Raw genomic sequence first — 288,358 nt, forward strand, 5'->3', positions numbered from 1 at the left:
CATCTAGGAATTCCCTGGAGCTGCAAACACCTGCCTTTGCGGCTCGAGGACCTTCTCTAGCACCATGCCAAACCCCTTCTCCTATGGCAGTGCTGCAGCATCCTGCGAGCCATGGACTGGAACTGGCACCTTCAGCATAGTTGCTCCTGGGAAACATCCTTCAGCCATTCCCTTACTGCAATGAGCTGGACTCCTACTCCTTTGCAAGGCTCTTCCTGGACAGGTGCATCCTCAGCAATGAGACGGTTCTGCTGAGAGCCATGGCTCTGAGGGAGCAGCGAGTCCTGTCCAAAGGCCTTCCTCTGACTCCACTCCTGCAGCTCCCACGGAGGCACTGGGAGCCCTGGACACTCTTGCCACAAGTAGCCCAAGCGTCGAGATCTTCCTCATCCTGCTCCTCCACTGCTGACATCAGGGAATTCCCTGGAGCTCCTAAAATCTGCCTTTCCTGCTCGAGGATCGTGTCTGGCAGCTCTCTGAGCCTCTTCGCCTTTGGCAGCGCCACAGCATCCTGAGAGTCATATACTGGAATCTGGCAGCTACAGGACACTTGCTGCTCCTAGGATGCTTTTCTCTGGGAAAATCTTCTTGGACACGACATTGCTCCAGTTTTTACTTCTAGGCCTTTCGTGGCCATCTGCATCCGCAGCCACAAGCAGCTTCTGATGATCGACATGGCTCTGGGAAAACAGGGACTCCTGTCTGTGGACAAAGAAAACAAAGACAACTTGTAAGAAGAAAACCTGGAGCTTCTAGATAGAAGACAAAGGACTATTCAATCAAGGCAGGGCCAAAGCAGGAAACTTTCTAAAATGGAACAAGCAGCAGAAGCACAGTAGTTTTGCAGAAGAAATTCCCTTCCCAGCACTTGGCTTAAGGAAAAAACCTCATGTTTCTATGAGAGACTTGAGTTCATGTCTACTACTGGGTACCAGACATCTGAACATTTAGACTATTGGCTTTCCAGGCTCACGCTATTCAAACCTGAAAGTGAAACTACTCTAACAGTAAGGATGATTGCAAGAAATGTTTCTGTTTACACCACGACTGCCGACCATCCATCATTCTTACCTTGCACCTGTCCAAAGGCCTTCCTCCATCTGCGCTCCAGCAACTCTCACTCAGGCAAGGGCAGGGATGGAGGCTCTTGCCACAAGTAGCCCAAGCGTGGACATCTTCCTCATCCTGCTACTCCACTGCTGACGTCAGGGTATTCCCTGGAGCTGCAAACACCTGCCTTTGCTGCTCGAGGATCTTCTCTAGCACCATGCAAAACCCCTTCTCCTATGGCAGTGCTGCAGCATCCTGCGAGCCACGGACTGGAACTGGCACCTCCAGCAAAGTTGCTCCTGGGAAACATCCCTCAGCCATTCCCTTACTGCAATGAGCTGGACTCCTACTCCTCTGCAATGCTCTTCCTGGACAGGTGCATCCTCAGCAATGAGACAGTTCTGCTGAGAGCCACAGCTCTGAGGAAGCAGCCAGTCCTGCCCAATGGTTGTCCTCTGTCACCAGTCCTGCAGCTCCCACGGAGGCACTGGGAGCCTTGGACACTCTTGCCACAAGTAGCCCAAGCGTGGACATCTTCCTCATCCTGCTCCTCCACTGCTGACGTCAGGGAATTCCCTGGTGCTCCCAACATCTGCCTTTCCTGCTGGAGGATCGTGTCTGGCAGATCTCTGAGCCTCTTTGCCTTTGGCAGCGCCAGAGCATCCTAGGAGTCATATACTGGCAACTGGCACCTCCAGGACACTTGCTGCTCCTAGGATGCTTTCCTCTAGGAAAAACTTCTTGCACACGTCCTTGCTCCAGTTTTTACTCCTAGGCCATCTGCATTCTCAGCCACAAGAAGCTTCTGATGATCGACATGGCTCTGGGAGAGCAGGGACTCCTGTCTGTGGACAAAGAAAACAAAGACAACTTGTAAGATTAAAACCTGGAGCTTCTAGTTAGAAGAGAAAGGACAATTCAATCAAGGCAGGGCCAAGGGAGGAAACTTTCTAAAATGGAACAAGCAGCAGAAGCACAGTAGTTTAGCAGAAGAAATTCCCCTCCCCGCACTTGGCTTAAGGAAAAAGCCTGATGTTTCTATGAGAGACTTGAGTTCATGTCTACTATTGGATAGCAGACATCTGAACATTTAGACTACTGGCTTTCCAGGCTCACGCAATTCAAACCGGAATGTCAAACTATTTCAAAAGCTAGAGATGCTTCGAAGAAATGTTTCTGTATTCACCACAACTGGGGACCATGCATCATTCTTACCTTGCACCTGTCCAAAGGCCTTCCTCCGTCTCCAGTCCTGCCGCTCTCACGGAGGCACTGGGAGCCTTGGACACTCTTGCCACAAGTAGCCCAAGCGTGGACATCTTCCTCATCCTGCTCCTCCACTGCTGACGTCAGGGAATTCCCTGGAGCTCCAAACATCTGCCTTTCCAGCTGGAGGATCATGTCTGGCAGCTCTCTGAGCCTCTTCACCTTTGGCAGCGCCACAGCATCCTAGGAGTCATATACTGGCAACTGGCACCTCCAGGACACTTGCTGCTCCTAGGATGCTTTTCTCTGGGAAAATCTTCTTGTACACGACATTGCTGCCGATTTTACTTCTAGGCCTTTCGTGGCCATCTGCATCCTCAGCCACAAGCAGGTTCTGATGATCAACAGGGCTCTGGGAGAGCAGGGACTCCTGTCTGTGGACAAAGAAAACAAAGACAACTTGTAAGAAGAAAACCTGGAGCTTCTAGTTAGAAGACAAAGGACTATTCAATCAAGGCAGGGCCAAAGCAGGAAACTTTCTAAAATGGAACAAGCAGCAGAAGCAGAGCAGTTTTGCAGAAGAAATTCCCCTCCCAGCACTTGGCTTAAGGAAAAAGCCTGATGTTTCTATGAGAGACTTGAGTTCATGTCTACTATTGGGTACCAGACATCTGAACATTTAGACTATTGGCTTTCCAGGCTCACACTATTCAAACCGGAAAGTGAAACTACTCTAAAAGCTAGAGGCGATTGCAAGAAATGTTTCTGCTCACACCACGACTGCCGACCATGCATCATTCTTACCTTGCACCTGTCCAAAGGCCTTCCTCCGTCTGCGCTCTGGCAACTCTCACCCAAGCTCGGGCAGGGATGGAGGCTCTTGCCACAAGTAGCCCAAGCCTGGAGATATTCCTCATCCTGATCTTCCACTGCTGACATCTAGGAATTCCCTGGAGCTGCAAACACTTGCCTTTGCTGCTCGAGGATCTTCTCTAGCACCATGCCAAATGCCTTCTCCTATGGCAGTGCTGCAGCATCCTGCGAGCCATGGACTGGAACTGGCACCTTCAGCATAGTTGCTCCTGGGAAACATCCTTCAGCCATTCCCTTACTGCAATGAGCTGGACTCCTACACCTTTGCAAGGCTCTTCCTGGATAGGTGCATCCTCAGCAATGAGACGGTTCTGCTGAGAGCCACGGCTCTGAGGGAGCAGCCAGTCCTGCCCAAAGGCCTTCCTCCGTCACCAGTCCTGCAGCTCCCACGGAGGCACTGGGAGCCCTGGACACTCTTGCCACAAGTAGCCCAAGCGTCGAGATCTTCCTCATCCTGCTCCTCCACTGCTGACATCAGGGAATTCCCTGGAGCTCCCAACATCTGCCTTTCCTGCTCGAGGATCGTGTCTGGCAGCTCTCTGAGCCTCTTACACTTTGGAAGCGCAACAGCATCCTAGGAGTCATATACTGGCAACTGGCACCTCCAGGACACTTGCTGCTCCTAGGATGCTTTTCTCTGGGAAAATCTTCTTGCACACAACCTTGCTGCAGATTTTACTTCTAGGCCTTTTGTGGCCATCTGCATCCGCAGCCACAAGCAGCTTCTGATGATCGACATGGCTCTGGGAGAGCAGGGACTCCTGTCTGTGGACAAAGAAAACAAAGACAACTTGTAAGAAGAAAACCTGGAGCTTCTAGTTAGAAGAGAAAGGACTATTCAATCAAGGCAGAGCCAAGGGAGGAAACTTTCTAAAATGGAACAAGCAGCAGAAGCACAGCAGTATTGCAGAAGAAATTCCCCTCCCAGCACTTGGCTTAAGGAAAACGCCTGATGTTTCTGTGAGAGACATGAGTTCATGTCTACTATTGGGTACCAGACATCTGAACATTTAGACTATTGGCTTTCCAGGCTCACGCTATTCAAACCGGAAAGTGAAACTACTCTAACAGTAAGGATGATTGCAAGAAATGTTTCTGTTTACACCACGACTGCCGACCATGCATCATTCTTACCTTGCACCTGTCCAAAGGCCTTCCTCCGTCTGCGCTCCGGCAACTCTCACCCAGGCAAGGGCAGGGATAGAGGCTCTTGCCACAAGTAGCCCAAGCATGGACATCTTCCTCATCCTGCTACTCTACTGCTGACGTCAGGGTATTCCCTGGAGCTGCAAACACCTGCCTTTGCTGCTCGAGGACCTTCTCTAGCATCATGCCAAACCCCTTCTCCTATGGCAGTGCTGCAGCATCCTGCGAGCCATGGACTGGAACTGGCACCTTCAGCATAGTTGCTCCTGGGAAACATCCTTCAGCCATTCCCTTACTGCAATGAGCTGGACTCCTACACCTTTGCAAGGCTCTTCCTGGATAGGTGCATCCTCAGCAATGAGACGGTTCTGCTGAGAGCCACGGCTCTGAGGGAGCAGCCAGTCCTGCCCAAAGGCCTTCCTCCGTCACCAGTCCTGCAGCTCCCACGGAGGCACTGGGAGCCCTGGACACTCTTGCCACAAGTAGCCCAAGCGTCGAGATCTTCCTCATCCTGCTCCTCCACTGCTGACATCAGGGAATTCCCTGGAGCTCCCAACATCTGCCTTTCCTGCTCGAGGATCGTGTCTGGCAGCTCTCTGAGCCTCTTACACTTTGGAAGCGCAACAGCATCCTAGGAGTCATATACTGGCAACTGGCACCTCCAGGACACTTGCTGCTCCTAGGATGCTTTTCTCTGGGAAAATCTTCTTGCACACAACCTTGCTGCAGATTTTACTTCTAGGCCTTTTGTGGCCATCTGCATCCGCAGCCACAAGCAGCTTCTGATGATCGACATGGCTCTGGGAGAGCAGGGACTCCTGTCTGTGGACAAAGAAAACAAAGACAACTTGTAAGAAGAAAACCTGGAGCTTCTAGTTAGAAGACAAAGGACTATTCAATCAAGGCAGGGCCAAAGCAGGAAACTTTCTAAAATGGAACAAGCAGCAGAAGCAGAGCAGTTTTGCAGAAGAAATTCCCCTCCCAGTACTTGGCTTAAGGAAAAAGCCTGATGTTTCTATGAGAGACTTGAGTTCATGTCTACTATTGGGTACCAGACATCTGAACATTTAGACTATTGGCTTTCCAGGCTCACACTATTCAAACCGGAAAGTGAAACTACTCTAAAAGCTAGAGGCGATTGCAAGAAATGTTTCTGCTCACACCACGACTGCCGACCATGCATCATTCTTACCTTGCACCTGTCCAAAGGCCTTCCTCCGTCTGCGCTCTGGCAACTCTCACCCAAGCTCGGGCAGGGATGGAGGCTCTTGCCACAAGTAGCCCAAGCCTGGAGATATTCCTCATCCTGATCTTCCACTGCTGACATCTAGGAATTCCCTGGAGCTGCAAACACTTGCCTTTGCTGCTCGAGGATCTTCTCTAGCACCATGCCAAATGCCTTCTCCTATGGCAGTGCTGCAGCATCCTGCGAGCCATGGACTGGAACTGGCACCTTCAGCATAGTTGCTCCTGGGAAACATCCTTCAGCCATTCCCTTACTGCAATGAGCTGGACTCCTACACCTTTGCAAGGCTCTTCCTGGATAGGTGCATCCTCAGCAATGAGACGGTTCTGCTGAGAGCCACGGCTCTGAGGGAGCAGCCAGTCCTGCCCAAAGGCCTTCCTCCGTCACCAGTCCTGCAGCTCCCACGGAGGCACTGGGAGCCCTGGACACTCTTGCCACAAGTAGCCCAAGCGTCGAGATCTTCCTCATCCTGCTCCTCCACTGCTGACATCAGGGAATTCCCTGGAGCTCCCAACATCTGCCTTTCCTGCTCGAGGATCGTGTCTGGCAGCTCTCTGAGCCTCTTACACTTTGGAAGCGCAACAGCATCCTAGGAGTCATATACTGGCAACTGGCACCTCCAGGACACTTGCTGCTCCTAGGATGCTTTTCTCTGGGAAAATCTTCTTGCACACAACCTTGCTGCAGATTTTACTTCTAGGCCTTTTGTGGCCATCTGCATCCGCAGCCACAAGCAGCTTCTGATGATCGACATGGCTCTGGGAGAGCAGGGACTCCTGTCTGTGGACAAAGAAAACAAAGACAACTTGTAAGAAGAAAACCTGGAGCTTCTAGTTAGAAGAGAAAGGACTATTCAATCAAGGCAGAGCCAAGGGAGGAAACTTTCTAAAATGGAACAAGCAGCAGAAGCACAGCAGTATTGCAGAAGAAATTCCCCTCCCAGCACTTGGCTTAAGGAAAACGCCTGATGTTTCTGTGAGAGACATGAGTTCATGTCTACTATTGGGTACCAGACATCTGAACATTTAGACTATTGGCTTTCCAGGCTCACGCTATTCAAACCGGAAAGTGAAACTACTTTAACAGTAAGGATGATTGCAAGAAATGTTTCTGTTTACACCACGACTGCCGACCATGCATCATTCTTACCTTGCACCTGTCCAAAGGCCTTCCTCCGTCTGCGCTCCGGCAACTCTCACCCAGGCAAGGGCAGGGATAGAGGCTCTTGCCACAAGTAGCCCAAGCATGGACATCTTCCTCATCCTGCTACTCTACTGCTGACGTCAGGGTATTCCCTGGAGCTGCAAACACCTGCCTTTGCTGCTCGAGGACCTTCTCTAGCATCATGCCAAACCCCTTCTCCTATGGCAGTGCTGCAGCATCCTGCGAGCCATGGACTGGAACTGGCACCTTCAGCATAGTTGCTCCTGGGAAACATCATTCAGCCATTCCCTTACTGCAATGAGCTGGACTCCTACTCCTCTGCAAGGCTCTTCCTGGACAGGTGCATCCTCAGCAATGAGACGGTTCTGCTGAGAGCCATGGCTCTGAGGGAGGAGCCAGTCCTGTCCAAAGGCCTTCCTCTGACTCCACTCCTGCAGCTCTCACGGAGGCACTGGGAGCCTTGGACACTCTTGCCACAAGTAGCCCAAGCGTGGACATCTTCCTCATCCTGCTCCTCCACTGCTGACGTCAGGGAATTCCCTGGAGCTCCTAAAATCTGCCTTTCCTGCTGGAGGATCGTGTCTGGCAGCTCTCTGATCCTCTTCGCCTTTGGCAGCGCCACAGCATCCTGAGAGTCATATACTGGAAACTGGCAGCTACATGACACTTGCCGCTCCTAGGATGCTTTTCTCTGGGAAAATCTTCTTGCACACGACATTGCTCCAGTTTTTACTTCTAGGCCTTTCGTGGCCATCTGCATTCTCAGCCACAAGCAGGTTCTGATGATCGACATGGCTCTGGGAGAGCAGGGACTCCTGTCTGTGGACAAAGAAAACAAAGACAACTTGTAAGAAGAAAACCTGGAGCTTCTAGTTAGAAGACAAAGGACTATTCAAACAAGGCAGGGCCAAAGCAGGAAACTTTCTAAAATGGAACAAGCAGCAGAAGCACAGCAGTATTGCAGAAGAAATTCCCCTCCCAGCACTTGGCTTAAGGAAAACGCCTGATGTTTCTGTGAGAGACATGAGTTCATGTCTACTATTGGGTACCAGACATCTGAACATTTAGACTATTGGCTTTCCAGGCTCACGCTATTCAAACCGGAAAGTGAAACTATTCTAACAGAAGGGATGATTGCAAGAAATGTTTCTGTTTACACCACGACTGCCGACCATCCATCATTCTTACCTTGCACCTGTCCAAAGGCCTTCCTCCATCTGCGCTCCGGCAACTCTCACCCAGGCAAGGGCAGGGATGGAGGCTCTTGCCACAAGTAGCCCAAGCGTGGACATCTTCCTCATCCTGCTACTCCACTGCTGACGTCAGGGTATTCCCTGGAGCTGCAAACACCTGCCTTTGCTGCTCGAGGACCTTCTCTAGCACCATGCAAAACCCCTTCTCCTATGGCAGTGCTGCAGCATCCTGCGAGCCACGGACTGGAACTGGCACCTCCAGCAAAGTTGCTCCTGGGAAACATCCCTCAGCCATTCCCTTACTGCAATGAGCTGGACTCCTACTCCTCTGCAATGCTCTTCCTGGACAGGTGCATCCTCAGCAATGAGACGGTTCTGCTGAGAGCCACGGCTCTGAGGGAGCAGCCAGTCCTGCCCAATGGTTGTCCTCCGTCACCAGTCCTGCAGCTCCCACGGAGGCACTGGGAGCCTTGGACACTCTTGCCACAAGTAGCCCAAGCGTGGACATCTTCCTCATCCTGCTCCTCCACTGCTGACGTCAGGGAATTCCCTGGTGCTCCCAACATCTGCCTTTCCTGCTCGAGGATCGTGTCTGGCAGCTCTCTGAGCCTCTTTGCCTTTGGCAGCGCCACAGCATCCTAGGAGTCATATACTGGCAACTGGCACCTCCAGGACACTTGCTGCTCCTAGGATGCTTTCCTCTGGGAAAATCTTCTTGGACACGTCCTTGCTCCAGTTTTTACTCCTAGTCCTTTCGTGGCCATCTGCATTCTCAGCCACAAGCAGCTTCTGATGATCGACATGGCTCTGGGAGAGCAGGGACTCCTGTCTGTGGACAAAGAAAACAAAGACAACTTGTAAGAAGAAAACCTGGAGCTTCTAGATAGAAGACAAAGGGCTATTCAATCAAGGCAGGGCCAAGGGAGGAAACTTTCTAAAATGGAACAAGCAGCAGAAGCACAGTAGTTTTGCAGAAGAAATTCCCTTCCCAGCACTTGGCTTAAGGAAAAAACCTCATGTTTCTATGAGAGACTTGAGTTCATGTCTACTACTGGGTACCAGACATCTGAACATTTAGACTATTGGCTTTCCAGGCTCACGCTATTCAAACCGGAAAGTGAAACTACTCTAACAGTAGGGATGATTGCAAGAAATGTTTCTGTTTACACCACGACTGCCGACCATGCATCATTCTTACCTTGCACCTGTCCAAAGGCCTTCCTCCGTCTGCGCTCCGGCAACTCTCACCCAGGCAAGGGCAAGGATGGAGGCTCTTGCCACAAGTAGCCCAAGCGTGGACATCTTCCTCATCCTGCTCCGCCACTGCTGACATCAGGGAATTCCCTGGAGCTCCCAACATCTGCCTTTCCTGCTCGAGGATCGTGTCTGGCAGCTCTCTGAGCCTCTTCATCTTTGGCTGCGCCACAGCATCCTAGGAGTCATATACTGGCAACTGGCACCTCCAGGACACTTGCTGCTCCTAGGATGCTTTTCTCTGGGAAAATCTTCTTGCATACGACCTTGCTCCAGATTTTACTTCTAGGTCTTTCGTGGCCATGTGCATCCGCGGCCACGAGCAGCTTCTGATGATCAACAGGGCTCTGGGAGAGCAGGGACTCCTGTCTGTGGACAAAGAAAACAAAGACAACTTGTAAGAAGAAAACCTAGAGCTTCTAGATAGAAGAGAAAGGACTATTCAATCAAGGCAGGGCCAAAGCAGGAAACTTTCTAAAATGGAACAAGCAGAAGAAGCAGAGCAGTTTTGCAGAAGAAATTCCCCTCCCAGCACTTGGCTTAATGAAAAAGCCTGATGTTGCTATGAGAGACTTGAGTTCATGTCTACTATTGGGGAGCAGACGTCTGAACATTTAGAGTATTGGCGCTCCAGGCTCACGCTATTCAAACCGGAAAGTGAAACTATTCTAACATAAGGGATGATTGCAAGAAATGTTTCTGTTTACACCACAACTGCCGACCATCCATCATTCTTACCTTGCACCTGTCCAAAGGCCTTCCTCCATCTGCGCTCCAGCAACTCTCACCCAGGGTCGGGCAGGGATGGAGGCTCGTGCCACAAGTAGCCCAAGCGCGGACATCTTCCTCATCCTGATCTTCCACTGCTGACATCTAGGAATTCCCTGGAGCTGCAAACACTTGCCTTTGCTGCTCAAGGATCTTCTCTAGCACCATGCCAAATGCCTTCTCCTATGGCAGCGCTGCAGCATCCTGCGACTCACGGACTGGAACTGGCACCTCCAGCAAAGTTGCTCCTGGGAAACATCCCTCAGCCATTCCCTTACTGCAATGAGCTGGACTCCTACTCCTCTGCAATGCTCTTCCTGGACAGGTGCATCCTCAGCAACGAGACGGTTCTGCTGAGAGCCGCGGCTCTGAGGGAGCAGCCAGTCCTGCCAAAAGGCCTTCCTCCGTCTCCAGTCCCGCAGCTCCCACGGAGGCACTGGGAGCCTTGGACACTCTTGCCACAAGTAGCCCAAGCGTGGACATCTTCCTCATCCTGCTCCTCCACTGCTGACGTCAGGGAATTCCCTGGAGCTGCAAACATCTGCCTTTGCTGCTGGAGGATCATGTCTGGCAGCTCTCTGAGCCTCTTCATCTTTGGCTGCGCCACAGCATCCTAGGAGTCATATACTGGCAACTGGCACCTCCAGGACACTTGCTGCTCCTAGGATGCTTTTCTCTGGGAAAATCTTCTTGCATACGACCTTGCTCCAGATTTTACTTCTAGGTCTTTCGTGGCCATCTGCATCCGCAGCCACAAGCAGCTTCTGATGATCGACATGGCTCTGGGAGAGCAGGGACTCCTGTCTGTGGACAAAGAAAACAAAGACAACTTGTAAGAAGAAAACCTGGAGCTTCTAGATAGAAGAGAAAGGACTATTCAATCAAGGCAGGGCCAAAGCAGGAAACTTTCTAAAATGGAACAAGCAGCAGAAGCACAGTAGTTTTGCAGAAGAAATTCCCCTCCCAGCACTTGGCTTAAGGAAAAAGTCTGATGTTTCTATGAGAGACTTGAGTTCATGTCTACTATTGGATAGCAGACATCTGAACATTTAGACTACTGGCTTTCCAGGCTCACGCAATTCAAACCGGAATGTCAAACTATTTCAAAAGCTAGAGATGCTTGGAAGAAATGTTTCTGTACTCACCACAACTGGGGACCATGCATCATTCTTACCTTGCACCTGTCCAAAGGCCTTCCTCCGTCTCCAGTCCTGCCGCTCTCACGGAGGCACTGGGAGCCTCGGACACTCTTGCCACAAGTAGCCCAAGCGTGGACATCTTCCTCATCCTGCTCCTCCACTGCTGACGTCAAGGAATTCCCTGGAGCTCCCAACATCTGCCTTTCCAGCTGGAGGATCATGTCTGGCAGCTCTCTGAGCCTCTTCACCTTTGGCAGCGCCACAGCATCCTAGGAGTCATATACTGGCAACTGGCACCTCCAGGACACTTGCTGCTCCTAGGATGCTTTTCTCTGGGAAAATCTTCTTGCATACAACCTTGCTCCAGTTTTTACTTCTAGGCCTTTCGTGGCCATCTGCATTCTCAGCCACAAGCAGGTTCTGATGATCAACAGGGCTCTGGGAGAGCAGGGACTCCTGTCTGTGGACAAAGAAAACAAAGACAACTTGTAAGAAGAAAACCTGGAGCTTCTAGATAGAAGACAAAGGACTATTCAATCAAGGCAGGGCCAAGGGAGGAAACTTTCTAAAATGGAACAAGCAGCAGAAGCACAGTACTTTTGCAGAAGAAATTCCCTTCCCAGCACTTGGCTTAAGGAAAAAACCTCATGTTTCTATGAGAGACTTGAGTTCATGTCTACTACTGGGTACCAGACATCTGAACATTTAGACTATTGGCTTTCCAGGCTCACGCTATTCAAACCTGAAAGTGAAACTACTCTAACAGTAAGGATGATTGCAAGAAATGTTTCTGTTTACACCACGACTGCCGACCATGCATCATTCTTACCTTGCACCTGTCCAAAGGCCTTCCTCCATCTGCGCTCCAGCAACTCTCACTCAGGCAAGGGCAGGGATGGAGGCTCTTGCCACAAGTAGCCCAAGCGTGGACATCTTCCTCATCCTGCTACTCCACTGCTGACGTCAGGGTATTCCCTGGAGCTGCAAACACCTGCCTTTGCTGCTCGAGGATCTTCTCTAGCACCATGCAAAACCCCTTCTCCTATGGCAGTGCTGCAGCATCCTGCGAGCCACGGACTGGAACTGGCACCTCCAGCAAAGTTGCTCCTGGGAAACATCCCTCAGCCATTCCCTTACTGCAATGAGCTGGACTCCTACTCCTCTGCAATGCTCTTCCTGGACAGGTGCATCCTCAGCAATGAGACAGTTCTGCTGAGAGCCACAGCTCTGAGGAAGCAGCCAGTCCTGCCCAATGGTTGTCCTCTGTCACCAGTCCTGCAGCTCCCACGGAGGCACTGGGAGCCTTGGACACTCTTGCCACAAGTAGCCCAAGCGTGGACATCTTCCTCATCCTGCTCCTCCACTGCTGACGTCAGGGAATTCCCTGGTGCTCCCAACATCTGCCTTTCCTGCTCGAGGATCGTGTCTGGCAGATCTCTGAGCCTCTTTGCCTTTGGCAGCGCCAGAGCATCCTAGGAGTCATATACTGGCAACTGGCACCTCCAGGACACTTGCTGCTCCTAGGATGCTTTCCTCTAGGAAAAACTTCTTGCACACGTCCTTGCTCCAGTTTTTACTCCTAGGCCATCTGCATTCTCAGCCACAAGAAGCTTCTGATGATCGACATGGCTCTGGGAGAGCAGGGACTCCTGTCTGTGGACAAAGAAAACAAAGACAACTTGTAAGATTAAAACCTGGAGCTTCTAGTTAGAAGAGAAAGGACAATTCAATCAAGGCAGGGCCAAAGCAGGAAACTTTCTAAAATGGAACAAGCAGCAGAAGCACAGTAGTTTTGCAGAAGAAATTCCCCTCCCCGCACTTGGCTTAAGGAAAAAGCCTGATGTTTCTATGAGAGACTTGAGTTCATGTCTACTATTGGATAGCAGACATCTGAACATTTAGACTACTGGCTTTCCAGGCTCACGCAATTCAAACCGGAATGTCAAACTATTTCAAAAGCTAGAGATGCTTCGAAGAAATGTTTCTGTATTCACCACAACTGGGGACCATGCATCATTCTTACCTTGCACCTGTCCAAAGGCCTTCCTCCGTCTCCAGTCCTGCCGCTCTCACGGAGGCACTGGGAGCCTTGGACACTCTTGCCACAAGTAGCCCAAGCGTGGACATCTTCCTCATCCTGCTCCTCCACTGCTGACGTCAGGGAATTCCCTGGAGCTCCAAACATCTGCCTTTCCAGCTGGAGGATCATGTCTGGCAGCTCTCTGAGCCTCTTCACCTTTGGCAGCGCCACAGCATCCTAGGAGTCATATACTGGCAACTGGCACCTCCAGGACACTTGCTGCTCCTAGGATGCTTTTCTCTGGGAAAATCTTCTTGCACACGACATTGCTGCCGATTTTACTTCTAGGCCTTTCGTGGCCATCTGCATCCTCAGCCACAAGCAGGTTCTGATGATCAACAGGGCTCTGGGAGAGCAGGGACTCCTGTCTGTGGACAAAGAAAACAAAGACAACTTGTAAGAAGAAAACCTGGAGCTTCTAGTTAGAAGACAAAGGACTATTCAATCAAGGCAGGGCCAAAGCAGGAAACTTTCTAAAATGGAACAAGCAGCAGAAGCAGAGCAGTTTTGCAGAAGAAATTCCCCTCCCAGCACTTGGCTTAAGGAAAAAGCCTGATGTTTCTATGAGAGACTTGAGTTCATGTCTACTATTGGGTACCAGACATCTGAACATTTAGACTATTGGCTTTCCAGGCTCACACTATTCAAACCGGAAAGTGAAACTACTCTAAAAGCTAGAGGCGATTGCAAGAAATGTTTCTGCTCACACCACGACTGCCGACCATGCATCATTCTTACCTTGCACCTGTCCAAAGGCCTTCCTCCGTCTGCGCTCTGGCAACTCTCACCCAAGCTCGGGCAGGGATGGAGGCTCTTGCCACAAGTAGCCCAAGCCTGGAGATATTCCTCATCCTGATCTTCCACTGCTGACATCTAGGAATTCCCTGGAGCTGCAAACACTTGCCTTTGCTGCTCGAGGATCTTCTCTAGCACCATGCCAAACCCCTTCTCCTATGGCAGTGCTGCAGCATCCTGCGAGCCATGGACTGGAACTGGCACCTTCAGCATAGTTGCTCCTGGGAAACATCCTTCAGCCATTCCCTTACTGCAATGAGCTGGACTCCTACACCTTTGCAAGGCTCTTCCTGGATAGGTGCATCCTCAGCAATGAGACGGTTCTGCTGAGAGCCACGGCTCTGAGGGAGGAGCCAGTCCTGTCCAAAGGCCTTCCTCTGACTCCACTCCTGCAGCTCTCACGGAGGCACTGGGAGCCTCGGACACTCTTGCCACAAGTAGCCCAAGCGTGGACATCTTCCTCATCCTGCTCCTCCACTGCTGACGTCAGGGAATTCCCTGGAGCTCCTAAAATCTGCCTTTCCTGCTCGAGGATCGTGTCTGGCAGCTCTCTGAGCCTCTTCGCCTTTGGCAGCGCCACAGCATCCTGAGAGTCATATACTGGAAACTGGCAGCTACATGACACTTGCCGCTCCTAGGATGCTTTTCTCTGGGAAAATCTTCTTGCACACGACATTGCTCCAGTTTTTACTTCTAGGCCTTTCGTGGCCATCTGCATTCTCAGCCACAAGCAGGTTCTGATGATCGACATGGCTCTGGGAGAGCAGGGACTCCTGTCTGTGGACAAAGAAAACAAAGACAACTTGTAAGAAGAAAACCTGGAGCTTCTAGTTAGAAGACAAAGGACTATTCAAACAAGGCAGGGCCAAAGCAGGAAACTTTCTAAAATGGAACAAGCAGCAGAAGCACAGCAGTATTGCAGAAGAAATTCCCCTCCCAGCACTTGGCTTAAGGAAAACGCCTGATGTTTCTGTGAGAGACATGAGTTCATGTCTACTATTGGGTACCAGACATCTGAACATTTAGACTATTGGCTTTCCAGGCTCACGCTATTCAAACCGGAAAGTGAAACTATTCTAACAGAAGGGATGATTGCAAGAAATGTTTCTGTTTACACCACGACTGCCGACCATCCATCATTCTTACCTTGCACCTGTCCAAAGGCCTTCCTCCATCTGCGCTCCGGCAACTCTCACCCAGGCAAGGGCAGGGATGGAGGCTCTTGCCACAAGTAGCCCAAGCGTGGACATCTTCCTCATCCTGCTACTCCACTGCTGACGTCAGGGTATTCCCTGGAGCTGCAAACACCTGCCTTTGCTGCTCGAGGACCTTCTCTAGCACCATGCAAAACCCCTTCTCCTATGGCAGTGCTGCAGCATCCTGCGAGCCACGGACTGGAACTGGCACCTCCAGCAAAGTTGCTCCTGGGAAACATCCCTCAGCCATTCCCTTACTGCAATGAGCTGGACTCCTACTCCTCTGCAATGCTCTTCCTGGACAGGTGCATCCTCAGCAATGAGACGGTTCTGCTGAGAGCCACGGCTCTGAGGGAGCAGCCAGTCCTGCCCAATGGTTGTCCTCCGTCACCAGTCCTGCAGCTCCCACGGAGGCACTGGGAGCCTTGGACACTCTTGCCACAAGTAGCCCAAGCGTGGACATCTTCCTCATCCTGCTCCTCCACTGCTGACGTCAGGGAATTCCCTGGTGCTCCCAACATCTGCCTTTCCTGCTCGAGGATCGTGTCTGGCAGCTCTCTGAGCCTCTTTGCCTTTGGCAGCGCTACAGCATCCTAGGAGTCATATACTGGCAACTGGCACCTCCAGGACACTTGCTGCTCCTAGGATGCTTTCCTCTGGGAAAATCTTCTTGGACACGTCCTTGCTCCAGTTTTTACTCCTAGTCCTTTCGTGGCCATCTGCATTCTCAGCCACAAGCAGCTTCTGATGATCGACATGGCTCTGGGAGAGCAGGGACTCCTGTCTGTGGACAAAGAAAACAAAGACAACTTGTAAGAAGAAAACCTGGAGCTTCTAGTTAGAAAAAAAAGGACTATTCAATCAAGGCAGGGCCAAGGGAGGAAACTTTCTAAAATGGAACAAGCAGCAGAAGCACAGTAGTTTTGCAGAAGAAATTCCCCTCCCAGCACTTGGCTTAAGGAAAAAGCCTGATGTTTCTATGAGAGACTTGAGTTCATGTCTACTATTGGGTACCAGACATCTGAACATTTAGACTATTGGCTTTCCATGCTCACGCTATTCAAACCGGAAAGTGAAACTACTCTAACAGTAGGGATGATTGCAAGAAATGTTTCTGTTTACACCACGACTGCCGACCATGCATCATTCTTACCTTGCACCTGTCCAAAGGCCTTCCTCCGTCTGCGCTCCGGCAACTCTCACCCAGGCAAGGGCAAGGATGGAGGCTCTTGCCACAAGTAGCCCAAGCGTGGACATCTTCCTCATCCTGCTCCGCCACTGCTGACATCAGGGAATTCCCTGGAGCTCCCAACATCTGCCTTTCCTGCTCGAGGATCGTGTCTGGCAGCTCTCTGAGCCTCTTCATCTTTGGCTGCGCCACAGCATCCTAGGAGTCATATACTGGCAACTGGCACCTCCAGGACACTTGCTGCTCCTAGGATGCTTTTCTCTGGGAAAATCTTCTTGCATACGACCTTGCTCCAGATTTTACTTCTAGGTCTTTCGTGGCCATGTGCATCCGCGGCCACGAGCAGCTTCTGATGATCAACAGGGCTCTGGGAGAGCAGGGACTCCTGTCTGTGGACAAAGAAAACAAAGACAACTTGTAAGAAGAAAACCTGGAGCTTCTAGATAGAAGAGAAAGGACTATTCAATCAAGGCAGGGCCAAAGCAGGAAACTTTCTAAAATGGAACAAGCAGAAGAAGCAGAGCAGTTTTGCAGAAGAAATTCCCCTCCCAGCACTTGGCTTAATGAAAAAGCCTGATGTTGCTATGAGAGACTTGAGTTCATGTCTACTATTGGGGAGCAGACGTCTGAACATTTAGAGTATTGGCGCTCCAGGCTCACGCTATTCAAACCGGAAAGTGAAACTATTCTAACAGAAGGGATGATTGCAAGAAATGTTTCTGTTTACACCACAACTGCCGACCATCCATCATTCTTACCTTGCACCTGTCCAAAGGCCTTCCTCCATCTGCGCTCTGGCAACTCTCACCCAGGGTCGGGCAGGGATGGAGGCTCGTGCCACAAGTAGCCCAAGCGCGGACATCTTCCTCATCCTGATCTTCCACTGCTGACATCTAGGAATTCCCTGGAGCTGCAAACACTTGCCTTTGCTGCTCAAGGATCTTCTCTAGCACCATGCCAAATGCCTTCTCCTATGGCAGCGCTGCAGCATCCTGCGACTCACGGACTGGAACTGGCACCTCCAGCAAAGTTGCTCCTGGGAAACATCCCTCAGCCATTCCCTTACTGCAATGAGCTGGACTCCTACTCCTCTGCAATGCTCTTCCTGGACAGGTGCATCCTCAGCAACGAGACGGTTCTGCTGAGAGCCGCGGCTCTGAGGGAGCAGCCAGTCCTGCCAAAAGGCCTTCCTCCGTCTCCAGTCCCGCAGCTCCCACGGAGGCACTGGGAGCCTTGGACACTCTTGCCACAAGTAGCCCAAGCGTGGACATCTTCCTCATCCTGCTCCTCCACTGCTGACGTCAGGGAATTCCCTGGAGCTGCAAACACCTGCCTTTGCTGCTGGAGGATCATGTCTGGCAGCTCTCTGAGCCTCTTCATCTTTGGCTGCGCCACAGCATCCTAGGAGTCATATACTGGCAACTGGCACCTCCAGGACACTTGCTGCTCCTAGGATGCTTTTCTCTGGGAAAATCTTCTTGCATACGACCTTGCTCCAGATTTTACTTCTAGGTCTTTCGTGGCCATGTGCATCCGCAGCCACAAGCAGCTTCTGATGATCGACATGGCTCTGGGAGAGCAGGGACTCCTGTCTGTGGACAAAGAAAACAAAGACAACTTGTAAGAAGAAAACCTGGAGCTTCTAGATAGAAGAGAAAGGACTATTCAATCAAGGCAGGGCCAAAGCAGGAAACTTTCTAAAATGGAACAAGCAGCAGAAGCACAGTAGTTTTGCAGAAGAAATTCCCCTCCCAGCACTTGGCTTAAGGAAAAAGCCTGATGTTTCTATGAGAGACTTGAGTTCATGTCTACTATTGGATAGCAGACATCTGAACATTTAGACTACTGGCTTTCCAGGCTCACGCAATTCAAACCGGAATGTCAAACTATTTCAAAAGCTAGAGATGCTTCGAAGAAATGTTTCTGTATTCACCACAACTGGGGACCATGCATCATTCTTACCTTGCACCTGTCCAAAGGCCTTCCTCCGTCTCCAGTCCTGCCGCTCTCACGGAGGCACTGGGAGCCTTGGACACTCTTGCCACAAGTAGCCCAAGCGTGGACATCTTCCTCATCCTGCTCCTCCACTGCTGACGTCAGGGAATTCCCTGGAGCTCCAAACATCTGCCTTTCCAGCTGGAGGATCATGTCTGGCAGCTCTCTGAGCCTCTTCACCTTTGGCAGCGCCACAGCATCCTAGGAGTCATATACTGGCAACTGGCACCTCCAGGACACTTGCTGCTCCTAGGATGCTTTTCTCTGGGAAAATCTTCTTGTACACGACATTGCTGCCGATTTTACTTCTAGGTCTTTCGTGGCCATCTGCATCCTCAGCCACAAGCAGGTTCTGATGATCAACAGAGCTCTGGGAGAGCAGGGACTCCTGTCTGTGGACAAAGAAAACAAAGACAACTTGTAAGAAGAAAACCTGGAGCTTCTAGTTAGAAGACAAAGGACTATTCAATCAAGGCAGGGCCAAAGCAGGAAACTTTCTAAAATGGAACAAGCAGCAGAAGCAGAGCAGTTTTGCAGAAGAAATTCCCCTCCCAGCACTTGGCTTAAGGAAAAAGCCTGATGTTTCTATGAGAGACTTGAGTTCATGTCTACTATTGGGTACCAGACATCTGAACATTTAGACTATTGGCTTTCCAGGCTCACACTATTCAAACCGGAAAGTGAAACTACTCTAAAAGCTAGAGGCGATTGCAAGAAATGTTTCTGCTCACACCACGACTGCCGACCATGCATCATTCTTACCTTGCACCTGTCCAAAGGCCTTCCTCCGTCTGCGCTCCGGCAACTCTCACCCAGGCAAGGGCAGGGATAGAGGCTCTTGCCACAAGTAGCCCAAGCATGGACATCTTCCTCATCCTGCTACTCTACTGCTGACGTCAGGGTATTCCCTGGAGCTGCAAACACCTGCCTTTGCTGCTCGAGGACCTTCTCTAGCATCATGCCAAACCCCTTCCCCTATGGCAGTGCTGCAGCATCCTGCGAGCCATGGACTGGAACTGGCACCTTCAGCATAGTTGCTCCTGGGAAACATCCTTCAGCCATTCCCTTACTGCAATGAGCTGGACTCCTACACCTTTGCAAGGCTCTTCCTGGATAGGTGCATCCTCAGCAATGAGACGGTTCTGCTGAGAGCCACGGCTCTGAGGGAGCAGCCAGTCCTGCCCAAAGGCCTTCCTCCGTCACCAGTCCTGCAGCTCCCACGGAGGCACTGGGAGCCCTGGACACTCTTGCCACAAGTAGCCCAAGCGTCGAGATCTTCCTCATCCTGCTCCTCCACTGCTGACATCAGGGAATTCCCTGGAGCTCCCAACATCTGCCTTTCCTGCTCGAGGATCGTGTCTGGCAGCTCTCTGAGCCTCTTACACTTTGGAAGCGCAACAGCATCCTAGGAGTCATATACTGGCAACTGGCACCTCCAGGACACTTGCTGCTCCTAGGATGCTTTTCTCTGGGAAAATCTTCTTGCACACAACCTTGCTGCAGATTTTACTTCTAGGCCTTTTGTGGCCATCTGCATCCGCAGCCACAAGCAGCTTCTGATGATCGACATGGCTCTGGGAGAGCAGGGACTCCTGTCTGTGGACAAAGAAAACAAAGACAACTTGTAAGAAGAAAACCTGGAGCTTCTAGTTAGAAGACAAAGGACTATTCAATCAAGGCAGGGCCAAAGCAGGAAACTTTCTAAAATGGAACAAGCAGCAGAAGCAGAGCAGTTTTGCAGAAGAAATTCCCCTCCCAGCACTTGGCTTAAGGAAAAAGCCTGATGTTTCTATGAGAGACTTGAGTTCATGTCTACTATTGGGTACCAGACATCTGAACATTTAGACTATTGGCTTTCCAGGCTCACACTATTCAAACCGGAAAGTGAAACTACTCTAAAAGCTAGAGGCGATTGCAAGAAATGTTTCTGCTCACACCACGACTGCCGACCATGCATCATTCTTACCTTGCACCTGTCCAAAGGCCTTCCTCCGTCTGCGCTCTGGCAACTCTCACCCAAGCTCGGGCAGGGATGGAGGCTCTTGCCACAAGTAGCCCAAGCCTGGAGATATTCCTCATCCTGATCTTCCACTGCTGACATCTAGGAATTCCCTGGAGCTGCAAACACTTGCCTTTGCTGCTCGAGGATCTTCTCTAGCACCATGCCAAACCCCTTCTCCTATGGCAGTGCTGCAGCATCCTGCGAGCCATGGACTGGAACTGGCACCTTCAGCATAGTTGCTCCTGGGAAACATCCTTCAGCCATTCCCTTACTGCAATGAGCTGGACTCCTACACCTTTGCAAGGCTCTTCCTGGATAGGTGCATCCTCAGCAATGAGACGGTTCTGCTGAGAGCCACGGCTCTGAGGGAGCAGCCAGTCCTGCCCAAAGGCCTTCCTCCGTCACCAGTCCTGCAGCTCCCACGGAGGCACTGGGAGCCCTGGACACTCTTGCCACAAGTAGCCCAAGCGTCGAGATCTTCCTCATCCTGCTCCTCCACTGCTGACATCAGGGAATTCCCTGGAGCTCCCAACATCTGCCTTTCCTGCTCGAGGATCGTGTCTGGCAGCTCTCTGAGCCTCTTACACTTTGGAAGCGCAACAGCATCCTAGGAGTCATATACTGGCAACTGGCACCTCCAGGACACTTGCTGCTCCTAGGATGCTTTTCTCTGGGAAAATCTTCTTGCACACAACCTTGCTGCAGATTTTACTTCTAGGCCTTTTGTGGCCATCTGCATCCGCAGCCACAAGCAGCTTCTGATGATCGACATGGCTCTGGGAGAGCAGGGACTCCTGTCTGTGGACAAAGAAAACAAAGACAACTTGTAAGAAGAAAACCTGGAGCTTCTAGTTAGAAGACAAAGGACTATTCAAACAAGGCAGGGCCAAAGCAGGAAACTTTCTAAAATGGAACAAGCAGCAGAAGCACAGCAGTATTGCAGAAGAAATTCCCCTCCCAGCACTTGGCTTAAGGAAAACGCCTGATGTTTCTGTGAGAGACATGAGTTCATGTCTACTATTGGGTACCAGACATCTGAACATTTAGACTATTGGCTTTCCAGGCTCACGCTATTCAAACCGGAAAGTGAAACTACTCTAACAGTAAGGATGATTGCAAGAAATGTTTCTGTTTACACCACGACTGCCGACCATGCATCATTCTTACCTTGCACCTGTCCAAAGGCCTTCCTCCGTCTGCGCTCCGGCAACTCTCACCCAGGCAAGGGCAGGGATAGAGGCTCTTGCCACAAGTAGCCCAAGCATGGACATCTTCCTCATCCTGCTACTCTACTGCTGACGTCAGGGTATTCCCTGGAGCTGCAAACACCTGCCTTTGCTGCTCGAGGACCTTCTCTAGCATCATGCCAAACCCCTTCTCCTATGGCAGTGCTGCAGCATCCTGCGAGCCATGGACTGGAACTGGCACCTTCAGCATAGTTGCTCCTGGGAAACATCATTCAGCCATTCCCTTACTGCAATGAGCTGGACTCCTACTCCTCTGCAAGGCTCTTCCTGGACAGGTGCATCCTCAGCAATGAGACGGTTCTGCTGAGAGCCATGGCTCTGAGGGAGGAGCCAGTCCTGTCCAAAGGCCTTCCTCTGACTCCACTCCTGCAGCTCTCACGGAGGCACTGGGAGCCTTGGACACTCTTGCCACAAGTAGCCCAAGCGTGGACATCTTCCTCATCCTGCTCCTCCACTGCTGACGTCAGGGAATTCCCTGGAGCTCCTAAAATCTGCCTTTCCTGCTGGAGGATCGTGTCTGGCAGCTCTCTGATCCTCTTCGCCTTTGGCAGCGCCACAGCATCCTGAGAGTCATATACTGGAAACTGGCAGCTACATGACACTTGCCGCTCCTAGGATGCTTTTCTCTGGGAAAATCTTCTTGCACACGACATTGCTCCAGTTTTTACTTCTAGGCCTTTCGTGGCCATCTGCATTCTCAGCCACAAGCAGGTTCTGATGATCGACATGGCTCTGGGAGAGCAGGGACTCCTGTCTGTGGACAAAGAAAACAAAGACAACTTGTAAGAAGAAAACCTGGAGCTTCTAGTTAGAAGACAAAGGACTATTCAAACAAGGCAGGGCCAAAGCAGGAAACTTTCTAAAATGGAACAAGCAGCAGAAGCACAGCAGTATTGCAGAAGAAATTCCCCTCCCAGCACTTGGCTTAAGGAAAACGCCTGATGTTTCTGTGAGAGACATGAGTTCATGTCTACTATTGGGTACCAGACATCTGAACATTTAGACTATTGGCTTTCCAGGCTCACGCTATTCAAACCGGAAAGTGAAACTATTCTAACAGAAGGGATGATTGCAAGAAATGTTTCTGTTTACACCACGACTGCCGACCATCCATCATTCTTACCTTGCACCTGTCCAAAGGCCTTCCTCCATCTGCGCTCCGGCAACTCTCACCCAGGCAAGGGCAGGGATGGAGGCTCTTGCCACAAGTAGCCCAAGCGTGGACATCTTCCTCATCCTGCTACTCCACTGCTGACGTCAGGGTATTCCCTGGAGCTGCAAACACCTGCCTTTGCTGCTCGAGGACCTTCTCTAGCACCATGCAAAACCCCTTCTCCTATGGCAGTGCTGCAGCATCCTGCGAGCCACGGACTGGAACTGGCACCTCCAGCAAAGTTGCTCCTGGGAAACATCCCTCAGCCATTCCCTTACTGCAATGAGCTGGACTCCTACTCCTCTGCAATGCTCTTCCTGGACAGGTGCATCCTCAGCAATGAGACGGTTCTGCTGAGAGCCACGGCTCTGAGGGAGCAGCCAGTCCTGCCCAATGGTTGTCCTCCGTCACCAGTCCTGCAGCTCCCACGGAGGCACTGGGAGCCTTGGACACTCTTGCCACAAGTAGCCCAAGCGTGGACATCTTCCTCATCCTGCTCCTCCACTGCTGACGTCAGGGAATTCCCTGGTGCTCCCAACATCTGCCTTTCCTGCTCGAGGATCGTGTCTGGCAGCTCTCTGAGCCTCTTTGCCTTTGGCAGCGCCACAGCATCCTAGGAGTCATATACTGGCAACTGGCACCTCCAGGACACTTGCTGCTCCTAGGATGCTTTCCTCTGGGAAAATCTTCTTGGACACGTCCTTGCTCCAGTTTTTACTCCTAGTCCTTTCGTGGCCATCTGCATTCTCAGCCACAAGCAGCTTCTGATGATCGACATGGCTCTGGGAGAGCAGGGACTCCTGTCTGTGGACAAAGAAAACAAAGACAACTTGTAAGAAGAAAACCTGGAGCTTCTAGTTAGAAAAAAAAGGACTATTCAATCAAGGCAGGGCCAAGGGAGGAAACTTTCTAAAATGGAACAAGCAGCAGAAGCACAGTAGTTTTGCAGAAGAAATTCCCCTCCCAGCACTTGGCTTAAGGAAAAAGCCTGATGTTTCTATGAGAGACTTGAGTTCATGTCTACTATTGGGTACCAGACATCTGAACATTTAGACTATTGGCTTTCCATGCTCACGCTATTCAAACCGGAAAGTGAAACTACTCTAACAGTAGGGATGATTGCAAGAAATGTTTCTGTTTACACCACGACTGCCGACCATGCATCATTCTTACCTTGCACCTGTCCAAAGGCCTTCCTCCGTCTGCGCTCCGGCAACTCTCACCCAGGCAAGGGCAAGGATGGAGGCTCTTGCCACAATTAGCCCAAGCGTGGACATCTTCCTCATCCTGCTCCGCCACTGCTGACATCAGGGAATTCCCTGGAGCTCCCAACATCTGCCTTTCCTGCTCGAGGATCGTGTCTGGCAGCTCTCTGAGCCTCTTCATCTTTGGCTGCGCCACAGCATCCTAGGAGTCATATACTGGCAACTGGCACCTCCAGGACACTTGCTGCTCCTAGGATGCTTTTCTCTGGGAAAATCTTCTTGCATACGACCTTGCTCCAGATTTTACTTCTAGGTCTTTCGTGGCCATGTGCATCCGCGGCCACGAGCAGCTTCTGATGATCAACAGGGCTCTGGGAGAGCAGGGACTCCTGTCTGTGGACAAAGAAAACAAAGACAACTTGTAAGAAGAAAACCTAGAGCTTCTAGATAGAAGACAAAGGACTATTCAATCAAGGCAGGGCCAAAGCAGGAAACTTTCTAAAATGGAACAAGCAGAAGAAGCAGAGCAGTTTTGCAGAAGAAATTCCCCTCCCAGCACTTGGCTTAATGAAAAAGCCTGATGTTGCTATGAGAGACTTGAGTTCATGTCTACTATTGGGGAGCAGACGTCTGAACATTTAGAGTATTGGCGCTCCAGGCTCACGCTATTCAAACCGGAAAGTGAAACTATTCTAACAGAAGGGATGATTGCAAGAAATGTTTCTGTTTACACCACAACTGCCGACCATCCATCATTCTTACCTTGCACCTGTCCAAAGGCCTTCCTCCATCTGCGCTCCAGCAACTCTCACCCAGGGTCGGGCAGGGATGGAGGCTCGTGCCACAAGTAGCCCAAGCGCGGACATCTTCCTCATCCTGATCTTCCACTGCTGACATCTAGGAATTCCCTGGAGCTGCAAACACTTGCCTTTGCTGCTCAAGGATCTTCTCTAGCACCATGCCAAATGCCTTCTCCTATGGCAGCGCTGCAGCATCCTGCGACTCACGGACTGGAACTGGCACCTCCAGCAAAGTTGCTCCTGGGAAACATCCCTCAGCCATTCCCTTACTGCAATGAGCTGGACTCCTACTCCTCTGCAATGCTCTTCCTGGACAGGTGCATCCTCAGCAACGAGACGGTTCTGCTGAGAGCCGCGGCTCTGAGGGAGCAGCCAGTCCTGCCAAAAGGCCTTCCTCCGTCTCCAGTCCCGCAGCTCCCACGGAGGCACTGGGAGCCTTGGACACTCTTGCCACAAGTAGCCCAAGCGTGGACATCTTCCTCATCCTGCTCCTCCACTGCTGACGTCAGGGAATTCCCTGGAGCTGCAAACATCTGCCTTTGCTGCTGGAGGATCATGTCTGGCAGCTCTCTGAGCCTCTTCATCTTTGGCTGCGCCACAGCATCCTAGGAGTCATATACTGGCAACTGGCACCTCCAGGACACTTGCTGCTCCTAGGATGCTTTTCTCTGGGAAAATCTTCTTGCATACGACCTTGCTCCAGATTTTACTTCTAGGTCTTTCGTGGCCATGTGCATCCGCAGCCACAAGCAGCTTCTGATGATCGACATGGCTCTGGGAGAGCAGGGACTCCTGTCTGTGGACAAAGAAAACAAAGACAACTTGTAAGAAGAAAACCTGGAGCTTCTAGATAGAAGAGAAAGGACTATTCAATCAAGGCAGGGCCAAAGCAGGAAACTTTCTAAAATGGAACAAGCAGCAGAAGCACAGTAGTTTTGCAGAAGAAATTCCCCTCCCAGCACTTGGCTTAAGGAAAAAGTCTGATGTTTCTATGAGAGACTTGAGTTCATGTCTACTATTGGATAGCAGACATCTGAACATTTAGACTACTGGCTTTCCAGGCTCACGCAATTCAAACCGGAATGTCAAACTATTTCAAAAGCTAGAGATGCTTGGAAGAAATGTTTCTGTACTCACCACAACTGGGGACCATGCATCATTCTTACCTTGCACCTGTCCAAAGGCCTTCCTCCGTCTCCAGTCCTGCCGCTCTCACGGAGGCACTGGGAGCCTCGGACACTCTTGCCACAAGTAGCCCAAGCGTGGACATCTTCCTCATCCTGCTCCTCCACTGCTGACGTCAAGGAATTCCCTGGAGCTCCCAACATCTGCCTTTCCAGCTGGAGGATCATGTCTGGCAGCTCTCTGAGCCTCTTCACCTTTGGCAGCGCCACAGCATCCTAGGAGTCATATACTGGCAACTGGCACCTCCAGGACACTTGCTGCTCCTAGGATGCTTTTCTCTGGGAAAATCTTCTTGCATACAACCTTGCTCCAGTTTTTACTTCTAGGCCTTTCGTGGCCATCTGCATTCTCAGCCACAAGCAGGTTCTGATGATCAACAGGGCTCTGGGAGAGCAGGGACTCCTGTCTGTGGACAAAGAAAACAAAGACAACTTGTAAGAAGAAAACCTGGAGCTTCTAGATAGAAGACAAAGGACTATTCAATCAAGGCAGGGCCAAGGGAGGAAACTTTCTAAAATGGAACAAGCAGCAGAAGCACAGTACTTTTGCAGAAGAAATTCCCTTCCCAGCACTTGGCTTAAGGAAAAAACCTCATGTTTCTATGAGAGACTTGAGTTCATGTCTACTACTGGGTACCAGACATCTGAACATTTAGACTATTGGCTTTCCAGGCTCACGCTATTCAAACCTGAAAGTGAAACTACTCTAACAGTAAGGATGATTGCAAGAAATGTTTCTGTTTACACCACGACTGCCGACCATGCATCATTCTTACCTTGCACCTGTCCAAAGGCCTTCCTCCATCTGCGCTCCAGCAACTCTCACTCAGGCAAGGGCAGGGATGGAGGCTCTTGCCACAAGTAGCCCAAGCGTGGACATCTTCCTCATCCTGCTACTCCACTGCTGACGTCAGGGTATTCCCTGGAGCTGCAAACACCTGCCTTTGCTGCTCGAGGATCTTCTCTAGCACCATGCAAAACCCCTTCTCCTATGGCAGTGCTGCAGCATCCTGCGAGCCACGGACTGGAACTGGCACCTCCAGCAAAGTTGCTCCTGGGAAACATCCCTCAGCCATTCCCTTACTGCAATGAGCTGGACTCCTACTCCTCTGCAATGCTCTTCCTGGACAGGTGCATCCTCAGCAATGAGACAGTTCTGCTGAGAGCCACAGCTCTGAGGAAGCAGCCAGTCCTGCCCAATGGTTGTCCTCTGTCACCAGTCCTGCAGCTCCCACGGAGGCACTGGGAGCCTTGGACACTCTTGCCACAAGTAGCCCAAGCGTGGACATCTTCCTCATCCTGCTCCTCCACTGCTGACGTCAGGGAATTCCCTGGTGCTCCCAACATCTGCCTTTCCTGCTCGAGGATCGTGTCTGGCAGATCTCTGAGCCTCTTTGCCTTTGGCAGCGCCAGAGCATCCTAGGAGTCATATACTGGCAACTGGCACCTCCAGGACACTTGCTGCTCCTAGGATGCTTTCCTCTAGGAAAAACTTCTTGCACACGTCCTTGCTCCAGTTTTTACTCCTAGGCCATCTGCATTCTCAGCCACAAGAAGCTTCTGATGATCGACATGGCTCTGGGAGAGCAGGGACTCCTGTCTGTGGACAAAGAAAACAAAGACAACTTGTAAGATTAAAACCTGGAGCTTCTAGTTAGAAGAGAAAGGACAATTCAATCAAGGCAGGGCCAAAGCAGGAAACTTTCTAAAATGGAACAAGCAGCAGAAGCACAGTAGTTTTGCAGAAGAAATTCCCCTCCCCGCACTTGGCTTAAGGAAAAAGCCTGATGTTTCTATGAGAGACTTGAGTTCATGTCTACTATTGGATAGCAGACATCTGAACATTTAGACTACTGGCTTTCCAGGCTCACGCAATTCAAACCGGAATGTCAAACTATTTCAAAAGCTAGAGATGCTTCGAAGAAATGTTTCTGTATTCACCACAACTGGGGACCATGCATCATTCTTACCTTGCACCTGTCCAAAGGCCTTCCTCCGTCTCCAGTCCTGCCGCTCTCACGGAGGCACTGGGAGCCTTGGACACTCTTGCCACAAGTAGCCCAAGCGTGGACATCTTCCTCATCCTGCTCCTCCACTGCTGACGTCAGGGAATTCCCTGGAGCTCCAAACATCTGCCTTTCCAGCTGGAGGATCATGTCTGGCAGCTCTCTGAGCCTCTTCACCTTTGGCAGCGCCACAGCATCCTAGGAGTCATATACTGGCAACTGGCACCTCCAGGACACTTGCTGCTCCTAGGATGCTTTTCTCTGGGAAAATCTTCTTGCACACGACATTGCTGCCGATTTTACTTCTAGGCCTTTCGTGGCCATCTGCATCCTCAGCCACAAGCAGGTTCTGATGATCAACAGGGCTCTGGGAGAGCAGGGACTCCTGTCTGTGGACAAAGAAAACAAAGACAACTTGTAAGAAGAAAACCTGGAGCTTCTAGTTAGAAGACAAAGGACTATTCAATCAAGGCAGGGCCAAAGCAGGAAACTTTCTAAAATGGAACAAGCAGCAGAAGCAGAGCAGTTTTGCAGAAGAAATTCCCCTCCCAGCACTTGGCTTAAGGAAAAAGCCTGATGTTTCTATGAGAGACTTGAGTTCATGTCTACTATTGGGTACCAGACATCTGAACATTTAGACTATTGGCTTTCCAGGCTCACACTATTCAAACCGGAAAGTGAAACTACTCTAAAAGCTAGAGGCGATTGCAAGAAATGTTTCTGCTCACACCACGACTGCCGACCATGCATCATTCTTACCTTGCACCTGTCCAAAGGCCTTCCTCCGTCTGCGCTCTGGCAACTCTCACCCAAGCTCGGGCAGGGATGGAGGCTCTTGCCACAAGTAGCCCAAGCCTGGAGATATTCCTCATCCTGATCTTCCACTGCTGACATCTAGGAATTCCCTGGAGCTGCAAACACTTGCCTTTGCTGCTCGAGGATCTTCTCTAGCACCATGCCAAATGCCTTCTCCTATGGCAGTGCTGCAGCATCCTGCGAGCCATGGACTGGAACTGGCACCTTCAGCATAGTTGCTCCTGGGAAACATCCTTCAGCCATTCCCTTACTGCAATGAGCTGGACTCCTACACCTTTGCAAGGCTCTTCCTGGATAGGTGCATCCTCAGCAATGAGACGGTTCTGCTGAGAGCCACGGCTCTGAGGGAGCAGCCAGTCCTGCCCAAAGGCCTTCCTCCGTCACCAGTCCTGCAGCTCCCACGGAGGCACTGGGAGCCCTGGACACTCTTGCCACAAGTAGCCCAAGCATGGACATCTTCCTCATCCTGCTCCTCCACTGCTGACATCAGGGAATTCCCTGGAGCTCCCAACATCTGCCTTTCCTGCTCGAGGATCGTGTCTGGCAGCTCTCTGAGCCTCTTACACTTTGGAAGCGCAACAGCATCCTAGGAGTCATATACTGGCAACTGGCACCTCCAGGACACTTGCTGCTCCTAGGATGCTTTTCTCTGGGAAAATCTTCTTGCACACAACCTTGCTGCAGATTTTACTTCTAGGCCTTTTGTGGCCATCTGCATCCGCAGCCACAAGCAGCTTCTGATGATCGACATGGCTCTGGGAGAGCAGGGACTCCTGTCTGTGGACAAAGAAAACAAAGACAACTTGTAAGAAGAAAACCTGGAGCTTCTAGTTAGAAGACAAAGGACTATTCAATCAAGGCAGAGCCAAGGGAGGAAACTTTCTAAAATGGAACAAGCAGCAGAAGCACAGCAGTATTGCAGAAGAAATTCCCCTCCCAGCACTTGGCTTAAGGAAAACGCCTGATGTTTCTGTGAGAGACATGAGTTCATGTCTACTATTGGGTACCAGACATCTGAACATTTAGACTATTGGCTTTCCAGGCTCACGCTATTCAAACCGGAAAGTGAAACTACTCTAACAGTAAGGATGATTGCAAGAAATGTTTCTGTTTACACCACGACTGCCGACCATGCATCATTCTTACCTTGCACCTGTCCAAAGGCCTTCCTCCGTCTGCGCTCCGGCAACTCTCACCCAGGCAAGGGCAGGGATAGAGGCTCTTGCCACAAGTAGCCCAAGCATGGACATCTTCCTCATCCTGCTACTCTACTGCTGACGTCAGGGTATTCCCTGGAGCTGCAAACACCTGCCTTTGCTGCTCGAGGACCTTCTCTAGCATCATGCCAAACCCCTTCTCCTATGGCAGTGCTGCAGCATCCTGCGAGCCATGGACTGGAACTGGCACCTTCAGCATAGTTGCTCCTGGGAAACATCATTCAGCCATTCCCTTACTGCAATGAGCTGGACTCCTACTCCTTTGCAAGGCTCTTCCTGGACAGGTGCATCCTCAGCAATGAGACGGTTCTGCTGAGAGCCATGGCTCTGAGGGAGGAGCCAGTCCTGTCCAAAGGCCTTCCTCTGACTCCACTCCTGCAGCTCTCACGGAGGCACTGGGAGCCTTGGACACTCTTGCCACAAGTAGCCCAAGCGTGGACATCTTCCTCATCCTGCTCCTCCACTGCTGACGTCAGGGAATTCCCTGGAGCTCCTAAAATCTGCCTTTCCTGCTCGAGGATCGTGTCTGGCAGCTCTCTGAGCCTCTTCGCCTTTGGCAGCGCCACAGCATCCTGAGAGTCATATACTGGAAACTGGCAGCTACATGACACTTGCCGCTCCTAGGATGCTTTTCTCTGGGAAAATCTTCTTGCACACGACATTGCTCCAGTTTTTACTTCTAGGCCTTTCGTGGCCATCTGCATTCTCAGCCACAAGCAGGTTCTGATGATCGACATGGCTCTGGGAGAGCAGGGACTCCTGTCTGTGGACAAAGAAAACAAAGACAACTTGTAAGAAGAAAACCTGGAGCTTCTAGTTAGAAGACAAAGGACTATTCAAACAAGGCAGGGCCAAAGCAGGAAACTTTCTAAAATGGAACAAGCAGCAGAAGCACAGCAGTATTGCAGAAGAAATTCCCCTCCCAGCACTTGGCTTAAGGAAAACGCCTGATGTTTCTGTGAGAGACATGAGTTCATGTCTACTATTGGGTACCAGACATCTGAACATTTAGACTATTGGCTTTCCAGGCTCACGCTATTCAAACCGGAAAGTGAAACTATTCTAACAGAAGGGATGATTGCAAGAAATGTTTCTGTTTACACCACGACTGCCGACCATCCATCATTCTTACCTTGCACCTGTCCAAAGGCCTTCCTCCATCTGCGCTCCGGCAACTCTCACCCAGGCAAGGGCAGGGATGGAGGCTCTTGCCACAAGTAGCCCAAGCGTGGACATCTTCCTCATCCTGCTACTCCACTGCTGACGTCAGGGTATTCCCTGGAGCTGCAAACACCTGCCTTTGCTGCTCGAGGACCTTCTCTAGCACCATGCAAAACCCCTTCTCCTATGGCAGTGCTGCAGCATCCTGCGAGCCACGGACTGGAACTGGCACCTCCAGCAAAGTTGCTCCTGGGAAACATCCCTCAGCCATTCCCTTACTGCAATGAGCTGGACTCCTACTCCTCTGCAATGCTCTTCCTGGACAGGTGCATCCTCAGCAATGAGACGGTTCTGCTGAGAGCCACGGCTCTGAGGGAGCAGCCAGTCCTGCCCAATGGTTGTCCTCCGTCACCAGTCCTGCAGCTCCCACGGAGGCACTGGGAGCCTTGGACACTCTTGCCACAAGTAGCCCAAGCGTGGACATCTTCCTCATCCTGCTCCTCCACTGCTGACGTCAGGGAATTCCCTGGTGCTCCCAACATCTGCCTTTCCTGCTCGAGGATCGTGTCTGGCAGCTCTCTGAGCCTCTTTGCCTTTGGCAGCGCCACAGCATCCTAGGAGTCATATACTGGCAACTGGCACCTCCAGGACACTTGCTGCTCCTAGGATGCTTTCCTCTGGGAAAATCTTCTTGGACACGTCCTTGCTCCAGTTTTTACTCCTAGTCCTTTCGTGGCCATCTGCATTCTCAGCCACAAGCAGCTTCTGATGATCGACATGGCTCTGGGAGAGCAGGGACTCCTGTCTGTGGACAAAGAAAACAAAGACAACTTGTAAGAAGAAAACCTGGAGCTTCTAGTTAGAAAAAAAAGGACTATTCAATCAAGGCAGGGCCAAGGGAGGAAACTTTCTAAAATGGAACAAGCAGCAGAAGCACAGTAGTTTTGCAGAAGAAATTCCCCTCCCAGCACTTGGCTTAAGGAAAAAGCCTGATGTTTCTATGAGAGACTTGAGTTCATGTCTACTATTGGGTACCAGACATCTGAACATTTAGACTATTGGCTTTCCATGCTCACGCTATTCAAACCGGAAAGTGAAACTACTCTAACAGTAGGGATGATTGCAAGAAATGTTTCTGTTTACACCACGACTGCCGACCATGCATCATTCTTACCTTGCACCTGTCCAAAGGCCTTCCTCCGTCTGCGCTCCGGCAACTCTCACCCAGGCAAGGGCAAGGATGGAGGCTCTTGCCACAAGTAGCCCAAGCGTGGACATCTTCCTCATCCTGCTCCTCCACTGCTGACATCAGGGAATTCCCTGGAGCTCCCAACATCTGCCTTTCCTGCTCGAGGATCGTGTCTGGCAGCTCTCTGAGCCTCTTCATCTTTGGCTGCGCCACAGCATCCTAGGAGTCATATACTGGCAACTGGCACCTCCAGGACACTTGCTGCTCCTAGGATGCTTTTCTCTGGGAAAATCTTCTTGCATACGACCTTGCTCCAGATTTTACTTCTAGGTCTTTCGTGGCCATGTGCATCCGCGGCCACGAGCAGCTTCTGATGATCAACAGGGCTCTGGGAGAGCAGGGACTCCTGTCTGTGGACAAAGAAAACAAAGACAACTTGTAAGAAGAAAACCTGGAGCTTCTAGATAGAAGAGAAAGGACTATTCAATCAAGGCAGGGCCAAAGCAGGAAACTTTCTAAAATGGAACAAGCAGAAGAAGCAGAGCAGTTTTGCAGAAGAAATTCCCCTCCCAGCACTTGGCTTAATGAAAAAGCCTGATGTTGCTATGAGAGACTTGAGTTCATGTCTACTATTGGGGAGCAGACGTCTGAACATTTAGAGTATTGGCGCTCCAGGCTCACGCTATTCAAACCGGAAAGTGAAACTATTCTAACAGAAGGGATGATTGCAAGAAATGTTTCTGTTTACACCACAACTGCCGACCATCCATCATTCTTACCTTGCACCTGTCCAAAGGCCTTCCTCCATCTGCGCTCTGGCAACTCTCACCCAGGGTCGGGCAGGGATGGAGGCTCGTGCCACAAGTAGCCCAAGCGCGGACATCTTCCTCATCCTGATCTTCCACTGCTGACATCTAGGAATTCCCTGGAGCTGCAAACACTTGCCTTTGCTGCTCAAGGATCTTCTCTAGCACCATGCCAAATGCCTTCTCCTATGGCAGCGCTGCAGCATCCTGCGACTCACGGACTGGAACTGGCACCTCCAGCAAAGTTGCTCCTGGGAAACATCCCTCAGCCATTCCCTTACTGCAATGAGCTGGACTCCTACTCCTCTGCAATGCTCTTCCTGGACAGGTGCATCCTCAGCAACGAGACGGTTCTGCTGAGAGCCGCGGCTCTGAGGGAGCAGCCAGTCCTGCCAAAAGGCCTTCCTCCGTCTCCAGTCCCGCAGCTCCCACGGAGGCACTGGGAGCCTTGGACACTCTTGCCACAAGTAGCCCAAGCGTGGACATCTTCCTCATCCTGCTCCTCCACTGCTGACGTCAGGGAATTCCCTGGAGCTGCAAACACCTGCCTTTGCTGCTGGAGGATCATGTCTGGCAGCTCTCTGAGCCTCTTCATCTTTGGCTGCGCCACAGCATCCTAGGAGTCATATACTGGCAACTGGCACCTCCAGGACACTTGCTGCTCCTAGGATGCTTTTCTCTGGGAAAATCTTCTTGCATACGACCTTGCTCCAGATTTTACTTCTAGGTCTTTCGTGGCCATGTGCATCCGCAGCCACAAGCAGCTTCTGATGATCGACATGGCTCTGGGAGAGCAGGGACTCCTGTCTGTGGACAAAGAAAACAAAGACAACTTGTAAGAAGAAAACCTGGAGCTTCTAGATAGAAGAGAAAGGACTATTCAATCAAGGCAGGGCCAAAGCAGGAAACTTTCTAAAATGGAACAAGCAGCAGAAGCACAGTAGTTTTGCAGAAGAAATTCCCCTCCCAGCACTTGGCTTAAGGAAAAAGTCTGATGTTTCTATGAGAGACTTGAGTTCATGTCTACTATTGGATAGCAGACATCTGAACATTTAGACTACTGGCTTTCCAGGCTCACGCAATTCAAACCGGAATGTCAAACTATTTCAAAAGCTAGAGATGCTTCGAAGAAATGTTTCTGTATTCACCACAACTGGGGACCATGCATCATTCTTACCTTGCACCTGTCCAAAGGCCTTCCTCCGTCTCCAGTCCTGCCGCTCTCACGGAGGCACTGGGAGCCTTGGACACTCTTGCCACAAGTAGCCCAAGCGTGGACATCTTCCTCATCCTGCTCCTCCACTGCTGACGTCAGGGAATTCCCTGGAGCTCCAAACATCTGCCTTTCCAGCTGGAGGATCATGTCTGGCAGCTCTCTGAGCCTCTTCACCTTTGGCAGCGCCACAGCATCCTAGGAGTCATATACTGGCAACTGGCACCTCCAGGACACTTGCTGCTCCTAGGATGCTTTTCTCTGGGAAAATCTTCTTGTACACGACATTGCTGCCGATTTTACTTCTAGGCCTTTCGTGGCCATCTGCATCCTCAGCCACAAGCAGGTTCTGATGATCAACAGAGCTCTGGGAGAGCAGGGACTCCTGTCTGTGGACAAAGAAAACAAAGACAACTTGTAAGAAGAAAACCTGGAGCTTCTAGTTAGAAGACAAAGGACTATTCAATCAAGGCAGGGCCAAAGCAGGAAACTTTCTAAAATGGAACAAGCAGCAGAAGCAGAGCAGTTTTGCAGAAGAAATTCCCCTCCCAGCACTTGGCTTAAGGAAAAAGCCTGATGTTTCTATGAGAGACTTGAGTTCATGTCTACTATTGGGTACCAGACATCTGAACATTTAGACTATTGGCTTTCCAGGCTCACACTATTCAAACCGGAAAGTGAAACTACTCTAAAAGCTAGAGGCGATTGCAAGAAATGTTTCTGCTCACACCACGACTGCCGACCATGCATCATTCTTACCTTGCACCTGTCCAAAGGCCTTCCTCCGTCTGCGCTCCGGCAACTCTCACCCAGGCAAGGGCAGGGATAGAGGCTCTTGCCACAAGTAGCCCAAGCATGGACATCTTCCTCATCCTGCTACTCTACTGCTGACGTCAGGGTATTCCCTGGAGCTGCAAACACCTGCCTTTGCTGCTCGAGGACCTTCTCTAGCATCATGCCAAACCCCTTCCCCTATGGCAGTGCTGCAGCATCCTGCGAGCCATGGACTGGAACTGGCACCTTCAGCATAGTTGCTCCTGGGAAACATCCTTCAGCCATTCCCTTACTGCAATGAGCTGGACTCCTACACCTTTGCAAGGCTCTTCCTGGATAGGTGCATCCTCAGCAATGAGACGGTTCTGCTGAGAGCCACGGCTCTGAGGGAGCAGCCAGTCCTGCCCAAAGGCCTTCCTCCGTCACCAGTCCTGCAGCTCCCACGGAGGCACTGGGAGCCCTGGACACTCTTGCCACAAGTAGCCCAAGCGTCGAGATCTTCCTCATCCTGCTCCTCCACTGCTGACATCAGGGAATTCCCTGGAGCTCCCAACATCTGCCTTTCCTGCTCGAGGATCGTGTCTGGCAGCTCTCTGAGCCTCTTACACTTTGGAAGCGCAACAGCATCCTAGGAGTCATATACTGGCAACTGGCACCTCCAGGACACTTGCTGCTCCTAGGATGCTTTTCTCTGGGAAAATCTTCTTGCACACAACCTTGCTGCAGATTTTACTTCTAGGCCTTTTGTGGCCATCTGCATCCGCAGCCACAAGCAGCTTCTGATGATCGACATGGCTCTGGGAGAGCAGGGACTCCTGTCTGTGGACAAAGAAAACAAAGACAACTTGTAAGAAGAAAACCTGGAGCTTCTAGTTAGAAGACAAAGGACTATTCAATCAAGGCAGGGCCAAAGCAGGAAACTTTCTAAAATGGAACAAGCAGCAGAAGCAGAGCAGTTTTGCAGAAGAAATTCCCCTCCCAGCACTTGGCTTAAGGAAAAAGCCTGATGTTTCTATGAGAGACTTGAGTTCATGTCTACTATTGGGTACCAGACATCTGAACATTTAGACTATTGGCTTTCCAGGCTCACACTATTCAAACCGGAAAGTGAAACTACTCTAAAAGCTAGAGGCGATTGCAAGAAATGTTTCTGCTCACACCACGACTGCCGACCATGCATCATTCTTACCTTGCACCTGTCCAAAGGCCTTCCTCCGTCTGCGCTCTGGCAACTCTCACCCAAGCTCGGGCAGGGATGGAGGCTCTTGCCACAAGTAGCCCAAGCCTGGAGATATTCCTCATCCTGATCTTCCACTGCTGACATCTAGGAATTCCCTGGAGCTGCAAACACTTGCCTTTGCTGCTCGAGGATCTTCTCTAGCACCATGCCAAACCCCTTCTCCTATGGCAGTGCTGCAGCATCCTGCGAGCCATGGACTGGAACTGGCACCTTCAGCATAGTTGCTCCTGGGAAACATCCTTCAGCCATTCCCTTACTGCAATGAGCTGGACTCCTACACCTTTGCAAGGCTCTTCCTGGATAGGTGCATCCTCAGCAATGAGACGGTTCTGCTGAGAGCCACGGCTCTGAGGGAGCAGCCAGTCCTGCCCAAAGGCCTTCCTCCGTCACCAGTCCTGCAGCTCCCACGGAGGCACTGGGAGCCCTGGACACTCTTGCCACAAGTAGCCCAAGCGTCGAGATCTTCCTCATCCTGCTCCTCCACTGCTGACATCAGGGAATTCCCTGGAGCTCCCAACATCTGCCTTTCCTGCTCGAGGATCGTGTCTGGCAGCTCTCTGAGCCTCTTACACTTTGGAAGCGCAACAGCATCCTAGGAGTCATATACTGGCAACTGGCACCTCCAGGACACTTGCTGCTCCTAGGATGCTTTTCTCTGGGAAAATCTTCTTGCACACAACCTTGCTGCAGATTTTACTTCTAGGCCTTTTGTGGCCATCTGCATCCGCAGCCACAAGCAGCTTCTGATGATCGACATGGCTCTGGGAGAGCAGGGACTCCTGTCTGTGGACAAAGAAAACAAAGACAACTTGTAAGAAGAAAACCTGGAGCTTCTAGTTAGAAGACAAAGGACTATTCAAACAAGGCAGGGCCAAAGCAGGAAACTTTCTAAAATGGAACAAGCAGCAGAAGCACAGCAGTATTGCAGAAGAAATTCCCCTCCCAGCACTTGGCTTAAGGAAAACGCCTGATGTTTCTGTGAGAGACATGAGTTCATGTCTACTATTGGGTACCAGACATCTGAACATTTAGACTATTGGCTTTCCAGGCTCACGCTATTCAAACCGGAAAGTGAAACTACTCTAACAGTAAGGATGATTGCAAGAAATGTTTCTGTTTACACCACGACTGCCGACCATGCATCATTCTTACCTTGCACCTGTCCAAAGGCCTTCCTCCGTCTGCGCTCCGGCAACTCTCACCCAGGCAAGGGCAGGGATAGAGGCTCTTGCCACAAGTAGCCCAAGCATGGACATCTTCCTCATCCTGCTACTCTACTGCTGACGTCAGGGTATTCCCTGGAGCTGCAAACACCTGCCTTTGCTGCTCGAGGACCTTCTCTAGCATCATGCCAAACCCCTTCTCCTATGGCAGTGCTGCAGCATCCTGCGAGCCATGGACTGGAACTGGCACCTTCAGCATAGTTGCTCCTGGGAAACATCATTCAGCCATTCCCTTACTGCAATGAGCTGGACTCCTACTCCTCTGCAAGGCTCTTCCTGGACAGGTGCATCCTCAGCAATGAGACGGTTCTGCTGAGAGCCATGGCTCTGAGGGAGGAGCCAGTCCTGTCCAAAGGCCTTCCTCTGACTCCACTCCTGCAGCTCTCACGGAGGCACTGGGAGCCTTGGACACTCTTGCCACAAGTAGCCCAAGCGTGGACATCTTCCTCATCCTGCTCCTCCACTGCTGACGTCAGGGAATTCCCTGGAGCTCCTAAAATCTGCCTTTCCTGCTGGAGGATCGTGTCTGGCAGCTCTCTGATCCTCTTCGCCTTTGGCAGCGCCACAGCATCCTGAGAGTCATATACTGGAAACTGGCAGCTACATGACACTTGCCGCTCCTAGGATGCTTTTCTCTGGGAAAATCTTCTTGCACACGACATTGCTCCAGTTTTTACTTCTAGGCCTTTCGTGGCCATCTGCATTCTCAGCCACAAGCAGGTTCTGATGATCGACATGGCTCTGGGAGAGCAGGGACTCCTGTCTGTGGACAAAGAAAACAAAGACAACTTGTAAGAAGAAAACCTGGAGCTTCTAGTTAGAAGACAAAGGACTATTCAAACAAGGCAGGGCCAAAGCAGGAAACTTTCTAAAATGGAACAAGCAGCAGAAGCACAGCAGTATTGCAGAAGAAATTCCCCTCCCAGCACTTGGCTTAAGGAAAACGCCTGATGTTTCTGTGAGAGACATGAGTTCATGTCTACTATTGGGTACCAGACATCTGAACATTTAGACTATTGGCTTTCCAGGCTCACGCTATTCAAACCGGAAAGTGAAACTATTCTAACAGAAGGGATGATTGCAAGAAATGTTTCTGTTTACACCACGACTGCCGACCATCCATCATTCTTACCTTGCACCTGTCCAAAGGCCTTCCTCCATCTGCGCTCCGGCAACTCTCACCCAGGCAAGGGCAGGGATGGAGGCTCTTGCCACAAGTAGCCCAAGCATGGACATCTTCCTCATCCTGCTACTCCACTGCTGACGTCAGGGTATTCCCTGGAGCTGCAAACACCTGCCTTTGCTGCTCGAGGACCTTCTCTAGCACCATGCAAAACCCCTTCTCCTATGGCAGTGCTGCAGCATCCTGCGAGCCACGGACTGGAACTGGCACCTCCAGCAAAGTTGCTCCTGGGAAACATCCCTCAGCCATTCCCTTACTGCAATGAGCTGGACTCCTACTCCTCTGCAATGCTCTTCCTGGACAGGTGCATCCTCAGCAATGAGACGGTTCTGCTGAGAGCCACGGCTCTGAGGGAGCAGCCAGTCCTGCCCAATGGTTGTCCTCCGTCACCAGTCCTGCAGCTCCCACGGAGGCACTGGGAGCCTTGGACACTCTTGCCACAAGTAGCCCAAGCGTGGACATCTTCCTCATCCTGCTCCTCCACTGCTGACGTCAGGGAATTCCCTGGTGCTCCCAACATCTGCCTTTCCTGCTCGAGGATCGTGTCTGGCAGCTCTCTGAGCCTCTTTGCCTTTGGCAGCGCCACAGCATCCTAGGAGTCATATACTGGCAACTGGCACCTCCAGGACACTTGCTGCTCCTAGGATGCTTTCCTCTGGGAAAATCTTCTTGGACACGTCCTTGCTCCAGTTTTTACTCCTAGTCCTTTCGTGGCCATCTGCATTCTCAGCCACAAGCAGCTTCTGATGATCGACATGGCTCTGGGAGAGCAGGGACTCCTGTCTGTGGACAAAGAAAACAAAGACAACTTGTAAGAAGAAAACCTGGAGCTTCTAGTTAGAAAAAAAAGGACTATTCAATCAAGGCAGGGCCAAGGGAGGAAACTTTCTAAAATGGAACAAGCAGCAGAAGCACAGTAGTTTTGCAGAAGAAATTCCCCTCCCAGCACTTGGCTTAAGGAAAAAGCCTGATGTTTCTATGAGAGACTTGAGTTCATGTCTACTATTGGGTACCAGACATCTGAACATTTAGACTATTGGCTTTCCATGCTCACGCTATTCAAACCGGAAAGTGAAACTACTCTAACAGTAGGGATGATTGCAAGAAATGTTTCTGTTTACACCACGACTGCCGACCATGCATCATTCTTACCTTGCACCTGTCCAAAGGCCTTCCTCCGTCTGCGCTCCGGCAACTCTCACCCAGGCAAGGGCAAGGATGGAGGCTCTTGCCACAATTAGCCCAAGCGTGGACATCTTCCTCATCCTGCTCCGCCACTGCTGACATCAGGGAATTCCCTGGAGCTCCCAACATCTGCCTTTCCTGCTCGAGGATCGTGTCTGGCAGCTCTCTGAGCCTCTTCATCTTTGGCTGCGCCACAGCATCCTAGGAGTCATATACTGGCAACTGGCACCTCCAGGACACTTGCTGCTCCTAGGATGCTTTTCTCTGGGAAAATCTTCTTGCATACGACCTTGCTCCAGATTTTACTTCTAGGCCTTTCGTGGCCATGTGCATCCGCGGCCACGAGCAGCTTCTGATGATCAACAGGGCTCTGGGAGAGCAGGGACTCCTGTCTGTGGACAAAGAAAACAAAGACAACTTGTAAGAAGAAAACCTAGAGCTTCTAGATAGAAGAGAAAGGACTATTCAATCAAGGCAGGGCCAAAGCAGGAAACTTTCTAAAATGGAACAAGCAGAAGAAGCAGAGCAGTTTTGCAGAAGAAATTCCCCTCCCAGCACTTGGCTTAATGAAAAAGCCTGATGTTGCTATGAGAGACTTGAGTTCATGTCTACTATTGGGGAGCAGACGTCTGAACATTTAGACTATTGGCGCTCCAGGCTCACGCTATTCAAACCGGAAAGTGAAACTATTCTAACAGAAGGGATGATTGCAAGAAATGTTTCTGTTTACACCACAACTGCCGACCATCCATCATTCTTACCTTGCACCTGTCCAAAGGCCTTCCTCCATCTGCGCTCCAGCAACTCTCACCCAGGGTCGGGCAGGGATGGAGGCTCGTGCCACAAGTAGCCCAAGCGCGGACATCTTCCTCATCCTGATCTTCCACTGCTGACATCTAGGAATTCCCTGGAGCTGCAAACACTTGCCTTTGCTGCTCAAGGATCTTCTCTAGCACCATGCCAAATGCCTTCTCCTATGGCAGCGCTGCAGCATCCTGCGACTCACGGACTGGAACTGGCACCTCCAGCAAAGTTGCTCCTGGGAAACATCCCTCAGCCATTCCCTTACTGCAATGAGCTGGACTCCTACTCCTCTGCAATGCTCTTCCTGGACAGGTGCATCCTCAGCAACGAGACGGTTCTGCTGAGAGCCGCGGCTCTGAGGGAGCAGCCAGTCCTGCCAAAAGGCCTTCCTCCGTCTCCAGTCCCGCAGCTCCCACGGAGGCACTGGGAGCCTTGGACACTCTTGCCACAAGTAGCCCAAGCGTGGACATCTTCCTCATCCTGCTCCTCCACTGCTGACGTCAGGGAATTCCCTGGAGCTGCAAACATCTGCCTTTGCTGCTGGAGGATCATGTCTGGCAGCTCTCTGAGCCTCTTCATCTTTGGCTGCGCCACAGCATCCTAGGAGTCATATACTGGCAACTGGCACCTCCAGGACACTTGCTGCTCCTAGGATGCTTTTCTCTGGGAAAATCTTCTTGCATACGACCTTGCTCCAGATTTTACTTCTAGGTCTTTCGTGGCCATGTGCATCCGCAGCCACAAGCAGCTTCTGATGATCGACATGGCTCTGGGAGAGCAGGGACTCCTGTCTGTGGACAAAGAAAACAAAGACAACTTGTAAGAAGAAAACCTGGAGCTTCTAGATAGAAGAGAAAGGACTATTCAATCAAGGCAGGGCCAAAGCAGGAAACTTTCTAAAATGGAACAAGCAGCAGAAGCACAGTAGTTTTGCAGAAGAAATTCCCCTCCCAGCACTTGGCTTAAGGAAAAAGTCTGATGTTTCTATGAGAGACTTGAGTTCATGTCTACTATTGGATAGCAGACATCTGAACATTTAGACTACTGGCTTTCCAGGCTCACGCAATTCAAACCGGAATGTCAAACTATTTCAAAAGCTAGAGATGCTTGGAAGAAATGTTTCTGTACTCACCACAACTGGGGACCATGCATCATTCTTACCTTGCACCTGTCCAAAGGCCTTCCTCCGTCTCCAGTCCTGCCGCTCTCACGGAGGCACTGGGAGCCTCGGACACTCTTGCCACAAGTAGCCCAAGCGTGGACATCTTCCTCATCCTGCTCCTCCACTGCTGACGTCAAGGAATTCCCTGGAGCTCCCAACATCTGCCTTTCCAGCTGGAGGATCATGTCTGGCAGCTCTCTGAGCCTCTTCACCTTTGGCAGCGCCACAGCATCCTAGGAGTCATATACTGGCAACTGGCACCTCCAGGACACTTGCTGCTCCTAGGATGCTTTTCTCTGGGAAAATCTTCTTGCATACAACCTTGCTCCAGTTTTTACTTCTAGACCTTTCGTGGCCATCTGCATTCTCAGCCACAAGCAGGTTCTGATGATCAACAGGGCTCTGGGAGAGCAGGGACTCCTGTCTGTGGACAAAGAAAACAAAGACAACTTGTAAGAAGAAAACCTGGAGCTTCTAGATAGAAGACAAAGGACTATTCAATCAAGGCAGGGCCAAGGGAGGAAACTTTCTAAAATGGAACAAGCAGCAGAAGCACAGTACTTTTGCAGAAGAAATTCCCTTCCCAGCACTTGGCTTAAGGAAAAAACCTCATGTTTCTATGAGAGACTTGAGTTCATGTCTACTACTGGGTACCAGACATCTGAACATTTAGACTATTGGCTTTCCAGGCTCACGCTATTCAAACCTGAAAGTGAAACTACTCTAACAGTAAGGATGATTGCAAGAAATGTTTCTGTTTACACCACGACTGCCGACCATGCATCATTCTTACCTTGCACCTGTCCAAAGGCCTTCCTCCATCTGCGCTCCAGCAACTCTCACTCAGGCAAGGGCAGGGATGGAGGCTCTTGCCACAAGTAGCCCAAGCGTGGACATCTTCCTCATCCTGCTACTCCACTGCTGACGTCAGGGTATTCCCTGGAGCTGCAAACACCTGCCTTTGCTGCTCGAGGATCTTCTCTAGCACCATGCAAAACCCCTTCTCCTATGGCAGTGCTGCAGCATCCTGCGAGCCACGGACTGGAACTGGCACCTCCAGCAAAGTTGCTCCTGGGAAACATCCCTCAGCCATTCCCTTACTGCAATGAGCTGGACTCCTACTCCTCTGCAATGCTCTTCCTGGACAGGTGCATCCTCAGCAATGAGACAGTTCTGCTGAGAGCCACAGCTCTGAGGAAGCAGCCAGTCCTGCCCAATGGTTGTCCTCTGTCACCAGTCCTGCAGCTCCCACGGAGGCACTGGGAGCCTTGGACACTCTTGCCACAAGTAGCCCAAGCGTGGACATCTTCCTCATCCTGCTCCTCCACTGCTGACGTCAGGGAATTCCCTGGTGCTCCCAACATCTGCCTTTCCTGCTCGAGGATCGTGTCTGGCAGATCTCTGAGCCTCTTTGCCTTTGGCAGCGCCAGAGCATCCTAGGAGTCATATACTGGCAACTGGCACCTCCAGGACACTTGCTGCTCCTAGGATGCTTTCCTCTAGGAAAAACTTCTTGCACACGTCCTTGCTCCAGTTTTTACTCCTAGGCCATCTGCATTCTCAGCCACAAGAAGCTTCTGATGATCGACATGGCTCTGGGAGAGCAGGGACTCCTGTCTGTGGACAAAGAAAACAAAGACAACTTGTAAGATTAAAACCTGGAGCTTCTAGTTAGAAGAGAAAGGACAATTCAATCAAGGCAGGGCCAAAGCAGGAAACTTTCTAAAATGGAACAAGCAGCAGAAGCACAGTAGTTTTGCAGAAGAAATTCCCCTCCCCGCACTTGGCTTAAGGAAAAAGCCTGATGTTTCTATGAGAGACTTGAGTTCATGTCTACTATTGGATAGCAGACATCTGAACATTTAGACTACTGGCTTTCCAGGCTCACGCAATTCAAACCGGAATGTCAAACTATTTCAAAAGCTAGAGATGCTTCGAAGAAATGTTTCTGTATTCACCACAACTGGGGACCATGCATCATTCTTACCTTGCACCTGTCCAAAGGCCTTCCTCCGTCTCCAGTCCTGCCGCTCTCACGGAGGCACTGGGAGCCTTGGACACTCTTGCCACAAGTAGCCCAAGCGTGGACATCTTCCTCATCCTGCTCCTCCACTGCTGACGTCAGGGAATTCCCTGGAGCTCCAAACATCTGCCTTTCCAGCTGGAGGATCATGTCTGGCAGCTCTCTGAGCCTCTTCACCTTTGGCAGCGCCACAGCATCCTAGGAGTCATATACTGGCAACTGGCACCTCCAGGACACTTGCTGCTCCTAGGATGCTTTTCTCTGGGAAAATCTTCTTGCACACGACATTGCTGCCGATTTTACTTCTAGGCCTTTCGTGGCCATCTGCATCCTCAGCCACAAGCAGGTTCTGATGATCAACAGGGCTCTGGGAGAGCAGGGACTCCTGTCTGTGGACAAAGAAAACAAAGACAACTTGTAAGAAGAAAACCTGGAGCTTCTAGTTAGAAGACAAAGGACTATTCAATCAAGGCAGGGCCAAAGCAGGAAACTTTCTAAAATGGAACAAGCAGCAGAAGCAGAGCAGTTTTGCAGAAGAAATTCCCCTCCCAGCACTTGGCTTAAGGAAAAAGCCTGATGTTTCTATGAGAGACTTGAGTTCATGTCTACTATTGGGTACCAGACATCTGAACATTTAGACTATTGGCTTTCCAGGCTCACACTATTCAAACCGGAAAGTGAAACTACTCTAAAAGCTAGAGGCGATTGCAAGAAATGTTTCTGCTCACACCACGACTGCCGACCATGCATCATTCTTACCTTGCACCTGTCCAAAGGCCTTCCTCCGTCTGCGCTCTGGCAACTCTCACCCAAGCTCGGGCAGGGATGGAGGCTCTTGCCACAAGTAGCCCAAGCCTGGAGATATTCCTCATCCTGATCTTCCACTGCTGACATCTAGGAATTCCCTGGAGCTGCAAACACTTGCCTTTGCTGCTCGAGGATCTTCTCTAGCACCATGCCAAACCCCTTCTCCTATGGCAGTGCTGCAGCATCCTGCGAGCCATGGACTGGAACTGGCACCTTCAGCATAGTTGCTCCTGGGAAACATCCTTCAGCCATTCCCTTACTGCAATGAGCTGGACTCCTACACCTTTGCAAGGCTCTTCCTGGATAGGTGCATCCTCAGCAATGAGACGGTTCTGCTGAGAGCCACGGCTCTGAGGGAGCAGCCAGTCCTGCCCAAAGGCCTTCCTCCGTCACCAGTCCTGCAGCTCCCACGGAGGCACTGGGAGCCCTGGACACTCTTGCCACAAGTAGCCCAAGCGTCGAGATCTTCCTCATCCTGCTCCTCCACTGCTGACATCAGGGAATTCCCTGGAGCTCCCAACATCTGCCTTTCCTGCTCGAGGATCGTGTCTGGCAGCTCTCTGAGCCTCTTACACTTTGGAAGCGCAACAGCATCCTAGGAGTCATATACTGGCAACTGGCACCTCCAGGACACTTGCTGCTCCTAGGATGCTTTTCTCTGGGAAAATCTTCTTGCACACAACCTTGCTGCAGATTTTACTTCTAGGCCTTTTGTGGCCATCTGCATCCGCAGCCACAAGCAGCTTCTGATGATCGACATGGCTCTGGGAGAGCAGGGACTCCTGTCTGTGGACAAAGAAAACAAAGACAACTTGTAAGAAGAAAACCTGGAGCTTCTAGTTAGAAGAGAAAGGGCTATTCAATCAAGGCAGAGCCAAGGGAGGAAACTTTCTAAAATGGAACAAGCAGCAGAAGCACAGCAGTATTGCAGAAGAAATTCCCCTCCCAGCACTTGGCTTAAGGAAAACGCCTGATGTTTCTGTGAGAGACATGAGTTCATGTCTACTATTGGGTACCAGACATCTGAACATTTAGACTATTGGCTTTCCAGGCTCACGCTATTCAAACCGGAAAGTGAAACTACTCTAACAGTAAGGATGATTGCAAGAAATGTTTCTGTTTACACCACGACTGCCGACCATGCATCATTCTTACCTTGCACCTGTCCAAAGGCCTTCCTCCGTCTGCGCTCCGGCAACTCTCACCCAGGCAAGGGCAGGGATAGAGGCTCTTGCCACAAGTAGCCCAAGCATGGACATCTTCCTCATCCTGCTACTCTACTGCTGACGTCAGGGTATTCCCTGGAGCTGCAAACACCTGCCTTTGCTGCTCGAGGACCTTCTCTAGCATCATGCCAAACCCCTTCTCCTATGGCAGTGCTGCAGCATCCTGCGAGCCATGGACTGGAACTGGCACCTTCAGCATAGTTGCTCCTGGGAAACATCATTCAGCCATTCCCTTACTGCAATGAGCTGGACTCCTACTCCTTTGCAAGGCTCTTCCTGGACAGGTGCATCCTCAGCAATGAGACGGTTCTGCTGAGAGCCATGGCTCTGAGGGAGGAGCCAGTCCTGTCCAAAGGCCTTCCTCTGACTCCACTCCTGCAGCTCTCACGGAGGCACTGGGAGCCTTGGACACTCTTGCCACAAGTAGCCCAAGCGTGGACATCTTCCTCATCCTGCTCCTCCACTGCTGACGTCAGGGAATTCCCTGGAGCTCCTAAAATCTGCCTTTCCTGCTCGAGGATCGTGTCTGGCAGCTCTCTGAGCCTCTTCGCCTTTGGCAGCGCCACAGCATCCTGAGAGTCATATACTGGAAACTGGCAGCTACATGACACTTGCCGCTCCTAGGATGCTTTTCTCTGGGAAAATCTTCTTGCACACGACATTGCTCCAGTTTTTACTTCTAGGCCTTTCGTGGCCATCTGCATTCTCAGCCACAAGCAGGTTCTGATGATCGACATGGCTCTGGGAGAGCAGGGACTCCTGTCTGTGGACAAAGAAAACAAAGACAACTTGTAAGAAGAAAACCTGGAGCTTCTAGTTAGAAGACAAAGGACTATTCAAACAAGGCAGGGCCAAAGCAGGAAACTTTCTAAAATGGAACAAGCAGCAGAAGCACAGCAGTATTGCAGAAGAAATTCCCCTCCCAGCACTTGGCTTAAGGAAAACGCCTGATGTTTCTGTGAGAGACATGAGTTCATGTCTACTATTGGGTACCAGACATCTGAACATTTAGACTATTGGCTTTCCAGGCTCACGCTATTCAAACCGGAAAGTGAAACTATTCTAACAGAAGGGATGATTGCAAGAAATGTTTCTGTTTACACCACGACTGCCGACCATCCATCATTCTTACCTTGCACCTGTCCAAAGGCCTTCCTCCATCTGCGCTCCGGCAACTCTCACCCAGGCAAGGGCAGGGATGGAGGCTCTTGCCACAAGTAGCCCAAGCGTGGACATCTTCCTCATCCTGCTACTCCACTGCTGACGTCAGGGTATTCCCTGGAGCTGCAAACACCTGCCTTTGCTGCTCGAGGACCTTCTCTAGCACCATGCAAAACCCCTTCTCCTATGGCAGTGCTGCAGCATCCTGCGAGCCACGGACTGGAACTGGCACCTCCAGCAAAGTTGCTCCTGGGAAACATCCCTCAGCCATTCCCTTACTGCAATGAGCTGGACTCCTACTCCTCTGCAATGCTCTTCCTGGACAGGTGCATCCTCAGCAATGAGACGGTTCTGCTGAGAGCCACGGCTCTGAGGGAGCAGCCAGTCCTGCCCAATGGTTGTCCTCCGTCACCAGTCCTGCAGCTCCCACGGAGGCACTGGGAGCCTTGGACACTCTTGCCACAAGTAGCCCAAGCGTGGACATCTTCCTCATCCTGCTCCTCCACTGCTGACGTCAGGGAATTCCCTGGTGCTCCCAACATCTGCCTTTCCTGCTCGAGGATCGTGTCTGGCAGCTCTCTGAGCCTCTTTGCCTTTGGCAGCGCCACAGCATCCTAGGAGTCATATACTGGCAACTGGCACCTCCAGGACACTTGCTGCTCCTAGGATGCTTTCCTCTGGGAAAATCTTCTTGGACACGTCCTTGCTCCAGTTTTTACTCCTAGTCCTTTCGTGGCCATCTGCATTCTCAGCCACAAGCAGCTTCTGATGATCGACATGGCTCTGGGAGAGCAGGGACTCCTGTCTGTGGACAAAGAAAACAAAGACAACTTGTAAGAAGAAAACCTGGAGCTTCTAGTTAGAAAAAAAAGGACTATTCAATCAAGGCAGGGCCAAGGGAGGAAACTTTCTAAAATGGAACAAGCAGCAGAAGCACAGTAGTTTTGCAGAAGAAATTCCCCTCCCAGCACTTGGCTTAAGGAAAAAGCCTGATGTTTCTATGAGAGACTTGAGTTCATGTCTACTATTGGGTACCAGACATCTGAACATTTAGACTATTGGCTTTCCATGCTCACGCTATTCAAACCGGAAAGTGAAACTACTCTAACAGTAGGGATGATTGCAAGAAATGTTTCTGTTTACACCACGACTGCCGACCATGCATCATTCTTACCTTGCACCTGTCCAAAGGCCTTCCTCCGTCTGCGCTCCGGCAACTCTCACCCAGGCAAGGGCAAGGATGGAGGCTCTTGCCACAAGTAGCCCAAGCGTGGACATCTTCCTCATCCTGCTCCGCCACTGCTGACATCAGGGAATTCCCTGGAGCTCCCAACATCTGCCTTTCCTGCTCGAGGATCGTGTCTGGCAGCTCTCTGAGCCTCTTCATCTTTGGCTGCGCCACAGCATCCTAGGAGTCATATACTGGCAACTGGCACCTCCAGGACACTTGCTGCTCCTAGGATGCTTTTCTCTGGGAAAATCTTCTTGCATACGACCTTGCTCCAGATTTTACTTCTAGGTCTTTCGTGGCCATGTGCATCCGCGGCCACGAGCAGCTTCTGATGATCAACAGGGCTCTGGGAGAGCAGGGACTCCTGTCTGTGGACAAAGAAAACAAAGACAACTTGTAAGAAGAAAACCTGGAGCTTCTAGATAGAAGAGAAAGGACTATTCAATCAAGGCAGGGCCAAAGCAGGAAACTTTCTAAAATGGAACAAGCAGAAGAAGCAGAGCAGTTTTGCAGAAGAAATTCCCCTCCCAGCACTTGGCTTAATGAAAAAGCCTGATGTTGCTATGAGAGACTTGAGTTCATGTCTACTATTGGGGAGCAGACGTCTGAACATTTAGAGTATTGGCGCTCCAGGCTCACGCTATTCAAACCGGAAAGTGAAACTATTCTAACAGAAGGGATGATTGCAAGAAATGTTTCTGTTTACACCACAACTGCCGACCATCCATCATTCTTACCTTGCACCTGTCCAAAGGCCTTCCTCCATCTGCGCTCTGGCAACTCTCACCCAGGGTCGGGCAGGGATGGAGGCTCGTGCCACAAGTAGCCCAAGCGCGGACATCTTCCTCATCCTGATCTTCCACTGCTGACATCTAGGAATTCCCTGGAGCTGCAAACACTTGCCTTTGCTGCTCAAGGATCTTCTCTAGCACCATGCCAAATGCCTTCTCCTATGGCAGCGCTGCAGCATCCTGCGACTCACGGACTGGAACTGGCACCTCCAGCAAAGTTGCTCCTGGGAAACATCCCTCAGCCATTCCCTTACTGCAATGAGCTGGACTCCTACTCCTCTGCAATGCTCTTCCTGGACAGGTGCATCCTCAGCAACGAGACGGTTCTGCTGAGAGCCGCGGCTCTGAGGGAGCAGCCAGTCCTGCCAAAAGGCCTTCCTCCGTCTCCAGTCCCGCAGCTCCCACGGAGGCACTGGGAGCCTTGGACACTCTTGCCACAAGTAGCCCAAGCGTGGACATCTTCCTCATCCTGCTCCTCCACTGCTGACGTCAGGGAATTCCCTGGAGCTGCAAACACCTGCCTTTGCTGCTGGAGGATCATGTCTGGCAGCTCTCTGAGCCTCTTCATCTTTGGCTGCGCCACAGCATCCTAGGAGTCATATACTGGCAACTGGCACCTCCAGGACACTTGCTGCTCCTAGGATGCTTTTCTCTGGGAAAATCTTCTTGCATACGACCTTGCTCCAGATTTTACTTCTAGGTCTTTCGTGGCCATGTGCATCCGCAGCCACAAGCAGCTTCTGATGATCGACATGGCTCTGGGAGAGCAGGGACTCCTGTCTGTGGACAAAGAAAACAAAGACAACTTGTAAGAAGAAAACCTGGAGCTTCTAGATAGAAGAGAAAGGACTATTCAATCAAGGCAGGGCCAAAGCAGGAAACTTTCTAAAATGGAACAAGCAGCAGAAGCACAGTAGTTTTGCAGAAGAAATTCCCCTCCCAGCACTTGGCTTAAGGAAAAAGTCTGATGTTTCTATGAGAGACTTGAGTTCATGTCTACTATTGGATAGCAGACATCTGAACATTTAGACTACTGGCTTTCCAGGCTCACGCAATTCAAACCGGAATGTCAAACTATTTCAAAAGCTAGAGATGCTTCGAAGAAATGTTTCTGTATTCACCACAACTGGGGACCATGCATCATTCTTACCTTGCACCTGTCCAAAGGCCTTCCTCCGTCTCCAGTCCTGCCGCTCTCACGGAGGCACTGGGAGCCTTGGACACTCTTGCCACAAGTAGCCCAAGCGTGGACATCTTCCTCATCCTGCTCCTCCACTGCTGACGTCAGGGAATTCCCTGGAGCTCCAAACATCTGCCTTTCCAGCTGGAGGATCATGTCTGGCAGCTCTCTGAGCCTCTTCACCTTTGGCAGCGCCACAGCATCCTAGGAGTCATATACTGGCAACTGGCACCTCCAGGACACTTGCTGCTCCTAGGATGCTTTTCTCTGGGAAAATCTTCTTGTACACGACATTGCTGCCGATTTTACTTCTAGGCCTTTCGTGGCCATCTGCATTCTCAGCCACAAGCAGGTTCTGATGATCAACAGAGCTCTGGGAGAGCAGGGACTCCTGTCTGTGGACAAAGAAAACAAAGACAACTTGTAAGAAGAAAACCTGGAGCTTCTAGTTAGAAGACAAAGGACTATTCAATCAAGGCAGGGCCAAAGCAGGAAACTTTCTAAAATGGAACAAGCAGCAGAAGCAGAGCAGTTTTGCAGAAGAAATTCCCCTCCCAGCACTTGGCTTAAGGAAAAAGCCTGATGTTTCTATGAGAGACTTGAGTTCATGTCTACTATTGGGTACCAGACATCTGAACATTTAGACTATTGGCTTTCCAGGCTCACACTATTCAAACCGGAAAGTGAAACTACTCTAAAAGCTAGAGGCGATTGCAAGAAATGTTTCTGCTCACACCACGACTGCCGACCATGCATCATTCTTACCTTGCACCTGTCCAAAGGCCTTCCTCCGTCTGCGCTCCGGCAACTCTCACCCAGGCAAGGGCAGGGATAGAGGCTCTTGCCACAAGTAGCCCAAGCATGGACATCTTCCTCATCCTGCTACTCTACTGCTGACGTCAGGGTATTCCCTGGAGCTGCAAACACCTGCCTTTGCTGCTCGAGGACCTTCTCTAGCATCATGCCAAACCCCTTCTCCTATGGCAGTGCTGCAGCATCCTGCGAGCCATGGACTGGAACTGGCACCTTCAGCATAGTTGCTCCTGGGAAACATCCTTCAGCCATTCCCTTACTGCAATGAGCTGGACTCCTACACCTTTGCAAGGCTCTTCCTGGATAGGTGCATCCTCAGCAATGAGACGGTTCTGCTGAGAGCCACGGCTCTGAGGGAGCAGCCAGTCCTGCCCAAAGGCCTTCCTCCGTCACCAGTCCTGCAGCTCCCACGGAGGCACTGGGAGCCCTGGACACTCTTGCCACAAGTAGCCCAAGCGTCGAGATCTTCCTCATCCTGCTCCTCCACTGCTGACATCAGGGAATTCCCTGGAGCTCCCAACATCTGCCTTTCCTGCTCGAGGATCGTGTCTGGCAGCTCTCTGAGCCTCTTACACTTTGGAAGCGCAACAGCATCCTAGGAGTCATATACTGGCAACTGGCACCTCCAGGACACTTGCTGCTCCTAGGATGCTTTTCTCTGGGAAAATCTTCTTGCACACAACCTTGCTGCAGATTTTACTTCTAGGCCTTTTGTGGCCATCTGCATCCGCAGCCACAAGCAGCTTCTGATGATCGACATGGCTCTGGGAGAGCAGGGACTCCTGTCTGTGGACAAAGAAAACAAAGACAACTTGTAAGAAGAAAACCTGGAGCTTCTAGTTAGAAAAAAAAGGACTATTCAATCAAGGCAGGGCCAAAGCAGGAAACTTTCTAAAATGGAACAAGCAGCAGAAGCAGAGCAGTTTTGCAGAAGAAATTCCCCTCCCAGCACTTGGCTTAAGGAAAAAGCCTGATGTTTCTATGAGAGACTTGAGTTCATGTCTACTATTGGGTACCAGACATCTGAACATTTAGACTATTGGCTTTCCAGGCTCACACTATTCAAACCGGAAAGTGAAACTACTCTAAAAGCTAGAGGCGATTGCAAGAAATGTTTCTGCTCACACCACGACTGCCGACCATGCATCATTCTTACCTTGCACCTGTCCAAAGGCCTTCCTCCGTCTGCGCTCTGGCAACTCTCACCCAAGCTCGGGCAGGGATGGAGGCTCTTGCCACAAGTAGCCCAAGCCTGGAGATATTCCTCATCCTGATCTTCCACTGCTGACATCTAGGAATTCCCTGGAGCTGCAAACACTTGCCTTTGCTGCTCGAGGATCTTCTCTAGCACCATGCCAAACCCCTTCTCCTATGGCAGTGCTGCAGCATCCTGCGAGCCATGGACTGGAACTGGCACCTTCAGCATAGTTGCTCCTGGGAAACATCCTTCAGCCATTCCCTTACTGCAATGAGCTGGACTCCTACACCTTTGCAAGGCTCTTCCTGGATAGGTGCATCCTCAGCAATGAGACGGTTCTGCTGAGAGCCACGGCTCTGAGGGAGCAGCCAGTCCTGCCCAAAGGCCTTCCTCCGTCACCAGTCCTGCAGCTCCCACGGAGGCACTGGGAGCCCTGGACACTCTTGCCACAAGTAGCCCAAGCGTCGAGATCTTCCTCATCCTGCTCCTCCACTGCTGACATCAGGGAATTCCCTGGAGCTCCCAACATCTGCCTTTCCTGCTCGAGGATCGTGTCTGGCAGCTCTCTGAGCCTCTTACACTTTGGAAGCGCAACAGCATCCTAGGAGTCATATACTGGCAACTGGCACCTCCAGGACACTTGCTGCTCCTAGGATGCTTTTCTCTGGGAAAATCTTCTTGCACACAACCTTGCTGCAGATTTTACTTCTAGGCCTTTTGTGGCCATCTGCATCCGCAGCCACAAGCAGCTTCTGATGATCGACATGGCTCTGGGAGAGCAGGGACTCCTGTCTGTGGACAAAGAAAACAAAGACAACTTGTAAGAAGAAAACCTGGAGCTTCTAGTTAGAAGACAAAGGACTATTCAAACAAGGCAGGGCCAAAGCAGGAAACTTTCTAAAATGGAACAAGCAGCAGAAGCACAGCAGTATTGCAGAAGAAATTCCCCTCCCAGCACTTGGCTTAAGGAAAACGCCTGATGTTTCTGTGAGAGACATGAGTTCATGTCTACTATTGGGTACCAGACATCTGAACATTTAGACTATTGGCTTTCCAGGCTCACGCTATTCAAACCGGAAAGTGAAACTACTCTAACAGTAAGGATGATTGCAAGAAATGTTTCTGTTTACACCACGACTGCCGACCATGCATCATTCTTACCTTGCACCTGTCCAAAGGCCTTCCTCCGTCTGCGCTCCGGCAACTCTCACCCAGGCAAGGGCAGGGATAGAGGCTCTTGCCACAAGTAGCCCAAGCATGGACATCTTCCTCATCCTGCTACTCTACTGCTGACGTCAGGGTATTCCCTGGAGCTGCAAACACCTGCCTTTGCTGCTCGAGGACCTTCTCTAGCATCATGCCAAACCCCTTCTCCTATGGCAGTGCTGCAGCATCCTGCGAGCCATGGACTGGAACTGGCACCTTCAGCATAGTTGCTCCTGGGAAACATCATTCAGCCATTCCCTTACTGCAATGAGCTGGACTCCTACTCCTCTGCAAGGCTCTTCCTGGACAGGTGCATCCTCAGCAATGAGACGGTTCTGCTGAGAGCCATGGCTCTGAGGGAGGAGCCAGTCCTGTCCAAAGGCCTTCCTCTGACTCCACTCCTGCAGCTCTCACGGAGGCACTGGGAGCCTTGGACACTCTTGCCACAAGTAGCCCAAGCGTGGACATCTTCCTCATCCTGCTCCTCCACTGCTGACGTCAGGGAATTCCCTGGAGCTCCTAAAATCTGCCTTTCCTGCTGGAGGATCGTGTCTGGCAGCTCTCTGATCCTCTTCGCCTTTGGCAGCGCCACAGCATCCTGAGAGTCATATACTGGAAACTGGCAGCTACATGACACTTGCCGCTCCTAGGATGCTTTTCTCTGGGAAAATCTTCTTGCACACGACATTGCTCCAGTTTTTACTTCTAGGCCTTTCGTGGCCATCTGCATTCTCAGCCACAAGCAGGTTCTGATGATCGACATGGCTCTGGGAGAGCAGGGACTCCTGTCTGTGGACAAAGAAAACAAAGACAACTTGTAAGAAGAAAACCTGGAGCTTCTAGTTAGAAGACAAAGGACTATTCAAACAAGGCAGGGCCAAAGCAGGAAACTTTCTAAAATGGAACAAGCAGCAGAAGCACAGCAGTATTGCAGAAGAAATTCCCCTCCCAGCACTTGGCTTAAGGAAAACGCCTGATGTTTCTGTGAGAGACATGAGTTCATGTCTACTATTGGGTACCAGACATCTGAACATTTAGACTATTGGCTTTCCAGGCTCACGCTATTCAAACCGGAAAGTGAAACTATTCTAACAGAAGGGATGATTGCAAGAAATGTTTCTGTTTACACCACGACTGCCGACCATCCATCATTCTTACCTTGCACCTGTCCAAAGGCCTTCCTCCATCTGCGCTCCGGCAACTCTCACCCAGGCAAGGGCAGGGATGGAGGCTCTTGCCACAAGTAGCCCAAGCGTGGACATCTTCCTCATCCTGCTACTCCACTGCTGACGTCAGGGTATTCCCTGGAGCTGCAAACACCTGCCTTTGCTGCTCGAGGACCTTCTCTAGCACCATGCAAAACCCCTTCTCCTATGGCAGTGCTGCAGCATCCTGCGAGCCACGGACTGGAACTGGCACCTCCAGCAAAGTTGCTCCTGGGAAACATCCCTCAGCCATTCCCTTACTGCAATGAGCTGGACTCCTACTCCTCTGCAATGCTCTTCCTGGACAGGTGCATCCTCAGCAATGAGACGGTTCTGCTGAGAGCCACGGCTCTGAGGGAGCAGCCAGTCCTGCCCAATGGTTGTCCTCCGTCACCAGTCCTGCAGCTCCCACGGAGGCACTGGGAGCCTTGGACACTCTTGCCACAAGTAGCCCAAGCGTGGACATCTTCCTCATCCTGCTCCTCCACTGCTGACGTCAGGGAATTCCCTGGTGCTCCCAACATCTGCCTTTCCTGCTCGAGGATCGTGTCTGGCAGCTCTCTGAGCCTCTTTGCCTTTGGCAGCGCCACAGCATCCTAGGAGTCATATACTGGCAACTGGCACCTCCAGGACACTTGCTGCTCCTAGGATGCTTTCCTCTGGGAAAATCTTCTTGGACACGTCCTTGCTCCAGTTTTTACTCCTAGTCCTTTCGTGGCCATCTGCATTCTCAGCCACAAGCAGCTTCTGATGATCGACATGGCTCTGGGAGAGCAGGGACTCCTGTCTGTGGACAAAGAAAACAAAGACAACTTGTAAGAAGAAAACCTGGAGCTTCTAGTTAGAAAAAAAAGGACTATTCAATCAAGGCAGGGCCAAGGGAGGAAACTTTCTAAAATGGAACAAGCAGCAGAAGCACAGTAGTTTTGCAGAAGAAATTCCCCTCCCAGCACTTGGCTTAAGGAAAAAGCCTGATGTTTCTATGAGAGACTTGAGTTCATGTCTACTATTGGGTACCAGACATCTGAACATTTAGACTATTGGCTTTCCATGCTCACGCTATTCAAACCGGAAAGTGAAACTACTCTAACAGTAGGGATGATTGCAAGAAATGTTTCTGTTTACACCACGACTGCCGACCATGCATCATTCTTACCTTGCACCTGTCCAAAGGCCTTCCTCCGTCTGCGCTCCGGCAACTCTCACCCAGGCAAGGGCAAGGATGGAGGCTCTTGCCACAAGTAGCCCAAGCGTGGACATCTTCCTCATCCTGCTCCGCCACTGCTGACATCAGGGAATTCCCTGGAGCTCCCAACATCTGCCTTTCCTGCTCGAGGATCGTGTCTGGCAGCTCTCTGAGCCTCTTCATCTTTGGCTGCGCCACAGCATCCTAGGAGTCATATACTGGCAACTGGCACCTCCAGGACACTTGCTGCTCCTAGGATGCTTTTCTCTGGGAAAATCTTCTTGCATACGACCTTGCTCCAGATTTTACTTCTAGGTCTTTCGTGGCCATGTGCATCCGCGGCCACGAGCAGCTTCTGATGATCAACAGGGCTCTGGGAGAGCAGGGACTCCTGTCTGTGGACAAAGAAAACAAAGACAACTTGTAAGAAGAAAACCTAGAGCTTCTAGATAGAAGAGAAAGGACTATTCAATCAAGGCAGGGCCAAAGCAGGAAACTTTCTAAAATGGAACAAGCAGAAGAAGCAGAGCAGTTTTGCAGAAGAAATTCCCCTCCCAGCACTTGGCTTAATGAAAAAGCCTGATGTTGCTATGAGAGACTTGAGTTCATGTCTACTATTGGGGAGCAGACGTCTGAACATTTAGAGTATTGGCGCTCCAGGCTCACGCTATTCAAACCGGAAAGTGAAACTATTCTAACAGAAGGGATGATTGCAAGAAATGTTTCTGTTTACACCACAACTGCCGACCATCCATCATTCTTACCTTGCACCTGTCCAAAGGCCTTCCTCCATCTGCGCTCCAGCAACTCTCACCCAGGGTCGGGCAGGGATGGAGGCTCGTGCCACAAGTAGCCCAAGCGCGGACATCTTCCTCATCCTGATCTTCCACTGCTGACATCTAGGAATTCCCTGGAGCTGCAAACACTTGCCTTTGCTGCTCAAGGATCTTCTCTAGCACCATGCCAAATGCCTTCTCCTATGGCAGCGCTGCAGCATCCTGCGACTCACGGACTGGAACTGGCACCTCCAGCAAAGTTGCTCCTGGGAAACATCCCTCAGCCATTCCCTTACTGCAATGAGCTGGACTCCTACTCCTCTGCAATGCTCTTCCTGGACAGGTGCATCCTCAGCAACGAGACGGTTCTGCTGAGAGCCGCGGCTCTGAGGGAGCAGCCAGCCCTGCCAAAAGGCCTTCCTCCGTCTCCAGTCCCGCAGCTCCCACGGAGGCACTGGGAGCCTTGGACACTCTTGCCACAAGTAGCCCAAGCGTGGACATCTTCCTCATCCTGCTCCTCCACTGCTGACGTCAGGGAATTCCCTGGAGCTGCAAACATCTGCCTTTGCTGCTGGAGGATCATGTCTGGCAGCTCTCTGAGCCTCTTCATCTTTGGCTGCGCCACAGCATCCTAGGAGTCATATACTGGCAACTGGCACCTCCAGGACACTTGCTGCTCCTAGGATGCTTTTCTCTGGGAAAATCTTCTTGCATACGACCTTGCTCCAGATTTTACTTCTAGGTCTTTCGTGGCCATGTGCATCCGCAGCCACAAGCAGCTTCTGATGATCGACATGGCTCTGGGAGAGCAGGGACTCCTGTCTGTGGACAAAGAAAACAAAGACAACTTGTAAGAAGAAAACCTGGAGCTTCTAGATAGAAGAGAAAGGACTATTCAATCAAGGCAGGGCCAAAGCAGGAAACTTTCTAAAATGGAACAAGCAGCAGAAGCACAGTAGTTTTGCAGAAGAAATTCCCCTCCCAGCATTTGGCTTAAGGAAAAAGTCTGATGTTTCTATGAGAGACTTGAGTTCATGTCTACTATTGGATAGCAGACATCTGAACATTTAGACTACTGGCTTTCCAGGCTCACGCAATTCAAACCGGAATGTCAAACTATTTCAAAAGCTAGAGATGCTTGGAAGAAATGTTTCTGTACTCACCACAACTGGGGACCATGCATCATTCTTACCTTGCACCTGTCCAAAGGCCTTCCTCCGTCTCCAGTCCTGCCGCTCTCACGGAGGCACTGGGAGCCTCGGACACTCTTGCCACAAGTAGCCCAAGCGTGGACATCTTCCTCATCCTGCTCCTCCACTGCTGACGTCAAGGAATTCCCTGGAGCTCCCAACATCTGCCTTTCCAGCTGGAGGATCATGTCTGGCAGCTCTCTGAGCCTCTTCACCTTTGGCAGCGCCACAGCATCCTAGGAGTCATATACTGGCAACTGGCACCTCCAGGACACTTGCTGCTCCTAGGATGCTTTTCTCTGGGAAAATCTTCTTGCATACAACCTTGCTCCAGTTTTTACTTCTAGGCCTTTCGTGGCCATCTGCATTCTCAGCCACAAGCAGGTTCTGATGATCAACAGGGCTCTGGGAGAGCAGGGACTCCTGTCTGTGGACAAAGAAAACAAAGACAACTTGTAAGAAGAAAACCTGGAGCTTCTAGATAGAAGACAAAGGACTATTCAATCAAGGCAGGGCCAAGGGAGGAAACTTTCTAAAATGGAACAAGCAGCAGAAGCACAGTACTTTTGCAGAAGAAATTCCCTTCCCAGCACTTGGCTTAAGGAAAAAACCTCATGTTTCTATGAGAGACTTGAGTTCATGTCTACTACTGGGTACCAGACATCTGAACATTTAGACTATTGGCTTTCCAGGCTCACGCTATTCAAACCTGAAAGTGAAACTACTCTAACAGTAAGGATGATTGCAAGAAATGTTTCTGTTTACACCACGACTGCCGACCATGCATCATTCTTACCTTGCACCTGTCCAAAGGCCTTCCTCCATCTGCGCTCCAGCAACTCTCACTCAGGCAAGGGCAGGGATGGAGGCTCTTGCCACAAGTAGCCCAAGCGTGGACATCTTCCTCATCCTGCTACTCCACTGCTGACGTCAGGGTATTCCCTGGAGCTGCAAACACCTGCCTTTGCTGCTCGAGGATCTTCTCTAGCACCATGCAAAACCCCTTCTCCTATGGCAGTGCTGCAGCATCCTGCGAGCCACGGACTGGAACTGGCACCTCCAGCAAAGTTGCTCCTGGGAAACATCCCTCAGCCATTCCCTTACTGCAATGAGCTGGACTCCTACTCCTCTGCAATGCTCTTCCTGGACAGGTGCATCCTCAGCAATGAGACAGTTCTGCTGAGAGCCACAGCTCTGAGGAAGCAGCCAGTCCTGCCCAATGGTTGTCCTCTGTCACCAGTCCTGCAGCTCCCACGGAGGCACTGGGAGCCTTGGACACTCTTGCCACAAGTAGCCCAAGCGTGGACATCTTCCTCATCCTGCTCCTCCACTGCTGACGTCAGGGAATTCCCTGGTGCTCCCAACATCTGCCTTTCCTGCTCGAGGATCGTGTCTGGCAGATCTCTGAGCCTCTTTGCCTTTGGCAGCGCCAGAGCATCCTAGGAGTCATATACTGGCAACTGGCACCTCCAGGACACTTGCTGCTCCTAGGATGCTTTCCTCTAGGAAAAACTTCTTGCACACGTCCTTGCTCCAGTTTTTACTCCTAGGCCATCTGCATTCTCAGCCACAAGAAGCTTCTGATGATCGACATGGCTCTGGGAGAGCAGGGACTCCTGTCTGTGGACAAAGAAAACAAAGACAACTTGTAAGATTAAAACCTGGAGCTTCTAGTTAGAAGAGAAAGGACAATTCAATCAAGGCAGGGCCAAAGCAGGAAACTTTCTAAAATGGAACAAGCAGCAGAAGCACAGTAGTTTTGCAGAAGAAATTCCCCTCCCCGCACTTGGCTTAAGGAAAAAGCCTGATGTTTCTATGAGAGACTTGAGTTCATGTCTACTATTGGATAGCAGACATCTGAACATTTAGACTACTGGCTTTCCAGGCTCACGCAATTCAAACCGGAATGTCAAACTATTTCAAAAGCTAGAGATGCTTCGAAGAAATGTTTCTGTATTCACCACAACTGGGGACCATGCATCATTCTTACCTTGCACCTGTCCAAAGGCCTTCCTCCGTCTCCAGTCCTGCCGCTCTCACGGAGGCACTGGGAGCCTTGGACACTCTTGCCACAAGTAGCCCAAGCGTGGACATCTTCCTCATCCTGCTCCTCCACTGCTGACGTCAGGGAATTCCCTGGAGCTCCAAACATCTGCCTTTCCAGCTGGAGGATCATGTCTGGCAGCTCTCTGAGCCTCTTCACCTTTGGCAGCGCCACAGCATCCTAGGAGTCATATACTGGCAACTGGCACCTCCAGGACACTTGCTGCTCCTAGGATGCTTTTCTCTGGGAAAATCTTCTTGCACACGACATTGCTGCCGATTTTACTTCTAGGCCTTTCGTGGCCATCTGCATCCTCAGCCACAAGCAGGTTCTGATGATCAACAGGGCTCTGGGAGAGCAGGGACTCCTGTCTGTGGACAAAGAAAACAAAGACAACTTGTAAGAAGAAAACCTGGAGCTTCTAGTTAGAAGACAAAGGACTATTCAATCAAGGCAGGGCCAAAGCAGGAAACTTTCTAAAATGGAACAAGCAGCAGAAGCAGAGCAGTTTTGCAGAAGAAATTCCCCTCCCAGCACTTGGCTTAAGGAAAAAGCCTGATGTTTCTATGAGAGACTTGAGTTCATGTCTACTATTGGGTACCAGACATCTGAACATTTAGACTATTGGCTTTCCAGGCTCACACTATTCAAACCGGAAAGTGAAACTACTCTAAAAGCTAGAGGCGATTGCAAGAAATGTTTCTGCTCACACCACGACTGCCGACCATGCATCATTCTTACCTTGTACCTGTCCAAAGGCCTTCCTCCGTCTGCGCTCTGGCAACTCTCACCCAAGCTCGGGCAGGGATGGAGGCTCTTGCCACAAGTAGCCCAAGCCTGGAGATATTCCTCATCCTGATCTTCCACTGCTGACATCTAGGAATTCCCTGGAGCTGCAAACACTTGCCTTTGCTGCTCGAGGATCTTCTCTAGCACCATGCCAAACCCCTTCTCCTATGGCAGTGCTGCAGCATCCTGCGAGCCATGGACTGGAACTGGCACCTTCAGCATAGTTGCTCCTGGGAAACATCCTTCAGCCATTCCCTTACTGCAATGAGCTGGACTCCTACACCTTTGCAAGGCTCTTCCTGGATAGGTGCATCCTCAGCAATGAGACGGTTCTGCTGAGAGCCACGGCTCTGAGGGAGCAGCCAGTCCTGCCCAAAGGCCTTCCTCCGTCACCAGTCCTGCAGCTCCCACGGAGGCACTGGGAGCCCTGGACACTCTTGCCACAAGTAGCCCAAGCGTCGAGATCTTCCTCATCCTGCTCCTCCACTGCTGACATCAGGGAATTCCCTGGAGCTCCCAACATCTGCCTTTCCTGCTCGAGGATCGTGTCTGGCAGCTCTCTGAGCCTCTTACACTTTGGAAGCGCAACAGCATCCTAGGAGTCATATACTGGCAACTGGCACCTCCAGGACACTTGCTGCTCCTAGGATGCTTTTCTCTGGGAAAATCTTCTTGCACACAACCTTGCTGCAGATTTTACTTCTAGGCCTTTTGTGGCCATCTGCATCCGCAGCCACAAGCAGCTTCTGATGATCGACATGGCTCTGGGAGAGCAGGGACTCCTGTCTGTGGACAAAGAAAACAAAGACAACTTGTAAGAAGAAAACCTGGAGCTTCTAGTTAGAAGAGAAAGGACTATTCAATCAAGGCAGAGCCAAGGGAGGAAACTTTCTAAAATGGAACAAGCAGCAGAAGCACAGCAGTATTGCAGAAGAAATTCCCCTCCCAGCACTTGGCTTAAGGAAAACGCCTGATGTTTCTGTGAGAGACATGAGTTCATGTCTACTATTGGGTACCAGACATCTGAACATTTAGACTATTGGCTTTCCAGGCTCACGCTATTCAAACCGGAAAGTGAAACTACTCTAACAGTAAGGATGATTGCAAGAAATGTTTCTGTTTACACCACGACTGCCGACCATGCATCATTCTTACCTTGCACCTGTCCAAAGGCCTTCCTCCGTCTGCGCTCCGGCAACTCTCACCCAGGCAAGGGCAGGGATAGAGGCTCTTGCCACAAGTAGCCCAAGCATGGACATCTTCCTCATCCTGCTACTCTACTGCTGACGTCAGGGTATTCCCTGGAGCTGCAAACACCTGCCTTTGCTGCTCGAGGACCTTCTCTAGCATCATGCCAAACCCCTTCTCCTATGGCAGTGCTGCAGCATCCTGCGAGCCATGGACTGGAACTGGCACCTTCAGCATAGTTGCTCCTGGGAAACATCATTCAGCCATTCCCTTACTGCAATGAGCTGGACTCCTACTCCTTTGCAAGGCTCTTCCTGGACAGGTGCATCCTCAGCAATGAGACGGTTCTGCTGAGAGCCATGGCTCTGAGGGAGGAGCCAGTCCTGTCCAAAGGCCTTCCTCTGACTCCACTCCTGCAGCTCTCACGGAGGCACTGGGAGCCTCGGACACTCTTGCCACAAGTAGCCCAAGCGGGGACATCTTCCTCATCCTGCTCCTCCACTGCTGACGTCAGGGAATTCCCTGGAGCTCCTAAAATCTGCCTTTCCTGCTCGAGGATCGTGTCTGGCAGCTCTCTGAGCCTCTTCGCCTTTGGCAGCGCCACAGCATCCTGAGAGTCATATACTGGAAACTGGCAGCTACATGACACTTGCCGCTCCTAGGATGCTTTTCTCTGGGAAAATCTTCTTGCACACGACATTGCTCCAGTTTTTACTTCTAGGCCTTTCGTGGCCATCTGCATTCTCAGCCACAAGCAGGTTCTGATGATCGACATGGCTCTGGGAGAGCAGGGACTCCTGTCTGTGGACAAAGAAAACAAAGACAACTTGTAAGAAGAAAACCTGGAGCTTCTAGTTAGAAGACAAAGGACTATTCAAACAAGGCAGGGCCAAAGCAGGAAACTTTCTAAAATGGAACAAGCAGCAGAAGCACAGCAGTATTGCAGAAGAAATTCCCCTCCCAGCACTTGGCTTAAGGAAAACGCCTGATGTTTCTGTGAGAGACATGAGTTCATGTCTACTATTGGGTACCAGACATCTGAACATTTAGACTATTGGCTTTCCAGGCTCACGCTATTCAAACCGGAAAGTGAAACTATTCTAACAGAAGGGATGATTGCAAGAAATGTTTCTGTTTACACCACGACTGCCGACCATCCATCATTCTTACCTTGCACCTGTCCAAAGGCCTTCCTCCATCTGCGCTCCGGCAACTCTCACCCAGGCAAGGGCAGGGATGGAGGCTCTTGCCACAAGTAGCCCAAGCGTGGACATCTTCCTCATCCTGCTACTCCACTGCTGACGTCAGGGTATTCCCTGGAGCTGCAAACACCTGCCTTTGCTGCTCGAGGACCTTCTCTAGCACCATGCAAAACCCCTTCTCCTATGGCAGTGCTGCAGCATCCTGCGAGCCACGGACTGGAACTGGCACCTCCAGCAAAGTTGCTCCTGGGAAACATCCCTCAGCCATTCCCTTACTGCAATGAGCTGGACTCCTACTCCTCTGCAATGCTCTTCCTGGACAGGTGCATCCTCAGCAATGAGACGGTTCTGCTGAGAGCCACGGCTCTGAGGGAGCAGCCAGTCCTGCCCAATGGTTGTCCTCCGTCACCAGTCCTGCAGCTCCCACGGAGGCACTGGGAGCCTTGGACACTCTTGCCACAAGTAGCCCAAGCGTGGACATCTTCCTCATCCTGCTCCTCCACTGCTGACGTCAGGGAATTCCCTGGTGCTCCCAACATCTGCCTTTCCTGCTCGAGGATCGTGTCTGGCAGCTCTCTGAGCCTCTTTGCCTTTGGCAGCGCCACAGCATCCTAGGAGTCATATACTGGCAACTGGCACCTCCAGGACACTTGCTGCTCCTAGGATGCTTTCCTCTGGGAAAATCTTCTTGGACACGTCCTTGCTCCAGTTTTTACTCCTAGTCCTTTCGTGGCCATCTGCATTCTCAGCCACAAGCAGCTTCTGATGATCGACATGGCTCTGGGAGAGCAGGGACTCCTGTCTGTGGACAAAGAAAACAAAGACAACTTGTAAGAAGAAAACCTGGAGCTTCTAGTTAGAAAAAAAAGGACTATTCAATCAAGGCAGGGCCAAGGGAGGAAACTTTCTAAAATGGAACAAGCAGCAGAAGCACAGTAGTTTTGCAGAAGAAATTCCCCTCCCAGCACTTGGCTTAAGGAAAAAGCCTGATGTTTCTATGAGAGACTTGAGTTCATGTCTACTATTGGGTACCAGACATCTGAACATTTAGACTATTGGCTTTCCATGCTCACGCTATTCAAACCGGAAAGTGAAACTACTCTAACAGTAGGGATGATTGCAAGAAATGTTTCTGTTTACACCACGACTGCCGACCATGCATCATTCTTACCTTGCACCTGTCCAAAGGCCTTCCTCCGTCTGCGCTCCGGCAACTCTCACCCAGGCAAGGGCAAGGATGGAGGCTCTTGCCACAAGTAGCCCAAGCGTCGAGATCTTCCTCATCCTGCTCCGCCACTGCTGACATCAGGGAATTCCCTGGAGCTCCCAACATCTGCCTTTCCTGCTCGAGGATCGTGTCTGGCAGCTCTCTGAGCCTCTTCATCTTTGGCTGCGCCACAGCATCCTAGGAGTCATATACTGGCAACTGGCACCTCCAGTACACTTGCTGCTCCTAGGATGCTTTTCTCTGGGAAAATCTTCTTGCATACGACCTTGCTCCAGATTTTACTTCTAGGTCTTTCGTGGCCATGTGCATCCGCGGCCACGAGCAGCTTCTGATGATCAACAGGGCTCTGGGAGAGCAGGGACTCCTGTCTGTGGACAAAGAAAACAAAGACAACTTGTAAGAAGAAAACCTGGAGCTTCTAGATAGAAGAGAAAGGACTATTCAATCAAGGCAGGGCCAAAGCAGGAAACTTTCTAAAATGGAACAAGCAGAAGAAGCAGAGCAGTTTTGCAGAAGAAATTCCCCTCCCAGCACTTGGCTTAATGAAAAAGCCTGATGTTGCTATGAGAGACTTGAGTTCATGTCTACTATTGGGGAGCAGACGTCTGAACATTTAGAGTATTGGCGCTCCAGGCTCACGCTATTCAAACCGGAAAGTGAAACTATTCTAACAGAAGGGATGATTGCAAGAAATGTTTCTGTTTACACCACAACTGCCGACCATCCATCATTCTTACCTTGCACCTGTCCAAAGGCCTTCCTCCATCTGCGCTCTGGCAACTCTCACCCAGGGTCGGGCAGGGATGGAGGCTCGTGCCACAAGTAGCCCAAGCGCGGACATCTTCCTCATCCTGATCTTCCACTGCTGACATCTAGGAATTCCCTGGAGCTGCAAACACTTGCCTTTGCTGCTCAAGGATCTTCTCTAGCACCATGCCAAATGCCTTCTCCTATGGCAGCGCTGCAGCATCCTGCGACTCACGGACTGGAACTGGCACCTCCAGCAAAGTTGCTCCTGGGAAACATCCCTCAGCCATTCCCTTACTGCAATGAGCTGGACTCCTACTCCTCTGCAATGCTCTTCCTGGACAGGTGCATCCTCAGCAACGAGACGGTTCTGCTGAGAGCCGCGGCTCTGAGGGAGCAGCCAGTCCTGCCAAAAGGCCTTCCTCCGTCTCCAGTCCCGCAGCTCCCACGGAGGCACTGGGAGCCTTGGACACTCTTGCCACAAGTAGCCCAAGCGTGGACATCTTCCTCATCCTGCTCCTCCACTGCTGACGTCAGGGAATTCCCTGGAGCTGCAAACACCTGCCTTTGCTGCTGGAGGATCATGTCTGGCAGCTCTCTGAGCCTCTTCATCTTTGGCTGCGCCACAGCATCCTAGGAGTCATATACTGGCAACTGGCACCTCCAGGACACTTGCTGCTCCTAGGATGCTTTTCTCTGGGAAAATCTTCTTGCATACGACCTTGCTCCAGATTTTACTTCTAGGTCTTTCGTGGCCATGTGCATCCGCAGCCACAAGCAGCTTCTTATGATCGACATGGCTCTGGGAGAGCAGGGACTCCTGTCTGTGGACAAAGAAAACAAAGACAACTTGTAAGAAGAAAACCTGGAGCTTCTAGTTAGAAGAGAAAGGACTATTCAATCAAGGCAGAGCCAAGGGAGGAAACTTTCTAAAATGGAACAAGCAGCAGAAGCACAGCAGTATTGCAGAAGAAATTCCCCTCCCAGCACTTGGCTTAAGGAAAACGCCTGATGTTTCTGTGAGAGACATGAGTTCATGTCTACTATTGGGTACCAGACATCTGAACATTTAGACTATTGGCTTTCCAGGCTCACGCTATTCAAACCGGAAAGTGAAACTACTCTAACAGTAAGGATGATTGCAAGAAATGTTTCTGTTTACACCACGACTGCCGACCATGCATCATTCTTACCTTGCACCTGTCCAAAGGCCTTCCTCCGTCTGCGCTCCGGCAACTCTCACCCAGGCAAGGGCAGGGATAGAGGCTCTTGCCACAAGTAGCCCAAGCATGGACATCTTCCTCATCCTGCTACTCTACTGCTGACGTCAGGGTATTCCCTGGAGCTGCAAACACCTGCCTTTGCTGCTCGAGGATCTTCTCTAGCACCATGCAAAACCCCTTCTCCTATGGCAGTGCTGCAGCATCCTGCGAGCCACGGACTGGAACTGGCACCTCCAGCAAAGTTGCTCCTGGGAAACATCCCTCAGCCATTCCCTTACTGCAATGAGCTGGACTCCTACTCCTCTGCAATGCTCTTCCTGGACAGGTGCATCCTCAGCAATGAGACAGTTCTGCTGAGAGCCACAGCTCTGAGGAAGCAGCCAGTCCTGCCCAATGGTTGTCCTCTGTCACCAGTCCTGCAGCTCCCACGGAGGCACTGGGAGCCTTGGACACTCTTGCCACAAGTAGCCCAAGCGTGGACATCTTCCTCATCCTGCTCCTCCACTGCTGACGTCAGGGAATTCCCTGGTGCTCCCAACATCTGCCTTTCCTGCTGGAGGATCGTGTCTGGCAGATCTCTGAGCCTCTTTGCCTTTGGCAGCGCCAGAGCATCCTAGGAGTCATATACTGGCAACTGGCACCTCCAGGACACTTGCTGCTCCTAGGATGCTTTCCTCTAGGAAAAACTTCTTGCACACGTCCTTGCTCCAGTTTTTACTCCTAGGCCATCTGCATTCTCAGCCACAAGAAGCTTCTGATGATCGACATGGCTCTGGGAGAGCAGGGACTCCTGTCTGTGGACAAAGAAAACAAAGACAACTTGTAAGATTAAAACCTGGAGCTTCTAGTTAGAAGAGAAAGGACAATTCAATCAAGGCAGGGCCAAAGCAGGAAACTTTCTAAAATGGAACAAGCAGCAGAAGCACAGTAGTTTTGCAGAAGAAATTCCCCTCCCCGCACTTGGCTTAAGGAAAAAGCCTGATGTTTCTATGAGAGACTTGAGTTCATGTCTACTATTGGATAGCAGACATCTGAACATTTAGACTACTGGCTTTCCAGGCTCACGCAATTCAAACCGGAATGTCAAACTATTTCAAAAGCTAGAGATGCTTCGAAGAAATGTTTCTGTATTCACCACAACTGGGGACCATGCATCATTCTTACCTTGCACCTGTCCAAAGGCCTTCCTCCGTCTCCAGTCCTGCCGCTCTCACGGAGGCACTGGGAGCCTTGGACACTCTTGCCACAAGTAGCCCAAGCGTGGACATCTTCCTCATCCTGCTCCTCCACTGCTGACGTCAGGGAATTCCCTGGAGCTCCAAACATCTGCCTTTCCAGCTGGAGGATCATGTCTGGCAGCTCTCTGAGCCTCTTCACCTTTGGCAGCGCCACAGCATCCTAGGAGTCATATACTGGCAACTGGCACCTCCAGGACACTTGCTGCTCCTAGGATGCTTTTCTCTGGGAAAATCTTCTTGCACACGACATTGCTGCCGATTTTACTTCTAGGCCTTTCGTGGCCATCTGCATCCTCAGCCACAAGCAGCTTCTGATGATCAACAGGGCTCTGGGAGAGCAGGGACTCCTGTCTGTGGACAAAGAAAACAAAGACAACTTGTAAGAAGAAAACCTGGAGCTTCTAGTTAGAAGACAAAGGACTATTCAATCAAGGCAGGGCCAAAGCAGGAAACTTTCTAAAATGAAACAAGCAGCAGAAGCAGAGCAGTTTTGCAGAAGAAATTCCCCTCCCAGCACTTGGCTTAAGGAAAAAGCCTGATGTTTCTATGAGAGACTTGAGTTCATGTCTACTATTGGGTACCAGACATCTGAACATTTAGACTATTGGCTTTCCAGGCTCACACTATTCAAACCGGAAAGTGAAACTACTCTAAAAGCTAGAGGCGATTGCAAGAAATGTTTCTGCTCACACCACGACTGCCGACCATGCATCATTCTTACCTTGCACCTGTCCAAAGGCCTTCCTCCGTCTGCGCTCTGGCAACTCTCACCCAAGCTCGGGCAGGGATGGAGGCTCTTGCCACAAGTAGCCCAAGCCTGGAGATATTCCTCATCCTGATCTTCCACTGCTGACATCTAGGAATTCCCTGGAGCTGCAAACACTTGCCTTTGCTGCTCGAGGATCTTCTCTAGCACCATGCCAAATGCCTTCTCCTATGGCAGTGCTGCAGCATCCTGCGAGCCATGGACTGGAACTGGCACCTTCAGCATAGTTGCTCCTGGGAAACATCCTTCAGCCATTCCCTTACTGCAATGAGCTGGACTCCTACACCTTTGCAAGGCTCTTCCTGGATAGGTGCATCCTCAGCAATGAGACGGTTCTGCTGAGAGCCACGGCTCTGAGGGAGCAGCCAGTCCTGCCCAAAGGCCTTCCTCCGTCACCAGTCCTGCAGCTCCCACGGAGGCACTGGGAGCCCTGGACACTCTTGCCACAAGTAGCCCAAGCGTCGAGATCTTCCTCATCCTGCTCCTCCACTGCTGACATCAGGGAATTCCCTGGAGCTCCCAACATCTGCCTTTCCTGCTCGAGGATCGTGTCTGGCAGCTCTCTGAGCCTCTTACACTTTGGAAGCGCAACAGCATCCTAGGAGTCATATACTGGCAACTGGCACCTCCAGGACACTTGCTGCTCCTAGGATGCTTTTCTCTGGGAAAATCTTCTTGCACACAACCTTGCTGCAGATTTTACTTCTAGGCCTTTTGTGGCCATCTGCATCCGCAGCCACAAGCAGCTTCTGATGATCGACATGGCTCTGGGAGAGCAGGGACTCCTGTCTGTGGACAAAGAAAACAAAGACAACTTGTAAGAAGAAAACCTGGAGCTTCTAGTTAGAAGAGAAAGGACTATTCAATCAAGGCAGAGCCAAGGGAGGAAACTTTCTAAAATGGAACAAGCAGCAGAAGCACAGCAGTATTGCAGAAGAAATTCCCCTCCCAGCACTTGGCTTAAGGAAAACGCCTGATGTTTCTGTGAGAGACATGAGTTCATGTCTACTATTGGGTACCAGACATCTGAACATTTAGACTATTGGCTTTCCAGGCTCACGCTATTCAAACCGGAAAGTGAAACTACTCTAACAGTAAGGATGATTGCAAGAAATGTTTCTGTTTACACCACGACTGCCGACCATGCATCATTCTTACCTTGCACCTGTCCAAAGGCCTTCCTCCGTCTGCGCTCCGGCAACTCTCACCCAGGCAAGGGCAGGGATAGAGGCTCTTGCCACAAGTAGCCCAAGCATGGACATCTTCCTCATCCTGCTACTCTACTGCTGACGTCAGGGTATTCCCTGGAGCTGCAAACACCTGCCTTTGCTGCTCGAGGACCTTCTCTAGCATCATGCCAAACCCCTTCTCCTATGGCAGTGCTGCAGCATCCTGCGAGCCATGGACTGGAACTGGCACCTTCAGCATAGTTGCTCCTGGGAAACATCATTCAGCCATTCCCTTACTGCAATGAGCTGGACTCCTACTCCTCTGCAAGGCTCTTCCTGGACAGGTGCATCCTCAGCAATGAGACGGTTCTGCTGAGAGCCATGGCTCTGAGGGAGGAGCCAGTCCTGTCCAAAGGCCTTCCTCTGACTCCACTCCTGCAGCTCTCACGGAGGCACTGGGAGCCTTGGACACTCTTGCCACAAGTAGCCCAAGCGTGGACATCTTCCTCATCCTGCTCCTCCACTGCTGACGTCAGGGAATTCCCTGGAGCTCCTAAAATCTGCCTTTCCTGCTGGAGGATCGTGTCTGGCAGCTCTCTGATCCTCTTCGCCTTTGGCAGCGCCACAGCATCCTGAGAGTCATATACTGGAAACTGGCAGCTACATGACACTTGCCGCTCCTAGGATGCTTTTCTCTGGGAAAATCTTCTTGGACACGACATTGCTCCAGTTTTTACTTCTAGGCCTTTCGTGGCCATCTGCATTCTCAGCCACAAGCAGCTTCTGATGATCGACATGGCTCTGGGAGAGCAGGGACTCCTGTCTGTGGACAAAGAAAACAAAGACAACTTGTAAGAAGAAAACCTGGAGCTTCTAGTTAGAAGACAAAGGACTATTCAAACAAGGCCGGGCCAAAGCAGGAAACTTTCAAAAATGGAACAAGCAGCAGAAGCACAGCAGTATTGCAGAAGAAATTCCCCTCCCAGCACTTGGCTTAAGGAAAACGCCTGATGTTTCTGTGAGAGACATGAGTTCATGTCTACTATTGGGTACCAGACATCTGAACATTTAGACTATTGGCTTTCCAATCTCACGCTATTCAAACCGGAAAGTGAAACTATTCTAACAGAAGGGATGATTGCAAGAAATGTTTCTGTTTACACCACGACTGCCGACCATCCATCATTCTTACCTTGCACCTGTCCAAAGGCCTTCCTCCATCTGCGCTCCGGCAACTCTCACCCAGGCAAGGGCAGGGATGGAGGCTCTTGCCACAAGTAGCCCAAGCGTGGACATCTTCCTCATCCTGCTACTCCACTGCTGACGTCAGGGTATTCCCTGGAGCTGCAAACACCTGCCTTTGCTGCTCGAGGACCTTCTCTAGCACCATGCAAAACCCCTTCTCCTATGGCAGTGCTGCAGCATCCTGCGAGCCACGGACTGGAACTGGCACCTCCAGCAAAGTTGCTCCTGGGAAACATCCCTCAGCCATTCCCTTACTGCAATGAGCTGGACTCCTACTCCTCTGCAAGGCTCTTCCTGGACAGGTGCATCCTCAGCAATGAGACGGTTCTGCTGAGAGCCATGGCTCTGAGGGAGCAGCCAGTCCTGTCAAAAGGCCTTCCTCTGACTCCACTCCTGCAGCTCTCACGGAGGCACTGGGAGCCTTGGACACTCTTGCCACAAGTAGCCCAAGCGTGGACATCTTCCTCATCCTGCTCCTCCATTGCTGACGTCAGGGAATTCCCTGGTGCTCCCAACATCTGCCTTTCCTGCTCGAGGATCGTGTCTGGCAGCTCTCTGAGCCTCTTTGCCTTTGGCAGCGCCACAGCATCCTAGGAGTCATATACTGGCAACTGGCACCTCCAGGACACTTGCTGCTCCTAGGATGCTTTCCTCTGGGAAAATCTTCTTGGACACGTCCTTGCTCCAGTTTTTACTCCTAGTCCTTTCGTGGCCATCTGCATTCTCAGCCACAAGCAGCTTCTGATGATCGACATGGCTCTGGGAGAGCAGGGACTCCTGTCTGTGGACAAAGAAAACAAAGACAACTTGTAAGAAGAAAACCTGGAGCTTCTAGTTAGAAAAAAAAGGACTATTCAATCAAGGCAGGGCCAAGGGAGGAAACTTTCTAAAATGGAACAAGCAGCAGAAGCACAGTAGTTTTGCAGAAGAAATTCCCCTCCCAGCACTTGGCTTAAGGAAAAAGCCTGATGTTTCTATGAGAGACTTGAGTTCATGTCTACTATTGGGTACCAGACATCTGAACATTTAGACTATTGGCTTTCCATGCTCACGCTATTCAAACCGGAAAGTGAAACTACTCTAACAGTAGGGATGATTGCAAGAAATGTTTCTGTTTACACCACGACTGCCGACCATGCATCATTCTTACCTTGCACCTGTCCAAAGGCCTTCCTCCGTCTGCGCTCCGGCAACTCTCACCCAGGCAAGGGCAAGGATGGAGGCTCTTGCCACAAGTAGCCCAAGCGTCGAGATCTTCCTCATCCTGCTCCGCCACTGCTGACATCAGGGAATTCCCTGGAGCTCCCAACATCTGCCTTTCCTGCTCGAGGATCGTGTCTGGCAGCTCTCTGAGCCTCTTCATCTTTGGCTGCGCCACAGCATCCTAGGAGTCATATACTGGCAACTGGCACCTCCAGTACACTTGCTGCTCCTAGGATGCTTTTCTCTGGGAAAATCTTCTTGCATACGACCTTGCTCCAGATTTTACTTCTAGGTCTTTCGTGGCCATGTGCATCCGCGGCCACGAGCAGCTTGTGATGATCAACAGGGCTCTGGGAGAGCAGGGACTCCTGTCTGTGGACAAAGAAAACAAAGACAACTTGTAAGAAGAAAACCTGGAGCTTCTAGATAGAAGAGAAAGGACTATTCAATCAAGGCAGGGCCAAAGCAGGAAACTTTCTAAAATGGAACAAGCAGAAGAAGCAGAGCAGTTTTGCAGAAGAAATTCCCCTCCCAGCACTTGGCTTAATGAAAAAGCCTGATGTTGCTATGAGAGACTTGAGTTCATGTCTACTATTGGGGAGCAGACGTCTGAACATTTAGAGTATTGGCGCTCCAGGCTCACGCTATTCAAACCGGAAAGTGAAACTATTCTAACAGAAGGGATGATTGCAAGAAATGTTTCTGTTTACACCACAACTGCCGACCATCCATCATTCTTACCTTGCACCTGTCCAAAGGCCTTCCTCCATCTGCGCTCTGGCAACTCTCACCCAGGGTCGGGCAGGGATGGAGGCTCGTGCCACAAGTAGCCCAAGCGCGGACATCTTCCTCATCCTGATCTTCCACTGCTGACATCTAGGAATTCCCTGGAGCTGCAAACACTTGCCTTTGCTGCTCAAGGATCTTCTCTAGCACCATGCCAAATGCCTTCTCCTATGGCAGCGCTGCAGCATCCTGCGACTCACGGACTGGAACTGGCACCTCCAGCAAAGTTGCTCCTGGGAAACATCCCTCAGCCATTCCCTTACTGCAATGAGCTGGACTCCTACTCCTCTGCAATGCTCTTCCTGGACAGGTGCATCCTCAGCAACGAGACGGTTCTGCTGAGAGCCGCGGCTCTGAGGGAGCAGCCAGTCCTGCCAAAAGGCCTTCCTCCGTCTCCAGTCCCGCAGCTCCCACGGAGGCACTGGGAGCCTTGGACACTCTTGCCACAAGTAGCCCAAGCGTGGACATCTTCCTCATCCTGCTCCTCCACTGCTGACGTCAGGGAATTCCCTGGAGCTGCAAACACCTGCCTTTGCTGCTGGAGGATCATGTCTGGCAGCTCTCTGAGCCTCTTCATCTTTGGCTGCGCCACAGCATCCTAGGAGTCATATACTGGCAACTGGCACCTCCAGGACACTTGCTGCTCCTAGGATGCTTTTCTCTGGGAAAATCTTCTTGCATACGACCTTGCTCCAGATTTTACTTCTAGGTCTTTCGTGGCCATGTGCATCCGCAGCCACAAGCAGCTTCTTATGATCGACATGGCTCTGGGAGAGCAGGGACTCCTGTCTGTGGACAAAGAAAACAAAGACAACTTGTAAGAAGAAAACCTGGAGCTTCTAGTTAGAAGAGAAAGGACTATTCAATCAAGGCAGAGCCAAGGGAGGAAACTTTCTAAAATGGAACAAGCAGCAGAAGCACAGCAGTATTGCAGAAGAAATTCCCCTCCCAGCACTTGGCTTAAGGAAAACGCCTGATGTTTCTGTGAGAGACATGAGTTCATGTCTACTATTGGGTACCAGACATCTGAACATTTAGACTATTGGCTTTCCAGGCTCACGCTATTCAAACCGGAAAGTGAAACTACTCTAACAGTAAGGATGATTGCAAGAAATGTTTCTGTTTACACCACGACTGCCGACCATGCATCATTCTTACCTTGCACCTGTCCAAAGGCCTTCCTCCGTCTGCGCTCCGGCAACTCTCACCCAGGCAAGGGCAGGGATAGAGGCTCTTGCCACAAGTAGCCCAAGCATGGACATCTTCCTCATCCTGCTACTCTACTGCTGACGTCAGGGTATTCCCTGGAGCTGCAAACACCTGCCTTTGCTGCTCGAGGATCTTCTCTAGCACCATGCAAAACCCCTTCTCCTATGGCAGTGCTGCAGCATCCTGCGAGCCACGGACTGGAACTGGCACCTCCAGCAAAGTTGCTCCTGGGAAACATCCCTCAGCCATTCCCTTACTGCAATGAGCTGGACTCCTACTCCTCTGCAATGCTCTTCCTGGACAGGTGCATCCTCAGCAATGAGACAGTTCTGCTGAGAGCCACAGCTCTGAGGAAGCAGCCAGTCCTGCCCAATGGTTGTCCTCTGTCACCAGTCCTGCAGCTCCCACGGAGGCACTGGGAGCCTTGGACACTCTTGCCACAAGTAGCCCAAGCGTGGACATCTTCCTCATCCTGCTCCTCCACTGCTGACGTCAGGGAATTCCCTGGTGCTCCCAACATCTGCCTTTCCTGCTGGAGGATCGTGTCTGGCAGATCTCTGAGCCTCTTTGCCTTTGGCAGCGCCAGAGCATCCTAGGAGTCATATACTGGCAACTGGCACCTCCAGGACACTTGCTGCTCCTAGGATGCTTTCCTCTAGGAAAAACTTCTTGCACACGTCCTTGCTCCAGTTTTTACTCCTAGGCCATCTGCATTCTCAGCCACAAGAAGCTTCTGATGATCGACATGGCTCTGGGAGAGCAGGGACTCCTGTCTGTGGACAAAGAAAACAAAGACAACTTGTAAGATTAAAACCTGGAGCTTCTAGTTAGAAGAGAAAGGACAATTCAATCAAGGCAGGGCCAAAGCAGGAAACTTTCTAAAATGGAACAAGCAGCAGAAGCACAGTAGTTTTGCAGAAGAAATTCCCCTCCCCGCACTTGGCTTAAGGAAAAAGCCTGATGTTTCTATGAGAGACTTGAGTTCATGTCTACTATTGGATAGCAGACATCTGAACATTTAGACTACTGGCTTTCCAGGCTCACGCAATTCAAACCGGAATGTCAAACTATTTCAAAAGCTAGAGATGCTTCGAAGAAATGTTTCTGTATTCACCACAACTGGGGACCATGCATCATTCTTACCTTGCACCTGTCCAAAGGCCTTCCTCCGTCTCCAGTCCTGCCGCTCTCACGGAGGCACTGGGAGCCTTGGACACTCTTGCCACAAGTAGCCCAAGCGTGGACATCTTCCTCATCCTGCTCCTCCACTGCTGACGTCAGGGAATTCCCTGGAGCTCCAAACATCTGCCTTTCCAGCTGGAGGATCATGTCTGGCAGCTCTCTGAGCCTCTTCACCTTTGGCAGCGCCACAGCATCCTAGGAGTCATATACTGGCAACTGGCACCTCCAGGACACTTGCTGCTCCTAGGATGCTTTTCTCTGGGAAAATCTTCTTGCACACGACATTGCTGCCGATTTTACTTCTAGGCCTTTCGTGGCCATCTGCATCCTCAGCCACAAGCAGGTTCTGATGATCAACAGGGCTCTGGGAGAGCAGGGACTCCTGTCTGTGGACAAAGAAAACAAAGACAACTTGTAAGAAGAAAACCTGGAGCTTCTAGTTAGAAGACAAAGGACTATTCAATCAAGGCAGGGCCAAAGCAGGAAACTTTCTAAAATGAAACAAGCAGCAGAAGCAGAGCAGTTTTGCAGAAGAAATTCCCCTCCCAGCACTTGGCTTAAGGAAAAAGCCTGATGTTTCTATGAGAGACTTGAGTTCATGTCTACTATTGGGTACCAGACATCTGAACATTTAGACTATTGGCTTTCCAGGCTCACACTATTCAAACCGGAAAGTGAAACTACTCTAAAAGCTAGAGGCGATTGCAAGAAATGTTTCTGCTCACACCACGACTGCCGACCATGCATCATTCTTACCTTGCACCTGTCCAAAGGCCTTCCTCCGTCTGCGCTCTGGCAACTCTCACCCAAGCTCGGGCAGGGATGGAGGCTCTTGCCACAAGTAGCCCAAGCCTGGAGATATTCCTCATCCTGATCTTCCACTGCTGACATCTAGGAATTCCCTGGAGCTGCAAACACTTGCCTTTGCTGCTCGAGGATCTTCTCTAGCACCATGCCAAATGCCTTCTCCTATGGCAGTGCTGCAGCATCCTGCGAGCCATGGACTGGAACTGGCACCTTCAGCATAGTTGCTCCTGGGAAACATCCTTCAGCCATTCCCTTACTGCAATGAGCTGGACTCCTACACCTTTGCAAGGCTCTTCCTGGATAGGTGCATCCTCAGCAATGAGACGGTTCTGCTGAGAGCCACGGCTCTGAGGGAGCAGCCAGTCCTGCCCAAAGGCCTTCCTCCGTCACCAGTCCTGCAGCTCCCACGGAGGCACTGGGAGCCCTGGACACTCTTGCCACAAGTAGCCCAAGCGTCGAGATCTTCCTCATCCTGCTCCTCCACTGCTGACATCAGGGAATTCCCTGGAGCTCCCAACATCTGCCTTTCCTGCTCGAGGATCGTGTCTGGCAGCTCTCTGAGCCTCTTACACTTTGGAAGCGCAACAGCATCCTAGGAGTCATATACTGGCAACTGGCACCTCCAGGACACTTGCTGCTCCTAGGATGCTTTTCTCTGGGAAAATCTTCTTGCACACAACCTTGCTGCAGATTTTACTTCTAGGCCTTTTGTGGCCATCTGCATCCGCAGCCACAAGCAGCTTCTGATGATCGACATGGCTCTGGGAGAGCAGGGACTCCTGTCTGTGGACAAAGAAAACAAAGACAACTTGTAAGAAGAAAACCTGGAGCTTCTAGTTAGAAGAGAAAGGACTATTCAATCAAGGCAGAGCCAAGGGAGGAAACTTTCTAAAATGGAACAAGCAGCAGAAGCACAGCAGTATTGCAGAAGAAATTCCCCTCCCAGCACTTGGCTTAAGGAAAACGCCTGATGTTTCTGTGAGAGACATGAGTTCATGTCTACTATTGGGTACCAGACATCTGAACATTTAGACTATTGGCTTTCCAGGCTCACGCTATTCAAACCGGAAAGTGAAACTACTCTAACAGTAAGGATGATTGCAAGAAATGTTTCTGTTTACACCACGACTGCCGACCATGCATCATTCTTACCTTGCACCTGTCCAAAGGCCTTCCTCCGTCTGCGCTCCGGCAACTCTCACTCAGGCAAGGGCAGGGATAGAGGCTCTTGCCACAAGTAGCCCAAGCATGGACATCTTCCTCATCCTGCTACTCTACTGCTGACGTCAGGGTATTCCCTGGAGCTGCAAACACCTGCCTTTGCTGCTCGAGGACCTTCTCTAGCATCATGCCAAACCCCTTCTCCTATGGCAGTGCTGCAGCATCCTGCGAGCCATGGACTGGAACTGGCACCTTCAGCATAGTTGCTCCTGGGAAACATCATTCAGCCATTCCCTTACTGCAATGAGCTGGACTCCTACTCCTTTGCAAGGCTCTTCCTGGACAGGTGCATCCTCAGCAATGAGACGGTTCTGCTGAGAGCCATGGCTCTGAGGGAGGAGCCAGTCCTGTCCAAAGGCCTTCCTCTGACTCCACTCCTGCAGCTCTCACGGAGGCACTGGGAGCCTTGGACACTCTTGCCACAAGTAGCCCAAGCGTGGACATCTTCCTCATCCTGCTCCTCCACTGCTGACGTCAGGGAATTCCCTGGAGCTCCTAAAATCTGCCTTTCCTGCTGGAGGATCGTGTCTGGCAGCTCTCTGATCCTCTTCGCCTTTGGCAGCGCCACAGCATCCTGAGAGTCATATACTGGAAACTGGCAGCTACATGACACTTGCCGCTCCTAGGATGCTTTTCTCTGGGAAAATCTTCTTGGACACGACATTGCTCCAGTTTTTACTTCTAGGCCTTTCGTGGCCATCTGCATTCTCAGCCACAAGCAGGTTCTGATGATCGACATGGCTCTGGGAGAGCAGGGACTCCTGTCTGTGGACAAAGAAAACAAAGACAACTTGTAAGAAGAAAACCTGGAGCTTCTAGTTAGAAGACAAAGGACTATTCAAACAAGGCCGGGCCAAAGCAGGAAACTTTCTAAAATGGAACAAGCAGCAGAAGCACAGCAGTATTGCAGAAGAAATTCCCCTCCCAGCACTTGGCTTAAGGAAAACGCCTGATGTTTCTGTGAGAGACATGAGTTCATGTCTACTATTGGGTACCAGACATCTGAACATTTAGACTATTGGCTTTCCAGGCTCACGCTATTCAAACCGGAAAGTGAAACTATTCTAACAGAAGGGATGATTGCAAGAAATGTTTCTGTTTACACCACGACTGCCGACCATCCATCATTCTTACCTTGCACCTGTCCAAAGGCCTTCCTCCATCTGCGCTCTGGCAACTCTCACCCAGGCAAGGGCAGGGATGGAGGCTCTTGCCACAAGTAGCCCAAGCGTGGACATCTTCCTCATCCTGCTACTCCACTGCTGACGTCAGGGTATTCCCTGGAGCTGCAAACACCTGCCTTTGCTGCTCGAGGACCTTCTCTAGCACCATGCAAAACCCCTTCTCCTATGGCAGTGCTGCAGCATCCTGCGAGCCACGGACTGGAACTGGCACCTCCAGCAAAGTTGCTCCTGGGAAACATCCCTCAGCCATTCCCTTACTGCAATGAGCTGGACTCCTACTCCTCTGCAAGGCTCTTCCTGGACAGGTGCATCCTCAGCAATGAGACGGTTCTGCTGAGAGCCATGGCTCTGAGGGAGCAGCCAGTCCTGTCAAAAGGCCTTCCTCTGACTCCACTCCTGCAGCTCTCACGGAGGCACTGGGAGCCTTGGACACTCTTGCCACAAGTAGCCCAAGCGTGGACATCTTCCTCATCCTGCTCCTCCATTGCTGACGTCAGGGAATTCCCTGGTGCTCCCAACATCTGCCTTTCCTGCTCGAGGATCGTGTCTGGCAGCTCTCTGAGCCTCTTTGCCTTTGGCAGCGCCACAGCATCCTAGGAGTCATATACTGGCAACTGGCACCTCCAGGACACTTGCTGCTCCTAGGATGCTTTCCTCTGGGAAAATCTTCTTGGACACGTCCTTGCTCCAGTTTTTACTCCTAGTCCTTTCGTGGCCATCTGCATTCTCAGCCACAAGCAGCTTCTGATGATCGACATGGCTCTGGGAGAGCAGGGACTCCTGTCTGTGGACAAAGAAAACAAAGACAACTTGTAAGAAGAAAACCTGGAGCTTCTAGTTAGAAAAAAAAGGACTATTCAATCAAGGCAGGGCCAAGGGAGGAAACTTTCTAAAATGGAACAAGCAGCAGAAGCACAGTAGTTTTGCAGAAGAAATTCCCCTCCCAGCACTTGGCTTAAGGAAAAAGCCTGATGTTTCTATGAGAGACTTGAGTTCATGTCTACTATTGGGTACCAGACATCTGAACATTTAGACTATTGGCTTTCCATGCTCACGCTATTCAAACCGGAAAGTGAAACTACTCTAACAGTAGGGATGATTGCAAGAAATGTTTCTGTTTACACCACGACTGCCGACCATGCATCATTCTTACCTTGCACCTGTCCAAAGGCCTTCCTCCGTCTGAGCTCCGGCAACTCTCACCCAGGCAAGGGCAAGGATGGAGGCTCTTGCCACAAGTAGCCCAAGCGTGGACATCTTCCTCATCCTGCTCCGCCACTGCTGACATCAGGGAATTCCCTGGAGCTCCCAACATCTGCCTTTCCTGCTCGAGGATCGTGTCTGGCAGCTCTCTGAGCCTCTTCATCTTTGGCTGCGCCACAGCATCCTAGGAGTCATATACTGGCAACTGGCACCTCCAGGACACTTGCTGCTCCTAGGATGCTTTTCTCTGGGAAAATCTTCTTGCATACGACCTTGCTCCAGATTTTACTTCTAGGTCTTTCGTGGCCATGTGCATCCGCGGCCACGAGCAGCTTCTGATGATCAACAGGGCTCTGGGAGAGCAGGGACTCCTGTCTGTGGACAAAGAAAACAAAGACAACTTGTAAGAAGAAAACCTGGAGCTTCTAGATAGAAGAGAAAGGACTATTCAATCAAGGCAGGGCCAAAGCAGGAAACTTTCTAAAATGGAACAAGCAGAAGAAGCAGAGCAGTTTTGCAGAAGAAATTCCCCTCCCAGCACTTGGCTTAATGAAAAAGCCTGATGTTGCTATGAGAGACTTGAGTTCATGTCTACTATTGGGGAGCAGACGTCTGAACATTTAGAGTATTGGCGCTCCAGGCTCACGCTATTCAAACCGGAAAGTGAAACTATTCTAACAGAAGGGATGATTGCAAGAAATGTTTCTGTTTACACCACAACTGCCGACCATCCATCATTCTTACCTTGCACCTGTCCAAAGGCCTTCCTCCATCTGCGCTCTGGCAACTCTCACCCAGGGTCGGGCAGGGATGGAGGCTCGTGCCACAAGTAGCCCAAGCGCGGACATCTTCCTCATCCTGATCTTCCACTGCTGACATCTAGGAATTCCCTGGAGCTGCAAACACTTGCCTTTGCTGCTCAAGGATCTTCTCTAGCACCATGCCAAATGCCTTCTCCTATGGCAGCGCTGCAGCCTCCTGCGACTCACGGACTGGAACTGGCACCTCCAGCAAAGTTGCTCCTGGGAAACATCCCTCAGCCATTCCCTTACTGCAATGAGCTGGACTCCTACTCCTCTGCAATGCTCTTCCTGGACAGGTGCATCCTCAGCAACGAGACGGTTCTGCTGAGAGCCGCGGCTCTGAGGGAGCAGCCAGTCCTGCCAAAAGGCCTTCCTCCGTCTCCAGTCCCGCAGCTCCCACGGAGGCACTGGGAGCCTTGGACACTCTTGCCACAAGTAGCCCAAGCGTGGACATCTTCCTCATCCTGCTCCTCCACTGCTGACGTCAGGGAATTCCCTGGAGCTGCAAACACCTGCCTTTGCTGCTGGAGGATCATGTCTGGCAGCTCTCTGAGCCTCTTCATCTTTGGCTGCGCCACAGCATCCTAGGAGTCATATACTGGCAACTGGCACCTCCAGGACACTTGCTGCTCCTAGGATGCTTTTCTCTGGGAAAATCTTCTTGCATACGACCTTGCTCCAGATTTTACTTCTAGGTCTTTCGTGGCCATGTGCATCCGCAGCCACAAGCAGCTTCTGATGATCGACATGGCTCTGGGAGAGCAGGGACTCCTGTCTGTGGACAAAGAAAACAAAGACAACTTGTAAGAAGAAAACCTGGAGCTTCTAGTTAGAAGAGAAAGGACTATTCAATCAAGGCAGAGCCAAGGGAGGAAACTTTCTAAAATGGAACAAGCAGCAGAAGCACAGCAGTATTGCAGAAGAAATTCCCCTCCCAGCACTTGGCTTAAGGAAAACGCCTGATGTTTCTGTGAGAGACATGAGTTCATGTCTACTATTGGGTACCAGACATCTGAACATTTAGACTATTGGCTTTCCAGGCTCACGCTATTCAAACCGGAAAGTGAAACTACTCTAACAGTAAGGATGATTGCAAGAAATGTTTCTGTTTACACCACGACTGCCGACCATGCATCATTCTTACCTTGCACCTGTCCAAAGGCCTTCCTCCGTCTGCGCTCCGGCAACTCTCACCCAGGCAAGGGCAGGGATAGAGGCTCTTGCCACAAGTAGCCCAAGCATGGACATCTTCCTCATCCTGCTACTCTACTGCTGACGTCAGGGTATTCCCTGGAGCTGCAAACACCTGCCTTTGCTGCTCGAGGACCTTCTCTAGCATCATGCCAAACCCCTTCTCCTATGGCAGTGCTGCAGCATCCTGCGAGCCATGGACTGGAACTGGCACCTTCAGCATAGTTGCTCCTGGGAAACATCATTCAGCCATTCCCTTACTGCAATGAGCTGGACTCCTACTCCTTTGCAAGGCTCTTCCTGGACAGGTGCATCCTCAGCAATGAGACGGTTCTGCTGAGAGCCATGGCTCTGAGGGAGGAGCCAGTCCTGTCCAAAGGCCTTCCTCTGACTCCACTCCTGCAGCTCTCACGGAGGCACTGGGAGCCTCGGACACTCTTGCCACAAGTAGCCCAAGCGTGGACATCTTCCTCATCCTGCTCCTCCACTGCTGACGTCAGGGAATTCCCTGGAGCTCCTAAAATCTGCCTTTCCTGCTCGAGGATCGTGTCTGGCAGCTCTCTGAGCCTCTTCGCCTTTGGCAGCGCCACAGCATCCTGAGAGTCATATACTGGAAACTGGCAGCTACATGACACTTGCCGCTCCTAGGATGCTTTTCTCTGGGAAAATCTTCTTGGACACGACATTGCTCCAGTTTTTACTTCTAGGCCTTTCGTGGCCATCTGCATTCTCAGCCACAAGCAGGTTCTGATGATCGACATGGCTCTGGGAGAGCAGGGACTCCTGTCTGTGGACAAAGAAAACAAAGACAACTTGTAAGAAGAAAACCTGGAGCTTCTAGTTAGAAGACAAAGGACTATTCAAACAAGGCAGGGCCAAAGCAGGAAACTTTCTAAAATGGAACAAGCAGCAGAAGCACAGCAGTATTGCAGAAGAAATTCCCCTCCCAGCACTTGGCTTAAGGAAAACGCCTGATGTTTCTGTGAGAGACATGAGTTCATGTCTACTATTGGGTACCAGACATCTGAACATTTAGACTATTGGCTTTCCAGGCTCACGCTATTCAAACCGGAAAGTGAAACTATTCTAACAGAAGGGATGATTGCAAGAAATGTTTCTGTTTACACCACGACTGCCGACCATCCATCATTCTTACCTTGCACCTGTCCAAAGGCCTTCCTCCATCTGCGCTCCGGCAACTCTCACCCAGGCAAGGGCAGGGATGGAGGCTCTTGCCACAAGTAGCCCAAGCGTGGACATCTTCCTCATCCTGCTACTCCACTGCTGACGTCAGGGTATTCCCTGGAGCTGCAAACACCTGCCTTTGCTGCTCGAGGACCTTCTCTAGCACCATGCAAAACCCCTTCTCCTATGGCAGTGCTGCAGCATCCTGCGAGCCACGGACTGGAACTGGCACCTCCAGCAAAGTTGCTCCTGGGAAACATCCCTCAGCCATTCCCTTACTGCAATGAGCTGGACTCCTACTCCTCTGCAATGCTCTTCCTGGACAGGTGCATCCTCAGCAATGAGACGGTTCTGCTGAGAGCCACGGCTCTGAGGGAGCAGCCAGTCCTGCCCAATGGTTGTCCTCCGTCACCAGTCCTGCAGCTCCCACGGAGGCACTGGGAGCCTTGGACACTCTTGCCACAAGTAGCCCAAGCGTGGACATCTTCCTCATCCTGCTCCGCCACTGCTGACATCAGGGAATTCCCTGGAGCTCCCAACATCTGCCTTTCCTGCTCGAGGATCGTGTCTGGCAGCTCTCTGAGCCTCTTCATCTTTGGCTGCGCCACAGCATCCTAGGAGTCATATACTGGCAACTGGCACCTCCAGGACACTTGCTGCTCCTAGGATGCTTTTCTCTGGGAAAATCTTCTTGCATACGACCTTGCTCCAGATTTTACTTCTAGGTCTTTCGTGGCCATGTGCATCCGCGGCCACGAGCAGCTTCTGATGATCAACAGGGCTCTGGGAGAGCAGGGACTCCTGTCTGTGGACAAAGAAAACAAAGACAACTTGTAAGAAGAAAACCTGGAGCTTCTAGATAGAAGAGAAAGGACTATTCAATCAAGGCAGGGCCAAAGCAGGAAACTTTCTAAAATGGAACAAGCAGAAGAAGCAGAGCAGTTTTGCAGAAGAAATTCCCCTCCCAGCACTTGGCTTAATGAAAAAGCCTGATGTTGCTATGAGAGACTTGAGTTCATGTCTACTATTGGGGAGCAGACGTCTGAACATTTAGAGTATTGGCGCTCCAGGCTCACGCTATTCAAACCGGAAAGTGAAACTATTCTAACAGAAGGGATGATTGCAAGAAATGTTTCTGTTTACACCACAACTGCCGACCATCCATCATTCTTACCTTGCACCTGTCCAAAGGCCTTCCTCCATCTGCGCTCTGGCAACTCTCACCCAGGGTCGGGCAGGGATGGAGGCTCGTGCCACAAGTAGCCCAAGCGCGGACATCTTCCTCATCCTGATCTTCCACTGCTGACATCTAGGAATTCCCTGGAGCTGCAAACACTTGCCTTTGCTGCTCAAGGATCTTCTCTAGCACCATGCCAAATGCCTTCTCCTATGGCAGCGCTGCAGCATCCTGCGACTCACGGACTGGAACTGGCACCTCCAGCAAAGTTGCTCCTGGGAAACATCCCTCAGCCATTCCCTTACTGCAATGAGCTGGACTCCTACTCCTCTGCAATGCTCTTCCTGGACAGGTGCATCCTCAGCAACGAGACGGTTCTGCTGAGAGCCGCGGCTCTGAGGGAGCAGCCAGTCCTGCCAAAAGGCCTTCCTCCGTCTCCAGTCCCGCAGCTCCCACGGAGGCACTGGGAGCCTTGGACACTCTTGCCACAAGTAGCCCAAGCGTGGACATCTTCCTCATCCTGCTCCTCCACTGCTGACGTCAGGGAATTCCCTGGAGCTGCAAACACCTGCCTTTGCTGCTGGAGGATCATGTCTGGCAGCTCTCTGAGCCTCTTCATCTTTGGCTGCGCCACAGCATCCTAGGAGTCATATACTGGCAACTGGCACCTCCAGGACACTTGCTGCTCCTAGGATGCTTTTCTCTGGGAAAATCTTCTTGCATACAACCTTGCTCCAGTTTTTACTTCTAGGCCTTTCGTGGCCATCTGCATTCTCAGCCACAAGCAGGTTCTGATGATCAACAGGGCTCTGGGAGAGCAGGGACTCCTGTCTGTGGACAAAGAAAACAAAGACAACTTGTAAGAAGAAAACCTGGAGCTTCTAGATAGAAGACAAAGGACTATTCAATCAAGGCAGGGCCAAGGGAGGAAACTTTCTAAAATGGAACAAGCAGCAGAAGCACAGTACTTTTGCAGAAGAAATTCCCTTCCCAGCACTTGGCTTAAGGAAAAAACCTCATGTTTCTATGAGAGACTTGAGTTCATGCCTACTACTGGGTACCAGACATCTGAACATTTAGACTATTGGCTTTCCAGGCTCACGCTATTCAAACCTGAAAGTGAAACTACTCTAACAGTAAGGATGATTGCAAGAAATGTTTCTGTTTACACCACGACTGCCGACCATCCATCATTCTTACCTTGCACCTGTCCAAAGGCCTTCCTCCATCTGCGCTCCAGCAACTCTCACTCAGGCAAGGGCAGGGATGGAGGCTCTTGCCACAAGTAGCCCAAGCGTGGACATCTTCCTCATCCTGCTACTCCACTGCTGACGTCAGGGTATTCCCTGGAGCTGCAAACACCTGCCTTTGCTGCTCGAGGATCTTCTCTAGCACCATGCAAAACCCCTTCTCCTATGGCAGTGCTGCAGCATCCTGCGAGCCACGGACTGGAACTGGCACCTCCAGCAAAGTTGCTCCTGGGAAACATCCCTCAGCCATTCCCTTACTGCAATGAGCTGGACTCCTACTCCTCTGCAATGCTCTTCCTGGACAGGTGCATCCTCAGCAATGAGACAGTTCTGCTGAGAGCCACAGCTCTGAGGAAGCAGCCAGTCCTGCCCAATGGTTGTCCTCTGTCACCAGTCCTGCAGCTCCCACGGAGGCACTGGGAGCCTTGGACACTCTTGCCACAAGTAGCCCAAGCGTGGACATCTTCCTCATCCTGCTCCTCCACTGCTGACGTCAGGGAATTCCCTGGTGCTCCCAACATCTGCCTTTCCTGCTGGAGGATCGTGTCTGGCAGATCTCTGAGCCTCTTTGCCTTTGGCAGCGCCAGAGCATCCTAGGAGTCATATACTGGCAACTGGCACCTCCAGGACACTTGCTGCTCCTAGGATGCTTTCCTCTAGGAAAAACTTCTTGCACACGTCCTTGCTCCAGTTTTTACTCCTAGGCCATCTGCATTCTCAGCCACAAGAAGCTTCTGATGATCGACATGGCTCTGGGAGAGCAGGGACTCCTGTCTGTGGACAAAGAAAACAAAGACAACTTGTAAGATTAAAACCTGGAGCTTCTAGTTAGAAGAGAAAGGACAATTCAATCAAGGCAGGGCCAAAGCAGGAAACTTTCTAAAATGGAACAAGCAGCAGAAGCACAGTACTTTTGCAGAAGAAATTCCCCTCCCCGCACTTGGCTTAAGGAAAAAGCCTGATGTTTCTATGAGAGACTTGAGTTCATGTCTACTATTGGATAGCAGACATCTGAACATTTAGACTACTGGCTTTCCAGGCTCACGCAATTCAAACCGGAATGTCAAACTATTTCAAAAGCTAGAGATGCTTCGAAGAAATGTTTCTGTATTCACCACAACTGGGGACCATGCATCATTCTTACCTTGCACCTGTCCAAAGGCCTTCCTCCGTCTCCAGTCCTGCCGCTCTCACGGAGGCACTGGGAGCCTCGGACACTCTTGCCACAAGTAGCCCAAGCGTGGACATCTTCCTCATCCTGCTCCTCCACTGCTGACGTCAGGGAATTCCCTGGAGCTCCAAACATCTGCCTTTCCAGCTGGAGGATCATGTCTGGCAGCTCTCTGAGCCTCTTCACCTTTGGCAGCGCCACAGCATCCTAGGAGTCATATACTGGCAACTGGCACCTCCAGGACACTTGCTGCTCCTAGGATGCTTTTCTCTGGGAAAATCTTCTTGCACACGACATTGCTGCCGATTTTACTTCTAGGCCTTTCGTGGCCATCTGCATCCTCAGCCACAAGCAGCTTCTGATGATCAACAGGGCTCTGGGAGAGCAGGGACTCCTGTCTGTGGACAAAGAAAACAAAGACAACTTGTAAGAAGAAAACCTGGAGCTTCTAGTTAGAAGACAAAGGACTATTCAATCAAGGCAGGGCCAAAGCAGGAAACTTTCTAAAATGGAACAAGCAGCAGAAGCAGAGCAGTTTTGCAGAAGAAATTCCCCTCCCAGCACTTGGCTTAAGGAAAAAGCCTGATGTTTCTATGAGAGACTTGAGTTCATGTCTACTATTGGGTACCAGACATCTGAACATTTAGACTATTGGCTTTCCAGGCTCACACTATTCAAACCGGAAAGTGAAACTACTCTAAAAGCTAGAGGCGATTGCAAGAAATGTTTCTGCTCACACCACGACTGCCGACCATGCATCATTCTTACCTTGCACCTGTCCAAAGGCCTTCCTCCGTCTGCGCTCTGGCAACTCTCACCCAAGCTCGGGCAGGGATGGAGGCTCTTGCCACAAGTAGCCCAAGCCTGGAGATATTCCTCATCCTGATCTTCCACTGCTGACATCTAGGAATTCCCTGGAGCTGCAAACACTTGCCTTTGCTGCTCGAGGATCTTCTCTAGCACCATGCCAAACCCCTTCTCCTATGGCAGTGCTGCAGCATCCTGCGAGCCATGGACTGGAACTGGCACCTTCAGCATAGTTGCTCCTGGGAAACATCCTTCAGCCATTCCCTTACTGCAATGAGCTGGACTCCTACACCTTTGCAAGGCTCTTCCTGGATAGGTGCATCCTCAGCAATGAGACGGTTCTGCTGAGAGCCACGGCTCTGAGGGAGCAGCCAGTCCTGCCCAAAGGCCTTCCTCCGTCACCAGTCCTGCAGCTCCCACGGAGGCACTGGGAGCCCTGGACACTCTTGCCACAAGTAGCCCAAGCGTCGAGATCTTCCTCATCCTGCTCCTCCACTGCTGACATCAGGGAATTCCCTGGAGCTCCCAACATCTGCCTTTCCTGCTCGAGGATCGTGTCTGGCAGCTCTCTGAGCCTCTTACACTTTGGAAGCGCAACAGCATCCTAGGAGTCATATACTGGCAACTGGCACCTCCAGGACACTTGCTGCTCCTAGGATGCTTTTCTCTGGGAAAATCTTCTTGCACACAACCTTGCTGCAGATTTTACTTCTAGGCCTTTTGTGGCCATCTGCATCCGCAGCCACAAGCAGCTTCTGATGATCGACATGGCTCTGGGAGAGCAGGGACTCCTGTCTGTGGACAAAGAAAACAAAGACAACTTGTAAGAAGAAAACCTGGAGCTTCTAGTTAGAAGAGAAAGGACTATTCAATCAAGGCAGAGCCAAGGGAGGAAACTTTCTAAAATGGAACAAGCAGCAGAAGCACAGCAGTATTGCAGAAGAAATTCCCCTCCCAGCACTTGGCTTAAGGAAAACGCCTGATGTTTCTGTGAGAGACATGAGTTCATGTCTACTATTGGGTACCAGACATCTGAACATTTAGACTATTGGCTTTCCAGGCTCACGCTATTCAAACCGGAAAGTGAAACTACTCTAACAGTAAGGATGATTGCAAGAAATGTTTCTGTTTACACCACGACTGCCGACCATGCATCATTCTTACCTTGCACCTGTCCAAAGGCCTTCCTCCGTCTGAGCTCCGGCAACTCTCACCCAGGCAAGGGCAGGGATAGAGGCTCTTGCCACAAGTAGCCCAAGCATGGACATCTTCCTCATCCTGCTACTCTACTGCTGACGTCAGGGTATTCCCTGGAGCTGCAAACACCTGCCTTTGCTGCTCGAGGACCTTCTCTAGCACCATGCAAAACCCCTTCTCCTATGGCAGTGCTGCAGCATCCTGCAAGCCATGGACTGGAACTGGCACCTTCAGCATAGTTGCTCCTGGGAAACATCATTCAGCCATTCCCTTACTGCAATGAGCTGGACTCCTACTCCTTTGCAAGGCTCTTCCTGGACAGGTGCATCCTCAGCAATGAGACGGTTCTGCTGAGAGCCATGGCTCTGAGGGAGGAGCCAGTCCTGTCCAAAGGCCTTCCTCTGACTCCACTCCTGCAGCTCTCACGGAGGCACTGGGAGCCTTGGACACTCTTGCCACAAGTAGCCCAAGCGTGGACATCTTCCTCATCCTGCTCCTCCACTGCTGACGTCAGGGAATTCCCTGGAGCTCCTAAAATCTGCCTTTCCTGCTGGAGGATCGTGTCTGGCAGCTCTCTGATCCTCTTCGCCTTTGGCAGCGCCACAGCATCCTGAGAGTCATATACTGGAAACTGGCAGCTACATGACACTTGCCGCTCCTAGGATGCTTTTCTCTGGGAAAATCTTCTTGGACACGACATTGCTCCAGTTTTTACTTCTAGGCCTTTCGTGGCCATCTGCATTCTCAGCCACAAGCAGGTTCTGATGATCGACATGGCTCTGGGAGAGCAGGGACTCCTGTCTGTGGACAAAGAAAACAAAGACAACTTGTAAGAAGAAAACCTGGAGCTTCTAGTTAGAAGACAAAGGACTATTCAAACAAGGCCGGGCCAAAGCAGGAAACTTTCTAAAATGGAACAAGCAGCAGAAGCACAGCAGTATTGCAGAAGAAATTCCCCTCCCAGCACTTGGCTTAAGGAAAACGCCTGATGTTTCTGTGAGAGACATGAGTTCATGTCTACTATTGGGTACCAGACATCTGAACATTTAGACTATTGGCTTTCCAGGCTCACGCTATTCAAACCGGAAAGTGAAACTATTCTAACAGAAGGGATGATTGCAAGAAATGTTTCTGTTTACACCACGACTGCCGACCATGCATCATTCTTACCTTGCACCTGTCCAAAGGCCTTCCTCCATCTGCGCTCCGGCAACTCTCACCCAGGCAAGGGCAGGGATGGAGGCTCTTGCCACAAGTAGCCCAAGCGTGGACATCTTCCTCATCCTGCTACTCCACTGCTGACGTCAGGGTATTCCCTGGAGCTGCAAACACCTGCCTTTGCTGCTCGAGGACCTTCTCTAGCACCATGCAAAACCCCTTCTCCTATGGCAGTGCTGCAGCATCCTGCGAGCCACGGACTGGAACTGGCACCTCCAGCAAAGTTGCTCCTGGGAAACATCCCTCAGCCATTCCCTTACTGCAATGAGCTGGACTCCTACTCCTCTGCAAGGCTCTTCCTGGACAGGTGCATCCTCAGCAATGAGACGGTTCTGCTGAGAGCCATGGCTCTGAGGGAGCAGCCAGTCCTGTCAAAAGGCCTTCCTCTGACTCCACTCCTGCAGCTCTCACGGAGGCACTGGGAGCCTTGGACACTCTTGCCACAAGTAGCCCAAGCGTGGACATCTTCCTCATCCTGCTCCTCCATTGCTGACGTCAGGGAATTCCCTGGTGCTCCCAACATCTGCCTTTCCTGCTCGAGGATCGTGTCTGGCAGCTCTCTGAGCCTCTTTGCCTTTGGCAGCGCCACAGCATCCTAGGAGTCATATACTGGCAACTGGCACCTCCAGGACACTTGCTGCTCCTAGGATGCTTTCCTCTGGGAAAATCTTCTTGGACACGTCCTTGCTCCAGTTTTTACTCCTAGTCCTTTCGTGGCCATCTGCATTCTCAGCCACAAGCAGCTTCTGATGATCGACATGGCTCTGGGAGAGCAGGGACTCCTGTCTGTGGACAAAGAAAACAAAGACAACTTGTAAGAAGAAAACCTGGAGCTTCTAGTTAGAAAAAAAAGGACTATTCAATCAAGGCAGGGCCAAGGGAGGAAACTTTCTAAAATGGAACAAGCAGCAGAAGCACAGTAGTTTTGCAGAAGAAATTCCCCTCCCAGCACTTGGCTTAAGGAAAAAGCCTGATGTTTCTATGAGAGACTTGAGTTCATGTCTACTATTGGGTACCAGACATCTGAACATTTAGACTATTGGCTTTCCATGCTCACGCTATTCAAACCGGAAAGTGAAACTACTCTAACAGTAGGGATGATTGCAAGAAATGTTTCTGTTTACACCACGACTGCCGACCATGCATCATTCTTACCTTGCACCTGTCCAAAGGCCTTCCTCCGTCTGAGCTCCGGCAACTCTCACCCAGGCAAGGGCAAGGATGGAGGCTCTTGCCACAAGTAGCCCAAGCGTGGACATCTTCCTCATCCTGCTCCGCCACTGCTGACATCAGGGAATTCCCTGGAGCTCCCAACATCTGCCTTTCCTGCTCGAGGATCGTGTCTGGCAGCTCTCTGAGCCTCTTCATCTTTGGCTGCGCCACAGCATCCTAGGAGTCATATACTGGCAACTGGCACCTCCAGGACACTTGCTGCTCCTAGGATGCTTTTCTCTGGGAAAATCTTCTTGCATACGACCTTGCTCCAGATTTTACTTCTAGGTCTTTCGTGGCCATGTGCATCCGCGGCCACGAGCAGCTTCTGATGATCAACAGGGCTCTGGGAGAGCAGGGACTCCTGTCTGTGGACAAAGAAAACAAAGACAACTTGTAAGAAGAAAACCTGGAGCTTCTAGATAGAAGAGAAAGGACTATTCAATCAAGGCAGGGCCAAAGCAGGAAACTTTCTAAAATGGAACAAGCAGAAGAAGCAGAGCAGTTTTGCAGAAGAAATTCCCCTCCCAGCACTTGGCTTAATGAAAAAGCCTGATGTTGCTATGAGAGACTTGAGTTCATGTCTACTATTGGGGAGCAGACGTCTGAACATTTAGAGTATTGGCGCTCCAGGCTCACGCTATTCAAACCGGAAAGTGAAACTATTCTAACAGAAGGGATGATTGCAAGAAATGTTTCTGTTTACACCACAACTGCCGACCATCAATCATTCTTACCTTGCACCTGTCCAAAGGCCTTCCTCCATCTGCGCTCTGGCAACTCTCACCCAGGGTCGGGCAGGGATGGAGGCTCGTGCCACAAGTAGCCCAAGCGCGGACATCTTCCTCATCCTGATCTTCCACTGCTGACATCTAGGAATTCCCTGGAGCTGCAAACACTTGCCTTTGCTGCTCAAGGATCTTCTCTAGCACCATGCCAAATGCCTTCTCCTATGGCAGCGCTGCAGCATCCTGCGACTCACGGACTGGAACTGGCACCTCCAGCAAAGTTGCTCCTGGGAAACATCCCTCAGCCATTCCCTTACTGCAATGAGCTGGACTCCTACTCCTCTGCAATGCTCTTCCTGGACAGGTGCATCCTCAGCAACGAGACGGTTCTGCTGAGAGCCGCGGCTCTGAGGGAGCAGCCAGTCCTGCCAAAAGGCCTTCCTCCGTCTCCAGTCCCGCAGCTCCCACGGAGGCACTGGGAGCCTTGGACACTCTTGCCACAAGTAGCCCAAGCGTGGACATCTTCCTCATCCTGCTCCTCCACTGCTGACGTCAGGGAATTCCCTGGAGCTGCAAACACCTGCCTTTGCTGCTGGAGGATCATGTCTGGCAGCTCTCTGAGCCTCTTCATCTTTGGCTGCGCCACAGCATCCTAGGAGTCATATACTGGCAACTGGCACCTCCAGGACACTTGCTGCTCCTAGGATGCTTTTCTCTGGGAAAATCTTCTTGCATACGACCTTGCTCCAGATTTTACTTCTAGGTCTTTCGTGGCCATGTGCATCCGCAGCCACAAGCAGCTTCTGATGATCAACAGGGCTCTGGGAGAGCAGGGACTCCTGTCTGTGGACAAAGAAAACAAAGACAACTTGTAAGAAGAAAACCTGGAGCTTCTAGTTAGAAGAGAAAGGACTATTCAATCAAGGCAGAGCCAAGGGAGGAAACTTTCTAAAATGGAACAAGCAGCAGAAGCACAGCAGTATTGCAGAAGAAATTCCCCTCCCAGCACTTGGCTTAAGGAAAACGCCTGATGTTTCTGTGAGAGACATGAGTTCATGTCTACTATTGGGTACCAGACATCTGAACATTTAGACTATTGGCTTTCCAGGCTCACGCTATTCAAACCGGAAAGTGAAACTACTCTAACAGTAAGGATGATTGCAAGAAATGTTTCTGTTTACACCACGACTGCCGACCATGCATCATTCTTACCTTGCACCTGTCCAAAGGCCTTCCTCCGTCTGCGCTCCGGCAACTCTCACCCAGGCAAGGGCAGGGATAGAGGCTCTTGCCACAAGTAGCCCAAGCATGGACATCTTCCTCATCCTGCTACTCTACTGCTGACGTCAGGGTATTCCCTGGAGCTGCAAACACCTGCCTTTGCTGCTCGAGGACCTTCTCTAGCATCATGCCAAACCCCTTCTCCTATGGCAGTGCTGCAGCATCCTGCGAGCCAGGGACTGGAACTGGCACCTTCAGCATAGTTGCTCCTGGGAAACATCATTCAGCCATTCCCTTACTGCAATGAGCTGGACTCCTACTCCTTTGCAAGGCTCTTCCTGGACAGGTGCATCCTCAGCAATGAGACGGTTCTGCTGAGAGCCATGGCTCTGAGGGAGGAGCCAGTCCTGTCCAAAGGCCTTCCTCTGACTCCACTCCTGCAGCTCTCACGGAGGCACTGGGAGCCTCGGACACTCTTGCCACAAGTAGCCCAAGCGTGGACATCTTCCTCATCCTGCTCCTCCACTGCTGACGTCAGGGAATTCCCTGGAGCTCCCAACATCTGCCTTTCCTGCTCGAGGATCGTGTCTGGCAGCTCTCTGAGCCTCTTCGCCTTTGGCAGCGCCACAGCATCCTGAGAGTCATATACTGGAAACTGGCAGCTACATGACACTTGCCGCTCCTAGGATGCTTTTCTCTGGGAAAATCTTCTTGGACACGTCCTTGCTCCAGTTTTTACTTCTAGGCCTTTCGTGGCCATCTGCATTCTCAGCCACAAGCAGGTTCTGATGATCGACATGGCTCTGGGAGAGCAGGGACTCCTGTCTGTGGACAAAGAAAACAAAGACAACTTGTAAGAAGAAAACCTGGAGCTTCTAGTTAGAAGACAAAGGACTATTCAAACAAGGCAGGGCCAAAGCAGGAAACTTTCTAAAATGGAACAAGCAGCAGAAGCACAGCAGTATTGCAGAAGAAATTCCCCTCCCAGCACTTGGCTTAAGGAAAACGCCTGATGTTTCTGTGAGAGACATGAGTTCATGTCTACTATTGGGTACCAGACATCTGAACATTTAGACTATTGGCTTTCCAGGCTCACGCTATTCAAACCGGAAAGTGAAACTATTCTAACAGAAGGGATGATTGCAAGAAATGTTTCTGTTTACACCACGACTGCCGACCATCCATCATTCTTACTTTGCACCTGTCCAAAGGCCTTCCTCCATCTGCGCTCCGGCAACTCTCACCCAGGCAAGGGCAGGGATGGAGGCTCTTGCCACAAGTAGCCCAAGCGTGGACATCTTCCTCATCCTGCTACTCCACTGCTGACGTCAGGGTATTCCCTGGAGCTGCAAACACCTGCCTTTGCTGCTCGAGGACCTTCTCTAGCACCATGCAAAACCCCTTCTCCTATGGCAGTGCTGCAGCATCCTGCGAGCCACGGACTGGAACTGGCACCTCCAGCAAAGTTGCTCCTGGGAAACATCCCTCAGCCATTCCCTTACTGCAATGAGCTGGACTCCTACTCCTCTGCAATGCTCTTCCTGGACAGGTGCATCCTCAGCAATGAGACGGTTCTGCTGAGAGCCACGGCTCTGAGGGAGCAGCCAGTCCTGCCCAATGGTTGTCCTCCGTCACCAGTCCTGCAGCTCCCACGGAGGCACTGGGAGCCTTGGACACTCTTGCCACAAGTAGCCCAAGCGTGGACATCTTCCTCATCCTGCTCCTCCACTGCTGACGTCAGGGAATTCCCTGGTGCTCCCAACATCTGCCTTTCCTGCTCGAGGATCGTGTCTGGCAGCTCTCTGAGCCTCTTTGCCTTTGGCAGCGCCACAGCATCCTAGGAGTCATATACTGGCAACTGGCACCTCCAGGACACTTGCTGCTCCTAGGATGCTTTCCTCTGGGAAAATCTTCTTGGACACGTCCTTGCTCCAGTTTTTACTCCTAGTCCTTTCGTGGCCATCTGCATTCTCAGCCACAAGCAGCTTCTGATGATCGACATGGCTCTGGGAGAGCAGGGACTCCTGTCTGTGGACAAAGAAAACAAAGACAACTTGTAAGAAGAAAACCTGGAGCTTCTAGTTAGAAAAAAAAGGACTATTCAATCAAGGCAGGGCCAAGGGAGGAAACTTTCTAAAATGGAACAAGCAGCAGAAGCACAGTAGTTTTGCAGAAGAAATTCCCCTCCCAGCACTTGGCTTAAGGAAAAAGCCTGATGTTGCTATGAGAGACTTGAGTTCATGTCTACTATTGGGTACCAGACATCTGAACATTTAGACTATTGGCTTTCCATGCTCACGCTATTCCAACCGGAAAGTGAAACTACTCTAACAGTAGGGATGATTGCAAGAAATGTTTCTGTTTACACCACGACTGCCGACCATGCATCATTCTTACCTTGCACCTGTCCAAAGGCCTTCCTCCATCTGCGCTCCGGCAACTCTCACCCAGGCAAGGGCAAGGATGGAGGCTCTTGCCACAAGTAGCCCAAGCGTGGACATCTTCCTCATCCTGCTCCGCCACTGCTGACATCAGGGAATTCCCTGGAGCTCCCAACATCTGCCTTTCCTGCTCGAGGATCGTGTCTGGCAGCTCTCTGAGCCTCTTCATCTTTGGCTGCGCCACAGCATCCTAGGAGTCATATACTGGCAACTGGCACCTCCAGGACACTTGCTGCTCCTAGGATGCTTTTCTCTGGGAAAATCTTCTTGCATACGACCTTGCTCCAGATTTTACTTCTAGGTCTTTCGTGGCCATGTGCATCCGCGGCCACGAGCAGCTTCTGATGATCAACAGGGCTCTGGGAGAGCAGGGACTCCTGTCTGTGGACAAAGAAAACAAAGACAACTTGTAAGAAGAAAACCTGGAGCTTCTAGATAGAAGAGAAAGGACTATTCAATCAAGGCAGGGCCAAAGCAGGAAACTTTCTAAAATGGAACAAGCAGAAGAAGCAGAGCAGTTTTGCAGAAGAAATTCCCCTCCCAGCACTTGGCTTAATGAAAAAGCCTGATGTTGCTATGAGAGACTTGAGTTCATGTCTACTATTGGGGAGCAGACGTCTGAACATTTAGAGTATTGGCGCTCCAGGCTCACGCTATTCAAACCGGAAAGTGAAACTATTCTAACAGAAGGGATGATTGCAAGAAATGTTTCTGTTTACACCACAACTGCCGACCATCCATCATTCTTACCTTGCACCTGTCCAAAGGCCTTCCTCCATCTGCGCTCTGGCAACTCTCACCCAGGGTCGGGCAGGGATGGAGGCTCGTGCCACAAGTAGCCCAAGCGCGGACATCTTCCTCATCCTGATCTTCCACTGCTGACATCTAGGAATTCCCTGGAGCTGCAAACACTTGCCTTTGCTGCTCAAGGATCTTCTCTAGCACCATGCCAAATGCCTTCTCCTATGGCAGCGCTGCAGCATCCTGCGACTCACGGACTGGAACTGGCACCTCCAGCAAAGTTGCTCCTGGGAAACATCCCTCAGCCATTCCCTTACTGCAATGAGCTGGACTCCTACTCCTCTGCAATGCTCTTCCTGGACAGGTGCATCCTCAGCAACGAGACGGTTCTGCTGAGAGCCGCGGCTCTGAGGGAGCAGCCAGTCCTGCCAAAAGGCCTTCCTCCGTCTCCAGTCCCGCAGCTCCCACGGAGGCACTGGGAGCCTTGGACACTCTTGCCACAAGTAGCCCAAGCGTGGACATCTTCCTCATCCTGCTCCTCCACTGCTGACGTCAGGGAATTCCCTGGAGCTGCAAACACCTGCCTTTGCTGCTGGAGGATCATGTCTGGCAGCTCTCTGAGCCTCTTCATCTTTGGCTGCGCCACAGCATCCTAGGAGTCATATACTGGCAACTGGCACCTCCAGGACACTTGCTGCTCCTAGGATGCTTTTCTCTGGGAAAATCTTCTTGCATACGACCTTGCTCCAGATTTTACTTCTAGGTCTTTCGTGGCCATGTGCATCCGCAGCCACAAGAAGCTTCTGATGATCGACATGGCTCTGGGAAAACAGGGACTCCTGTCTGTGGACAAAGAAAACAAAGACAACTTGTAAGAAGAAAACCTGGAGCTTCTAGATAGAAGAGAAAGGACTATTCAATCAAGGCAGGGCCAAAGCAGGAAACTTTCTAAAATGGAACAAGCAGCAGAAGCACAGTAGTTTTGCAGAAGAAATTCCCCTCCCAGCACTTGGCTTAAGGAAAAAGTCTGATGTTTCTATGAGAGACTTGAGTTCATGTCTACTATTGGATAGCAGACATCTGAACATTTAGACTACTGGCTTTCCAGGCTCACGCAATTCAAACCGGAATGTCAAACTATTTCAAAAGCTAGAGATGCTTGGAAGAAATGTTTCTGTACTCACCACAACTGGGGACCATGCATCATTCTTACCTTGCACCTGTCCAAAGGCCTTCCTCCGTCTCCAGTCCTGCCGCTCTCACGGAGGCACTGGGAGCCTCGGACACTCTTGCCACAAGTAGCCCAAGCGTCGAGATCTTCCTCATCCTGCTCCTCCACTGCTGACGTCAAGGAATTCCCTGGAGCTCCCAACATCTGCCTTTCCAGCTGGAGGATCATGTCTGGCAGCTCTCTGAGCCTCTTCAACTTTGGCAGCGCCACAGCATCCTAGGAGTCATATACTGGCAACTGGCACCTCCAGGACACTTGCTGCTCCTAGGATGCTTTTCTCTGGGAAAATCTTCTTGCATACAACATTGCTCCAGTTTTTACTTCTAGGCCTTTCGTGGCCATCTGCATTCTCAGCCACAAGCAGGTTCTGATGATCAACAGGGCTCTGGGAGAGCAGGGACTCCTGTCTGTGGACAAAGAAAACAAAGACAACTTGTAAGAAGAAAACCTGGAGCTTCTAGATAGAAGACAAAGGACTATTCAAACAAGGCAGGGCCAAGGGAGGAAACTTTCTAAAATGGAACAAGCAGCAGAAGCACAGTAGTTTTGCAGAAGAAATTCCCTTCCCAGCACTTGGCTTAAGGAAAAAACATCATGTTTCTATGAGAGACTTGAGTTCATGTCTACTACTGGGTACCAGACATCTGAACATTTAGACTATTGGCTTTCCAGGCTCACGCTATTCAAACCTGAAAGTGAAACTACTCTAACAGTAAGGATGATTGCAAGAAATGTTTCTGTTTACACCACGACTGCCGACCATGCATCATTCTTACCTTGCACATGTCCAAAGGCCTTCCTCCATCTGCGCTCCAGCAACTCTCACTCAGGCAAGGGCAGGGATGGAGGCTCTTGCCACAAGTAGCCCAAGCGTGGACATCTTCCTCATCCTGCTACTCCACTGCTGACGTCAGGGTATTCCCTGGAGCTGCAAACACCTGCCTTTGCTGCTCGAGGATCTTCTCTAGCACCATGCAAAACCCCTTCTCCTATGGCAGTGCTGCAGCATCCTGCGAGCCACGGACTGGAACTGGCACCTCCAGCAAAGTTGCTCCTGGGAAACATCCCTCAGCCATTCCCTTACTGCAATGAGCTGGACTCCTACTCCTCTGCAATGCTCTTCCTGGAGAGGTGCATCCTCAGCAATGAGACAGTTCTGCTGAGAGCCACAGCTCTGAGGAAGCAGCCAGTCCTGCCCAATGGTTGTCCTCTGTCACCAGTCCTGCAGCTCCCACGGAGGCACTGGGAGCCTTGGACACTCTTGCCACAAGTAGCCCAAGCGTGGACATCTTCCTCATCCTGCTCCTCCACTGCTGACGTCAGGGAATTCCCTGGTGCTCCCAACATCTGCCTTTCCTGCTGGAGGATCGTGTCTGGCAGATCTCTGAGCCTCTTTGCCTTTGGCAGCGCCACAGCATCCTAGGAGTCATATACTGGCAACTGGCACCTCCAGGACACTTGCTGCTCCTAGGATGCTTTCCTCTAGGAAAAACTTCTTGCACACGTCCTTGCTCCAGTTTTTACTCCTAGGCCTTTCGTGGCCATCTGCATTCTCAGCCACAAGAAGCTTCTGATGATCGACATGGCTCTGGGAGAGCAGGGACTCCTGTCTGTGGACAAAGAAAACAAAGACAACTTGTAAGATTAAAACCTGGAGCTTCTAGTTAGAAGAGAAAGGACAATTCAATCAAGGCAGGGCCAAAGCAGGAAACTTTCTAAAATGGAACAAGCAGCAGAAGCACAGTAGTTTTGCAGAAGAAATTCCCCTCCCCGCACTTGGCTTAAGGAAAAAGCCTGATGTTTCTATGAGAGACTTGAGTTCATGTCTACTATTGGATACCAGACATCTGAACATTTAGACTACTGGCCTTCCAGGATCACGCAATTCAAACCGGAATGTCAAACTATTTCAAAAGCTAGAGATGCTTCGAAGAAATGTTTCTGTATTCACCACAACTGGGGACCATGCATCATTCTTACCTTGCACCTGTCCAAAGGCCTTCCTCCGTCTCCAGTCCTGCCGCTCTCACGGAGGCACTGGGAGCCTTGGACACTCTTGCCACAAGTAGCCCAAGCGTGGACATCTTCCTCATCCTGCTCCTCCACTGCTGACGTCAGGGAATTCCCTGGAGCTCCTAAAATCTGCCTTTCCTGCTGGAGGATCGTGTCTGGCAGCTCTCTGAGCCTCTTCACCTTTGGCAGCGCCACAGCATCCTAGGAGTCATATACTGGCAACTGGCACCTCCAGGACACTTGCTGCTCCTAGGATGCTTTTCTCTGGGAAAATCTTCTTGCACACGACATTGCTGCCGATTTTACTTCTAGGCCTTTCGTGGCCATCTGCATCCTCAGCCACAAGCAGGTTCTGATGATCAACAGGGCTCTGGGAGAGCAGGGACTCCTGTCTGTGGACAAAGAAAACAAAGACAACTTGTAAGAAGAAAACCTGGAGCTTCTAGTTAGAAGACAAAGGACTATTCAATCAAGGCAGGGCCAAAGCAGGAAACTTTCTAAAATGGAACAAGCAGCAGAAGCAGAGCAGTTTTGCAGAAGAAATTCCCCTCCCAGCACTTGGCTTAAGGAAAAAGCCTGATGTTTCTATGAGAGACTTGAGTTCATGTCTACTATTGGGTACCAGACATCTGAACATTTAGACTATTGGCTTTCCAGGCTCACACTATTCAAACCGGAAAGTGAAACTACTCTAAAAGCTAGAGGCGATTGCAAGAAATGTTTCTGCTCACACCACGACTGCCGACCATGCATCATTCTTACCTTGCACCTGTCCAAAGGCCTTCCTCCGTCTGCGCTCTGGCAACTCTCACCCAAGCTCGGGCAGGGATGGAGGCTCTTGCCACAAGTAGCCCAAGCCTGGAGATATTCCTCATCCTGATCTTCCACTGCTGACATCTAGGAATTCCCTGGAGCTGCAAACACTTGCCTTTGCTGCTCGAGGATCTTCTCTAGCACCATGCCAAACCCCTTCTCCTATGGCAGTGCTGCAGCATCCTGCGAGCCATGGACTGGAACTGGCACCTTCAGCATAGTTGCTCCTGGGAAACATCCTTCAGCCATTCCCTTACTGCAATGAGCTGGACTCCTACACCTTTGCAAGGCTCTTCCTGGATAGGTGCATCCTCAGCAATGAGACGGTTCTGCTGAGAGCCACGGCTCTGAGGGAGCAGCCAGTCCTGCCCAATGGTTGTCCTCTGTCACCAGTCCTGCAGCTCCCACGGAGGCACTGGGAGCCTTGGACACTCTTGCCACAAGTAGCCCAAGCGTCGAGATCTTCCTCATCCTGCTCCTCCACTGCTGACATCAGGGAATTCCCTGGAGCTCCCAACATCTGCCTTTCCTGCTCGAGGATCGTGTCTGGCAGCTCTCTGAGCCTCTTACACTTTGGAAGCGCAACAGCATCCTAGGAGTCATATACTGGCAACTGGCACCTCCAGGACACTTGCTGCTCCTAGGATGCTTTTCTCTGGGAAAATCTTCTTGCACACAACCTTGCTGCAGATTTTACTTCTAGGCCTTTTGTGGCCATCTGCATCCGCAGCCACAAGCAGCTTCTGATGATCGACATGGCTCTGGGAGAGCAGGGACTCCTGTCTGTGGACAAAGAAAACAAAGACAACTTGTAAGAAGAAAACCTGGAGCTTCTAGTTAGAAGAGAAAGGACTATTCAATCAAGGCAGAGCCAAGGGAGGAAACTTTCTAAAATGGAACAAGCAGCAGAAGCACAGCAGTATTGCAGAAGAAATTCCCCTCCCAGCACTTGGCTTAAGGAAAACGCCTGATGTTTCTGTGAGAGACATGAGTTCATGTCTACTATTGGGTACCAGACATCTGAACATTTAGACTATTGGCTTTCCAGGCTCACGCTATTCAAACCGGAAAGTGAAACTACTCTAACAGTAAGGATGATTGCAAGAAATGTTTCTGTTTACACCACGACTGCCGACCATGCATCATTCTTACCTTGCACCTGTCCAAAGGCCTTCCTCCGTCTGCGCTCCGGCAACTCTCACCCAGGCAAGGGCAGGGATAGAGGCTCTTGCCACAAGTAGCCCAAGCATGGACATCTTCCTCATCCTGCTACTCTACTGCTGACGTCAGGGTATTCCCTGGAGCTGCAAACACCTGCCTTTGCTGCTCGAGGACCTTCTCTAGCATCATGCCAAACCCCTTCTCCTATGGCAGTGCTGCAGCATCCTGCGAGCCATGGACTGGAACTGGCACCTTCAGCATAGTTGCTCCTGGGAAACATCATTCAGCCATTCCCTTACTGCAATGAGCTGGACTCCTACTCCTTTGCAAGGCTCTTCCTGGACAGGTGCATCCTCAGCAATGAGACGGTTCTGCTGAGAGCCATGGCTCTGAGGGAGGAGCCAGTCCTGTCCAAAGGCCTTCCTCTGACTCCACTCCTGCAGCTCTCACGGAGGCACTGGGAGCCTTGGACACTCTTGCCACAAGTAGCCCAAGCGTGGACATCTTCCTCATCCTGCTCCTCCACTGCTGACGTCAGGGAATTCCCTGGAGCTCCTAAAATCTGCCTTTCCTGCTGGAGGATCGTGTCTGGCAGCTCTCTGATCCTCTTCGCCTTTGGCAGCGCCACAGCATCCTGAGAGTCATATACTGGAAACTGGCAGCTACATGACACTTGCCGCTCCTAGGATGCTTTTCTCTGGGAAAATCTTCTTGGACACGACATTGCTCCAGTTTTTACTTCTAGGCCTTTCGTGGCCATCTGCATCCGCAGCCACAAGCAGCTTCTGATGATCGACATGGCTCTGGGAAAACAGGGACTCCTGTCTGTGGACAAAGAAAACAAAGACAACTTGTAAGAAGAAAACCTGGAGCTTCTAGATAGAAGACAAAGGACTATTCAATCAAGGCAGGGCCAAGGGAGGAAACTTTCTAAAATGGAACAAGCAGCAGAAGCACAGTAGTTTTGCAGAAGAAATTCCCTTCCCAGCACTTGGCTTAAGGAAAAAACCTCATGTTTCTATGAGAGACTTGAGTTCATGTCTACTACTGGGTACCAGACATCTGAACATTTAGACTATTGGCTTTCCAGGCTCACGCTATTCAAACCTGAAAGTGAAACTACTCTAACAGTAAGGATGATTGCAAGAAATGTTTCTGTTTACACCACGACTGCCGACCATGCATCATTCTTACCTTGCACCTGTCCAAAGGCCTTCCTCCATCTGCGCTCCAGCAACTCTCACTCAGGCAAGGGCAGGGATGGAGGCTCTTGCCACAAGTAGCCCAAGCGTGGACATCTTCCTCATCCTGCTACTCCACTGCTGACGTCAGGGTATTCCCTGGAGCTGCAAACACCTGCCTTTGCTGCTCGAGGATCTTCTCTAGCACCATGCAAAACCCCTTCTCCTATGGCAGTGCTGCAGCATCCTGCGAGCCACGGACTGGAACTGGCACCTCCAGCAAAGTTGCTCCTGGGAAACATCCCTCAGCCATTCCCTTACTGCAATGAGCTGGACTCCTACTCCTCTGCAATGCTCTTCCTGGACAGGTGCATCCTCAGCAATGAGACAGTTCTGCTGAGAGCCACAGCTCTGAGGAAGCAGCCAGTCCTGCCCAATGGTTGTCCTCTGTCACCAGTCCTGCAGCTCCCACGGAGGCACTGGGAGCCTTGGACACTCTTGCCACAAGTAGCCCAAGCGTGGACATCTTCCTCATCCTGCTCCTCCACTGCTGACTTCAGGGAATTCCCTGGTGCTCCCAACATCTGCCTTTCCTGCTGGAGGATCGTGTCTGGCAGATCTCTGAGCCTCTTTGCCTTTGGCAGCGCCAGAGCATCCTAGGAGTCATATACTGGCAACTGGCACCTCCAGGACACTTGCTGCTCCTAGGATGCTTTCCTCTAGGAAAAACTTCTTGCACACGTCCTTGCTCCAGTTTTTACTCCTAGGCCATCTGCATTCTCAGCCACAAGAAGCTTCTGATGATCGACATGGCTCTGGGAGAGCAGGGACTCCTGTCTGTGGACAAAGAAAACAAAGACAACTTGTAAGATTAAAACCTGGAGCTTCTAGTTAGAAGAGAAAGGACAATTCAATCAAGGCAGGGCCAAAGCAGGAAACTTTCTAAAATGGAACAAGCAGCAGAAGCACAGTAGTTTTGCAGAAGAAATTCCCCTCCCCGCACTTGGCTTAAGGAAAAAGCCTGATGTTTCTATGAGAGACTTGAGTTCATGTCTACTATTGGATAGCAGACATCTGAACATTTAGACTACTGGCTTTCCAGGCTCACGCAATTCAAACCGGAATGTCAAACTATTTCAAAAGCTAGAGATGCTTCGAAGAAATGTTTCTGTATTCACCACAACTGGGGACCATGCATCATTCTTACCTTGCACCTGTCCAAAGGCCTTCCTCCGTCTCCAGTCCTGCCGCTCTCACGGAGGCACTGGGAGCCTTGGACACTCTTGCCACAAGTAGCCCAAGCGTGGACATCTTCCTCATCCTGCTCCTCCACTGCTGACGTCAGGGAATTCCCTGGAGCTCCCAACATCTGCCTTTCCAGCTGGAGGATCATGTCTGGCAGCTCTCTGAGCCTCTTCACCTTTGGCAGCGCCACAGCATCCTAGGAGTCATATACTGGCAACTGGCACCTCCAGGACACTTGCTGCTCCTAGGATGCTTTTCTCTGGGAAAATCTTCTTGCACACGACATTGCTGCCGATTTTACTTCTAGGCCTTTCGTGGCCATCTGCATCCTCAGCCACAAGCAGGTTCTGATGATCAACAGGGCTCTGGGAGAGCAGGGACTCCTGTCTGTGGACAAAGAAAACAAAGACAACTTGTAAGAAGAAAACCTGGAGCTTCTAGTTAGAAGACAAAGGACTATTCAATCAAGGCAGGGCCAAAGCAGGAAACTTTCTAAAATGGAACAAGCAGCAGAAGCAGAGCAGTTTTGCAGAAGAAATTCCCCTCCCAGCACTTGGCTTAAGGAAAAAGCCTGATGTTTCTATGAGAGACTTGAGTTCATGTCTACTATTGGGTACCAGACATCTGAACATTTAGACTATTGGCTTTCCAGGCTCACACTATTCAAACCGGAAAGTGAAACTACTCTAAAAGCTAGAGGCGATTGCAAGAAATGTTTCTGCTCACACCACGACTGCCGACCATGCATCATTCTTACCTTGCACCTGTCCAAAGGCCTTCCTCCGTCTGCGCTCTGGCAACTCTCACCCAAGCTCGGGCAGGGATGGAGGCTCTTGCCACAAGTAGCCCAAGCCTGGAGATATTCCTCATCCTGATCTTCCACTGCTGACATCTAGGAATTCCCTGGAGCTGCAAACACTTGCCTTTGCTGCTCGAGGATCTTCTCTAGCACCATGCCAAATGCCTTCTCCTATGGCAGTGCTGCAGCATCCTGCGAGCCATGGACTGGAACTGGCACCTTCAGCATAGTTGCTCCTGGGAAACATCCTTCAGCCATTCCCTTACTGCAATGAGCTGGACTCCTACACCTTTGCAAGGCTCTTCCTGGATAGGTGCATCCTCAGCAATGAGACGGTTCTGCTGAGAGCCACGGCTCTGAGGGAGCAGCCAGTCCTGCCCAAAGGCCTTCCTCCGTCACCAGTCCTGCAGCTCCCACGGAGGCACTGGGAGCCCTGGACACTCTTGCCACAAGTAGCCCAAGCGTCGAGATCTTCCTCATCCTGCTCCTCCACTGCTGACATCAGGGAATTCCCTGGAGCTCCTAAAATCTGCCTTTCCTGCTGGAGGATCGTGTCTGGCAGCTCTCTGATCCTCTTCGCCTTTGGCAGCGCCACAGCATCCTGAGAGTCATATACTGGAAACTGGCAGCTACATGACACTTGCCGCTCCTAGGATGCTTTTCTCTGGGAAAATCTTCTTGGACACGACATTGCTCCAGTTTTTACTTCTAGGCCTTTCGTGGCCATCTGCATTCTCAGCCACAAGCAGCTTCTGATGATCGACATGGCTCTGGGAGAGCAGGGACTCCTGTCTGTGGACAAAGAAAACAAAGACAACTTGTAAGAAGAAAACCTGGAGCTTCTAGTTAGAAGAGAAAGGACTATTCAAACAAGGCAGGGCCAAATCAGGAAACTTTCTAAAATGGAACAAGCAGCAGAAGCACAGCAGTATTGCAGAAGAAATTCCCCTCCCAGCACTTGGCTTAAGGAAAACGCCTGATGTTTCTGTGAGAGACATGAGTTCATGTCTACTATTGGGTACCAGACATCTGAACATTTAGACTATTGGCTTTCCAGGCTCACGCTATTCAAACCGGAAAGTGAAACTATTCTAACAGAAGGGATGATTGCAAGAAATGTTTCTGTTTACACCACGACTGCCGACCATCCATCATTCTTACCTTGCACCTGTCCAAAGGCCTTCCTCCATCTGCGCTCCGGCAACTCTCACCCAGGCAAGGGCAGGGATGGAGGCTCTTGCCACAAGTAGCCCAAGCGTGGACATCTTCCTCATCCTGCTACTCCACTGCTGACGTCAGGGTATTCCCTGGAGCTGCAAACACCTGCCTTTGCTGCTCGAGGACCTTCTCTAGCACCATGCAAAACCCCTTCTCCTATGGCAGTGCTGCAGCATCCTGCGAGCCACGGACTGGAACTGGCACCTCCAGCAAAGTTGCTCCTGGGAAACATCCCTCAGCCATTCCCTTACTGCAATGAGCTGGACTCCTACTCCTCTGCAATGCTCTTCCTGGACAGGTGCATCCTCAGCAATGAGACGGTTCTGCTGAGAGCCACGGCTCTGAGGGAGCAGCCAGTCCTGCCCAATGGTTGTCCTCCGTCACCAGTCCTGCAGCTCCCACGGAGGCACTGGGAGCCTTGGACACTCTTGCCACAAGTAGCCCAAGCGTGGACATCTTCCTCATCCTGCTCCTCCACTGCTGACGTCAGGGAATTCCCTGGTGCTCCCAACATCTGCCTTTCCTGCTCGAGGATCGTGTCTGGCAGCTCTCTGAGCCTCTTTGCCTTTGGCAGCGCCACAGCATCCTAGGAGTCATATACTGGCAACTGGCACCTCCAGGACACTTGCTGCTCCTAGGATGCTTTCCTCTGGGAAAATCTTCTTGGACACGTCCTTGCTCCAGTTTTTACTACTAGTCCTTTCGTGGCCATCTGCATTCTCAGCCACAAGCAGCTTCTGATGATCGACATGGCTCTGGGAGAGCAGGGACTCCTGTCTGTGGACAAAGAAAACAAAGACAACTTGTAAGAAGAAAACCTGGAGCTTCTAGTTAGAAAAAAAAGGACTATTCAATCAAGGCAGGGCCAAGGGAGGAAACTTTCTAAAATGGAACAAGCAGCAGAAGCACGGTAGTTTTGCAGAAGAAATTCCCCTCCCAGCACTTGGCTTAAGGAAAAAGCCTGATGTTTCTATGAGAGACTTGAGTTCATGTCTACTATTGGGTACCAGACATCTGCACATTTAGACTATTGGCTTTCCATGCTCACGCTATTCAAACCGGAAAGTGAAACTACTCTAACAGTAGGGATGATTGCAAGAAATGTTTCTGTTTACACCACGACTGCCGACCATGCATCATTCTTACCTTGCACCTGTCCAAAGGCCTTCCTCCGTCTGCGCTCCGGCAACTCTCACCCAGGCAAGGGCAAGGATGGAGGCTCTTGCCACAAGTAGCCCAAGCGTGGACATCTTCCTCATCCTGCTCCGCCACTGCTGACATCAGGGAATTCCCTGGAGCTCCCAACATCTGCCTTTCCTGCTCGAGGATCGTGTCTGGCAGCTCTCTGAGCCTCTTCATCTTTGGCTGCGCCACAGCATCCTAGGAGTCCTATACTGGCAACTGGCACCTCCAGGACACTTGCTGCTCCTAGGATGCTTTTCTCTGGGAAAATCTTCTTGCATACGACCTTGCTCCAGATTTTACTTCTAGGTCTTTCGTGGCCATGTGCATCCGCGGCCACGAGCAGCTTCTGATGATCAACAGGGCTCTGGGAGAGCAGGGACTCCTGTCTGTGGACAAAGAAAACAAAGACAACTTGTAAGAAGAAAACCTGGAGCTTCTAGATAGAAGAGAAAGGACTATTCAATCAAGGCAGGGCCAAAGCAGGAAACTTTCTAAAATGGAACAAGCAGAAGAAGCAGAGCAGTTTTGCAGAAGAAATTCCCCTCCCAGCACTTGGCTTAATGAAAAAGCCTGATGTTGCTATGAGAGACTTGAGTTCATGTCTACTATTGGGGAGCAGACGTCTGAACATTTAGAGTATTGGCGCTCCAGGCTCACGCTATTCAAACCGGAAAGTGAAACTATTCTAACAGAAGGGATGATTGCAAGAAATGTTTCTGCTCGCACCACGACTGCCGACCATCCATCATTCTTACCTTGCACCTGTCCAAAGGCCTTCCTCCGTCTGCGCTCTGGCAACTCTCACCCAAGCTCGGGCAGGGATGGAGGCTCTTGCCACAAGTAGCCCAAGCCTGGAGATATTCCTCATCCTGATCTTCCACTGCTGACATCTAGGAATTCCCTGGAGCTGCAAACACCTGCCTTTGCTGCTCGAGGATCTTCTCTAGCACCATGCCAAATGCCTTCTCCTATGGCAGTGCTGCAGCATCCTGCGAGCCATGGACTGGAACTGGCACCTTCAGCATAGTTGCTCCTGGGAAACATCCTTCAGCCATTCCCTTACTGCAATGAGCTGGACTCCTACTCCTTTGCAAGGCTCTTCCTGGATAGGTGCATCCTCAGCAATGAGACGGTTCTGCTGAGAGCCACGGCTCTGAGGGAGCAGCCAGTCCTGCCCAAAGGCCTTCCTCCGTCTCCACTCCTGCAGCTCCCACGGAGGCACTGGGAGCCTTGGACACGCTTGCCACAAGTAGCCCAAGCGTCGAGATCTTCCTCATCCTGCTCCTCCACTGCTGACATCAGGGAATTCCCTGGAGCTCCCAACATCTGCCTTTCCTGCTCGAGGATCGTGTCTGGCAGCTCTCTGAGCCTCTTACACTTTGGAAGCGCAACAGCATCCTAGGAGTCATATACTGGCAACTGGCACCTCCAGGACACTTGCTGCTCCTAGGATGCTTTTCTCTGGGAAAATCTTCTTGCACACAACCTTGCTGCAGATTTTACTTCTAGGCCTTTTGTGGCCATCTGCATCCGCAGCCACAAGCAGCTTCTGATGATCGACATGGCTCTGGAAGAGCAGGGACTCCTGTCTGTGGACAAAGAAAACAAAGACAACTTGTAAGAAGAAAACCTGGAGCTTCTAGTTAGAAGAGAAAGGACTATTCAATCAAGGCAGAGCCAAGGGAGGAAACTTTCTAAAATGGAACAAGCAGCAGAAGCACAGCAGTATTGCAGAAGAAATTCCCCTGCCAGCACTTGGCTTAAGGAAAACGCCTGATGTTTCTGTGAGAGACATGAGTTCATGTCTACTATTGGGTACCAGACATCTGAACATTTAGACTATTGGCTTTCCAGGCTCACGCTATTCAAACCGGAAAGTGAAACTACTCTAACAGTAAGGATGATTGCAAGAAATGTTTCTGTTTACACCACGACTGCCGACCATCCATCATTCTTACCTTGCACCTGTCCAAAGGCCTTCCTCCGTCTGCGCTCCGGCAACTCTCACCCAGGCAAGGGCAGGGATAGAGGCTCTTGCCACAAGTAGCCCAAGCATGGACATCTTCCTCATCCTGCTACTCTACTGCTGACGTCAGGGTATTCCCTGGAGCTGCAAACACCTGCCTTTGCTGCTCGAGGACCTTCTCTAGCACCATGCCAAACCCCTTCTCCTATGGCAGTGCTGCAGCATCCTGCGAGCCATGGACTGGAACTGGCACCTTCAGCATAGTTGCTCCTGGGAAACATCATTCAGCCATTCCCTTACTGCAATGAGCTGGACTCCTACTCCTCTGCAAGGCTCTTCCTAGACAGGTGCATCCTCAGCAATGAGACGGTTCTGCTGAGAGCCATGGCTCTGAGGGAGGAGCCAGTCCTGTCCAAAGGCCTTCCTCTGACTCCACTCCTGCAGCTCTCACGGAGGCACTGGGAGCCTTGGACACTCTTGCCACAAGTAGCCCAAGCGTGGACATCTTCCTCATCCTGCTCCTCCACTGCTGACATCAGGGAATTCCCTGGAGCTCCTAAAATCTGCCTTTCCTGCTCGAGGATCGTGTCTGGCAGCTCTCTGAGCCTCTTTGCCTTTGGCAGCGCCACAGCATCCTAGGAGTCATATACTGGCAACTGGCACCTCCAGGACACTTGCTGCTCCTAGGATGCTTTTCTCTGGGAAAATCTTCTTGGACACGACACTGCTCCAGTTTTTACTTCTAGGCCTTTCGTGGCCATCTGCATTCTCAGCCACAAGCAGGTTCTGATGATCAACATGGCACTGGGAGAGCAGGGACCCCTGTCTGTGGACAAAGAAAACAAAGACAACTTGTAAGAAGAAAACCTGGAGCTTCTAGTTAGAAGAGAACGGACTTTTCAATCAAGGCAGGGCCAAGGGAGGAAACTTTCTAAAATGGAACAAGCAGCAGAAGCACAGTACTTTTGCAGAAGAAATTCCCTTCCCAGCACTTGGCTTAAGGAAAAAACCTCATGTTTCTATGAGAGACTTGAGTTCATGTCTACTACTGGGTACCAGACATCTGAACATTTAGACTATTGGCTTTCCAGGCTCACGCTATTCAAACCGGAAAGTGAAACTACTCTAACAGTAAGGATGATTGCAAGAAATGTTTCTGCTCGCACCACGACTGCCGACCATGCATCATTCTTACCTTGCACCTGTCCAAAGGCCTTCCTGCGTCTGCGCTCCGGCAACTCTCACCCAGGCAAGGGCAAGGATGGAGGCTCTTGCCACAAGTAGCCCAAGCGTAGACATCTTCCTCATCCTGCTACTCCACTGCTGACGTCAGGGTATTCCCTGGAGCTGCAAACACCTGCCTTTGCTGCTCGAGGACCTTCTCTAGCACCATGCCAAACCCCTTCTCCTATGGCAGTGCTGCAGCATCCTGCGAGCCATGGACTGGAACTGGCACCTTCAGCATAGTTGCTCCTGGGAAACATCCTTCAGCCATTCCCTTACTGCAATGAGCTGGACTCCTACTCCTTTGCAAGGCTCTTCCTGGACAGGTGCATCCTCAGCAATGAGACGGTTCTGCTGAGAGCCATGGCTCTGAGGGAGCAGCGAGTCCTGTCCAAAGGCCTTCCTCTGACTCCACTCCTGCAGCTCCCACGGAGGCACTGGGAGCCTTGGACACTCTTGCCACAAGTAGCCCAAGCGTCGAGATCTTCCTCATCCTGCTCCTCCACTGCTGACATCAGGGAATTCCCTGGAGCTCCTAAAATCTGCCTTTCCTGCTCGAGGATCGTGTCTGGCAGCTCTCTGAGCCTCTTCGCCTTTGGCAGCGCCACAGCATCCTGAGAGTCATATACTGGAAACTGGCAGCTACAGGACACTTGCTGCTCCTAGGATGCTTTTCTCTGGGAAAATCTTCTTGGACACGACATTGCTCCAGTTTTTACTTCTAGGCCTTTCGTGGCCATCTGCATGCGCAGCCACAAGCAGCTTCTGATGATCGACATGGCTCTGGGAAAACAGGGACTCCTGTCTGTGGACAAAGAAAACAAAGACAACTTGTAAGAAGAAAACCTGGAGCTTCTAGATAGAAGACAAAGGACTATTCAATCAAGGCAGGGCCAAGGGAGGAAACTTTCTAAAATGGAACAAGCAGCAGAAGCACAGTAGTTTTGCAGAAGAAATTCCCTTCCCAGCACTTGGCTTAAGGAAAAAACCTCATGTTTCTATGAGAGACTTGAGTTCATGTCTACTACTGGGTACCAGACATCTGAACATTTAGACTATTGGCTTTCCAGGCTCACGCTATTCAAACCTGAAAGTGAAACTACTCTAACAGTAAGGATGATTGCAAGAAATGTTTCTGTTTACACCACGACTGCCGACCATCCATCATTCTTACCTTGCACCTGTCCAAAGGCCTTCCTCCATCTGCGCTCCAGCAACTCTCACTCAGGCAAGGGCAGGGATGGAGGCTCTTGCCACAAGTAGCCCAAGCGTGGACATCTTCCTCATCCTGCTACTCCACTGCTGACGTCAGGGTATTCCCTGGAGCTGCAAACACCTGCCTTTGCTGCTCGAGGATCTTCTCTAGCACCATGCAAAACCCCTTCTCCTATGGCAGCGCTGCAGCATCCTGCGAGCCACGGACTGGAACTGGCACCTCCAGCAAAGTTGCTCCTGGGAAACATCCCTCAGCCATTCCCTTACTGCAATGAGCTGGACTCCTACTCCTCTGCAATGCTCTTCCTGGACAGGTGCATCCTCAGCAATGAGACAGTTCTGCTGAGAGCCACAGCTCTGAGGAAGCAGCCAGTCCTGCCCAATGGTTGTCCTCTGTCACCAGTCCTGCAGCTCCCACGGAGGCACTGGGAGCCTTGGACACTCTTGCCACAAGTAGCCCAAGCGTGGACATCTTCCTCATCCTGCTCCTCCACTGCTGACGTCAGGGAATTCCCTGGTGCTCCCAACATCTGCCTTTCCTGCTGGAGGATCGTGTCTGGCAGATCTATGAGATTCTTTGCCTTTGGCAGCGCCAGAGCATCCTAGGAGTCATATACTGGCAACTGGCACCTCCAGGACACTTGCTGCTCCTAGGATGCTTTCCTCTAGGAAAAACTTCTTGCACACGTCCTTGCTCCAGTTTTTACTCCTAGGCCTTTCGTGGCCATCTGCATTCTCAGCCACAAGCAGCTTCTGATGATCGACATGGCTCTGGGAGAGCAGGGACTCCTGTCTGTGGACAAAGAAAACAAAGACAACTTGTAAGAAGAAAACCTGGAGCTTCTAGATAGAAGAGAAAGGACTATTCAATCAAGGCAGGGCCAAAGCAGGAAACTTTCTAAAATGGAACAAGCAGCAGAAACACAGTAGTTTTGCAGAAGAAATTCCCCTCCCAGCACTTGGCTTAAGGAAAAAGCCTGATGTTTCTATGAGAGACTTGAGTTCATGTCTACTATTGGGTACCAGACATCTGAACATTTAGACTATTGGCTTTCCAGGCTCACGCTATTCAAACCGGAAAGTGAAACTACTCTAACAGTAGGGATGATTGCAAGAAATGTTTCTGTTTACACCACGACTGCCGACCATGCATCATTCTTACCTTGCACCTGTCCAAAGGCCTTCCTCCGTCTCCAGTCCTGCCGCTCTCACGGAGGCACTGGGAGCCTTGGACACTCTTGCCACAAGTAGCCCAAGCGTGGACATCTTCCTCATCCTGCTCCTCCACTGCTGACGTCAGGGAATTCCCTGGAGCTCCAAACATCTGCCTTTCCAGCTGGAGGATCATGTCTGGCAGCTCTCTGAGCCTCTTCACCTTTGGCAGCGCCACAGCATCCTAGGAGTCATATACTGGCAACTGGCACCTCCAGGACACTTGCTGCTCCTAGGATGCTTTTCTCTGGGAAAATCTTCTTGCACACGACATTGCTGCCGATTTTACTTCTAGGCCTTTCGTGGCCATCTGCATCCTCAGCCACAAGCAGGTTCTGATGATCAACAGGGCTCTGGGAGAGCAGGGACTCCTGTCTGTGGACAAAGAAAACAAAGACAACTTGTAAGAAGAAAACCTGGAGCTTCTAGTTAGAAGACAAAGGACTATTCAATCAAGGCAGGGCCAAAGGAGGAAACTTTCTAAAATGGAACAAGCAGCAGAAGCAGAGCAGTTTTGCAGAAGAAATTCCCCTCCCAGCACTTGGCTTAAGGAAAAAGCCTGATGTTTCTATGAGAGACTTGAGTTCATGTCTACTATTGGGTACCAGACATCTGAACATTTAGACTATTGGCTTTCCAGGCTCACACTATTCAAACTGGAAAGTGAAACTACTCTAAAAGCTAGAGGCGATTGCAAGAAATGTTTCTGCTCACACCACGACTGCCGACCATGCATCATTCTTACCTTGCACCTGTCCAAAGGCCTTCCTCCGTCTGCGCTCTGGCAACTCTCACCCAAGCTCGGGCAGGGATGGAGGCTCTTGCCACAAGTAGCCCAAGCCTGGAGATATTCCTCATCCTGATCTTCCACTGCTGACATCTAGGAATTCCCTGGAGCTGCAAACACTTGCCTTTGCTGCTCGAGGATCTTCTCTAGCACCATGCCAAACCCCTTCTCCTATGGCAGTGCTGCAGCATCCTGCGAGCCATGGACTGGAACTGGCACCTTCAGCATAGTTGCTCCTGGGAAACATCCTTCAGCCATTCCCTTACTGCAATGAGCTGGACTCCTACTCCTTTGCAAGGCTCTTCCTGGATAGGTGCATCCTCAGCAATGAGACGGTTCTGCTGAGAGCCACGGCTCTGAGGGAGCAGCCAGTCCTGCCCAAAGGCCTTCCTCCGTCACCAGTCCTGCAGCTCCCACGGAGGCACTGGGAGCCTTGGACACTCTTGCCACAAGTAGCCCAAGCGTCGAGATCTTCCTCATCCTGCTCCTCCACTGCTGACATCAGGGAATTCCCTGGAGCTCCCAACATCTGCCTTTGCTGCTGGAGGATCATGTCTGGCAGCTCTCTGAGCCTCTTACACTTTGGAAGCGCCACAGCATCCTAGGAGTCATATACTGGCAACTGGCACCTCCAGGACACTTGCTGCTCCTAGGATGCTTTTCTCTGGGAAAATCTTCTTGCACACAACCTTGCTGCAGATTTTACTTCTAGGCCTTTTGTGGCCATCTGCATCCGCAGCCACAAGCAGCTTCTGATGATCGACATGGCTCTGGGAGAGCAGGGACTCCTGTCTGTGGACAAAGAAAACAAAGACAACTTGTAAGAAGAAAACCTGGAGCTTCTAGTTAGAAGAGAAAGGACTATTCAATCAAGGCAGAGCCAAGGGAGGAAACTTTCTAAAATGGAACAAGCAGCAGAAGCACAGCAGTATTGCAGAAGAAATTCCCCTCCCAGCACTTGGCTTAAGGAAAACGCCTGATGTTTCTATGAGAGACTTGAGTTCATGTCTACTATTGGGTACCAGACATCTGAACATTTGGACTATTGGCTTTCCAGGCTCACGCTATTCAAACCGGAAAGTGAAACTACTCTAACAGTAGGGATGATTGCAAGAAATGTTTCTGTTTACACCACGACTGCCGACCATGCATCATTCTTACCTTGCACCTGTCCAAAGGCCTTCCTCCGTCTGCGCTCCGGCAACTCTCACCCAGGCAAGGGCAAGGATGGAGGCCCTTGCCACAAGTAGCCCAAGCGTGGACATCTTCCTCATCCTGCTACTCCACTGCTGACGTCAGGGTATTCCCTGGAGCTGCAAACACCTGCCTTTGCTGCTCGAGGACCTTCTCTAGCACCATGCCAAACCCCTTCTCCTATGGCAGTGCTGCAGCATCCTGCGAGCCATGGACTGGAACTGGCACCTTCAGCATAGTTGCTCCTGGGAAACATCCTTCAGCCATTCCCTTACTGCAATGAGCTGGACTCCTACTCCTCTGCAAGGCTCTTCCTGGACAGGTGCATCCTCAGCAATGAGACGGTTCTGCTGAGAGCCATGGCTCTGAGGGAGCAGCCAGTCCTGTCAAAAGGCCTTCCTCTGACTCCACTCCTGCAGCTCCCACGGAGGCACTGGGAGCCTTGGACACTCTTGCCACAAGTAGCCCAAGCGTGGACATCTTCCTCATCCTGCTCCTCAACTGCTGACGTCAGGGAATTCCCTGGAGCTCCTAAAATCTGCCTTTCCTGCTCGAGGATCGTGTCTGGCAGCTCTCTGAGCCTCTTCGCCTTTGGCAGCGCCACAGCATCCTGAGAGTCATATACTGGAAACTGGCACCTCCAGGACACTTGCTGCTCCTAGGATGCTTTTCTCTGGGAAAATCTTTTTGGACACGACATTGCTCCAGTTTTTACTTCTAGGCCTTTCGTGGCCATCTGCATCCGCAGCCACAAGCAGCTTCTGATGATCGACATGGCTCTGGGAAAACAGGGACTCCTGTCTGTGGACAAAGAAAACAAAGACAACTTGTAAGAAGAAAACCTGGAGCTTCTAGATAGAAGAGAAAGGACTATTCAATCAAGGCAGGGCCAAGGGAGGAAACTTTCTAAAATGGAACAAGCAGCAGAAGCACAGTAGTTTTGCAGAAGAAATTCCCTTCCCAGCACTTGGCTTAAGGAAAAAACCTCATGTTTCTATGAGAGACATGAGTTCATGTCTACTACTGGGTACCAGACATCTGAACATTTAGACTATTGGCTTTCCAGGCTCACGCTATTCAAACCGGAAAGTGAAACTACTCTAACAGTAAGGATGATTGCAAGAAATGTTTCTGTTTACACCACGACTGCCGACCATGCATCATTCTTACCTTGCACCTGTCCAAAGGCCTTCCTCCATCTGCGCTCCGGCAACTCTCACCCAGGCAAGGGCAGGGATGGAGGCTCTTGCCACAAGTAGCCCAAGCGTGGACATCTTCCTCATCCTGCTACTCCACTGCTGACGTCAGGGTATTCCCTGGAGCTGCAAACACCTGCCTTTGCTGCTCGAGGATCTTCTCTAGCACCATGCAAAACCCCTTCTCCTATGGCAGCGCTGCAGCATCCTGCGAGCCACGGACTGGAACTGGCACCTCCAGCAAAGTTGCTCCTGGGAAACATCCCTCAGCCATTCCCTTACTGCAATGAGCTGGACTCCTACTCCTCTGCAATGCTCTTCCTGGACAGGTGCATCCTCAGCAATGAGACGGTTCTGCTGAGAGCCACAGCTCTGAGGGAGCAGCCAGTCCTGCCCAATGGTTGCCCTCTGTCACCAGTCCTGCAGCTCCCACGGAGGCACTGGGAGCCTTGGACACTCTTGCCACAAGTAGCCCAAGCGTCGAGATCTTCCTCATCCTGCTCCTCCACTGCTGACGGCAGGGAATTCCCTGGAGCTGCAAACACCTGCCTTTGCTGCTCGAGGATCGTGTCTGGCAGCTCTCTGAGCCTCTTCACCTTTGGCTGCGCCACAGCATCCTTGGAGTCATATACTGGCAACTGGCACCTCCAGTACACTTGCTGCTCCTAGGATGCTTTTCTCTGGGAAAATCTTGCACACGACCTTGCTCCAGATTTTACTTCTAGGCCTTTTGTGGCCATCTGCATCCGCAGCCACAAGCAGCTTCTGATGATCGACATGGCTCTGGGAGAGCAGGGACTCCTGTCTGTGGACAAAGAAAACAAAGACAACTTGTAAGATTAAAACCTGGAGCTTCTAGTTAGAAGAGAAAGGACTATTCAATCAAGGCAGGGCCAAGGGAGGAAACTTTCTAAAATGGAACAAGCAGCAGAAGCACAGTACTTTTGCAGAAGAAATTCCCCTCCCAGCACTTGGCTTAAGGAAAAAGCATGATGTTTCTATGAGAGACTTGAGTTCATGTCTACTATTGGATAGCAGACATCTGAACATTTAGACTACTGGCTTTCCAGGCTCACGCAATTCAAACCGGAATGTCAAACTATTTCAAAAGCTAGAGATGCTTCGAAGAAATGTTTCTGTACTCACCACAACTGGGGACCATGCATCATTCTTACCTTGCACCTGTCCAAAGGCCTTCCTCCGTCTCCAGTCCTGCCGCTCTCACGGAGGCACTGGGAGCCTTGGACACTCTTGCCACAAGTAGCCCAAGCATGGACATCTTCCTCATCCTGCTCCTCCACTGCTGACGTCAGGGAATTCCCTGGAGCTCCAAACATCTGCCTTTCCAGCTGGAGGATCATGTCTGGCAGCTCTCTGAGCCTCTTCACCTTTGGCAGCGCCACAGCATCCTAGGAGTCATATACTGGCAACTGGCACCTCCAGGACACTTGCTGCTCCTAGGATGCTTTTCTCTGGGAAAATCTTCTTGCACACAACCTTGCTGCAGATTTTACTTCTAGGCCTTTCGTGGCCATCTGCATCCTCAGCCACAAGCAGGTTCTGATGATCAACAGGGCTCTGGGAGAGCAGGGACTCCTGTCTGTGGACAAAGAAAACAAAGACAACTTGTAAGAAGAAAACCTGGAGCTTCTAGTTAGAAGAAAAAGGACTATTCAATCAAGGCAGGGCCAAAGGAGGAAACTTTCTAAAATGGAACAAGCAGCAGAAGCACAGTAGTTTTGCAGAAGAAATTCCCCTCCCAGCACTTGGCTTAAGGAAAAAGCCTGATGTTTCTATGAGAGACATGAGTTCATGTCTACTATTGGGTACCAGACATCTGAACATTTAGACTATTGGCTTTCCAGGCTCACGCTATTCAAACCGGAAAGTGAAACTACTCTAACAGTAAGGATGATTGCAAGAAATGTTTCTGTTTACACCACGACTGCCGACCATGCATCATTCTTACCTTGCACCTGTCCAAAGGCCTTCCTCCGTCTGCGCTCTGGCAACTCTCACCCAAGCTCGGGCAGGGATGGAGGCTCTTGCCACAAGTAGCCCAAGCCTGGAGATATTCCTCATCCTGATCTTCCACTGCTGACATCTAGGAATTCCCTGGAGCTGCAAACACTTGCATTTGCTGCTCGAGGATCTTCTCTAGCATCATGCCAAACGCCTTCTCCTATGGCAGTGCTGCAGCATCCTGCAAGTCACGGACTGGAACTGGCACCTCCAGCAAAGTTGCTCCTGGGAAACATCCCTCAGCCATTCCCTTACTGCAATGAGCTGGACTCCTACTCCTCTGCAATGCTCTTCCTGGACAGGTGCATCCTCAGCAATGAGACGGTTCTGCTGAGAGCCGCGGCTCTGAGGGAGCAGCCAGTCCTGCCCAAAGGCCTTCCTCCGCCTCCAGTCCCGCAGCTCCCACGGAGGCACTGGGAGCCTTGGACACTCTTGCCACAAGTAGCCCAAGCGTCGAGATCTTCCTCATCCTGCTCCTCCACTGCTGACGGCAGGGAATTCCCTGGAGCTGCAAACACCTGCCTTTGCTGCTCGAGGATCGTGTCTGGCAGCTCTCTGAGCCTCTTCACCTTTGGCTGCGCCACAGCAGCCTTGGAGTCATATACTGGCAACTGGCACCTCCAGTACACTTGCTGCTCCTAGGATGCTTTTCTCTGGGAAAATCTTGCACACGACCTTGCTCCAGATTTTACTTCTAGGCCTTTTGTGGCCATCTGCATCCGCAGCCACAAGCAGCTTCTGATGATCGACATGGCTCTGGGAGAGCAGGGACTCCTGTCTGTGGACAAAGAAAACAAAGACAACTTGTAAGATTAAAACCTGGAGCTTCTAGTTAGAAGAGAAAGGACTATTCAATCAAGGCAGGGCCAAGGGAGGAAACTTTCTAAAATGGAACAAGCAGCAGAAGCACAGTACTTTTGCAGAAGAAATTCCCCTCCCAGCACTTGGCTTAAGGAAAAAGCATGATGTTTCTATGAGAGACTTGAGTTCATGTCTACTATTGGATAGCAGACATCTGAACATTTAGACTACTGGCTTTCCAGGCTCACGCAATTCAAACCGGAATGTCAAACTATTTCAAAAGCTAGAGATGCTTCGAAGAAATGTTTCTGTACTCACCACAACTGGGGACCATGCATCATTCTTACCTTGCACCTGTCCAAAGGCCTTCCTCCGTCTCCAGTCCTGCCGCTCTCACGGAGGCACTGGGAGCCTTGGACACTCTTGCCACAAGTAGCCCAAGCATGGACATCTTCCTCATCCTGCTCCTCCACTGCTGACGTCAGGGAATTCCCTGGAGCTCCAAACATCTGCCTTTCCAGCTGGAGGATCATGTCTGGCAGCTCTCTGAGCCTCTTCACCTTTGGCAGCGCCACAGCATCCTAGGAGTCATATACTGGCAACTGGCACCTCCAGGACACTTGCTGCTCCTAGGATGCTTTTCTCTGGGAAAATCTTCTTGCACACGACCTTGCTGCCGATTTTACTTCTAGGCCTTTCGTGGCCATCTGCATCCTCAGCCACAAGCAGCTTCTGATGATCAACAGGGCTCTGGGAGAGCAGGGACTCCTGTCTGTGGACAAAGAAAACAAAGACAACTTGTAAGAAGAAAACCTGGAGCTTCTAGTTAGAAGAAAAAGGACTATTCAATCAAGGCAGGGCCAAAGGAGGAAACTTTATAAAATGGAACAAGCAGCAGAAGCACAGTAGTTTTGCAGAAGAAATTCCCCTCCCAGCACTTGGCTTAAGGAAAAAGCCTGATGTTTCTATGAGAGACATGAGTTCATGTCTACTATTGGGTACCAGACATCTGAACATTTAGACTATTGGCTTTCCAGGCTCACGCTATTCAAACCGGAAAGTGAAACTACTCTAACAGTAAGGATGATTGCAAGAAATGTTTCTGTTTACACCACGACTGCCGACCATGCATCATTCTTACCTTGCACCTGTCCAAAGGCCTTCCTCCGTCTGCGCTCTGGCAACTCTCACCCAAGCTCGGGCAGGGATGGAGGCTCTTGCCACAAGTAGCCCAAGCCTGGAGATATTCCTCATCCTGATCTTCCACTGCTGACATCTAGGAATTCCCTGGAGCTGCAAACACTTGCATTTGCTGCTCGAGGATCTTCTCTAGCATCATGCCAAACGCCTTCTCCTATGGCAGTGCTGCAGCATCCTGCAAGTCACGGACTGGAACTGGCACCTCCAGCAAAGTTGCTCCTGGGAAACATCCCTCAGCCATTCCCTTACTGCAATGAGCTGGACTCCTACTCCTCTGCAATGCTCTTCCTGGACAGGTGCATCCTCAGCAATGAGACGGTTCTGCTGAGAGCCGCGGCTCTGAGGGAGCAGCCAGTCCTGCCCAAAGGCCTTCCTCCGCCTCCAGTCCCGCAGCTCCCACGGAGGCACTGGGAGCCTTGGACACTCTTGCCACAAGTAGCCCAAGCGTCGAGATCTTCCTCATCCTGCTCCTCCACTGCTGACGGCAGGGAATTCCCTGGAGCTGCAAACACCTGCCTTTGCTGCTCGAGGATCGTGTCTGGCAGCTCTCTGAGCCTCTTCACCTTTGGCTGCGCCACAGCATCCTTGGAGTCATATACTGGCAACTGGCACCTCCAGTACACTTGCTGCTCCTAGGATGCTTTTCTCTGGGAAAATCTTGCACACGACCTTGCTCCAGATTTTACTTCTAGGCCTTTTGTGGCCATCTGCATCCGCAGCCACAAGCAGCTTCTGATGATCGACATGGCTCTGGGAGAGCAGGGACTCCTGTCTGTGGACAAAGAAAACAAAGACAACTTGTAAGATTAAAACCTGGAGCTTCTAGTTAGAAGAGAAAGGACTATTCAATCAAGGCAGGGCCAAGGGAGGAAACTTTCTAAAATGGAACAAGCAGCAGAAGCACAGTACTTTTGCAGAAGAAATTCCCCTCCCAGCACTTGGCTTAAGGAAAAAGCATGATGTTTCTATGAGAGACTTGAGTTCATGTCTACTATTGGATAGCAGACATCTGAACATTTAGACTACTGGCTTTCCAGGCTCACGCAATTCAAACCGGAATGTCAAACTATTTCAAAAGCTAGAGATGCTTCGAAGAAATGTTTCTGTACTCACCACAACTGGGGACCATGCATCATTCTTACCTTGCACCTGTCCAAAGGCCTTCCTCCGTCTCCAGTCCTGCCGCTCTCACGGAGGCACTGGGAGCCTTGGACACTCTTGCCACAAGTAGCCCAAGCATGGACATCTTCCTCATCCTGCTCCTCCACTGCTGACGTCAGGGAATTCCCTGGAGCTCCAAACATCTGCCTTTCCAGCTGGAGGATCATGTCTGGCAGCTCTCTGAGCCTCTTCACCTTTGGCAGCGCCACAGCATCCTAGGAGTCATATACTGGCAACTGGCACCTCCAGGACACTTGCTGCTCCTAGGATGCTTTTCTCTGGGAAAATCTTCTTGCACACAACCTTGCTGCAGATTTTACTTCTAGGCCTTTCGTGGCCATCTGCATCCTCAGCCACAAGCAGGTTCTGATGATCAACAGGGCTCTGGGAGAGCAGGGACTCCTGTCTGTGGACAAAGAAAACAAAGACAACTTGTAAGAAGAAAACCTGGAGCTTCTAGTTAGAAGAAAAAGGACTATTCAATCAAGGCAGGGCCAAAGGAGGAAACTTTCTAAAATGGAACAAGCAGCAGAAGCACAGTAGTTTTGCAGAAGAAATTCCCCTCCCAGCACTTGGCTTAAGGAAAAAGCCTGATGTTTCTATGAGAGACATGAGTTCATGTCTACTATTGGGTACCAGACATCTGAACATTTAGACTATTGGCTTTCCAGGCTCACGCTATTCAAACCGGAAAGTGAAACTACTCTAACAGTAAGGATGATTGCAAGAAATGTTTCTGTTTACACCACGACTGCCGACCATGCATCATTCTTACCTTGCACCTGTCCAAAGGCCTTCCTCCGTCTGCGCTCTGGCAACTCTCACCCAAGCTCGGGCAGGGATGGAGGCTCTTGCCACAAGTAGCCCAAGCCTGGAGATATTCCTCATCCTGATCTTCCACTGCTGACATCTAGGAATTCCCTGGAGCTGCAAACACTTGCATTTGCTGCTCGAGGATCTTCTCTAGCATCATGCCAAACGCCTTCTCCTATGGCAGTGCTGCAGCATCCTGCAAGTCACGGACTGGAACTGGCACCTCCAGCAAAGTTGCTCCTGGGAAACATCCCTCAGCCATTCCCTTACTGCAATGAGCTGGACTCCTACTCCTCTGCAATGCTCTTCCTGGACAGGTGCATCCTCAGCAATGAGACGGTTCTGCTGAGAGCCGCGGCTCTGAGGGAGCAGCCAGTCCTGCCCAAAGGCCTTCCTCCGCCTCCAGTCCCGCAGCTCCCACGGAGGCACTGGGAGCCTTGGACACTCTTGCCACAAGTAGCCCAAGCGTCGAGATCTTCCTCATCCTGCTCCTCCACTGCTGACGGCAGGGAATTCCCTGGAGCTGCAAACACCTGCCTTTGCTGCTCGAGGATCGTGTCTGGCAGCTCTCTGAGCCTCTTCACCTTTGGCTGCGCCACAGCATCCTTGGAGTCATATACTGGCAACTGGCACCTCCAGTACACTTGCTGCTCCTAGGATGCTTTTCTCTGGGAAAATCTTGCACACGACCTTGCTCCAGATTTTACTTCTAGGCCTTTTGTGGCCATCTGCATCCGCAGCCACAAGCAGCTTCTGATGATCGACATGGCTCTGGGAGAGCAGGGACTCCTGTCTGTGGACAAAGAAAACAAAGACAACTTGTAAGATTAAAACCTGGAGCTTCTAGTTAGAAGAGAAAGGACTATTCAATCAAGGCAGGGCCAAGGGAGGAAACTTTCTAAAATGGAACAAGCAGCAGAAGCACAGTACTTTTGCAGAAGAAATTCCCCTCCCAGCACTTGGCTTAAGGAAAAAGCATGATGTTTCTATGAGAGACTTGAGTTCATGTCTACTATTGGATAGCAGACATCTGAACATTTAGACTACTGGCTTTCCAGGCTCACGCAATTCAAACCGGAATGTCAAACTATTTCAAAAGCTAGAGATGCTTCGAAGAAATGTTTCTGTACTCACCACAACTGGGGACCATGCATCATTCTTACCTTGCACCTGTCCAAAGGCCTTCCTCCGTCTCCAGTCCTGCCGCTCTCACGGAGGCACTGGGAGCCTTGGACACTCTTGCCACAAGTAGCCCAAGCATGGACATCTTCCTCATCCTGCTCCTCCACTGCTGACGTCAGGGAATTCCCTGGAGCTCCAAACATCTGCCTTTCCAGCTGGAGGATCATGTCTGGCAGCTCTCTGAGCCTCTTCACCTTTGGCAGCGCCACAGCATCCTAGGAGTCATATACTGGCAACTGGCACCTCCAGGACACTTGCTGCTCCTAGGATGCTTTTCTCTGGGAAAATCTTCTTGCACACGACCTTGCTGCCGATTTTACTTCTAGGCCTTTCGTGGCCATCTGCATCCTCAGCCACAAGCAGCTTCTGATGATCAACAGGGCTCTGGGAGAGCAGGGACTCCTGTCTGTGGACAAAGAAAACAAAGACAACTTGTAAGAAGAAAACCTGGAGCTTCTAGTTAGAAGAAAAAGGACTATTCAATCAAGGCAGGGCCAAAGGAGGAAACTTTCTAAAATGGAACAAGCAGCAGAAGCACAGTAGTTTTGCAGAAGAAATTCCCCTCCCAGCACTTGGCTTAAGGAAAAAGCCTGATGTTTCTATGAGAGACATGAGTTCATGTCTACTATTGGGTACCAGACATCTGAACATTTAGACTATTGGCTTTCCAGGCTCACGCTATTCAAACCGGAAAGTGAAACTACTCTAACAGTAGGGATGATTGCAAGAAATGTTTCTGTTTACACCACGACTGCCGACCATGCATCATTCTTACCTTGCACCTGTCCAAAGGCCTTCCTCCGTCTGCGCTCTGGCAACTCTCACCCAAGCTCGGGCAGGGATGGAGGCTCTTGCCACAAGTAGCCCAAGCCTGGAGATATTCCTCATCCTGATCTTCCACTGCTGACATCTAGGAATTCCCTGGAGCTGCAAACACTTGCATTTGCTGCTCGAGGATCTTCTCTAGCATCATGCCAAACGCCTTCTCCTATGGCAGTGCTGCAGCATCCTGCAAGTCACGGACTGGAACTGGCACCTCCAGCAAAGTTGCTCCTGGGAAACATCCCTCAGCCATTCCCTTACTGCAATGAGCTGGACTCCTACTCCTCTGCAATGCTCTTCCTGGACAGGTGCATCCTCAGCAATGAGACGGTTCTGCTGAGAGCCGCGGCTCTGAGGGAGCAGCCAGTCCTGCCCAAAGGCCTTCCTCCGCCTCCAGTCCCGCAGCTCCCACGGAGGCACTGGGAGCCTTGGACACTCTTGCCACAAGTAGCCCAAGCATGGACATCTTCCTCATCCTGCTCCTCCACTGCTGACGGCAGGGAATTCCCTGGAGCTGCAAACACCTGCCTTTGCTGCTCGAGGATCGTGTCTGGCAGCTCTCTGAGCCTCTTCACCTTTGGCTGCGCCACAGCATCCTTGGAGTCATATACTGGCAACTGGCACCTCCAGTACACTTGCTGCTCCTAGGATGCTTTTCTCTGGGAAAATCTTGCACACGACCTTGCTCCAGATTTTACTTCTAGGCCTTTTGTGGCCATCTGCATCCGCAGCCACAAGCAGCTTCTGATGATCAACAGGGCTCTGGGAGAGCAGGGACTCCTGTCTGTGGACAAAGAAAACAAAGACAACTTGTAAGATTAAAACCTGGAGCTTCTAGTTAGAAGAGAAAGGACTATTCAATCAAGGCAGGGCCAAGGGAGGAAACTTTCTAAAATGGAACAAGCAGCAGAAGCACAGTAGATTTGCAGAAGAAATTCCCCTCCCAGCATTTGGCTTAAGGAAAAAGCCTGATGTTTCTATGAGAGACTTGAGTTCATGTCTACTATTGGATAGCAGACATCTGAACATTTAGACTACTGGCTTTCCAGGCTCACGCAATTCAAACCGGAATGTCAAACTATTTCAAAAGCTAGAGATGCTTCGAAGAAATGTTTCTGTTTACACCACAACTGGGGACCATGCATCATTCTTACCTTGCACCTGTCCAAAGGCCTTCCTCCGTCTCCAGTCCTGCCGCTCTCACGGAGGCACTGGGAGCCTTGGACACTCTTGCCACAAGTAGCCCAAGCGTGGACATCTTCCTCATCCTGCTCCTCCACTGCTGACGTCAGGGAATTCCCTGGTGCTCCCAACATCTGCCTTTCCTGCTGGAGGATCGTGTCTGGCAGATCTCTGAGCCTCTTTGCCTTTGGCAGCGCCACAGCATCCTAGGAGTCATATACTGGCAACTGGCACCTCCAGGACACTTGCTGCTCCTAGGATGCTTTTCTCTGGGAAAATCTTCTTGCACACAACCTTGCTGCCGATTTTACTTCTAGGCCTTTCGTGGCCATCTGCATCCTCAGCCACAAGCAGGTTCTGATGATCAACAGGGCTCTGGGAGAGCAGGGACTCCTGTCTGTGGACAAAGAAAACAAAGACAACTTGTAAGAAGAAAACCTGGAGCTTCTAGTTAGAAGAAAAAGGACTATTCAATCAAGGCAGGGCCAAAGGAGGAAACTTTCTAAAATGGAACAAGCAGCAGAAGCACAGTAGTTTTGCAGAAGAAATTCCCCTCCCAGCACTTGGCTTAAGGAAAAAGCCTGATGTTTCTATGAGAGACATGAGTTCATGTCTACTATTGGGTACCAGACATCTGAACATTTAGACTATTGGCTTTCCAGGCTCACGCTATTCAAACCGGAAAGTGAAACTACTCTAACAGTAGGGATGATTGCAAGAAATGTTTCTGTTTACACCACGACTGCTGACCATGCATCATTCTTACCTTGCACCTGTCCAAAGGCCTTCCTCCGTCTGCGCTCTGGCAACTCTCACCCAAGCTCGGGCAGGGATGGAGGCTCTTGCCACAAGTAGCCCAAGCCTGGAGATATTCCTCATCCTGATCTTCCACTGCTGACATCTAGGAATTCCCTGGAGCTGCAAACACTTGCATTTGCTGCTCGAGGATCTTCTCTAGCATCATGCCAAACGCCTTCTCCTATGGCAGTGCTGCAGCATCCTGCAAGTCACGGACTGGAACTGGCACCTCCAGCAAAGTTGCTCCTGGGAAACATCCCTCAGCCATTCCCTTACTGCAATGAGCTGGACTCCTACTCCTCTGCAATGCTCTTCCTGGACAGGTGCATCCTCAGCAATGAGACGGTTCTGCTGAGAGCCGCGGCTCTGAGGGAGCAGCCAGTCCTGCCCAAAGGCCTTCCTCCGCCTCCAGTCCCGCAGCTCCCACGGAGGCACTGGGAGCCTTGGACACTCTTGCCACAAGTAGCCCAAGCGTCGAGATCTTCCTCATCCTGCTCCTCCACTGCTGACGGCAGGGAATTCCCTGGAGCTGCAAACACCTGCCTTTGCTGCTCGAGGATCGTGTCTGGCAGCTCTCTGAGCCTCTTCACCTTTGGCTGCGCCACAGCATCCTTGGAGTCATATACTGGCAACTGGCACCTCCAGGACACTTGCTGCTCCTAGGATGCTTTTCTCTGGGAAAATCTTCTTGCACACAACCTTGCTGCAGATTTTACTTCTAGGCCTTTTGTGGCCATCTGCATCCGCAGCCACAAGCAGCTTCTGATGATCGACATGGCTCTGGGAGAGCAGGGACTCCTGTCTGTGGACAAAGAAAACAAAGACAACTTGTAAGATTAAAACCTGGAGCTTCTAGTTAGAAGAGAAAGGACTATTCAATCAAGGCAGGGCCAAGGGAGGAAACTTTCTAAAATGGAACAAGCAGCAGAAGCACAGTACTTTTGCAGAAGAAATTCCCCTCCCAGCACTTGGCTTAAGGAAAAAGCATGATGTTTCTATGAGAGACTTGAGTTCATGTCTACTATTGGATAGCAGACATCTGAACATTTAGACTACTGGCTTTCCAGGCTCACGCAATTCAAACCGGAATGTCAAACTATTTCAAAAGCTAGAGATGCTTCGAAGAAATGTTTCTGTACTCACCACAACTGGGGACCATGCATCATTCTTACCTTGCACCTGTCCAAAGGCCTTCCTCCGTCTCCAGTCCTGCCGCTCTCACGGAGGCACTGGGAGCCTTGGACACTCTTGCCACAAGTAGCCCAAGCATGGACATCTTCCTCATCCTGCTCCTCCACTGCTGACGTCAGGGAATTCCCTGGAGCTCCAAACATCTGCCTTTCCAGCTGGAGGATCATGTCTGGCAGCTCTCTGAGCCTCTTCACCTTTGGCAGCGCCACAGCATCCTAGGAGTCATATACTGGCAACTGGCACCTCCAGGACACTTGCTGCTCCTAGGATGCTTTTCTCTGGGAAAATCTTCTTGCACACGACCTTGCTGCCGATTTTACTTCTAGGCCTTTCGTGGCCATCTGCATCCTCAGCCACAAGCAGCTTCTGATGATCAACAGGGCTCTGGGAGAGCAGGGACTCCTGTCTGTGGACAAAGAAAACAAAGACAACTTGTAAGAAGAAAACCTGGAGCTTCTAGTTAGAAGAAAAAGGACTATTCAATCAAGGCAGGGCCAAAGGAGGAAACTTTATAAAATGGAACAAGCAGCAGAAGCACAGTAGTTTTGCAGAAGAAATTCCCCTCCCAGCACTTGGCTTAAGGAAAAAGCCTGATGTTTCTATGAGAGACATGAGTTCATGTCTACTATTGGGTACCAGACATCTGAACATTTAGACTATTGGCTTTCCAGGCTCACGCTATTCAAACCGGAAAGTGAAACTACTCTAACAGTAAGGATGATTGCAAGAAATGTTTCTGTTTACACCACGACTGCCGACCATGCATCATTCTTACCTTGCACCTGTCCAAAGGCCTTCCTCCGTCTGCGCTCTGGCAACTCTCACCCAAGCTCGGGCAGGGATGGAGGCTCTTGCCACAAGTAGCCCAAGCCTGGAGATATTCCTCATCCTGATCTTCCACTGCTGACATCTAGGAATTCCCTGGAGCTGCAAACACTTGCATTTGCTGCTCGAGGATCTTCTCTAGCATCATGCCAAACGCCTTCTCCTATGGCAGTGCTGCAGCATCCTGCAAGTCACGGACTGGAACTGGCACCTCCAGCAAAGTTGCTCCTGGGAAACATCCCTCAGCCATTCCCTTACTGCAATGAGCTGGACTCCTACTCCTCTGCAATGCTCTTCCTGGACAGGTGCATCCTCAGCAATGAGACGGTTCTGCTGAGAGCCGCGGCTCTGAGGGAGCAGCCAGTCCTGCCCAAAGGCCTTCCTCCGCCTCCAGTCCCGCAGCTCCCACGGAGGCACTGGGAGCCTTGGACACTCTTGCCACAAGTAGCCCAAGCATGGACATCTTCCTCATCCTGCTCCTCCACTGCTGACGGCAGGGAATTCCCTGGAGCTGCAAACACCTGCCTTTGCTGCTCGAGGATCGTGTCTGGCAGCTCTCTGAGCCTCTTCACCTTTGGCTGCGCCACAGCATCCTTGGAGTCATATACTGGCAACTGGCACCTCCAGTACACTTGCTGCTCCTAGGATGCTTTTCTCTGGGAAAATCTTGCACACGACCTTGCTCCAGATTTTACTTCTAGGCCTTTTGTGGCCATCTGCATCCGCAGCCACAAGCAGCTTCTGATGATCAACAGGGCTCTGGGAGAGCAGGGACTCCTGTCTGTGGACAAAGAAAACAAAGACAACTTGTAAGATTAAAACCTGGAGCTTCTAGTTAGAAGAGAAAGGACTATTCAATCAAGGCAGGGCCAAGGGAGGAAACTTTCTAAAATGGAACAAGCAGCAGAAGCACAGTAGATTTGCAGAAGAAATTCCCCTCCCAGCATTTGGCTTAAGGAAAAAGCCTGATGTTTCTATGAGAGACTTGAGTTCATGTCTACTATTGGATAGCAGACATCTGAACATTTAGACTACTGGCTTTCCAGGCTCACGCAATTCAAACCGGAATGTCAAACTATTTCAAAAGCTAGAGATGCTTCGAAGAAATGTTTCTGTACTCACCACAACTGGGGACCATGCATCATTCTTACCTTGCACCTGTCCAAAGGCCTTCCTCCGTCTCCAGTCCTGCCGCTCTCACGGAGGCACTGGGAGCCTTGGACACTCTTGCCACAAGTAGCCCAAGCGTGGACATCTTCCTCATCCTGCTCCTCCACTGCTGACGTCAGGGAATTCCCTGGTGCTCCCAACATCTGCCTTTCCTGCTGGAGGATCGTGTCTGGCAGATCTCTGAGCCTCTTTGCCTTTGGCAGCGCCACAGCATCCTAGGAGTCATATACTGGCAACTGGCACCTCCAGGACACTTGCTGCTCCTAGGATGCTTTTCTCTGGGAAAATCTTCTTGCACACAACCTTGCTGCAGATTTTACTTCTAGGCCTTTCGTGGCCATCTGCATCCTCAGCCACAAGCAGGTTCTGATGATCAACAGGGCTCTGGGAGAGCAGGGACTCCTGTCTGTGGACAAAGAAAACAAAGACAACTTGTAAGAAGAAAACCTGGAGCTTCTAGTTAGAAGAAAAAGGACTATTCAATCAAGGCAGGGCCAAAGGAGGAAACTTTCTAAAATGGAACAAGCAGCAGAAGCACAGTAGTTTTGCAGAAGAAATTCCCCTCCCAGCACTTGGCTTAAGGAAAAAGCCTGATGTTTCTATGAGAGACATGAGTTCATGTCTACTATTGGGTACCAGACATCTGAACATTTAGACTATTGGCTTTCCAGGCTCACGCTATTCAAACCGGAAAGTGAAACTACTCTAACAGTAGGGATGATTGCAAGAAATGTTTCTGTTTACACCACGACTGCCGACCATGCATCATTCTTACCTTGCACCTGTCCAAAGGCCTTCCTCCGTCTGCGCTCTGGCAACTCTCACCCAAGCTCGGGCAGGGATGGAGGCTCTTGCCACAAGTAGCCCAAGCCTGGAGATATTCCTCATCCTGATCTTCCACTGCTGACATCTAGGAATTCCCTGGAGCTGCAAACACTTGCATTTGCTGCTCGAGGATCTTCTCTAGCATCATGCCAAACGCCTTCTCCTATGGCAGTGCTGCAGCATCCTGCAAGTCACGGACTGGAACTGGCACCTCCAGCAAAGTTGCTCCTGGGAAACATCCCTCAGCCATTCCCTTACTGCAATGAGCTGGACTCCTACTCCTCTGCAATGCTCTTCCTGGACAGGTGCATCCTCAGCAATGAGACGGTTCTGCTGAGAGCCGCGGCTCTGAGGGAGCAGCCAGTCCTGCCCAAAGGCCTTCCTCCGCCTCCAGTCCCGCAGCTCCCACGGAGGCACTGGGAGCCTTGGACACTCTTGCCACAAGTAGCCCAAGCGTCGAGATCTTCCTCATCCTGCTCCTCCACTGCTGACGGCAGGGAATTCCCTGGAGCTGCAAACACCTGCCTTTGCTGCTCGAGGATCGTGTCTGGCAGCTCTCTGAGCCTCTTCACCTTTGGCTGCGCCACAGCATCCTTGGAGTCATATACTGGCAACTGGCACCTCCAGTACACTTGCTGCTCCTAGGATGCTTTTCTCTGGGAAAATCTTCTTGCACACGACCTTGCTCCAGATTTTACTTCTAGGCCTTTTGTGGCCATCTGCATCCGCAGCCACAAGCAGCTTCTGATGATCAACAGGGCTCTGGGAGAGCAGGGACTCCTGTCTGTGGACAAAGAAAACAAAGACAACTTGTAAGATTAAAACCTGGAGCTTCTAGTTAGAAGAGAAAGGACTATTCAATCAAGGCAGGGCCAAGGGAGGAAACTTTCTAAAATGGAACAAGCAGCAGAAGCACAGTACTTTTGCAGAAGAAATTCCCCTCCCAGCACTTGGCTTAAGGAAAAAGCCTGATGTTTCTATGAGAGACTTGAGTTCATGTCTACTATTGGGTACCAGACATCTGAACATTTAGACTACTGGCTTTCCAGGCTCACGCAATTCAAACCGGAATGTCAAACTATTTCAAAAGCTAGAGATGCTTGGAAGAAATGTTTCTGTACTCACCACAACTGGGGACCATGCATCATTCTTACCTTGCACCTGTCCAAAGGCCTTCCTCCGTCTCCAGTCCTGCCGCTCTCACGGAGGCACTGGGAGCCTTGGACACTCTTGCCACAAGTAGCCCAAGCATGGACATCTTCCTCATCCTGCTCCGCCACTGCTGACATCAGGGAATTCCCTGGAGCTCCAAACATCTGCCTTTCCAGCTAGAGGATCATGTCTGGCAGCTCTCTGAGCCTCTTCACCTTTGGCAGCGCCACAGCATCCTAGGAGTCATATACTGGCAACTGGCACCTCCAGGACACTTGCTGCTCCTAGGATGCTTTTCTCTGGGAAAATCTTCTTGCATACGACCTTGCTGCCGATTTTACTTCTAGGCCTTTCGTGGCCATCTGCATCCTCAGCCACAAGCAGGTTCTGATGATCAACAGGGCTCTGGGAGAGCAGGGACTCCTGTCTGTGGACAAAGAAAACAAAGACAACTTGTAAGAAGAAAACCTGGAGCTTCTAGTTAGAAGACAAAGGACTATTCAATCAAGGCAGGGCCAAAGCAGGAAACTTTCTAAAATGGAACAAGCAGCAGAAGCAGAGCAGTTTTGCAGAAGAAATTCCCCTCCCAGCACTTGGCTTAAGGAAAAAGCCTGATGTTTCTATGAGAGACTTGAGTTCATGTCTACTATTGGGTACCAGACATCTGAACATTTAGACTATTGGCTTTCCAGGCTCACGCTATTCAAACCGGAAAGTGAAACTACTCTAACAGTAGGGATGATTGCAAGAAATGTTTCTGTTTACACCACGACTGCCGACCATGCATCATTCTTACCTTGCACCTGTCCAAAGGCCTTCCTCCGTCTGCGCTCTGGCAACTCTCACCCAAGCTCGGGCAGGGATGGAGGCTCTTGCCACAAGTAGCCCAAGCCTGGAGATATTCCTCATCCTGATCTTCCACTGCTGACATCTAGGAATTCCCTGGAGCTGCAAACACCTGCCTTTGCGGCTCGAGGACCTTCTCTAGCACCATGCCAAACCCCTTCTCCTATGGCAGTGCTGCAGCATCCTGCGAGCCATGGACTGGAACTGGCACCTTCAGCATAGTTGCTCCTGGGAAACATCCTTCAGCCATTCCCTTACTGCAATGAGCTGGACTCCTACTCCTTTGAAGGCTCTTCCTGGATAGGTGCATCCTCAGCAATGAGACGGTTCTGCTGAGAGCCACGGCTCTGAGGGAGCAGCCAGTCCTGCCCAAAGGCCTTCCTCCGTCTCCACTCCTGCAGCTCCCACGGAGGCACTGGGAGCCTTGGACACGCTTGCCACAAGTAGCCCAAGCGTGGACATCTTCCTCATATTGCTCCGCCACTGCTGACATCAGGGAATTCCCTGGAGCTCCCAACATCTGCCTTTCCTGCTCGAGGATCGTGTCTGGCAGCTCTCTGAGCCTCTTACATTTTGGAAGCGCAACAGCATCCTAGGAGTCCTATACTGGCAACTGGCAGCTCCAGGACACTTGCTGCTCCTAGGATGCTTTTCTCTGGGAAAATCTTCTTGCACACAACCTTGCTGCAGATTTTACTTCTAGGCCTTTCGTGGCCATCTGCATCCACGGCCACAAGCAGCTTCTGATGATCGACATGGCTCTGGGAGAGCAGGGACTCCTGTCTGTGGACAAAGAAAACAAAGACAACTTGTAAGATTAAAACCTGGAGCTTCTAGTTAGAAGAGAAAGGACTATTCAATCAAGGCAGGGCCAAGGGAGGAAACTTTCTAAAATGGAACAAGCAGCAGAAGCACAGTACTTTTGCAGAAGAAATTCCCCTCCCAGCACTTGGCTTAAGGAAAAAGCATGATGTTTCTATGAGAGACTTGAGTTCATGTCTACTATTGGATAGCAGACATCTGAACATTTAGACTACTGGCTTTCCAGGCTCACGCAATTCAAACCGGAATGTCAAACTATTTCAAAAGCTAGAGATGCTTCGAAGAAATGTTTCTGTACTCACCACAACTGGGGACCATGCATCATTCTTACCTTGCACCTGTCCAAAGGCCTTCCTCCGTCTCCAGTCCTGCCGCTCTCACGGAGGCACTGGGAGCCTTGGACACTCTTGCCACAAGTAGCCCAAGCGTGGACATCTTCCTCATCCTGCTCCTCCACTGCTGACGTCAGGGAATTCCCTGGTGCTCCCAACATCTGCCTTTCCTGCTGGAGGATCGTGTCTGGCAGATCTCTGAGCCTCTTTGCCTTTGGCAGCGCCACAGCATCCTAGGAGTCATATACTGGCAACTGGCACCTCCAGGACACTTGCTGCTCCTAGGATGCTTTTCTCTGGGAAAATCTTCTTGCACACAACCTTGCTGCAGATTTTACTTCTAGGCCTTTCGTGGCCATCTGCATCCTCAGCCACAAGCAGCTTCTGATGATCAACAGGGCTCTGGGAGAGCAGGGACTCCTGTCTGTGGACAAAGAAAACAAAGACAACTTGTAAGAAGAAAACCTGGAGCTTCTAGTTAGAAGAAAAAGGACTATTCAATCAAGGCAGGGCCAAAGGAGGAAACTTTCTAAAATGGAACAAGCAGCAGAAGCACAGTAGTTTTGCAGAAGAAATTCCCCTCCCAGCACTTGGCTTAAGGAAAAAGCCTGATGTTTCTATGAGAGACATGAGTTCATGTCTACTATTGGGTACCAGACATCTGAACATTTAGACTATTGGCTTTCCAGGCTCACGCTATTCAAACCGGAAAGTGAAACTACTCTAACAGTAGGGATGATTGCAAGAAATGTTTCTGTTTACACCACGACTGCCGACCATGCATCATTCTTACCTTGCACCTGTCCAAAGGCCTTCCTCCGTCTGCGCTCTGGCAACTCTCACCCAAGCTCGGGCAGGGATGGAGGCTCTTGCCACAAGTAGCCCAAGCCTGGAGATATTCCTCATCCTGATCTTCCACTGCTGACATCTAGGAATTCCCTGGAGCTGCAAACACTTGCATTTGCTGCTCGAGGATCTTCTCTAGCATCATGCCAAACGCCTTCTCCTATGGCAGTGCTGCAGCATCCTGCAAGTCACGGACTGGAACTGGCACCTCCAGCAAAGTTGCTCCTGGGAAACATCCCTCAGCCATTCCCTTACTGCAATGAGCTGGACTCCTACTCCTCTGCAATGCTCTTCCTGGACAGGTGCATCCTCAGCAATGAGACGGTTCTGCTGAGAGCCGCGGCTCTGAGGGAGCAGCCAGTCCTGCCCAAAGGCCTTCCTCCGCCTCCAGTCCCGCAGCTCCCACGGAGGCACTGGGAGCCTTGGACACTCTTGCCACAAGTAGCCCAAGCGTCGAGATCTTCCTCATCCTGCTCCTCCACTGCTGACGGCAGGGAATTCCCTGGAGCTGCAAACACCTGCCTTTGCTGCTCGAGGATCGTGTCTGGCAGCTCTCTGAGCCTCTTCACCTTTGGCTGCGCCACAGCATCCTTGGAGTCATATACTGGCAACTGGCACCTCCAGTACACTTGCTGCTCCTAGGATGCTTTTCTCTGGGAAAATCTTCTTGCACACAACCTTGCTGCAGATTTTACTTCTAGGCCTTTTGTGGCCATCTGCATCCGCAGCCACAAGCAGCTTCTGATGATCGACATGGCTCTGGGAGAGCAGGGACTCCTGTCTGTGGACAAAGAAAACAAAGACAACTTGTAAGATTAAAACCTGGAGCTTCTAGTTAGAAGAGAAAGGACTATTCAATCAAGGCAGGGCCAAGGGAGGAAACTTTCTAAAATGGAACAAGCAGCAGAAGCACAGTACTTTTGCAGAAGAAATTCCCCTCCCAGCACTTGGCTTAAGGAAAAAGCATGATGTTTCTATGAGAGACTTGAGTTCATGTCTACTATTGGATAGCAGACATCTGAACATTTAGACTACTGGCTTTCCAGGCTCACGCAATTCAAACCGGAATGTCAAACTATTTCAAAAGCTAGAGATGCTTCGAAGAAATGTTTCTGTACTCACCACAACTGGGGACCATGCATCATTCTTACCTTGCACCTGTCCAAAGGCCTTCCTCCGTCTCCAGTCCTGCCGCTCTCACGGAGGCACTGGGAGCCTTGGACACTCTTGCCACAAGTAGCCCAAGCGTGGACATCTTCCTCATCCTGCTCCTCCACTGCTGACGTCAGGGAATTCCCTGGTGCTCCCAACATCTGCCTTTCCTGCTGGAGGATCGTGTCTGGCAGATCTCTGAGCCTCTTTGCCTTTGGCAGCGCCACAGCATCCTAGGAGTCATATACTGGCAACTGGCACCTCCAGGACACTTGCTGCTCCTAGGATGCTTTTCTCTGGGAAAATCTTCTTGCACACAACCTTGCTGCAGATTTTACTTCTAGGCCTTTCGTGGCCATCTGCATCCTCAGCCACAAGCAGCTTCTGATGATCAACAGGGCTCTGGGAGAGCAGGGACTCCTGTCTGTGGACAAAGAAAACAAAGACAACTTGTAAGAAGAAAACCTGGAGCTTCTAGTTAGAAGAAAAAGGACTATTCAATCAAGGCAGGGCCAAAGGAGGAAACTTTCTAAAATGGAACAAGCAGCAGAAGCACAGTAGTTTTGCAGAAGAAATTCCCCTCCCAGCACTTGGCTTAAGGAAAAAGCCTGATGTTTCTATGAGAGACATGAGTTCATGTCTACTATTGGGTACCAGACATCTGAACATTTAGACTATTGGCTTTCCAGGCTCACGCTATTCAAACCGGAAAGTGAAACTACTCTAACAGTAGGGATGATTGCAAGAAATGTTTCTGTTTACACCACGACTGCCGACCATGCATCATTCTTACCTTGCACCTGTCCAAAGGCCTTCCTCCGTCTGCGCTCTGGCAACTCTCACCCAAGCTCGGGCAGGGATGGAGGCTCTTGCCACAAGTAGCCCAAGCCTGGAGATATTCCTCATCCTGATCTTCCACTGCTGACATCTAGGAATTCCCTGGAGCTGCAAACACTTGCATTTGCTGCTCGAGGATCTTCTCTAGCATCATGCCAAACGCCTTCTCCTATGGCAGTGCTGCAGCATCCTGCAAGTCACGGACTGGAACTGGCACCTCCAGCAAAGTTGCTCCTGGGAAACATCCCTCAGCCATTCCCTTACTGCAATGAGCTGGACTCCTACTCCTCTGCAATGCTCTTCCTGGACAGGTGCATCCTCAGCAATGAGACGGTTCTGCTGAGAGCCGCGGCTCTGAGGGAGCAGCCAGTCCTGCCCAAAGGCCTTCCTCCGCCTCCAGTCCCGCAGCTCCCACGGAGGCACTGGGAGCCTTGGACACTCTTGCCACAAGTAGCCCAAGCGTCGAGATCTTCCTCATCCTGCTCCTCCACTGCTGACGGCAGGGAATTCCCTGGAGCTGCAAACACCTGCCTTTGCTGCTCGAGGATCGTGTCTGGCAGCTCTCTGAGCCTCTTCACCTTTGGCTGCGCCACAGCATCCTTGGAGTCATATACTGGCAACTGGCACCTCCAGTACACTTGCTGCTCCTAGGATGCTTTTCTCTGGGAAAATCTTCTTGCACACAACCTTGCTGCAGATTTTACTTCTAGGCCTTTTGTGGCCATCTGCATCCGCAGCCACAAGCAGCTTCTGATGATCGACATGGCTCTGGGAGAGCAGGGACTCCTGTCTGTGGACAAAGAAAACAAAGACAACTTGTAAGATTAAAACCTGGAGCTTCTAGTTAGAAGAGAAAGGACTATTCAATCAAGGCAGGGCCAAGGGAGGAAACTTTCTAAAATGGAACAAGCAGCAGAAGCACAGTACTTTTGCAGAAGAAATTCCCCTCCCAGCACTTGGCTTAAGGAAAAAGCATGATGTTTCTATGAGAGACTTGAGTTCATGTCTACTATTGGATAGCAGACATCTGAACATTTAGACTACTGGCTTTCCAGGCTCACGCAATTCAAACCGGAATGTCAAACTATTTCAAAAGCTAGAGATGCTTCGAAGAAATGTTTCTGTACTCACCACAACTGGGGACCATGCATCATTCTTACCTTGCACCTGTCCAAAGGCCTTCCTCCGTCTGCGCTCCGGCAACTCTCACCCAGGCAAGGGCAAGGATGGAGGCTCTTGCCACAAGTAGCCCAAGCGTGGACATCTTCCTCATCCTGCTCCGCCACTGCTGACATCAGGGAATTCCCTGGAGCTCCCAACATCTGCCTTTCCTGCTCGAGGATCGTGTCTGGCAGCTCTCTGAGCCTCTTCATCTTTGGCTGCGCCACAGCATCCTAGGAGTCCTATACTGGCAACTGGCACCTCCAGGACACTTGCTGCTCCTAGGATGCTTTTCTCTGGGAAAATCTTCTTGCATACGACCTTGCTCCAGATTTTACTTCTAGGTCTTTCGTGGCCATGTGCATCCGCGGCCACGAGCAGCTTCTGATGATCAACAGGGCTCTGGGAGAGCAGGGACTCCTGTCTGTGGACAAAGAAAACAAAGACAACTTGTAAGAAGAAAACCTGGAGCTTCTAGATAGAAGAGAAAGGACTATTCAATCAAGGCAGGGCCAAAGCAGGAAACTTTCTAAAATGGAACAAGCAGAAGAAGCAGAGCAGTTTTGCAGAAGAAATTCCCCTCCCAGCACTTGGCTTAATGAAAAAGCCTGATGTTGCTATGAGAGACTTGAGTTCATGTCTACTATTGGGGAGCAGACGTCTGAACATTTAGAGTATTGGCGCTCCAGGCTCACGCTATTCAAACCGGAAAGTGAAACTATTCTAACAGAAGGGATGATTGCAAGAAATGTTTCTGCTCGCACCACGACTGCCGACCATCCATCATTCTTACCTTGCACCTGTCCAAAGGCCTTCCTCCGTCTGCGCTCTGGCAACTCTCACCCAAGCTCGGGCAGGGATGGAGGCTCTTGCCACAAGTAGCCCAAGCCTGGAGATATTCCTCATCCTGATCTTCCACTGCTGACATCTAGGAATTCCCTGGAGCTGCAAACACCTGCCTTTGCTGCTCGAGGATCTTCTCTAGCACCATGCCAAATGCCTTCTCCTATGGCAGTGCTGCAGCATCCTGCGAGCCATGGACTGGAACTGGCACCTTCAGCATAGTTGCTCCTGGGAAACATCCTTCAGCCATTCCCTTACTGCAATGAGCTGGACTCCTACTCCTTTGCAAGGCTCTTCCTGGATAGGTGCATCCTCAGCAATGAGACGGTTCTGCTGAGAGCCACGGCTCTGAGGGAGCAGCCAGTCCTGCCCAAAGGCCTTCCTCCGTCTCCACTCCTGCAGCTCCCACGGAGGCACTGGGAGCCTTGGACACGCTTGCCACAAGTAGCCCAAGCGTCGAGATCTTCCTCATCCTGCTCCTCCACTGCTGACATCAGGGAATTCCCTGGAGCTCCCAACATCTGCCTTTCCTGCTCGAGGATCGTGTCTGGCAGCTCTCTGAGCCTCTTACACTTTGGAAGCGCAACAGCATCCTAGGAGTCATATACTGGCAACTGGCACCTCCAGGACACTTGCTGCTCCTAGGATGCTTTTCTCTGGGAAAATCTTCTTGCACACAACCTTGCTGCAGATTTTACTTCTAGGCCTTTTGTGGCCATCTGCATCCGCAGCCACAAGCAGCTTCTGATGATCGACATGGCTCTGGAAGAGCAGGGACTCCTGTCTGTGGACAAAGAAAACAAAGACAACTTGTAAGAAGAAAACCTGGAGCTTCTAGTTAGAAGAGAAAGGACTATTCAATCAAGGCAGAGCCAAGGGAGGAAACTTTCTAAAATGGAACAAGCAGCAGAAGCACAGCAGTATTGCAGAAGAAATTCCCCTGCCAGCACTTGGCTTAAGGAAAACGCCTGATGTTTCTGTGAGAGACATGAGTTCATGTCTACTATTGGGTACCAGACATCTGAACATTTAGACTATTGGCTTTCCAGGCTCACGCTATTCAAACCGGAAAGTGAAACTACTCTAACAGTAAGGATGATTGCAAGAAATGTTTCTGTTTACACCACGACTGCCGACCATCCATCATTCTTACCTTGCACCTGTCCAAAGGCCTTCCTCCGTCTGCGCTCCGGCAACTCTCACCCAGGCAAGGGCAGGGATAGAGGCTCTTGCCACAAGTAGCCCAAGCATGGACATCTTCCTCATCCTGCTACTCTACTGCTGACGTCAGGGTATTCCCTGGAGCTGCAAACACCTGCCTTTGCTGCTCGAGGACCTTCTCTAGCACCATGCCAAACCCCTTCTCCTATGGCAGTGCTGCAGCATCCTGCGAGCCATGGACTGGAACTGGCACCTTCAGCATAGTTGCTCCTGGGAAACATCATTCAGCCATTCCCTTACTGCAATGAGCTGGACTCCTACTCCTCTGCAAGGCTCTTCCTAGACAGGTGCATCCTCAGCAATGAGACGGTTCTGCTGAGAGCCATGGCTCTGAGGGAGGAGCCAGTCCTGTCCAAAGGCCTTCCTCTGACTCCACTCCTGCAGCTCTCACGGAGGCACTGGGAGCCTTGGACACTCTTGCCACAAGTAGCCCAAGCGTGGACATCTTCCTCATCCTGCTCCTCCACTGCTGACATCAGGGAATTCCCTGGAGCTCCTAAAATCTGCCTTTCCTGCTCGAGGATCGTGTCTGGCAGCTCTCTGAGCCTCTTTGCCTTTGGCAGCGCCACAGCATCCTAGGAGTCATATACTGGCAACTGGCACCTCCAGGACACTTGCTGCTCCTAGGATGCTTTTCTCTGGGAAAATCTTCTTGGACACGACACTGCTCCAGTTTTTACTTCTAGGCCTTTCGTGGCCATCTGCATTCTCAGCCACAAGCAGGTTCTGATGATCAACATGGCACTGGGAGAGCAGGGACCCCTGTCTGTGGACAAAGAAAACAAAGACAACTTGTAAGAAGAAAACCTGGAGCTTCTAGTTAGAAGAGAACGGACTTTTCAATCAAGGCAGGGCCAAGGGAGGAAACTTTCTAAAATGGAACAAGCAGCAGAAGCACAGTACTTTTGCAGAAGAAATTCCCTTCCCAGCACTTGGCTTAAGGAAAAAACCTCATGTTTCTATGAGAGACTTGAGTTCATGTCTACTACTGGGTACCAGACATCTGAACATTTAGACTATTGGCTTTCCAGGCTCACGCTATTCAAACCGGAAAGTGAAACTACTCTAACAGTAAGGATGATTGCAAGAAATGTTTCTGCTCGCACCACGACTGCCGACCATGCATCATTCTTACCTTGCACCTGTCCAAAGGCCTTCCTGCGTCTGCGCTCCGGCAACTCTCACCCAGGCAAGGGCAAGGATGGAGGCTCTTGCCACAAGTAGCCCAAGCGTAGACATCTTCCTCATCCTGCTACTCCACTGCTGACGTCAGGGTATTCCCTGGAGCTGCAAACACCTGCCTTTGCTGCTCGAGGACCTTCTCTAGCACCATGCCAAACCCCTTCTCCTATGGCAGTGCTGCAGCATCCTGCGAGCCATGGACTGGAACTGGCACCTTCAGCATAGTTGCTCCTGGGAAACATCCTTCAGCCATTCCCTTACTGCAATGAGCTGGACTCCTACTCCTTTGCAAGGCTCTTCCTGGACAGGTGCATCCTCAGCAATGAGACGGTTCTGCTGAGAGCCATGGCTCTGAGGGAGCAGCGAGTCCTGTCCAAAGGCCTTCCTCTGACTCCACTCCTGCAGCTCCCACGGAGGCACTGGGAGCCTTGGACACTCTTGCCACAAGTAGCCCAAGCGTCGAGATCTTCCTCATCCTGCTCCTCCACTGCTGACATCAGGGAATTCCCTGGAGCTCCTAAAATCTGCCTTTCCTGCTCGAGGATCGTGTCTGGCAGCTCTCTGAGCCTCTTCGCCTTTGGCAGCGCCACAGCATCCTGAGAGTCATATACTGGAAACTGGCAGCTACAGGACACTTGCTGCTCCTAGGATGCTTTTCTCTGGGAAAATCTTCTTGGACACGACATTGCTCCAGTTTTTACTTCTAGGCCTTTCGTGGCCATCTGCATGCGCAGCCACAAGCAGCTTCTGATGATCGACATGGCTCTGGGAAAACAGGGACTCCTGTCTGTGGACAAAGAAAACAAAGACAACTTGTAAGAAGAAAACCTGGAGCTTCTAGATAGAAGACAAAGGACTATTCAATCAAGGCAGGGCCAAGGGAGGAAACTTTCTAAAATGGAACAAGCAGCAGAAGCACAGTAGTTTTGCAGAAGAAATTCCCTTCCCAGCACTTGGCTTAAGGAAAAAACCTCATGTTTCTATGAGAGACTTGAGTTCATGTCTACTACTGGGTACCAGACATCTGAACATTTAGACTATTGGCTTTCCAGGCTCACGCTATTCAAACCTGAAAGTGAAACTACTCTAACAGTAAGGATGATTGCAAGAAATGTTTCTGTTTACACCACGACTGCCGACCATCCATCATTCTTACCTTGCACCTGTCCAAAGGCCTTCCTCCATCTGCGCTCCAGCAACTCTCACTCAGGCAAGGGCAGGGATGGAGGCTCTTGCCACAAGTAGCCCAAGCGTGGACATCTTCCTCATCCTGCTACTCCACTGCTGACGTCAGGGTATTCCCTGGAGCTGCAAACACCTGCCTTTGCTGCTCGAGGATCTTCTCTAGCACCATGCAAAACCCCTTCTCCTATGGCAGCGCTGCAGCATCCTGCGAGCCACGGACTGGAACTGGCACCTCCAGCAAAGTTGCTCCTGGGAAACATCCCTCAGCCATTCCCTTACTGCAATGAGCTGGACTCCTACTCCTCTGCAATGCTCTTCCTGGACAGGTGCATCCTCAGCAATGAGACAGTTCTGCTGAGAGCCACAGCTCTGAGGAAGCAGCCAGTCCTGCCCAATGGTTGTCCTCTGTCACCAGTCCTGCAGCTCCCACGGAGGCACTGGGAGCCTTGGACACTCTTGCCACAAGTAGCCCAAGCGTGGACATCTTCCTCATCCTGCTCCTCCACTGCTGACGTCAGGGAATTCCCTGGTGCTCCCAACATCTGCCTTTCCTGCTGGAGGATCGTGTCTGGCAGATCTATGAGATTCTTTGCCTTTGGCAGCGCCAGAGCATCCTAGGAGTCATATACTGGCAACTGGCACCTCCAGGACACTTGCTGCTCCTAGGATGCTTTCCTCTAGGAAAAACTTCTTGCACACGTCCTTGCTCCAGTTTTTACTCCTAGGCCTTTCGTGGCCATCTGCATTCTCAGCCACAAGCAGCTTCTGATGATCGACATGGCTCTGGGAGAGCAGGGACTCCTGTCTGTGGACAAAGAAAACAAAGACAACTTGTAAGAAGAAAACCTGGAGCTTCTAGATAGAAGAGAAAGGACTATTCAATCAAGGCAGGGCCAAAGCAGGAAACTTTCTAAAATGGAACAAGCAGCAGAAACACAGTAGTTTTGCAGAAGAAATTCCCCTCCCAGCACTTGGCTTAAGGAAAAAGCCTGATGTTTCTATGAGAGACTTGAGTTCATGTCTACTATTGGGTACCAGACATCTGAACATTTAGACTATTGGCTTTCCAGGCTCACGCTATTCAAACCGGAAAGTGAAACTACTCTAACAGTAGGGATGATTGCAAGAAATGTTTCTGTTTACACCACGACTGCCGACCATGCATCATTCTTACCTTGCACCTGTCCAAAGGCCTTCCTCCGTCTCCAGTCCTGCCGCTCTCACGGAGGCACTGGGAGCCTTGGACACTCTTGCCACAAGTAGCCCAAGCGTGGACATCTTCCTCATCCTGCTCCTCCACTGCTGACGTCAGGGAATTCCCTGGAGCTCCAAACATCTGCCTTTCCAGCTGGAGGATCATGTCTGGCAGCTCTCTGAGCCTCTTCACCTTTGGCAGCGCCACAGCATCCTAGGAGTCATATACTGGCAACTGGCACCTCCAGGACACTTGCTGCTCCTAGGATGCTTTTCTCTGGGAAAATCTTCTTGCACACGACATTGCTGCCGATTTTACTTCTAGGCCTTTCGTGGCCATCTGCATCCTCAGCCACAAGCAGGTTCTGATGATCAACAGGGCTCTGGGAGAGCAGGGACTCCTGTCTGTGGACAAAGAAAACAAAGACAACTTGTAAGAAGAAAACCTGGAGCTTCTAGTTAGAAGACAAAGGACTATTCAATCAAGGCAGGGCCAAAGGAGGAAACTTTCTAAAATGGAACAAGCAGCAGAAGCAGAGCAGTTTTGCAGAAGAAATTCCCCTCCCAGCACTTGGCTTAAGGAAAAAGCCTGATGTTTCTATGAGAGACTTGAGTTCATGTCTACTATTGGGTACCAGACATCTGAACATTTAGACTATTGGCTTTCCAGGCTCACACTATTCAAACTGGAAAGTGAAACTACTCTAAAAGCTAGAGGCGATTGCAAGAAATGTTTCTGCTCACACCACGACTGCCGACCATGCATCATTCTTACCTTGCACCTGTCCAAAGGCCTTCCTCCGTCTGCGCTCTGGCAACTCTCACCCAAGCTCGGGCAGGGATGGAGGCTCTTGCCACAAGTAGCCCAAGCCTGGAGATATTCCTCATCCTGATCTTCCACTGCTGACATCTAGGAATTCCCTGGAGCTGCAAACACTTGCCTTTGCTGCTCGAGGATCTTCTCTAGCACCATGCCAAACCCCTTCTCCTATGGCAGTGCTGCAGCATCCTGCGAGCCATGGACTGGAACTGGCACCTTCAGCATAGTTGCTCCTGGGAAACATCCTTCAGCCATTCCCTTACTGCAATGAGCTGGACTCCTACTCCTTTGCAAGGCTCTTCCTGGATAGGTGCATCCTCAGCAATGAGACGGTTCTGCTGAGAGCCACGGCTCTGAGGGAGCAGCCAGTCCTGCCCAAAGGCCTTCCTCCGTCACCAGTCCTGCAGCTCCCACGGAGGCACTGGGAGCCTTGGACACTCTTGCCACAAGTAGCCCAAGCGTCGAGATCTTCCTCATCCTGCTCCTCCACTGCTGACATCAGGGAATTCCCTGGAGCTCCCAACATCTGCCTTTGCTGCTGGAGGATCATGTCTGGCAGCTCTCTGAGCCTCTTACACTTTGGAAGCGCCACAGCATCCTAGGAGTCATATACTGGCAACTGGCACCTCCAGGACACTTGCTGCTCCTAGGATGCTTTTCTCTGGGAAAATCTTCTTGCACACAACCTTGCTGCAGATTTTACTTCTAGGCCTTTTGTGGCCATCTGCATCCGCAGCCACAAGCAGCTTCTGATGATCGACATGGCTCTGGGAGAGCAGGGACTCCTGTCTGTGGACAAAGAAAACAAAGACAACTTGTAAGAAGAAAACCTGGAGCTTCTAGTTAGAAGAGAAAGGACTATTCAATCAAGGCAGAGCCAAGGGAGGAAACTTTCTAAAATGGAACAAGCAGCAGAAGCACAGCAGTATTGCAGAAGAAATTCCCCTCCCAGCACTTGGCTTAAGGAAAACGCCTGATGTTTCTATGAGAGACTTGAGTTCATGTCTACTATTGGGTACCAGACATCTGAACATTTGGACTATTGGCTTTCCAGGCTCACGCTATTCAAACCGGAAAGTGAAACTACTCTAACAGTAGGGATGATTGCAAGAAATGTTTCTGTTTACACCACGACTGCCGACCATGCATCATTCTTACCTTGCACCTGTCCAAAGGCCTTCCTCCGTCTGCGCTCCGGCAACTCTCACCCAGGCAAGGGCAAGGATGGAGGCCCTTGCCACAAGTAGCCCAAGCGTGGACATCTTCCTCATCCTGCTACTCCACTGCTGACGTCAGGGTATTCCCTGGAGCTGCAAACACCTGCCTTTGCTGCTCGAGGACCTTCTCTAGCACCATGCCAAACCCCTTCTCCTATGGCAGTGCTGCAGCATCCTGCGAGCCATGGACTGGAACTGGCACCTTCAGCATAGTTGCTCCTGGGAAACATCCTTCAGCCATTCCCTTACTGCAATGAGCTGGACTCCTACTCCTCTGCAAGGCTCTTCCTGGACAGGTGCATCCTCAGCAATGAGACGGTTCTGCTGAGAGCCATGGCTCTGAGGGAGCAGCCAGTCCTGTCAAAAGGCCTTCCTCTGACTCCACTCCTGCAGCTCCCACGGAGGCACTGGGAGCCTTGGACACTCTTGCCACAAGTAGCCCAAGCGTGGACATCTTCCTCATCCTGCTCCTCAACTGCTGACGTCAGGGAATTCCCTGGAGCTCCTAAAATCTGCCTTTCCTGCTCGAGGATCGTGTCTGGCAGCTCTCTGAGCCTCTTCGCCTTTGGCAGCGCCACAGCATCCTGAGAGTCATATACTGGAAACTGGCACCTCCAGGACACTTGCTGCTCCTAGGATGCTTTTCTCTGGGAAAATCTTTTTGGACACGACATTGCTCCAGTTTTTACTTCTAGGCCTTTCGTGGCCATCTGCATCCGCAGCCACAAGCAGCTTCTGATGATCGACATGGCTCTGGGAAAACAGGGACTCCTGTCTGTGGACAAAGAAAACAAAGACAACTTGTAAGAAGAAAACCTGGAGCTTCTAGATAGAAGAGAAAGGACTATTCAATCAAGGCAGGGCCAAGGGAGGAAACTTTCTAAAATGGAACAAGCAGCAGAAGCACAGTAGTTTTGCAGAAGAAATTCCCTTCCCAGCACTTGGCTTAAGGAAAAAACCTCATGTTTCTATGAGAGACATGAGTTCATGTCTACTACTGGGTACCAGACATCTGAACATTTAGACTATTGGCTTTCCAGGCTCACGCTATTCAAACCGGAAAGTGAAACTACTCTAACAGTAAGGATGATTGCAAGAAATGTTTCTGTTTACACCACGACTGCCGACCATGCATCATTCTTACCTTGCACCTGTCCAAAGGCCTTCCTCCATCTGCGCTCCGGCAACTCTCACCCAGGCAAGGGCAGGGATGGAGGCTCTTGCCACAAGTAGCCCAAGCGTGGACATCTTCCTCATCCTGCTACTCCACTGCTGACGTCAGGGTATTCCCTGGAGCTGCAAACACCTGCCTTTGCTGCTCGAGGATCTTCTCTAGCACCATGCAAAACCCCTTCTCCTATGGCAGCGCTGCAGCATCCTGCGAGCCACGGACTGGAACTGGCACCTCCAGCAAAGTTGCTCCTGGGAAACATCCCTCAGCCATTCCCTTACTGCAATGAGCTGGACTCCTACTCCTCTGCAATGCTCTTCCTGGACAGGTGCATCCTCAGCAATGAGACGGTTCTGCTGAGAGCCACAGCTCTGAGGGAGCAGCCAGTCCTGCCCAATGGTTGCCCTCTGTCACCAGTCCTGCAGCTCCCACGGAGGCACTGGGAGCCTTGGACACTCTTGCCACAAGTAGCCCAAGCGTCGAGATCTTCCTCATCCTGCTCCTCCACTGCTGACGGCAGGGAATTCCCTGGAGCTGCAAACACCTGCCTTTGCTGCTCGAGGATCGTGTCTGGCAGCTCTCTGAGCCTCTTCACCTTTGGCTGCGCCACAGCATCCTTGGAGTCATATACTGGCAACTGGCACCTCCAGTACACTTGCTGCTCCTAGGATGCTTTTCTCTGGGAAAATCTTGCACACGACCTTGCTCCAGATTTTACTTCTAGGCCTTTTGTGGCCATCTGCATCCGCAGCCACAAGCAGCTTCTGATGATCGACATGGCTCTGGGAGAGCAGGGACTCCTGTCTGTGGACAAAGAAAACAAAGACAACTTGTAAGATTAAAACCTGGAGCTTCTAGTTAGAAGAGAAAGGACTATTCAATCAAGGCAGGGCCAAGGGAGGAAACTTTCTAAAATGGAACAAGCAGCAGAAGCACAGTACTTTTGCAGAAGAAATTCCCCTCCCAGCACTTGGCTTAAGGAAAAAGCATGATGTTTCTATGAGAGACTTGAGTTCATGTCTACTATTGGATAGCAGACATCTGAACATTTAGACTACTGGCTTTCCAGGCTCACGCAATTCAAACCGGAATGTCAAACTATTTCAAAAGCTAGAGATGCTTCGAAGAAATGTTTCTGTACTCACCACAACTGGGGACCATGCATCATTCTTACCTTGCACCTGTCCAAAGGCCTTCCTCCGTCTCCAGTCCTGCCGCTCTCACGGAGGCACTGGGAGCCTTGGACACTCTTGCCACAAGTAGCCCAAGCATGGACATCTTCCTCATCCTGCTCCTCCACTGCTGACGTCAGGGAATTCCCTGGAGCTCCAAACATCTGCCTTTCCAGCTGGAGGATCATGTCTGGCAGCTCTCTGAGCCTCTTCACCTTTGGCAGCGCCACAGCATCCTAGGAGTCATATACTGGCAACTGGCACCTCCAGGACACTTGCTGCTCCTAGGATGCTTTTCTCTGGGAAAATCTTCTTGCACACAACCTTGCTGCAGATTTTACTTCTAGGCCTTTCGTGGCCATCTGCATCCTCAGCCACAAGCAGGTTCTGATGATCAACAGGGCTCTGGGAGAGCAGGGACTCCTGTCTGTGGACAAAGAAAACAAAGACAACTTGTAAGAAGAAAACCTGGAGCTTCTAGTTAGAAGAAAAAGGACTATTCAATCAAGGCAGGGCCAAAGGAGGAAACTTTCTAAAATGGAACAAGCAGCAGAAGCACAGTAGTTTTGCAGAAGAAATTCCCCTCCCAGCACTTGGCTTAAGGAAAAAGCCTGATGTTTCTATGAGAGACATGAGTTCATGTCTACTATTGGGTACCAGACATCTGAACATTTAGACTATTGGCTTTCCAGGCTCACGCTATTCAAACCGGAAAGTGAAACTACTCTAACAGTAAGGATGATTGCAAGAAATGTTTCTGTTTACACCACGACTGCCGACCATGCATCATTCTTACCTTGCACCTGTCCAAAGGCCTTCCTCCGTCTGCGCTCTGGCAACTCTCACCCAAGCTCGGGCAGGGATGGAGGCTCTTGCCACAAGTAGCCCAAGCCTGGAGATATTCCTCATCCTGATCTTCCACTGCTGACATCTAGGAATTCCCTGGAGCTGCAAACACTTGCATTTGCTGCTCGAGGATCTTCTCTAGCATCATGCCAAACGCCTTCTCCTATGGCAGTGCTGCAGCATCCTGCAAGTCACGGACTGGAACTGGCACCTCCAGCAAAGTTGCTCCTGGGAAACATCCCTCAGCCATTCCCTTACTGCAATGAGCTGGACTCCTACTCCTCTGCAATGCTCTTCCTGGACAGGTGCATCCTCAGCAATGAGACGGTTCTGCTGAGAGCCGCGGCTCTGAGGGAGCAGCCAGTCCTGCCCAAAGGCCTTCCTCCGCCTCCAGTCCCGCAGCTCCCACGGAGGCACTGGGAGCCTTGGACACTCTTGCCACAAGTAGCCCAAGCGTCGAGATCTTCCTCATCCTGCTCCTCCACTGCTGACGGCAGGGAATTCCCTGGAGCTGCAAACACCTGCCTTTGCTGCTCGAGGATCGTGTCTGGCAGCTCTCTGAGCCTCTTCACCTTTGGCTGCGCCACAGCAGCCTTGGAGTCATATACTGGCAACTGGCACCTCCAGTACACTTGCTGCTCCTAGGATGCTTTTCTCTGGGAAAATCTTGCACACGACCTTGCTCCAGATTTTACTTCTAGGCCTTTTGTGGCCATCTGCATCCGCAGCCACAAGCAGCTTCTGATGATCGACATGGCTCTGGGAGAGCAGGGACTCCTGTCTGTGGACAAAGAAAACAAAGACAACTTGTAAGATTAAAACCTGGAGCTTCTAGTTAGAAGAGAAAGGACTATTCAATCAAGGCAGGGCCAAGGGAGGAAACTTTCTAAAATGGAACAAGCAGCAGAAGCACAGTACTTTTGCAGAAGAAATTCCCCTCCCAGCACTTGGCTTAAGGAAAAAGCATGATGTTTCTATGAGAGACTTGAGTTCATGTCTACTATTGGATAGCAGACATCTGAACATTTAGACTACTGGCTTTCCAGGCTCACGCAATTCAAACCGGAATGTCAAACTATTTCAAAAGCTAGAGATGCTTCGAAGAAATGTTTCTGTACTCACCACAACTGGGGACCATGCATCATTCTTACCTTGCACCTGTCCAAAGGCCTTCCTCCGTCTCCAGTCCTGCCGCTCTCACGGAGGCACTGGGAGCCTTGGACACTCTTGCCACAAGTAGCCCAAGCATGGACATCTTCCTCATCCTGCTCCTCCACTGCTGACGTCAGGGAATTCCCTGGAGCTCCAAACATCTGCCTTTCCAGCTGGAGGATCATGTCTGGCAGCTCTCTGAGCCTCTTCACCTTTGGCAGCGCCACAGCATCCTAGGAGTCATATACTGGCAACTGGCACCTCCAGGACACTTGCTGCTCCTAGGATGCTTTTCTCTGGGAAAATCTTCTTGCACACGACCTTGCTGCCGATTTTACTTCTAGGCCTTTCGTGGCCATCTGCATCCTCAGCCACAAGCAGCTTCTGATGATCAACAGGGCTCTGGGAGAGCAGGGACTCCTGTCTGTGGACAAAGAAAACAAAGACAACTTGTAAGAAGAAAACCTGGAGCTTCTAGTTAGAAGAAAAAGGACTATTCAATCAAGGCAGGGCCAAAGGAGGAAACTTTATAAAATGGAACAAGCAGCAGAAGCACAGTAGTTTTGCAGAAGAAATTCCCCTCCCAGCACTTGGCTTAAGGAAAAAGCCTGATGTTTCTATGAGAGACATGAGTTCATGTCTACTATTGGGTACCAGACATCTGAACATTTAGACTATTGGCTTTCCAGGCTCACGCTATTCAAACCGGAAAGTGAAACTACTCTAACAGTAAGGATGATTGCAAGAAATGTTTCTGTTTACACCACGACTGCCGACCATGCATCATTCTTACCTTGCACCTGTCCAAAGGCCTTCCTCCGTCTGCGCTCTGGCAACTCTCACCCAAGCTCGGGCAGGGATGGAGGCTCTTGCCACAAGTAGCCCAAGCCTGGAGATATTCCTCATCCTGATCTTCCACTGCTGACATCTAGGAATTCCCTGGAGCTGCAAACACTTGCATTTGCTGCTCGAGGATCTTCTCTAGCATCATGCCAAACGCCTTCTCCTATGGCAGTGCTGCAGCATCCTGCAAGTCACGGACTGGAACTGGCACCTCCAGCAAAGTTGCTCCTGGGAAACATCCCTCAGCCATTCCCTTACTGCAATGAGCTGGACTCCTACTCCTCTGCAATGCTCTTCCTGGACAGGTGCATCCTCAGCAATGAGACGGTTCTGCTGAGAGCCGCGGCTCTGAGGGAGCAGCCAGTCCTGCCCAAAGGCCTTCCTCCGCCTCCAGTCCCGCAGCTCCCACGGAGGCACTGGGAGCCTTGGACACTCTTGCCACAAGTAGCCCAAGCGTCGAGATCTTCCTCATCCTGCTCCTCCACTGCTGACGGCAGGGAATTCCCTGGAGCTGCAAACACCTGCCTTTGCTGCTCGAGGATCGTGTCTGGCAGCTCTCTGAGCCTCTTCACCTTTGGCTGCGCCACAGCATCCTTGGAGTCATATACTGGCAACTGGCACCTCCAGTACACTTGCTGCTCCTAGGATGCTTTTCTCTGGGAAAATCTTGCACACGACCTTGCTCCAGATTTTACTTCTAGGCCTTTTGTGGCCATCTGCATCCGCAGCCACAAGCAGCTTCTGATGATCGACATGGCTCTGGGAGAGCAGGGACTCCTGTCTGTGGACAAAGAAAACAAAGACAACTTGTAAGATTAAAACCTGGAGCTTCTAGTTAGAAGAGAAAGGACTATTCAATCAAGGCAGGGCCAAGGGAGGAAACTTTCTAAAATGGAACAAGCAGCAGAAGCACAGTACTTTTGCAGAAGAAATTCCCCTCCCAGCACTTGGCTTAAGGAAAAAGCATGATGTTTCTATGAGAGACTTGAGTTCATGTCTACTATTGGATAGCAGACATCTGAACATTTAGACTACTGGCTTTCCAGGCTCACGCAATTCAAACCGGAATGTCAAACTATTTCAAAAGCTAGAGATGCTTCGAAGAAATGTTTCTGTACTCACCACAACTGGGGACCATGCATCATTCTTACCTTGCACCTGTCCAAAGGCCTTCCTCCGTCTCCAGTCCTGCCGCTCTCACGGAGGCACTGGGAGCCTTGGACACTCTTGCCACAAGTAGCCCAAGCATGGACATCTTCCTCATCCTGCTCCTCCACTGCTGACGTCAGGGAATTCCCTGGAGCTCCAAACATCTGCCTTTCCAGCTGGAGGATCATGTCTGGCAGCTCTCTGAGCCTCTTCACCTTTGGCAGCGCCACAGCATCCTAGGAGTCATATACTGGCAACTGGCACCTCCAGGACACTTGCTGCTCCTAGGATGCTTTTCTCTGGGAAAATCTTCTTGCACACAACCTTGCTGCAGATTTTACTTCTAGGCCTTTCGTGGCCATCTGCATCCTCAGCCACAAGCAGGTTCTGATGATCAACAGGGCTCTGGGAGAGCAGGGACTCCTGTCTGTGGACAAAGAAAACAAAGACAACTTGTAAGAAGAAAACCTGGAGCTTCTAGTTAGAAGAAAAAGGACTATTCAATCAAGGCAGGGCCAAAGGAGGAAACTTTCTAAAATGGAACAAGCAGCAGAAGCACAGTAGTTTTGCAGAAGAAATTCCCCTCCCAGCACTTGGCTTAAGGAAAAAGCCTGATGTTTCTATGAGAGACATGAGTTCATGTCTACTATTGGGTACCAGACATCTGAACATTTAGACTATTGGCTTTCCAGGCTCACGCTATTCAAACCGGAAAGTGAAACTACTCTAACAGTAAGGATGATTGCAAGAAATGTTTCTGTTTACACCACGACTGCCGACCATGCATCATTCTTACCTTGCACCTGTCCAAAGGCCTTCCTCCGTCTGCGCTCTGGCAACTCTCACCCAAGCTCGGGCAGGGATGGAGGCTCTTGCCACAAGTAGCCCAAGCCTGGAGATATTCCTCATCCTGATCTTCCACTGCTGACATCTAGGAATTCCCTGGAGCTGCAAACACTTGCATTTGCTGCTCGAGGATCTTCTCTAGCATCATGCCAAACGCCTTCTCCTATGGCAGTGCTGCAGCATCCTGCAAGTCACGGACTGGAACTGGCACCTCCAGCAAAGTTGCTCCTGGGAAACATCCCTCAGCCATTCCCTTACTGCAATGAGCTGGACTCCTACTCCTCTGCAATGCTCTTCCTGGACAGGTGCATCCTCAGCAATGAGACGGTTCTGCTGAGAGCCGCGGCTCTGAGGGAGCAGCCAGTCCTGCCCAAAGGCCTTCCTCCGCCTCCAGTCCCGCAGCTCCCACGGAGGCACTGGGAGCCTTGGACACTCTTGCCACAAGTAGCCCAAGCGTCGAGATCTTCCTCATCCTGCTCCTCCACTGCTGACGGCAGGGAATTCCCTGGAGCTGCAAACACCTGCCTTTGCTGCTCGAGGATCGTGTCTGGCAGCTCTCTGAGCCTCTTCACCTTTGGCTGCGCCACAGCATCCTTGGAGTCATATACTGGCAACTGGCACCTCCAGTACACTTGCTGCTCCTAGGATGCTTTTCTCTGGGAAAATCTTGCACACGACCTTGCTCCAGATTTTACTTCTAGGCCTTTTGTGGCCATCTGCATCCGCAGCCACAAGCAGCTTCTGATGATCGACATGGCTCTGGGAGAGCAGGGACTCCTGTCTGTGGACAAAGAAAACAAAGACAACTTGTAAGATTAAAACCTGGAGCTTCTAGTTAGAAGAGAAAGGACTATTCAATCAAGGCAGGGCCAAGGGAGGAAACTTTCTAAAATGGAACAAGCAGCAGAAGCACAGTACTTTTGCAGAAGAAATTCCCCTCCCAGCACTTGGCTTAAGGAAAAAGCATGATGTTTCTATGAGAGACTTGAGTTCATGTCTACTATTGGATAGCAGACATCTGAACATTTAGACTACTGGCTTTCCAGGCTCACGCAATTCAAACCGGAATGTCAAACTATTTCAAAAGCTAGAGATGCTTCGAAGAAATGTTTCTGTACTCACCACAACTGGGGACCATGCATCATTCTTACCTTGCACCTGTCCAAAGGCCTTCCTCCGTCTCCAGTCCTGCCGCTCTCACGGAGGCACTGGGAGCCTTGGACACTCTTGCCACAAGTAGCCCAAGCATGGACATCTTCCTCATCCTGCTCCTCCACTGCTGACGTCAGGGAATTCCCTGGAGCTCCAAACATCTGCCTTTCCAGCTGGAGGATCATGTCTGGCAGCTCTCTGAGCCTCTTCACCTTTGGCAGCGCCACAGCATCCTAGGAGTCATATACTGGCAACTGGCACCTCCAGGACACTTGCTGCTCCTAGGATGCTTTTCTCTGGGAAAATCTTCTTGCACACGACCTTGCTGCCGATTTTACTTCTAGGCCTTTCGTGGCCATCTGCATCCTCAGCCACAAGCAGCTTCTGATGATCAACAGGGCTCTGGGAGAGCAGGGACTCCTGTCTGTGGACAAAGAAAACAAAGACAACTTGTAAGAAGAAAACCTGGAGCTTCTAGTTAGAAGAAAAAGGACTATTCAATCAAGGCAGGGCCAAAGGAGGAAACTTTCTAAAATGGAACAAGCAGCAGAAGCACAGTAGTTTTGCAGAAGAAATTCCCCTCCCAGCACTTGGCTTAAGGAAAAAGCCTGATGTTTCTATGAGAGACATGAGTTCATGTCTACTATTGGGTACCAGACATCTGAACATTTAGACTATTGGCTTTCCAGGCTCACGCTATTCAAACCGGAAAGTGAAACTACTCTAACAGTAGGGATGATTGCAAGAAATGTTTCTGTTTACACCACGACTGCCGACCATGCATCATTCTTACCTTGCACCTGTCCAAAGGCCTTCCTCCGTCTGCGCTCTGGCAACTCTCACCCAAGCTCGGGCAGGGATGGAGGCTCTTGCCACAAGTAGCCCAAGCCTGGAGATATTCCTCATCCTGATCTTCCACTGCTGACATCTAGGAATTCCCTGGAGCTGCAAACACTTGCATTTGCTGCTCGAGGATCTTCTCTAGCATCATGCCAAACGCCTTCTCCTATGGCAGTGCTGCAGCATCCTGCAAGTCACGGACTGGAACTGGCACCTCCAGCAAAGTTGCTCCTGGGAAACATCCCTCAGCCATTCCCTTACTGCAATGAGCTGGACTCCTACTCCTCTGCAATGCTCTTCCTGGACAGGTGCATCCTCAGCAATGAGACGGTTCTGCTGAGAGCCGCGGCTCTGAGGGAGCAGCCAGTCCTGCCCAAAGGCCTTCCTCCGCCTCCAGTCCCGCAGCTCCCACGGAGGCACTGGGAGCCTTGGACACTCTTGCCACAAGTAGCCCAAGCATGGACATCTTCCTCATCCTGCTCCTCCACTGCTGACGGCAGGGAATTCCCTGGAGCTGCAAACACCTGCCTTTGCTGCTCGAGGATCGTGTCTGGCAGCTCTCTGAGCCTCTTCACCTTTGGCTGCGCCACAGCATCCTTGGAGTCATATACTGGCAACTGGCACCTCCAGTACACTTGCTGCTCCTAGGATGCTTTTCTCTGGGAAAATCTTGCACACGACCTTGCTCCAGATTTTACTTCTAGGCCTTTTGTGGCCATCTGCATCCGCAGCCACAAGCAGCTTCTGATGATCAACAGGGCTCTGGGAGAGCAGGGACTCCTGTCTGTGGACAAAGAAAACAAAGACAACTTGTAAGATTAAAACCTGGAGCTTCTAGTTAGAAGAGAAAGGACTATTCAATCAAGGCAGGGCCAAGGGAGGAAACTTTCTAAAATGGAACAAGCAGCAGAAGCACAGTAGATTTGCAGAAGAAATTCCCCTCCCAGCATTTGGCTTAAGGAAAAAGCCTGATGTTTCTATGAGAGACTTGAGTTCATGTCTACTATTGGATAGCAGACATCTGAACATTTAGACTACTGGCTTTCCAGGCTCACGCAATTCAAACCGGAATGTCAAACTATTTCAAAAGCTAGAGATGCTTCGAAGAAATGTTTCTGTTTACACCACAACTGGGGACCATGCATCATTCTTACCTTGCACCTGTCCAAAGGCCTTCCTCCGTCTCCAGTCCTGCCGCTCTCACGGAGGCACTGGGAGCCTTGGACACTCTTGCCACAAGTAGCCCAAGCGTGGACATCTTCCTCATCCTGCTCCTCCACTGCTGACGTCAGGGAATTCCCTGGTGCTCCCAACATCTGCCTTTCCTGCTGGAGGATCGTGTCTGGCAGATCTCTGAGCCTCTTTGCCTTTGGCAGCGCCACAGCATCCTAGGAGTCATATACTGGCAACTGGCACCTCCAGGACACTTGCTGCTCCTAGGATGCTTTTCTCTGGGAAAATCTTCTTGCACACAACCTTGCTGCCGATTTTACTTCTAGGCCTTTCGTGGCCATCTGCATCCTCAGCCACAAGCAGGTTCTGATGATCAACAGGGCTCTGGGAGAGCAGGGACTCCTGTCTGTGGACAAAGAAAACAAAGACAACTTGTAAGAAGAAAACCTGGAGCTTCTAGTTAGAAGAAAAAGGACTATTCAATCAAGGCAGGGCCAAAGGAGGAAACTTTCTAAAATGGAACAAGCAGCAGAAGCACAGTAGTTTTGCAGAAGAAATTCCCCTCCCAGCACTTGGCTTAAGGAAAAAGCCTGATGTTTCTATGAGAGACATGAGTTCATGTCTACTATTGGGTACCAGACATCTGAACATTTAGACTATTGGCTTTCCAGGCTCACGCTATTCAAACCGGAAAGTGAAACTACTCTAACAGTAGGGATGATTGCAAGAAATGTTTCTGTTTACACCACGACTGCTGACCATGCATCATTCTTACCTTGCACCTGTCCAAAGGCCTTCCTCCGTCTGCGCTCTGGCAACTCTCACCCAAGCTCGGGCAGGGATGGAGGCTCTTGCCACAAGTAGCCCAAGCCTGGAGATATTCCTCATCCTGATCTTCCACTGCTGACATCTAGGAATTCCCTGGAGCTGCAAACACTTGCATTTGCTGCTCGAGGATCTTCTCTAGCATCATGCCAAACGCCTTCTCCTATGGCAGTGCTGCAGCATCCTGCAAGTCACGGACTGGAACTGGCACCTCCAGCAAAGTTGCTCCTGGGAAACATCCCTCAGCCATTCCCTTACTGCAATGAGCTGGACTCCTACTCCTCTGCAATGCTCTTCCTGGACAGGTGCATCCTCAGCAATGAGACGGTTCTGCTGAGAGCCGCGGCTCTGAGGGAGCAGCCAGTCCTGCCCAAAGGCCTTCCTCCGCCTCCAGTCCCGCAGCTCCCACGGAGGCACTGGGAGCCTTGGACACTCTTGCCACAAGTAGCCCAAGCGTCGAGATCTTCCTCATCCTGCTCCTCCACTGCTGACGGCAGGGAATTCCCTGGAGCTGCAAACACCTGCCTTTGCTGCTCGAGGATCGTGTCTGGCAGCTCTCTGAGCCTCTTCACCTTTGGCTGCGCCACAGCATCCTTGGAGTCATATACTGGCAACTGGCACCTCCAGGACACTTGCTGCTCCTAGGATGCTTTTCTCTGGGAAAATCTTCTTGCACACAACCTTGCTGCAGATTTTACTTCTAGGCCTTTTGTGGCCATCTGCATCCGCAGCCACAAGCAGCTTCTGATGATCGACATGGCTCTGGGAGAGCAGGGACTCCTGTCTGTGGACAAAGAAAACAAAGACAACTTGTAAGATTAAAACCTGGAGCTTCTAGTTAGAAGAGAAAGGACTATTCAATCAAGGCAGGGCCAAGGGAGGAAACTTTCTAAAATGGAACAAGCAGCAGAAGCACAGTACTTTTGCAGAAGAAATTCCCCTCCCAGCACTTGGCTTAAGGAAAAAGCATGATGTTTCTATGAGAGACTTGAGTTCATGTCTACTATTGGATAGCAGACATCTGAACATTTAGACTACTGGCTTTCCAGGCTCACGCAATTCAAACCGGAATGTCAAACTATTTCAAAAGCTAGAGATGCTTCGAAGAAATGTTTCTGTACTCACCACAACTGGGGACCATGCATCATTCTTACCTTGCACCTGTCCAAAGGCCTTCCTCCGTCTCCAGTCCTGCCGCTCTCACGGAGGCACTGGGAGCCTTGGACACTCTTGCCACAAGTAGCCCAAGCATGGACATCTTCCTCATCCTGCTCCTCCACTGCTGACGTCAGGGAATTCCCTGGAGCTCCAAACATCTGCCTTTCCAGCTGGAGGATCATGTCTGGCAGCTCTCTGAGCCTCTTCACCTTTGGCAGCGCCACAGCATCCTAGGAGTCATATACTGGCAACTGGCACCTCCAGGACACTTGCTGCTCCTAGGATGCTTTTCTCTGGGAAAATCTTCTTGCACACGACCTTGCTGCCGATTTTACTTCTAGGCCTTTCGTGGCCATCTGCATCCTCAGCCACAAGCAGCTTCTGATGATCAACAGGGCTCTGGGAGAGCAGGGACTCCTGTCTGTGGACAAAGAAAACAAAGACAACTTGTAAGAAGAAAACCTGGAGCTTCTAGTTAGAAGAAAAAGGACTATTCAATCAAGGCAGGGCCAAAGGAGGAAACTTTATAAAATGGAACAAGCAGCAGAAGCACAGTAGTTTTGCAGAAGAAATTCCCCTCCCAGCACTTGGCTTAAGGAAAAAGCCTGATGTTTCTATGAGAGACATGAGTTCATGTCTACTATTGGGTACCAGACATCTGAACATTTAGACTATTGGCTTTCCAGGCTCACGCTATTCAAACCGGAAAGTGAAACTACTCTAACAGTAAGGATGATTGCAAGAAATGTTTCTGTTTACACCACGACTGCCGACCATGCATCATTCTTACCTTGCACCTGTCCAAAGGCCTTCCTCCGTCTGCGCTCTGGCAACTCTCACCCAAGCTCGGGCAGGGATGGAGGCTCTTGCCACAAGTAGCCCAAGCCTGGAGATATTCCTCATCCTGATCTTCCACTGCTGACATCTAGGAATTCCCTGGAGCTGCAAACACTTGCATTTGCTGCTCGAGGATCTTCTCTAGCATCATGCCAAACGCCTTCTCCTATGGCAGTGCTGCAGCATCCTGCAAGTCACGGACTGGAACTGGCACCTCCAGCAAAGTTGCTCCTGGGAAACATCCCTCAGCCATTCCCTTACTGCAATGAGCTGGACTCCTACTCCTCTGCAATGCTCTTCCTGGACAGGTGCATCCTCAGCAATGAGACGGTTCTGCTGAGAGCCGCGGCTCTGAGGGAGCAGCCAGTCCTGCCCAAAGGCCTTCCTCCGCCTCCAGTCCCGCAGCTCCCACGGAGGCACTGGGAGCCTTGGACACTCTTGCCACAAGTAGCCCAAGCATGGACATCTTCCTCATCCTGCTCCTCCACTGCTGACGGCAGGGAATTCCCTGGAGCTGCAAACACCTGCCTTTGCTGCTCGAGGATCGTGTCTGGCAGCTCTCTGAGCCTCTTCACCTTTGGCTGCGCCACAGCATCCTTGGAGTCATATACTGGCAACTGGCACCTCCAGTACACTTGCTGCTCCTAGGATGCTTTTCTCTGGGAAAATCTTGCACACGACCTTGCTCCAGATTTTACTTCTAGGCCTTTTGTGGCCATCTGCATCCGCAGCCACAAGCAGCTTCTGATGATCAACAGGGCTCTGGGAGAGCAGGGACTCCTGTCTGTGGACAAAGAAAACAAAGACAACTTGTAAGATTAAAACCTGGAGCTTCTAGTTAGAAGAGAAAGGACTATTCAATCAAGGCAGGGCCAAGGGAGGAAACTTTCTAAAATGGAACAAGCAGCAGAAGCACAGTAGATTTGCAGAAGAAATTCCCCTCCCAGCATTTGGCTTAAGGAAAAAGCCTGATGTTTCTATGAGAGACTTGAGTTCATGTCTACTATTGGATAGCAGACATCTGAACATTTAGACTACTGGCTTTCCAGGCTCACGCAATTCAAACCGGAATGTCAAACTATTTCAAAAGCTAGAGATGCTTCGAAGAAATGTTTCTGTACTCACCACAACTGGGGACCATGCATCATTCTTACCTTGCACCTGTCCAAAGGCCTTCCTCCGTCTCCAGTCCTGCCGCTCTCACGGAGGCACTGGGAGCCTTGGACACTCTTGCCACAAGTAGCCCAAGCGTGGACATCTTCCTCATCCTGCTCCTCCACTGCTGACGTCAGGGAATTCCCTGGTGCTCCCAACATCTGCCTTTCCTGCTGGAGGATCGTGTCTGGCAGATCTCTGAGCCTCTTTGCCTTTGGCAGCGCCACAGCATCCTAGGAGTCATATACTGGCAACTGGCACCTCCAGGACACTTGCTGCTCCTAGGATGCTTTTCTCTGGGAAAATCTTCTTGCACACAACCTTGCTGCAGATTTTACTTCTAGGCCTTTCGTGGCCATCTGCATCCTCAGCCACAAGCAGGTTCTGATGATCAACAGGGCTCTGGGAGAGCAGGGACTCCTGTCTGTGGACAAAGAAAACAAAGACAACTTGTAAGAAGAAAACCTGGAGCTTCTAGTTAGAAGAAAAAGGACTATTCAATCAAGGCAGGGCCAAAGGAGGAAACTTTCTAAAATGGAACAAGCAGCAGAAGCACAGTAGTTTTGCAGAAGAAATTCCCCTCCCAGCACTTGGCTTAAGGAAAAAGCCTGATGTTTCTATGAGAGACATGAGTTCATGTCTACTATTGGGTACCAGACATCTGAACATTTAGACTATTGGCTTTCCAGGCTCACGCTATTCAAACCGGAAAGTGAAACTACTCTAACAGTAGGGATGATTGCAAGAAATGTTTCTGTTTACACCACGACTGCCGACCATGCATCATTCTTACCTTGCACCTGTCCAAAGGCCTTCCTCCGTCTGCGCTCTGGCAACTCTCACCCAAGCTCGGGCAGGGATGGAGGCTCTTGCCACAAGTAGCCCAAGCCTGGAGATATTCCTCATCCTGATCTTCCACTGCTGACATCTAGGAATTCCCTGGAGCTGCAAACACTTGCATTTGCTGCTCGAGGATCTTCTCTAGCATCATGCCAAACGCCTTCTCCTATGGCAGTGCTGCAGCATCCTGCAAGTCACGGACTGGAACTGGCACCTCCAGCAAAGTTGCTCCTGGGAAACATCCCTCAGCCATTCCCTTACTGCAATGAGCTGGACTCCTACTCCTCTGCAATGCTCTTCCTGGACAGGTGCATCCTCAGCAATGAGACGGTTCTGCTGAGAGCCGCGGCTCTGAGGGAGCAGCCAGTCCTGCCCAAAGGCCTTCCTCCGCCTCCAGTCCCGCAGCTCCCACGGAGGCACTGGGAGCCTTGGACACTCTTGCCACAAGTAGCCCAAGCGTCGAGATCTTCCTCATCCTGCTCCTCCACTGCTGACGGCAGGGAATTCCCTGGAGCTGCAAACACCTGCCTTTGCTGCTCGAGGATCGTGTCTGGCAGCTCTCTGAGCCTCTTCACCTTTGGCTGCGCCACAGCATCCTTGGAGTCATATACTGGCAACTGGCACCTCCAGTACACTTGCTGCTCCTAGGATGCTTTTCTCTGGGAAAATCTTCTTGCACACGACCTTGCTCCAGATTTTACTTCTAGGCCTTTTGTGGCCATCTGCATCCGCAGCCACAAGCAGCTTCTGATGATCAACAGGGCTCTGGGAGAGCAGGGACTCCTGTCTGTGGACAAAGAAAACAAAGACAACTTGTAAGATTAAAACCTGGAGCTTCTAGTTAGAAGAGAAAGGACTATTCAATCAAGGCAGGGCCAAGGGAGGAAACTTTCTAAAATGGAACAAGCAGCAGAAGCACAGTACTTTTGCAGAAGAAATTCCCCTCCCAGCACTTGGCTTAAGGAAAAAGCCTGATGTTTCTATGAGAGACTTGAGTTCATGTCTACTATTGGGTACCAGACATCTGAACATTTAGACTACTGGCTTTCCAGGCTCACGCAATTCAAACCGGAATGTCAAACTATTTCAAAAGCTAGAGATGCTTCGAAGAAATGTTTCTGTACTCACCACAACTGGGGACCATGCATCATTCTTACCTTGCACCTGTCCAAAGGCCTTCCTCCGTCTCCAGTCCTGCCGCTCTCACGGAGGCACTGGGAGCCTTGGACACTCTTGCCACAAGTAGCCCAAGCATGGACATCTTCCTCATCCTGCTCCGCCACTGCTGACATCAGGGAATTCCCTGGAGCTCCAAACATCTGCCTTTCCAGCTAGAGGATCATGTCTGGCAGCTCTCTGAGCCTCTTCACCTTTGGCAGCGCCACAGCATCCTAGGAGTCATATACTGGCAACTGGCACCTCCAGGACACTTGCTGCTCCTAGGATGCTTTTCTCTGGGAAAATCTTCTTGCATACGACCTTGCTGCCGATTTTACTTCTAGGCCTTTCGTGGCCATCTGCATCCTCAGCCACAAGCAGGTTCTGATGATCAACAGGGCTCTGGGAGAGCAGGGACTCCTGTCTGTGGACAAAGAAAACAAAGACAACTTGTAAGAAGAAAACCTGGAGCTTCTAGTTAGAAGACAAAGGACTATTCAATCAAGGCAGGGCCAAGGGAGGAAACTTTCTAAAATGGAACAAGCAGCAGAAGCAGAGCAGTTTTGCAGAAGAAATTCCCCTCCCAGCACTTGGCTTAAGGAAAAAGCCTGATGTTTCTATGAGAGACTTGAGTTCATGTCTACTATTGGGTACCAGACATCTGAACATTTAGACTATTGGCTTTCCAGGCTCACGCTATTCAAACCGGAAAGTGAAACTACTCTAACAGTAGGGATGATTGCAAGAAATGTTTCTGTTTACACCACGACTGCCGACCATGCATCATTCTTACCTTGCACCTGTCCAAAGGCCTTCCTCCGTCTGCGCTCTGGCAACTCTCACCCAAGCTCGGGCAGGGATGGAGGCTCTTGCCACAAGTAGCCCAAGCCTGGAGATATTCCTCATCCTGATCTTCCACTGCTGACATCTAGGAATTCCCTGGAGCTGCAAACACCTGCCTTTGCGGCTCGAGGACCTTCTCTAGCACCATGCCAAACCCCTTCTCCTATGGCAGTGCTGCAGCATCCTGCGAGCCATGGACTGGAACTGGCACCTTCAGCATAGTTGCTCCTGGGAAACATCCTTCAGCCATTCCCTTACTGCAATGAGCTGGACTCCTACTCCTTTGAAGGCTCTTCCTGGATAGGTGCATCCTCAGCAATGAGACGGTTCTGCTGAGAGCCACGGCTCTGAGGGAGCAGCCAGTCCTGCCCAAAGGCCTTCCTCCGTCTCCACTCCTGCAGCTCCCACGGAGGCACTGGGAGCCTTGGACACGCTTGCCACAAGTAGCCCAAGCGTGGACATCTTCCTCATATTGCTCCGCCACTGCTGACATCAGGGAATTCCCTGGAGCTCCCAACATCTGCCTTTCCTGCTCGAGGATCGTGTCTGGCAGCTCTCTGAGCCTCTTACATTTTGGAAGCGCAACAGCATCCTAGGAGTCCTATACTGGCAACTGGCAGCTCCAGGACACTTGCTGCTCCTAGGATGCTTTTCTCTGGGAAAATCTTCTTGCACACAACCTTGCTGCAGATTTTACTTCTAGGCCTTTCGTGGCCATCTGCATCCACGGCCACAAGCAGCTTCTGATGATCGACATGGCTCTGGGAGAGCAGGGACTCCTGTCTGTGGACAAAGAAAACAAAGACAACTTGTAAGATTAAAACCTGGAGCTTCTAGTTAGAAGAGAAAGGACTATTCAATCAAGGCAGGGCCAAGGGAGGAAACTTTCTAAAATGGAACAAGCAGCAGAAGCACAGTACTTTTGCAGAAGAAATTCCCCTCCCAGCACTTGGCTTAAGGAAAAAGCATGATGTTTCTATGAGAGACTTGAGTTCATGTCTACTATTGGATAGCAGACATCTGAACATTTAGACTACTGGCTTTCCAGGCTCACGCAATTCAAACCGGAATGTCAAACTATTTCAAAAGCTAGAGATGCTTCGAAGAAATGTTTCTGTACTCACCACAACTGGGGACCATGCATCATTCTTACCTTGCACCTGTCCAAAGGCCTTCCTCCGTCTCCAGTCCTGCCGCTCTCACGGAGGCACTGGGAGCCTTGGACACTCTTGCCACAAGTAGCCCAAGCGTGGACATCTTCCTCATCCTGCTCCTCCACTGCTGACGTCAGGGAATTCCCTGGTGCTCCCAACATCTGCCTTTCCTGCTGGAGGATCGTGTCTGGCAGATCTCTGAGCCTCTTTGCCTTTGGCAGCGCCACAGCATCCTAGGAGTCATATACTGGCAACTGGCACCTCCAGGACACTTGCTGCTCCTAGGATGCTTTTCTCTGGGAAAATCTTCTTGCACACAACCTTGCTGCAGATTTTACTTCTAGGCCTTTCGTGGCCATCTGCATCCTCAGCCACAAGCAGCTTCTGATGATCAACAGGGCTCTGGGAGAGCAGGGACTCCTGTCTGTGGACAAAGAAAACAAAGACAACTTGTAAGAAGAAAACCTGGAGCTTCTAGTTAGAAGAAAAAGGACTATTCAATCAAGGCAGGGCCAAAGGAGGAAACTTTCTAAAATGGAACAAGCAGCAGAAGCACAGTAGTTTTGCAGAAGAAATTCCCCTCCCAGCACTTGGCTTAAGGAAAAAGCCTGATGTTTCTATGAGAGACATGAGTTCATGTCTACTATTGGGTACCAGACATCTGAACATTTAGACTATTGGCTTTCCAGGCTCACGCTATTCAAACCGGAAAGTGAAACTACTCTAACAGTAGGGATGATTGCAAGAAATGTTTCTGTTTACACCACGACTGCCGACCATGCATCATTCTTACCTTGCACCTGTCCAAAGGCCTTCCTCCGTCTGCGCTCTGGCAACTCTCACCCAAGCTCGGGCAGGGATGGAGGCTCTTGCCACAAGTAGCCCAAGCCTGGAGATATTCCTCATCCTGATCTTCCACTGCTGACATCTAGGAATTCCCTGGAGCTGCAAACACTTGCATTTGCTGCTCGAGGATCTTCTCTAGCATCATGCCAAACGCCTTCTCCTATGGCAGTGCTGCAGCATCCTGCAAGTCACGGACTGGAACTGGCACCTCCAGCAAAGTTGCTCCTGGGAAACATCCCTCAGCCATTCCCTTACTGCAATGAGCTGGACTCCTACTCCTCTGCAATGCTCTTCCTGGACAGGTGCATCCTCAGCAATGAGACGGTTCTGCTGAGAGCCGCGGCTCTGAGGGAGCAGCCAGTCCTGCCCAAAGGCCTTCCTCCGCCTCCAGTCCCGCAGCTCCCACGGAGGCACTGGGAGCCTTGGACACTCTTGCCACAAGTAGCCCAAGCGTCGAGATCTTCCTCATCCTGCTCCTCCACTGCTGACGGCAGGGAATTCCCTGGAGCTGCAAACACCTGCCTTTGCTGCTCGAGGATCGTGTCTGGCAGCTCTCTGAGCCTCTTCACCTTTGGCTGCGCCACAGCATCCTTGGAGTCATATACTGGCAACTGGCACCTCCAGTACACTTGCTGCTCCTAGGATGCTTTTCTCTGGGAAAATCTTCTTGCACACAACCTTGCTGCAGATTTTACTTCTAGGCCTTTTGTGGCCATCTGCATCCGCAGCCACAAGCAGCTTCTGATGATCGACATGGCTCTGGGAGAGCAGGGACTCCTGTCTGTGGACAAAGAAAACAAAGACAACTTGTAAGATTAAAACCTGGAGCTTCTAGTTAGAAGAGAAAGGACTATTCAATCAAGGCAGGGCCAAGGGAGGAAACTTTCTAAAATGGAACAAGCAGCAGAAGCACAGTACTTTTGCAGAAGAAATTCCCCTCCCAGCACTTGGCTTAAGGAAAAAGCATGATGTTTCTATGAGAGACTTGAGTTCATGTCTACTATTGGATAGCAGACATCTGAACATTTAGACTACTGGCTTTCCAGGCTCACGCAATTCAAACCGGAATGTCAAACTATTTCAAAAGCTAGAGATGCTTCGAAGAAATGTTTCTGTACTCACCACAACTGGGGACCATGCATCATTCTTACCTTGCACCTGTCCAAAGGCCTTCCTCCGTCTCCAGTCCTGCCGCTCTCACGGAGGCACTGGGAGCCTTGGACACTCTTGCCACAAGTAGCCCAAGCGTGGACATCTTCCTCATCCTGCTCCTCCACTGCTGACGTCAGGGAATTCCCTGGTGCTCCCAACATCTGCCTTTCCTGCTGGAGGATCGTGTCTGGCAGATCTCTGAGCCTCTTTGCCTTTGGCAGCGCCACAGCATCCTAGGAGTCATATACTGGCAACTGGCACCTCCAGGACACTTGCTGCTCCTAGGATGCTTTTCTCTGGGAAAATCTTCTTGCACACAACCTTGCTGCAGATTTTACTTCTAGGCCTTTCGTGGCCATCTGCATCCTCAGCCACAAGCAGCTTCTGATGATCAACAGGGCTCTGGGAGAGCAGGGACTCCTGTCTGTGGACAAAGAAAACAAAGACAACTTGTAAGAAGAAAACCTGGAGCTTCTAGTTAGAAGAAAAAGGACTATTCAATCAAGGCAGGGCCAAAGGAGGAAACTTTCTAAAATGGAACAAGCAGCAGAAGCACAGTAGTTTTGCAGAAGAAATTCCCCTCCCAGCACTTGGCTTAAGGAAAAAGCCTGATGTTTCTATGAGAGACATGAGTTCATGTCTACTATTGGGTACCAGACATCTGAACATTTAGACTATTGGCTTTCCAGGCTCACGCTATTCAAACCGGAAAGTGAAACTACTCTAACAGTAGGGATGATTGCAAGAAATGTTTCTGTTTACACCACGACTGCCGACCATGCATCATTCTTACCTTGCACCTGTCCAAAGGCCTTCCTCCGTCTGCGCTCTGGCAACTCTCACCCAAGCTCGGGCAGGGATGGAGGCTCTTGCCACAAGTAGCCCAAGCCTGGAGATATTCCTCATCCTGATCTTCCACTGCTGACATCTAGGAATTCCCTGGAGCTGCAAACACTTGCATTTGCTGCTCGAGGATCTTCTCTAGCATCATGCCAAACGCCTTCTCCTATGGCAGTGCTGCAGCATCCTGCAAGTCACGGACTGGAACTGGCACCTCCAGCAAAGTTGCTCCTGGGAAACATCCCTCAGCCATTCCCTTACTGCAATGAGCTGGACTCCTACTCCTCTGCAATGCTCTTCCTGGACAGGTGCATCCTCAGCAATGAGACGGTTCTGCTGAGAGCCGCGGCTCTGAGGGAGCAGCCAGTCCTGCCCAAAGGCCTTCCTCCGCCTCCAGTCCCGCAGCTCCCACGGAGGCACTGGGAGCCTTGGACACTCTTGCCACAAGTAGCCCAAGCGTCGAGATCTTCCTCATCCTGCTCCTCCACTGCTGACGGCAGGGAATTCCCTGGAGCTGCAAACACCTGCCTTTGCTGCTCGAGGATCGTGTCTGGCAGCTCTCTGAGCCTCTTCACCTTTGGCTGCGCCACAGCATCCTTGGAGTCATATACTGGCAACTGGCACCTCCAGTACACTTGCTGCTCCTAGGATGCTTTTCTCTGGGAAAATCTTCTTGCACACAACCTTGCTGCAGATTTTACTTCTAGGCCTTTTGTGGCCATCTGCATCCGCAGCCACAAGCAGCTTCTGATGATCGACATGGCTCTGGGAGAGCAGGGACTCCTGTCTGTGGACAAAGAAAACAAAGACAACTTGTAAGATTAAAACCTGGAGCTTCTAGTTAGAAGAGAAAGGACTATTCAATCAAGGCAGGGCCAAGGGAGGAAACTTTCTAAAATGGAACAAGCAGCAGAAGCACAGTACTTTTGCAGAAGAAATTCCCCTCCCAGCACTTGGCTTAAGGAAAAAGCATGATGTTTCTATGAGAGACTTGAGTTCATGTCTACTATTGGATAGCAGACATCTGAACATTTAGACTACTGGCTTTCCAGGCTCACGCAATTCAAACCGGAATGTCAAACTATTTCAAAAGCTAGAGATGCTTCGAAGAAATGTTTCTGTACTCACCACAACTGGGGACCATGCATCATTCTTACCTTGCACCTGTCCAAAGGCCTTCCTCCGTCTCCAGTCCTGCCGCTCTCACGGAGGCACTGGGAGCCTTGGACACTCTTGCCACAAGTAGCCCAAGCATGGACATCTTCCTCATCCTGCTCCTCCACTGCTGACGTCAGGGAATTCCCTGGAGCTCCAAACATCTGCCTTTCCAGCTGGAGGATCATGTCTGGCAGCTCTCTGAGCCTCTTCACCTTTGGCAGCGCCACAGCATCCTAGGAGTCATATACTGGCAACTGGCACCTCCAGGACACTTGCTGCTCCTAGGATGCTTTTCTCTGGGAAAATCTTCTTGCACACGACCTTGCTGCCGATTTTACTTCTAGGCCTTTCGTGGCCATCTGCATCCTCAGCCACAAGCAGCTTCTGATGATCAACAGGGCTCTGGGAGAGCAGGGACTCCTGTCTGTGGACAAAGAAAACAAAGACAACTTGTAAGAAGAAAACCTGGAGCTTCTAGATAGAAGAAAAAGGACTATTCAATCAAGGCAGGGCCAAAGGAGGAAACTTTCTAAAATGGAACAAGCAGCAGAAGCACAGTAGTTTTGCAGAAGAAATTCCCCTCCCAGCACTTGGCTTAAGGAAAAAGCCTGATGTTTCTATGAGAGACATGAGTTCATGTCTACTATTGGGTACCAGACATCTGAACATTTAGACTATTGGCTTTCCAGGCTCACGCTATTCAAACCGGAAAGTGAAACTACTCTAACAGTAGGGATGATTGCAAGAAATGTTTCTGTTTACACCACGACTGCCGACCATGCATCATTCTTACCTTGCACCTGTCCAAAGGCCTTCCTCCGTCTGCGCTCTGGCAACTCTCACCCAAGCTCGGGCAGGGATGGAGGCTCTTGCCACAAGTAGCCCAAGCCTGGAGATATTCCTCATCCTGATCTTCCACTGCTGACATCTAGGAATTCCCTGGAGCTGCAAACACTTGCATTTGCTGCTCGAGGATCTTCTCTAGCATCATGCCAAACGCCTTCTCCTATGGCAGTGCTGCAGCATCCTGCAAGTCACGGACTGGAACTGGCACCTCCAGCAAAGTTGCTCCTGGGAAACATCCCTCAGCCATTCCCTTACTGCAATGAGCTGGACTCCTACTCCTCTGCAATGCTCTTCCTGGACAGGTGCATCCTCAGCAATGAGACGGTTCTGCTGAGAGCCGCGGCTCTGAGGGAGCAGCCAGTCCTGCCCAAAGGCCTTCCTCCGCCTCCAGTCCCGCAGCTCCCACGGAGGCACTGGGAGCCTTGGACACTCTTGCCACAAGTAGCCCAAGCATGGACATCTTCCTCATCCTGCTCCTCCACTGCTGACGGCAGGGAATTCCCTGGAGCTGCAAACACCTGCCTTTGCTGCTCGAGGATCGTGTCTGGCAGCTCTCTGAGCCTCTTCACCTTTGGCTGCGCCACAGCATCCTTGGAGTCATATACTGGCAACTGGCACCTCCAGTACACTTGCTGCTCCTAGGATGCTTTTCTCTGGGAAAATCTTGCACACGACCTTGCTCCAGATTTTACTTCTAGGCCTTTTGTGGCCATCTGCATCCGCAGCCACAAGCAGCTTCTGATGATCAACAGGGCTCTGGGAGAGCAGGGACTCCTGTCTGTGGACAAAGAAAACAAAGACAACTTGTAAGATTAAAACCTGGAGCTTCTAGTTAGAAGAGAAAGGACTATTCAATCAAGGCAGGGCCAAGGGAGGAAACTTTCTAAAATGAAACAAGCAGCAGAAGCACAGTAGATTTGCAGAAGAAATTCCCCTCCCAGCACTTGGCTTAAGGAAAAAGCCTGATGTTTCTATGAGAGACTTGAGTTCATGTCTACTATTGGGTACCAGACATCTGAACATTTAGACTACTGGCTTTCCAGGCTCACGCAATTCAAACCGGAATGTCAAACTATTTCAAAAGCTAGAGATGCTTCGAAGAAATGTTTCTGTACTCACCACAACTGGGGACCATGCATCATTCTTACCTTGCACCTGTCCAAAGGCCTTCCTCCGTCTCCAGTCCTGCCGCTCTCACGGAGGCACTGGGAGCCTTGGACACTCTTGCCACAAGTAGCCCAAGCATGGACATCTTCCTCATCCTGCTCCGCCACTGCTGACATCAGGGAATTCCCTGGAGCTCCAAACATCTGCCTTTCCAGCTAGAGGATCATGTCTGGCAGCTCTCTGAGCCTCTTCACCTTTGGCAGCGCCACAGCATCCTAGGAGTCATATACTGGCAACTGGCACCTCCAGGACACTTGCTGCTCCTAGGATGCTTTTCTCTGGGAAAATCTTCTTGCATACGACCTTGCTGCCGATTTTACTTCTAGGCCTTTCGTGGCCATCTGCATCCTCAGCCACAAGCAGGTTCTGATGATCAACAGGGCTCTGGGAGAGCAGGGACTCCTGTCTGTGGACAAAGAAAACAAAGACAACTTGTAAGAAGAAAACCTGGAGCTTCTAGTTAGAAGACAAAGGACTATTCAATCAAGGCAGGGCCAAAGCAGGAAACTTTCTAAAATGGAACAAGCAGCAGAAGCAGAGCAGTTTTGCAGAAGAAATTCCCCTCCCAGCACTTGGCTTAAGGAAAAAGCCTGATGTTTCTATGAGAGACTTGAGTTCATGTCTACTATTGGGTACCAGACATCTGAACATTTAGACTATTGGCTTTCCAGGCTCACGCTATTCAAACCGGAAAGTGAAACTACTCTAACAGTAGGGATGATTGCAAGAAATGTTTCTGTTTACACCACGACTGCCGACCATGCATCATTCTTACCTTGCACCTGTCCAAAGGCCTTCCTCCGTCTGCGCTCTGGCAACTCTCACCCAAGCTCGGGCAGGGATGGAGGCTCTTGCCACAAGTAGCCCAAGCCTGGAGATATTCCTCATCCTGATCTTCCACTGCTGACATCTAGGAATTCCCTGGAGCTGCAAACACCTGCCTTTGCGGCTCGAGGACCTTCTCTAGCACCATGCCAAACCCCTTCTCCTATGGCAGTGCTGCAGCATCCTGCGAGCCATGGACTGGAACTGGCACCTTCAGCATAGTTGCTCCTGGGAAACATCCTTCAGCCATTCCCTTACTGCAATGAGCTGGACTCCTACTCCTTTGCAAGGCTCTTCCTGGACAGGTGCATCCTCAGCAATGAGACGGTTCTGCTGAGAGCCATGGCTCTGAGGGAGCAGCCAGTCCTGTCAAAAGGCCTTCCTCTGACTCCACTCCTGCAGCTCCCACGGAGGCATTGGGAGCCTTGGACACTCTTGCCACAAGTAGCCCAAGCGTCGAGATCTTCCTCATCCTGCTCCTCCACTGCTGACATCAGGGAATTCCCTGGTGCTCCCAACATCTGCCTTTCCTGCTCGAGGATCGTGTCTGGCAGCTCTCTGAGCCTCTTCGCCTTTGGCAGCGCCACAGCATCCTGAGAGTCATATACTGGAAACTGGCAGCTACAGGACACTTGCTGCTCCTAGGATGCTTTTCTCTGGGAAAATCTTCTTGGACACGACATTGCTCCAGTTTTTACTTCTAGGCCTTTCGTGGCCATCTGCATCCGCAGCCACAAGCAGCTTCTGATGATCGACATGGCTCTGGGAGAGCAGGGACTCCTGTCTGTGGACAAAGAAAACAAAGACAACTTGTAAGAAGAAAACCTGGAGCTTCTAGATAGAAGAGAAAGGACTATTCAATCAAGGCAGGGCCAAGGGAGGAAACTTTCTAAAATGGAACAAGCAGCAGAAGCACAGCAGTATTGCAGAAGAAATTCCCTTCCCAGCACTTGGCTTAAGGAAAAAACCTCATGTTTCTATGAGAGACTTGAGTTCATGTCTACTACTGGGAACCAGACATCTGAACATTTAGACTATTGGCTTTCCAGGCTCACGCTATTCAAACCGGAAAGTGAAACTACTCTAACAGTAAGGATGATTGCAAGAAATGTTTCTGTTTACACCACGACTGCCGACCATGCATCATTCTTACCTTGCACCTGTCCAAAGGCCTTCCTCCATCTGCGCTCCGGCAACTCTCACCCAGGCAAGGGCAGGGATGGAGGCTCTTGCCACAAGTAGCCCAAGCGTGGACATCTTCCTCATCCTGCTACTCCACTGCTGACGTCAGGGTATTCCCTGGAGCTGCAAACACCTGCCTTTGCTGCTCGAGGATCTTCTCTAGCACCATGCAAAACCCCTTCTCCTAAGGCAGAGCTGCAGCATCCTGCGAGCCACGGACTGGAACTGGCACCTCCAGCAAAGTTGCTCCTGGGAAACATCCCTCAGCCATTCCCTTACTGCAATGAGCTGGACTCCTACTCCTCTGCAATGCTCTTCCTGGACAGGTGCATCCTCAGCAATGAGACAGTTCTGCTGAGAGCCACAGCTCTGAGGAAGCAGCCAGTCCTGCCCAATGGTTGCCCTCTGTCACCAGTCCTGCAGCTCCCACGGAGGCACTGGGAGCCTTGGACACTCTTGCCACAAGTAGCCCAAGCGTGGACATCTTCCTCATCCTGCTCCTCCACTGCTGACGTCAGGGAATTCCCTGGTGCTCCCAACATCTGCCTTTCCTGCTGGAGGATCGTGTCTGGCAGATCTCTGAGCCTCTTTGCCTTTGGCAGCGCCACAGCATCCTAGGAGTCATATACTGGCAACTGGCACCTCCAGGACACTTGCTGCTCCTAGGATGCTTTCCTCTAGGAAAAACTTCTTGCACACGTCCTTGCTCCAGTTTTTACTCCTAGGCCTTTCGTGGCCATCTGCATTCTCAGCCACAAGAAGCTTCTGATGATCGACATGGCTCTGGGAGAGCAGGGACCCCTGTCTGTGGACAAAGAAAACAAAGACAACTTGTAAGATTAAAACCTGGAGCTTCTAGTTAGAAGAGAAAGGACAATTCAATCAAGGCAGGGCCAAGGGAGGAAACTTTCTAAAATGGAACAAGCAGCAGAAGCACAGTAGTTTTGCAGAAGAAATTCCCCTCCCCGCACTTGGCTTAAGGAAAAAGCATGATGTTTCTATGAGAGACTTGAGTTCATGTCTACTATTGGATAGCAGACATCTGAACATTTAGACTACTGGCTTTCCAGGCTCACGCAATTCAAACCGGAATGTCAAACTATTTCAAAAGCTAGAGATGCTTCGAAGAAATGTTTCTGTATTCACCACAACTGGGGACCATGCATCATTCTTACCTTGCACCTGTCCAAAGGCCTTCCTCCGTCTCCAGTCCTGCCGCTCTCACGGAGGCACTGGGAGCCTTGGACACTCTTGCCACAAGTAGCCCAAGCGTGGACATCTTCCTCATCCTGCTCCTCCACTGCTGACGTCAGGGAATTCCCTGGAGCTCCAAACATCTGCCTTTCCAGCTGGAGGATCATGTCTGGCAGCTCTCTGAGCCTCTTCACCTCTGGTAGCGCCACAGCATCCTAGGAGTCATATACTGGCAACTGGCACCTCCAGGACACTTGCTGCTCCTAGGATGCTTTTCTCTGGGAAAATCTTCTTGCACACGACATTGCTGCCGATTTTACTTCTAGGCCTTTCGTGGCCATCTGCATCCTCAGCCACAAGCAGCTTCTGATGATCAACAGGGCTCTGGGAGAGCAGGGACTCCTGTCTGTGGACAAAGAAAACAAAGACAACTTGTAAGAAGAAAACCTGGAGCTTCTAGTTAGAAGAGAAAGGACTATTCAATCAAGGCAGGGCCAAAGCAGGAAACTTTCTAAAATGGAACAAGCAGCAGAAGCAGAGCAGTTTTGCAGAAGAAATTCCCCTCCCAGCACTTGGCTTAAGGAAAAAGCCTGATGTTTCTATGAGAGACTTGAGTTCATGTCTACTATTGGGTTCCAGACATCTGAACATTTAGACTATTGGCTTTCCAGGCTCACACTATTCAAACCGGAAAGTGAAACTACTCTAAAAGCTAGAGGCGATTGCAAGAAATGTTTCTGCTCACACCACGACTGCCGACCATGCATCATTCTTACCTTGCACCTGTCCAAAGGCCTTCCTCCGTCTGCGCTCTGGCAACTCTCACCCAAGCTCGGGCAGGGATGGAGGCTCTTGCCACAAGTAGCCCAAGCCTGGAGATATTCCTCATCCTGATCTTCCACTGCTGACATCTAGGAATTCCCTGGAGCTGCAAACACTTGCCTTTGCTGCTCGAGGATCTTCTCTAGCACCATGCCAAATGCCTTCTCCTATGGCAGTGCTGCAGCATCCTGCGAGCCATGGACTGGAACTGGCACCTTCAGCATAGTTGCTCCTGGGAAACATCCTTCAGCCATTCCCTTACTGCAATGAGCTGGACTCCTACACCTTTGCAAGGCTCTTCCTGGATAGGTGCATCCTCAGCAATGAGACGGTTCTGCTGAGAGCCACGGCTCTGAGGGAGCAGCCAGTCCTGCCCAAAGGCCTTCCTCCGTCACCAGTCCTGCAGCTCCCACGGAAGCACTGGGAGCCTTGGACACTCTTGCCACAAGTAGCCCAAGCGTCGAGATCTTCCTCATCCTGCTCCTCCACTGCTGACATCAGGGAATTCCCTGGAGCTCCCAACATCTGCCTTTCCTGCTCGAGGATCGTGTCTGGCAGCTCTCTGAGCCTCTTACACTTTGGAAGCGCAACAGCATCCTAGGAGTCATATACTGGCAACTGGCACCTCCAGGACACTTGCTGCTCCTAGGATGCTTTTCTCTGGGAAAATCTTCTTGCACACAACCTTGCTGCAGATTTTACTTCTAGGCCTTTTGTGGCCATCTGCATCCGCAGCCACAAGCAGCTTCTGATGATCGACATGGCTCTGGGAGAGCAGGGACTCCTGTCTGTGGACAAAGAAAACAAAGACAACTTGTAAGAAGAAAACCTGGAGCTTCTAGTTAGAAGAGAAAGGACTATTCAATCAAGGCAGAGCCAAGGGAGGAAACTTTCTAAAATGGAACAAGCAGCAGAAGCACAGCAGTATTGCAGAAGAAATTCCCCTCCCAGCACTTGGCTTAAGGAAAACGCCTGATGTTTCTATGAGAGACTTGAGTTCATGTCTACTATTGGGTACCAGACATCTGAATATTTGGACTATTGGCTTTCCAGGCTCACGCTATTCAAACCGGAAAGTGAAACTACTCTAACAGTAGGGATGATTGCAAGAAATGTTTCTGCTCGCACCACGACTGCCGACCATGCATCATTCTTACCTTGCACCTGTCCAAAGGCCTTCCTCCGTCTGCGCTCCGGCAACTCTCACCGAGGCAAGGGCAAGGATGGAGGCCCTTGCCACAAGTAGCCCAAGCATGGACATCTTCCTCATCCTGCTACTCCACTGCTGACGTCAGGGTATTCCCTGGAGCTGCAAACACCTGCCTTTGCTGCTCGAGGACCTTCTCTAGCACCATGCCAAACCCCTTCTCCTATGGCAGTGCTGCAGCATCCTGCGAGCCATGGACTGGAACTGGCACCTTCAGCATAGTTGCTCCTGGGAAACATCATTCAGCCATTCCCTTACTGCAATGAGCTGGACTCCTACTCCTCTGCAAGGCTCTTCCTGGACAGGTGCATCCTCAGCAATGAGACGGTTCTGCTGAGAGCCATGGCTCTGAGGGAGCAGCCAGTCCTGTCAAAAGGCCTTCCTCTGACTCCACTCCTGCAGCTCCCACGGAGGCACTGGGAGCCTTGGACACTCTTGCCACAAGTAGCCCAAGCGTGGACATCTTCCTCATCCTGCTCCTCCACTGCTGACGTCAGGGAATTCCCTGGAGCTCCTAAAATCTGCCTTTCCTGCTCGAGGATCGTGTCTGGCAGCTCTCTGAGCCTCTTCGCCTTTGGCAGCGCCACAGCATCCTGAGAGTCATATACTGGAAACTGGCAGCTACAGGACACTTGCTGCTCCTAGGATGCTTTTCTCTGGGAAAATCTTTTTGGACACGACATTGCTCCAGTTTTTACTTCTAGGCCTTTCGTGGCCATCTGCATCCGCAGCCACAAGCAGCTTCTGATGATCGACATGGCTCTGGGAAAACAGGGACTCCTGTCTGTGGACAAAGAAAACAAAGACAACTTGTAAGAAGAAAACCTGGAGCTTCTAGATAGAAGACAAAGGACTATTCAATCAAGGCAGGGCCAAGGGAGGAAACTTTCTAAAATGGAACAAGCAGCAGAAGCACAGTACTTTTGCAGAAGAAATTCCCTTCCCAGCACTTGGCTTAAGGAAAAAACCTCATGTTTCTATGAGAGACTTGAGTTCATGTCTACTACTGGGTACCAGACATCTGAACATTTAGACTATTGGCTTTCCAGGCTCACGCTATTCAAACCGGAAAGTGAAACTACTCTAACAGTAAGGATGATTGCAAGAAATGTTTCTGTTTACACCACGACTGCCGACCATGCATCATTCTTACCTTCCACCTGTCCAAAAGCCTTCCTCCATCTGCGCTCCGGCAACTCTCACCCAGGCAAGGGCAGGGATGGAGGCTCTTGCCACAAGTAGCCCAAGCGTAGACATCTTCCTCATCCTGCTACTCCACTGCTGACGTCAGGGTATTCCCTGGAGCTGCAAACACCTGCCTTTGCTGCTCGAGGATCTTCTCTAGCATCATGCAAAACCCCTTCTCCTATGGCAGCGCTGCAGCATCCTGCGAGCCACGGACTGGAACTGGCACCTCCAGCAAAGTTGCTCCTGGGAAACATCCCTCAGCCATTCCCTTACTGCAATGAGCTGGACTCCTACTCCTCTGCAATGCTCTTCCTGGACAGGTGCATCCTCAGCAATGAGACGGTTCTGCTGAGAGCCACAGCTCTGAGGGAGCAGCCAGTCCTGCCCAATGGTTGTCCTCTGTCACCAGTCCTGCAGCTCCCACGGAGGCACTGGGAGCCTTGGACACTCTTGCCACAAGTAGCCCAAGCGTGGACATCTTCCTCATCCTGCTCCTCCACTGCTGACGGCAGGGAATTCCCTGGTGCTCCAAACATCTGCCTTTCCTGCTGGAGGATCGTGTCTGGCAGATCTCTGAGCCTCTTTGCCTTTGGCAGCGCCACAGCATCCTAGGAGTCATATACTGGCAACTGGCACCTCCAGGACACTTGCTGCTCCTAGGATGCTTTTCTCTGGGAAAATCTTCTTGCACACGACCTTGCTGCCGATTTTACTCCTAGGCCTTTCGTGGCCATCTGCATTCTCAGCCACAAGAAGCTTCTGATGATCGACATGGCTCTGGGAGAGCAGGGACCCCTGTCTGTGGACAAAGAAAACAAAGACAACTTGTAAGATTAAAACCTGGAGCTTCTAGTTAGAAGAGAAAGGACTATTCAATCAAGGCAGGGCCAAGGGAGGAAACTTTCTAAAATGGAACAAGCAGCAGAAGCACAGTAGTTTTGCAGAAGAAATTCCCCTCCCCGCACTTGGCTTAAGGAAAAAGCATGATGTTTCTATGAGAGACTTGAGTTCATGTCTACTATTGGATAGCAGACATCTGAACATTTAGACTACTGGCTTTCCAGGCTCACGCAATTCAAACCGGAATGTCAAACTATTTCAAAAGCTAGAGATGCTTCGAAGAAATGTTTCTGTATTCACCACAACTGGGGACCATGCATCATTCTTACCTTGCACCTGTCCAAAGGCCTTCCTCCGTCTCCAGTCCTGCCGCTCTCACGGAGGCACTGGGAGCCTTGGACACTCTTGCCACAAGTAGCCCAAGCGTGGACATCTTCCTCATCCTGCTCCTCCACTGCTGACGTCAGGGAATTCCCTGGAGCTCCAAACATCTGCCTTTCCAGCTGGAGGATCATGTCTGGCAGCTCTCTGAGCCTCTTCACCTCTGGTAGCGCCACAGCATCCTAGGAGTCATATACTGGCAACTGGCACCTCCAGGACACTTGCTGCTCCTAGGATGCTTTTCTCTGGGAAAATCTTCTTGCACACGACATTGCTGCCGATTTTACTTCTAGGCCTTTCGTGGCCATCTGCATCCTCAGCCACAAGCAGCTTCTGATGATCAACAGGGCTCTGGGAGAGCAGGGACTCCTGTCTGTGGACAAAGAAAACAAAGACAACTTGTAAGAAGAAAACCTGGAGCTTCTAGTTAGAAGAGAAAGGACTATTCAATCAAGGCAGGGCCAAAGCAGGAAACTTTCTAAAATGGAACAAGCAGCAGAAGCAGAGCAGTTTTGCAGAAGAAATTCCCCTCCCAGCACTTGGCTTAAGGAAAAAGCCTGATGTTTCTATGAGAGACTTGAGTTCATGTCTACTATTGGGTTCCAGACATCTGAACATTTAGACTATTGGCTTTCCAGGCTCACACTATTCAAACCGGAAAGTGAAACTACTCTAAAAGCTAGAGGCGATTGCAAGAAATGTTTCTGCTCACACCACGACTGCCGACCATGCATCATTCTTACCTTGCACCTGTCCAAAGGCCTTCCTCCGTCTGCGCTCTGGCAACTCTCACCCAAGCTCGGGCAGGGATGGAGGCTCTTGCCACAAGTAGCCCAAGCCTGGAGATATTCCTCATCCTGATCTTCCACTGCTGACATCTAGGAATTCCCTGGAGCTGCAAACACTTGCCTTTGCTGCTCGAGGATCTTCTCTAGCACCATGCCAAATGCCTTCTCCTATGGCAGTGCTGCAGCATCCTGCGAGCCATGGACTGGAACTGGCACCTTCAGCATAGTTGCTCCTGGGAAACATCCTTCAGCCATTCCCTTACTGCAATGAGCTGGACTCCTACACCTTTGCAAGGCTCTTCCTGGATAGGTGCATCCTCAGCAATGAGACGGTTCTGCTGAGAGCCACGGCTCTGAGGGAGCAGCCAGTCCTGCCCAAAGGCCTTCCTCCGTCACCAGTCCTGCAGCTCCCACGGAGGCACTGGGAGCCTTGGACACTCTTGCCACAAGTAGCCCAAGCGTCGAGATCTTCCTCATCCTGCTCCTCCACTGCTGACATCAGGGAATTCCCTGGAGCTCCCAACATCTGCCTTTCCTGCTCGAGGATCGTGTCTGGCAGCTCTCTGAGCCTCTTACACTTTGGAAGCGCAACAGCATCCTAGGAGTCATATACTGGCAACTGGCACCTCCAGGACACTTGCTGCTCCTAGGATGCTTTTCTCTGGGAAAATCTTCTTGCACACAACCTTGCTGCAGATTTTACTTCTAGGCCTTTTGTGGCCATCTGCATCCGCAGCCACAAGCAGCTTCTGATGATCGACATGGCTCTGGGAGAGCAGGGACTCCTGTCTGTGGACAAAGAAAACAAAGACAACTTGTAAGAAGAAAACCTGGAGCTTCTAGTTAGAAGAGAAAGGACTATTCAATCAAGGCAGAGCCAAGGGAGGAAACTTTCTAAAATGGAACAAGCAGCAGAAGCACAGCAGTATTGCAGAAGAAATTCCCCTCCCAGCACTTGGCTTAAGGAAAACGCCTGATGTTTCTATGAGAGACTTGAGTTCATGTCTACTATTGGGTACCAGACATCTGAACATTTAGACTATTGGCTTTCCAGGCTCACGCTATTCAAACCGGAAAGTGAAACTACTCTAACAGTAGGGATGATTGCAAGAAATGTTTCTGCTCGCACCACGACTGCCGACCATGCATCATTCTTACCTTGCACCTGTCCAAAGGCCTTCCTCCGTCTGCGCTCCGGCAACTCTCACCCAGGCAAGGGCAAGGATGGAGGCCCTTGCCACAAGTAGCCCAAGCGTGGACATCTTCCTCATCCTGCTACTCCACTGCTGACGTCAGGGTATTCCCTGGAGCTGCAAACACCTGCCTTTGCTGCTCGAGGACCTTCTCTAGCACCATGCCAAACCCCTTCTCCTATGGCAGTGCTGCAGCATCCTGCGAGCCATGGACTGGAACTGGCACCTTCAGCATAGTTGCTCCTGGGAAACATCATTCAGCCATTCCCTTACTGCAATGAGCTGGACTCCTACTCCTCTGCAAGGCTCTTCCTGGACAGGTGCATCCTCAGCAATGAGACGGTTCTGCTGAGAGCCATGGCTCTGAGGGAGCAGCCAGTCCTGTCAAAAGGCCTTCCTCTGACTCCACTCCTGCAGCTCCCACGGAGGCACTGGGAGCCTTGGACACTCTTGCCACAAGTAGCCCAAGCGTGGACATCTTCCTCATCCTGCTCCTCCACTGCTGACGTCAGGGAATTCCCTGGAGCTCCTAAAATCTGCCTTTCCTGCTCGAGGATCGTGTCTGGCAGCTCTCTGAGCCTCTTCGCCTTTGGCAGCGCCACAGCATCCTGAGAGTCATATACTGGAAACTGGCAGCTACAGGACACTTGCTGCTCCTAGGATGCTTTTCTCTGGGAAAATCTTCTTGGACACGACATTGCTCCAGTTTTTACTTCTAGGCCTTTCGTGGCCATCTGCATCCGCAGCCACAAGCAGCTTCTGATGATCGACATGGCTCTGGGAAAACAGGGACTCCTGTTTGTGGACAAAGAAAACAAAGACAACTTGTAAGAAGAAAACCTGGAGCTTCTAGATAGAAGACAAAGGACTATTCAATCAAGGCAGGGCCAAGGGAGGAAACTTTCTAAAATGGAACAAGCAGCAGAAGCACAGTAGTTTTGCAGAAGAAATTCCCTTCCCAGCACTTGGCTTAAGGAAAAAACCTCATGTTTCTATGAGAGACTTGAGTTCATGTCTACTACTGGGTACCAGACATCTGAACATTTAGACTATTGGCTTTCCAGGCTCACGCTATTCAAACCGGAAAGTGAAACTACTCTAACAGTAAGGATGATTGCAAGAAATGTTTCTGTTTACACCACGACTGCCGACCATGCATCATTCTTACCTTCCACCTGTCCAAAAGCCTTCCTCCATCTGCGCTCCGGCAACTCTCACCCAGGCAAGGGCAGGGATGGAGGCTCTTGCCACAAGTAGCCCAAGCGTAGACATCTTCCTCATCCTGCTACTCCACTGCTGACGTCAGGGTATTCCCTGGAGCTGCAAACACCTGCCTTTGCTGCTCGAGGATCTTCTCTAGCATCATGCAAAACCCCTTCTCCTATGGCAGCGCTGCAGCATCCTGCGAGCCACGGACTGGAACTGGCACCTCCAGCAAAGTTGCTCCTGGGAAACATCCCTCAGCCATTCCCTTACTGCAATGAGCTGGACTCCTACTCCTCTGCAATGCTCTTCCTGGACAGGTGCATCCTCAGCAATGAGACGGTTCTGCTGAGAGCCACAGCTCTGAGGGAGCAGCCAGTCCTGCCCAATGGTTGCCCTCTGTCACCAGTCCTGCAGCTCCCACGGAGGCACTGGGAGCCTTGGACACTCTTGCCACAAGTAGCCCAAGCGTGGACATCTTCCTCATCCTGCTCCTCCACTGCTGACGGCAGGGAATTCCCTGGTGCTCCAAACATCTGCCTTTCCTGCTGGAGGATCGTGTCTGGCAGATCTCTGAGCCTCTTTGCCTTTGGCAGCGCCACAGCATCCTAGGAGTCATATACTGGCAACTGGCACCTCCAGGACACTTGCTGCTCCTAGGATGCTTTTCTCTGGGAAAATCTTCTTGCACACGACCTTGCTGCCGATTTTACTTCTAGGCCTTTCGTGGCCATCTGCATCCTCAGCCACAAGCAGCTTCTGATGATCAACAGGGCTCTGGGAGAGCAGGGACTCCTGTCTGTGGACAAAGAAAACAAAGACAACTTGTAAGAAGAAAACCTGGAGCTTCTAGTTAGAAGAAAAAGGACTATTCAATCAAGGCAGGGCCAAAGCAGGAAACTTTCTAAAATGGAACAAGCAGCAGAAGCACAGTAGTTTTGCAGAAGAAATTCCCCTCCCAGCACTTGGCTTAAGGAAAAAGTCTGATGTTTCTATGAGAGACTTGAGTTCATGTCTACTATTGGATAGCAGACATCTGAACATTTAGACTACTGGCTTTCCAGGCTCACGCAATTCAAACCGGAATGTCAAACTATTTCAAAAGCTAGAGATGCTTGGAAGAAATGTTTCTGTACTCACCACAACTGGGGACCATGCATCATTCTTACCTTGCACCTGTCCAAAGGCCTTCCTCCGTCTCCAGTCCTGCCGCTCTCACGGAGGCACTGGGAGCCTCGGACACTCTTGCCACAAGTAGCCCAAGCGTGGACATCTTCCTCATCCTGCTCCTCCACTGCTGACGTCAGGGAATTCCCTGGAGCTCCCAACATCTGCCTTTCCAGCTGGAGGATCATGTCTGGCAGCTCTCTGAGCCTCTTCAAATTTGGCAGCGCCACAGCATCCTAGGAGTGATATACTGGCAACTGGCACCTCCAGGACACTTGCTGCTCCTAGGATGCTTTTCTCTGGGAAAATCTTCTTGCATACAACCTTGCTCCAGTTTTTACTTCTAGGCCTTTCGTGGCCATCTGCATTCTCAGCCACAAGCAGGTTCTGATGATCAACAGGGCTCTGGGAGAGCAGGGACTCCTGTCTGTGGACAAAGAAAACAAAGACAACTTGTAAGATTAAAACCTGGAGCTTCTAGTTAGAAGAGAAAGGACTATTCAATCAAGGCAGGGCCAAGGGAGGAAACTTTCTAAAATGGAACAAGCAGCAGAAGCACAGTAGATTTGCAGAAGAAATTCCCCTCCCAGCACTTGGCTTAAGGAAAAAACCTCATGTTTCTATGAGAGACTTGAGTTCATGTCTACTATAGGGTAGCAGACATCTGAACATTTAGACTATTGGCTTTCCAGGCTCACACTATTCAAACCGGAAAGTGAAACTACTCTAAAAGCTAGAGGCAATTGCAAGAAATGTTTCTGCTCGTACCACGACTGCCGACCATGCATCATTCTTACCTTGCACCTGTCCAAAGGCCTTCCTCCGTCTGCGCTCTGGCAACTCTCACCCAAGCTCGGGCAGGGATGGAGGCTCTTGCCACAAGTAGCCCAAGCCTGGAGATATTCCTCATCCTGATCTTCCACTGCTGACATCTAGGAATTCCCTGGAGCTGCAAACACCTGCCTTTGCTGCTCGAGGATCTTCTCTAGCACCATGCCAAATGCCTTCTCCTATGGCAGTGCTGCAGCATCCTGCGAGCCATGGACTGGAACTGGCACCTTCAGCATAGTTGCTCCTGGGAAACATCCTTCAGCCATTCCCTTACTGCAATGAGCTGGACTCCTACTCCTTTGCAAGGCTCTTCCTGGATAGGTGCATCCTCAGCAATGAGACGGTTCTGCTGAGAGCCGCGGCTCTGAGGGAGCAGCCAGTCCTGTCAAAAGGCCTTCCTCCGTCTCCACTCCTGCAGCTCCCACGGAGGCACTGGGAGCCTTGGACACGCTTGCCACAAGTAGCCCAAGCGTGGACATCTTCCTCATCCTGCTCCGCCACTGCTGACATCAGGGAATTCCCTGGAGCTCCCAACATGTGCCTTTCCTGCTCGAGGATCGTGTCTGGCAGCTCTCTGAGCCTCTTACATTTTGGAAGCGCAACAGCATCCTAGGAGTCCTATACTGGCAACTGGCAGCTCCAGGACACTTGCTGCTCCTAGGATGCTTTTCTCTGGGAAAATCTTCTTGCACACAACCTTGCTGCAGATTTTACTTCTAGGCCTTTCGTGGCCATCTGCATCCACGGCCACAAGCAGCTTCTGATGATCGACATGGCTCTGGGAGAGCAGGGACTCCTGTCTGTGGACAAAGAAAACAAAGACAACTTGTAAGAAGAAAACCTGGAGCTTCTAGTTAGAAGAGAAAGGACTATTCAATCAAGGCAGAGCCAAGGGAGGAAACTTTCTAAAATGGAACAAGCAGCAGAAGCACAGCAGTATTGCAGAAGAAATTCCCCTCCCAGCACTTGGCTTAAGGAAAACGCCTGATGTTTCTGTGAGAGACATGAGTTCATGTCTACTATTGGGTACCAGACATCTGAACATTTAGACTATTGGCTTTCCAGGCTCACGCTATTCAAACCGGAAAGTGAAACTACTCTAACAGTAAGGATGATTGCAAGAAATGTTTCTGTTTACACCACGACTGCCGACCATGCATCATTCTTACCTTGCACCTGTCCAAAGGCCTTCCTCCGTCTGCGCTCTGGCAACTCTCACCCAGGCAAGGGCAGGGATAGAGGCTCTTGCCACAAGTAGCCCAAGCATGGACATCTTCCTCATCCTGCTACTCCACTGCTGACGTCAGGGTATTCCCTGGAGCTGCAAACACCTGCCTTTGCGGCTCGAGGACCTTCTCTAGCACCATGCCAAACCCCTTCTCCTATGGCAGTGCTGCAGCATCCTGCGAGCCATGGACTGGAACTGGCACCTTCAGCATAGTTGCTCCTGGGAAACATCATTCAGCCATTCCCTTACTGCAATGCGCTGGACTCCTACTCCTTTGCAAGGCTCTTCCTGGACAGGTGCATCCTCAGCAATGAGACGGTTCTGCTGAGAGCCATGGCTCTGAGGGAGGAGCCAGTCCTGCCCAAAGGCCTTCCTCTGACTCCACTCCTGCAGCTCTCACGGAGGCACTGGGAGCCTTGGACACTCTTGCCACAAGTAGCCCAAGCGTGGACATCTTCCTCATCCTGCTCCTCCACTGCTGACGTCAGGGAATTCCCTGGAGCTCCTAAAATCTGCCTTTCCTGCTGGAGGATCGTGTCTGGCAGCTCTCTGATCCTCTTCGCCTTTGGCAGCGCCACAGCATCCTGAGAGTCATATACTGGAAACTGGCAGCTACATGACACTTGCCGCTCCTAGGATGCTTTTCTCTGGGAAAATCTTCTTGGACACGACATTGCTCCAGTTTTTACTTCTAGGCTTTTCGTGGCCATCTGCATTCTCAGCCACAAGCAGGTTCTGATGATCGACATGGCTCTGGGAGAGCAGGGACTCCTGTCTGTGGACAAAGAAAACAAAGACAACTTGTAAGAAGAAAACCTGGAGCTTCTAGTTAGAAGAGAAAGGACTATTCAAACAAGGCAGGGCCAAGGGAGGAAACTATCTAAAATGGAACAAGCAGCAGAAGCACAGTAGTTTTGCAGAAGAAATTCCCTTCCCAGCACTTGGCTTAAGGAAAAAACCTCATGTTTCTATGAGAGACTTGAGTTCATGTCTACTACTGGGTACCAGACATCTGAACATTTAGACTATTGGCTTTCCAGGCTCACGCTATTCAAACCGGAAAGTGAAACTATTCTAACAGAAGGGATGATTGCAAGAAATGTTTCTGTTTACACCACGACTGCCGACCATCCATCATTCTTACCTTGCACCTGTCCAAAGGCCTTCCTCCATCTGCGCTCCGGCAACTCTCACCCAGGCAAGGGCAGGGATGGAGGCTCTTGCCACAAGTAGCCCAAGCGTGGACATCTTCCTCATCCTGCTACTCCACTGCTGACGTCAGGGTATTCCCTGGAGCTGCAAACACCTGCCTTTGCTGCTCGAGGACCTTCTCTAGCACCATGCAAAACCCCTTCTCCTATGGCAGTGCTGCAGCATCCTGCGAGCCACGGACTGGAACTGGCACCTCCAGCAAAGTTACTCCTGGGAAACATCCCTCAGCCATTCCCTTACTGCAATGAGCTGGACTCCTACTCCTCTGCAATGCTCTTCCTGGACAGGTGCATCCTCAGCAATGAGACGGTTCTGCTGAGAGCCACGGCTCTGAGGGAGCAGCCAGTCCTGCCCAATGGTTGTCCTCCGTCACCACTCCTGCAGCTCCCACGGAGGCACTGGGAGCCTTGGACACTCTTGCCACAAGTAGCCCAAGCGTGGACATCTTCCTCATCCTGCTCCTCCACTGCTGACGGCAGGGAATTCCCTGGCGCTCCCAACATCTGCCTTTCCTGCTCGAGGATCGTGTCTGGCAGCTCTCTGAGCCTCTTTGCCTTTGGCAGCGCCACAGCATCCTAGGAGTCATATACTGGCAACTGGCACCTCCAGGACACTTGCTGCTCCTAGGATGCTTTCCTCTGGGAAAATCTTCTTGCACACGTCCTTGCTCCAGTTTTTACTCCTAGGCCTTTCGTGGCCATCTGCATTCTCAGCCACAAGCAGCTTCTGATGATCGACATGGCTCTGGGAGAGCAGGGACTCCTGTCTGTGGACAAAGAAAACAAAGACAACTTGTAAGAAGAAAACCTGGAGCTTCTAGTTAGAAAAAAAAGGACTATTCAATCAAGGCAGGGCCAAGGGAGGAAACTTTCTAAAATGGAACAAGCAGCAGAAGCACAGTAGTTTTGCAGAAGAAATTCCCCTCCCAGCACTTGGCTTAAGGAAAAAGCATGATGTTTCTATGAGAGACTTGAGTTCATGTCTACTATTGGATAGCAGACATCTGAACATTTAGACTACTGGCTTTCCAGGCTCACGCAATTCAAACCGGAATGTCAAACTATTTCAAAAGCTAGAGATGCTTCGAAGAAATGTTTCTGTACTCACCACAACTGGGGACCATGCATCATTCTTACCTTGCACCTGTCCAAAGGCCTTCCTCCGTCTCCAGTCCTGCCGCTCTCACGGAGGCACTGGGAGCCTTGGACACTCTTGCCACAAGTAGCCCAAGCATGGACATCTTCCTCATCCTGCTCCTCCACTGCTGACGTCAGGGAATTCCCTGGAGCTCCAAACATCTGCCTTTCCAGCTGGAGGATCATGTCTGGCAGCTCTCTGAGCCTCTTCACCTTTGGCAGCGCCACAGCATCCTAGGAGTCATATACTGGCAACTGGCACCTCCAGGACACTTGCTGCTCCTAGGATGCTTTTCTCTGGGAAAATCTTCTTGCACACGACCTTGCTGCCGATTTTACTTCTAGGCCTTTCGTGGCCATCTGCATCCTCAGCCACAAGCAGCTTCTGATGATCAACAGGGCTCTGGGAGAGCAGGGACTCCTGTCTGTGGACAAAGAAAACAAAGACAACTTGTAAGAAGAAAACCTGGAGCTTCTAGATAGAAGAAAAAGGACTATTCAATCAAGGCAGGGCCAAAGGAGGAAACTTTCTAAAATGGAACAAGCAGCAGAAGCACAGTAGTTTTGCAGAAGAAATTCCCCTCCCAGCACTTGGCTTAAGGAAAAAGCCTGATGTTTCTATGAGAGACTTGAGTTCATGTCTACTATTGGGTACCAGACATCTGAACATTTAGACTATTGGCTTTCCAGGCTCACGCTATTCAAACCGGAAAGTGAAACTACTCTAACAGTAGGGATGATTGCAAGAAATGTTTCTGTTTACACCACGACTGCCGACCATGCATCATTCTTACCTTGCACCTGTCCAAAGGCCTTCCTCCGTCTGCGCTCTGGCAACTCTCACCCAAGCTCGGGCAGGGATGGAGGCTCTTGCCACAAGTAGCCCAAGCCTGGAGATATTCCTCATCCTGATCTTCCACTGCTGACATCTAGGAATTCCCTGGAGCTGCAAACACTTGCATTTGCTGCTCGAGGATCTTCTCTAGCATCATGCCAAACGCCTTCTCCTATGGCAGTGCTGCAGCATCCTGCAAGTCACGGACTGGAACTGGCACCTCCAGCAAAGTTGCTCCTGGGAAACATCCCTCAGCCATTCCCTTACTGCAATGAGCTGGACTCCTACTCCTCTGCAATGCTCTTCCTGGACAGGTGCATCCTCAGCAATGAGACGGTTCTGCTGAGAGCCGCGGCTCTGAGGGAGCAGCCAGTCCTGCCCAAAGGCCTTCCTCCGCCTCCAGTCCCGCAGCTCCCACGGAGGCACTGGGAGCCTTGGACACTCTTGCCACAAGTAGCCCAAGCATGGACATCTTCCTCATCCTGCTCCTCCACTGCTGACGGCAGGGAATTCCCTGGAGCTGCAAACACCTGCCTTTGCTGCTCGAGGATCGTGTCTGGCAGCTCTCTGAGCCTCTTCACCTTTGGCTGCGCCACAGCATCCTTGGAGTCATATACTGGCAACTGGCACCTCCAGTACACTTGCTGCTCCTAGGATGCTTTTCTCTGGGAAAATCTTGCACACGACCTTGCTCCAGATTTTACTTCTAGGCCTTTTGTGGCCATCTGCATCCGCAGCCACAAGCAGCTTCTGATGATCAACAGGGCTCTGGGAGAGCAGGGACTCCTGTCTGTGGACAAAGAAAACAAAGACAACTTGTAAGATTAAAACCTGGAGCTTCTAGTTAGAAGAGAAAGGACTATTCAATCAAGGCAGGGCCAAGGGAGGAAACTTTCTAAAATGAAACAAGCAGCAGAAGCACAGTAGATTTGCAGAAGAAATTCCCCTCCCAGCACTTGGCTTAAGGAAAAAGCCTGATGTTTCTATGAGAGACTTGAGTTCATGTCTACTATTGGGTACCAGACATCTGAACATTTAGACTACTGGCTTTCCAGGCTCACGCAATTCAAACCGGAATGTCAAACTATTTCAAAAGCTAGAGATGCTTCGAAGAAATGTTTCTGTACTCACCACAACTGGGGACCATGCATCATTCTTACCTTGCACCTGTCCAAAGGCCTTCCTCCATCTCCAGTCCTGCCGCTCTCACGGAGGCACTGGGAGCCTTGGACACTCTTGCCACAAGTAGCCCAAGCATGGACATCTTCCTCATCCTGCTCCGCCACTGCTGACATCAGGGAATTCCCTGGAGCTCCAAACATCTGCCTTTCCAGCTAGAGGATCATGTCTGGCAGCTCTCTGAGCCTCTTCACCTTTGGCAGCGCCACAGCATCCTAGGAGTCATATACTGGCAACTGGCACCTCCAGGACACTTGCTGCTCCTAGGATGCTTTTCTCTGGGAAAATCTTCTTGCATACGACCTTGCTGCCGATTTTACTTCTAGGCCTTTCGTGGCCATCTGCATCCTCAGCCACAAGCAGGTTCTGATGATCAACAGGGCTCTGGGAGAGCAGGGACTCCTGTCTGTGGACAAAGAAAACAAAGACAACTTGTAAGAAGAAAACCTGGAGCTTCTAGTTAGAAGACAAAGGACTATTCAATCAAGGCAGGGCCAAAGCAGGAAACTTTCTAAAATGGAACAAGCAGCAGAAGCAGAGCAGTTTTGCAGAAGAAATTCCCCTCCCAGCACTTGGCTTAAGGAAAAAGCCTGATGTTTCTATGAGAGACTTGAGTTCATGTCTACTATTGGGTACCAGACATCTGAACATTTAGACTATTGGCTTTCCAGGCTCACGCTATTCAAACCGGAAAGTGAAACTACTCTAACAGTAGGGATGATTGCAAGAAATGTTTCTGTTTACACCACGACTGCCGACCATGCATCATTCTTACCTTGCACCTGTCCAAAGGCCTTCCTCCGTCTGCGCTCTGGCAACTCTCACCCAAGCTCGGGCAGGGATGGAGGCTCTTGCCACAAGTAGCCCAAGCCTGGAGATATTCCTCATCCTGATCTTCCACTGCTGACATCTAGGAATTCCCTGGAGCTGCAAACACCTGCCTTTGCGGCTCGAGGACCTTCTCTAGCACCATGCCAAACCCCTTCTCCTATGGCAGTGCTGCAGCATCCTGCGAGCCATGGACTGGAACTGGCACCTTCAGCATAGTTGCTCCTGGGAAACATCCTTCAGCCATTCCCTTACTGCAATGAGCTGGACTCCTACTCCTTTGCAAGGCTCTTCCTGGATAGGTGCATCCTCAGCAATGAGACGGTTCTGCTGAGAGCCACGGCTCTGAGGGAGCAGCCAGTCCTGCCCAAAGGCCTTCCTCCGTCTCCACTCCTGCAGCTCCCACGGAGGCACTGGGAGCCTTGGACACGCTTGCCACAAGTAGCCCAAGCGTGGACATCTTCCTCATATTGCTCCGCCACTGCTGACATCAGGGAATTCCCTGGAGCTCCCAACATCTGCCTTTCCTGCTCGAGGATCGTGTCTGGCAGCTCTCTGAGCCTCTTACATTTTGGAAGCGCAACAGCATCCTAGGAGTCCTATACTGGCAACTGGCAGCTCCAGGACACTTGCTGCTCCTAGGATGCTTTTCTCTGGGAAAATCTTCTTGCACACAACCTTGCTGCAGATTTTACTTCTAGGCCTTTCGTGGCCATCTGCATCCACGGCCACAAGCAGCTTCTGATGATCGACATGGCTCTGGGAGAGCAGGGACTCCTGTCTGTGGACAAAGAAAACAAAGACAACTTGTAAGAAGAAAACCTGGAGCTTCTAGTTAGAAGAGAAAGGACTATTCAATCAAGGCAGAGCCAAGGGAGGAAACTTTCTAAAATGGAACAAGCAGCAGAAGCACAGCAGTATTGCAGAAGAAATTCCCCTCCCAGCACTTGGCTTAAGGAAAACGCCTGATGTTTCTGTGAGAGACATGAGTTCATGTCTACTATTGGGTACCAGACATCTGAACATTTAGACTATTGGCTTTCCAGGCTCACGCTATTCAAACCGGAAAGTGAAACTACTCTAACAGTAGGGATGATTGCAAGAAATGTTTCTGTTTACACCACGACTGCCGACCATGCATCATTCTTACCTTGCACCTGTCCAAAGGCCTTCCTCCATCTGCGCTCCGGCAACTCTCACCCAGGCAAGGGCAGGGATAGAGGCTCTTGCCACAAGTAGCCCAAGCCTGGAGATATTCCTCATCCTGATCTTCCACTGCTGACATCTAGGAATTCCCTGGAGCTGCAAACACCTGCCTTTGCTGCTCGAGGACCTTCTCTAGCACCATGCCAAACCCCTTCTCCTATGGCAGTGCTGCAGCATCCTGCGAGCCATGGACTGGAACTGGCACCTTCAGCATAGTTGCTCCTGGGAAACATCATTCAGCCATTCCCTTACTGCAATGAGCTGGACTCCTACTCCTTTGCAAGGCTCTTCCTGGACAGGTGCATCCTCAGCAATGAGACGGTTCTGCTGAGAGCCATGGCTCTGAGGGAGGAGGCAGTCCTGTCCAAAGGCCTTCCTCTGACTCCACTCCTGCAGCTCTCACGGAGGCACTGGGAGCCTTGGACACTCTTGCCACAAGTAGCCCAAGCGTGGACATCTTCCTCATCCTGCTCCTCCACTGCTGACATCAGGGAATTCCCTGGAGCTCCTAAAATCTGCCTTTCCTGCTCGAGGATCGTGTCTGGCAGCTCTCTGATCCTCTTCGCCTTTGGCAGCGCCACAGCATCCTGAGAGTCATATACTGGAAACTGGCAGCTACATGACACTTGCCGCTCCTAGGATGCTTTTCTCTGGGAAAATCTTCTTGGACACGACATTGCTCCAGTTTTTACTTCTAGGCCTTTCGTGGCCATCTGCATTCTCAGCCACAAGCAGGTTCTGATGATCGACATGGCTCTGGGAGAGCAGGGACTCCTGTCTGTGGACAAAGAAAACAAAGACAACTTGTAAGAAGAAAACCTGGAGCTTCTAGTTAGAAGAGAAAGGACTATTCAAACAAGGCAGGGCCAAGGGAGGAAACTTTCTAAAATGGAACAAGCAGCAGAAGCACAGTACTTTTGCAGAAGAAATTCCCTTCCCAGCACTTGGCTTAAGGAAAAAACCTCATGTTTCTATGAGAGACTTGAGTTCATGTCTACTACTGGGTACCAGACATCTGAACATTTAGACTATTGGCTTTCCAGGCTCACGCTATTCAAACCGGAAAGTGAAACTATTCTAACAGAAGGGATGATTGCAAGAAATGTTTCTGTTTACACCACGACTGCCGACCATCCATCATTCTTACCTTGCACCTGTCCAAAGGCCTTCCTCCATCTGCGCTCCGGCAACTCTCACCCAGGCAAGGGCAGGGATGGAGGCTCTTGCCACAAGTAGCCCAAGTGTAGACATCTTCCTCATCCTGCTACTCCACTGCTGACGTCAGGGTATTCCCTGGAGCTGCAAACACCTGCCTTTGCTGCTCGAGGATCTTCTCTAGCACCATGCAAAACCCCTTCTCCTATGGCAGTGCTGCAGCATCCTGCGAGCCATGGACTGGAACTGGCACCTCCAGCAAAGTTGCTCCTGGGAAACATCCCTCAGCCATTCCCTTACTGCAATGAGCTGGACTCCTACTCCTCTGCAATGCTCTTCCTGGACAGGTGCATCCTCAGCAATGAGACGGTTCTGCTGAGAGCCACGGCTCTGAGGGAGCAGCCAGTCCTGCCCAATGGTTGTCCTCCGTCACCACTCCTGCAGCTCCCACGGAGGCACTGGGAGCCTTGGACACTCTTGCCACAAGTAGCCCAAGCGTGGACATCTTCCTCATCCTGCTCCTCCACTGCTGACGGCAGGGAATTCCCTGGTGCTCCCAACATCTGCCTTTCCTGCTCGAGGATCGTGTCTGGCAGCTCTCTGAGCCTCTTCGCCTTTGGCAGCGCCACAGCATCCTAGGAGTCATATACTGGAAACTGGCACCTCCAGGACACTTGCTGCTCCTAGGATGCTTTTCTCTGGGAAAATCTTCTTGCACACGTCCTTGCTCCAGTTTTTACTCCTAGGCCTTTCGTGGCCATCTGCATTCTCAGCCACAAGCAGCTTCTGATGATCGACATGGCTCTGGGAGAGCAGGGACTCCTGTCTGTGGACAAAGAAAACAAAGACAACTTGTAAGAAGAAAACCTGGAGCTTCTAGTTAGAAAAAAAAGGACTATTCAATCAAGGCAGGGCCAAGGGAGGAAACTTTCTAAAATGGAACAAGCAGCAGAAGCACAGTAGTTTTGCAGAAGAAATTCCCCTCCCAGCACTTGGCTTAAGGAAAAAGCCTGATGTTTCTATGAGAGACTTGAGTTCATGTCTACTATTGGGTACCAGACATCTGAACATTTAGACTATTGGCTTTCCAGGCTCACACTATTCAAACCGGAAAGTGAAACTACTCTAAAAGCTAGAGGCGATTGCAAGAAATGTTTCTGCTCACACCACGACTGCCGACCATGCATCATTCTTACCTTGCACCTGTCCAAAGGCCTTCCTCCGTCTGCGCTCTGGCAACTCTCACCCAAGCTCGGGCAGGGATGGAGGCTCTTGCCACAAGTAGCCCAAGCCTGGAGATATTCCTCATCCTGATCTTCCACTGCTGACATCTAGGAATTCCCTGGAGCTGCAAACACTTGCCTTTGCTGCTCGAGGATCTTCTCTAGCACCATGCCAAACCCCTTCTCCTATGGCAGTGCTGCAGCATCCTGCGAGCCATGGACTGGAACTGGCACCTTCAGCATAGTTGCTCCTGGGAAACATCCTTCAGCCATTCCCTTACTGCAATGAGCTGGACTCCTACTCCTTTGCAAGGCTCTTCCTGGACAGGTGCATCCTCAGCAATGAGACGGTTCTGCTGAGAGCCATGGCTCTGAGGGAGCAGCCAGTCCTGTCCAAAGGCCTTCCTCTGACTCCACTCCTGCAGCTCCCACGGAGGCATTGGGAGCCTTGGACACTCTTGCCACAAGTAGCCCAAGCGTCGAGATCTTCCTCATCCTGCTCCTCCACTGCTGACATCAGGGAATTCCCTGGTGCTCCCAACATCTGCCTTTCCTGCTCGAGGATCGTGTCTGGCAGCTCTCTGAGCCTCTTCGCCTTTGGCAGCGCCACAGCATCCTGAGAGTCATATACTGGAAACTGGCAGCTACAGGACACTTGCTGCTCCTAGGATGCTTTTCTCTGGGAAAATCTTCTTGGACACGACATTGCTCCAGTTTTTACTTCTAGGCCTTTCGTGGCCATCTGCATCCGCAGCCACAAGCAGCTTCTGATGATCGACATGGCTCTGGGAGAGCAGGGACTCCTGTCTGTGGACAAAGAAAACAAAGACAACTTGTAAGAAGAAAACCTGGAGCTTCTAGATAGAAGAGAAAGGACTATTCAATCAAGGCAGGGCCAAGGGAGGAAACTTTCTAAAATGGAACAAGCAGCAGAAGCACAGCAGTATTGCAGAAGAAATTCCCTTCCCAGCACTTGGCTTAAGGAAAAAACCTCATGTTTCTATGAGAGACTTGAGTTCATGTCTACTACTGGGAACCAGACATCTGAACATTTAGACTATTGGCTTTCCAGGCTCACGCTATTCAAACCGGAAAGTGAAACTACTCTAACAGTAAGGATGATTGCAAGAAATGTTTCTGTTTACACCACGACTGCCGACCATGCATCATTCTTACCTTGCACCTGTCCAAAGGCCTTCCTCCATCTGCGCTCCGGCAACTCTCACCCAGGCAAGGGCAGGGATGGAGGCTCTTGCCACAAGTAGCCCAAGCGTGGACATCTTCCTCATCCTGCTACTCCACTGCTGACGTCAGGGTATTCCCTGGAGCTGCAAACACCTGCCTTTGCTGCTCGAGGATCTTCTCTAGCACCATGCAAAACCCCTTCTCCTAAGGCAGAGCTGCAGCATCCTGCGAGCCACGGACTGGAACTGGCACCTCCAGCAAAGTTGCTCCTGGGAAACATCCCTCAGCCATTCCCTTACTGCAATGAGCTGGACTCCTACTCCTCTGCAATGCTCTTCCTGGACAGGTGCATCCTCAGCAATGAGACAGTTCTGCTGAGAGCCACAGCTCTGAGGAAGCAGCCAGTCCTGCCCAATGGTTGCCCTCTGTCACCAGTCCTGCAGCTCCCACGGAGGCACTGGGAGCCTTGGACACTCTTGCCACAAGTAGCCCAAGCGTGGACATCTTCCTCATCCTGCTCCTCCACTGCTGACGTCAGGGAATTCCCTGGTGCTCCCAACATCTGCCTTTCCTGCTGGAGGATCGTGTCTGGCAGATCTCTGAGCCTCTTTGCCTTTGGCAGCGCCACAGCATCCTAGGAGTCATATACTGGCAACTGGCACCTCCAGGACACTTGCTGCTCCTAGGATGCTTTCCTCTAGGAAAAACTTCTTGCACACGTCCTTGCTCCAGTTTTTACTCCTAGGCCTTTCGTGGCCATCTGCATTCTCAGCCACAAGAAGCTTCTGATGATCGACATGGCTCTGGGAGAGCAGGGACCCCTGTCTGTGGACAAAGAAAACAAAGACAACTTGTAAGATTAAAACCTGGAGCTTCTAGTTAGAAGAGAAAGGACAATTCAATCAAGGCAGGGCCAAGGGAGGAAACTTTCTAAAATGGAACAAGCAGCAGAAGCACAGTAGTTTTGCAGAAGAAATTCCCCTCCCCGCACTTGGCTTAAGGAAAAAGCATGATGTTTCTATGAGAGACTTGAGTTCATGTCTACTATTGGATAGCAGACATCTGAACATTTAGACTACTGGCTTTCCAGGCTCACGCAATTCAAACCGGAATGTCAAACTATTTCAAAAGCTAGAGATGCTTCGAAGAAATGTTTCTGTATTCACCACAACTGGGGACCATGCATCATTCTTACCTTGCACCTGTCCAAAGGCCTTCCTCCGTCTCCAGTCCTGCCGCTCTCACGGAGGCACTGGGAGCCTTGGACACTCTTGCCACAAGTAGCCCAAGCGTGGACATCTTCCTCATCCTGCTCCTCCACTGCTGACGTCAGGGAATTCCCTGGAGCTCCAAACATCTGCCTTTCCAGCTGGAGGATCATGTCTGGCAGCTCTCTGAGCCTCTTCACCTCTGGTAGCGCCACAGCATCCTAGGAGTCATATACTGGCAACTGGCACCTCCAGGACACTTGCTGCTCCTAGGATGCTTTTCTCTGGGAAAATCTTCTTGCACACGACATTGCTGCCGATTTTACTAATAGGCCTTTCGTGGCCATCTGCATCCTCAGCCACAAGCAGCTTCTGATGATCAACAGGGCTCTGGGAGAGCAGGGACTCCTGTCTGTGGACAAAGAAAACAAAGACAACTTGTAAGAAGAAAACCTGGAGCTTCTAGTTAGAAGAGAAAGGACTATTCAATCAAGGCAGGGCCAAAGCAGGAAACTTTCTAAAATGGAACAAGCAGCAGAAGCAGAGCAGTTTTGCAGAAGAAATTCCCCTCCCAGCACTTGGCTTAAGGAAAAAGCCTGATGTTTCTATGAGAGACTTGAGTTCATGTCTACTATTGGGTTCCAGACATCTGAACATTTAGACTATTGGCTTTCCAGGCTCACACTATTCAAACCGGAAAGTGAAACTACTCTAAAAGCTAGAGGCGATTGCAAGAAATGTTTCTGCTCACACCACGACTGCCGACCATGCATCATTCTTACCTTGCACCTGTCCAAAGGCCTTCCTCCGTCTGCGCTCTGGCAACTCTCACCCAAGCTCGGGCAGGGATGGAGGCTCTTGCCACAAGTAGCCCAAGCCTGGAGATATTCCTCATCCTGATCTTCCACTGCTGACATCTAGGAATTCCCTGGAGCTGCAAACACTTGCCTTTGCTGCTCGAGGATCTTCTCTAGCACCATGCCAAATGCCTTCTCCTATGGCAGTGCTGCAGCATCCTGCGAGCCATGGACTGGAACTGGCACCTTCAGCATAGTTGCTCCTGGGAAACATCCTTCAGCCATTCCCTTACTGCAATGAGCTGGACTCCTACACCTTTGCAAGGCTCTTCCTGGATAGGTGCATCCTCAGCAATGAGACGGTTCTGCTGAGAGCCACGGCTCTGAGGGAGCAGCCAGTCCTGCCCAAAGGCCTTCCTCCGTCACCAGTCCTGCAGCTCCCACGGAAGCACTGGGAGCCTTGGACACTCTTGCCACAAGTAGCCCAAGCGTCGAGATCTTCCTCATCCTGCTCCTCCACTGCTGACATCAGGGAATTCCCTGGAGCTCCCAACATCTGCCTTTCCTGCTCGAGGATCGTGTCTGGCAGCTCTCTGAGCCTCTTACACTTTGGAAGCGCAACAGCATCCTAGGAGTCATATACTGGCAACTGGCACCTCCAGGACACTTGCTGCTCCTAGGATGCTTTTCTCTGGGAAAATCTTCTTGCACACAACCTTGCTGCAGATTTTACTTCTAGGCCTTTTGTGGCCATCTGCATCCGCAGCCACAAGCAGCTTCTGATGATCGACATGGCTCTGGGAGAGCAGGGACTCCAGTCTGTGGACAAAGAAAACAAAGACAACTTGTAAGAAGAAAACCTGGAGCTTCTAGTTAGAAGAGAAAGGACTATTCAATCAAGGCAGAGCCAAGGGAGGAAACTTTCTAAAATGGAACAAGCAGCAGAAGCACAGCAGTATTGCAGAAGAAATTCCCCTCCCAGCACTTGGCTTAAGGAAAACGCCTGATGTTTCTATGAGAGACTTGAGTTCATGTCTACTATTGGGTTCCAGACATCTGAACATTTAGACTATTGGCTTTCCAGGCTCACACTATTCAAACCGGAAAGTGAAACTACTCTAAAAGCTAGAGGCGATTGCAAGAAATGTTTCTGCTCACACCACGACTGCCGACCATGCATCATTCTTACCTTGCACCTGTCCAAAGGCCTTCCTCCGTCTGCGCTCTGGCAACTCTCACCCAAGCTCGGGCAGGGATGGAGGCTCTTGCCACAAGTAGCCCAAGCCTGGAGATATTCCTCATCCTGATCTTCCACTGCTGACATCTAGGAATTCCCTGGAGCTGCAAACACTTGCCTTTGCTGCTCGAGGATCTTCTCTAGCACCATGCCAAATGCCTTCTCCTATGGCAGTGCTGCAGCATCCTGCGAGCCATGGACTGGAACTGGCACCTTCAGCATAGTTGCTCCTGGGAAACATCCTTCAGCCATTCCCTTACTGCAATGAGCTGGACTCCTACACCTTTGCAAGGCTCTTCCTGGATAGGTGCATCCTCAGCAATGAGACGGTTCTGCTGAGAGCCACGGCTCTGAGGGAGCAGCCAGTCCTGCCCAAAGGCCTTCCTCCGTCACCAGTCCTGCAGCTCCCACGGAGGCACTGGGAGCCTTGGACACTCTTGCCACAAGTAGCCCAAGCGTCGAGATCTTCCTCATCCTGCTCCTCCACTGCTGACATCAGGGAATTCCCTGGAGCTCCCAACATCTGCCTTTCCTGCTCGAGGATCGTGTCTGGCAGCTCTCTGAGCCTCTTACACTTTGGAAGCGCAACAGCATCCTAGGAGTCATATACTGGCAACTGGCACCTCCAGGACACTTGCTGCTCCTAGGATGCTTTTCTCTGGGAAAATCTTCTTGCACACAACCTTGCTGCAGATTTTACTTCTAGGCCTTTTGTGGCCATCTGCATCCGCAGCCACAAGCAGCTTCTGATGATCGACATGGCTCTGGGAGAGCAGGGACTCCTGTCTGTGGACAAAGAAAACAAAGACAACTTGTAAGAAGAAAACCTGGAGCTTCTAGTTAGAAGAGAAAGGACTATTCAATCAAGGCAGAGCCAAGGGAGGAAACTTTCTAAAATGGAACAAGCAGCAGAAGCACAGCAGTATTGCAGAAGAAATTCCCCTCCCAGCACTTGGCTTAAGGAAAACGCCTGATGTTTCTATGAGAGACTTGAGTTCATGTCTACTATTGGGTACCAGACATCTGAACATTTGGACTATTGGCTTTCCAGGCTCACGCTATTCAAACCGGAAAGTGAAACTACTCTAACAGTAGGGATGATTGCAAGAAATGTTTCTGCTCGCACCACGACTGCCGACCATGCATCATTCTTACCTTGCACCTGTCCAAAGGCCTTCCTCCGTCTGCGCTCCGGCAACTCTCACCCAGGCAAGGGCAAGGATGGAGGCCCTTGCCACAAGTAGCCCAAGCGTGGACATCTTCCTCATCCTGCTACTCCACTGCTGACGTCAGGGTATTCCCTGGAGCTGCAAACACCTGCCTTTGCTGCTCGAGGACCTTCTCTAGCACCATGCCAAACCCCTTCTCCTATGGCAGTGCTGCAGCATCCTGCGAGCCATGGACTGGAACTGGCACCTTCAGCATAGTTGCTCCTGGGAAACATCATTCAGCCATTCCCTTACTGCAATGAGCTGGACTCCTACTCCTCTGCAAGGCTCTTCCTGGACAGGTGCATCCTCAGCAATGAGACGGTTCTGCTGAGAGCCATGGCTCTGAGGGAGCAGCCAGTCCTGTCAAAAGGCCTTCCTCTGACTCCACTCCTGCAGCTCCCACGGAGGCACTGGGAGCCTTGGACACTCTTGCCACAAGTAGCCCAAGCGTGGACATCTTCCTCATCCTGCTCCTCCACTGCTGACGTCAGGGAATTCCCTGGAGCTCCTAAAATCTGCCTTTCCTGCTCGAGGATCGTGTCTGGCAGCTCTCTGAGCCTCTTCGCCTTTGGCAGCGCCACAGCATCCTGAGAGTCATATACTGGAAACTGGCAGCTACAGGACACTTGCTGCTCCTAGGATGCTTTTCTCTGGGAAAATCTTCTTGGACACGACATTGCTCCAGTTTTTACTTCTAGGCCTTTCGTGGCCATCTGCATCCGCAGCCACAAGCAGCTTCTGATGATCGACATGGCTCTGGGAGAGCAGGGACTCCTGTTTGTGGACAAAGAAAACAAAGACAACTTGTAAGAAGAAAACCTGGAGCTTCTAGATAGAAGACAAAGGACTATTCAATCAAGGCAGGGCCAAGGGAGGAAACTTTCTAAAATGGAACAAGCAGCAGAAGCACAGTAGTTTTGCAGAAGAAATTCCCTTCCCAGCACTTGGCTTAAGGAAAAAACCTCATGTTTCTATGAGAGACTTGAGTTCATGTCTACTACTGGGTACCAGACATCTGAACATTTAGACTATTGGCTTTCCAGGCTCACGCTATTCAAACCGGAAAGTGAAACTACTCTAACAGTAAGGATGATTGCAAGAAATGTTTCTGTTTACACCACGACTGCCGACCATGCATCATTCTTACCTTCCACCTGTCCAAAAGCCTTCCTCCATCTGCGCTCCGGCAACTCTCACCCAGGCAAGGGCAGGGATGGAGGCTCTTGCCACAAGTAGCCCAAGCGTAGACATCTTCCTCATCCTGCTACTCCACTGCTGACGTCAGGGTATTCCCTGGAGCTGCAAACACCTGCCTTTGCTGCTCGAGGATCTTCTCTAGCATCATGCAAAACCCCTTCTCCTATGGCAGCGCTGCAGCATCCTGCGAGCCACGGACTGGAACTGGCACCTCCAGCAAAGTTGCTCCTGGGAAACATCCCTCAGCCATTCCCTTACTGCAATGAGCTGGACTCCTACTCCTCTGCAATGCTCTTCCTGGACAGGTGCATCCTCAGCAATGAGACGGTTCTGCTGAGAGCCACAGCTCTGAGGGAGCAGCCAGTCCTGCCCAATGGTTGCCCTCTGTCACCAGTCCTGCAGCTCCCACGGAGGCACTGGGAGCCTTGGACACTCTTGCCACAAGTAGCCCAAGCGTGGACATCTTCCTCATCCTGCTCCTCCACTGCTGACGGCAGGGAATTCCCTGGTGCTCCAAACATCTGCCTTTCCTGCTGGAGGATCGTGTCTGGCAGATCTCTGAGCCTCTTTGCCTTTGGCAGCGCCACAGCATCCTAGGAGTCATATACTGGCAACTGGCACCTCCAGGACACTTGCTGCTCCTAGGATGCTTTTCTCTGGGAAAATCTTCTTGCACACGACCTTGCTGCCGATTTTACTTCTAGGCCTTTCGTGGCCATCTGCATCCTCAGCCACAAGCAGCTTCTGATGATCAACAGGGCTCTGGGAGAGCAGGGACTCCTGTCTGTGGACAAAGAAAACAAAGACAACTTGTAAGAAGAAAACCTGGAGCTTCTAGTTAGAAGAAAAAGGACTATTCAATCAAGGCAGGGCCAAAGCAGGAAACTTTCTAAAATGGAACAAGCAGCAGAAGCACAGTAGTTTTGCAGAAGAAATTCCCCTCCCAGCACTTGGCTTAAGGAAAAAGTCTGATGTTTCTATGAGAGACTTGAGTTCATGTCTACTATTGGATAGCAGACATCTGAACATTTAGACTACTGGCTTTCCAGGCTCACGCAATTCAAACCGGAATGTCAAACTATTTCAAAAGCTAGAGATGCTTGGAAGAAATGTTTCTGTACTCACCACAACTGGGGACCATGCATCATTCTTACCTTGCACCTGTCCAAAGGCCTTCCTCCGTCTCCAGTCCTGCCGCTCTCACGGAGGCACTGGGAGCCTCGGACACTCTTGCCACAAGTAGCCCAAGCGTGGACATCTTCCTCATCCTGCTCCTCCACTGCTGACGTCAGGGAATTCCCTGGAGCTCCCAACATCTGCCTTTCCAGCTGGAGGATCATGTCTGGCAGCTCTCTGAGCGACTTCAAATTTGGCAGCGCCACAGCATCCTAGGAGTGATATACTGGCAACTGGCACCTCCAGGACACTTGCTGCTCCTAGGATGCTTTTCTCTGGGAAAATCTTCTTGCATACAACCTTGCTCCAGTTTTTACTTCTAGGCCTTTCGTGGCCATCTGCATTCTCAGCCACAAGCAGGTTCTGATGATCAACAGGGCTCTGGGAGAGCAGGGACTCCTGTCTGTGGACAAAGAAAACAAAGACAACTTGTAAGATTAAAACCTGGAGCTTCTAGTTAGAAGAGAAAGGACTATTCAATCAAGGCAGGGCCAAGGGAGGAAACTTTCTAAAATGGAACAAGCAGCAGAAGCACAGTAGATTTGCAGAAGAAATTCCCCTCCCAGCACTTGGCTTAAGGAAAAAACCTCATGTTTCTATGAGAGACTTGAGTTCATGTCTACTATAGGGTAGCAGACATCTGAACATTTAGACTATTGGCTTTCCAGGCTCACACTATTCAAACCGGAAAGTGAAACTACTCTAAAAGCTAGAGGCAATTGCAAGAAATGTTTCTGCTCGTACCACGACTGCCGACCATGCATCATTCTTACCTTGCACCTGTCCAAAGGCCTTCCTCCGTCTGCGCTCTGGCAACTCTCACCCAAGCTCGGGCAGGGATGGAGGCTCTTGCCACAAGTAGCCCAAGCCTGGAGATATTCCTCATCCTGATCTTCCACTGCTGACATCTAGGAATTCCCTGGAGCTGCAAACACCTGCCTTTGCTGCTCGAGGATCTTCTCTAGCACCATGCCAAATGCCTTCTCCTATGGCAGTGCTGCAGCATCCTGCGAGCCATGGACTGGAACTGGCACCTTCAGCATAGTTGCTCCTGGGAAACATCCTTCAGCCATTCCCTTACTGCAATGAGCTGGACTCCTACTCCTTTGCAAGGCTCTTCCTGGATAGGTGCATCCTCAGCAATGAGACGGTTCTGCTGAGAGCCGCGGCTCTGAGGGAGCAGCCAGTCCCGTCAAAAGGCCTTCCTCCGTCTCCACTCCTGCAGCTCCCACGGAGGCACTGGGAGCCTTGGACACGCTTGCCACAAGTAGCCCAAGCGTGGACATCTTCCTCATCCTGCTCCGCCACTGCTGACATCAGGGAATTCCCTGGAGCTCCCAACATGTGCCTTTCCTGCTCGAGGATCGTGTCTGGCAGCTCTCTGAGCCTCTTACATTTTGGAAGCGCAACAGCATCCTAGGAGTCCTATACTGGCAACTGGCAGCTCCAGGACACTTGCTGCTCCTAGGATGCTTTTCTCTGGGAAAATCTTCTTGCACACAACCTTGCTGCAGATTTTACTTCTAGGCCTTTCGTGGCCATCTGCATCCACGGCCACAAGCAGCTTCTGATGATCGACATGGCTCTGGGAGAGCAGGGACTCCTGTCTGTGGACAAAGAAAACAAAGACAACTTGTAAGAAGAAAACCTGGAGCTTCTAGTTAGAAGAGAAAGGACTATTCAATCAAGGCAGAGCCAAGGGAGGAAACTTTCTAAAATGGAACAAGCAGCAGAAGCACAGCAGTATTGCAGAAGAAATTCCCCTCCCAGCACTTGGCTTAAGGAAAACGCCTGATGTTTCTGTGAGAGACATGAGTTCATGTCTACTATTGGGTACCAGACATCTGAACATTTAGACTATTGGCTTTCCAGGCTCACGCTATTCAAACCGGAAAGTGAAACTACTCTAACAGTAAGGATGATTGCAAGAAATGTTTCTGTTTACACCACGACTGCCGACCATGCATCATTCTTACCTTGCACCTGTCCAAAGGCCTTCCTCCGTCTGCGCTCTGGCAACTCTCACCCAGGCAAGGGCAGGGATAGAGGCTCTTGCCACAAGTAGCCCAAGCATGGACATCTTCCTCATCCTGCTACTCCACTGCTGACGTCAGGGTATTCCCTGGAGCTGCAAACACCTGCCTTTGCGGCTCGAGGACCTTCTCTAGCACCATGCCAAACCCCTTCTCCTATGGCAGTGCTGCAGCATCCTGCGAGCCATGGACTGGAACTGGCACCTTCAGCATAGTTGCTCCTGGGAAACATCATTCAGCCATTCCCTTACTGCAATGCGCTGGACTCCTACTCCTTTGCAAGGCTCTTCCTGGACAGGTGCATCCTCAGCAATGAGACGGTTCTGCTGAGAGCCATGGCTCTGAGGGAGGAGCCAGTCCTGCCCAAAGGCCTTCCTCTGACTCCACTCCTGCAGCTCTCACGGAGGCACTGGGAGCCTTGGACACTCTTGCCACAAGTAGCCCAAGCGTGGACATCTTCCTCATCCTGCTCCTCCACTGCTGACGTCAGGGAATTCCCTGGAGCTCCTAAAATCTGCCTTTCCTGCTGGAGGATCGTGTCTGGCAGCTCTCTGATCCTCTTCGCCTTTGGCAGCGCCACAGCATCCTGAGAGTCATATACTGGAAACTGGCAGCTACATGACACTTGCCGCTCCTAGGATGCTTTTCTCTGGGAAAATCTTCTTGGACACGACATTGCTCCAGTTTTTACTTCTAGGCTTTTCGTGGCCATCTGCATTCTCAGCCACAAGCAGGTTCTGATGATCGACATGGCTCTGGGAGAGCAGGGACTCCTGTCTGTGGACAAAGAAAACAAAGACAACTTGTAAGAAGAAAACCTGGAGCTTCTAGTTAGAAGAGAAAGGACTATTCAAACAAGGCAGGGCCAAGGGAGGAAACTATCTAAAATGGAACAAGCAGCAGAAGCACAGTAGTTTTGCAGAAGAAATTCCCTTCCCAGCACTTGGCTTAAGGAAAAAACCTCATGTTTCTATGAGAGACTTGAGTTCATGTCTACTACTGGGTACCAGACATCTGAACATTTAGACTATTGGCTTTCCAGGCTCACGCTATTCAAACCGGAAAGTGAAACTATTCTAACAGAAGGGATGATTGCAAGAAATGTTTCTGTTTACACCACGACTGCCGACCATCCATCATTCTTACCTTGCACCTGTCCAAAGGCCTTCCTCCATCTGCGCTCCGGCAACTCTCACCCAGGCAAGGGCAGGGATGGAGGCTCTTGCCACAAGTAGCCCAAGCGTGGACATCTTCCTCATCCTGCTACTCCACTGCTGACGTCAGGGTATTCCCTGGAGCTGCAAACACCTGCCTTTGCTGCTCGAGGACCTTCTCTAGCACCATGCAAAACCCCTTCTCCTATGGCAGTGCTGCAGCATCCTGCGAGCCACGGACTGGAACTGGCACCTCCAGCAAAGTTACTCCTGGGAAACATCCCTCAGCCATTCCCTTACTGCAATGAGCTGGACTCCTACTCCTCTGCAATGCTCTTCCTGGACAGGTGCATCCTCAGCAATGAGACGGTTCTGCTGAGAGCCACGGCTCTGAGGGAGCAGCCAGTCCTGCCCAATGGTTGTCCTCCGTCACCACTCCTGCAGCTCCCACGGAGGCACTGGGAGCCTTGGACACTCTTGCCACAAGTAGCCCAAGCGTGGACATCTTCCTCATCCTGCTCCTCCACTGCTGACGGCAGGGAATTCCCTGGCGCTCCCAACATCTGCCTTTCCTGCTCGAGGATCGTGTCTGGCAGCTCTCTGAGCCTCTTTGCCTTTGGCAGCGCCACAGCATCCTAGGAGTCATATACTGGCAACTGGCACCTCCAGGACACTTGCTGCTCCTAGGATGCTTTCCTCTGGGAAAATCTTCTTGCACACGTCCTTGCTCCAGTTTTTACTCCTAGGCCTTTCGTGGCCATCTGCATTCTCAGCCACAAGCAGCTTCTGATGATCGACATGGCTCTGGGAGAGCAGGGACTCCTGTCTGTGGACAAAGAAAACAAAGACAACTTGTAAGAAGAAAACCTGGAGCTTCTAGTTAGAAAAAAAAGGACTATTCAATCAAGGCAGGGCCAAGGGAGGAAACTTTCTAAAATGGAACAAGCAGCAGAAGCACAGTAGTTTTGCAGAAGAAATTCCCCTCCCAGCACTTGGCTTAAGGAAAAAGCCTGATGTTTCTATGAGAGACTTGAGTTCATGTCTACTATTGGATAGCAGACATCTGAACATTTAGACTACTGGCTTTCCAGGCTCACGCAATTCAAACCGGAATGTCAAACTATTTCAAAAGCTAGAGATGCTTGGAAGAAATGTTTCTGTACTCACCACAACTGGGGACCATGCATCATTCTTACCTTGCACCTGTCCAAAGGCCTTCCTCCGTCTCCAGTCCTGCCGCTCTCACGGAGGCACTGGGAGCCTCGGACACTCTTGCCACAAGTAGCCCAAGCGGGGACATCTTCCTCATCCTGCTCCTCCACTGCTGACGTCAGGGAATTCCCTGGAGCTCCCAACATCTGCCTTTCCAGCTGGAGGATCATGTCTGGCAGCTCTCTGAGCCTCTTCAACTTTGGCAGCGCCACAGCATCCTAGGAGTCATATACTGGCAACTGGCACCTCCAGGACACTTGCTGCTCCTAGGATGCTTTTCTCTGGGAAAATCTTCTTGCATACAACCTTGCTCCAGTTTTTACTTCTAGGCCATTCGTGGCCATCTGCATTCTCAGCCACAAGCAGGTTCTGATGATCAACAGGGCTCTTGGAGAGCAGGGACTCCTGTCTGTGGACAAAGAAAACAAAGACAACTTGTAAGATTAAAACCTGGAGCTTCTAGTTAGAAGAGAAAGGACTATTCAATCAAGGCAGGGCCAAGGGAGGAAACTTTCTAAAATGGAACAAGCAGCAGAAGCACAGTAGATTTGCAGAAGAAATTCCCCTCCCAGCACTTGGCTTAAGGAAAAAACCTCATGTTTCTATGAGAGACTTGAGTTCATGTCTACTATAGGGTAGCAGACATCTGAACATTTAGACTATTGGCTTTCCAGGCTCACACTATTCAAACCGGAAAGTGAAACTACTCTAAAAGCTAGAGGCGATTGCAAGAAATGTTTCTGCTCGCACCACGACTGCCGACCATGCATCATTCTTACCTTGCACCTGTCCAAAGGCCTTCCTCCGTCTGCGCTCTGGCAACTCTCACCCAAGCTCGGGCAGGGATGGAGGCTCTTGCCACAAGTAGCCCAAGCCTGGAGATATTCCTCATCCTGATCTTCCACTGCTGACATCTAGGAATTCCCTGGAGCTGCAAACACTTGCATTTGCTGCTCGAGGATCTTCTCTAGCATCATGCCAAACGCCTTCTCCTATGGCAGTGCTGCAGCATCCTGCAAGTCACGGACTGGAACTGGCACCTCCAGCAAAGTTGCTCCTGGGAAACATCCCTCAGCCATTCCCTTACTGCAATGAGCTGGACTCCTACTCCTCTGCAATGCTCTTCCTGGACAGGTGCATCCTCAGCAATGAGACGGTTCTGCTGAGAGCCGCGGCTCTGAGGGAGCAGCCAGTCCTGCCCAAAGGCCTTCCTCCGCCTCCAGTCCCGCAGCTCCCACGGAGGCACTGGGAGCCTTGGACACTCTTGCCACAAGTAGCCCAAGCATGGACATCTTCCTCATCCTGCTCCTCCACTGCTGACGGCAGGGAATTCCCTGGAGCTGCAAACACCTGCCTTTGCTGCTCGAGGATCGTGTCTGGCAGCTCTCTGAGCCTCTTCACCTTTGGCTGCGCCACAGCATCCTTGGAGTCATATACTGGCAACTGGCACCTCCAGTACACTTGCTGCTCCTAGGATGCTTTTCTCTGGGAAAATCTTGCACACGACCTTGCTCCAGATTTTACTTCTAGGCCTTTTGTGGCCATCTGCATCCGCAGCCACAAGCAGCTTCTGATGATCAACAGGGCTCTGGGAGAGCAGGGACTCCTGTCTGTGGACAAAGAAAACAAAGACAACTTGTAAGATTAAAACCTGGAGCTTCTAGTTAGAAGAGAAAGGACTATTCAATCAAGGCAGGGCCAAGGGAGGAAACTTTCTAAAATGGAACAAGCAGCAGAAGCACAGTAGATTTGCAGAAGAAATTCCCCTCCCAGCATTTGGCTTAAGGAAAAAGCCTGATGTTTCTATGAGAGACTTGAGTTCATGTCTACTATTGGATAGCAGACATCTGAACATTTAGACTACTGGCTTTCCAGGCTCACGCAATTCAAACCGGAATGTCAAACTATTTCAAAAGCTAGAGATGCTTCGAAGAAATGTTTCTGTTTACACCACAACTGGGGACCATGCATCATTCTTACCTTGCACCTGTCCAAAGGCCTTCCTCCGTCTCCAGTCCTGCCGCTCTCACGGAGGCACTGGGAGCCTTGGACACTCTTGCCACAAGTAGCCCAAGCGTGGACATCTTCCTCATCCTGCTCCTCCACTGCTGACGTCAGGGAATTCCCTGGTGCTCCCAACATCTGCCTTTCCTGCTGGAGGATCGTGTCTGGCAGATCTCTGAGCCTCTTTGCCTTTGGCAGCGCCACAGCATCCTAGGAGTCATATACTGGCAACTGGCACCTCCAGGACACTTGCTGCTCCTAGGATGCTTTTCTCTGGGAAAATCTTCTTGCACACAACCTTGCTGCCGATTTTACTTCTAGGCCTTTCGTGGCCATCTGCATCCTCAGCCACAAGCAGGTTCTGATGATCAACAGGGCTCTGGGAGAGCAGGGACTCCTGTCTGTGGACAAAGAAAACAAAGACAACTTGTAAGAAGAAAACCTGGAGCTTCTAGTTAGAAGAAAAAGGACTATTCAATCAAGGCAGGGCCAAAGGAGGAAACTTTCTAAAATGGAACAAGCAGCAGAAGCACAGTAGTTTTGCAGAAGAAATTCCCCTCCCAGCACTTGGCTTAAGGAAAAAGCCTGATGTTTCTATGAGAGACATGAGTTCATGTCTACTATTGGGTACCAGACATCTGAACATTTAGACTATTGGCTTTCCAGGCTCACGCTATTCAAACCGGAAAGTGAAACTACTCTAACAGTAGGGATGATTGCAAGAAATGTTTCTGTTTACACCACGACTGCTGACCATGCATCATTCTTACCTTGCACCTGTCCAAAGGCCTTCCTCCGTCTGCGCTCTGGCAACTCTCACCCAAGCTCGGGCAGGGATGGAGGCTCTTGCCACAAGTAGCCCAAGCCTGGAGATATTCCTCATCCTGATCTTCCACTGCTGACATCTAGGAATTCCCTGGAGCTGCAAACACTTGCATTTGCTGCTCGAGGATCTTCTCTAGCATCATGCCAAACGCCTTCTCCTATGGCAGTGCTGCAGCATCCTGCAAGTCACGGACTGGAACTGGCACCTCCAGCAAAGTTGCTCCTGGGAAACATCCCTCAGCCATTCCCTTACTGCAATGAGCTGGACTCCTACTCCTCTGCAATGCTCTTCCTGGACAGGTGCATCCTCAGCAATGAGACGGTTCTGCTGAGAGCCGCGGCTCTGAGGGAGCAGCCAGTCCTGCCCAAAGGCCTTCCTCCGCCTCCAGTCCCGCAGCTCCCACGGAGGCACTGGGAGCCTTGGACACTCTTGCCACAAGTAGCCCAAGCGTCGAGATCTTCCTCATCCTGCTCCTCCACTGCTGACGGCAGGGAATTCCCTGGAGCTGCAAACACCTGCCTTTGCTGCTCGAGGATCGTGTCTGGCAGCTCTCTGAGCCTCTTCACCTTTGGCTGCGCCACAGCATCCTTGGAGTCATATACTGGCAACTGGCACCTCCAGGACACTTGCTGCTCCTAGGATGCTTTTCTCTGGGAAAATCTTCTTGCACACAACCTTGCTGCAGATTTTACTTCTAGGCCTTTTGTGGCCATCTGCATCCGCAGCCACAAGCAGCTTCTGATGATCGACATGGCTCTGGGAGAGCAGGGACTCCTGTCTGTGGACAAAGAAAACAAAGACAACTTGTAAGATTAAAACCTGGAGCTTCTAGTTAGAAGAGAAAGGACTATTCAATCAAGGCAGGGCCAAGGGAGGAAACTTTCTAAAATGGAACAAGCAGCAGAAGCACAGTACTTTTGCAGAAGAAATTCCCCTCCCAGCACTTGGCTTAAGGAAAAAGCATGATGTTTCTATGAGAGACTTGAGTTCATGTCTACTATTGGATAGCAGACATCTGAACATTTAGACTACTGGCTTTCCAGGCTCACGCAATTCAAACCGGAATGTCAAACTATTTCAAAAGCTAGAGATGCTTCGAAGAAATGTTTCTGTACTCACCACAACTGGGGACCATGCATCATTCTTACCTTGCACCTGTCCAAAGGCCTTCCTCCGTCTCCAGTCCTGCCGCTCTCACGGAGGCACTGGGAGCCTTGGACACTCTTGCCACAAGTAGCCCAAGCATGGACATCTTCCTCATCCTGCTCCTCCACTGCTGACGTCAGGGAATTCCCTGGAGCTCCAAACATCTTCCTTTCCAGCTGGAGGATCATGTCTGGCAGCTCTCTGAGCCTCTTCACCTTTGGCAGCGCCACAGCATCCTAGGAGTCATATACTGGCAACTGGCACCTCCAGGACACTTGCTGCTCCTAGGATGCTTTTCTCTGGGAAAATCTTCTTGCACACGACCTTGCTGCCGATTTTACTTCTAGGCCTTTCGTGGCCATCTGCATCCTCAGCCACAAGCAGCTTCTGATGATCAACAGGGCTCTGGGAGAGCAGGGACTCCTGTCTGTGGACAAAGAAAACAAAGACAACTTGTAAGAAGAAAACCTGGAGCTTCTAGTTAGAAGAAAAAGGACTATTCAATCAAGGCAGGGCCAAAGGAGGAAACTTTATAAAATGGAACAAGCAGCAGAAGCACAGTAGTTTTGCAGAAGAAATTCCCCTCCCAGCACTTGGCTTAAGGAAAAAGCCTGATGTTTCTATGAGAGACATGAGTTCATGTCTACTATTGGGTACCAGACATCTGAACATTTAGACTATTGGCTTTCCAGGCTCACGCTATTCAAACCGGAAAGTGAAACTACTCTAACAGTAAGGATGATTGCAAGAAATGTTTCTGTTTACACCACGACTGCCGACCATGCATCATTCTTACCTTGCACCTGTCCAAAGGCCTTCCTCCGTCTGCGCTCTGGCAACTCTCACCCAAGCTCGGGCAGGGATGGAGGCTCTTGCCACAAGTAGCCCAAGCCTGGAGATATTCCTCATCCTGATCTTCCACTGCTGACATCTAGGAATTCCCTGGAGCTGCAAACACTTGCATTTGCTGCTCGAGGATCTTCTCTAGCATCATGCCAAACGCCTTCTCCTATGGCAGTGCTGCAGCATCCTGCAAGTCACGGACTGGAACTGGCACCTCCAGCAAAGTTGCTCCTGGGAAACATCCCTCAGCCATTCCCTTACTGCAATGAGCTGGACTCCTACTCCTCTGCAATGCTCTTCCTGGACAGGTGCATCCTCAGCAATGAGACGGTTCTGCTGAGAGCCGCGGCTCTGAGGGAGCAGCCAGTCCTGCCCAAAGGCCTTCCTCCGCCTCCAGTCCCGCAGCTCCCACGGAGGCACTGGGAGCCTTGGACACTCTTGCCACAAGTAGCCCAAGCATGGACATCTTCCTCATCCTGCTCCTCCACTGCTGACGGCAGGGAATTCCCTGGAGCTGCAAACACCTGCCTTTGCTGCTCGAGGATCGTGTCTGGCAGCTCTCTGAGCCTCTTCACCTTTGGCTGCGCCACAGCATCCTTGGAGTCATATACTGGCAACTGGCACCTCCAGTACACTTGCTGCTCCTAGGATGCTTTTCTCTGGGAAAATCTTGCACACGACCTTGCTCCAGATTTTACTTCTAGGCCTTTTGTGGCCATCTGCATCCGCAGCCACAAGCAGCTTCTGATGATCAACAGGGCTCTGGGAGAGCAGGGACTCCTGTCTGTGGACAAAGAAAACAAAGACAACTTGTAAGATTAAAACCTGGAGCTTCTAGTTAGAAGAGAAAGGACTATTCAATCAAGGCAGGGCCAAGGGAGGAAACTTTCTAAAATGGAACAAGCAGCAGAAGCACAGTAGATTTGCAGAAGAAATTCCCCTCCCAGCATTTGGCTTAAGGAAAAAGCCTGATGTTTCTATGAGAGACTTGAGTTCATGTCTACTATTGGATAGCAGACATCTGAACATTTAGACTACTGGCTTTCCAGGCTCACGCAATTCAAACCGGAATGTCAAACTATTTCAAAAGCTAGAGATGCTTCGAAGAAATGTTTCTGTACTCACCACAACTGGGGACCATGCATCATTCTTACCTTGCACCTGTCCAAAGGCCTTCCTCCGTCTCCAGTCCTGCCGCTCTCACGGAGGCACTGGGAGCCTTGGACACTCTTGCCACAAGTAGCCCAAGCGTGGACATCTTCCTCATCCTGCTCCTCCACTGCTGACGTCAGGGAATTCCCTGGTGCTCCCAACATCTGCCTTTCCTGCTGGAGGATCGTGTCTGGCAGATCTCTGAGCCTCTTTGCCTTTGGCAGCGCCACAGCATCCTAGGAGTCATATACTGGCAACTGGCACCTCCAGGACACTTGCTGCTCCTAGGATGCTTTTCTCTGGGAAAATCTTCTTGCACACAACCTTGCTGCAGATTTTACTTCTAGGCCTTTCGTGGCCATCTGCATCCTCAGCCACAAGCAGGTTCTGATGATCAACAGGGCTCTGGGAGAGCAGGGACTCCTGTCTGTGGACAAAGAAAACAAAGACAACTTGTAAGAAGAAAACCTGGAGCTTCTAGTTAGAAGAAAAAGGACTATTCAATCAAGGCAGGGCCAAAGGAGGAAACTTTCTAAAATGGAACAAGCAGCAGAAGCACAGTAGTTTTGCAGAAGAAATTCCCCTCCCAGCACTTGGCTTAAGGAAAAAGCCTGATGTTTCTATGAGAGACATGAGTTCATGTCTACTATTGGGTACCAGACATCTGAACATTTAGACTATTGGCTTTCCAGGCTCACGCTATTCAAACCGGAAAGTGAAACTACTCTAACAGTAGGGATGATTGCAAGAAATGTTTCTGTTTACACCACGACTGCTGACCATGCATCATTCTTACCTTGCACCTGTCCAAAGGCCTTCCTCCGTCTGCGCTCTGGCAACTCTCACCCAAGCTCGGGCAGGGATGGAGGCTCTTGCCACAAGTAGCCCAAGCCTGGAGATATTCCTCATCCTGATCTTCCACTGCTGACATCTAGGAATTCCCTGGAGCTGCAAACACTTGCATTTGCTGCTCGAGGATCTTCTCTAGCATCATGCCAAACGCCTTCTCCTATGGCAGTGCTGCAGCATCCTGCAAGTCACGGACTGGAACTGGCACCTCCAGCAAAGTTGCTCCTGGGAAACATCCCTCAGCCATTCCCTTACTGCAATGAGCTGGACTCCTACTCCTCTGCAATGCTCTTCCTGGACAGGTGCATCCTCAGCAATGAGACGGTTCTGCTGAGAGCCGCGGCTCTGAGGGAGCAGCCAGTCCTGCCCAAAGGCCTTCCTCCGCCTCCAGTCCCGCAGCTCCCACGGAGGCACTGGGAGCCTTGGACACTCTTGCCACAAGTAGCCCAAGCGTCGAGATCTTCCTCATCCTGCTCCTCCACTGCTGACGGCAGGGAATTCCCTGGAGCTGCAAACACCTGCCTTTGCTGCTCGAGGATCGTGTCTGGCAGCTCTCTGAGCCTCTTCACCTTTGGCTGCGCCACAGCATCCTTGGAGTCATATACTGGCAACTGGCACCTCCAGGACACTTGCTGCTCCTAGGATGCTTTTCTCTGGGAAAATCTTCTTGCACACAACCTTGCTGCAGATTTTACTTCTAGGCCTTTTGTGGCCATCTGCATCCGCAGCCACAAGCAGCTTCTGATGATCGACATGGCTCTGGGAGAGCAGGGACTCCTGTCTGTGGACAAAGAAAACAAAGACAACTTGTAAGATTAAAACCTGGAGCTTCTAGTTAGAAGAGAAAGGACTATTCAATCAAGGCAGGGCCAAGGGAGGAAACTTTCTAAAATGGAACAAGCAGCAGAAGCACAGTACTTTTGCAGAAGAAATTCCCCTCCCAGCACTTGGCTTAAGGAAAAAGCATGATGTTTCTATGAGAGACTTGAGTTCATGTCTACTATTGGATAGCAGACATCTGAACATTTAGACTACTGGCTTTCCAGGCTCACGCAATTCAAACCGGAATGTCAAACTATTTCAAAAGCTAGAGATGCTTCGAAGAAATGTTTCTGTACTCACCACAACTGGGGACCATGCATCATTCTTACCTTGCACCTGTCCAAAGGCCTTCCTCCGTCTCCAGTCCTGCCGCTCTCACGGAGGCACTGGGAGCCTTGGACACTCTTGCCACAAGTAGCCCAAGCATGGACATCTTCCTCATCCTGCTCCTCCACTGCTGACGTCAGGGAATTCCCTGGAGCTCCAAACATCTTCCTTTCCAGCTGGAGGATCATGTCTGGCAGCTCTCTGAGCCTCTTCACCTTTGGCAGCGCCACAGCATCCTAGGAGTCATATACTGGCAACTGGCACCTCCAGGACACTTGCTGCTCCTAGGATGCTTTTCTCTGGGAAAATCTTCTTGCACACGACCTTGCTGCCGATTTTACTTCTAGGCCTTTCGTGGCCATCTGCATCCTCAGCCACAAGCAGCTTCTGATGATCAACAGGGCTCTGGGAGAGCAGGGACTCCTGTCTGTGGACAAAGAAAACAAAGACAACTTGTAAGAAGAAAACCTGGAGCTTCTAGTTAGAAGAAAAAGGACTATTCAATCAAGGCAGGGCCAAAGGAGGAAACTTTATAAAATGGAACAAGCAGCAGAAGCACAGTAGTTTTGCAGAAGAAATTCCCCTCCCAGCACTTGGCTTAAGGAAAAAGCCTGATGTTTCTATGAGAGACATGAGTTCATGTCTACTATTGGGTACCAGACATCTGAACATTTAGACTATTGGCTTTCCAGGCTCACGCTATTCAAACCGGAAAGTGAAACTACTCTAACAGTAGGGATGATTGCAAGAAATGTTTCTGTTTACACCACGACTGCCGACCATGCATCATTCTTACCTTGCACCTGTCCAAAGGCCTTCCTCCGTCTGCGCTCTGGCAACTCTCACCCAAGCTCGGGCAGGGATGGAGGCTCTTGCCACAAGTAGCCCAAGCCTGGAGATATTCCTCATCCTGATCTTCCACTGCTGACATCTAGGAATTCCCTGGAGCTGCAAACACTTGCATTTGCTGCTCGAGGATCTTCTCTAGCATCATGCCAAACGCCTTCTCCTATGGCAGTGCTGCAGCATCCTGCAAGTCACGGACTGGAACTGGCACCTCCAGCAAAGTTGCTCCTGGGAAACATCCCTCAGCCATTCCCTTACTGCAATGAGCTGGACTCCTACTCCTCTGCAATGCTCTTCCTGGACAGGTGCATCCTCAGCAATGAGACGGTTCTGCTGAGAGCCGCGGCTCTGAGGGAGCAGCCAGTCCTGCCCAAAGGCCTTCCTCCGCCTCCAGTCCCGCAGCTCCCACGGAGGCACTGGGAGCCTTGGACACTCTTGCCACAAGTAGCCCAAGCATGGACATCTTCCTCATCCTGCTCCTCCACTGCTGACGGCAGGGAATTCCCTGGAGCTGCAAACACCTGCCTTTGCTGCTCGAGGATCGTGTCTGGCAGCTCTCTGAGCCTCTTCACCTTTGGCTGCGCCACAGCATCCTTGGAGTCATATACTGGCAACTGGCACCTCCAGTACACTTGCTGCTCCTAGGATGCTTTTCTCTGGGAAAATCTTGCACACGACCTTGCTCCAGATTTTACTTCTAGGCCTTTTGTGGCCATCTGCATCCGCAGCCACAAGCAGCTTCTGATGATCAACAGGGCTCTGGGAGAGCAGGGACTCCTGTCTGTGGACAAAGAAAACAAAGACAACTTGTAAGATTAAAACCTGGAGCTTCTAGTTAGAAGAGAAAGGACTATTCAATCAAGGCAGGGCCAAGGGAGGAAACTTTCTAAAATGGAACAAGCAGCAGAAGCACAGTAGATTTGCAGAAGAAATTCCCCTCCCAGCATTTGGCTTAAGGAAAAAGCCTGATGTTTCTATGAGAGACTTGAGTTCATGTCTACTATTGGATAGCAGACATCTGAACATTTAGACTACTGGCTTTCCAGGCTCACGCAATTCAAACCGGAATGTCAAACTATTTCAAAAGCTAGAGATGCTTCGAAGAAATGTTTCTGTACTCACCACAACTGGGGACCATGCATCATTCTTACCTTGCACCTGTCCAAAGGCCTTCCTCCGTCTCCAGTCCTGCCGCTCTCACGGAGGCACTGGGAGCCTTGGACACTCTTGCCACAAGTAGCCCAAGCGTGGACATCTTCCTCATCCTGCTCCTCCACTGCTGACGTCAGGGAATTCCCTGGTGCTCCCAACATCTGCCTTTCCTGCTGGAGGATCGTGTCTGGCAGATCTCTGAGCCTCTTTGCCTTTGGCAGCGCCACAGCATCCTAGGAGTCATATACTGGCAACTGGCACCTCCAGGACACTTGCTGCTCCTAGGATGCTTTTCTCTGGGAAAATCTTCTTGCACACAACCTTGCTGCAGATTTTACTTCTAGGCCTTTCGTGGCCATCTGCATCCTCAGCCACAAGCAGGTTCTGATGATCAACAGGGCTCTGGGAGAGCAGGGACTCCTGTCTGTGGACAAAGAAAACAAAGACAACTTGTAAGAAGAAAACCTGGAGCTTCTAGTTAGAAGAAAAAGGACTATTCAATCAAGGCAGGGCCAAAGGAGGAAACTTTCTAAAATGGAACAAGCAGCAGAAGCACAGTAGTTTTGCAGAAGAAATTCCCCTCCCAGCACTTGGCTTAAGGAAAAAGCCTGATGTTTCTATGAGAGACATGAGTTCATGTCTACTATTGGGTACCAGACATCTGAACATTTAGACTATTGGCTTTCCAGGCTCACGCTATTCAAACCGGAAAGTGAAACTACTCTAACAGTAGGGATGATTGCAAGAAATGTTTCTGTTTACACCACGACTGCCGACCATGCATCATTCTTACCTTGCACCTGTCCAAAGGCCTTCCTCCGTCTGCGCTCTGGCAACTCTCACCCAAGCTCGGGCAGGGATGGAGGCTCTTGCCACAAGTAGCCCAAGCCTGGAGATATTCCTCATCCTGATCTTCCACTGCTGACATCTAGGAATTCCCTGGAGCTGCAAACACTTGCATTTGCTGCTCGAGGATCTTCTCTAGCATCATGCCAAACGCCTTCTCCTATGGCAGTGCTGCAGCATCCTGCAAGTCACGGACTGGAACTGGCACCTCCAGCAAAGTTGCTCCTGGGAAACATCCCTCAGCCATTCCCTTACTGCAATGAGCTGGACTCCTACTCCTCTGCAATGCTCTTCCTGGACAGGTGCATCCTCAGCAATGAGACGGTTCTGCTGAGAGCCGCGGCTCTGAGGGAGCAGCCAGTCCTGCCCAAAGGCCTTCCTCCGCCTCCAGTCCCGCAGCTCCCACGGAGGCACTGGGAGCCTTGGACACTCTTGCCACAAGTAGCCCAAGCGTCGAGATCTTCCTCATCCTGCTCCTCCACTGCTGACGGCAGGGAATTCCCTGGAGCTGCAAACACCTGCCTTTGCTGCTCGAGGATCGTGTCTGGCAGCTCTCTGAGCCTCTTCACCTTTGGCTGCGCCACAGCATCCTTGGAGTCATATACTGGCAACTGGCACCTCCAGTACACTTGCTGCTCCTAGGATGCTTTTCTCTGGGAAAATCTTCTTGCACACAACCTTGCTGCAGATTTTACTTCTAGGCCTTTTGTGGCCATCTGCATCCGCAGCCACAAGCAGCTTCTGATGATCGACATGGCTCTGGGAGAGCAGGGACTCCTGTCTGTGGACAAAGAAAACAAAGACAACTTGTAAGATTAAAACCTGGAGCTTCTAGTTAGAAGAGAAAGGACTATTCAATCAAGGCAGGGCCAAGGGAGGAAACTTTCTAAAATGGAACAAGCAGCAGAAGCACAGTACTTTTGCAGAAGAAATTCCCCTCCCAGCACTTGGCTTAAGGAAAAAGCATGATGTTTCTATGAGAGACTTGAGTTCATGTCTACTATTGGATAGCAGACATCTGAACATTTAGACTACTGGCTTTCCAGGCTCACGCAATTCAAACCGGAATGTCAAACTATTTCAAAAGCTAGAGATGCTTCGAAGAAATGTTTCTGTACTCACCACAACTGGGGACCATGCATCATTCTTACCTTGCACCTGTCCAAAGGCCTTCCTCCGTCTCCAGTCCTGCCGCTCTCACGGAGGCACTGGGAGCCTTGGACACTCTTGCCACAAGTAGCCCAAGCATGGACATCTTCCTCATCCTGCTCCTCCACTGCTGACGTCAGGGAATTCCCTGGAGCTCCAAACATCTGCCTTTCCAGCTGGAGGATCATGTCTGGCAGCTCTCTGAGCCTCTTCACCTTTGGCAGCGCCACAGCATCCTAGGAGTCATATACTGGCAACTGGCACCTCCAGGACACTTGCTGCTCCTAGGATGCTTTTCTCTGGGAAAATCTTCTTGCACACGACCTTGCTGCCGATTTTACTTCTAGGCCTTTCGTGGCCATCTGCATCCTCAGCCACAAGCAGCTTCTGATGATCAACAGGGCTCTGGGAGAGCAGGGACTCCTGTCTGTGGACAAAGAAAACAAAGACAACTTGTAAGAAGAAAACCTGGAGCTTCTAGATAGAAGAAAAAGGACTATTCAATCAAGGCAGGGCCAAAGGAGGAAACTTTCTAAAATGGAACAAGCAGCAGAAGCACAGCAGTATTGCAGAAGAAATTCCCCTCCCAGCACTTGGCTTAAGGAAAAAGCCTGATGTTTCTATGAGAGACATGAGTTCATGTCTACTATTGGGTACCAGACATCTGAACATTTAGACTATTGGCTTTCCAGGCTCACGCTATTCAAACCGGAAAGTGAAACTACTCTAACAGTAGGGATGATTGCAAGAAATGTTTCTGTTTACACCACGACTGCCGACCATCCATCATTCTTACCTTGCACCTGTCCAAAGGCCTTCCTCCGTCTGCGCTCTGGCAACTCTCACCCAAGCTCGGGCAGGGATGGAGGCTCTTGCCACAAGTAGCCCAAGCCTGGAGATATTCCTCATCCTGATCTTCCACTGCTGACATCTAGGAATTCCCTGGAGCTGCAAACACCTGCCTTTGCTGCTCGAGGATCTTCTCTAGCATCATGCCAAACGCCTTCTCCTATGGCAGTGCTGCAGCATCCTGCAAGTCATGGACTGGAACTGGCACCTCCAGCAAAGTTGCTCCTGGTAAACATCCCTCAGCCATTCCCTTACTGCAATGAGCTGGACTCCTACTCCTCTGCAATGCTCTTCCTGGACAGGTGCATCCTCAGCAATGAGACGGTTCTGCTGAGAGCCGCGGCTCTGAGGGAGCAGCCAGTCCTGCCCAAAGGCCTTCCTCCGCCTCCAGTCCCGCAGCTCCCACGGAGGCACTGGGAGCCTTGGACACTCTTGCCACAAGTAGCCCAAGCATGGACATCTTCCTCATCCTGCTCCTCCACTGCTGACGGCAGGGAATTCCCTGGAGCTGCAAACACCTGCCTTTGCTGCTCGAGGATCGTGTCTGGCAGCTCTCTGAGCCTCTTCACCTTTGGCTGCGCCACAGCATCCTTGGAGTCATATACTGGCAACTGGCACCTCCAGTACACTTGCTGCTCCTAGGATGCTTTTCTCTGGGAAAATCTTGCACACGACCTTGCTCCAGATTTTACTTCTAGGCCTTTTGTGGCCATCTGCATCCGCAGCCACAAGCAGCTTCTGATGATCAACAGGGCTCTGGGAGAGCAGGGACTCCTGTCTGTGGACAAAGAAAACAAAGACAACTTGTAAGATTAAAACCTGGAGCTTCTAGTTAGAAGAGAAAGGACTATTCAATCAAGGCAGGGCCAAGGGAGGAAACTTTCTAAAATGGAACAAGCAGCAGAAGCACAGTAGATTTGCAGAAGAAATTCCCCTCCCAGCATTTGGCTTAAGGAAAAAGCCTGATGTTTCTATGAGAGACTTGAGTTCATGTCTACTATTGGATAGCAGACATCTGAACATTTAGACTACTGGCTTTCCAGGCTCACGCAATTCAAACCGGAATGTCAAACTATTTCAAAAGCTAGAGATGCTTCGAAGAAATGTTTCTGTACTCACCACAACTGGGGACCATGCATCATTCTTACCTTGCACCTGTCCAAAGGCCTTCCTCCGTCTCCAGTCCTGCCGCTCTCACGGAGGCACTGGGAGCCTTGGACACTCTTGCCACAAGTAGCCCAAGCGTGGACATCTTCCTCATCCTGCTCCTCCACTGCTGACGTCAGGGAATTCCCTGGTGCTCCCAACATCTGCCTTTCCTGCTGGAGGATCGTGTCTGGCAGATCTCTGAGCCTCTTTGCCTTTGGCAGCGCCACAGCATCCTAGGAGTCATATACTGGCAACTGGCACCTCCAGGACACTTGCTGCTCCTAGGATGCTTTTCTCTGGGAAAATCTTCTTGCACACAACCTTGCTGCAGATTTTACTTCTAGGCCTTTCGTGGCCATCTGCATCCTCAGCCACAAGCAGGTTCTGATGATCAACAGGGCTCTGGGAGAGCAGGGACTCCTGTCTGTGGACAAAGAAAACAAAGACAACTTGTAAGAAGAAAACCTGGAGCTTCTAGTTAGAAGAAAAAGGACTATTCAATCAAGGCAGGGCCAAAGGAGGAAACTTTCTAAAATGGAACAAGCAGCAGAAGCACAGTAGTTTTGCAGAAGAAATTCCCCTCCCAGCACTTGGCTTAAGGAAAAAGCCTGATGTTTCTATGAGAGACATGAGTTCATGTCTACTATTGGGTACCAGACATCTGAACATTTAGACTATTGGCTTTCCAGGCTCACGCTATTCAAACCGGAAAGTGAAACTACTCTAACAGTAGGGATGATTGCAAGAAATGTTTCTGTTTACACCACGACTGCCGACCATGCATCATTCTTACCTTGCACCTGTCCAAAGGCCTTCCTCCGTCTGCGCTCTGGCAACTCTCACCCAAGCTCGGGCAGGGATGGAGGCTCTTGCCACAAGTAGCCCAAGCCTGGAGATATTCCTCATCCTGATCTTCCACTGCTGACATCTAGGAATTCCCTGGAGCTGCAAACACTTGCATTTGCTGCTCGAGGATCTTCTCTAGCATCATGCCAAACGCCTTCTCCTATGGCAGTGCTGCAGCATCCTGCAAGTCACGGACTGGAACTGGCACCTCCAGCAAAGTTGCTCCTGGGAAACATCCCTCAGCCATTCCCTTACTGCAATGAGCTGGACTCCTACTCCTCTGCAATGCTCTTCCTGGACAGGTGCATCCTCAGCAATGAGACGGTTCTGCTGAGAGCCGCGGCTCTGAGGGAGCAGCCAGTCCTGCCCAAAGGCCTTCCTCCGCCTCCAGTCCCGCAGCTCTCACGGAGGCACTGGGAGCCTTGGACACTCTTGCCACAAGTAGCCCAAGCGTCGAGATCTTCCTCATCCTGCTCCTCCACTGCTGACGGCAGGGAATTCCCTGGAGCTGCAAACACCTGCCTTTGCTGCTCGAGGATCGTGTCTGGCAGCTCTCTGAGCCTCTTCACCTTTGGCTGCGCCACAGCATCCTTGGAGTCATATACTGGCAACTGGCACCTCCAGTACACTTGCTGCTCCTAGGATGCTTTTCTCTGGGAAAATCTTCTTGCACACAACCTTGCTGCAGATTTTACTTCTAGGCCTTTTGTGGCCATCTGCATCCGCAGCCACAAGCAGCTTCTGATGATCGACATGGCTCTGGGAGAGCAGGGACTCCTGTCTGTGGACAAAGAAAACAAAGACAACTTGTAAGATTAAAACCTGGAGCTTCTAGTTAGAAGAGAAAGGACTATTCAATCAAGGCAGGGCCAAGGGAGGAAACTTTCTAAAATGGAACAAGCAGCAGAAGCACAGTACTTTTGCAGAAGAAATTCCCCTCCCAGCACTTGGCTTAAGGAAAAAGCATGATGTTTCTATGAGAGACTTGAGTTCATGTCTACTATTGGATAGCAGACATCTGAACATTTAGACTACTGGCTTTCCAGGCTCACGCAATTCAAACCGGAATGTCAAACTATTTCAAAAGCTAGAGATGCTTCGAAGAAATGTTTCTGTACTCACCACAACTGGGGACCATGCATCATTCTTACCTTGCACCTGTCCAAAGGCCTTCCTCCGTCTCCAGTCCTGCCGCTCTCACGGAGGCACTGGGAGCCTTGGACACTCTTGCCACAAGTAGCCCAAGCATGGACATCTTCCTCATCCTGCTCCTCCACTGCTGACGTCAGGGAATTCCCTGGAGCTCCAAACATCTGCCTTTCCAGCTGGAGGATCATGTCTGGCAGCTCTCTGAGCCTCTTCACCTTTGGCAGCGCCACAGCATCCTAGGAGTCATATACTGGCAACTGGCACCTCCAGGACACTTGCTGCTCCTAGGATGCTTTTCTCTGGGAAAATCTTCTTGCACACGACCTTGCTGCCGATTTTACTTCTAGGCCTTTCGTGGCCATCTGCATCCTCAGCCACAAGCAGCTTCTGATGATCAACAGGGCTCTGGGAGAGCAGGGACTCCTGTCTGTGGACAAAGAAAACAAAGACAACTTGTAAGAAGAAAACCTGGAGCTTCTAGATAGAAGAAAAAGGACTATTCAATCAAGGCAGGGCCAAAGGAGGAAACTTTCTAAAATGGAACAAGCAGCAGAAGCACAGTAGTTTTGCAGAAGAAATTCCCCTCCCAGCACTTGGCTTAAGGAAAAAGCCTGATGTTTCTATGAGAGACATGAGTTCATGTCTACTATTGGGTACCAGACATCTGAACATTTAGACTATTGGCTTTCCAGGCTCACGCTATTCAAACCGGAAAGTGAAACTACTCTAACAGTAGGGATGATTGCAAGAAATGTTTCTGTTTACACCACGACTGCCGACCATGCATCATTCTTACCTTGCACCTGTCCAAAGGCCTTCCTCCGTCTGCGCTCTGGCAACTCTCACCCAAGCTCGGGCAGGGATGGAGGCTCTTGCCACAAGTAGCCCAAGCCTGGAGATATTCCTCATCCTGATCTTCCACTGCTGACATCTAGGAATTCCCTGGAGCTGCAAACACTTGCATTTGCTGCTCGAGGATCTTCTCTAGCATCATGCCAAACGCCTTCTCCTATGGCAGTGCTGCAGCATCCTGCAAGTCACGGACTGGAACTGGCACCTCCAGCAAAGTTGCTCCTGGGAAACATCCCTCAGCCATTCCCTTACTGCAATGAGCTGGACTCCTACTCCTCTGCAATGCTCTTCCTGGACAGGTGCATCCTCAGCAATGAGACGGTTCTGCTGAGAGCCGCGGCTCTGAGGGAGCAGCCAGTCCTGCCCAAAGGCCTTCCTCCGCCTCCAGTCCCGCAGCTCCCACGGAGGCACTGGGAGCCTTGGACACTCTTGCCACAAGTAGCCCAAGCATGGACATCTTCCTCATCCTGCTCCTCCACTGCTGACGGCAGGGAATTCCCTGGAGCTGCAAACACCTGCCTTTGCTGCTCGAGGATCGTGTCTGGCAGCTCTCTGAGCCTCTTCACCTTTGGCTGCGCCACAGCATCCTTGGAGTCATATACTGGCAACTGGCACCTCCAGTACACTTGCTGCTCCTAGGATGCTTTTCTCTGGGAAAATCTTGCACACGACCTTGCTCCAGATTTTACTTCTAGGCCTTTTGTGGCCATCTGCATCCGCAGCCACAAGCAGCTTCTGATGATCAACAGGGCTCTGGGAGAGCAGGGACTCCTGTCTGTGGACAAAGAAAACAAAGACAACTTGTAAGATTAAAACCTGGAGCTTCTAGTTAGAAGAGAAAGGACTATTCAATCAAGGCAGGGCCAAGGGAGGAAACTTTCTAAAATGGAACAAGCAGCAGAAGCACAGTAGATTTGCAGAAGAAATTCCCCTCCCAGCACTTGGCTTAAGGAAAAAGCCTGATGTTTCTATGAGAGACTTGAGTTCATGTCTACTATTGGGTACCAGACATCTGAACATTTAGACTACTGGCTTTCCAGGCTCACGCAATTCAAACCGGAATGTCAAACTATTTCAAAAGCTAGAGATGCTTGGAAGAAATGTTTCTGTACTCACCACAACTGGGGACCATGCATCATTCTTACCTTGCACCTGTCCAAAGGCCTTCCTCCGTCTCCAGTCCTGCCGCTCTCACGGAGGCACTGGGAGCCTTGGACACTCTTGCCACAAGTAGCCCAAGCATGGACATCTTCCTCATCCTGCTCCGCCACTGCTGACATCAGGGAATTCCCTGGAGCTCCAAACATCTGCCTTTCCAGCTAGAGGATCATGTCTGGCAGCTCTCTGAGCCTCTTCACCTTTGGCAGCGCCACAGCATCCTAGGAGTCATATACTGGCAACTGGCACCTCCAGGACACTTGCTGCTCCTAGGATGCTTTTCTCTGGGAAAATCTTCTTGCATACGACCTTGCTGCCGATTTTACTTCTAGGCCTTTCGTGGCCATCTGCATCCTCAGCCACAAGCAGGTTCTGATGATCAACAGGGCTCTGGGAGAGCAGGGACTCCTGTCTGTGGACAAAGAAAACAAAGACAACTTGTAAGAAGAAAACCTGGAGCTTCTAGTTAGAAGACAAAGGACTATTCAATCAAGGCAGGGCCAAAGCAGGAAACTTTCTAAAATGGAACAAGCAGCAGAAGCAGAGCAGTTTTGCAGAAGAAATTCCCCTCCCAGCACTTGGCTTAAGGAAAAAGCCTGATGTTTCTATGAGAGACTTGAGTTCATGTCTACTATTGGGTACCAGACATCTGAACATTTAGACTATTGGCTTTCCAGGCTCACGCTATTCAAACCGGAAAGTGAAACTACTCTAACAGTAGGGATGATTGCAAGAAATGTTTCTGTTTACACCACGACTGCCGACCATGCATCATTCTTACCTTGCACCTGTCCAAAGGCCTTCCTCCGTCTGCGCTCTGGCAACTCTCACCCAAGCTCGGGCAGGGATGGAGGCTCTTGCCACAAGTAGCCCAAGCCTGGAGATATTCCTCATCCTGATCTTCCACTGCTGACATCTAGGAATTCCCTGGAGCTGCAAACACCTGCCTTTGCGGCTCGAGGACCTTCTCTAGCACCATGCCAAACCCCTTCTCCTATGGCAGTGCTGCAGCATCCTGCGAGCCATGGACTGGAACTGGCACCTTCAGCATAGTTGCTCCTGGGAAACATCCTTCAGCCATTCCCTTACTGCAATGAGCTGGACTCCTACTCCTTTGAAGGCTCTTCCTGGATAGGTGCATCCTCAGCAATGAGACGGTTCTGCTGAGAGCCACGGCTCTGAGGGAGCAGCCAGTCCTGCCCAAAGGCCTTCCTCCGTCTCCACTCCTGCAGCTCCCACGGAGGCACTGGGAGCCTTGGACACGCTTGCCACAAGTAGCCCAAGCGTGGACATCTTCCTCATATTGCTCCGCCACTGCTGACATCAGGGAATTCCCTGGAGCTCCCAACATCTGCCTTTCCTGCTCGAGGATCGTGTCTGGCAGCTCTCTGAGCCTCTTACATTTTGGAAGCGCAACAGCATCCTAGGAGTCCTATACTGGCAACTGGCAGCTCCAGGACACTTGCTGCTCCTAGGATGCTTTTCTCTGGGAAAATCTTCTTGCACACAACCTTGCTGCAGATTTTACTTCTAGGCCTTTCGTGGCCATCTGCATCCACGGCCACAAGCAGCTTCTGATGATCGACATGGCTCTGGGAGAGCAGGGACTCCTGTCTGTGGACAAAGAAAACAAAGACAACTTGTAAGATTAAAACCTGGAGCTTCTAGTTAGAAGAGAAAGGACTATTCAATCAAGGCAGGGCCAAGGGAGGAAACTTTCTAAAATGGAACAAGCAGCAGAAGCACAGTACTTTTGCAGAAGAAATTCCCCTCCCAGCACTTGGCTTAAGGAAAAAGCATGATGTTTCTATGAGAGACTTGAGTTCATGTCTACTATTGGATAGCAGACATCTGAACATTTAGACTACTGGCTTTCCAGGCTCACGCAATTCAAACCGGAATGTCAAACTATTTCAAAAGCTAGAGATGCTTCGAAGAAATGTTTCTGTACTCACCACAACTGGGGACCATGCATCATTCTTACCTTGCACCTGTCCAAAGGCCTTCCTCCGTCTCCAGTCCTGCCGCTCTCACGGAGGCACTGGGAGCCTTGGACACTCTTGCCACAAGTAGCCCAAGCGTGGACATCTTCCTCATCCTGCTCCTCCACTGCTGACGTCAGGGAATTCCCTGGTGCTCCCAACATCTGCCTTTCCTGCTGGAGGATCGTGTCTGGCAGATCTCTGAGCCTCTTTGCCTTTGGCAGCGCCACAGCATCCTAGGAGTCATATACTGGCAACTGGCACCTCCAGGACACTTGCTGCTCCTAGGATGCTTTTCTCTGGGAAAATCTTCTTGCACACAACCTTGCTGCAGATTTTACTTCTAGGCCTTTCGTGGCCATCTGCATCCTCAGCCACAAGCAGGTTCTGATGATCAACAGGGCTCTGGGAGAGCAGGGACTCCTGTCTGTGGACAAAGAAAACAAAGACAACTTGTAAGAAGAAAACCTGGAGCTTCTAGTTAGAAGAAAAAGGACTATTCAATCAAGGCAGGGCCAAAGGAGGAAACTTTCTAAAATGGAACAAGCAGCAGAAGCACAGTAGTTTTGCAGAAGAAATTCCCCTCCCAGCACTTGGCTTAAGGAAAAAGCCTGATGTTTCTATGAGAGACATGAGTTCATGTCTACTATTGGGTACCAGACATCTGAACATTTAGACTATTGGCTTTCCAGGCTCACGCTATTCAAACCGGAAAGTGAAACTACTCTAACAGTAGGGATGATTGCAAGAAATGTTTCTGTTTACACCACGACTGCCGACCATGCATCATTCTTACCTTGCACCTGTCCAAAGGCCTTCCTCCGTCTGCGCTCTGGCAACTCTCACCCAAGCTCGGGCAGGGATGGAGGCTCTTGCCACAAGTAGCCCAAGCCTGGAGATATTCCTCATCCTGATCTTCCACTGCTGACATCTAGGAATTCCCTGGAGCTGCAAACACTTGCATTTGCTGCTCGAGGATCTTCTCTAGCATCATGCCAAACGCCTTCTCCTATGGCAGTGCTGCAGCATCCTGCAAGTCACGGACTGGAACTGGCACCTCCAGCAAAGTTGCTCCTGGGAAACATCCCTCAGCCATTCCCTTACTGCAATGAGCTGGACTCCTACTCCTCTGCAATGCTCTTCCTGGACAGGTGCATCCTCAGCAATGAGACGGTTCTGCTGAGAGCCGCGGCTCTGAGGGAGCAGCCAGTCCTGCCCAAAGGCCTTCCTCCGCCTCCAGTCCCGCAGCTCCCACGGAGGCACTGGGAGCCTTGGACACTCTTGCCACAAGTAGCCCAAGCATGGACATCTTCCTCATCCTGCTCCTCCACTGCTGACGGCAGGGAATTCCCTGGAGCTGCAAACACCTGCCTTTGCTGCTCGAGGATCGTGTCTGGCAGCTCTCTGAGCCTCTTCACCTTTGGCTGCGCCACAGCATCCTTGGAGTCATATACTGGCAACTGGCACCTCCAGTACACTTGCTGCTCCTAGGATGCTTTTCTCTGGGAAAATCTTCTTGCACACAACCTTGCTGCAGATTTTACTTCTAGGCCTTTTGTGGCCATCTGCATCCGCAGCCACAAGCAGCTTCTGATGATCGACATGGCTCTGGGAGAGCAGGGACTCCTGTCTGTGGACAAAGAAAACAAAGACAACTTGTAAGATTAAAACCTGGAGCTTCTAGTTAGAAGAGAAAGGACTATTCAATCAAGGCAGGGCCAAGGGAGGAAACTTTCTAAAATGGAACAAGCAGCAGAAGCACAGTACTTTTGCAGAAGAAATTCCCCTCCCAGCACTTGGCTTAAGGAAAAAGCATGATGTTTCTATGAGAGACTTGAGTTCATGTCTACTATTGGATAGCAGACATCTGAACATTTAGACTACTGGCTTTCCAGGCTCACGCAATTCAAACCGGAATGTCAAACTATTTCAAAAGCTAGAGATGCTTGGAAGAAATGTTTCTGTACTCACCACAACTGGGGACCATGCATCATTCTTACCTTGCACCTGTCCAAAGGCCTTCCTCCGTCTCCAGTCCTGCCGCTCTCACGGAGGCACTGGGAGCCTTGGACACTCTTGCCACAAGTAGCCCAAGCATGGACATCTTCCTCATCCTGCTCCTCCACTGCTGACGTCAGGGAATTCCCTGGAGCTCCAAACATCTGCCTTTCCAGCTGGAGGATCATGTCTGGCAGCTCTCTGAGCCTCTTCACCTTTGGCAGCGCCACAGCATCCTAGGAGTCATATACTGGCAACTGGCACCTCCAGGACACTTGCTGCTCCTAGGATGCTTTTCTCTGGGAAAATCTTCTTGCACACGACCTTGCTGCCGATTTTACTTCTAGGCCTTTCGTGGCCATCTGCATCCGCAGCCACAAGCAGCTTCTGATGATCAACAGGGCTCTGGGAGAGCAGGGACTCCTGTCTGTGGACAAAGAAAACAAAGACAACTTGTAAGAAGAAAACCTGGAGCTTCTAGATAGAAGAAAAAGGACTATTCAATCAAGGCAGGGCCAAAGGAGGAAACTTTCTAAAATGGAACAAGCAGCAGAAGCACAGTAGTTTTGCAGAAGAAATTCCCCTCCCAGCACTTGGCTTAAGGAAAAAGCCTGATGTTTCTATGAGAGACATGAGTTCATGTCTACTATTGGGTACCAGACATCTGAACATTTAGACTATTGGCTTTCCAGGCTCACGCTATTCAAACCGGAAAGTGAAACTACTCTAACAGTAGGGATGATTGCAAGAAATGTTTCTGTTTACACCACGACTGCCGACCATGCATCATTCTTACCTTGCACCTGTCCAAAGGCCTTCCTCCGTCTGCGCTCTGGCAACTCTCACCCAAGCTCGGGCAGGGATGGAGGCTCTTGCCACAAGTAGCCCAAGCCTGGAGATATTCCTCATCCTGATCTTCCACTGCTGACATCTAGGAATTCCCTGGAGCTGCAAACACTTGCATTTGCTGCTCGAGGATCTTCTCTAGCATCATGCCAAACGCCTTCTCCTATGGCAGTGCTGCAGCATCCTGCAAGTCACGGACTGGAACTGGCACCTCCAGCAAAGTTGCTCCTGGGAAACATCCCTCAGCCATTCCCTTACTGCAATGAGCTGGACTCCTACTCCTCTGCAATGCTCTTCCTGGACAGGTGCATCCTCAGCAATGAGACGGTTCTGCTGAGAGCCGCGGCTCTGAGGGAGCAGCCAGTCCTGCCCAAAGGCCTTCCTCCGCCTCCAGTCCCGCAGCTCCCACGGAGGCACTGGGAGCCTTGGACACTCTTGCCACAAGTAGCCCAAGCATGGACATCTTCCTCATCCTGCTCCTCCACTGCTGACGGCAGGGAATTCCCTGGAGCTGCAAACACCTGCCTTTGCTGCTCGAGGATCGTGTCTGGCAGCTCTCTGAGCCTCTTCACCTTTGGCTGCGCCACAGCATCCTTGGAGTCATATACTGGCAACTGGCACCTCCAGTACACTTGCTGCTCCTAGGATGCTTTTCTCTGGGAAAATCTTGCACACGACCTTGCTCCAGATTTTACTTCTAGGCCTTTTGTGGCCATCTGCATCCGCAGCCACAAGCAGCTTCTGATGATCAACAGGGCTCTGGGAGAGCAGGGACTCCTGTCTGTGGACAAAGAAAACAAAGACAACTTGTAAGATTAAAACCTGGAGCTTCTAGTTAGAAGAGAAAGGACTATTCAATCAAGGCAGGGCCAAGGGAGGAAACTTTCTAAAATGAAACAAGCAGCAGAAGCACAGTAGATTTGCAGAAGAAATTCCCCTCCCAGCACTTGGCTTAAGGAAAAAGCCTGATGTTTCTATGAGAGACTTGAGTTCATGTCTACTATTGGGTACCAGACATCTGAACATTTAGACTACTGGCTTTCCAGGCTCACGCAATTCAAACCGGAATGTCAAACTATTTCAAAAGCTAGAGATGCTTCGAAGAAATGTTTCTGTACTCACCACAACTGGGGACCATGCATCATTCTTACCTTGCACCTGTCCAAAGGCCTTCCTCCGTCTCCAGTCCTGCCGCTCTCACGGAGGCACTGGGAGCCTTGGACACTCTTGCCACAAGTAGCCCAAGCATGGACATCTTCCTCATCCTGCTCCGCCACTGCTGACATCAGGGAATTCCCTGGAGCTCCAAACATCTGCCTTTCCAGCTAGAGGATCATGTCTGGCAGCTCTCTGAGCCTCTTCACCTTTGGCAGCGCCACAGCATCCTAGGAGTCATATACTGGCAACTGGCACCTCCAGGACACTTGCTGCTCCTAGGATGCTTTTCTCTGGGAAAATCTTCTTGCACACGACATTGCTGCCGATTTTACTTCTAGGCCTTTCGTGGCCATCTGCATCCTCAGCCACAAGCAGCTTCTGATGATCAACAGGGCTCTGGGAGAGCAGGGACTCCTGTCTGTGGACAAAGAAAACAAAGACAACTTGTAAGAAGAAAACCTGGAGCTTCTAGATAGAAGAGAAAGGACTATTCAATCAAGGCAGGGCCAAAGCAGGAAACTTTCTAAAATGGAACAAGCAGCAGAAGCAGAGCAGTTTTGCAGAAGAAATTCCCCTCCCAGCACTTGGCTTAAGGAAAAAGCCTGATGTTTCTATGAGAGACTTGAGTTCATGTCTACTATTGGGTTCCAGACATCTGAACATTTAGACTATTGGCTTTCCAGGCTCACGCTATTCAAACCGGAAAGTGAAACTACTCTAAAAGCTAGAGGCGATTGCAAGAAATGTTTCTGCTCACACCACGACTGCCGACCATGCATCATTCTTACCTTGCACCTGTCCAAAGGCCTTCCTCCGTCTGCGCTCTGGCAACTCTCACCCAAGCTCGGGCAGGGATGGAGGCTCTTGCCACAAGTAGCCCAAGCCTGGAGATATTCCTCATCCTGATCTTCCACTGCTGACATCTAGGAATTCCCTGGAGCTGCAAACACTTGCCTTTGCTGCTCGAGGATCTTCTCTAGCACCATGCCAAATGCCTTCTCCTATGGCAGTGCTGCAGCATCCTGCGAGCCATGGACTGGAACTGGCACCTTCAGCATAGTTGCTCCTGGGAAACATCCTTCAGCCATTCCCTTACTGCAATGAGCTGGACTCCTACACCTTTGCAAGGCTCTTCCTGGATAGGTGCATCCTCAGCAATGAGACGGTTCTGCTGAGAGCCACGGCTCTGAGGGAGCAGCCAGTCCTGCCCAAAGGCCTTCCTCCGTCACCAGTCCTGCAGCTCCCACGGAAGCACTGGGAGCCTTGGACACTCTTGCCACAAGTAGCCCAAGCGTCGAGATCTTCCTCATCCTGCTCCTCCACTGCTGACATCAGGGAATTCCCTGGAGCTCCCAACATCTGCCTTTCCTGCTCGAGGATCGTGTCTGGCAGCTCTCTGAGCCTCTTACACTTTGGAAGCGCAACAGCATCCTAGGAGTCATATACTGGCAACTGGCACCTCCAGGACACTTGCTGCTCCTAGGATGCTTTTCTCTGGGAAAATCTTCTTGCACACAACCTTGCTGCAGATTTTACTTCTAGGCCTTTTGTGGCCATCTGCATCCGCAGCCACAAGCAGCTTCTGATGATCGACATGGCTCTGGGAGAGCAGGGACTCCTGTCTGTGGACAAAGAAAACAAAGACAACTTGTAAGAAGAAAACCTGGAGCTTCTAGTTAGAAGAGAAAGGACTATTCAATCAAGGCAGAGCCAAGGGAGGAAACTTTCTAAAATGGAACAAGCAGCAGAAGCACAGCAGTATTGCAGAAGAAATTCCCCTCCCAGCACTTGGCTTAAGGAAAACGCCTGATGTTTCTATGAGAGACTTGAGTTCATGTCTACTATTGGGTACCAGACATCTGAATATTTGGACTATTGGCTTTCCAGGCTCACGCTATTCAAACCGGAAAGTGAAACTACTCTAACAGTAGGGATGATTGCAAGAAATGTTTCTGCTCGCACCACGACTGCCGACCATGCATCATTCTTACCTTGCACCTGTCCAAAGGCCTTCCTCCGTCTGCGCTCCGGCAACTCTCACCCAGGCAAGGGCAAGGATGGAGGCCCTTGCCACAAGTAGCCCAAGCATGGACATCTTCCTCATCCTGCTACTCCACTGCTGACGTCAGGGTATTCCCTGGAGCTGCAAACACCTGCCTTTGCTGCTCGAGGACCTTCTCTAGCACCATGCCAAACCCCTTCTCCTATGGCAGTGCTGCAGCATCCTGCGAGCCATGGACTGGAACTGGCACCTTCAGCATAGTTGCTCCTGGGAAACATCATTCAGCCATTCCCTTACTGCAATGAGCTGGACTCCTACTCCTCTGCAAGGCTCTTCCTGGACAGGTGCATCCTCAGCAATGAGACGGTTCTGCTGAGAGCCATGGCTCTGAGGGAGCAGCCAGTCCTGTCAAAAGGCCTTCCTCTGACTCCACTCCTGCAGCTCCCACGGAGGCACTGGGAGCCTTGGACACTCTTGCCACAAGTAGCCCAAGCGTGGACATCTTCCTCATCCTGCTCCTCCACTGCTGACGTCAGGGAATTCCCTGGAGCTCCTAAAATCTGCCTTTCCTGCTCGAGGATCGTGTCTGGCAGCTCTCTGAGCCTCTTCGCCTTTGGCAGCGCCACAGCATCCTGAGAGTCATATACTGGAAACTGGCAGCTACAGGACACTTGCTGCTCCTAGGATGCTTTTCTCTGGGAAAATCTTTTTGGACACGACATTGCTCCAGTTTTTACTTCTAGGCCTTTCGTGGCCATCTGCATCCGCAGCCACAAGCAGCTTCTGATGATCGACATGGCTCTGGGAAAACAGGGACTCCTGTCTGTGGACAAAGAAAACAAAGACAACTTGTAAGAAGAAAACCTGGAGCTTCTAGATAGAAGACAAAGGACTATTCAATCAAGGCAGGGCCAAGGGAGGAAACTTTCTAAAATGGAACAAGCAGCAGAAGCACAGTACTTTTGCAGAAGAAATTCCTTTCCCAGCACTTGGCTTAAGGAAAAAACCTCATGTTTCTATGAGAGACTTGAGTTCATGTCTACTACTGGGTACCAGACATCTGAACATTTAGACTATTGGCTTTCCAGGCTCACGCTATTCAAACCGGAAAGTGAAACTATTCTAACAGAAGGGATGATTGCAAGAAATGTTTCTGTTTACACCACGACTGCCGACCATGCATCATTCTTACCTTCCACCTGTCCAAAAGCCTTCCTCCATCTGCGCTCCGGCAACTCTCACCCAGGCAAGGGCAGGGATGGAGGCTCTTGCCACAAGTAGCCCAAGCGTAGACATCTTCCTCATCCTGCTACTCCACTGCTGACGTCAGGGTATTCCCTGGAGCTGCAAACACCTGCCTTTGCTGCTCGAGGATCTTCTCTAGCATCATGCAAAACCCCTTCTCCTATGGCAGCGCTGCAGCATCCTGCGAGCCACGGACTGGAACTGGCACCTCCAGCAAAGTTGCTCCTGGGAAACATCCCTCAGCCATTCCCTTACTGCAATGAGCTGGACTCCTACTCCTCTGCAATGCTCTTCCTGGACAGGTGCATCCTCAGCAATGAGACGGTTCTGCTGAGAGCCACAGCTCTGAGGGAGCAGCCAGTCCTGCCCAATGGTTGCCCTCTGTCACCAGTCCTGCAGCTCCCACGGAGGCACTGGGAGCCTTGGACACTCTTGCCACAAGTAGCCCAAGCGTGGACATCTTCCTCATCCTGCTCCTCCACTGCTGACGGCAGGGAATTCCCTGGTGCTCCAAACATCTGCCTTTCCTGCTGGAGGATCGTGTCTGGCAGATCTCTGAGCCTCTTTGCCTTTGGCAGCGCCACAGCATCCTAGGAGTCATATACTGGCAACTGGCACCTCCAGGACACTTGCTGCTCCTAGGATGCTTTTCTCTGGGAAAATCTTCTTGCACACGACCTTGCTGCCGATTTTACTCCTAGGCCTTTCGTGGCCATCTGCATTCTCAGCCACAAGAAGCTTCTGATGATCGACATGGCTCTGGGAGAGCAGGGACCCCTGTCTGTGGACAAAGAAAACAAAGACAACTTGTAAGATTAAAACCTGGAGCTTCTAGTTAGAAGAGAAAGGACTATTCAATCAAGGCAGGGCCAAGGGAGGAAACTTTCTAAAATGGAACAAGCAGCAGAAGCACAGTAGTTTTGCAGAAGAAATTCCCCTCCCCGCACTTGGCTTAAGGAAAAAGCATGATGTTTCTATGAGAGACTTGAGTTCATGTCTACTTTTGGATAGCAGACATCTGAACATTTAGACTACTGGCTTTCCAGGCTCACGCAATTCAAACCGGAATGTCAAACTATTTCAAAAGCTAGAGATGCTTCGAAGAAATGTTTCTGTATTCACCACAACTGGGGACCATGCATCATTCTTACCTTGCACCTGTCCAAAGGCCTTCCTCCGTCTCCAGTCCTGCCGCTCTCACGGAGGCACTGGGAGCCTTGGACACTCTTGCCACAAGTAGCCCAAGCGTGGACATCTTCCTCATCCTGCTCCTCCACTGCTGACGTCAGGGAATTCCCTGGAGCTCCAAACATCTGCCTTTCCAGCTGGAGGATCATGTCTGGCAGCTCTCTGAGCCTCTTCACCTCTGGTAGCGCCACAGCATCCTAGGAGTCATATACTGGCAACTGGCACCTCCAGGACACTTGCTGCTCCTAGGATGCTTTTCTCTGGGAAAATCTTCTTGCACACGACATTGCTGCCGATTTTACTTCTAGGCCTTTCGTGGCCATCTGCATCCTCAGCCACAAGCAGCTTCTGATGATCAACAGGGCTCTGGGAGAGCAGGGACTCCTGTCTGTGGACAAAGAAAACAAAGACAACTTGTAAGAAGAAAACCTGGAGCTTCTAGTTAGAAGAGAAAGGACTATTCAATCAAGGCAGGGCCAAAGCAGGAAACTTTCTAAAATGGAACAAGCAGCAGAAGCAGAGCAGTTTTGCAGAAGAAATTCCCCTCCCAGCACTTGGCTTAAGGAAAAAGCCTGATGTTTCTATGAGAGACTTGAGTTCATGTCTACTATTGGGTTCCAGACATCTGAACATTTAGACTATTGGCTTTCCAGGCTCACACTATTCAAACCGGAAAGTGAAACTACTCTAAAAGCTAGAGGCGATTGCAAGAAATGTTTCTGCTCACACCACGACTGCCGACCATGCATCATTCTTACCTTGCACCTGTCCAAAGGCCTTCCTCCGTCTGCGCTCTGGCAACTCTCACCCAAGCTCGGGCAGGGATGGAGGCTCTTGCCACAAGTAGCCCAAGCCTGGAGATATTCCTCATCCTGATCTTCCACTGCTGACATCTAGGAATTCCCTGGAGCTGCAAACACTTGCCTTTGCTGCTCGAGGATCTTCTCTAGCACCATGCCAAATGCCTTCTCCTATGGCAGTGCTGCAGCATCCTGCGAGCCATGGACTGGAACTGGCACCTTCAGCATAGTTGCTCCTGGGAAACATCCTTCAGCCATTCCCTTACTGCAATGAGCTGGACTCCTACACCTTTGCAAGGCTCTTCCTGGATAGGTGCATCCTCAGCAATGAGACGGTTCTGCTGAGAGCCACGGCTCTGAGGGAGCAGCCAGTCCTGCCCAAAGGCCTTCCTCCGTCACCAGTCCTGCAGCTCCCACGGAGGCACTGGGAGCCTTGGACACTCTTGCCACAAGTAGCCCAAGCGTCGAGATCTTCCTCATCCTGCTCCTCCACTGCTGACATCAGGGAATTCCCTGGAGCTCCCAACATCTGCCTTTCCTGCTCGAGGATCGTGTCTGGCAGCTCTCTGAGCCTCTTACACTTTGGAAGCGCAACAGCATCCTAGGAGTCATATACTGGCAACTGGCACCTCCAGGACACTTGCTGCTCCTAGGATGCTTTTCTCTGGGAAAATCTTCTTGCACACAACCTTGCTGCAGATTTTACTTCTAGGCCTTTTGTGGCCATCTGCATCCGCAGCCACAAGCAGCTTCTGATGATCGACATGGCTCTGGGAGAGCAGGGACTCCTGTCTGTGGACAAAGAAAACAAAGACAACTTGTAAGAAGAAAACCTGGAGCTTCTAGTTAGAAGAGAAAGGACTATTCAATCAAGGCAGAGCCAAGGGAGGAAACTTTCTAAAATGGAACAAGCAGCAGAAGCACAGCAGTATTGCAGAAGAAATTCCCCTCCCAGCACTTGGCTTAAGGAAAACGCCTGATGTTTCTATGAGAGACTTGAGTTCATGTCTACTATTGGGTACCAGACATCTGAATATTTGGACTATTGGCTTTCCAGGCTCACGCTATTCAAACCGGAAAGTGAAACTACTCTAACAGTAGGGATGATTGCAAGAAATGTTTCTGCTCGCACCACGACTGCCGACCATGCATCATTCTTACCTTGCACCTGTCCAAAGGCCTTCCTCCGTCTGCGCTCCGGCAACTCTCACCCAGGCAAGGGCAAGGATGGAGGCCCTTGCCACAAGTAGCCCAAGCGTGGACATCTTCCTCATCCTGCTACTCCACTGCTGACGTCAGGGTATTCCCTGGAGCTGCAAACACCTGCCTTTGCTGCTCGAGGACCTTCTCTAGCACCATGCCAAACCCTTTCTCCTATGGCAGTGCTGCAGCATCCTGCGAGCCATGGACTGGAACTGGCACCTTCAGCATAGTTGCTCCTGGGAAACATCATTCAGCCATTCCCTTACTGCAATGAGCTGGACTCCTACTCCTCTGCAAGGCTCTTCCTGGACAGGTGCATCCTCAGCAATGAGACGGTTCTGCTGAGAGCCATGGCTCTGAGGGAGCAGCCAGTCCTGTCAAAAGGCCTTCCTCTGACTCCACTCCTGCAGCTCCCACGGAGGCACTGGGAGCCTTGGACACTCTTGCCACAAGTAGCCCAAGCGTGGACATCTTCCTCATCCTGCTCCTCCACTGCTGACGTCAGGGAATTCCCTGGAGCTCCTAAAATCTGCCTTTCCTGCTCGAGGATCGTGTCTGGCAGCTCTCTGAGCCTCTTCGCCTTTGGCAGCGCCACAGCATCCTGAGAGTCATATACTGGAAACTGGCAGCTACAGGACACTTGCTGCTCCTAGGATGCTTTTCTCTGGGAAAATCTTCTTGGACACGACATTGCTCCAGTTTTTACTTCTAGGCCTTTCGTGGCCATCTGCATCCGCAGCCACAAGCAGCTTCTGATGATCGACATGGCTCTGGGAAAACAGGGACTCCTGTTTGTGGACAAAGAAAACAAAGACAACTTGTAAGAAGAAAACCTGGAGCTTCTAGATAGAAGACAAAGGACTATTCAATCAAGGCAGGGCCAAGGGAGGAAACTTTCTAAAATGGAACAAGCAGCAGAAGCACAGTAGTTTTGCAGAAGAAATTCCCTTCCCAGCACTTGGCTTAAGGAAAAAACCTCATGTTTCTATGAGAGACTTGAGTTCATGTCTACTACTGGGTACCAGACATCTGAACATTTAGACTATTGGCTTTCCAGGCTCACGCTATTCAAACCGGAAAGTGAAACTACTCTAACAGTAAGGATGATTGCAAGAAATGTTTCTGTTTACACCACGACTGCCGACCATGCATCATTCTTACCTTCCACCTGTCCAAAAGCCTTCCTCCATCTGCGCTCCGGCAACTCTCACCCAGGCAAGGGCAGGGATGGAGGCTCTTGCCACAAGTAGCCCAAGCGTAGACATCTTCCTCATCCTGCTACTCCACTGCTGACGTCAGGGTATTCCCTGGAGCTGCAAACACCTGCCTTTGCTGCTCGAGGATCTTCTCTAGCATCATGCAAAACCCCTTCTCCTATGGCAGCGCTGCAGCATCCTGCGAGCCACGGACTGGAACTGGCACCTCCAGCAAAGTTGCTCCTGGGAAACATCCCTCAGCCATTCCCTTACTGCAATGAGCTGGACTCCTACTCCTCTGCAATGCTCTTCCTGGACAGGTGCATCCTCAGCAATGAGACGGTTCTGCTGAGAGCCACAGCTCTGAGGGAGCAGCCAGTCCTGCCCAATGGTTGCCCTCTGTCACCAGTCCTGCAGCTCCCACGGAGGCACTGGGAGCCTTGGACACTCTTGCCACAAGTAGCCCAAGCGTGGACATCTTCCTCATCCTGCTCCTCCACTGCTGACGGCAGGGAATTCCCTGGTGCTCCAAACATCTGCCTTTCCTGCTGGAGGATCGTGTCTGGCAGATCTCTGAGCCTCTTTGCCTTTGGCAGCGCCACAGCATCCTAGGAGTCATATACTGGCAACTGGCACCTCCAGGACACTTGCTGCTCCTAGGATGCTTTTCTCTGGGAAAATCTTCTTGCACACGACCTTGCTGCCGATTTTACTTCTAGGCCTTTCGTGGCCATCTGCATCCTCAGCCACAAGCAGCTTCTGATGATCAACAGGGCTCTGGGAGAGCAGGGACTCCTGTCTGTGGACAAAGAAAACAAAGACAACTTGTAAGAAGAAAACCTGGAGCTTCTAGTTAGAAGAAAAAGGACTATTCAATCAAGGCAGGGCCAAAGCAGGAAACTTTCTAAAATGGAACAAGCAGCAGAAGCACAGTAGTTTTGCAGAAGAAATTCCCCTCCCAGCACTTGGCTTAAGGAAAAAGTCTGATGTTTCTATGAGAGACTTGAGTTCATGTCTACTATTGGATAGCAGACATCTGAACATTTAGACTACTGGCTTTCCAGGCTCACGCAATTCAAACCGGAATGTCAAACTATTTCAAAAGCTAGAGATGCTTGGAAGAAATGTTTCTGTACTCACCACAACTGGGGACCATGCATCATTCTTACCTTGCACCTGTCCAAAGGCCTTCCTCCGTCTCCAGTCCTGCCGCTCTCACGGAGGCACTGGGAGCCTCGGACACTCTTGCCACAAGTAGCCCAAGCGTGGACATCTTCCTCATCCTGCTCCTCCACTGCTGACGTCAGGGAATTCCCTGGAGCTCCCAACATCTGCCTTTCCAGCTGGAGGATCATGTCTGGCAGCTCTCTGAGCCTCTTCAAATTTGGCAGCGCCACAGCATCCTAGGAGTGATATACTGGCAACTGGCACCTCCAGGACACTTGCTGCTCCTAGGATGCTTTTCTCTGGGAAAATCTTCTTGCATACAACCTTGCTCCAGTTTTTACTTCTAGGCCTTTCGTGGCCATCTGCATTCTCAGCCACAAGCAGGTTCTGATGATCAACAGGGCTCTGGGAGAGCAGGGACTCCTGTCTGTGGACAAAGAAAACAAAGACAACTTGTAAGATTAAAACCTGGAGCTTCTAGTTAGAAGAGAAAGGACTATTCAATCAAGGCAGGGCCAAGGGAGGAAACTTTCTAAAATGGAACAAGCAGCAGAAGCACAGTAGATTTGCAGAAGAAATTCCCCTCCCAGCACTTGGCTTAAGGAAAAAACCTCATGTTTCTATGAGAGACTTGAGTTCATGTCTACTATAGGGTAGCAGACATCTGAACATTTAGACTATTGGCTTTCCAGGCTCACACTATTCAAACCGGAAAGTGAAACTACTCTAAAAGCTAGAGGCAATTGCAAGAAATGTTTCTGCTCGTACCACGACTGCCGACCATGCATCATTCTTACCTTGCACCTGTCCAAAGGCCTTCCTCCGTCTGCGCTCTGGCAACTCTCACCCAAGCTCGGGCAGGGATGGAGGCTCTTGCCACAAGTAGCCCAAGCCTGGAGATATTCCTCATCCTGATCTTCCACTGCTGACATCTAGGAATTCCCTGGAGCTGCAAACACCTGCCTTTGCTGCTCGAGGATCTTCTCTAGCACCATGCCAAATGCCTTCTCCTATGGCAGTGCTGCAGCATCCTGCGAGCCATGGACTGGAACTGGCACCTTCAGCATAGTTGCTCCTGGGAAACATCCTTCAGCCATTCCCTTACTGCAATGAGCTGGACTCCTACTCCTTTGCAAGGCTCTTCCTGGATAGGTGCATCCTCAGCAATGAGACGGTTCTGCTGAGAGCCGCGGCTCTGAGGGAGCAGCCAGTCCTGTCAAAAGGCCTTCCTCCGTCTCCACTCCTGCAGCTCCCACGGAGGCACTGGGAGCCTTGGACACGCTTGCCACAAGTAGCCCAAGCGTGGACATGTTCCTCATCCTGCTCCGCCACTGCTGACATCAGGGAATTCCCTGGAGCTCCCAACATGTGCCTTTCCTGCTCGAGGATCGTGTCTGGCAGCTCTCTGAGCCTCTTACATTTTGGAAGCGCAACAGCATCCTAGGAGTCCTATACTGGCAACTGGCAGCTCCAGGACACTTGCTGCTCCTAGGATGCTTTTCTCTGGGAAAATCTTCTTGCACACAACCTTGCTGCAGATTTTACTTCTAGGCCTTTCGTGGCCATCTGCATCCACGGCCACAAGCAGCTTCTGATGATCGACATGGCTCTGGGAGAGCAGGGACTCCTGTCTGTGGACAAAGAAAACAAAGACAACTTGTAAGAAGAAAACCTGGAGCTTCTAGTTAGAAGAGAAAGGACTATTCAATCAAGGCAGAGCCAAGGGAGGAAACTTTCTAAAATGGAACAAGCAGCAGAAGCACAGCAGTATTGCAGAAGAAATTCCCCTCCCAGCACTTGGCTTAAGGAAAACGCCTGATGTTTCTGTGAGAGACATGAGTTCATGTCTACTATTGGGTACCAGACATCTGAACATTTAGACTATTGGCTTTCCAGGCTCACGCTATTCAAACCGGAAAGTGAAACTACTCTAACAGTAAGGATGATTGCAAGAAATGTTTCTGTTTACACCACGACTGCCGACCATGCATCATTCTTACCTTGCACCTGTCCAAAGGCCTTCCTCCGTCTGCGCTCTGGCAACTCTCACCCAGGCAAGGGCAGGGATAGAGGCTCTTGCCACAAGTAGCCCAAGCATGGACATCTTCCTCATCCTGCTACTCCACTGCTGACGTCAGGGTATTCCCTGGAGCTGCAAACACCTGCCTTTGCGGCTCGAGGACCTTCTCTAGCACCATGCCAAACCCCTTCTCCTATGGCAGTGCTGCAGCATCCTGCGAGCCATGGACTGGAACTGGCACCTTCAGCATAGTTGCTCCTGGGAAACATCATTCAGCCATTCCCTTACTGCAATGCGCTGGACTCCTACTCCTTTGCAAGGCTCTTCCTGGACAGGTGCATCCTCAGCAATGAGACGGTTCTGCTGAGAGCCATGGCTCTGAGGGAGGAGCCAGTCCTGCCCAAAGGCCTTCCTCTGACTCCACTCCTGCAGCTCTCACGGAGGCACTGGGAGCCTTGGACACTCTTGCCACAAGTAGCCCAAGCGTGGACATCTTCCTCATCCTGCTCCTCCACTGCTGACGTCAGGGAATTCCCTGGAGCTCCTAAAATCTGCCTTTCCTGCTGGAGGATCGTGTCTGGCAGCTCTCTGATCCTCTTCGCCTTTGGCAGCGCCACAGCATCCTGAGAGTCATATACTGGAAACTGGCAGCTACATGACACTTGCCGCTCCTAGGATGCTTTTCTCTGGGAAAATCTTCTTGGACACGACATTGCTCCAGTTTTTACTTCTAGGCTTTTCGTGGCCATCTGCATTCTCAGCCACAAGCAGGTTCTGATGATCGACATGGCTCTGGGAGAGCAGGGACTCCTGTCTGTGGACAAAGAAAACAAAGACAACTTGTAAGAAGAAAACCTGGAGCTTCTAGTTAGAAGAGAAAGGACTATTCAAACAAGGCAGGGCCAAGGGAGGAAACTATCTAAAATGAAACAAGCAGCAGAAGCACAGTAGTTTTGCAGAAGAAATTCCCTTCCCAGCACTTGGCTTAAGGAAAAAACCTCATGTTTCTATGAGAGACTTGAGTTCATGTCTACTACTGGGTACCAGACATCTGAACATTTAGACTATTGGCTTTCCAGGCTCACGCTATTCAAACCGGAAAGTGAAACTATTCTAACAGAAGGGATGATTGCAAGAAATGTTTCTGTTTACACCACGACTGCCGACCATCCATCATTCTTACCTTGCACCTGTCCAAAGGCCTTCCTCCATCTGCGCTCCGGCAACTCTCACCCAGGCAAGGGCAGGGATGGAGGCTCTTGCCACAAGTAGCCCAAGCGTGGACATCTTCCTCATCCTGCTACTCCACTGCTGACGTCAGGGTATTCCCTGGAGCTGCAAACACCTGCCTTTGCTGCTCGAGGACCTTCTCTAGCACCATGCAAAACCCCTTCTCCTATGGCAGTGCTGCAGCATCCTGCGAGCCACGGACTGGAACTGGCACCTCCAGCAAAGTTACTCCTGGGAAACATCCCTCAGCCATTCCCTTACTGCAATGAGCTGGACTCCTACTCCTCTGCAATGCTCTTCCTGGACAGGTGCATCCTCAGCAATGAGACGGTTCTGCTGAGAGCCACGGCTCTGAGGGAGCAGCCAGTCCTGCCCAATGGTTGTCCTCCGTCACCACTCCTGCAGCTCCCACGGAGGCACTGGGAGCCTTGGACACTCTTGCCACAAGTAGCCCAAGCGTGGACATCTTCCTCATCCTGCTCCTCCACTGCTGACGGCAGGGAATTCCCTGGCGCTCCCAACATCTGCCTTTCCTGCTCGAGGATCGTGTCTGGCAGCTCTCTGAGCCTCTTTGCCTTTGGCAGCGCCACAGCATCCTAGGAGTCATATACTGGCAACTGGCACCTCCAGGACACTTGCTGCTCCTAGGATGCTTTCCTCTGGGAAAATCTTCTTGCACACGTCCTTGCTCCAGTTTTTACTCCTAGGCCTTTCGTGGCCATCTGCATTCTCAGCCACAAGCAGCTTCTGATGATCGACATGGCTCTGGGAGAGCAGGGACTCCTGTCTGTGGACAAAGAAAACAAAGACAACTTGTAAGAAGAAAACCTGGAGCTTCTAGTTAGAAAAAAAAGGACTATTCAATCAAGGCAGGGCCAAGGGAGGAAACTTTCTAAAATGGAACAAGCAGCAGAAGCACAGTAGTTTTGCAGAAGAAATTCCCCTCCCAGCACTTGGCTTAAGGAAAAAGCCTGATGTTTCTATGAGAGACTTGAGTTCATGTCTACTATTGGATAGCAGACATCTGAACATTTAGACTACTGGCTTTCCAGGCTCACGCAATTCAAACCGGAATGTCAAACTATTTCAAAAGCTAGAGATGCTTGGAAGAAATGTTTCTGTACTCACCACAACTGGGGACCATGCATCATTCTTACCTTGCACCTGTCCAAAGGCCTTCCTCCGTCTCCAGTCCTGCCGCTCTCACGGAGGCACTGGGAGCCTCGGACACTCTTGCCACAAGTAGCCCAAGCGGGGACATCTTCCTCATCCTGCTCCTCCACTGCTGACGTCAGGGAATTCCCTGGAGCTCCCAACATCTGCCTTTCCAGCTGGAGGATCATGTCTGGCAGCTCTCTGAGCCTCTTCAACTTTGGCAGCGCCACAGCATCCTAGGAGTCATATACTGGCAACTGGCACCTCCAGGACACTTGCTGCTCCTAGGATGCTTTTCTCTAGTAAAATCTTCTTGCATACAACCTTGCTCCAGTTTTTACTTCTAGGCCATTCGTGGCCATCTGCATTCTCAGCCACAAGCAGGTTCTGATGATCAACAGGGCTCTTGGAGAGCAGGGACTCCTGTCTGTGGACAAAGAAAACAAAGACAACTTGTAAGATTAAAACCTGGAGCTTCTAGTTAGAAGAGAAAGGACTATTCAATCAAGGCAGGGCCAAGGGAGGAAACTTTCTAAAATGGAACAAGCAGCAGAAGCACAGTAGATTTGCAGAAGAAATTCCCCTCCCAGCACTTGGCTTAAGGAAAAAACCTCATGTTTCTATGAGAGACTTGAGTTCATGTCTACTATAGGGTAGCAGACATCTGAACATTTAGACTATTGGCTTTCCAGGCTCACACTATTCAAACCGGAAAGTGAAACTACTCTAAAAGCTAGAGGCGATTGCAAGAAATGTTTCTGCTCGCACCACGACTGCCGACCATGCATCATTCTTACCTTGCACCTGTCCAAAGGCCTTCCTCCGTCTGCGCTCTGGCAACTCTCACCCAAGCTCGGGCAGGGATGGAGGCTCTTGCCACAAGTAGCCCAAGCCTGGAGATATTCCTCATCCTGATCTTCCACTGCTGACATCTAGGAATTCCCTGGAGCTGCAAACACCTGCCTTTGCTGCTCGAGGATCTTCTCTAGCACCATGCCAAATGCCTTCTCCTGTGGCAGTGCTGCAGCATCCTGCGAGCCATGGACTGGAACTGGCACCTTCAGCATAGTTGCTCCTGGGAAACATCCTTCAGCCATTCCCTTACTGCAATGAGCTGGACTCCTACTCCTTTGCAAGGCTCTTCCTGGATAGGTGCATCCTCAGCAATGAGACGGTTCTGCTGAGAGCCACGGCTCTGAGGGAGCAGCCAGTCCTGCCCAAAGGCCTTCCTCCGTCTCCACTCCTGCAGCTCCCACAGAGGCACTGGGAGCCTTGGACACGCTTGCCACAAGTAGCCCAAGCGTGGACATCTTCCTCATCCTGCTCCGCCACTGCTGACATCAGGGAATTCCCTGGAGCTCCCAACATGTGCCTTTCCTGCTCGAGGATCGTGTCTGGCAGCTCTCTGAGCCTCTTACATTTTGGAAGCGCAACAGCATCCTAGGAGTCCTATACTGGCAACTGGCAGCTCCAGGACACTTGCTGCTCCTAGGATGCTTTTCTCTGGGAAAATCTTCTTGCACACAACCTTGCTGCAGATTTTACTTCTAGGCCTTTCGTGGCCATCTGCATCCACGGCCACAAGCAGCTTCTGATGATCGACATGGCTCTGGGAGAGCAGGGACTCCTGTCTGTGGACAAAGAAAACAAAGACAACTTGTAAGAAGAAAACCTGGAGCTTCTAGTTAGAAGAGAAAGGACTATTCAATCAAGGCAGAGCCAAGGGAGGAAACTTTCTAAAATGGAACAAGCAGCAGAAGCACAGCAGTATTGCAGAAGAAATTCCCCTCCCAGCACTTGGCTTAAGGAAAACGCCTGATGTTTCTGTGAGAGACATGAGTTCATGTCTACTATTGGGTACCAGACATCTGAACATTTAGACTATTGGCTTTCCAGGCTCACGCTATTCAAACCTGAAAGTGAAACTACTCTAACAGTAAGGATGATTGCAAGAAATGTTTCTGTTTACACCACGACTGCCGACCATGCATCATTCTTACCTTGCACCTGTCCAAAGGCCTTCCTCTGTCTGCGCTCCGGCAACTCTCACCCAGGCAAGGGCAGGGATAGAGGCTCTTGCCACAAGTAGCCCAAGCATGAACATCTTCCTCATCCTGCTACTCCACTGCTTACGTCAGGGTATTCCCTGGAGCTGCAAACACCTGCCTTTGCGGCTCGAGGACCTTCTCTAGCACCATGCCAAACCCCTTCTCCTATGGCAGTGCTGCAGCATCCTGCGAGCCATGGACTGGAACTGGCACCTTCAGCATAGTTGCTCCTGGGAAACATCATTCAGCCATTCCCTTACTGCAATGAGCTGGACTCCTACTCCTTTGCAAGGCTCTTCCTGGACAGGTGCATCCTCAGCAATGAGACGGTTCTGCTGAGAGCCATGGCTCTGAGGGAGGAGCCAGTCCTGCCCAAAGGCCTTCCTCTGACTCCACTCCTGCAGCTCTCACGGAGGCACTGGGAGCCTTGGACACTCTTGCCACAAGTAGCCCAAGCGTGGACATCTTCCTCATCCTGCTCCTCCACTGCTGACGTCAGGGAATTCCCTGGAGCTCCTAAAATCTGCCTTTCCTGCTGGAGGATCGTGTCTGGCAGCTCTCTGATCCTCTTCGCCTTTGGCAGCGCCACAGCATCCTGAGAGTCATATACTGGAAACTGGCAGCTACATGACACTTGCCGCTCCTAGGATGCTTTTCTCTGGGAAAATCTTCTTGGACACGACATTGCTCCAGTTTTTACTTCTAGGCTTTTCGTGGCCATCTGCATTCTCAGCCACAAGCAGGTTCTGATGATCGACATGGCTCTGGGAGAGCAGGGACTCCTGTCTGTGGACAAAGAAAACAAAGACAACTTGTAAGAAGAAAACCTGGAGCTTCTAGTTAGAAGAGAAAGGACTATTCAAACAAGGCAGGGCCAAGGGAGGAAACTATCTAAAATGGAACAAGCAGCAGAAGCACAGTAGTTTTGCAGAAGAAATTCCCTTCCCAGCACTTGGCTTAAGGAAAAAACCTCATGTTTCTATGAGAGACTTGAGTTCATGTCTACTACTGGGTACCAGACATCTGAACATTTAGACTATTGGCTTTCCAGGCTCACGCTATTCAAACCGGAAAGTGAAACTATTCTAACAGAAGGGATGATTGCAAGAAATGTTTCTGTTTACACCACGACTGCCGACCATCCATCATTCTTACCTTGCACCTGTCCAAAGGCCTTCCTCCATCTGCGCTCCGGCAACTCTCACCCAGGCAAGGGCAGGGATGGAGGCTCTTGCCACAAGTAGCCCAAGCGTGGACATCTTCCTCATCCTGCTACTCCACTGCTGACGTCAGGGTATTCCCTGGAGCTGCAAACACCTGCCTTTGCTGCTCGAGGACCTTCTCTAGCACCATGCAAAACCCCTTCTCCTATGGCAGTGCTGCAGCATCCTGCGAGCCACGGACTGGAACTGGCACCTCCAGCAAAGTTACTCCTGGGAAACATCCCTCAGCCATTCCCTTACTGCAATGAGCTGGACTCCTACTCCTCTGCAATGCTCTTCCTGGACAGGTGCATCCTCAGCAATGAGACGGTTCTGCTGAGAGCCACGGCTCTGAGGGAGCAGCCAGTCCTGCCCAATGGTTGTCCTCCGTCACCACTCCTGCAGCTCCCACGGAGGCACTGGGAGCCTTGGACACTCTTGCCACAAGTAGCCCAAGCGTGGACATCTTCCTCATCCTGCTCCTCCACTGCTGACGGCAGGGAATTCCCTGGTGCTCCCAACATCTGCCTTTCCTGCTCGAGGATCGTGTCTGGCAGCTCTCTGAGCCTCTTTGCCTTTGGCAGCGCCACAGCATCCTAGGAGTCATATACTGGCAACTGGCACCTCCAGGACACTTGCTGCTCCTAGGATGCTTTCCTCTGGGAAAATCTTCTTGCACACGTCCTTGCTCCAGTTTTTACTCCTAGGCCTTTCGTGGCCATCTGCATCCACGGCCACAAGCAGGTTCTGATGATCGACATGGCTCTGGGAGAGCAGGGACTCCTGTCTGTGGACAAAGAAAACAAAGACAACTTGTAAGAAGAAAACCTGGAGCTTCTAGTTAGAAAAAAAAGGACTATTCAATCAAGGCAGGGCCAAGGGAGGAAACTTTCTAAAATGGAACAAGCAGCAGAAGCACAGTAGTTTTGCAGAAGAAATTCCCCTCCCAGCACTTGGCTTAAGGAAAAAGCCTGATGTTTCTATGAGAGACTTGAGTTCATGTCTACTATTGGATAGCAGACATCTGAACATTTAGACTACTGGCTTTCCAGGCTCACGCAATTCAAACCGGAATGTCAAACTATTTCAAAAGCTAGAGATGCTTGGAAGAAATGTTTCTGTACTCACCACAACTGGGGACCATGCATCATTCTTACCTTGCACCTGTCCAAAGGCCTTCCTCCGTCTCCAGTCCTGCCGCTCTCACGGAGGCACTGGGAGCCTCGGACACTCTTGCCACAAGTAGCCCAAGCGGGGACATCTTCCTCATCCTACTCCTCCACTGCTGACGTCAGGGAATTCCCTGGAGCTCCCAACATCTGCCTTTCCAGCTGGAGGATCATGTCTGGCAGCTCTCTGAGCCTCTTCAACTTTGGCAGCGCCACAGCATCCTAGGAGTCATATACTGGCAACTGGCACCTCCAGGACACTTGCTGCTCCTAGGATGCTTTTCTCTGGGAAAATCTTCTTGCATACAACCTTGCTCCAGTTTTTACTTCTAGGCCATTCGTGGCCATCTGCATTCTCAGCCACAAGCAGGTTCTGATGATCAACAGGGCTCTTGGAGAGCAGGGACTCCTGTCTGTGGACAAAGAAAACAAAGACAACTTGTAAGATTAAAACCTGGAGCTTCTAGTTAGAAGAGAAAGGACTATTCAATCAAGGCAGGGCCAAGGGAGGAAACTTTCTAAAATGGAACAAGCAGCAGAAGCACAGTAGATTTGCAGAAGAAATTCCCCTCCCAGCACTTGGCTTAAGGAAAAAACCTCATGTTTCTATGAGAGACTTGAGTTCATGTCTACTATAGGGTAGCAGACATCTGAACATTTAGACTATTGGCTTTCCAGGCTCACACTATTCAAACCGGAAAGTGAAACTACTCTAAAAGCTAGAGGCGATTGCAAGAAATGTTTCTGCTCGCACCACGACTGCCGACCATGCATCATTCTTACCTTGCACCTGTCCAAAGGCCTTCCTCCGTCTGCGCTCTGGCAACTCTCACCCAAGCTCGGGCAGGGATGGAGGCTCTTGCCACAAGTAGCCCAAGCCTGGAGATATTCCTCATCCTGATCTTCCACTGCTGACATCTAGGAATTCCCTGGAGCTGCAAACACCTGCCTTTGCTGCTCGAGGATCTTCTCTAGCACCATGCCAAATGCCTTCTCCTGTGGCAGTGCTGCAGCATCCTGCGAGCCATGGACTGGAACTGGCACCTTCAGCATAGTTGCTCCTGGGAAACATCCTTCAGCCATTCCCTTACTGCAATGAGCTGGACTCCTACTCCTTTGCAAGGCTCTTCCTGGATAGGTGCATCCTCAGCAATGAGACGGTTCTGCTGAGAGCCACGGCTCTGAGGGAGCAGCCAGTCCTGCCCAAAGGCCTTCCTCCGTCTCCACTCCTGCAGCTCCCACAGAGGCACTGGGAGCCTTGGACACGCTTGCCACAAGTAGCCCAAGCGTGGACATCTTCCTCATCCTGCTCCGCCACTGCTGACATCAGGGAATTCCCTGGAGCTCCCAACATGTGCCTTTCCTGCTCGAGGATCGTGTCTGGCAGCTCTCTGAGCCTCTTACATTTTGGAAGCGCAACAGCATCCTAGGAGTCATATACTGGCAACTGGCAGCTCCAGGACACTTGCTGCTCCTAGGATGCTTTTCTCTGGGAAAATCTTCTTGCACACAACCTTGCTGCAGATTTTACTTCTAGGCCTTTCGTGGCCATCTGCATCCACGGCCACAAGCAGCTTCTGATGATCGACATGGCTCTGGGAGAGCAGGGACTCCTGTCTGTGGACAAAGAAAACAAAGACAACTTGTAAGAAGAAAACCTGGAGCTTCTAGTTAGAAGACAAAGGACTATTCAATCAAGGCAGAGCCAAGGGAGGAAACTTTCTAAAATGGAACAAGCAGCAGAAGCACAGCAGTATTGCAGAAGAAATTCCCCTCCCAGCACTTGGCTTAAGGAAAACGCCTGATGTTTCTGTGAGAGACATGAGTTCATGTCTACTATTGGGTACCAGACATCTGAACATTTAGACTATTGGCTTTCCAGGCTCACGCTATTCAAACCTGAAAGTGAAACTACTCTAACAGTAAGGATGATTGCAAGAAATGTTTCTGTTTACACCACGACTGCCGACCATGCATCATTCTTACCTTGCACCTGTCCAAAGGCCTTCCTCTGTCTGCGCTCCGGCAACTCTCACCCAGGCAAGGGCAAGGATAGAGGCTCTTGCCACAAGTAGCCCAAGCATGAACATCTTCCTCATCCTGCTACTCCACTGCTTACGTCAGGGTATTCCCTGGAGCTGCAAACACCTGCCTTTGCGGCTCGAGGACCTTCTCTAGCACCATGCCAAACCCCTTCTCCTATGGCAGTGCTGCAGCATCCTGCGAGCCATGGACTGGAACTGGCACCTTCAGCATAGTTGCTCCTGGGAAACATCATTCAGCCATTCCCTTACTGCAATGAGCTGGACTCCTACTCCTTTGCAAGGCTCTTCCTGGACAGGTGCATCCTCAGCAATGAGACGGTTCTGCTGAGAGCCATGGCTCTGAGGGAGCAGCGAGTCCTGTCCAAAGGCCTTCCTCTGACTCCACTCCTGCAGCTCCCACGGAGGCACTGGGAGCCTCGGACACTCTTGCCACAAGTAGCCCAAGCATCGAGATCTTCCTCATCCTGCTCCTCCACTGCTGACATCAGGGAATTCCCTGGAGCTCCTAAAATCTGCCTTTCCTGCTGGAGGATCGTGTCTGGCAGCTCTCTGAGCCTCTTCGCCTTTGGCAGCGCCACAGCATCCTGAGAGTCATATACTGGAAACTGGCAGCTACAGGACACTTGCTGCTCCTAGGATGCTTTTCTCTGGGAAAATCTTCTTGGACACGACATTGCTCCAGTTTTTACTTCTAGGCCTTTCGTGGCCATCTGCATCCGCAGCCACAAGCAGCTTCTGATGATCGACATGGCTCTGGGAGAGCAGGGACTCCTGTCTGTGGACAAAGAAAACAAAGACAACTTGTAAGAAGAAAACCTGGAGCTTCTAGATAGAAGACAAAGGACTATTCAATCAAGGCAGGGCCAAGGGAGGAAACTTTCTAAAATGGAACAAGCAGCAGAAGCACAGTAGTTTTGCAGAAGAAATTCCCTTCCCAGCACTTGGCTTAAGGAAAAAACCTCATGTTTCTATGAGAGACTTGAGTTCATGTCTACTACTGGGAACCAGACATCTGAACATTTAGACTATTGGCTTTCCAGGCTCACGCTATTCAAACCTGAAAGTGAAACTACTCTAACAGTAAGGATGATTGCAAGAAATGTTTCTGTTTACACCACGACTGCCGACCATGCATCATTCTTACCTTGCACCTGTCCAAAGGCCTTCCTCCATCTGCGCTCCGGCAACTCTCACCCAGGCAAGGGCAGGGATGGAGGCTCTTGCCACAAGTAGCCCAAGCGTGCACATCTTCCTCATCCTGCTACTCCACTGCTGACGTCAGGGTATTCCCTGGAGCTGCAAACACCTGCCTTTGCTGCTCGAGGACCTTCTCTAGCACCATGCCAAACCCCTTCTCCTATGGCAGTGCTGCAGCATCCTGCGAGCCACGGACTGGAACTGGCACCTCCAGCAAAGTTGCTCCTGGGAAACATCCCTCAGCCATTCCCTTACTGCAATGAGCTGGACTCCTACTCCTTTGCAAGGCTCTTCCTGGACAGGTGCATCCTCAGCAATGAGACGGTTCTGCTGAGAGCCATGGCTCTGAGGGAGCAGCCAGTCCTGTCCAAAGGCCTTCCTCTGACTCCACTCCTGCAGCTCCCACGGAGGCACTGGGAGCCTCGGACACTCTTGCCACAAGTAGCCCAAGCATCGAGATCTTCCTCATCCTGCTCCTCCACTGCTGACATCAGGGAATTCCCTGGAGCTCCTAAAATCTGCCTTTCCTGCTGGAGGATCGTGTCTGGCAGCTCTCTGAGCCTCTTCGCCTTTGGCAGCGCCACAGCATCCTGAGAGTCATATACTGGAAACTGGCAGCTACAGGACACTTGCTGCTCCTAGGATGCTTTTCTCTGGGAAAATCTTCTTGGACACGACATTGCTCCAGTTTTTACTTCTAGGCCTTTCGTGGCCATCTGCATCCGCAGCCACAAGCAGCTTCTGATGATCGACATGGCTCTGGGAGAGCAGGGACTCCTGTCTGTGGACAAAGAAAACAAAGACAACTTGTAAGAAGAAAACCTGGAGCTTCTAGATAGAAGACAAAGGACTATTCAATCAAGGCAGGGCCAAGGGAGGAAACTTTCTAAAATGGAACAAGCAGCAGAAGCACAGTACTTTTGCAGAAGAAATTCCCTTCCCAGCACTTGGCTTAAGGAAAAAACCTCATGTTTCTATGAGAGACTTGAGTTCATGTCTACTACTGGGTACCAGACATCTGAACATTTAGACTATTGGCTTTCCAGGCTCACGCTATTCAAACCGGAAAGTGAAACTATTCTAACAGAAGGGATGATTGCAAGAAATGTTTCTGTTTACACCACGACTGCCGACCATCCATCATTCTTACCTTGCACCTGTCCAAAGGCCTTCCTCCATCTGCGCTCCGGCAACTCTCACCCAGGCAAGGGCAGGGATGGAGGCTCTTGCCACAAGTAGCCCAAGCGTGGACATCTTCCTCATCCTGCTACTCCACTGCTGACGTCAGGGTATTCCCTGGAGCTGCAAACACCTGCCTTTGCTGCTCGAGGATCTTCTCTAGCACCATGCAAAACCCCTTCTCCTATGGCAGTGCTGCAGCATCCTGCGAGCCACGGACTGGAACTGGCACCTCCAGCAAAGTTGCTCCTGGGAAACATCCCTCAGCCATTCCCTTACTGCAATGAGCTGGACTCCTACTCCTCTGCAATGCTCTTCCTGGACAGGTGCATCCTCAGCAATGAGACGGTTCTGCTGAGAGCCACGGCTCTGAGGGAGCAGCCAGTCCTGCCCAATGGTTGTCCTCCGTCACCAGTCCTGCAGCTCCCACGGAGGCACTGGGAGCCTTGGACACTCTTGCCACAAGTAGCCCAAGCGTGGACATCTTCCTCATCCTGCTCCTCCACTGCTGACGGCAGGGAATTCCCTGGTGCTCCCAACATCTGCCTTTCCTGCTCGAGGATCGTGTCTGGCAGCTCTCTGAGCCTCTTCAACTTTGGCAGCGCCACAGCATCCTAGGAGTCATATACTGGCAACTGGAACCTCCAGGACACTTGCTGCTCCTAGGATGCTTTCCTCTGGGAAAATCTTCTTGCACACGTCCTTGCTCCAGTTTTTACTCCTAGGCCTTTCGTGGCCATCTGCATTCTCAGCCACAAGCAGCTTCTGATGATCGACATGGCTCTGGGAGAGCAGGGACTCCTGTCTGTGGACAAAGAAAACAAAGACAACTTGTAAGAAGAAAACCTGGAGCTTCTAGTTAGAAAAAAAAGGACTATTCAATCAAGGCAGGGCCAAGGGAGGAAACTTTCTAAAATGGAACAAGCAGCAGAAGCACAGTAGTTTTGCAGAAGAAATTCCCCTCCCAGCACTTGGCTTAAGGAAAAAGCCTGATGTTTCTATGAGAGACTTGAGTTCATGTCTACTATTGGGTACCAGACATCTGAACATTTAGACTATTGGCTTTCCATGCTCACGCTATTCAAACCGGAAAGTGAAACTACTCTAACAGTAGGGATGATTGCAAGAAATGTTTCTGTTTACACCACGACTGCCGACCATGCATCATTCTTACCTTGCACCTGTCCAAAGGCCTTCCTCCGTCTGCGCTCTGGCAACTCTCACCCAGGCAAGGGCAAGGATGGAGGCTCTTGCCACAAGTAGCCCAAGCGTGGACATCTTCCTCATCCTGCTCCGCCACTGCTGACATCAGGGAATTCCCTGGAGCTCCCAACATCTGCCTTTCCTGCTCGAGGATCGTGTCTGGCAGCTCTCTGAGCCTCTTCATCTTTGGCTGCGCCACAGCATCCTAGGAGTCATATACTGGCAACTGGCACCTCCAGGACACTTGCTGCTCCTAGGATGCTTTTCTCTGGGAAAATCTTCTTGCATACGACCTTGCTCCAGATTTTACTTCTAGGTCTTTCGTGGCCATGTGCATCCGCGGCCACGAGCAGCTTCTGATGATCGACATGGCTCTGGGAGAGCAGGGACTCCTGTCTGTGGACAAAGAAAACAAAGACAACTTGTAAGAAGAAAACCTGGAGCTTCTAGATAGAAGAGAAAGGACTATTCAATCAAGGCAGGGCCAAAGCAGGAAACTTTCTAAAATGGAACAAGCAGCAGAAGCACAGTAGTTTTGCAGAAGAAATTCCCCTCCCAGCACTTGGCTTAAGGAAAAAGTCTGATGTTTCTATGAGAGACTTGAGTTCATGTCTACTATTGGATAGCAGACATCTGAACATTTAGACTACTGGCTTTCCAGGCTCACGCAATTCAAACCGGAATGTCAAACTATTTCAAAAGCTAGAGATGCTTGGAAGAAATGTTTCTGTACTCACCACAACTGGGGACCATGCATCATTCTTACCTTGCACCTGTCCAAAGGCCTTCCTCCGTCTCCAGTCCTGCCGCTCTCACGGAGGCACTGGGAGCCTCGGACACTCTTGCCACAAGTAGCCCAAGCGTGGACATCTTCCTCATCCTGCTCCTCCACTGCTGACGTCAGGGAATTCCCTGGAGCTCCCAACATCTGCCTTTCCAGCTGGAGGATCATGTCTGGCAGCTCTCTGAGCCTCTTCACCTTTGGCAGCGCCACAGCATCCTAGGAGTCATATACTGGCAACTGGCACCTCCAGGACACTTGCTGCTCCTAGGATGCTTTTCTCTGGGAAAATCTTCTTGCATACAACCTTGCTCCAGTTTTTACTTCTAGGCCTTTCGTGGCCATCTGCATTCTCAGCCACAAGCAGGTTCTGATGATCAACAGGGCTCTGGGAGAGCAGGGACTCCTGTCTGTGGACAAAGAAAACAAAGACAACTTGTAAGATTAAAACCTGGAGCTTCTAGTTAGAAGAGAAAGGACTATTCAATCAAGGCAGGGCCAAGGGAGGAAACTTTCTAAAATGGAACAAGCAGCAGAAGCACAGTAGATTTGCAGAAGAAATTCCCCTCCCAGCACTTGGCTTAAGGAAAAAACCTCATGTTTCTATGAGAGACTTGAGTTCATGTCTACTATTGGGTACCAGACATCTGAACATTTAGACTATTGGCTTTCCAGGCTCACACTATTCAAACCGGAAAGTGAAACTACTCTAAAAGCTAGAGGCGATTGCAAGAAATGTTTCTGCTCGCACCACGACTGCCGACCATGCATCATTCTTACCTTGCACCTGTCCAAAGGCCTTCCTCCGTCTGCGCTCTGGCAACTCTCACCCAAGCTCGGGCAGGGATGGAGGCTCTTGCCACAAGTAGCCCAAGCCTGGAGATATTCCTCATCCTGATCTTCCACTGCTGACATCTAGGAATTCCCTGGAGCTGCAAACACTTGCCTTTGCTGCTCGAGGATCTTCTCTAGCACCATGCCAAACCCCTTCTCCTATGGCAGTGCTGCAGCATCCTGCGAGCCATGGACTGGAACTGGCACCTTCAGCATAGTTGCTCCTGGGAAACATCCTTCAGCCATTCCCTTACTGCAATGAGCTGGACTCCTACTCCTTTGCAAGGCTCTTCCTGGATAGGTGCATCCTCAGCAATGAGACGGTTCTGCTGAGAGCCGCGGCTCTGAGGGAGCAGCCAGTCCTGCCCAAAGGCCTTCCTCCGTCTCCACTCCTGCAGCTCCCACGGAGGCACTGGGAGCCTTGGACACGCTTGCCACAAGTAGCCCAAGCGTGGACATCTTCCTCATCCTGCTCCGCCACTGCTGACATCAGGGAATTCCCTGGAGCTCCCAACATGTGCCTTTCCTGCTCGAGGATCGTGTCTGGCAGCTCTCTGAGCCTCTTACATTTTGGAAGCGCAACAGCATCCTAGGAGTCCTATACTGGCAACTGGCAGCTCCAGGACACTTGCTGCTCCTAGGATGCTTTTCTCTGGGAAAATCTTCTTGCACACAACCTTGCTGCAGATTTTACTTCTAGGCCTTTCGTGGCCATCTGCATCCACGGCCACAAGCAGCTTCTGATGATCGACATGGCTCTGGGAGAGCAGGGACTCCTGTCTGTGGACAAAGAAAACAAAGACAACTTGTAAGAAGAAAACCTGGAGCTTCTAGTTAGAAGAGAAAGGACTATTCAATCAAGGCAGAGCCAAGGGAGGAAACTTTCTAAAATGGAACAAGCAGCAGAAGCACAGCAGTATTGCAGAAGAAATTCCCCTCCCAGCACTTGGCTTAAGGAAAACGCCTGATGTTTCTGTGAGAGACATGAGTTCATGTCTACTATTGGGTACCAGACATCTGAACATTTAGACTATTGGCTTTCCAGGCTCACGCTATTCAAACCGGAAAGTGAAACTACTCTAACAGTAAGGATGATTGCAAGAAATGTTTCTGTTTACACCACGACTGCCGACCATGCATCATTCTTACCTTGCACCTGTCCAAAGGCCTTCCTCCGTCTGCGCTCTGGCAACTCTCACCCAGGCAAGGGCAGGGATAGAGGCTCTTGCCACAAGTAGCCCAAGCATGGACATCTTCCTCATCCTGCTACTCCACTGCTGACGTCAGGGTATTCCCTGGAGCTGCAAACACCTGCCTTTGCGGCTCGAGGACCTTCTCTAGCACCATGCCAAACCCCTTCTCCTATGGCAGTGCTGCAGCATCCTGCGAGCCATGGACTGGAACTGGCACCTTCAGCATAGTTGCTCCTGGGAAACATCATTCAGCCATTCCCTTACTGCAATGAGCTGGACTCCTACTCCTTTGCAAGGCTCTTCCTGGACAGGTGCATCCTCAGCAATGAGACGGTTCTGCTGAGAGCCATGGCTCTGAGGGAGGAGCCAGTCCTGCCCAAAGGCCTTCCTCTGACTCCACTCCTGCAGCTCTCACGGAGGCACTGGGAGCCTTGGACACTCTTGCCACAAGTAGCCCAAGCGTGGACATCTTCCTCATCCTGCTCCTCCACTGCTGACGTCAGGGAATTCCCTGGAGCTCCTAAAATCTGCCTTTCCTGCTGGAGGATCGTGTCTGGCAGCTCTCTGATCCTCTTCGCCTTTGGCAGCGCCACAGCATCCTGAGAGTCATATACTGGAAACTGGCAGCTACATGACACTTGCCGCTCCTAGGATGCTTTTCTCTGGGAAAATCTTCTTGGACACGACATTGCTCCAGTTTTTACTTCTAGGCTTTTCGTGGCCATCTGCATTCTCAGCCACAAGCAGGTTCTGATGATCGACATGGCTCAGGGAGAGCAGGGACTCCTGTCTGTGGACAAAGAAAACAAAGACAACTTGTAAGAAGAAAACCTGGAGCTTCTAGTTAGAAGAGAAAGGACTATTCAAACAAGGCAGGGCCAAGGGAGGAAACTATCTAAAATGGAACAAGCAGCAGAAGCACAGTAGTTTTGCAGAAGAAATTCCCTTCCCAGCACTTGGCTTAAGGAAAAAACCTCATGTTTCTATGAGAGACTTGAGTTCATGTCTACTACTGGGTACCAGACATCTGAACATTTAGACTATTGGCTTTCCAGGCTCACGCTATTCAAACCGGAAAGTGAAACTATTCTAACAGAAGGGATGATTGCAAGAAATGTTTCTGTTTACACCACGACTGCCGACCATCCATCATTCTTACCTTGCACCTGTCCAAAGGCCTTCCTCCATCTGCGCTCCGGCAACTCTCACCCAGGCAAGGGCAGGGATGGAGGCTCTTGCCACAAGTAGCCCAAGCGTGGACATCTTCCTCATCCTGCTACTCCACTGCTGACGTCAGGGTATTCCCTGGAGCTGCAAACACCTGCCTTTGCTGCTCGAGGACCTTCTCTAGCACCATGCAAAACCCCTTCTCCTATGGCAGTGCTGCAGCATCCTGCGAGCCACGGACTGGAACTGGCACCTCCAGCAAAGTTACTCCTGGGAAACATCCCTCAGCCATTCCCTTACTGCAATGAGCTGGACTCCTACTCCTCTGCAATGCTCTTCCTGGACAGGTGCATCCTCAGCAATGAGACGGTTCTGCTGAGAGCCACGGCTCTGAGGGAGCAGCCAGTCCTGCCCAATGGTTGTCCTCCGTCACCACTCCTGCAGCTCCCACGGAGGCACTGGGAGCCTTGGACACTCTTGCCACAAGTAGCCCAAGCGTGGACATCTTCCTCATCCTGCTCCTCCACTGCTGACGGCAGGGAATTCCCTGGTGCTCCCAACATCTGCCTTTCCTGCTCGAGGATCGTGTCTGGCAGCTCTCTGAGCCTCTTTGCCTTTGGCAGCGCCACAGCATCCTAGGAGTCATATACTGGCAACTGGCACCTCCAGGACACTTGCTGCTCCTAGGATGCTTTCCTCTGGGAAAATCTTCTTGCACACGTCCTTGCTCCAGTTTTTACTCCTAGGCCTTTCGTGGCCATCTGCATTCTCAGCCACAAGCAGGTTCTGATGATCGACATGGCTCTGGGAGAGCAGGGACTCCTGTCTGTGGACAAAGAAAACAAAGACAACTTGTAAGAAGAAAACCTGGAGCTTCTAGTTAGAAAAAAAAGGACTATTCAATCAAGGCAGGGCCAAGGGAGGAAACTTTCTAAAATGGAACAAGCAGCAGAAGCACAGTAGTTTTGCAGAAGAAATTCCCCTCCCAGCACTTGGCTTAAGGAAAAAGCCTGATGTTTCTATGAGAGACTTGAGTTCATGTCTACTATTGGATAGCAGACATCTGAACATTTAGACTACTGGCTTTCCAGGCTCACGCAATTCAAACCGGAATGTCAAACTATTTCAAAAGCTAGAGATGCTTGGAAGAAATGTTTCTGTACTCACCACAACTGGGGACCATGCATCATTCTTACCTTGCACCTGTCCAAAGGCCTTCCTCCGTCTCCAGTCCTGCCGCTCTCACGGAGGCACTGGGAGCCTCGGACACTCTTGCCACAAGTAGCCCAAGCGGGGACATCTTCCTCATCCTGCTCCTCCACTGCTGACGTCAGGGAATTCCCTGGAGCTCCCAACATCTGCCTTTCCAGCTGGAGGATCATGTCTGGCAGCTCTCTGAGCCTCTTCAACTTTGGCAGCGCCACAGCATCCTAGGAGTCATATACTGGCAACTGGCACCTCCAGGACACTTGCTGCTCCTAGGATGCTTTTCTCTAGTAAAATCTTCTTGCATACAACCTTGCTCCAGTTTTTACTTCTAGGCCATTAGTGGCCATCTGCATTCTCAGCCACAAGCAGGTTCTGATGATCAACAGGGCTCTGGGAGAGCAGGGACTCCTGTCTGTGGACAAAGAAAACAAAGACAACTTGTAAGATTAAAACCTGGAGCTTCTAGTTAGAAGAGAAAGGACTATTCAATCAAGGCAGGGCCAAGGGAGGAAACTTTCTAAAATGGAACAAGCAGCAGAAGCACAGTAGATTTGCAGAAGAAATTCCCCTCCCAGCACTTGGCTTAAGGAAAAAACCTCATGTTTCTATGAGAGACTTGAGTTCATGTCTACTATAGGGTAGCAGACATCTGAACATTTAGACTATTGGCTTTCCAGGCTCACACTATTCAAACCGGAAAGTGAAACTACTCTAAAAGCTAGAGGCGATTGCAAGAAATGTTTCTGCTCGCACCACGACTGCCGACCATGCATCATTCTTACCTTGCACCTGTCCAAAGGCCTTCCTCCGTCTGCGCTCTGGCAACTCTCACCCAAGCTCGGGCAGGGATGGAGGCTCTTGCCACAAGTAGCCCAAGCCTGGAGATATTCCTCATCCTGATCTTCCACTGCTGACATCTAGGAATTCCCTGGAGCTGCAAACACCTGCCTTTGCTGCTCGAGGATCTTCTCTAGCACCATGCCAAATGCCTTCTCCTGTGGCAGTGCTGCAGCATCCTGCGAGCCATGGACTGGAACTGGCACCTTCAGCATAGTTGCTCCTGGGAAACATCCTTCAGCCATTCCCTTACTGCAATGAGCTGGACTCCTACTCCTTTGCAAGGCTCTTCCTGGATAGGTGCATCCTCAGCAATGAGACGGTTCTGCTGAGAGCCACGGCTCTGAGGGAGCAGCCAGTCCTGCCCAAAGGCCTTCCTCCGTCTCCACTCCTGCAGCTCCCACAGAGGCACTGGGAGCCTTGGACACGCTTGCCACAAGTAGCCCAAGCGTGGACATCTTCCTCATCCTGCTCCGCCACTGCTGACATCAGGGAATTCCCTGGAGCTCCCAACATGTGCCTTTCCTGCTCGAGGATCGTGTCTGGCAGCTCTCTGAGCCTCTTACACTTTGGAAGCGCAACAGCATCCTAGGAGTCCTATACTGGCAACTGGCAGCTCCAGGACACTTGCTGCTCCTAGGATGCTTTTCTCTGGGAAAATCTTCTTGCACACAACCTTGCTGCAGATTTTACTTCTAGGCCTTTCGTGGCCATCTGCATCCACGGCCACAAGCAGCTTCTGATGATCGACATGGCTCTGGGAGAGCAGGGACTCCTGTCTGTGGACAAAGAAAACAAAGACAACTTGTAAGAAGAAAACCTGGAGCTTCTAGTTAGAAGAGAAAGGACTATTCAATCAAGGCAGAGCCAAGGGAGGAAACTTTCTAAAATGGAACAAGCAGCAGAAGCACAGCAGTATTGCAGAAGAAATTCCCCTCCCAGCACTTGGCTTAAGGAAAACGCCTGATGTTTCTGTGAGAGACATGAGTTCATGTCTACTATTGGGTACCAGACATCTGAACATTTAGACTATTGGCTTTCCAGGCTCACGCTATTCAAACCTGAAAGTGAAACTACTCTAACAGTAAGGATGATTGCAAGAAATGTTTCTGTTTACACCACGACTGCCGACCATGCATCATTCTTACCTTGCACCTGTCCAAAGGCCTTCCTCTGTCTGCGCTCCGGCAACTCTCACCCAGGCAAGGGCAGGGATAGAGGCTCTTGCCACAAGTAGCCCAAGCATGAACATCTTCCTCATCCTGCTACTCCACTGCTTACGTCAGGGTATTCCCTGGAGCTGCAAACACCTGCCTTTGCGGCTCGAGGACCTTCTCTAGCACCATGCCAAACCCCTTCTCCTATGGCAGTGCTGCAGCATCCTGCGAGCCATGGACTGGAACTGGCACCTTCAGCATAGTTGCTCCTGGGAAACATCATTCAGCCATTCCCTTACTGCAATGAGCTGGACTCCTACTCCTTTGCAAGGCTCTTCCTGGACAGGTGCATCCTCAGCAATGAGACGGTTCTGCTGAGAGCCATGGCTCTGAGGGAGGAGCCAGTCCTGCCCAAAGGCCTTCCTCTGACTCCACTCCTGCAGCTCTCACGGAGGCACTGGGAGCCTTGGACACTCTTGCCACAAGTAGCCCAAGCGTGGACATCTTCCTCATCCTGCTCCTCCACTGCTGACGTCAGGGAATTCCCTGGAGCTCCTAAAATCTGCCTTTCCTGCTGGAGGATCGTGTCTGGCAGCTCTCTGATCCTCTTCGCCTTTGGCAGCGCCACAGCATCCTGAGAGTCATATACTGGAAACTGGCAGCTACATGACACTTGCCGCTCCTAGGATGCTTTTCTCTGGGAAAATCTTCTTGGACACGACATTGCTCCAGTTTTTACTTCTAGGCTTTTCGTGGCCATCTGCATTCTCAGCCACAAGCAGGTTCTGATGATCGACATGGCTCTGGGAGAGCAGGGACTCCTGTCTGTGGACAAAGAAAACAAAGACAACTTGTAAGAAGAAAACCTGGAGCTTCTAGTTAGAAGAGAAAGGACTATTCAAACAAGGCAGGGCCAAGGGAGGAAACTATCTAAAATGGAACAAGCAGCAGAAGCACAGTAGTTTTGCAGAAGAAATTCCCTTCCCAGCACTTGGCTTAAGGAAAAAACCTCATGTTTCTATGAGAGACTTGAGTTCATGTCTACTACTGGGTACCAGACATCTGAACATTTAGACTATTGGCTTTCCAGGCTCACGCTATTCAAACCGGAAAGTGAAACTATTCTAACAGAAGGGATGATTGCAAGAAATGTTTCTGTTTACACCACGACTGCCGACCATCCATCATTCTTACCTTGCACCTGTCCAAAGGCCTTCCTCCATCTGCGCTCCGGCAACTCTCACCCAGGCAAGGGCAGGGATGGAGGCTCTTGCCACAAGTAGCCCAAGCGTGGACATCTTCCTCATCCTGCTACTCCACTGCTGACGTCAGGGTATTCCCTGGAGCTGCAAACACCTGCCTTTGCTGCTCGAGGACCTTCTCTAGCACCATGCAAAACCCCTTCTCCTATGGCAGCGCTGCAGCATCCTGCGAGCCACGGACTGGAACTGGCACCTCCAGCAAAGTTACTCCTGGGAAACATCCCTCAGCCATTCCCTTACTGCAATGAGCTGGACTCCTACTCCTCTGCAATGCTCTTCCTGGACAGGTGCATCCTCAGCAATGAGACGGTTCTGCTGAGAGCCACGGCTCTGAGGGAGCAGCCAGTCCTGCCCAATGGTTGTCCTCCGTCACCACTCCTGCAGCTCCCACGGAGGCACTGGGAGCCTTGGACACTCTTGCCACAAGTAGCCCAAGCGTGGACATCTTCCTCATCCTGCTCCTCCACTGCTGACGGCAGGGAATTCCCTGGTGCTCCCAACATCTGCCTTTCCTGCTCGAGGATCGTGTCTGGCAGCTCTCTGAGCCTCTTTGCCTTTGGCAGCGCCACAGCATCCTAGGAGTCATATACTGGCAACTGGCACCTCCAGGACACTTGCTGCTCCTAGGATGCTTTCCTCTGGGAAAATCTTCTTGCACACGTCCTTGCTCCAGTTTTTACTCCTAGGCCTTTCGTGGCCATCTGCATTCTCAGCCACAAGCAGGTTCTGATGATCGACATGGCTCTGGGAGAGCAGGGACTCCTGTCTGTGGACAAAGAAAACAAAGACAACTTGTAAGAAGAAAACCTGGAGCTTCTAGTTAGAAAAAAAAGGACTATTCAATCAAGGCAGGGCCAAGGGAGGAAACTTTCTAAAATGGAACAAGCAGCAGAAGCACAGTAGTTTTGCAGAAGAAATTCCCCTCCCAGCACTTGGCTTAAGGAAAAAGCCTGATGTTTCTATGAGAGACTTGAGTTCATGTCTACTATTGGATAGCAGACATCTGAACATTTAGACTACTGGCTTTCCAGGCTCACGCAATTCAAACCGGAATGTCAAACTATTTCAAAAGCTAGAGATGCTTGGAAGAAATGTTTCTGTACTCACCACAACTGGGGACCATGCATCATTCTTACCTTGCACCTGTCCAAAGGCCTTCCTCCGTCTCCAGTCCTGCCGCTCTCACGGAGGCACTGGGAGCCTCGGACACTCTTGCCACAAGTAGCCCAAGCGGGGACATCTTCCTCATCCTGCTCCTCCACTGCTGACGTCAGGGAATTCCCTGGAGCTCCCAACATCTGCCTTTCCAGCTGGAGGATCATGTCTGGCAGCTCTCTGAGCCTCTTCAACTTTGGCAGCGCCACAGCATCCTAGGAGTCATATACTGGCAACTGGCACCTCCAGGACACTTGCTGCTCCTAGGATGCTTTTCTCTAGTAAAATCTTCTTGCATACAACCTTGCTCCAGTTTTTACTTCTAGGCCATTAGTGGCCATCTGCATTCTCAGCCACAAGCAGGTTCTGATGATCAACAGGGCTCTTGGAGAGCAGGGACTCCTGTCTGTGGACAAAGAAAACAAAGACAACTTGTAAGAAGAAAACCTGGAGCTTCTAGTTAGAAGAGAAAGGACTATTCAATCAAGGCAGGGCCAAGGGAGGAAACTTTCTAAAATGGAACAAGCAGCAGAAGCACAGTAGATTTGCAGAAGAAATTCCCCTCCCAGCACTTGGCTTAAGGAAAAAACCTCATGTTTCTATGAGAGACTTGAGTTCATGTTTACTACTGGGTAGCAGACATCTGAACATTTAGACTATTGGCTTTCCAGGCTCACACTATTCAAACCGGAAAGTGAAACTACTCTAAAAGCTAGAGGCGATTGCAAAAAATGTTTCTGCTCGCACCACGACTGCCGACCATGCATCATTCTTACCTTGCACCTGTCCAAAGGCCTTCCTCCGTCTGCGCTCTGGCAACTCTCACCCAAGCTCGGGCAGGGATGGAGGCTCTTGCCACAAGTAGCCCAAGCCTGGAGATATTCCTCATCCTGATCTTCCACTGCTGACATCTAGGAATTCCCTGGAGCTGCAAACACCTGCCTTTGCTGCTCGAGGATCTTCTCTAGCACCATGCCAAATGCCTTCTCCTGTGGCAGTGCTGCAGCATCCTGCGAGCCATGGACTGGAACTGGCACCTTCAGCATAGTTGCTCCTGGGAAACATCCTTCAGCCATTCCCTTACTGCAATGAGCTGGACTCCTACTCCTTTGCAAGGCTCTTCCTGGATAGGTGCATCCTCAGCAATGAGACGGTTCTGCTGAGAGCCACGGCTCTGAGGGAGCAGCCAGTCCTGCCCAAAGGCCTTCCTCCGTCTCCACTCCTGCAGCTCCCACAGAGGCACTGGGAGCCTTGGACACGCTTGCCACAAGTAGCCCAAGCGTGGACATCTTCCTCATCCTGCTCCGCCACTGCTGACATCAGGGAATTCCCTGGAGCTCCCGACATGTGCCTTTCCTGCTCGAGGATCGTGTCTGGCAGCTCTCTGAGCCTCTTACATTTTGGAAGCGCAACAGCATCCTAGGAGTCATATACTGGCAACTGGCACCTCCAGGACACTTGCTGCTCCTAGGATGCTTTTCTCTGGGAAAATCTTCTTGCACACAACCTTGCTGCAGATTTTACTTCTAGGCCTTTCGTGGCCATCTGCATCCACGGCCACAAGCAGCTTCTGATGATCGACATGGCTCTGGGAGAGCAGGGACTCCTGTCTGTGGACAAAGAAAACAAAGACAACTTGTAAGAAGAAAACCTGGAGCTTCTAGTTAGAAGACAAAGGACTATTCAATCAAGGCAGAGCCAAGGGAGGAAACTTTCTAAAATGGAACAAGCAGCAGAAGCACAGCAGTATTGCAGAAGAAATTCCCCTCCCAGCACTTGGCTTAAGGAAAACGCCTGATGTTTCTGTGAGAGACATGAGTTCATGTCTACTATTGGGTACCAGACATCTGAACATTTAGACTATTGGCTTTCCAGGCTCACGCTATTCAAACCTGAAAGTGAAACTACTCTAACAGTAAGGATGATTGCAAGAAATGTTTCTGTTTACACCACGACTGCCGACCATGCATCATTCTTACCTTGCACCTGTCCAAAGGCCTTCCTCTGTCTGCGCTCCGGCAACTCTCACCCAGGCAAGGGCAGGGATAGAGGCTCTTGCCACAAGTAGCCCAAGCATGAACATCTTCCTCATCCTGCTACTCCACTGCTTACGTCAGGGTATTCCCTGGAGCTGCAAACACCTGCCTTTGCGGCTCGAGGACCTTCTCTAGCACCATGCCAAACCCCTTCTCCTATGGCAGTGCTGCAGCATCCTGCGAGCCATGGACTGGAACTGGCACCTTCAGCATAGTTGCTCCTGGGAAACATCATTCAGCCATTCCCTTACTGCAATGAGCTGGACTCCTACTCCTTTGCAAGGCTCTTCCTGGACAGGTGCATCCTCAGCAATGAGACGGTTCTGCTGAGAGCCATGGCTCTGAGGGAGCAGCGAGTCCTGTCCAAAGGCCTTCCTCTGACTCCACTCCTGCAGCTCCCACGGAGGCACTGGGAGCCTCGGACACTCTTGCCACAAGTAGCCCAAGCATCGAGATCTTCCTCATCCTGCTCCTCCACTGCTGACATCAGGGAATTCCCTGGAGCTCCTAAAATCTGCCTTTCCTGCTGGAGGATCGTGTCTGGCAGCTCTCTGAGCCTCTTCGCCTTTGGCAGCGCCACAGCATCCTGAGAGTCATATACTGGAAACTGGCAGCTACAGGACACTTGCTGCTCCTAGGATGCTTTTCTCTGGGAAAATCTTCTTGGACACGACATTGCTCCAGTTTTTACTTCTAGGCCTTTCGTGGCCATCTGCATCCGCAGCCACAAGCAGCTTCTGATGATCGACATGGCTCTGGGAGAGCAGGGACTCCTGTCTGTGGACAAAGAAAACAAAGACAACTTGTAAGAAGAAAACCTGGAGCTTCTAGATAGAAGACAAAGGACTATTCAATCAAGGCAGGGCCAAGGGAGGAAACTTTCTAAAATGGAACAAGCAGCAGAAGCACAGTAGTTTTGCAGAAGAAATTCCCTTCCCAGCACTTGGCTTAAGGAAAAAACCTCATGTTTCTATGAGAGACTTGAGTTCATGTCTACTACTGGGAACCAGACATCTGAACATTTAGACTATTGGCTTTCCAGGCTCACGCTATTCAAACCTGAAAGTGAAACTACTCTAACAGTAAGGATGATTGCAAGAAATGTTTCTGTTTACACCACGACTGCCGACCATGCATCATTCTTACCTTGCACCTGTCCAAAGGCCTTCCTCCATCTGCGCTCCGGCAACTCTCACCCAGGCAAGGGCAGGGATGGAGGCTCTTGCCACAAGTAGCCCAAGCGTGCACATCTTCCTCATCCTGCTACTCCACTGCTGACGTCAGGGTATTCCCTGGAGCTGCAAACACCTGCCTTTGCTGCTCGAGGACCTTCTCTAGCACCATGCCAAACCCCTTCTCCTATGGCAGTGCTGCAGCATCCTGCGAGCCACGGACTGGAACTGGCACCTCCAGCAAAGTTGCTCCTGGGAAACATCCCTCAGCCATTCCCTTACTGCAATGAGCTGGACTCCTACTCCTTTGCAAGGCTCTTCCTGGACAGGTGCATCCTCAGCAATGAGACGGTTCTGCTGAGAGCCATGGCTCTGAGGGAGCAGCCAGTCCTGTCCAAAGGCCTTCCTCTGACTCCACTCCTGCAGCTCCCACGGAGGCACTGGGAGCCTCGGACACTCTTGCCACAAGTAGCCCAAGCATCGAGATCTTCCTCATCCTGCTCCTCCACTGCTGACATCAGGGAATTCCCTGGAGCTCCTAAAATCTGCCTTTCCTGCTGGAGGATCGTGTCTGGCAGCTCTCTGAGCCTCTTCGCCTTTGGCAGCGCCACAGCATCCTGAGAGTCATATACTGGAAACTGGCAGCTACAGGACACTTGCTGCTCCTAGGATGCTTTTCTCTGGGAAAATCTTCTTGGACACGACATTGCTCCAGTTTTTACTTCTAGGCCTTTCGTGGCCATCTGCATCCGCAGCCACAAGCAGCTTCTGATGATCGACATGGCTCTGGGAGAGCAGGGACTCCTGTCTGTGGACAAAGAAAACAAAGACAACTTGTAAGAAGAAAACCTGGAGCTTCTAGTTAGAAGACAAAGGACTATTCAATCAAGGCAGGGCCAAGGGAGGAAACTTTCTAAAATGGAACAAGCAGCAGAAGCACAGCAGTATTGCAGAAGAAATTCCCTTCCCAGCACTTGGCTTAAGGAAAAAACCTCATGTTTCTATGAGAGACTTGAGTTCATGTCTACTACTGGGTACCAGACATCTGAACATTTAGACTATTGGCTTTCCAGGCTCACGCTATTCAAACCGGAAAGTGAAACTATTCTAACAGAAGGGATGATTGCAAGAAATGTTTCTGTTTACACCACGACTGCCGACCATCCATCATTCTTACCTTGCACCTGTCCAAAGGCCTTCCTCCATCTGCGCTCCGGCAACTCTCACCCAGGCAAGGGCAGGGATGGAGGCTCTTGCCACAAGTAGCCCAAGCGTGGACATCTTCCTCATCCTGCTACTCCACTGCTGACGTCAGGGTATTCCCTGGAGCTGCAAACACCTGCCTTTGCTGCTCGAGGATCTTCTCTAGCACCATGCAAAACCCCTTCTCCTATGGCAGTGCTGCAGCATCCTGCGAGCCACGGACTGGAACTGGCACCTCCAGCAAAGTTGCTCCTGGGAAACATCCCTCAGCCATTCCCTTACTGCAATGAGCTGGACTCCTACTCCTCTGCAATGCTCTTCCTGGACAGGTGCATCCTCAGCAATGAGACGGTTCTGCTGAGAGCCACGGCTCTGAGGGAGCAGCCAGTCCTGCCCAATGGTTGTCCTCCGTCACCAGTCCTGCAGCTCCCACGGAGGCACTGGGAGCCTTGGACACTCTTGCCACAAGTAGCCCAAGCGTGGACATCTTCCTCATCCTGCTCCTCCACTGCTGACGGCAGGGAATTCCCTGGTGCTCCCAACATCTGCCTTTCCTGCTCGAGGATCGTGTCTGGCAGCTCTCTGAGCCTCTTCAACTTTGGCAGCGCCACAGCATCCTAGGAGTCATATACTGGCAACTGGAACCTCCAGGACACTTGCTGCTCCTAGGATGCTTTCCTCTGGGAAAATCTTCTTGCACACGTCCTTGCTCCAGTTTTTACTCCTAGGCCTTTCGTGGCCATCTGCATTCTCAGCCACAAGCAGCTTCTGATGATCGACATGGCTCTGGGAGAGCAGGGACTCCTGTCTGTGGACAAAGAAAACAAAGACAACTTGTAAGAAGAAAACCTGGAGCTTCTAGTTAGAAAAAAAAGGACTATTCAATCAAGGCAGGGCCAAGGGAGGAAACTTTCTAAAATGGAACAAGCAGCAGAAGCACAGTAGTTTTGCAGAAGAAATTCCCCTCCCAGCACTTGGCTTAAGGAAAACGCCTGATGTTTCTATGAGAGACTTGAGTTCATGTCTACTATTGGGTACCAGACATCTGAACATTTAGACTATTGGCTTTCCATGCTCACGCTATTCAAACCGGAAAGTGAAACTACTCTAACAGTAGGGATGATTGCAAGAAATGTTTCTGTTTACACCACGACTGCCGACCATGCATCATTCTTACCTTGCACCTGTCCAAAGGCCTTCCTCCGTCTGCGCTCTGGCAACTCTCACCCAGGCAAGGGCAAGGATGGAGGCTCTTGCCACAAGTAGCCCAAGCGTGGACATCTTCCTCATCCTGCTCCGCCACTGCTGACATCAGGGAATTCCCTGGAGCTCCCAACATCTGCCTTTCCTGCTCGAGGATCGTGTCTGGCAGCTCTCTGAGCCTCTTCATCTTTGGCTGCGCCACAGCATCCTAGGAGTCATATACTGGCAACTGGCACCTCCAGGACACTTGCTGCTCCTAGGATGCTTTTCTCTGGGAAAATCTTCTTGCATACGACCTTGCTCCAGATTTTACTTCTAGGTCTTTCGTGGCCATGTGCATCCGCGGCCACGAGCAGCTTCTGATGATCGACATGGCTCTGGGAGAGCAGGGACTCCTGTCTGTGGACAAAGAAAACAAAGACAACTTGTAAGAAGAAAACCTGGAGCTTCTAGATAGAAGAGAAAGGACTATTCAATCAAGGCAGGGCCAAAGCAGGAAACTTTCTAAAATGGAACAAGCAGCAGAAGCACAGTAGTTTTGCAGAAGAAATTCCCCTCCCAGCACTTGGCTTAAGGAAAAAGTCTGATGTTTCTATGAGAGACTTGAGTTCATGTCTACTATTGGATAGCAGACATCTGAACATTTAGACTACTGGCTTTCCAGGCTCACGCAATTCAAACCGGAATGTCAAACTATTTCAAAAGCTAGAGATGCTTGGAAGAAATGTTTCTGTACTCACCACAACTGGGGACCATGCATCATTCTTACCTTGCACCTGTCCAAAGGCCTTCCTCCGTCTCCAGTCCTGCCGCTCTCACGGAGGCACTGGGAGCCTCGGACACTCTTGCCACAAGTAGCCCAAGCGTGGACATCTTCCTCATCCTGCTCCTCCACTGCTGACGTCAGGGAATTCCCTGGAGCTCCCAACATCTGCCTTTCCAGCTGGAGGATCATGTCTGGCAGCTCTCTGAGCCTCTTCACCTTTGGCAGCGCCACAGCATCCTAGGAGTCATATACTGGCAACTGGCACCTCCAGGACACTTGCTGCTCCTAGGATGCTTTTCTCTGGGAAAATCTTCTTGCATACAACCTTGCTCCAGTTTTTACTTCTAGGCCTTTCGTGGCCATCTGCATTCTCAGCCACAAGCAGGTTCTGATGATCAACAGGGCTCTGGGAGAGCAGGGACTCCTGTCTGTGGACAAAGAAAACAAAGACAACTTGTAAGATTAAAACCTGGAGCTTCTAGTTAGAAGAGAAAGGACTATTCAATCAAGGCAGGGCCAAGGGAGGAAACTTTCTAAAATGGAACAAGCAGCAGAAGCACAGTAGATTTGCAGAAGAAATTCCCCTCCCAGCACTTGGCTTAAGGAAAAAACCTCATGTTTCTATGAGAGACTTGAGTTCATGTCTACTATTGGGTACCAGACATCTGAACATTTAGACTATTGGCTTTCCAGGCTCACACTATTCAAACCGGAAAGTGAAACTACTCTAAAAGCTAGAGGCGATTGCAAGAAATGTTTCTGCTCGCACCACGACTGCCGACCATGCATCATTCTTACCTTGCACCTGTCCAAAGGCCTTCCTCCGTCTGCGCTCTGGCAACTCTCACCCAAGCTCGGGCAGGGATGGAGGCTCTTGCCACAAGTAGCCCAAGCCTGGAGATATTCCTCATCCTGATCTTCCACTGCTGACATCTAGGAATTCCCTGGAGCTGCAAACACCTGCCTTTGCGGCTCGAGGATCTTCTCTAGCACCATGCCAAATGCCTTCTCCTATGGCAGTGCTGCAGCATCCTGCGAGCCATGGACTGGAACTGGCACCTTCAGCATAGTTGCTCCTGGGAAACATCCTTCAGCCATTCCCTTACTGCAATGAGCTGGACTCCTACTCCTTTGCAAGGCTCTTCCTGGACAGGTGCATCCTCAGCAATGAGACGGTTCTGCTGAGAGCCATGGCTCTGAGGGAGCAGCGAGTCCTGTCCAAAGGCCTTCCTCTGACTCCACTCCTGCAGCTCCCACGGAGGCACTGGGAGCCTCGGACACTCTTGCCACAAGTAGCCCAAGCATCGAGATCTTCCTCATCCTGCTCCTCCACTGCTGACATCAGGGAATTCCCTGGAGCTCCTAAAATCTGCCTTTCCTGCTGGAGGATCGTGTCTGGCAGCTCTCTGAGCCTCTTCGCCTTTGGCAGCGCCACAGCATCCTGAGAGTCATATACTGGAAACTGGCACCTCCAGGACACTTGCTGCTCCTAGGATGCTTTTCTCTGGGAAAATCTTCTTGGACACGACATTGCTCCAGTTTTTACTTCTAGGCCTTTCGTGGCCATCTGCATCCGCAGCCACAAGCAGCTTCTGATGATCGACATGGCTCTGGGAGAGCAGGGACTCCTGTCTGTGGACAAAGAAAACAAAGACAACTTGTAAGAAGAAAACCTGGAGCTTCTAGATAGAAGACAAAGGACTATTCAATCAAGGCAGGGCCAAGGGAGGAAACTTTCTAAAATGGAACAAGCAGCAGAAGCACAGTAGTTTTGCAGAAGAAATTCCCTTCCCAGCACTTGGCTTAAGGAAAAAACCTCATGTTTCTATGAGAGACTTGAGTTCATGTCTACTACTGGGAACCAGACATCTGAACATTTAGACTATTGGCTTTCCAGGCTCACGCTATTCAAACCTGAAAGTGAAACTACTCTAACAGTAAGGATGATTGCAAGAAATGTTTCTGTTTACACCACGACTGCCGACCATGCATCATTCTTACCTTGCACCTGTCCAAAGGCCTTCCTCCATCTGCGCTCCGGCAACTCTCACCCAGGCAAGGGCAGGGATGGAGGCTCTTGCCACAAGTAGCCCAAGCGTGCACATCTTCCTCATCCTGCTACTCCACTGCTGACGTCAGGGTATTCCCTGGAGCTGCAAACACCTGCCTTTGCTGCTCGAGGATCTTCTCTAGCACCATGCAAAACCCCTTCTCCTATGGCAGTGCTGCAGCATCCTGCGAGCCACGGACTGGAACTGGCACCTCCAGCAAAGTTGCTCCTGGGAAACATCCCTCAGCCATTCCCTTACTGCAATGAGCTGGACTCCTACTCCTCTGCAATGCTCTTCCTGGACAGGTGCATCCTCAGCAATGAGACGGTTCTGCTGAGAGCCACAGCTCTGAGGGAGCAGCCAGTCCTGCCCAAAGGCCTTCCTCCGTCACCAGTCATGCAGCTCCCACGGAGGCACTGGGAGCCTTGGACACTCTTGCCACAAGTAGCCCAAGCGTCGAGATCTTCCTCATCCTGCTCCTCCACTGCTGACATCAGGGAATTCCCTGGAGCTCCCAACATCTTCCTTTCCTGCTCGAGGATCGTGTCTGGCAGCTCTCTGAGCCTCTTACACTTTGGAAGCGCAACAACATCCTAGGAGTCATATACTGGCAACTGGCACCTCCAGGACACTTGCTGCTCCTAGGATGCTTTTCTCTGGGAAAATCTTCTTGCACACAACCTTGCTGCAGATTTTACTTCTAGGCCTTTTGTGGCCATCTGCATCCGCAGCCACAAGCAGCTTCTGATGATCGACATGGCTCTGGGAGAGCAGGGACTCCTGTCTGTGGACAAAGAAAACAAAGACAACTTGTAAGATTAAAACCTGGAGCTTCTAGTTAGAAGAGAAAGGACTATTCAATCAAGGCAGAGCAAAGGGAGGAAACTTTCTAAAATGGAACAAGCAGCAGAAGCACAGTAGTTTTGCAGAAGAAATTCCCCTCCCAGCACTTGGCTTAAGAAAAAACCTCATGTTTCTATGAGAGACTTGAGTTCATGTCTACTATAGGGTAGCAGACATCTGAACATTTAGACTATTGGCTTTCCAGGCTCACACTATTCAAACCGGAAAGTGAAACTACTCTAACAGTAGGGATGATTGCAAGAAATGTTTCTGTTTACACCACGACTGCCGACCATCCATCATTCTTACCTTGCACCTGTCCAAAGGCCTTCCTCCGTCTGCGCTCTGGCAACTCTCACCCAGGCAAGGGCAGGGATAGAGGCTCTTGCCACAAGTAGCCCAAGCGTGCACATCTTCCTCATCCTGCTACTCCACTGCTGACATCAGGGTATTCCCTGGAGCTGCAAACACCTGCCTTTGCTGCTCGAGGACCTTCTCTAGCACCATGCCAAACCCCTTCTCCTATGGCAGTGCTGCAGCATCCTGCGAGCCATGGACTGGAACTGGCACCTTCAGCATAGTTGCTCCTGGGAAACATCATTCAGCCATTCCCTTACTGCAATGAGCTGGACTCCTACTCCTCTGCAAGGCTCTTCCTGGACAGGTGCATCCTCAGCAATGAGACGGTTCTGCTGAGAGCCATGGCTCTGAGGGAGCAGCCAGTCCTGTCAAAAGGCCTTCCTCTGACTCCACTCCTGCAGCTCCCACGGAGGCACTGGGAGCCTTGGACACTCTTGCCACAAGTAGCCCAAGCGTGGACATCTTCCTCATCCTGCTCCTCCACTGCTGACGTCAGGGAATTCCCTGGAGCTCCTAAAATCTGCCTTTCCTGCTCGAGGATCGTGTCTGGCAGCTCTCTGAGCCTCTTCGCCTTTGGCAGCGCCACAGCATCCTGAGAGTCATATACTGGAAACTGGCAGCTACAGGACACTCTCTGCTCCTAGGATGCTTTTCTCTAGGAAAATCTTCTTGGACACGACATTGCTCCAGTTTTTACTTCTAGGCCTTTCGTGGCCATCTGCATCCGCAGCCACAAGCAGCTTCTGATGATCGACATGGCTCTGGGAAAACAGGGACCCCTGTCTGTGGACAAAGAAAACAAAGACAACTTGTAAGATTAAAACCTGGAGCTTCTAGTTAGAAGAGAAAGGACTATTCAATCAAGGCAGAGCAAAGGGAGGAAACTTTCTAAAATGGAACAAGCAGCAGAAGCACAGTAGTTTTGCAGAAGAAATTCCCCTCCCAGCACTTGGCTTAAGAAAAAACCTCATGTTTCTATGAGAGACTTGAGTTCATGTCTACTATAGGGTAGCAGACATCTGAACATTTAGACTATTGGCTTTCCAGGCTCACACTATTCAAACCGGAAAGTGAAACTACTCTAACAGTAGGGATGATTGCAAGAAATGTTTCTGTTTACACCACGACTGCCGACCATCCATCATTCTTACCTTGCACCTGTCCAAAGGCCTTCCTCCGTCTGCGCTCTGGCAACTCTCACCCAGGCAAGGGCAGGGATAGAGGCTCTTGCCACAAGTAGCCCAAGCGTGCACATCTTCCTCATCCTGCTACTCCACTGCTGACATCAGGGTATTCCCTGGAGCTGCAAACACCTGCCTTTGCTGCTCGAGGACCTTCTCTAGCACCATGCCAAACCCCTTCTCCTATGGCAGTGCTGCAGCATCCTGCGAGCCATGGACTGGAACTGGCACCTTCAGCATAGTTGCTCCTGGGAAACATCATTCAGCCATTCCCTTACTGCAATGAGCTGGACTCCTACTCCTTTGCAAGGCTCTTCCTGGACAGGTGCATCCTCAGCAATGAGACGGTTCTGCTGAGAGCCATGGCTCTGAGGGAGCAGCCAGTCCTGTCAAAAGGCCTTCCTCTGACTCCACTCCTGCAGCTCCCACGGAGGCACTGGGAGCCTTGGACACTCTTGCCACAAGTAGCCCAAGCGTGGACATCTTCCTCATCCTGCTCCTCCACTGCTGACGTCAGGGAATTCCCTGGAGCTCCTAAAATCTGCCTTTCCTGCTCGAGGATCGTGTCTGGCAGCTCTCTGAGCCTCTTCGCCTTTGGCAGCGCCACAGCATCCTGAGAGTCATATACTGGAAACTGGCAGCTACAGGACACTCTCTGCTCCTAGGATGCTTTTCTCTAGGAAAATCTTCTTGGACACGACATTGCTCCAGTTTTTACTTCTAGGCCTTTCGTGGCCATCTGCATCCGCAGCCACAAGCAGCTTCTGATGATCGACATGGCTCTGGGAAAACAGGGACCCCTGTCTGTGGACAAAGAAAACAAAGACAACTTGTAAGAAGAAAACCTGGAGCTTCTAGTTAGAAGAGAAAGGACTATTCAATCAAGGCAGGGCCAAGGGAGGAAACTTTCTAAAATGGAACAAGCAGCAGAAGCACAGTAGTTTTGCAGAAGAAATTCCCCTCCCAGCACTTGGCTTAAGGAAAAAACCTCATGTTTCTATGAGAGACTTGAGTTCATGTCTACTACTGGGTACCAGACATCTGAACATTTAGACTATTGGCTTTCCATGCTCACGCTATTCAAACCGGAAAGTGAAACTACTCTAACAGTAGGGATGATTGCAAGAAATGTTTCTGTTTACACCACGACTGCCGACCATGCATCATTCTTACCTTGCACCTGTCCAAAGGCCTTCCTCCGTCTGCGCTCCGGCAACTCTCACCCAGGCAAGGGCAAGGATGGAGGCTCTTGCCACAAGTAGCCCAAGCGTGGACATCTTCCTCATCCTGCTACTCCACTGCTGACATCAGGGTATTCCCTGGAGCTGCAAACACCTGCCTTTGCGGCTCGAGGACCTTCTCTAGCACCATGCCAAACCCCTTCTCCTATGGCAGTGCTGCAGCATCCTGCGAGCCATGGACTGGAACTGGCACCTTCAGCATAGTTGCTCCTGGGAAACATCCTTCAGCCATTCCCTTACTGCAATGAGCTGGACTCCTACTCCTTTGCAAGGCTCTTCCTGGACAGGTGCATCCTCAGCAATGAGACGGTTCTGCTGAGAGCCATGGCTCTGAGGGAGCAGCGAGTCCTGTCCAAAGGCCTTCCTCTGACTCCACTCCTGCAGCTCCCACGGAGGCACTGGGAGCCTTGGACACTCTTGCCACAAGTAGCCCAAGCGTCGAGATCTTCCTCATCCTGCTCCTCCACTGCTGACATCAGGGAATTCCCTGGAGCTCCTAAAATCTGCCTTTCCTGCTCGAGGATCGTGTCTGGCAGCTCTCTGAGCCTCTTCGCCTTTGGCAGCGCCACAGCATCCTGAGAGTCATATACTGGAAACTGGCAGCTACAGGACACTTGCTGCTCCTAGGATGCTTTTCTCTGGGAAAATCTTCTTGGACACGACATTGCTCCAGTTTTTACTTCTAGGCCTTTCGTGGCCATCTGCATCCGCAGCCACAAGCAGCTTCTGATGATCGACATGGCTCTGGGAGAGCAGGGACTCCTGTCTGTGGACAAAGAAAACAAAGACAACTTGTAAGAAGAAAACCTGGAGCTTCTAGATAGAAGACAAAGGACTATTCAATCAAGGCAGGGCCAAGGGAGGAAACTTTCTAAAATGGAACAAGCAGCAGAAGCACAGTACTTTTGCAGAAGAAATTCCCTTCCCAGCACTTGGCTTAAGGAAAAAACCTCATGTTCCTATGAGAGACTTGAGTTCATGTCTACTACTGGGTACCAGACATCTGAACATTTAGACTATTGGCTTTCCAGGCTCACGCTATTCAAACCGGAAAGTGAAACTACTCTAACAGTAAGGATGATTGCAAGAAATGTTTCTGTTTACACCACGACTGCCGACCATCCATCATTCTTACCTTGCACCTGTCCAAAGGCCTTCCTCCATCTGCGCTCCGGCAACTCTCACCCAGGCAAGGGCAGGGATGGAGGCTCTTGCCACAAGTAGCCCAAGCGTGCACATCTTCCTCATCCTGCTACTCCACTGCTGACGTCAGGGTATTCCCTGGAGCTGCAAACACCTGCCTTTGCTGCTCGAGGACCTTCTCTAGCACCATGCCAAACCTATTCTCCTATGGCAGTGCTGCAGCATCCTGCGAGCCATGGACTGGAACTGGCACCTTCAGCATAGTTGCTCCTGGGAAACATCATTCAGCCATTCCCTTACTGCAATGAGCTGGACTCCTACTCCTCTGCAAGGCTCTTCCTGGACAGGTGCATCCTCAGCAATGAGACGGTTCTGCTGAGAGCCATGGCTCTGAGGGAGCAGCCAGTCCTGTCAAAAGGCCTTCCTCTGACTCCACTCCTGCAGCTCCCACGGAGGCACTGGGAGCCTTGGACACTCTTGCCACAAGTAGCCCAAGCGTGGACATCTTCCTCATCCTGCTCCTCCACTGCTGACGTCAGGGAATTCCCTGGAGCTCCTAAAATCTGCCTTTCCTGCTCGAGGATCGTGTCTGGCAGCTCTCTGAGCCTCTTCGCCTTTGGCAGCGCCACAGCATCCTGAGAGTCATATACTGGAAACTGGCAGCTACAGGACACTCTCTGCTCCTAGGATGCTTTTCTCTGGGAAAATCTTCTTGGACACGACATTGCTCCAGTTTTTACTTCTAGGCCTTTCGTGGCCATCTGCATCCGCAGCCACAAGCAGCTTCTGATGATCGACATGGCTCTGGGAAAACAGGGACCCCTGTCTGTGGACAAAGAAAACAAAGACAACTTGTAAGAAGAAAACCTGGAGCTTCTAGTTAGAAGAGAAAGGACTATTCAATCAAGGCAGGGCCAAGGGAGGAAACTTTCTAAAATGGAACAAGCAGCAGAAGCACAGTACTTTTGCAGAAGAAATTCCCCTCCCAGCACTTGGCTTAAGGAAAAAGCCTGATGTTTCTATGAGAGACTTGAGTTCATGTCTACTATAGGGTAGCAGACATCTGAACATTTAGACCATTGGCTATCCATGCTCACGCTATTCAAACCGGAAAGTGAAACTACTCTAACAGTAGGGATGATCGCAAGAAATGTTTCTGTTTACACCACGACTGCCGACCATCCATCATTCTTACCTTGCACCTGTCCAAAGGCCTTAATCCGTCTGCGCTCCGGCAACTCTCACCCAGGCAAGGGCAAGGATGGAGGCTCTTGCCACAAGTAGCCCAAGCGTGGACATCTTCCTCATCCTGCTACTCCACTGCTGACGTCAGGGTATTCCCTGGAGCTGCAAACACCTGCCTTTGCGGCTCGAGGACCTTCTCTAGCACCATGCAAAACCCCTTCTCCTATGGCAGTGCTGCAGCATCCTGCGAGCCATGGACTGGAACTGGCACCTTCAGCATAGTTGCTCCTGGGAAACATCCTTCAGCCATTCCCTTACTGCAATGAGCTGGACTCCTACTCCTTTGCAAGGCTCTTCCTGGACAGGTGCATCCTCAGCAATGAGACGGTTCTGCTGAGAGCCATGGCTCTGAGGGAGCAGCGAGTCCTGTCCAAAGGCCTTCCTCTGACTCCACTCCTGCAGCTCCCACGGAGGCACTGGGAGCCTTGGACACTCTTGCCACAAGTAGCCCAAGCGTCGAGATCTTCCTCATCCTGCTCCTCCACTGCTGACATCAGGGAATTCCCTGGAGCTGCAAACACCTGCCTTTGCTGCTCGAGGATCTTCTCTAGCACCATGCCAAACTCCTTCTCCTATGGCAGAGCTGCAGCATCCTGCGAGCCACGGACTGGAACTGGCACCTCCAGCAAAGTTGCTCCTGGGAAACATCCCTCAGCCATTCCCTTACTGCAATGAGCTGGACTCCTACTCCTCTGCAATGCTCTTCCTGGACAGGTGCATCCTCAGCAATGAGACGGTTCTGCTGAGAGCCATGGCTCTGAGGGAGCAGCCAGTCCTGCCCAATGGTTGTCCTCCGTCACCAGTCCTGCAGCTCCCACGGAGGCACTGGGAGCCTTGGACACTCTTGCCACAAGTAGCCCAAGCGTGGACATCTTCCTCATCCTGCTCCTCCACTGCTGACGTCAGGGAATTCCCTGGAGCTCCCAACATCTGCCTTTCCTCCTCGAGGATTGTGTCTTTCAGCTCTCTGACCCTCTTCGCCTTTGGCTGCACCACAGCATCCTAGGAGTCATATACTGGCAACTGGCACCTCCAGGACACTTGCTGCTCCTAGGATGCTTTTCCCTGGGAAAATCTTCTTGCACACGACATTGCTGCAGTTTTTACTCCTAGGCCTTTCGTAGCCATCTGCATCCGCAGCCACAAGCAGCTTCTGATGATCGACATGGCTCTGGGAGAGCAGGGACTCCTGTCTGTGGACAAAGAAAACAAAGACAACTTGTAAGAAGAAAACCTGGAGCTTCTAGTTAGAAGAGAAAGGACTATTCAATCAAGGCAGGGCCAAGGGAGGAAACTTTCTAAAATGGAACAAGCAGAAGAAGCAGAGCAGTTTTGCAGAAGAAATTCCCCTGCCAGCACTTGGCTTAAGGAAAAAGCCTGATGTTTCTATGAGAGACTTGAGTTCATGTCTACTACTGGGTACCAGACATCTGAACATTTAGACTATTGGCTTTCCATGCTCACGCTATTCAAACCGGAAAGTGAAACTACTCTAACAGTAGGGATGATTGCAAGAAATGTTTCTGTTTACACCACGACTGCCGACCATGCATCATTCTTACCTTGCACCTGTCCAAAGGCCTTCCTCCGTCTGCGCTCTGGCAACTCTCACCCAAGCTCGGGCAGGGATGGAGGCTCGTGCCACAAGTAGCCCAAGCGCGGACATCTTCCTCATCCTGATCTTCCACTGCTGACATCTAGGAATTCCCTGGAGCTGCAAACACTTGCCTTTGCTGCTCAAGGATCTTCTCTAGCACCATGCCAAATGCCTTCTCCTATGGCAGCGCTGCAGCATCCTGCGAGCCATGGACTGGAACTGGCACCTCCAGCAAAGTTGCTCCTGGGAAACATCCCTCAGCCATTCCCTTACTGCAATGAGCTGGACTCCTACTCCTTTGCAAGGCTCTTCCTGGACAGGTGCATCCTCAGCAATGAGACGGTTCTGCTGAGAGCCATGGCTCTGAGGGAGCAGCCAGTCCTGTCCAAAGGCCTTCCTCTGACTCCACTCCTGCAGCTCCCACGGAGGCACTGGGAGCCTTGGACACTCTTGCCACAAGTAGCCCAAGCGTGGACATCTTCCTCATCCTGCTCCTCCACTGCTGACGTCAGGGAATTCCCTGGAGCTGCAAACACCTGCCTTTGCTGCTGGAGGATCATGTCTGGCAGCTCTCTGAGCCTCTTCATCTTTGGCTGCGCCACAGCATCCTAGGAGTCATATACTGGCAACTGGCACCTCCAGGACACTTGCTGCTCCTAGGATGCTTTTCTCTGGGAAAATCTTCTTGCATACGACCTTGCTCCAGATTTTACTTCTAGGTCTTTCGTGGCCATGTGCATCCGCAGCCACAAGCAGCTTCTGATGATCGACATGGCTCTGGGAGAGCAGGGACTCCTGTCTGTGGACAAAGAAAACAAAGACAACTTGTAAGAAGAAAACCTGGAGCTTCTAGTTAGAAAAAAAAGGACTATTCAATCAAGGCAGGGCCAAGGGAGGAAACTTTCTAAAATGGAACAAGCAGCAGAAGCACAGTAGTTTTGCAGAAGAAATTCCCCTCCCAGCACTTGGCTTAAGGAAAAAGCCTGATGTTTCTATGAGAGACCTGAGTTCATGTCTACTATTGGGTACCAGACATCTGAACATTTAGACTATTGGCTTTCCAGGCTCACGCTATTCAAACCGGAAAGTGAAACTACTCTAACAGTAGGGATGATTGCAAGAAATGTTTCTGTTTACACCACGACTGCCGACCATGCATCATTCTTACCTTGCACCTGTCCAAAGGCCTTCCTCCGTCTGCGCTCTGGCAACTCTCACCCAGGCAAGGGCAAGGATGGAGGCTCTTGCCACAAGTAGCCCAAGCGTGGACATCTTCCTCATCCTGCTACTCCACTGCTGACGTCAGGGTATTCCCTGGAGCTGCAAACACCTGCCTTTGCGGCTCGAGGATCTTCTCTAGCACCATGCCAAACCCCTTCTCCTATGGCAGTGCTGCAGCATCCTGCGAGCCATGGACTGGAACTGGCACCTTCAGCATAGTTGCTCCTGGGAAACATCCTTCAGCCATTCCCTTACTGCAATGAGCTGGACTCCTACTCCTTTGCAAGGCTCTTCCTGGACAGGTGCATCCTCAGCAATGAGACGGTTCTGCTGAGAGCCATGGCTCTGAGGGAGCAGCCAGTCCTGTCCAAAGGCCTTCCTCTGACTCCACTCCTGCAGCTCCCACGGAGGCACTGGGAGCCTTGGACACTCTTGCCACAAGTAGCCCAAGCGTCGAGATCTTCCTCATCCTGCTCCTCCACTGCTGACATCAGGGAATTCCCTGGTGCTCCCAACATCTGCCTTTCCTGCTCGAGGATCGTGTCTGGCAGCTCTCTGAGCCTCTTCGCCTTTGGCAGCGCCACAGCATCCTGAGAGTCATATACTGGAAACTGGCAGCTACAGGACACTTGCTGCTCCTAGGATGCTTTTCTCTGGGAAAATCTTTTTGGACACGACATTGCTCCAGTTTTTACTTCTAGGCCTTTCGTGGCCATCTGCATCCGCAGCCACAAGCAGCTTCTGATGATCGACATGGCTCTGGGAAAACAGGGACTCCTGTCTGTGGACAAAGAAAACAAAGACAACTTGTAAGAAGAAAACCTGGAGCTTCTAGATAGAAGAGAAAGGACTATTCAATCAAGGCAGGGCCAAGGGAGGAAACTTTCTAAAATGGAACAAGCAGCAGAAGCACAGCAGTATTGCAGAAGAAATTCCCTTCCCAGCACTTGGCTTAAGGAAAAAACCTCATGTTTCTATGAGAGACTTGAGTTCATGTCTACTACTGGGAACCAGACATCTGAACATTTAGACTATTGGCTTTCCAGGCTCACGCTATTCAAACCGGAAAGTGAAACTACTCTAACAGTAAGGATGATTGCAAGAAATGTTTCTGTTTACACCACGACTGCCGACCATGCATCATTCTTACCTTGCACCTGTCCAAAGGCCTTCCTCCATCTGCGCTCCGGCAACTCTCACCCAGGCAAGGGCAGGGATGGAGGCTCTTGCCACAAGTAGCCCAAGCGTGGACATCTTCCTCATCCTGCTACTCCACTGCTGACGTCAGGGTATTCCCTGGAGCTGCAAACACCTGCCTTTGCTGCTCGAGGATCTTCTCTAGCACCATGCAAAACCCCTTCTCCTAAGGCAGAGCTGCAGCATCCTGCGAGCCACGGACTGGAACTGGCACCTCCAGCAAAGTTGCTCCTGGGAAACATCCCTCAGCCATTCCCTTACTGCAATGAGCTGGACTCCTACTCCTCTGCAATGCTCTTCCTGGACAGGTGCATCCTCAGCAATGAGACAGTTCTGCTGAGAGCCACAGCTCTGAGGAAGCAGCCAGTCCTGCCCAATGGTTGCCCTCTGTCACCAGTCCTGCAGCTCCCACGGAGGCACTGGGAGCCTTGGACACTCTTGCCACAAGTAGCCCAAGCGTGGACATCTTCCTCATCCTGCTCCTCCACTGCTGACGTCAGGGAATTCCCTGGTGCTCCCAACATCTGCCTTTCCTGCTGGAGGATCGTGTCTGGCAGATCTCTGAGCCTCTTTGCCTTTGGCAGCGCCACAGCATCCTAGGAGTCATATACTGGCAACTGGCACCTCCAGGACACTTGCTGCTCCTAGGATGCTTTCCTCTAGGAAAAACTTCTTGCACACGTCCTTGCTCCAGTTTTTACTCCTAGGCCTTTCGTGGCCATCTGCATTCTCAGCCACAAGAAGCTTCTGATGATCGACATGGCTCTGGGAGAGCAGGGACCCCTGTCTGTGGACAAAGAAAACAAAGACAACTTGTAAGATTAAAACCTGGAGCTTCTAGTTAGAAGAGAAAGGACTATTCAATCAAGGCAGGGCCAAGGGAGGAAACTTTCTAAAATGGAACAAGCAGCAGAAGCACAGTAGTTTTGCAGAAGAAATTCCCCTCCCCGCACTTGGCTTAAGGAAAAAGCATGATGTTTCTATGAGAGACTTGAGTTCATGTCTACTATTGGATAGCAGACATCTGAACATTTAGACTACTGGCTTTCCAGGCTCACGCAATTCAAACCGGAATGTCAAACTATTTCAAAAGCTAGAGATGCTTCGAAGAAATGTTTCTGTATTCACCACAACTGGGGACCATGCATCATTCTTACCTTGCACCTGTCCAAAGGCCTTCCTCCGTCTCCAGTCCTGCCGCTCTCACGGAGGCACTGGGAGCCTTGGACACTCTTGCCACAAGTAGCCCAAGCGTGGACATCTTCCTCATCCTGCTCCTCCACTGCTGACGTCAGGGAATTCCCTGGAGCTCCAAACATCTGCCTTTCCAGCTGGAGGATCATGTCTGGCAGCTCTCTGAGCCTCTTCACCTCTGGTAGCGCCACAGCATCCTAGGAGTCATATACTGGCAACTGGCACCTCCAGGACACTTGCTGCTCCTAGGATGCTTTTCTCTGGGAAAATCTTCTTGCACACGACATTGCTGCCGATTTTACTTCTAGGCCTTTCGTGGCCATCTGCATCCTCAGCCACAAGCAGCTTCTGATGATCAACAGGGCTCTGGGAGAGCAGGGACTCCTGTCTGTGGACAAAGAAAACAAAGACAACTTGTAAGAAGAAAACCTGGACCTTCTAGATAGAAGAGAAAGGACTATTCAATCAAGGCAGGGCCAAAGCAGGAAACTTTCTAAAATGGAACAAGCAGCAGAAGCAGAGCAGTTTTGCAGAAGAAATTCCCCTCCCAGCACTTGGCTTAAGGAAAAAGCCTGATGTTTCTATGAGAGACTTGAGTTCATGTCTACTATTGGGTTCCAGACATCTGAACATTTAGACTATTGGCTTTCCAGGCTCACACTATTCAAACCGGAAAGTGAAACTACTCTAAAAGCTAGAGGCGATTGCAAGAAATGTTTCTGCTCACACCACGACTGCCGACCATGCATCATTCTTACCTTGCACCTGTCCAAAGGCCTTCCTCCGTCTGCGCTCTGGCAACTCTCACCCAAGCTCGGGCAGGGATGGAGGCTCTTGCCACAAGTAGCCCAAGCCTGGAGATATTCCTCATCCTGATCTTCCACTGCTGACATCTAGGAATTCCCTGGAGCTGCAAACACTTGCCTTTGCTGCTCGAGGATCTTCTCTAGCACCATGCCAAATGCCTTCTCCTATGGCAGTGCTGCAGCATCCTGCGAGCCATGGACTGGAACTGGCACCTTCAGCATAGTTGCTCCTGGGAAACATCCTTCAGCCATTCCCTTACTGCAATGAGCTGGACTCCTACACCTTTGCAAGGCTCTTCCTGGATAGGTGCATCCTCAGCAATGAGACGGTTCTGCTGAGAGCCACGGCTCTGAGGGAGCAGCCAGTCCTGCCCAAAGGCCTTCCTCCGTCCTGCAGTCCTCCAGTCCTGCAGCTCCCACGGAGGCACTGGGAGCCTTGGACACTCTTGCCACAAGTAGCCCAAGCGTCGAGATCTTCCTCATCCTGCTCCTCCACTGCTGACATCAGGGAATTCCCTGGAGCTCCCAACATCTGCCTTTCCTGCTCGAGGATCGTGTCTGGCAGCTCTCTGAGCCTCTTACACTTTGGAAGCGCAACAGCATCCTAGGAGTCATATACTGGCAACTGGCACCTCCAGGACACTTGCTGCTCCTAGGATGCTTTTCTCTGGGAAAATCTTCTTGCACACAACCTTGCTGCAGATTTTACTTCTAGGCCTTTTGTGGCCATCTGCATCCGCAGCCACAAGCAGCTTCTGATGATCGACATGGCTCTGGGAGAGCAGGGACTCCTGTCTGTGGACAAAGAAAACAAAGACAACTTGTAAGAAGAAAACCTGGAGCTTCTAGTTAGAAGAGAAAGGACTATTCAATCAAGGCAGAGCCAAGGGAGGAAACTTTCTAAAATGGAACAAGCAGCAGAAGCACAGCAGTATTGCAGAAGAAATTCCCCTCCCAGCACTTGGCTTAAGGAAAACGCCTGATGTTTCTATGAGAGACTTGAGTTCATGTCTACTATTGGGTACCAGACATCTGAATATTTGGACTATTGGCTTTCCAGGCTCACGCTATTCAAACCGGAAAGTGAAACTACTCTAACAGTAGGGATGATTGCAAGAAATGTTTCTGCTCGCACCACGACTGCCGACCATGCATCATTCTTACCTTGCACCTGTCCAAAGGCCTTCCTCCGTCTGCGCTCCGGCAACTCTCACCCAGGCAAGGGCAAGGATGGAGGCCCTTGCCACAAGTAGCCCAAGCGTGGACATCTTCCTCATCCTGCTACTCCACTGCTGACGTCAGGGTATTCCCTGGAGCTGCAAACACCTGCCTTTGCTGCTCGAGGACCTTCTCTAGCACCATGCCAAACCCCTTCTCCTATGGCAGTGCTGCAGCATCCTGCGAGCCATGGACTGGAACTGGCACCTTCAGCATAGTTGCTCCTGGGAAACATCATTCAGCCATTCCCTTACTGCAATGAGCTGGACTCCTACTCCTCTGCAAGGCTCTTCCTGGACAGGTGCATCCTCAGCAATGAGACGGTTCTGCTGAGAGCCATGGCTCTGAGGGAGCAGCCAGTCCTGTCAAAAGGCCTTCCTCTGACTCCACTCCTGCAGCTCCCACGGAGGCACTGGGAGCCTTGGACACTCTTGCCACAAGTAGCCCAAGCGTGGACATCTTCCTCATCCTGCTCCTCAACTGCTGACGTCAGGGAATTCCCTGGAGCTCCTAAAATCTGCCTTTCCTGCTCGAGGATCATGTCTGGCAGCTCTCTGAGCCTCTTCGCCTTTGGCAGCGCCACAGCATCCTGAGAGTCATATACTGGAAACTGGCAGCTACAGGACACTTGCTGCTCCTAGGATGCTTTTCTCTGGGAAAATCTTTTTGGACACGACATTGCTCCAGTTTTTACTTCTAGGCCTTTCGTGGCCATCTGCATCCGCAGCCACAAGCAGCTTCTGATGATCGACATGGCTCTGGGAAAACAGGGACTCCTGTCTGTGGACAAAGAAAACAAAGACAACTTGTAAGAAGAAAACCTGGAGCTTCTAGATAGAAGACAAAGGACTATTCAATCAAGGCAGGGCCAAGGGAGGAAACTTTCTAAAATGGAACAAGCAGCAGAAGCACAGTAGTTTTGCAGAAGAAATTCCCTTCCCAGCACTTGGCTTAAGGAAAAAACCTCATGTTTCTATGAGAGACTTGAGTTCATGTCTACTACTGGGTACCAGACATCTGAACATTTAGACTATTGGCTTTCCAGGCTCACGCTATTCAAACCGGAAAGTGAAACTACTCTAACAGTAAGGATGATTGCAAGAAATGTTTCTGTTTACACCACGACTGCCGACCATGCATCATTCTTACCTTCCACCTGTCCAAAAGCCTTCCTCCATCTGCGCTCCGGCAACTCTCACCCAGGCAAGGGCAGGGATGGAGGCTCTTGCCACAAGTAGCCCAAGCGTAGACATCTTCCTCATCCTGCTACTCCACTGCTGACGTCAGGGTATTCCCTGGAGCTGCAAACACCTGCCTTTGCTGCTCGAGGATCTTCTCTAGCATCATGCAAAACCCCTTCTCCTATGGCAGCGCTGCAGCATCCTGCGAGCCACGGACTGGAACTGGCACCTCCAGCAAAGTTGCTCCTGGGAAACATCCCTCAGCCATTCCCTTACTGCAATGAGCTGGACTCCTACTCCTCTGCAATGCTCTTCCTGGACAGGTGCATCCTCAGCAATGAGACGGTTCTGCTGAGAGCCACAGCTCTGAGGGAGCAGCCAGTCCTGCCCAATGGTTGCCCTCTGTCACCAGTCCTGCAGCTCCCACGGAGGCACTGGGAGCCTTGGACACTCTTGCCACAAGTAGCCCAAGCGTGGACATCTTCCTCATCCTGCTCCTCCACTGCTGACGGCAGGGAATTCCCTGGTGCTCCAAACATCTGCCTTTCCTGCTGGAGGATCGTGTCTGGCAGATCTCTGAGCCTCTTTGCCTTTGGCAGCGCCACAGCATCCTAGGAGTCATATACTGGCAACTGGCACCTCCAGGACACTTGCTGCTCCTAGGATGCTTTTCTCTGGGAAAATCTTCTTGCACACGACCTTGCTGCCGATTTTACTTCTAGGCCTTTCGTGGCCATCTGCATCCTCAGCCACAAGCAGGTTCTGATGATCAACAGGGCTCTGGGAGAGCAGGGACTCCTGTCTGTGGACAAAGAAAACAAAGACAACTTGTAAGAAGAAAACCTGGAGCTTCTAGTTAGAAGAAAAAGGACTATTCAATCAAGGCAGGGCCAAAGGAGGAAACTTCCTAAAATGGAACAAGCAGCAGAAGCACAGTAGTTTTGCAGAAGAAATTCCCCTCCCAGCACTTGGCTTAAGGAAAAAGCCTGATGTTTCTATGAGAGACATGAGTTCATGTCTACTATTGGGTACCAGACATCTGAACACTTAGACTATTGGCTTTCCAGGCTCACGCTATTCAAACCGGAAAGTGAAACTACTCTAACAGTAGGGATGATTGCAAGAAATGTTTCTGTTTACACCACGACTGCCGACCATGCATCATTCTTACCTTGCACCTGTCCAAAGGCCTTCCTCCGTCTGCGCTCTGGCAACTCTCACCCAAGCTCGGGCAGGGATGGAGGCTCTTGCCACAAGTAGCCCAAGCCTGGAGATATTCCTCATCCTGATCTTCCACTGCTGACATCTAGGAATTCCCTGGAGCTGCAAACACTTGCATTTGCTGCTCGAGGATCTTCTCTAGCATCATGCCAAACGCCTTCTCCTATGGCAGTGCTGCAGCATCCTGCAAGTCACGGACTGGAACTGGCACCTCCAGCAAAGTTGCTCCTGGGAAACATCCCTCAGCCATTCCCTTACTGCAATGAGCTGGACTCCTACTCCTCTGCAATGCTCTTCCTGGACAGGTGCATCCTCAGCAATGAGACGGTTCTGCTGAGAGCCGCGGCTCTGAGGGAGCAGCCAGTCCTGCCCAAAGGCCTTCCTCCGCCTCCAGTCCCGCAGCTCCCACGGAGGCACTGGGAGCCTTGGACACTCTTGCCACAAGTAGCCCAAGCGTCGAGATCTTCCTCATCCTGCTCCTCCACTGCTGACGGCAGGGAATTCCCTGGAGCTGCAAACACCTGCCTTTGCTGCTCGAGGATCGTGTCTGGCAGCTCTCTGAGCCTCTTCACCTTTGGCTGCGCCACAGCATCCTAGGAGTCATATACTGGCAACTGGCACCTCCAGTACACTTGCTGCTCCTAGGATGCTTTTCTCTGGGAAAATCTTGCACACGACCTTGCTCCAGATTTTACTTCTAGGCCTTTTGTGGCCATCTGCATCCGCAGCCACAAGCAGCTTCTGATGATCGACATGGCTCTGGGAGAGCAGGGACTCCTGTCTGTGGACAAAGAAAACAAAGACAACTTGTAAGATCAAAACCTGGAGCTTCTAGTTAGAAGAGAAAGGACTATTCAATCAAGGCAGGGCCAAGGGAGGAAACTTTCTAAAATGGAACAAGCAGCAGAAGCACAGTACTTTTGCAGAAGAAATTCCCCTCCCAGCACTTGGCTTAAGGAAAAAGCATGATGTTTCTATGAGAGACTTGAGTTCATGTCTACTATTGGATAGCAGACATCTGAACATTTAGACTACTGGCTTTCCAGGCTCACGCAATTCAAACCGGAATGTCAAACTATTTCAAAAGCTAGAGATGCTTGGAAGAAATGTTTCTGTACTCACCACAACTGGGGACCATGCATCATTCTTACCTTGCACCTGTCCAAAGGCCTTCCTCCGTCTCCAGTCCTGCCGCTCTCACGGAGGCACTGGGAGCCTTGGACACTCTTGCCACAAGTAGCCCAAGCATGGACATCTTCCTCATCCTGCTCCTCCACTGCTGACGTCAGGGAATTCCCTGGAGCTCCAAACATCTGCCTTTCCAGCTAGAGGATCATGTCTGGCAGCTCTCTGAGCCTCTTCATCTTTGGCAGCGCCACAGCATCCTAGGAGTCATATACTGGCAACTGGCACCTCCAGGACACTTGCTGCTCCTAGGATGCTTTTCTCTGGGAAAATTTTCTTGCACACGACCTTGCTGCCGATTTTACTTCTAGGCCTTTCGTGGCCATCTGCATCCTCAGCCACAAGCAGGTTCTGATGATCAACAGGGCTCTGGGAGAGCAGGGACTCCTGTCTGTGGACAAAGAAAACAAAGACAACTTGTAAGAAGAAAACCTGGAGCTTCTAGTTAGAAGACAAAGGACTATTCAATCAAGGCAGGGCCAAAGCAGGAAACTTTCTAAAATGGAACAAGCAGCAGAAGCAGAGCAGTTTTGCAGAAGAAATTCCCCTCCCAGCACTTGGCTTAAGGAAAAAGCCTGATGTTTCTATGAGAGACTTGAGTTCATGTCTACTATTGGGTACCAGACATCTGAACATTTAGACTATTGGCTTTCCAGGCTCACGCTATTCAAACCGGAAAGTGAAACTACTCTAACAGTAGGGATGATTGCAAGAAATGTTTCTGTTTACACCACGACTGCCGACCATGCATCATTCTTACCTTGCACCTGTCCAAAGGCCTTCCTCCGTCTGCGCTCTGGCAACTCTCACCCAAGCTCCGGCAGGGATGGAGGCTCTTGCCACAAGTAGCCCAAGCCTGGAGATATTCCTCATCCTGATCTTCCACTGCTGACATCTAGGAATTCCCTGGAGCTGCAAACACCTGCCTTTGCTGCTCGAGGATCTTCTCTAGCACCATGCCAAATGCCTTCTCCTATGGCAGTGCTGCAGCATCCTGCGAGCCATGGACTGGAACTGGCACCTTCAGCATAGTTGCTCCTGGGAAACATCATTCAGCCATTCCCTTACTGCAATGAGCTGGACTCCTACTCCTTTGCAAGGCTCTTCCTGGATAGGTGCATCCTCAGCAATGAGACGGTTCTGCTGAGAGCCACGGCTCTGAGGGAGCAGCCAGTCCTGCCCAAAGGCCTTCCTCCGTCTCCACTCCTGCAGCTCCCATGGAGGCACTGGGAGCCTTGGACACGCTTGCCACAAGTAGCCCAAGCGTGGACATCTTCCTCATCCTGCTCCGCCACTGCTGACATCAGGGAATTCCCTGGAGCTCCCAACATCTGCCTTTCCTGCTCGAGGATCGTGTCTGGCAGCTCTCTGAGCCTCTTACATTTTGGAAGCGCAACAGCATCCTAGGAGTCCTATACTGGCAACTGGCAGCTCCAGGACACTTGCTGCTCCTAGGATGCTTTTCTCTGGGAAAATCTTCTTGCACACAACCTTGCTGCAGATTTTACTTCTAGGCCTTTCGTGGCCATCTGCATCCACGGCCACAAGCAGCTTCTGATGATCGACATGGCTCTGGGAGAGCAGGGACTCCTGTCTGTGGACAAAGAAAACAAAGACAACTTGTAAGAAGAAAACCTGGAGCTTCTAGATAGAAGACAAAGGACTATTCAATCAAGGCAGGGCCAAGGGAGGAAACTTTCTAAAATGGAACAAGCAGCAGAAGCACAGTACTTTTGCAGAAGAAATTCCCTTCCCAGCACTTGGCTTAAGGAAAAAACCTCATGTTCCTATGAGAGACTTGAGTTCATGTCTACTACTGGGTACCAGACATCTGAACATTTAGACTATTGGCTTTCCAGGCTCACGCTATTCAAACCGGAAAGTGAAACTACTCTAACAGTAAGGATGATTGCAAGAAATGTTTCTGTTTACACCACGACTGCCGACCATCCATCATTCTTACCTTGCACCTGTCCAAAGGCCTTCCTCCATCTGCGCTCCGGCAACTCTCACCCAGGCAAGGGCAGGGATGGAGGCTCTTGCCACAAGTAGCCCAAGCGTGGACATCTTCCTCATCCTGCTACTCCACTGCTGACGTCAGGGTATTCCCTGGAGCTGCAAAAACCTGCCTTTGCTGCTCGAGGACCTTCTCTAGCACCATGCAAAACCCCTTCTCCTATGGCAGTGCTGCAGCATCCTGCGAGCCACGGAACTGGCACCTCCAGCAAAGTTGCTCCTGGGAAACATCCCTCAGCCATTCCCTTACTGCAATGAGCTGGACTCCTACTCCTCTGCAATGCTCTTCCTGGACAGGTGCATCCTCAGCAATGAGACGGTTCTGCTGAGAGCCACGGCTCTGAGGGAGCAGCCAGTCCTGCCCAATGGTTGTCCTCCGTCACCAGTCCTGCAGCTCCCACGGAGGCACTGGGAGCCTTGGACACTCTTGCCACAAGTAGCCCAAGCGTGGAGA

The sequence above is a fragment of the Aphelocoma coerulescens genome, unplaced genomic scaffold (genome assembly GCF_041296385.1).
Source record: "Aphelocoma coerulescens isolate FSJ_1873_10779 unplaced genomic scaffold, UR_Acoe_1.0 HiC_scaffold_61, whole genome shotgun sequence".
Lineage (NCBI taxonomy): Eukaryota > Metazoa > Chordata > Aves > Passeriformes > Corvidae > Aphelocoma > Aphelocoma coerulescens.